Raw genomic sequence first — 230,611 nt, 5'->3', positions numbered from 1 at the left:
TACAGATATTTAATTATTCTTACTTTGGTTCCAGAATGAACAAACAATTAAGATGCACAAGTAATGAATTTTTTAAATATCATGGCTGTTAACAATTGTCACTTTATTTTTGCTACAAAATTCACCAGAAAAAGGTACTGCAACAATCTAGTATAAAGCAAATCTTTAACCAAAGAACATGGTATAGACCTGTTTAAAATACTCATACTTTATCACAATAACTGCAAGGAAAAATTCAAGTTCTATCAGAACCAATGCAGTTTGAGGTAGTAGAAACAGATGACAGAAAGGTTTTTTAAACAATAATTACTCAACTTAAAATGTAAAAATTAATTTAATACCTTTGAAAGGGCGCAGGAAGCTACGTATTTTAAGGAAAGAAGGTACTCTGCTTAAAAGAGAATTTAACTATACAGGAGGTGCAAGAATTTATAGAAGAGCACTTTGGTTAAGTCTCTGCCCTCTGTGGCTCTACCCATTTACAAGTGAATCTGTTCATAACTGAACACACCAATAGTTAAAATTACCAAATATAGTCCAAATCTGAAATAAAAATTATCCAAGTCATGGTCCCTTTATTCAAACAGTAAGTATATCCATGCAGGAAGTCTAATATCTTAAAAGGAACTAAAATTAAATTGCATATATCATATTCTTTCAATAGTTTGAGAAGGTCTATTGCTTTTAACAAGATTAGTATTCCATTTTAATACAAATATGTCAGGAGTACATAAACACAAGTACACCTGAAAATACACCAGTGTTTAAACTTTTATTTCACACCATGCAAGGTCAATTATAACACATTAGAAAGTGACAACAGCTATAAGCTGCAATTTTACATTTGTACATTGGAGTCCATTTTCAAAAGCTGAACATAATTAATTACCATGTTGTCAAAACAGCTAGGCCTCAATTCAACTTTTATACAGGTAAAATTTACTATGGAAAACAATGATTTTATATCTGTCCACATTCTGTGATAATAATTCTTCGACTAACAGACCCTTTAGGAGAACCAAATGACTCAATCTTTTTCACAGTATCCATACCATCTTTAACAAACCCAAATACTACATGCTTAAAGTCCAAACAGTCTGCTTTTTTCAGTGTTATGAAAAACTGAGAATTATTGGTGTCCTGGCCTCGATTGGCCATTGATAGTAAACCAGGAACTGTATGTTTCACATTAAAATTTTCATCTTCAAATTTATCTCCATAAATGGACCGTCCTCCTGTTCCATCATGTTTTGTGATATCTCCCCCCTGAAAAAAAGATTTCAATTAACAGGAATCACAAATAAAACATTAAAACACATACAGAACTAACCACTGAAGGGGTGGTCCTAAATACCCAGCTTCTCTGAGAATGCAGTTTGAAAAAACTAAGAAATTTGTGAAAGGAAACAAAAATGAAAAGATCTTTTCCCACCCTTAATTTCTATCAGGTTCAAGGCATTAGAAATATGAACGCTTTTAGGCTGCAAGTTCTTGTGGGGATAGAAGCTGGGGGTGTGGGAAAGCTATAGTCTACAATTACAGGTAAGGAGAAACACTCAGATTTCCCACACTGGTGTGATGCACACTTAAGACTTACTTGGCAAACAAAATCTGGAATCACTCTGTGGAATATGGAGCTCTTGAAACCAAAGCCCTTCTCTCCAGTGCACAGTGCTCTGAAGTTCTCAGCAGTTTTAGGAACAATGTTTGAAAATAATTCCATGGTTATGCGTCCCAGGGGCTCATCATCTGCACAAATGTCAAAAAACACCACAGGATTTGTCTCCTTTGAGAACTCTGATGTCAGTGATTTCTGGGGTTTCAATAAATTCTGTTGACATTCTTCAAATTTTTTCTTGAAACAATCAGCCATTTCTTTAGTTTTAAATCTCACTGCAAGCTGTTCCACTTTGGCTTCTCCATCTGTTAAACAACACAATGGCCTTAGTGTTAAAATAACTTAAAAAAAATTGTTTTATATATTTGTTGTCAATTTAGAAAAGTAAAAAACTGGAAAGTAGCATTGAGTGCAGAGCTCACCAGCATAATCTGAGGCAGTCCAAACTAAAGCATTGTTGGAAACATTCAAGGGTTTCAGTTCCATCGTCTTGGTGATGACATGGTTCGCACACACTTTGAACACCTGGTCTCTCCTCATCAGAATCCGAAAGTAATTCTTCACCGTGTGCCAGAGGATCTTCATGTCTCCAACGCCACGCTCTTTCCACTGACTGGCCTCTCGATCCCACCTGTAAAGTTTGGCTCTCTCTTTAAATAAAATTTCTTCATCTTCTTCTCCAGATTTTACTTCTACCTGTGACAGGAGATGAAATTACCTATAAGCTGCTGCTTATAAAATACTCATAACAAATTCCAAAGATCCAAATTCCTTAACACACTGACATGAACAGAATTTGAAAAGAGTTAACATCCTAGGGTTACTATACGGCAGATTCGGATGAGGCAGGAAAGATTTGTCATTAAATGTTTTCTTTGTACTTATTAACATCCTTCCTCTTTTTGGAAATCAAATACAATCTTTTACAGGAGAGAAGAGGTTAAAAAAAAAAAAATCTTGTTCTTCAAGAAAAATACTATCTGCTGACTAAGGTTCAAACTGATGAAAGTAATTTGCCTAAAATAACATTCCTGTCTAGAGAAAGTACAATATACTTTTTATTGAAAGGACTGTGGCAAATATCAGCTTAGATGGGTTTTTAATATTTTGCTCCTTCAATTATGTTATTGAAAACAAACAGGAAAAAATTAAGTTCTTCCCAACAATTTCACACAGAATTTTCCAAATAACATTTGTATGTAAATTTTTTTACAAGGATGATTTACATTTTAAGATTGAACTTGTAATAAAGAGCTTCCATTTGTAATGGTCAATGTTCTGAAAGAAATGCAAACAAGGTCAGCCCTACAAATCAAGCCCATGTCAAGTTTTAAACTTAAAATGTGAAGTTAGTATAAGGTTTTTACACTTTAATATTTACCTCTGGTAGTGACACTATTGGTTCAAAATGGATATCTTCATTATGAACTACCTCTTCATCACTACCATCTTCATCTTCGCCAACTTTACCAGTTGACTGTGCTCCAAACACTGCTGCTCCAGTATTTGCCCACTGGAAATTTTTATCTGATGAATAAATTAGGATATTTAAACAGTGATATCTATTTTAATAAGCTTTTAATCCCTGTTACAGTACTTTATGAATGAATCTAATTTCCAATGATGTGACATACTTCTAATAAAAATGCTTAAAACTGCATTCTCCTGGCAAGTTAAGCTCAAGTGGTGAGCACAAAGGAATGTAGTAACATTTACGCCTGGGTATACAGACAGGGTTGTATAAGCCTTAGGTCTTAGTGACACTGAACTTTTAGTAATAAAGCAGGTTCTTCATTCAAAGTGCATCCTTTGAAACCTGAAAACACAACACAGCTCCAAGGGTAGTTTATTTCATAAAACATTCTATTACATGAAAAAAGTAACTTTAGAGCCTAAGAATGTTCTCCAAGAGGCCAAATCTGCTACTTTGAAAGCAGACTGATTACAAGTTGGTAACTTCTCCACCTTAGCTCTCTTCTAAGGTAAATGGAATGAGAGCTTCAACTTCTTGCCCAGGTGGCACTGGTGGCCCCAGGAGCAGCTCACTGGCCCCACCCCACCCCACCCTCTCTCAAGCAACACCAGGCTTAATGGGTGAAAAGGCTCCCCACTCCTACGCAGGGGAACAAAAACTTTTCCCTCCCTCCCACCCTGGAGAAGGTGAACACTAAATGCTGTTTTTTCCACATCTCAACTCTGACAACCCAGCCTGCTAATATTAATACATTCCCCACTATCTTAGCGGAAAGAAACCTCTCAATTCTTCATCACTTTGCTGACTGACAAACCACTGCTCTCTAATCCTACATCTGATACAAAAACTCAGGAGAAGGCAAAAATTGTCACAGATCAGTTAAAAACTCAGCACCTTGAAGAAAGAACAAAATGAGTGTCTAATGAAACAGTAAATTCTTCTAAGACAGGTTTAACTGGGAGGAAAAAAAACAGGAAAAAAAAAAGTCATACGAATAAATAGCAAATGAATGCTCAAACAAAAGTACCATCTCAGATTGTGTGGGGGCTTCCTGAGAATAAAGCATAGACCTAGTTGATTCATAGGTGTAAAGCTCAAAAAGCACTTGTTAGGAGCTCCCAAGCAGAAAAAAATTTTCAATTACCCCAATACCCTGAGACATATGGCAGAAAATCTCAAAATTCCTCTAAAGCAATGGTTCGTAACATTGGGTGCATATTAAAATCACACCAACAGCTCCTATGAAATACCAGTGCCTGGGTCCCACACCCAGAGCCCAACATGACTTAACTATCAAGTGTTCCACCTATCCCTTTAAAAAGCTCCCAGGAATTCTAATATGAAGCAGAGAACTGAAAACCACTGCTCTAAAGGGGCAGGAAAAAGAATTTATTCAGTAAAAGTATAAAGATAAGTCTGGCAATAATCAATATCAACAACTGTATTCTAGGTAGCAATACCTAGGAAGCTTCCACTCTGGGTTTAATGGAAACATTACAAAATCTCAAGGAAATATGATAAAATGTCAGGCACAGGGAAGCAGCAGATAAACAGCTGTTTCTTATTGTCTTAGTTTCCATATGAAATATTACACAAAAGACACAGAGTGACTGGTCGACCTGTGTGATGACGACTTTCAGGAGAAACAGAGAAAAAAGAACAAAAGAAAAGAAAGTGAGACAAAAATAAAATGAACAGATGAAGAAAAAGCAATCACCACAGAAATAACACATAATAGAAGAGGAGAAAGAAAAGACTCCTCCGGACTTAAAACCAACCAAAACAAAAAGTTTAAGGTCAAAAAGGTCCACACAAGGCCAGAAATATGTTTGAGAAGCAAAAAATCATTCTGATGAAACTGACCTTCATTAAAAAAAAAAATTTTAAATCCTACAAGCTCTTAGTCAAAGGCTAAAGTATTAAAAATTTACAAATGTGAAAACTCCCCATGAAAATACATGAAATGGATTCCAGGGAATTTACAGTTACAAAATACTATTCTGTGCTTATAATATTAGCACAATATTAATTAAAGTAGACATTCAATACATAAGAAAACTAATCATAATTTAAAGGAAAGTAATGACAAATCTGGAGATAAAAAAACAAAAGAACTGATAAAACCAAAAGCTACTTATTTGAAAAGATAAAGTACAAATTCCTGTCAGATTTAAGGACACAAACTAAAAGGTGTAGCTTGGAAAAAAAAAAAGAGCTTGGTGGATAATCTCACTGAATCAGCAGGTAACTCAGGGCAAGCCTCCCACACAGATCTGGAGCTGTTCGATGTCAACTTTACTGCACAACACTGACGGAGTATCAAGCAACCTAACACATCAGCTTGTATCTGGCTTTTCATTGGTGGGTAATTGTACCCATTCTATTGCTGTATTTGCTGACCTATTATCCTGTGACTTCAAACTACTAAATAAATTAAAAATAAAGCAATGTGACATCAATGAGGCTATGAATTCCAAAGTAACACAACATCTGAAGGTAATTTCTTAAAGTTTTATATATGTTTCTATAAATGATGGAGCTGTGACACAAGTAAAATATGTGAGATGGAATAACACTATTTTGAATTAATCATGTAATTATATATCTTCAATAAAATTTATTCTGCAAATCATCAATTCAGTTTAGGTGGTGGTGCTGTAATCTGTTATATGATAGATATCTAAGAATAGGAAAATACAGTATACCATAAACAAGGAAAAGGATTATTTTCTACAAATGATACCAAAACAGACCAAAACTAGAAAAACCACTGGAAAAGATGGGAAAGCTCACCAGTTATAAATTAGCACAACCCTTATATGAAAAATACAATCAAGGATAATGCAAAAATAGAAAACTTCAAAGTCATCTCCTAAACAATTACAGATGCACATCTTGAAATATTAGCAAATCAAAAGTATAACTAGAAGAACAATCCCAAAGTTACTCCAAAACTGGAGGGAGGGTTCTGCATTTCAGGATGGGCAAGACTAGCACAAGTGACAATGAATTAAGAGAAAATTCTTGGTGAGCGACAACCCTGCAACGAAGGACTCACCCTCCAGGGGTGCCCACTTCTGTAACACAGTCACTGAAGCCTCTCCTCCTAATCTTACCTTTGGATCCAAAAGCAAAATCCCCAGAGTTACTGGAAGCCAAGTCTGCAAATGACAGCCCTGTGCCACTTCCAAATCCAAACGTAACTGTTTTGCTTTCCACTGGCAAAGGAAAAGAGCAATTTTAGTATTTCATTTAACATATGTTGAACATCAAAGATTTACCCAGGACCCAAAGGGAAGGCGTATGTGTGTGTGTATGTTGGGAAGGGTAGGACCTGCTATGCTACTGATGTGGTGGGGTGGGGGTAAGGAGTATTTATAATCTAGTTATTTCTCCGAAGAAAACTTACAAGTTTACAGGTACTATTTATTCTCAATGAACAATACACCAGAAGCAGCATGCTTAAGATCATTTAAAAAAATGAGATGTAGATCTATACTAAGTCAGACAGAGAGCTACATAGCTTCTGCTTCACATGGTCTAGTATCATCTAAACAAACATTCATTCCAAGAAGGATTTCAGGAAATAGCTATGTAAAGATTCTGTGTTCACTAAGAAAATTGAATTACCTCATGCCCCTTTGTACATCTCAGTTTAAGAAAGGGAATTCCTGGATGTACATTTGAAAGTATCGTCTCAGAACCACTGTACCTTATGCAGAAATTCATGCCTACAAGGTTGCTATAAACATACATCAAATTTTACCTTGGCTTGTAGAATCTGCATCATTTTCCTTTCTAGTAGATAAATCCACAGGTTTGTCAACAGTTCCAGAAGAAACTGATGGTGAACTAACAGATTTGGTAGTAAACTCTGGCTCTTCAGATTTACACAAAAATGGCACAGTCACTTTAGTGTCATCTGTACACATGCCATCAGGTGAGCTAGCTATGTTCTCGTCCTGGGATTTCTGCAAAGAGAAAAGTAACAAATAACTATGCCATTAAATACTGAGTGACAAAAAGGATCATATACTCAATTTTACAATAAACAGATGATACGGAATTCTGGACAAAATGGAGTAAGCATACTGTTCTCTCCACCATGTTACCTCCAGTCTCTCCAGCACCTGCAACTGAACTAGACTGAAAAGGACAAAGCAAGCAGAAGCCACTGGGAAGTGGATCAGAGCAGGAGGACCAGGAATCCTGAGACATGAAGCAATGTGAAGTCTACCAGCGAGGAGCACCAGGTCTGGTGATGAGACCATGAATACTTCAGCTTCCAGGGGCCAGCCTATCCGGGTCCACAAGCCACAGCAGGAACATGAAAAGGCGCTGGCCTGAGCCAACTGCCCCCCTTGGTTGCTCCTGCTGGTGCTGAGCCACGAGCCCTGGCATATACTGATGGGGTACTGCCACCAAGGATGCAGGCCCTGGGCCCTGGGGCCCGTTGTTCAAGCGGCCCACCCCCAGCCAACATGGCCAGTCCCTGCCTCAGGAGCCATCTCTGCAAGGACCGAGAGGACACAACCTCCTCTGAAACTCCGCCCCAGGGCAAAGATGGCTTCCGGAAATGGACAATGCTGAGCAGGAGGATGGCTAGGCAGAGAAGAAAAGGGAGGTTATGACTGGGCCCCCTCACTGACCTGCTTCCTACTGCTTACAGGGTCGTCCCAACAAAAGAGCACTGAACCTGAGTGAAAGGGTTTCTAGCCAGAGCTGCCAAGAGACGAGATTTTTTCTCTGACTGTCCCCTCGTTATGGCATGTAGTCCCCAGGTATAAAAACGACTGGAGACAGGCAAAGTGACATCAAAAATCCTGGCCTTACCAAATCCACTTTTAATCAAGACCGTAAAATATGTCCTCTGAAGACGACGTATTTACGGTAAACTTCTATGTTTAGCTAAGGATAATAAAGCCTCTCAAGCCCTGAGGGACAGTCTGGTAGTAAGAACCTGGTGGGTTTTCTCCTACCTCAATACATCTGGAGAAGGAAATGGCAATCCACTCCAGCACTCTTGCCTGGAAAATCCCATGGACGGAGGAGCCTGATAGGCTACAGTCCATGGGGTCGCAAAGAGTTGGACATGACTGAGCAACTTCACTTTCACATACATCAACCCACATCCCCGCAGGGGTACAGAGCTGTCCAAGAAACTGGGGCTGCCAAAAGCACAGATGGAAAAGCATTCAAGCAGAGTCGGCTTTCTTTGGCCAGGGATGGGGAATGTCATGGAATGATCTGTGTGTTGAAAGATCAGACAAACTCTGAAAAGATTCTAACAGTGTTCCAAGAGGTAAAGACAAATACTCTTAAGACAAATGAAAAGAGAGTTGTCAGACAAACAAATATAAACCATAAAAGAAAATCCAAAAAGGAATTTAGAATTGAAAAATACAACAGAAATTTAAAAATTAAAGAATGCTCCATTGAACTGCAGCAGCACACATTCCTCTCAAGTGCATATGGAACACTTAAGAAAGACCACGTTCTAGGCTAGAGAACAAACCTCAGCAAATTCAAGAGAACGGAAATCATACAAAGTATACGCTCAGTCCATAATGGAATTAAACTAACAATCACTACAGAAATATAGCTGGGAAAAAAATCTCCAAATATCTTGAGATTAAGCATTACACTTTTAATACACATGCTGAAGTCTGTGGACAAATTTAACAGAGTCCATCAACACCGATCCATGGACAGTAAACAGGCAATACATTTTAATGACCTCAACTTCAGGAACACTATTATGCCCACAAATGTGATAATGCAGATGAAATGGACCAACCAATTGCTCAAAAAAAGTAAACTGATAGAAGAAACAGATAAAATGAATTGGCCTATATTTATTAAAGAAAATGTATTATCAATTAATATATCCTTGCCAAAAAATAAAAAAGTACCAGGCCTGGTGGTTTCAGTGGTTAAGTTCTATCAAATATTTAAGAAAGAAATATCACTAATTCCTACAGTGTGTTCCAGAAAACAGAAGCAGATGGAACATTCCCTAACAAAAGTACATGCAACAAAAACGGACAGGAGAAGCAGACATGCTGGGCAACACTCCTGTCAAAAATCAATGTAACAAGCAGATGAGAAATTAGCAAAGATACACTGGGCTTGGACAATAGAGCATCAACTGATTTATCTATTTAAAAACCTCTTTCCATGCAAAACAACAAAAAAAATTACATTCTTCTCAAGTGTACAGTGAGCACCCACTGAGACAGTTGTCACAAATTCCATGACTTGAAATTACTCAAAATACGTTTATAGACAAGAATGGAATTAAACTATAAATCAGTAACAATGACATCTGGAAAATGGAATATTCGGAAATATACTTCTATCCAGTGCGTTTGTCAAAAAGAACGTCTCAAAGAAAATTAATTGTTTGAACTGAATGAAAGTGAAAATATCACATATTAAGACTTGTAAGATAGAGCTAAACAGCTCTTGAAGGAACTGAAAATTAAAATGTTTATTAGAAATGAACTGTCTTAAATCAGTTAATTTAAGCTACGACTTGAAACTAGAAAGAGCAAAATAAAACAACATTCTTCGAGGATTAATGACAGGGAATGTACAATGTCCGGAATACCAGCTGGTGACAGAAAGGAATGCACTATCACTACACACAGTGCCTGGGCCGCATCTCAGAGGCACTGTGCTGAGTGAAAAAAGTTTGCATCAGAGCTTACATACTGTATGATTCCATTCATCCCAGTCTGGAAAAGGCAGAAACATAAGCAGATCAGCGGCTACAGAGGTTCTGGGTGGGGACGGTTCTAAACTGAAAGAGACAGTAGGAATTCTTTGGGGTCTGGAACTATTCTGTACGCTGCCTTCAGTGGGGATTACAAGAATTCAGCCATGTGTAAGAACTCATAGAAAACATACACACAACAAGAAGTGAATTTTACTTATGATTAACTTGAAAAATGAATACAAATGAAAAAAGTCATTATTTCTTAATGACTGAAACACAAGGAAACGACAGTCCACTCTGTTTGTGTCAAATGATTTAGGCCATCACAGTAGTATTATTTATTATAGCCAAAAAGAAGAAACCACCCAAATGGGCATTAAACACATGAATGGATAAATAAAATGTGGTAAATTCATACACTGGAATGTTATTCGGCCATAAAAGGACCAAGTACAGATAAATGCTACAATGTGGATATATCACAAAAACTTCCTCAGTAAAAGAAGCCAGACACAAAGGACCACATATTATGATGTTTATATGAAACGTCAGAAAGGCAAATCAGAGACAGAAATGGTACATCAGTGGTTATCCAGGCCTAGGGGAGACAGGCAGAAATGGGAAGGGTGATGACTGTTACAGGTTAACAGGGCTTCTTTTGGGGATGATGAAAATGGGTGAATTAAACAACAATAAATGTCACCCCTCGAATGCACACTAGATTACTTGGGAAGGGAATGTCAGAACTCAGCTCCTAACACATCCTCCACTTAAGAGGCCATGAACAAGAAATTCCTGTAGACAAATCCAAAGTGTGCTCCCTCGTTCAGAACTGCACCCTGACCCTCGGCAGTCCCAGCACACAGTAAGCACCTAACCACAGCATGCTCAAGCACTTTAAGCCAGGAGTGCGTTTGCCAAGAGTTCATGCAGTTGGGGATGAATCAGTGTAAAGCAGGAAAGATGTGTCCTAACACTCATCTCACACGCTAGCAAAGTAATGCTCAAAATTCTCCAAGCCAGGCTTCAGCAATACGTGAACCGTGAACTTTCCGATGTTCAAGCTGGTTTTAGAAAAGGCAGAGGAACCAGAGATCAAATTGCCAACATCTGCTGGATCATGGAAAAAGCAAGAGAGTTCCAGAAAAACATCTATTCCTGCTTTATTGACTAAGCCAAAGCCTTTGATTGTGTGGATCACAAGAAACTGTGGAAAATTCTGAAAGAGATGGGAATACCAGACCTCCTGACCTGCCTCTTGAGAAATCTGTATGCAGGTCAGGAAGCAACAGTTAGAACTGGACATGGAACAACAGACTGATTCCAAACAGGAAAAGGAGTACGTCAAGACTGTATATTGCCACCCTGCTTATTTAACTTATATGCAGAGTACATCATGAGAAACGCTGACTGGAAGAAACACAAGCTGGAATCAAGATTGCCGGGAGAAATATCAGTAACCTCAGATATGCAGATGACACCACCCTTATGGCAGAAAGTGAAGAGGAACTAAAAAGCCTCTTGATGAAAGTGAAAGAGGAGAGTGAACAACATTCAGAAAATGAAGATGACGGCATCCGGTCCCATCACTTCATGGGAAATAGATGGGGAAACAGTGGAAACAGTGTCAGACTTTATTTTGGGGGGCTCCAAAATAGATGGTGATTGCAGCCATGAAATTAAAAGATGCTTACTCTTTGGAAGAAAAGTGATGACCAACCGAGATAGCATATTCAAAAGCAGAGACATTACTTTGCCGACTAAGGTCCGTTTAGTCAAGGCTATAGTTTTCCAGTAGTCATGTATGGATGTGAGAGTTGGACTGTGAAGAAGGCTGAGCACCGAAGAATTGATGCTTTTGAACTGTGGTGCTGGAGAAGACTCTTGAGAGTCCCTTGGACTGCAAGGAGATCCAACCAGTCCATTCTGAAGGAGATCAACCCTGGGATTTCTTTGGAAGGAATGATGCTAAAGCTGAAACTCCAGTACTTTGGCCACCTCATGCGAAGAGTTGACTCACTGGAAAAGACTTTGATGCTGGGAGGGACTGGGGGCAGAAGAAGGGGATGACAGAGGATGAGATGGCTGGATGGCATCACTGACTCGATGGATGCGAGTCTGAGTGAACTCCAGGAGTTGTTGATGGACAGGGAGGCCTGGTGTGCTGCGATTCATGGGGTTGCAAAGAGTCGGACACGACTGAGCGACTGAACTGAACTGAAGAGGACATCGTTTACATCCACCCACAGAACATTTTAGTTTAATGGCTGTTAGTTCTCTGTTTCACCTCTGTCTATCAAAGGGCACTCTCCTCCAAAATTGCAGTTCACTGAAACAATTTTTTTCCCACCCTGATAATGACTTACCACATTTAATTTCTGTGGCAAAAGGAGCCCCTAGGATTTTTATTTAAAGAACATTTTAAGTGTTACAGGATATTTTACAAAAAGATTTTAACTTATAACAATGATAACACAACAGTCACTCAAGTAAGATATTTTAATAGCTATAAACAGCACAGTACACTGACAAAAGACACCAAGTCCTGTGTACACTATGAGTAGGAAAAAAATAAACTCTGTACATCTCAGCATGTGCATCACCACTGAGATTACTTCTCAGTTCTATTTTTAAGGCTTGAAATATGTAAAAAAAAAAAAGTTTATTTTTCAGTTTTGCACACAGAAAAGTGAAACCATATTTAACTGCACTGTTCACTTAGTATGACTGGACTGTATCTGCCAAGTGAATGACTGCATGCTAATGCCGCCAGCAGCAGCGATTAGAGATGACTGACGGAGAGCACACACTGTGTACTGGCACTGAGACAGGGAAACGGCCAAGTGATGGAAATACACTTCGGATTCAGCACAGCTGAATGCAGAAACTTCAAATAGCACTTCCACAAATAAACCTATTTGGTTATAAATGAGGGAGGGCTGTGTCTACGTTAGCTCTTGTGCACTGACAAACAAGTTTACAACTATGGAAGAGCCGGCACGGCCTCGGCTGACAGCTGAGAAAGCAGGCCAGCTACTCCTCAGGGTCAAACGGACAGTGAAGGGCAGCAAGTCTTCCACAGAGCAGGCCGCATGCTGGGTCATCTCATTCTCTTCTCATGTATCCTTAAAGAAAACGCTGCATTCCCAACTCTAGGACCTACTTTATTTTTACCATATTTCCAACAATTTTTTAAAAAGTATTTCTTGAGAAGCAAGGAACCATTCTGATTATGTCAATATTGTAAACAATTATAAACAATGACTAGTTTTCTAGTTTCTGTGGAACACAAATACATACACCAAGGTGCTGACAACTATTAAAATGACTACACTTGAACTAAGAAAGCAGTCAAATTATGAGCTTACCAAAAGCAAAGTATACAGACCATGGGAACTAGGTTTCAAATGCTATTTCCTATCCACTCTGCCCACTCCAGAATCATGTAACGGCACAAAAACTGAAGCACTTAATTCCATTCTTGGTACGGCAGAAGACCATGTCAGGGACATCAGCATCGTCCATGCTACCACCCCAACTTCTCAAACCCAGCACACATGCAGCAGTGATGGGTGGGCCTTCTGGTGCTCTGCCCAGAAAGCAGTTTCTTATCCCCTAGCCAGAGCTGACAGAGGCGCCCACCCACTTGCCGGATGCACCCTACTGTTACCATGTACTAAGAACACTCTAGTTTACTGCCATCAACAAAGGCGACTGAGTCAGAAGGAATGCCAGAGACAGTCTTACTTGCGCCTCCTGCACTTTCTGAAGCTCTGACTGAAAGTCTTCTGCATTTCCATTGTCCTCATCAGTGTCACTGCAGACGCCACAAAAAAACGTAGGTGGAAGCTTGAGAGTGTCTGCTTTTGCCTTCTCTTCAACTGTTGGCTTCTTTTCCCAAACAATAACACATTCTTTCTCATTATCTGAAAATCCAGGCAACGCAAACAAAGGAAAGGTAAGATAAAAGTAGATGAAGCCCAACCAACTCCACAATACTGGCCCACAATGTCACCTACAGATTAGAGACCCAAACAGAAAGACCCTGGATGCTAATGGAGAACTAGCACCACCAGGAAAGATGTTTTCCCTTCACATTACTTTTAAATATTTTAAATCACCATGGCAAAATTGCTAATCACCAATATGACCAGACTGGGAGATTCCTTTAAACAGAATATTTTTAAAAAACACTTTAAATTACTTGTTTTAATGTTACATACCTGTTAGATTTTCTTCTGACAGTCTACATGTTTCTGAGTCATCCAGATACAGTTTCCCATTGAGTTTCTTGACAGCTGTGTCAAAATCTTCATCTTAAAGTACAATTTATTTTATTAAATAAAAGAATTTGCAGTAAATTTCAGATTTCCCAGCCAGGAATCTAAGAAAATCATCTGCAACTTCCCATCCACTCTCCCTTACTCTCTACATCCAAATAGCAACCAATTTCCTGATTCTATACCCAAACGCCTAGTCTGAGCTGCTCTGGCATTTCGGGGCTCTGCATACCTCTCTCCAGTTCCTACAATCCAGTCCTCTAAATCACTGCCCAAATGTCCTACCGAATTTATTTTGAGCCCGTAAGCCCCTGTCTGAGAACTCAGATAGGGCCCACTGAGCTCTCCTACTCAGACCCCATTCCTCCACATGGCTCAGCTACCCTCTGAGACTCCGGGGAAATCAGAACTGCTTTCAGTCCCCTCAGAACACCTGCCCTGTTCACAGCAGACATGGGGGGACTGCGAACACAGGAAGGCAGCTCTTCTAACCATGACATCCACTGACAGTTCACACATTTAGAATCAACATGGACCTGCACGAACAGCAGCGGTGGGGGCTCTAGGAGGCTTAAAGTAACTTCATGAGCCCCGTCCACTATGACGAGCATGAACAGAATGCTCTAAAGCAACAAAAGACTCACCGTCCTCCTCCTCTTCACTGATGTAGTCTGGCCTGTTCTTATAGCAGAAAAATGTAGGGGGAAGTTGAAGTCTGCTTGCAAGAGCTCTTTGCTCAGGGGTCGGGGTTAGCTCATACACAATGAGAACATCATCATCAGAGGGAAGATCTTCAGGTTTTTTCCTCTCTTCCACTACAAGACAAATCAGAAAGACTGATAAAGACAAGGTAGTGGGTAATTAATACCAATAACTAAAATAAAAATCCTGGAACTTCATTTTTAGGTTAAAACAGCATGCTGATGAAAACACACACTCTGATGTGGACACAGCTCACAACCGTGAGAGTTAGAAGCCTGAGGAAATGTTCTATCAGAACCCTCAGTGGACACAGAATTGCCTTAATAACCAGGAAAGAAATCCTAGTTTCAGTAACTAATCACTGAAGAAAATACTACTGATGGCTATAAATTTAAAAGGTATTTTAAGAGTGTTGCCATAACCAAACTTGGCATACTAAATGGTTTAGCAAAACATCCATGCATTTGCAACAACTGAAAAAAATTAAAGAAATCATGAGCAAATATTAGTATAAATACAAGACTAACTCAAAGCCAATCACAATGAGACCCTACAAAGAAAGCCAGCAACTGCCAGGGCTGGTGTGTGATTAGAATTACATCCACTTTCCTGTATTCCCAAGCATGATAATATTAAATTAAACCTGTTATCCTCTGGGTAAATCATACTGTAAGAATCTAAGACAATGCCTGTTCGCTGAAGAACCACGACCACCACCACCACCAAAAAGGCAAAAGATGGGGAGAAAAGGAACTCTTCACACAACAGGTCGTGGTCTATAAAAAAGGACTTCTAACAGAGCAAGCAAAGTCATGGAGTGTGGCTGTGAAACACTGCAAATGCAACCAGTCCAAAGTGAGATGGACTTCAAGTGGGAAAACATACGCAGGGTTTTGAACATGTGGAAAAAAGAAAGGGGGATAATCTCATTTTTCATACTGATCAGAAGTTGAAATGGTACTCTGGATGTAATGGGCTAAGCTGAATAGATTATTAAATTTAACTTCATCTGTTTCTCTTATTTAACCTGTTTCCTTTTATTTTCAAACAGTGATACTAGAAATTTTAAAATTACATATACAGGTCATACTTTATTTCTACTGGATGATGCTGATCCAGAAAACAGCTCTTCTCAATGCTGAACGAGCCCTTCACTCACCCTCCTTTGTTACAAAAACTCAGCATCAGTTCCTGGCCAGGCGCTACGAGAGGACACTGAGACAGACTCCTGTTAATGAGATGGCCTCTTTGGGCCTCAGTCTCCATTTCTTAAGGTCCTCTGAAACCAGGACGCTCTCGCACCTGAGAACCGGGCTCTTTGTCCCGCAGCAGTACGTGAGTGCGTTTGCTCCCAGACCAGGGCTCTTCGCCTAGAGTCCAGAGTCTGTGCACGAATATGTACCATTCACACACAAACACACACACAAAGGCCACACAACTTTTCAAAGGCTACATCCTTAATCATAAACATAAGAGCTGCTGCAGTTAGGAGCACAACCTGTGTACTTTACAACTGAGCTCCTAAAATCACAGGTGGTCATTTGATCACTGTAGCTGTCTGGCACCCAAGACACAGCTGTGCTTCTGGGGGTGAGCCTTGGCCTCCACAGCCTGCTCCTGAGGGTCTCTCACAGAGCCCACTGCTGAGTCCTCTACCCCACTCCACTCCAGCATAACTCCACAAGGGGCCTGCTCTAACTGGGAATAGCGAGATATGGGGGAGCTCTTCCAACAGGGCCAACTACCACACACAGCATCTTTGGCACCAGGGAGCCTAGGTTCCCTGTGGTCCACATGCTGCTGCCACTGTGTCTGGACACAGACAGACAGTGATGGTTAGGTGACACACAGGTCTTCACTAATCACGGAAGAAAATGATGATGTACAAAACAGACATGGTAAAGACCACACAGATCCACTTCGAAACAACGGAGTATAACGTGTGAGAAAACATGACATCCAAGTATGGAGAGCAGCATTATGGGGTCATGATAGCCTTGTCACATGCACGCTGCAGCATCAGGCACTTGATCTCACACAGCCAGTTACACTGCTGAGCACCAGCAGCTGCTGACAAGCGGACACCCTAGCATACTGCCAGTGCCAGCTCTGTACCTCCGTTCTCAGGCTGTGAGGAAGGGGTGCTGGTCCAAAAAGCCATTGGATTAGATTTAAAAAGGCTAAAATTAAATCCTAGAAAATAAAGAGTATTTCATTTTTGAACATTTTGAGAATTAAAATGAATGCAATTTTAAAATATAAAAGCCAGATTCCATCCATTTACACCAATGTGGCTGTCCCAGGCATCCACCTAGCCTATCCCAAGGCTTTCATCCTTTGCTCATTGCCAGATTGCTCAGTGGCCAGATTGCCTTAGCTGAAATGTGAGCATGCAGTACCATCCAAGAACATCAGAACAGTAACTGCAGGACAAACCTACTGAAACCACCAGCTTCGAGTGATCCCTCACGACTGAGTGCTAGCAGCCTTAAGCTGGACCCAGTGCTGAGCTGAGTTCCTGTGCCCTGCTGACAGACATGTCTCTCTGAAGCTGGCATCTCCTCAACAATGTGCACACAAGCTCTCTGCTGCTGCTGAACACTCACCACTAAATTGGTTTAGGGAAGAAAACAACCCACACAAACATATTTTGGGAAGGAAAGTGGGGAGAGAGAGTAGGGGAGAGGAAGACAAAGTCTGCCTCATCTGAAGACCGAGTGCTTACCCTTTTCTGGAGTTTTAAACGTCTGGCTGGTTGAGAACTGCTCCTTCAGAAAAGCAGAAGAGGTGTTTTTGACTTTGCCATCGGAAGCTGATTTGGGATCAGAGTTCTGTGACTCCTGGCGACCACTAGGTTCCACTTTTCTCTCAGATCCACTCTGGGCTGCTGAACTGGCTTCACTACTGTTATTTTTCAGAGGTGTGTTAAAACTAAATCCAAACAAAGATCCAGTAGCTGAACTGTTGCCAAATGCAAATGGTTTTGACTTTTCACTGCTAAAAATGCTTTTAACAGACTCAGAACCAAATACAAACTTTGGGGGTGAAACCACGGCTTTTGTTGTTGTTTCAGGGGTGCCAGACACCCCGCCAACTTCCGAGGTTGTGTCTGCTGCATCACCACCCTGAGGCAAATCAGTTCGTTCTCTGGTGGTTTCTTCCAGCACAGCGACAGCCATTTTTCCACAAGGTGACTCCCTGGGAGTGGTTGAACGAGCGACGTGAGGTGTTATCAAAAAATCTTTTTCTTGGGCCACTTTTGCTTCATCAAATATTTTCTTAAATGAGTCTGCAACATCCTGTAGTTTAAAACGAACAGCTAAATGTTCTATTTTTCTTTCTCCATCTGCAAAATCACATGCAGTCCACACCCACACTCTTTCGGTACCTTTCATATTTTGCAAAGTCATGTCTGGAGTTATTCTGTGGTTGGCACAAAGTTTTAATACCTGGTCCCTTCTCATCACTATACGAACTTGCTTGTTTTCATAATTCTGTAAAATCTTTATATCGCCGATGCCTCTTTCTTTCCACTGACCAGCATCTTTATCATACCTGTAGAGTTTGGCTCTGTGACTAAAAACGACTTGTTCATTTTCCTCCCCACTGGACACCTCGACTAGATCAGGCAAAGGGACAACAGGCTCGAAGTGCTGTCCGTCTCTCTCCTCTTCCTGAGTGACATCAGAGTCTTCGTCTGTGCCCACTGAGGCCCCACTCTGATTCAATTTGCCAGGGGACTTGGACGGGCTCAGAGCAGACTTGAAACTGAAGTTAAAGCCGGTGGTCGACTCGCCGAAGCGGAAGAGGTTTTTCCTTACGGGGCTGCTGGCCAGTGGGGAGGCGTGCACAGAGCTGCTGCTTACGCTGTCATCCAGGGCATCCTCCCTGAGGTCATAGTTGTCCCACTCCAGGGTGGGCCCAGTGGTCTCAGTGTTTGGTGCGCCACTCATATCTGCAGCAGTGGCAGCTCCTGCTCTGGAATCTTTACTCTCTTCATCACTGACTTTTGTCTGATCATTCGTCAAAAATGTCTTGAAATCTTTTAGCCCACTCTTCATTTCTTCCGCCCTCTGTATTAACTTGGCAGCCCTGCCAGTATCCACAAGCTTATGGGGAGTCTGCAGGGGAATGTCTAACAGAAGTCGCTGGCATTCCTCAAATTTCTGCTTGAATTCTTCAGCCAGTTCAGGTGTCTTGAATTTTGCCGCCAGCTGCTCGAGTTTGGCATCACCATCAGAAAAGTCACTGGCTAACCACATCCAAGCCCTGTCTGAGCCTGAGAGGGGCTTCAGGTGCATGGTGGTGGTGATCCAGTGGTTAGCACACACCTTTAGCACCTGTTCTCTCCGCATCAGCATCCTCAGTTTGCCGTTGACTTCATTTTTGAGGATTTTTAAGTTCCCCAAGCCCCTTTCTTTCCACTGACTTATCTCAGCATCAAACCTAAACAATTTCACCCGCTGTGAGTAAAGAACTTTCTCATCTTCCTCTCCTGTGACCAGCTCCACTTTCTCAGGCATCTGGACGACTGGTTCAAAATGGATGTCGTCACTGTCCTCAGTCTTATAGGCATCATCATCTTTCTCAAGGTCAGCACAAGCATCTGCTTTATCAACTAGTTTACTACTTTGTGATGAAAATAACTTCTCTCCAGCACCTGAAAATCCCTTGAAATTGGGGTCTTTTTTGCCAAACTGAAACCCTTCTCCTGAATTTGACTTGGCAAGATCTGCAAAGGTGAAAGTGCTGCCAGTCTGACCAAAGACCACAGCACTCCCGTCTTTCTGACCACCAGTGTCCTGACCACCAGTGTCCTGAGCCTGATCACCAGTGTCCTCTCCAAAGGACTTTTCAGCAGTTTTTTCCTGATTTTCTGTCTCCTGAATGCCAAACTTAAACCCACCAGCAGATGCAGGGAAAGAAAAACTAAATCCTTCCTTTGCTGATTTAGAGTCTGTATTAGAAGAACTCTGAAATTTAAACGAAGGTGCATTTTCCTGATCCACGTGCCCAAATTTAAATCCCTGTTCTGCATTGCCAAACTTAAAGGCTTTTTCTGAAAAGTTACTCTTAAATCCTGTTCCTGTCTGACTTGCACACGAGTTACCTGCCTCAGCTGCAGAGCCCACAGGGAAAGTGAGAGGAGCTTCAGCAGCAGGGTTCTGGGTTGGGTTAGAGGCACCACAAGCCACACATTTTGGAGAACTTCCTTCATTTCGTATCAAGCAGACATCACAATCCCACTGTCCCTCCTTCTTGGCGAACAGCCCCTCAAGTCCACTCTTTGGAGCCTTGCCTGTCTCCGAAGAAGCAGATGCCGATGCAGCAGAAGCTGGCGGATTTTGACCTGAGTTCTGACAGGCCACACACTCGGCCATGCTGGCCTCATTTTGCACTGAGCAATCCCACTGTCCTTCCTTCTTGGAGAAAACACCTTCAAATCCACTCTTTGGAGCCTTGCTTGTCTCTGAAGTACCAAATTTTAACGAGGCAGGTGCTGGGGCAGCAAAGGCAGGTGAACTCTGTTTCCGTGGAGTCTGACAAGCCTCACATTTCACAGAACTTCCTTCATTTCCTATCAAGCAAACACTGCAATCCCACTGTCCCTCCTTTACTGAAAAAACAGATTTGAAATCACTGCTGGCAGCCTTAGGAAGATCTCCCTGGCCAAATTTAAAGGAAGGTTGCTTAATAAGTGGAGATTCACTTTTGCTAGCAGGCTTTTTATTCTGACATGCAATGCATCGAGACACAGTGGGTTCATTTCTTACTAAACAAACACCACAGTTCCAGTGACCTTCCTTCTTTAGAGTCACCAGTGCAGATCTACTGGGAGTATGTTCCGAGCCAGGTTTAGGAGCAGAGATAGTATCAACTAATGGTGGGCCGAGGAGCTCCTTACTGCCTGGGTTTAGATTCTGGCAGGATACACACTTCTTGGCAGTTGCCATGTTCTTCAGTGAGCAGATGTTACAATGCCACCAAGACCCTTCTTTCTTTGCAACCTGAAATTCAAAATTCATAGTTACACCATCAGATTTGTCAATATCCTTACTGTCATGACCTGTGGGTTCTTTTACAGTTTTTGTGGCCTGATGGGTGGTTGTGGCTATATTTCCTCCTGAGGCTTTCAACAGGCTCTGGGCCTCTTCAAACTTGCACTTGAAAAGGGCTGCCTCCTCAGGCGTCTTGAACCTAATGGCCAGCTGCTCTGGTTTGGGCGACTCGTCGGCGTAGTCCACAGCATACCACACGAAGGATCTGTCTGAACCGGCGTTAGGGGCAAGGGCCATGTCTGGGCTGATGTAGTGATTTGCACAGATCTTTAGCACCTGCTCACGTCTCATGAGCAGGCGGATTTTACCGGAGGTTTTGTGCCTGAGGATCTTAACATTGCCGATTCCACGCTCCTTCCATTCTCGGGATGCTGCATCGAAGCGATACAACTTGGCACGATTGCAGAAGAACTCCTCCTCATCCTCCTCGCCAGTCCTCACTTCGATCTTGTCAGGAAGAGGCACCACGGGCTCAAAGTGAGGGCCGTCGTCCTCCTCGTCCCCCTGTGCACTTCCCCCATCAGCATCGTGACCCTTGCTGGCCGACTCTGTAGCAGGCACTCCGAACACTGATTTCCCTGGGCTGTAGAAAGTAAACATATCATCATTACGCCGAAAACCAGAATTCTTTGGCTGATTTGTACTCATGTTCTCAGTAAATGAAATTCCAGGCACATTTTTGCTTCCAAAATTAAACGTATTTCGAGGTCCCATGTTTTGAACAGCTTTTGGTCCACTGTACCCATCTCCCTGCAAAGGTTTATCTGAAGTCAGCAGACCTAAGAGGCTTTCATTATTGTTGTAAGTCGCAGCAGGGGGCTGCGCCACAACCTGTGGTGAGGAAAACGTGAAGTCACCATCATTTGACTTGAAATTTGAATTAAATTTGAAAGGAGTCGGCTGTGTTGTATGTGCAGGTGCTGCCAGAGATGGCCTCATTCCTTCACCAGGCACTGGCTGAACAAAACTGGTTTTTCCAAATTCTAAAACCTTAGGTTCTGCAGATCTTGAAGCATGTGCTGCAAGTGGAGGTTTTGTAAAATAACCTGGTTCTGGCAAAGGTGGATTTGTGCTTGTCTGTTGAACATTGTAATTAAAGTAATCATCGCCCCTGGGTGATAGAATTCCTGTCGCAGGAGACTCAAAACGCAATGGGGGACCATACATGTCTTGAGAGAACATGCACGCTGATGAGCTCTGCACGGGCGGTGTGTGCATCTGCTGGGGATAGCCGTAGACGTGCTGCTGAGGTGGAAGCCTGTTCATGCCATAAACTGGCCCCTGGAAAAAGACAAAGTGAACGCTTTTGTAGGCTGTCTATAAAACTATAGCTTACCTCGGTACAAACCAATTCTCATGACCCTCAAACATGCATATAAATATACCAGTAGAGCATACGGTGCGTTCTTAAGAGAAGACATTGCTACAAGGACACTTACAGCTCTAGTTCTTAGCATGTCCCCAGAATTGCCTTAACCAAAGACAGCATCTTATACATCTAATTATGCCTTCCTCATTCCTAAACACGGTGTCCAATGATGTTGATGATGATGATGACGATGAGCACTGACATTTGTTAATGTGCCACCTGGGCATAATTTCAAGTTCTGTACACATAGGATCTCATTTAAATATTCTCAAAACCCTACAAACTAAGGCACTAGTATCATTCTATACATAAGGCACAGAGAAGTTAAGAGCCAGGGCCTGGATGTACCCAAACCCCAGCTCTGCTGGGGCTGGTCTCCATGGACGCTTAGTCACAGTGCCTAGGCCTGCGAGTGCCACCCACAGTGCTCCAATGAGTGCATCACAGTCCTGCCTCTGTCACAACCGGATGATGAAGCTCCCACCACCACCACTCCTGTTCAAAAACATTCTAGATGTTCACATATATTGTATTAAAATTAGATAACTAAGAAACATACCTTCTCTATCCAGAGAGAAATTTAAAATATCTATACCTCATGGGACATTTAAGTTTTAATGCTGAATTACTTCTTGAATTAATTTGTAGGAAGCCTGGACAATTAAAATGGAGATATTTATAAATGTATAAATTAGTCCTTTGTTACCTTTGTGGGAGTAACATTAGCTGCTGGTCTGAGTAGATACTGAGTATTATATGCTGGTGACTGACTATAACATACTGAATGGCCAGTGGTTGCAACTAAAAAAAAAAAGAAAAAAAAAAGAAAAGAAAGAAAACACTGTTAAAAAAAGTCTATGCTGCAGGTAGTACTATCTAGGCAAGAGCTATAAATACAGAAACAGTAGAAATCAAAGATTTAACTACACAGACTTAAAAAATTTTTCTATAGATCAAAATACACCATAAAGATGATTATCAAATGACAAACTAGAACAACTGCCAAGTGTAACACAGGAGCAGTGAGGGCAGCAGCGGGTGGGCACCAAGAGAGGCCCCACAGCGAGCACCAGAAGGAGCTAAGAGGAGTGGAGGGCCCCCTTCCTGAGAAAGAGGGGCTCGATGTGAAGACACAATCCTGCCACATCAGGAATACAGGGGAGACACTGGCCACAGGAAGGACTTAAGGAACCAAAACATATGTGATGGCCTCAGAGCTTGAAAATCTGCAGAGGCTTGAAAATCTGCAGAATGACAAGGTTGCATTTTATACTCAAGCTAGCAACAACATTCAGGTCAAAAAATCACCTGGCAAATTCACATAAAGGATCTCAAAAGTAACACAAAATGTGCTTCTTGGCTTAATAAACAGGATACAACATGACTGACACTTGAACTGGCGCCCAAACTATTTGCCCCACCTGCTTTGTGTGCGTGTATGTTACCAGGAAACTAACAACTAGAAGATAGTCCTGTTGATGGCAAAAACAACCAACAGCCATTTGCTCGATCTGTTCTATGAAAGTTTTACCAGAAAACAACACAACTTAAAGATCATTTATATCTTTACACAAGAAGGAAGTGGAAACTGTGACCCAAGTGGTGCTGAGCAGCTGACTCTGGAAAGTCCTGCAAAGGCCCAGTGAGGGTAAACCAGGCCCAGTGAGGGTGAACTGCGTCTACACAGTCCACAGGGTACCACAGGGTACCACAGGGTACTGTGCTCCCTGCACAGTAACACAGAGGCAGCGCCACTGGAGAAGCCCACAGCTGAGCAAGGAAACTAGTATGCTGCCTGCAGGGGCTCCTCTGAAACATTCCTGGGAGAAAATAGGCAAAGAACACAGAACAAGTGGATGGATATATATGGGCCAAGAATTGTAACATCTGAAATTTAAATTTTCACTCTCAGTGATGAAGTCACTGAGAGTGAAAGAAACAGTTCAGATGTCTTATGCTGCTAAGTCACTTCAGTCATGTCCGACTCTGTGCGACCCCATAGACGGCAGCCCACTGGGGTTACCCCCGTCCCTGGGATTCTCTAGGCGAGAACACTGGAGTGGGTTGCCATTTCCTTCTCCAATGCATGAAAGTGAAAAGTGAAAGGGAAGTCGCTCAGTCGTGTCCGACTCTTAGCGACCCCATGGACTATAGCCTACCAGGCTCCTCCGTCCATGGCATTTTCTAGGGAAGAGTACTGGAGTGAGGTGCCATTGCCTTCTCCTCAGATGTCTTATAAACCTACCCAAAAAAATCCTATAGAAAAAAAGCACCAAATAAATAGGTAACTCATGAAATCAAAGTGTGCTGAACATTCCTAGTATAAAAAAAAAAAAAAAAAATTTAAAAGCTGATATTATTTTTGCTTTTAAAACCTGGCAAGGTTTTAATAAACTGACATGATTAGTTTCCAGTTTTCTTTACACTCGTCAGTACTTTTGAGCATTTCCTTATTCGAGCTTACTGATGGTTTTTAGTATCAGTGGACAAGGGCTACCCTGGCCCATCTGGACCTTCACTAAGGAAACCATCTGTGAGTTCAGGAAGGAGGTCAGGTAATAGTTAATAACTGGCAAGAGTGCAAACAGACAGGCACTACCAGATCCTGGAGGTAAAAGTGTAAAATTAGCACAGTTTTTCAGGAAAGCAATTCCCCAACGCAAGAAATCTTGTAAAACCCTGGAATCCTAGGATTGTGTTCATGGCAATAATTACAACACCATTACACAAATCCTAGGATTGCGTTCATTATAATAATTACAACGGGAAATAATAACCAGGGAGTAAAACTTGCAGAGCTTCCATGTGATAGGGTCCTCCTGTTCATTAATGGTACCATCAAAGAATACTGAGTAGAAAAATGCTCAGAACGTAACAGTTGTATTTAAAACACATGCTTACTCATCTCTGAACAAAATGCTAATGTGAAAATCTCATTAAAAATTCCTTATGAATACAAAGAGAAAGGACCAGAAAAAAATGCTCTAAATTGGTAGCAGAACTCTCTGTGACATGATTAGTTTCCAGTTTTCTTTACACTCGTCAGTACTTTTGAGCATTTCCTTATTCGAGCTTACTGATGGTTTTTAGTCATCTACTATCAGTAGACAAGGGTCACCCTGGCACATCTGGACCTTCACTAAGGAAACCATCTGTGAGTTCAGGAGGGTGGTCAGGAGCTGGGACTCTTGGCTAGAGCCAGAGCTGCCTGCAACTGCGACTGTCAAGCAGCCCACTGGGGTCTCCATTCCTCTCACCTGTCAAGTGAGGGTGTGCTGCGTCTACACAGTCCACAGGGTACTTGTAAGAATAAAATAAGACAATGTGAATGTTATGTTCAGATGTGTGTTTAACAACCAGAAGACCTGCTATGCACATACAAAGAAGAAACAGAACTTGTGACCCACAAGGTGCCCGATGATAACCACACAGCATCCAGAAAGCCCCAGAGGAAGCCAGCCATGAGCCTGTCAGCGCCAGTCAGGTTCCACATGGTGTATGGCACCTTAGGCAAGCAATGTTTAAATCTGGCAGGCCCCTCACATCCACACCTATAATTGACAGCATTAGTGAGTCTGACTTCACAAAGATCTTCTCTGTCACCTGTTGCACTTGAAGGACACTGTCATGAGAAGACAGCAAGCTGCTCTAAGGAGGACCCTAGGGACCTTCACTAAGGTACTAAACTAGGCCACACCATTTCCAATCTTTCTTTTGAACTAAAACCAATTAATCTAATTACCTCCATTTCAGGAATCTGTCTCACGTGAAAAACACCTGCCTTCATCATCACTCTGGCTGCATGGGGGCAGGTGGCCTGACGTCAAAGCACCAGAGTCTAAAGCCTCTACCAACAGTGACATGTACAATAATGGGTGTCACCTAATCTTCTAAGCCCATTTCATCTAAACATGGGAATTCATAATAATATCTCCCGCTCTGGGTTACTGTAATTGAATGAAATCACATACACAACGCGCCCTGGCACATGGACAACCCAGAGGGCAACTGCCTGTGCCCTGTGGTTCACTGAATGTTTACTGCATACTCTAAGTAAATGCCTAATACGCACACACACACCTCCCATACACATAAATACATAACCATGCGATGCAAGTGTTATTTCTGTTTCAAACAGACAAACTGGCTCAGAGAGCTAAGTAAAAGTACAACCTAAAAATCCACTCTACCCTAGCTTAAACTCTCTCCTTCCATATACAAAAGATTTCCCAAGACTGTCAGACCTCTCAGAATGTCATCAAAATAATTCCCCAAAGTTTAATTTCATAATTAGGCAGCTCTTAATGAATTATACCATTAGTTAACATTTTTCCAATATAAGGCATAGTTCCAGCTCAGTCTCAGCTCCTCTGAGATGTGCAGTAAAGGGTTCTTTAAGCCTTTACATAAACAGGATCAGATAAAGCTTGTTTTGTTTCTGGAGTATAGGTAGACACAAACATGTAATAAATTGAGGCATATAGACAAGGTGGTTTCACAAATTACCTAACTGAAGGAGGCAGCAGTACAGTGTCGTCACTAACACCTGGGATTATTCAGTTGCCAACTTACCTGTCAGTGGGGCCCCGTGAAAATTCTGTGACCCCTGATAACTATCAGGCACTGGGTCTGGTCCATAATTCTCTGGAGGCCAACGGTGAGGGGACCCTGAGCTACTGCTATTTAGTTTCAACTCCTGCATTTCTTTCTGTTGGAAGAAAAAAAACAATTTTAAACAATTATATCATGGTGTAAACAGTGCTAAAGCAAATTTAATATCTGATGATGCGTTTTAGAGAGTCCATACTCCAGTCAGATCTGAGCACCAGGTGCTAATGTAAAACATGATTCTTAATTTCTTAAAGCTTGTTTTCTGCTCCCATTCTTTTCCCTCCTTAGTATCATTACCAAATCCACTCAAATCTAGAGTCAGCTCTAACCTAAAAAACGGATTCATCTCCCTTTCCATTCTACATTTACTTCATCTTTCTAAAGTTCTGTTCAGGACTTCCCTAATGATGCAATGGATAGGAATTTGCCTGCCAATGCAGGGGACACGGTTTATATCCTTTTGCTCCAGGAAGATTCTACATGCTTCAAAGCAAGTAAGCCCTCGAGCACCAACTACTACAGCCAGTGGTTAGGGATCAGACAAGAAAAAGGCAACACCTTCTCAACCCCAGAACCTATAAGGCAGGTATTTTTCAGGAATAAGTTATAATAAGTGAGGTCAGAGACAGATCCAGCATGGCTACCCTTTTCTTCTACAAGTGTTTCAGATGAAATTCCTTGGCAGTCTAGTGGTTTAGGCTCAGTGCTTTCACTGCAGCAGCCCTGGGTCTAATTCCTGGGTGGGTGGGTGGGAGGGGATGGCAACCAAGATGCCTGCAAGCCAGGTGGTGTGGAGAACAAAAAAAGAAGCATTTTAGGAATAAAAATTTCCTGGAGGAAAAAAAAAAAAAACAAACCCCATAACTATTAAGGTCAAAAATATATCTTAAATTTTCAAACTAAATAAAATTTTCCCCATTCATCCATCTATACTATGTCTAGTCGAGATGGTATATATCTAAAAATAAGAAACGAATGGAATCAGCTGGAAAATTTAACTGGTCACCACCAGTATCTGGACCATAGACTTAAACATCCAATTAAAGCTGAAAACATAATGTTAAAACTTGAACAACTAGAACACGTGATATAAAACTAGTTTTGACAAGTCTCACTTTATAGATGAGAAGACAAAGAGACAGAGAAAGCTAAGGAAGTGCCTGACCCAAAGAAGTGCATCAGTGGCAGTTAGTATTAGACCCTAGCTTTCCAGGCACACAAGAACACCATGTAGGTGCCAGAAATCTACATGGTTAGCATGTAATATCATGCAGGTCACAGTTATACAAAATTAACACACAAAATCTTTATGGAAATTCAAAAGTACAAAAAATACAGGTTTCAACTTTCCTTGGCATGATTTTAGAAAGCATTAGTTCTTGTCAATGAGCATGAAACAACTTACTTGTACCTCCAATTCCAAAGAAGTTCCTTTGAGTGCTACAGTTGAGGTCACTTTCATAAAGTTAAAGCACAATCATGTACAGACACCTGCATCTTTACATAATTAAGTCAAATTCACATGAAGTAATAAAAAGATAAAGAGACCTTTTAAAGTTTAGACCACTTGTGAAGTCTTAGCTATAAATGTGACATATACACTAGTCAGTCTGAGCTATAATCTCATAAATCAAGGTATGAAGACTAGAGCTTGCTAGTTCACTCAATCACTGGGGACCTCCTCTATGCCGGGAACAGGGCTATGGTTTGGATATGAGTCGCCATTTTTGAAAGATTCACATCTTGTCGAGGATAAAGACACATAAGCAATTTCAAAAATAAGCTAATGTCAAGACGGAAGCATGTAAATCACAGTATGACTACAGTCATGCAGCAGAGGAACATCTGGAACAGTGTTAGAAATGAGTGAGAACGTGGTCAAGGAAGGAGTCTTGGAATAAGATAGGCACAGTTTAGAAAAATCAAGGCATTTACCTTAATGGCCTCCACTTGTTGGCAGATCATTTTCAATAAGCAATTTTGATCTTCTGCCCACTGAGGTGGTGTTTTGGGAGAATACTAAAAAAATAATGATGAAACAGTATTTAGAACATCTAGAACACACATTCTGCAGTAAAGTGACTCCTCTTTTTCACTTACCTTACAACTTCTATTTGGTGATGGGGAGTATTTGGTGGGAGATGAAGTTGAGTGCTTTATTTCTGAATCTGCGTTTCGTAAAGACCCATTTTTATGAAGAGGTGCTCCTTCACTGAACTCATCGAGCTCCTGCATGACTAAATTAAGCATCTCTTTCACAGATTCCAGGGGCACAGGCAACTAGAAATAAAAGGCAAGAATCAACATCTTTAGTTTGCAAAACCACCAACAGAAGAACTCTCAAATAAGGATTTTTTTATCTTACTAATTTATATTTTCATACTTCTGTGTGACAAGCACATTGTACTTTATGTAACAACACACAGAAAATGCTGGGCAATCTAAAGTCTTCTAACCCTCAAGTCCATGCTGTGTCTAGCCCTCCTGACGGCAGCAGCAAGGACAGAGAAATGTTAACTGGGGAGTTTTTCCATGTGAGCACAGTAAGTCACTGCCACTCACTCACTGATTTTGAATGAGAGGAGAGAAACACAGACGCTGGCATGCACCAAACATAACTCTAATCCAAGAGCAGCAACACAAACTCATCAATCAAACAGGTGGAAGGTTGAATGTCACTGAGGTTAATCCCATCACAATAGCCTCAAACTGCTGACAGCTGGGGAAAGGTGGTCACAGGAGACAGTGATGGGGGAGAAACGTCCCGAAGTCATGAGCAACCACCTGATTTCATTAACATGTTTAACTGCCAAGTCCACACAGAACTAGACTTAGTGGCAACATTTGCTGAATTCATCACCAGGTAACAAAAATAAATGCCAGCCTTTTCTAATTCTCCAATAAGCATTTCTATAATGGTATAAACCTAAATGTCCACATTTAAACACACACACAAAAACCTAAGGCAAAGTAATCCTAATTAAATATTTAAACACCCCACTTCTGTGCATTAATGTGGTATCGCTAAGTATTTTTTAAATTACCAAAATACAAAAATCAAGGCAAAATTCCTTATTACTTAGTTATCAATAATAAGAAAGTACAATCGGCAACTTACTTTCTTAACTACCGACAGATTTGAATCACAGTCATCTAAAATCTTTATCAGGTAGTCCCTGGTCTTTCTCAGGTAATTTTTGCATTCTTCTTGTTCTTCAGAAGAAAGCACATCATTATCAATGTCTTCTGCTTTTCTGTGAAAAAGCTATACACAAGAGTGCTTTATGAAACAATTACGTTTTAAAAGAAAAACCCTTTAATTCAAGTACCACACTACTTACCAGTGCAAGATTCCAGTAAGAAGTGACGTTATTAATAGATTCAAACGTAGCCATAGCATCATCTATATTTCCATTAACTACATCCAATATAGCAAATGTGATGTGTGCTTCATCTTCGTATTCACCAACTTCACATGCCTAAATACATTGGGTAACCTTCAGTCAAGCTGCCTCTACCCAGAATATCAAACCCAAATATGCCCAAGGATTTTACACGATCTAATGAGATCAGCATCTCAGTGTTCTTCTCTGCCATGTTGCATCTGTGACAGACAGTGGACTTAGAAAACAAGACTACCATTAAATAGTTGGGCAATTAATATAAGCAGTTTTTACTTCTATTTTCTTATATATAAACTAGAAGCCCAGACCTCCAGCTAGTTCACGATGGGACTCTGCGTTACCTGAATGTCTGCACTATGGAAATGCCTGAACAGAGGATCAGCAGGTTCAGGGATGCTGCTCTTCTTCTTGATCATCTTCAACAATGGCAAAACCTTTTTCCAGTAGTGAACACTTCTGCCTATGTATTCTCGTTGATCATAAAAAGAATTAAGACCACTGCCCTAAAATACAAAGTTAGAAGCACACAGAGAGACACAAACGAACAGATTAAAAAACTCACTTGCAGATGCTCTGACCAACTGGCTAAAATTTCAAATCCTAGGCAAAATAGAATCTCAAAAGTCATATGCTCACCTTTCCAAATTCTAGAATAACTAAGCACTTTACCACCAGCACTCATTTTACACCCAACTTTGACACACCTCCAACGATACTACCCAATCGGGCGCCTACTCTTTTTTCCTGAAGTTGCTATAGGTGCCCACAGAACAGACCTCAAATATTAAGCAAGGTCTATAATACCCTTACCTATAGAGCCTTGTGCCGCCAAACAGGTAAAAAAACCTTCAGGCTGTTAACTGTAATAGTAACAACTGCTGCTGCTAAGTCACTTCAGTCGCACCCGACTCTGTGCGACCCCATAGACGGCAGCCCACCAGGGTCCCCCGTCCCTGGGATTCTCCAGGCAAGAATACTGGAGTGGGTTGCCATTTCTTCTCCAATGCATGAAAGTGAAAAGTGAAAGTGAAGTGAAGTTGCTCAGTTGTGTCCAACTCTTAAGTGACCCCACGGACTGCAGCCTACCAGGCTCCTCCATCCATGGGATTTTCCATGCAAGAGTACTGGAGTGGGGTGCCATTGCCTTCTCCGAATAGTAACAGCTAATACCCTGGTAATATTTACTGTGCTAGGCATTGTTCTAAGCACTTACATACAAACTATACTATCTACTTTGTGGCAAGATTGTGAAAATACATTTCACCTGACACAATATGAACACGCTGCTACTGTTTTTAAACCAAAAAACTTTCAAGGTCAAGTATGTCATTAAAAAAAATTAAGGTAATGTTCTTACCAACTGCTACACTTCAGTGAACTCACCGTTTTCTGAAGGCACTTTGCCCAGTGCACGAGCAGAGCAGGCTGAAGGCCAGTTTTTTCCTGGCCTCGTAGAGTGTTTATGTCACGCTGAACTAGAAGTCGCAATTTTGCTGAAGTCCCAGGTCTAAAAAAAAAACGTTTTATTTAATGAAATTGATTTATAAACATGTAGTTCACCACTTACATGTTTATTAATCATCACTTGATAATTAAAACTTTACATGAGAATTAAATTAAGTCCCTGTGGTTAAGTTAAAGGAATTTTTCTTTGTTTTTGCTACTTACACTGCTTTTCTATGAATCAGATTACAAACTGCATCCCACCATGCTTTCTGCCTTTCTGTGCAAAGCTGTTTACACACAGGCAGTGGCAAACACAGAGGCTGATAGAAGCTGCAGTGAGAATTAGACTTTTCCTTTAACTGTAAGTGGCTGGTATATATTACTCCAAGAAGAAATACCTGATTAAAAAAAAAAAAATCAATTTAGGGAAAAAAACACACAAAAGAGTATTCATGGTATTTAAGTTATTAAAATCTATGCTTACTTCAAGATCTAAAATACATATTGATTCAGGTGCATTTGTTTCAAGTCTTGAGGTTTCCTGGGGCAAATGATGAAAAAGCTGTTTTAGCCATTTTCGAATTGCAGGTAAGGTAGGTAATGAATCCCACTGTAAGCCAAGCCAGGTAAGGTGTTGAAGACTGCCATTATGTGCCCGAATGGCACCTGAAATAAAGCGAAAAACAAAAAACACAGCTTGAGGTTTTGGAAATTTTTGAGTGCCATCAGTTTTGCCAACATAAACTCACTCATAGTAATACTAAATGTAACTTAATGTTATAACTGCTTTTCAGTATCAGAGTATAGGGAAAACATATAAGCAAAGTCTAGTGTTCTTCATAAAAAGAGTTTTGATGGAAAAAGTTCTTTTGAAGGAAAAAAAGAGCCTCACTAGAACTCAATAAAACAAAATCTACTGACAGAGGTGAAATAAAGAACAGCCATCCGGTAATAAAGCTTGAAACAACAGATCTTCCTTTTGGTAAATAAATGTGAAAACAGTGGGATACTACTACATTAATAGATTAAGAAACTCAATACTAAAAAGTTTATTGGCTTCTGAAAGCATAAAAGAGGAACAAGCTTTCTGGTAATACAGCAATCTGTGAGACAAACAGGTCCATCAACTTCATCCCAGTAATTATATTTTTAGGACTCTGTATAGAAAAAAAAAAAGAAATGGAGACACCTAAAAATTGTCATCAGTATTTTTAATGTAAGTGAAAAAACTGGAAACAGCTTCCAGATGGAAACTGGCAAGTACATTATAGCTATTTCATTAAAAAGATTGTATTAGCATCAAAATGATACTTAGGAGAGAATTCATGACACCAATCATGTGTATAGAACTATTCAGAAGAAAAGCACATGCTACCATAACCACTACCAATACCTCATATTACCTTCCCCCAATAAACCTTGAAAGTAATTCAGAAAAATATTAAGTCATTATTTCTGGATAATCCCCCTGTTGCTATTATATATCTCCTGGTGTAAAAGGATTAAAATGTCAAGTGTTTCCTTAGAAAGATACCACTTACCAACATCATATCTAGCCAATTCATCAGGATCTGGTTCTTGTACATCAATGCTTCCAATATCATCACTACCAAGGAAAGAGCTGTCCTTAGGTAACTGACGAGAAAACAAAGCATCGTACAAAGCTGACTGCCCACTCCTGTTGGCAAAGGATTCTACAACCTCTTTTAAAAAGTCTTGCTTGTCACGACTTAAGTTTACCAGCATATGCCCTGAAAAACAAATTATTTCCATCATTTAAAATACAAAGATTAAAGTTACATCTCTCAACAGTTTCATTCACTTACCCTAAGGGGAAATAACATGACATTCTAAGAATGAACCCTCCAGCCCAAAAACCACAGCTGGACCCAAAAGGGTGCTGATGTGAAAAATGAATAGACTACAGGTGTCAAAGCATCTGTGTCTATGTGCTAGGGTAAAAGGAAAGGAAAAAAATGTGTGTGAAAAATCCCAGAAGGATTTCCTTTTGGAAAAGCGTGGGATTCAAGTGGCCAAAGGAGAACAGGATCAAGCTCAATTTTCTGTCCTTGATACACCAAATTGCTAAATCTGGCTGGTCAAAATCATCCTTTAAAGAGTGTAAAATTTTTCTGTTTCAGTTCTAGACTTCCACTCCCAGAGACTATGATTCCACAGATTTGAACCTATTTTAAAAACACTCCTTGGATGAGGTTCTAGTTCACATTCTAGTTCTAGTACATATGGATGTGCCTTGAAAGCACTATGCTAAGTAAATGAAGACAGTGATCCAAAGACCACAGCATGCATGATTCAATATATGAAACGTCCAGAACAGAAAGAGATAAAGAGAACACTCGTGGCTGCCCAGGACTAGTGGTTTGCAGGGAAATGGGGAGTGACTGCCAATGGGTACCAGGTTTCTTCATGAGGTAATGAAAATATCCTAAAATCATGGTGATGATCATACAATTCTGTGAACATACTAAATAAATACCACTAAACTGCACACTTAAAATAAGTGAATAATATCATTAAGTGAATTTTATACAATCAGGCTGTTTGAAACAAAACAAAACAACTTTTTTCCTGTAATTCTGTTGTTCAGTCAGGTTTCGTTACTACCAGACAATTATCTCTTTAAAAATTTGCAGAGACAAGCTCAGCAGGTCCATCAAAGACAGTACAACACAGCTCATTTTACAAACTGTGACCCTCTGCAAAGGTAGAAGGGAGATCTGAGAAAAAAAAAAACTAAAAGATCGCTTTAAGGACTCAAAGTTTTATCTCCTACAAAGAAGTAAGCTGTGGGACAGAGGAGCCTTGACCAACAGTTTACCTACAGACCCCAGCTTACAGGTACTTGGATTTAAGATCATTTCCTAACTCTTAATGAAGGCCCTTCAACTTTACATTAAAACTGCCTCTTACAGAAACATTTCCCTACAGAGCCTTCAGTTCACTGTTTGACTCACTGGCTACGTGAACACTTTCAAGTCTGTGCCTTAGGAAAGCCAGACAGTGTAACAGACCTTTAGGATCCAACCCAAATAGTAAGAACTGGGAATAAATCTACAAATTCCAACAGCCTAACAGAATGTGAATATACACCTACACCTTCTGTCTTTGCTTCTAAGTTGTCAGCTCCTGAAGAGAGAGATCCCTAACTTTTTCACCTTTTATCCCCAATGGCTAGCAAACCAGTAACTTATTCTTAGTTCAAGAAATGCTCTAAAATGTTCTGGATGGAGATTCTAGCAGCTAGATTAAGGATGGGTTAAGGAGTTTCTCCACCCAAGAGCAAACAATGTTTGTTCCTTTTAAAGAATATACCATTTTTTATCATTTGTTCTCTCTTCTCTCTCCCTAATTCAATATAGCAAGGAGAAAAATATCTAACAAATTATCTCCTGGGCAGAGAGAAGACACTATCTAAGATGTGTTCAAAAAGGAAAAAGTTCTTTTTTCTTTTTAAAATAAAATCAGTTAAATGTTACCAGTACCTGATTGGCTCAGACGATCATAGGCCATCATTTCCAGTAGACTTTGTCCAGCTTCTCCTTTTATTAATTTAGTCTTTGGTCTTGGAACCTAATCATTTTAGAATCAAAAATCTTAATTTAGTGATACATTTCTAATAGTAAAATGTTCCTTTCTATTACACTGTACTTTTCTTCAATAACGAATAAACAGCCAATGGTTAAAGAGAGTTGGGAATCCAACTGCGAAACATTGGGAACTGGGGAATTTAGATAATCTAGAAAAGATGCCTGCAAAGAGCATGTCTGAGAAATCACTTTCTATTAAGTACATGTTGGAGTTACAGCTGGGGAAATAAGAGCATCTGGCTGGAGACCTTTTCTGCCCTGCACAGACAGACCAGGAGACAACAGCTCTACACCACCTGGTACTGGACACCCCCACATGGAAACACCACACCCTTCCAGAGCACAGACCACCTGAGACCAGCAGGGTAACGGGAACAACCTAGATAAGAAAAGGGCTCCAAGTCCTGTCCTATGAAGAAGAGGCAGAAGAACTGCAAGTAAACAGAATGGTGAGAAGATGACAGCTGCCTTCGAGTATTAAGAAAATTATCTTGTAAAAGAAAGGAACACCAAAAGAAACAAAACACCATCAATGGGTAGCGGCTTGAGAAATATTTTTACTCCATATAAGGAAGCACAAAGAACCAGATTATCTAAAAATAAAACAGGCTACCTTGAAAAGCTGCAAGTGTCCATCACTGAACATGCTGAGTCCCAGCCAATGAACACTTATCATCCTGAAAGTAACCACACAGACGGTGGGTGCAGTGCCGTTAAACCTCTAGTAATTTTCTTACACTGGGAATGGCAGTATAATTTGGTACAACCTCTGTAAGACTGGAAATTTGGCAATAGCTCAAAATATTATAAATGCACAGATACACATTGATCCTGCCATCCATCACTCAAACTCATTCCACCCCCAAATTTTCACATAGGAAATGGCACAAGCTAGTCATTGCAGAATTATTTTGCAGTAGCACAGCAATATCTCAGTTTTAGGGAATCGGTTTAATGAAACCCAAACCATGGTATATCTATAGAATGAAGTAACATCCAAGCATCAGAATAAATAACAGTGCTGTACTCAGTCTATGTTTTCTGTGCTGATACAGAAATATTGGAATTCAAAACTCAAAGTGGAGTTTTTACTGAATGGGTATCACTGTCACACCACTGTCAAGCCACTGTTGTAAGTCAGACAGTAATAAGTCAGAGACCAACTGAACTCGCTAGAACTACCGCAGTCCCTGATCAAGGGGCTGAAGACCCTACCATTCAAACAGCCTGCAGAATCAATCAGGAGGGAGATGTAGTTTTTACTATATAAAAAGGTCAAAGTTCAATACAACAAACTAATAAATACAACAAAAAAGAAACTGACTCACAGATATAGAGAACAGAGACTAGTGGTTACTGATGGGAGGAGGGGGAAGGTATCAGAGTGAAGAGGTGAAAACTACTGTGTATAAAATAAGCTACAAGGGTCTAATATACAACACAGGGAATGCAGCCAATATTTTATAACTATGAACAGTATAATCTTTAAAAATCACGAATCACTGTACTATATACCTGTAACCTATACAACACTGTACATCAACAACAATTCAGTTTTAAAAAGGCCAATGTTTAGAGCAGTTGACTGTGTCAACATAAAAATACCCATTTAAAAAATTTAATACATTTCAATGTCCATTAAAGAGAGCTGTTAGCTACTTGATAATTCTATAAAAATATTAATCATAACAGTTTAGTGCTTATACAGATTAGCAAACTTCATTAACTTCACTGCTGCTGCCGCTAAGTCACTTCAGTCGTGTCCGACTCTGTGTGACCCCAGAGATGGCAGCCCACCAGGCTCCCCCGTCCCTGGGATTCTCCAGGCAAGAACTGGAGTGGGTTGCCATTTCCTTCTCCAATGCATGAAAGTGAAAAGTGAAAGGGAAGTCGCTCAGTCGTGTCCAACTCCTAGTGACCCCATGGACTGCAGCCCACCAGGCTCCTCCGTCCATGGGATTTGCCAGGCGAGAATACTGGAGTGGGTTTTCACTAATAAATTCCTTATGAACAAAATGGCTCTGCTGAGCTAACAGCAGCACTGTGGACTGCACCTCAACAGGTTTTAAAAGGCCCAAGTATGTGAACTAGAAAAAGCAACATCCTCCAACAGTCATTTTACAGTGAAACCCTTTTTCTTTCTCTCAAGCAAACAATTATTCTCTAAAGGTAACAATTTCTACAAGCTAGGAATAATTCACTTTGTGGAAGACTGCTCATTTCTTTTCAGTTCAGAAATGATGTAGCTCACTGAAGAAAACATTAAAACTGCAAAAATGGATTAGGGGAGGGCAAGAGTCAACATCTCATCATCTAAAAACAAAGGCTCACATTCTGGCATATTCTCTTCATGTCACTTTCTATGCATAAAGTTGTTTCATGTTTCTGAGGATGAGTAAGTATACTGCTGTGTAGTAAATATACTGTTAAGGTTGTATATATATTAAAAATTAACATGTTAAAAGTTATGGTAAACAGTTTTCTATCATAGCTTATGCAACCATGCCCCCAAATTGACTTACTGATTAAATTTTCATCCAAGTTATATGTATCTTTTTGAATCATGTTTTATCCATACTTGAGACTATTTCCTTACAGATTCCCAGAAATGGTACAGTAAAAGATCAAATTCTTCAAAACTATCTTCCAAACAGTCAAAGCAATGCCAACTGCCACTGGCAATGCATCAGCGCACCTGCTTCACCTGCCTCACTAGTACTGAATATTAATAAATCTCGTTAGTCTTTCCTTCATCAAAGTGTTTCATTTTAACTTTGTACATGTTTTTTCCCATTTTCATCACATACCAGGACACACCCCATGTGAAGTACAATCAAGTCTCACTGAAAGGTTAATGGCACACCAGACAGGGAGCGCTTACCTGGAAGGCTATGAGATAGCAGAGCGCAGCCAGCTCCGAGAGCGCGCGCCACTGCACGTCACTATGCTGGCCCATCTTTAGCAGCAGCGAACCGGCGTGCATGTAGAAATGTCCTCTCACTTCCAGGAACGTGGCTGAGAGCTCCTCATTTCCACCTGCACAAGACTTCACAGACTGAAGAGTGCTATCAAAACTGGAATATTAAAGTATTACACAGGTGTAAAACTACTACACTATGAATAATCCATGTCATTATTTAATCCTAAATAAAACTGAAAAAGGAATTTACTTCAAGCATCACCTTCCACATCTAACTCCCAACAATCCATACTGTTTTATGAATTATGAATCATCAAGTGCTTTGTGTTATTTGACATACTTCCTATATTTCAAGCTTAACCTCCAGAATGTCTTATTCCAAAACATCTTCTTGATCATATGGTTTCATTATTCAATTCAAAGTTGAAATTTCTCAAAATAAACATGCCATTACACATTATAAGTAAACAACTAAGACACATGCATTATCAATATGAAAGCTGCTTTTACTATACATTTAACTAGAGTTAATTATAATTCTACTATTTGTAATCTATGTACTAATCAGTACTTTTTAATCATAATGGTCCTCAGAATCTTCATTTTCTAAGAAAATCAAAAGCAAACAATAGAAATGTGAAGAATGATTTTGAAGTAGATTATAATAAGAAAATCTGAGCAATAGATTATTTCTTCTAGCCTGTGAATTTTTGGAACTTGCAGAGGGTGTCAAGACTCCTCCAAGAGGTATGTGTAGTAGTAGTAGTATCATAGCACTAAGAAATCATCTTTCTCACCATTTTCTCATGGGACCAAAATTTTTAAGTATATAACCATGCCCACTTCCCCTCAATCATAAATATTTTCTAAAATCATCAGAAAGTTTGACTGAGTCTTTTTGGCTACTCCCTCATACTACCCATATGAAGACACCAAGTACTTCCTCAAGAAAACGACTTACTCTCCTACACCGCAGTGAAAAGAACTCCCTGCCATGTGAGATGGGGGACGAATTACTTTTCAGAATAAGAGTGTACACCAAGGAGCAGCAACCTTGTCCATTAAGGACCCCATGCTGATGTGGCTCTGCGGGCACAGCAGCTCTGCCACAAGGCTCGCTGCAGTGAGCGAGCACACAGCTGACACAGCAGGAGGACGGCTGTGTCAGGGGAGGCCCACTCACAAGCAGGCTGTGAGCCTGGTTTAGCCCACAAGCTCTATATTGACATACAAATCCAAGTGATGTGTCTGTTCAGTGGAATTTATTTTAATCAAATGGAGACATTGGTCCTTAGAATTATGGAAGAGCAATGAGGACATGCATTTTCAGGCTCAACTCTACTAAGCATGCCAAAACTAGACGTTTAATTAAAAGAATAATTACTTAACCAAGAACAGTAATAGAGTTCTCTAAGAATCAGAGTCTCACAAAACCAATTATAATAGAATACTGCCCCAAAAGAAGATTCCTTCTAAGCAGTTCACCATGTTATCAAGTATTACCTCTGGACATTACAGAAAAAATAATGACATTAAGTTGTTTAGATGAATGAACACAAACAGACATCTGTAATTTACACTGAAGTGCTCTCTCTAGGTCGGCCTACCTCTCCAGTAATTCTCTGCTCTCCTGAGCATCTCTTATGGACAGCGTGAGAAGCATCAGGTTAGCATAGGCTATAAGTAAGTCCTGACTGGTTGCTCTCCAGTTACTTTTATCAGACTCCAAACACTGTGAAGATTCCAGGTATTCCTGTTGTGCAAAAAGAACTCTAAGTTACAAAACTGTATCATGTGTTACAAAACTGAGTGTTTTACCACTACAAACCCCTTTGCCCATTCACAGGCTGAAAAACCATGCTGGTTTTAGATTAGCCTACAAAAACACCAAAAAATACACAAACATATTTCTCATATCTATCTTTTGAATCCACTCATTATAAATTGAAATCATCCTGGTAAAATCAGCTCATTTCACAGCTGCTACACATAAACGAAAGAGACTTAGGTCATGGAGGGCAGTGGTTAAATACAAAGGGAAATATGGTAATTTTGAGACCCAACAACTCTTACCTACCTTAAGGGTCTGTACTACACAGGAATTCCACTCTAAACTTGAGCGCAGAGCTGTGTTCCTCTCTGCCTGGTGGCAGTGGGCCACAGCATCCCTCAGCCTGCTGTTGGAGCGATATAGCTCCACCAGTCGGATGTTCACGTGTACATCATCAGGCCTTGCATAAAGTTCTGATTGAATCAAGTCGAAAAGTTTATTCCATCCATCTTCACCTTTACAATCTAAAAGCTGTTCCTATTTATAAAGAACCATTAATTAGAGAAACATCTGTGCAATTTTAGAAACATCATGGCTCCTATGAGCACCATCCCACAGTGTTTGGCTTTAGTCAATTCCCACCCTACATACCTCATTAGCACCCTTAGTCACTTCTAGAAGCTCAACCTCCAGAAAATACATGGAGAGAAACATCTGGGATTACACAGCTGCAGGAGGGCCTGGACTCAGCTCAGAACATCCCTGCATACCCGTCAACGACCAGAATGGGCCCTTGCCCCCACGTGTCCTCACCCTCCACGTGCTCTGGATCTCCCTAAGGCTGCTTAGTCCCCGCTCCCACTTCTCCCACTGTGGAGCTCCTACTGTGCCACCATCTTCTTGGTCTTCACCTTCCCCCTTACTGAACGAGAGTCCGCTTCCAAGATGGCTGCCATCACTTATCCGCTAGTCTATGTACAGGTGGAGGAGGTGGTGACCGACTCACTCCCAGTGTCATCACCTAATCATGCCCCTCCTCCCCCAAACATGTTTATAACATTTTACTAAAGGATGTGCTATCTGGCCACACCTCCCACTCCTCCTTATCAGCACCTGGAACAGAACTACCTTCGTTCATCCCTAAGATATATCACTACCAGCAGCACAAGACACAGGACAGCCTGGCCACCCTGCTGTTTAACAGCTTCACCTTCACCACTCCACACCAGCCTCAGCCATCCACGTGGCAAAATACATACTCTGAACAAATCACTCAGACCACAACACACTCTCATTTTCTCACCTCCCTGAGGCTAGCACAGCCTCACTGCCACATCTCCTGCCTCTACCACATGAAAAGGTCCTTTTAATTTTCCATAAAACACACACATACACTTTCCTTCCCTGTCAAGCTAAAACACCAGAGTCTCACATCCAATCACTCCCAACTTACAGATAGAGCCCTCAGCTAGCTCTCTCTGCCCCTCCTGGAAGCCCCAATCCCTGCAGTCTCCACCCCAGTGCACTAACAGATGAGCATGTGTAGGGCATCTGGGAGCATGGGGAATTACAACCAGGGCAATTGATTCACCTTCATAATCTCAAACCATCAGACTGGCAATGCCTAGAAAAAAGTCCTAGTTTACTTCTAAAAACTCATTGTTTCCACTCCCTGAAGAGTTCACTTCGTACTCTTCTCTGACCCTCTCTTTAGGATCTCCACTCATCCTCCACGGAGAAAATGGAAGCCATGGCCTGTAAGCTCCACTTCCCCTTCCTGCATTTACCTCCCACCCACCACCCAGTGGACCTCACTCATCATCAGTCTCCTCCTGGACCAGTTCCATAAACTTACACCTGGTCTATAACTGCAAAGAAGCCCTAGACATCAATTACATGTTTAAAATTAGGTAAAAGATCAGCACCATCACAGATGTTTTTCAAAAACTCTACTCTCAAACCCCAAAGAAAGCCTTCCTATCAATGATATTTTTGTTCATTAAAGAAGTGCCAAAAAACTATTTTAAGGAAGCCTCAACTTCTAGGAGAAACAGAATTACTCTGCTTAATAGTTACAAATTTCATGGATTTCTAGTCCAAAATTTTCAGGAAAAAAATCTGACATAAGATTTACTAGTTTTAGACAACAGTATTTTTAAAGTCATTAAAGAAAATCAGGATGCTTCACAATTAAACTTTTGTCACACTGCAAGAAAACAATACCCTCCCCATTATACACACAGTCCATAACATTACTGTCACCAGACGAAATGGACTCTTAAATAGCCAATAAAGAAAGTCATGACCAATGAAAAATTATGTTTGAGGCATAAAACAAAGATACTAAAAAGGGAAAGAAATCTGCACTATGAAACATTTTTGATTAATATTTAAAACCCAGGCGCTTACCACAAGGAGAGAAAAAAGATAATGATACTAGTATTTTTATCTCCATGGCTTTTTTTTTTTTAAATTTTTTTATTTTTTCAAATGTGGACCATTTTCAAAGTCTTTATTAAATTTGTTACAATATTGCTTCTGTTTTATACTTTACTTTTTGGCCATGAGGCATGTGGGATCTTACCTTCTCAACCAGGGTTAGAACCTGCACCTCTTGCTTTGGAAGGTGAAGTCTTAACTACTGGACCATGAGGGAAGTCCCTCTCCATGGCTTTTAAAGACACTTTTGATTTAAAAATGTGTACACAATTGTGTATACCTGATGTGTAATAGCTAAAAATTGGAAACACAGAATTTCCCCCCAAAGCAAATGGTTCAATGGTGGAACACACTGTATGAGTACATACTACTCAGCAAAAAGGAAGGAATCTATCCTGACACACACAACTTGAAAGGTCTCAAGGGTACCATGCAGAATGAAGAGCCAACTGCAAAAGGTCACATGATACCTGCTTCTATTCTTATGACATTTTTTAGTTACAAATTATAAAGACAGAGAACAAATTACCAGTCGGCAGAAGCTAAGGATGATGGGAAGGAGAGGTGGATGTGACCACAGAAACGGAGGCATGAAAGACACCCCCATGGTGATGCAGTGCTGGATATGCACGTCTGTCTACACGTGACGGGTGGAACAAGGACTACATGTATACTGCACCCATGCCAAACCCTGTGGTGACTGTTCAACAATGACACCAAGATGGAACCACCATTGAGCCATTCGTGTTTCTGACTGGATGGAACACACTCAGGACCTTTCTGTACAACCTCTGCAACTTCCTGAGAAAAATCTATAATTATTTCAATAAAAAACACTTAAAAATTCTATTGGAAATACGTATAAATGAGGGGTGGGGGTACTTTTAAAAACAATATATATGAGAATTCCCCGAAAGTCCAGTGGTTAGGACTCAGCGCTCTTCCTGCAGGGGCCCTGGTTTCAATCTCTGGTTGGGGAACCAAGATCGAACAAGCTGCACAGCAGGGGGAACCAACAGACAATTAAAATTACAGTTAAAATTCTGTTTGTCTAGCACATTTTGGAAAGTCTTTCTCCAAAAAGTCTCCTAGTAAACTATATTTCACTCAGTAAAGAATAACATGCAGAGCCAGTTAATACATTAGCAACAAATTTCTATCACTTTTAGTAGTCATCTATAACACACTAGAGAAACTTTTAACTTCTGCTTGAAAACCTCACTATCCTATAACACAGTCCTTCCCACATTTATATAATGGTTCTTTGAAACTGTCACCTTCTGGGTAATGTTCACCCAATGAAGTGAAACTTTTATACCAGACAGAGATCAATTTATAATAATTCTCAGCTCCACCATCTACTAATAGATAAGGAACAGTAAAATCCCTAAAACAGTAATCACCGCAAAGGTAAATGAGATGCCACTTGGAAAGCAAACTGGTTCCTAGTAAAACAACACACTGTGACACCTCATACACTGTGGAATGGCCATCACTTCCACAGCAACAATTACTCTGCCTCATGTACACTGCAGTACTATTGCCGATGGTCACAGCTCTTATGTCACACCCCCAGACTTATATACAACTAAAGGTCTATACCCCTAGGATCCCCCCGCCCCGCCCCACACACCAGTTTACATATTACTACTTAAGTCATTGAAATTCCAAGTACTAGCAATAGCTGTGTCTGTAAGTTTTCTCCGACTGCTTTTATTATATGCTTTGTTTTCTTTAGTTTTTTACCTTTAGTTTATAAATTGCAGGACTTCCTGGAAAAAGTTTAGCTGCTCGTTCAACCCAGTATTTAGCTCTTCCATCAGTAACATCATTTTTACAGAGCAATTCTGCAATCTTCAACACAAGATCTTTCTGTGTTGGGTTTAATTCCACTGAACGCTGTTACCAAAAACAATTAAGAAATTAGTAGGATTCCTAAAGTCTATACACTCATACACAAAATTTGAAAACTTAACAAGTACTTCATTACAAACTCTATTTCTAAATGACATGTTATTTCAAAGTTGTTAAAATTAAACTGTCTGCAAGTTTTTTGAAAATGAATAAAAATTTTTTTATCTGGTAAATGCAAAAAAGAAAAGGAAGGAGGGGAGGAAAGGAACCATGCATTTCTCACCATGGTAAACTTAAAATTTATAAGTGTTAATATTCTTTTCCAAGTGCTAACCTCTCCATGACAAAATACAGCACTATTTGGGCCAAATATTTTAAAATCTGTTTCAAGCTGTTTTGCTTAATAGTATGATGATATGAGTGCTTGTTTTTAAGACATCCACAAAACATACTTGAATTATTTACTACATAAATTAACCTGGACATTATGAGTGTGGTTATGTTCTAACCTTACACAGTTTACCTTGTAACATTCAACAGCTTTCTCAATGTTTTCCTCTACTTCGTAAAGAAGACCGAGAAATCTGTGAGCTTTGGGATCCCTTTCTTGCACATTAATATATGTAGATATATATCTGTTCAGAAATAATAATATAAAAACAATCTTTAAAATACCACATTTAGAACTGTGTTTAAATGCATAGAGAATATCTTACACTAAGCAACCACTGAACTAATTTCTACTGTTTTCTGCTGAACATCACGATTTATTTAGAGTATGCAGACAATTCAGAAGCATCCACAGGGAGAAACAGACAGCACCCACACACCCCCACCCACCCACCCACCCACACACACACTCGACAGCACCTAGACACAAAGTCAATAGCACCTACACACACACACACACAAAGTTGACAGCATCTAGACACACACACAAAGTCAATAGCACCAGCCCTACACACAGTTGACAGTACCTAGACACACACATACAGAGTTGAAAGCACCTAGACACACACACACACAGTAAAGAGCACCTATACACACTCATAAACAGCAGCTAGACAGACACACATACAAAATCAAGGACACACTCACTTCGTCATTAAATGCTACATCCACCAAAAGTTTTCCTTAGCTCTACCCACTCATAAGAAACGAACACTAAGTTACCTTTTTTTCTGTTACACTTTGGTAAAGCACTAAAAAGTTTTGCAGAGAAACTACAAAGTGACTACAATAAACCTTTAAGTTATCATAATGCAAAATACTAAAGAACACTAATTCCCAAACAACCACTAAGATAATCTGTTTATCTTTTCAACAGTAACATCTAAGGGGACTGCACAGGAGTCACTCAGTACACCACCAAATGCAGATGATTGATACGCGTCTTCTAGGCCCAGTGAATGTTATCACAGGAAGAATCAGACCAAAGATCAACACTGAAGGAAAAAGTTTCATTTTATAAAGTAAGGAACTACAGCTGCTAGGTCAATAAAGGTGCTAACATTTTAACAAAATTTTCATCTTCCCAGCAATGCCTTCAATAGCCTACCTCCCTCTTAATTTCCAGCTTTAAGCTACTGAAAGTCAGTAGATCAGATCACCAACCTTCTTGGCCTTGGAGGATCACTCACTAGTAGTCAACTAAAGTTATTTCTGACACAAGCTATTCTCCCACCCAGGAATTGATGAAAAGTAGCAGATAGCTAACAAGAAAGAAATCAAGATATAAGCATGGTTCTCTTTTATTCTAACCCAGAACAATCTCTAGAGAAAGTTTAATGCCAGACGATTTCTCGCCCGAGGTAGGGACAAGTAGCAAGCATGTAGAAAGCATCATTCTAGACTCAATCTTCACATAATCCAATCTTGTCCTCACCATCAATTTGAGGGACGAATCCCTCATTTCCAGGACATACTTAGGAAGAACTGCTAAAACACCCATTTTTATCCATTTCAAAGAAGAACATAAGAAAATGCCTTGGTTTTAGACTTAAGCCAAGTTGACAGTTTGGTACTTACTTTTTAGCAAGATCATATTCTTTAGCTTCATAATACAGCTTTGCAAAATAGAATCCTTTCATTGACTTCTAAAAAAAAAATTAAGAATTATTTCATTCTTCATATTTCAAATTTTGCATGTTTTTCACAAGAACTAAAATCTGTTCTAACAATGTTAACACCCACTCAGTATTCTTGACTGAAAAAGAAGAGCCTGGTGGGCTACAGTTCAGGGGGTCACAAAGAGTTGGACAAGATTGAGCACACAAGCAACCTAGCACTTAAAAGGTAAAAACTGCCTGTAGAAATGCATACATGTTCTAAAATCACGAAACTATGTCTAATTCTCATGAAACAACAAACAAATTTAAGAAAAACAAGACAAGATGACATCAGAAATTAAGAATTTATATATCAGCAAGAAACCTCAGGAACTGTGTGGTGTTCCTCTCACTTTACAGACAAGTAAACAGACAGAGCCCACTTTCCTGGCAGAGAAGTACACCAGAGAGACCTCACTGCTCCTGCCATGCGCACACCTTTATGGAGGAAGAGTTATGGAGGAAGAGTAACAAAGTACTGCAGAGCCACTGAGGCACTGGGGCTTCTGGGTCTTGTTACTGACCTCTCCACAGACCATTATCTTATACTCAAGGAGCTGGAGAGGCAGAAATAAAACCTGCCTTTCCTGGTATTAATTTTCCTGATAATAATCCAAGTCCACACCCTGGTTCTTTTATGTCTACAGGCTCCAAAGTCTATAATGCTGGAGCACACCAGATGATGTCATATATACATGATAAAAGTATAGAGCATCAAACACCTTATTTTGAAAATGATAGAAGGACACAGAAAAATAAAAATCAATGTATTATGTAAAAAAAGCAAAGTTTTCATTTACTGATTTTATTTCTAAAAAATATGGATGTTAGATGTTGCTGTGCCTACTAGTCTCTAGGCACCATTCTGAATGCTGGGGAATTGGCAGTAAACAAAGTCTGTCTTCAAGCAGGAAGCTTGCACTTCAAGAAGGATGACAAGCAGACAGTAATCTCCATGGAGGCAGGACAGAATGCTCTTACAGCACCTCATCAGTTCTCTACAGAACACCTCATTTTGACAAATCTACAATCAGTACTTATCCCACAAAGCACAGGCACCCTAATAGTGCCTATCTAGCTGGGAGTTTCTCCTCCCTTAGCTGGTGAGGGTGGAGGTGCTCAGACAAGGCATCACATAATTTATACAATGGGAAAGAGACAAACTTGTCCGGGAAGGTCTCAGGAAGGGGGATATTTGACTAGAAACCTGATTAATGTGCAGAGGTGGTTACCTGGGGCAGGTGAACTGCAAAAATTTACCACCGCTCCACTGTTTACTATGAAGTATTTCCATTTTCTCCTTTTTATGAACTCGACACAAGACACTCCTGAATGGCACCCATCTTCCTGAAACACTCTTCTCATGTCTTCAAGGAACACAGGTTCTCCTCACTTCACTTCTACCATGGTGGTCATTCCCTCTCCAACTCCTCTTCTCTCTCAAGAGTGTCTCATCTGGGACATATGATCCATCTCACCGAGGACTACCCTGACTCTCAGATATGTCTGTGATTCTCCGGAGCTCTGAATCTATGTGCAAATGATCAGGATGTGCCAGCTCTACCTTCCGGGTTATCTCAATCCACGTTTTTCTCATCTCTACTGCTACTGTCAAAGTCCAAGCCTGCTGTCACCTCTCTGGGATGACTGACGTGGCTATTCCTGTCTCCCTCTCAAAGTTAATTTGTCAAAACATAACACAAACGACACTGTGTATTTAAAACTGTAACTCCTTTTTCATCTTCCATTACACTTTGAAAATATCCCTATTTCTCACCAAAGACTAGCATGACACAGCATCTGCCTAGCTCTCCAACTTTACCTTGTCTGCCCCATGCACGCTATGGTCTAAAACCAGTGACTAAAACCAGAATGCAACTCTCCAACTGAGGCAGCCCTGAGGAGTCTATTTAATTTAAACAAAGACAACAGTAGGTACTGATATGATATGGTTTTTGCCCAGTACATTCAATGTCAGAGTGAAGAAATTCAATGAAGTTAAATAAATGGCACAGTAACTATGAATCTCTTAAGGTAGCCAACGCTTCGTCATCTAATCAGAGACATGTATGAATTCATGACCAAGATTCTCACTAACCTAGTCAAAGGAGAACCAGGGGAAGTGAGTCTGAGATCAACTGAGGAAGAGCACCCAGTAGGGCGTGTGTGACTCATGTCTGGTACAGGAACAGATATGAAGAGCAGAGCGAGTGGAGGGCCCCTGGGGCCTCTCACCATGGGCAGTTAGGTCCAGTACACCTATCAGAGCTTCACACAAGTATATATTAAACCAAGCTGAGCAGAGAGTGAAATTCCAGTGAAGCAAACAGGAAAAACTCATTTTATCTAGATTTTTACTAGGATTAAAGACTCTGAAAGAGGGTTCTCCCAACCCTTTTGATCTTTTTACTTTTAAGGTTATCAGAAAAGTTACCATACTGCCTTTTCGCAGTCAAACATTGAAAGAATTCACCTTTGGTCATGTCTTGCTGATGTCATGTCTTGATATCCTTGTAGAGAACTCACCTACCATTGAATCATTCACTCAGTAACACAACTGCGTTTACATATGCACTCAATGTAAACTGGGTTCATGAGACAGGTTGGTTTTACTCTAATGATAATGGTTGTTTCCTTAACAAGCCTCCTCAGAACAAGAGGAACCATGGTTCACACAACGGGGGCATGAGTTTGCCTGAAGAGCAACCTAGTCAAACAGAACATCAGTTAGGTTCTGACTGAACGCTTCTAAGAATCTCACCTAGGCAGGACAACAGAGCCACAACAGGTGGTGTTTCAGATGGCAATGAAGCTATAAAGAGACACGAAGGAAACTTAAACCACCAAGGAAACTTAAACCAATCTGAAAAGGCTACATTCTTAGGATTCCAACTATATTACGTTTTGGAAAAGGCAAGACTACATAGACAGTAAAAACATTAGCGGTAGCCTGGGCCTGCAGGGAAGAAGGTATGAACAGCAAAACACAGAGGATCTTTAGGGCAGCGAAGCTACTATGTATGACACAATAACAATTAATACATGTCCTTATACATTTGTCAAAACCCAGGACTGTACACCACCAAGAGTGAACCCTAAGGTAAACCGTGGACTTCGGATAAAAATATTTTAAGTTCATCAACTGTAACAAGTGTTCTATTTCGTGGGAAATGCTGACACTGGGGCAAGCAGGACGAATGTGGGAAAACTACCTTCGTTACAATTTTGCTCTGAACCTAAAACTGTTCTAAGTCTACTAAAAAAAAATTTAACTCTAATTTTCCACAAATTTTCCTCAGCAAAATGAACCAAGAACACATCAAAACTATTATACACCATAATCAACAGGGATTTTTGTCCCAGGAATGCAAGGTTGATTTCATACAAGACAATGAGTTAACTAATACATCACATTAAAAAAAAAAGGAAATAAACTGCAAGACCATGTCAAGTGCCATCAAAGGAAAAACAGTATGTGACAAAATTCAACATTCATTCATGATAAAAATTCTCAGAAAACTGATTCTCTCAGAAAGCAAAGAATATCCTCAACATGATAAAGGTCATTAATGAAAAGCTCACAGCTAACATCATGCTCAGGGCTTTCCAGGTGGTGCCAGTGGTAAAGAATCTGCCTGCCAAGCAGGAGATGCAGGTTCAATATCTGGGTTGGGAAGATCCACTGAAGAAAGAAATGGCAACCCACTACAATATCCTTGCCTGGGAAATACCATGCACAGAGGGATTTCTGTAGGGGATTTCTGGCAGGCTACAGTCCATAGGGTCACAAAAGAGTCAGACAAGGCTTAGCGACTAAACACCACCAATAGCAACACCACACTCAAGGATGAAAGATTAAAGGCTTTCCCTTTAAGATCAGGAATGGCTTTCAGTGCTTCTATTCAACACTGAGTTGGAAGTTTTAATCAGAACAATTTCAGACAGGAAAGAAATTACAAAAACAAAATAAAACTGAATTGAAAGGAAGTAGCAAAACTATCAATATCCATAGATGATGCAATCCTACATAAAGTCCCCCAAAATTCACAAGAAAACTATTAGCTAAAAAGCTAATCCAGCAACACTGCAGGACACAAGATTAGCACACAACAGTCAGCTGTGCTGAACACGCAGAAGAGTGAACTGATTAAGCAATTCCAGTCACAAAAGCTTATGAAAGAATCAAATACCTGGGAGTAAAGTTACCCAAAGAGGCAAAAAACCTGTATGCTGATAAATTTAAAACACTGCTGAAAGGAATTAAAAGACCTAAATAAATGGAAAGGTGTGTTCATGAACAGGATGACCTAATATTACCAATGGGTGAATACCACCCAAAGGAATCTACAGATTCAACGCAATCTCATGAGAATTCCAACAGCCTTTTCTGAAGAAATAGAAAGGTCAATTCTCAAATTCATATGGTATTATAAGAGGCCCCAAACACACTCTTGAAATAGAACAAAGTTGAAAGACATACCACTTCCCCAACGCAAAACTTACTACAAGACTACAGCAATCAAAACAACATGCCACTGATTTAAGGAGAGACATACAGACCAACTAAACAAAACTGACAGTTCAGAAACAAGCCCATAAAGCTATGGACAACTAATGTCTGACATGCATGCCACGTCTATTCAACGGAAAGAAAACAGTCTCTTCAACAGACGGTGATGATACAATTGATTTTCCACGTGCAAAAGAATGAAATCGCACCCTCTTCCTCACACCATGTATACAAACTAACTCAAAATGGGCCAACATTAAGAACTAAAATCCATAAACTCTCAGAAGAAAACATAGGGTTAAATCTCCGTTAGCTCAAATTTGGCAATGTACTCTTAGATATAACACCAAAAAACATAAGATACAACAGATAAAATGAGATTCACTGAAATTAAAAACGTTTTGCATCAACTGACAATCCAAAAAAAAGTGAAAGGACAACTTACAGAATGAGAAAAAACATTTGGAAATTATATCCAAAAGATATAAAGTATTTCTACAACTCAATAACGGACAAATATTCAATTAAGAAGCCCAAAGCAAAGGGCTTAGGTAGCTACTGCACTAAAGAAGATATGCAAATAACCAATAAGCCATGAAAAGATGCTCAACATTATTGGTAATCAGGAAAATGCACATCAAAGCCACAATAAAAAACCCCTACCAGGATGGCTATAATTTTAAAAAGAAGAAGAAGAAGAAAAAAGAATGTAGAGAAACTGAAATCCTCTTGCACTGCTGATGGAGATATAAAATGGTGCAGCCACTATGGAAAACAGTTTGCAATTTATCTAAAGCTAAATGCAGATTACAACCCAGCAATTCTACTCATGGATACAAATTCAAGAGTTAGAAACAAAATCTCAAATAGATATCTGCACACCCATGTTCACAGCAGCATTACCCACAAGAGCCAAAAGGCAGAAACAAGTGTCCTTCAACAGATAAAGGGATAAACAAAATGTGGTCTAGACACATTAATCTAAGACAGTAGATTAATGTAAGTGGCTCAGATCATGCGCTTGTACTTGTAAAATTCAGACTTAAATTGAAGAGTGTAGGAAAAAACCACTAGGCCTTTCAGGTAGGACCAAAATCAAATCCCTTACGATTATACAGTAGAAGCGACAGAGTTTAAAAAAAAAAAAAGTGACAGATTCAAGGGATTAGTTCTGATAGTATGTCTGAAGAACTATGGATGGAGGTTTGTACCACTGAACAAGACAGTGATCAAAACCATCCCCAAGAAAAAGAATGCAACAAGGCAAAATCGCTGTTTTGAGGAGGCCTTACAAATAGCTGAGAAGAGAAGTGAAAAGCAAAGGAGAAAAGGAAAGATATACCCATCTGAATGCAGAGTTCCAAAGAAAAGCAAGGAGAGATAAGAAAGCCTCCCTCAGGGATCAATGCAAAGAAACAGAGGAAAACAACAGAATGGGAAAGACTAGAGATCTTTTCAAGAAAATTAGAGATACCAAGGGAACATTTCATGCAAAGTAGAGCACAATAAAGGACAGACACGGTATGGATCTAACAGAAGCAGAAGATATTAAGAAGAGCTGGCAAGAATACACAGAACTATACAAAAAAACCTTTCTCTGATGCTGGGAAAGATTGAGGGCAGGAGGAGAAGGGGACAACAGAGTATGAGATGGCTGGATGGCATCACCAACTCAACGGACATGGGTTTGGGCAGACTCCAGCAGTTGGTGATGGACAGGGAGACTTGGCACGCTGCGGTTTATGGGATCGCAAAGAAAGGACATGACTGAGCAACTGAACTGAAATGATAGAAAAAAAAGATCTTAATGACCTAGATAACCACAATGGTGTGATCACTAACCTAGAGTCAGACATCCTGGAATGTGAAGTCAAGTGGGCCTTAAGAAGTATTACAATGAACAAAGCTACTGCAGGTGACGGAAATACAGCTGAGCTATTTCAAATCCTAAAAGATGATGCTGTTAAAGTGCTACATTCAATATGCCAGCAAATTTGCAAAACTCAGAGCAGTGGCCACAGGACTGGAAAAGATCAGTTTGCATTCCAATCCCAAAGAAAGGCAATGCCAAAGAATGCTCAAACTACCGCACAATTGCGCTCTTCTCACATGCTAGCAAGGTGGTGCTCAAAATCCTTCAAGCTAGGCTCCACCAGTATGTGAACTGAGAACTTCCAGATGTACAAGCTGGATTTAGAAAAGGCAGAGGAACCAGAGGTCAAATTGCCAAAGTCCAATGGATCACAGAAAAAGTAAGAGAATTCCAGAAAAACATCTGCTTCATTGACTATGCTTAAATTTTTGACTGTGTTGATCACAACAAACTGTGAAAAATTCTTAAAGAGTGGGAATACCAGACCACCTTACCTGCCTCCTGAGAAACCTGTATGCAGATCAAGAAACAACACTTAGAATCGGACATCAAACAGCGGTTCAAAATTGAGAAAGTACATCAAGGTTGTACACTGTCACCCTGCTTATTTAACTTTTACGCAGAGGACATCAAGTGAAATGCTTGGTTGGATGAATCACAAGCTGGGATCAAGACTGCTGGGAGAAATATCAACAACCTCAGATATGCAGATGACACCACCCTTAAGGCAGAAATAGAAAAGGAACTAAAGAGTCTCTTGATGACAGTGAAAGAGGAGAGTGAAAAAGTTGGCTTAAAGCTCAACATTCAGAAAACTAAGATCATGGCATCTGGTTCCATCACTTCATGGCAAATAGATGGGGGAAAAAATGGAAACAGTGACAGACTTTATCTTCTCGGGCTCCAAAATTACTACAGATGGTTACTGTAGCCATGAAATTAAGACACTTACTCCTTGGAAGAAAAATTATGACAAATCTAGACATCATATTAGAAAGCAGGGCCATCACTTTGCTGACAAAGGTCAGTATAGTCAAAGCTATGGCTTTTTTACAGTAGTCATGTACATATGTGAGAAAAGTGAAAGTGAAAATCACTCAGTCATGTCCGACTCTTTGCAACCCCATGAACTATACAGTCCGTGGAATTATCCAGGCCAGAATACTGGAATAGGCAGCCTTTCCCTTCTCCAGGGGATCTTCCCAACCCAGGGATCGAACCCAGGTCTCCCTCATTGCAGGCAGATTCTTTACCAGCTAAGCCACAAGGGAAGCCCAAGAATACTGGGAGTGGGTAGCTCATCCCTTCTCCAGCGGATCTTCCCCACACAGGAATTGAACCAGGGTCTCCTGAATTGCGGCTGGATTCTTTACCAACTGAACTATCAGGGAAACTGGACCATAAAGAAGGCTGAGGGCCAAAGAACTGATGCTTTTGAGCTGTCACTTTAGAGAAGACTCTTGAGAGTCCCTTGGACAGCAAGGAGCTCAAACAAGTCAATCCTGAAGGAAATCAACCCTGAATATTCATTGGAAGTACTGATGCTGAAGCTGAAGCTCCAATACTTTGACTACTGGGTGTGAAGAGCCAACTCACTGGAAAAGACCCTGATACTGGGAAAGATTGAGGGCAGGAGAAGGGGTGACATAAGATGACTTGGTGGAGGCTCATACGGTAAAGAATCTGCCTACAGTGCGGGAGACCTGAGTTCAATCCCTGGGGTGGGAAAATCCCCTGGAGGAGGCATGGCAACCTCCTCCAGTATTCTTCCCTGGAGAAACCCCATGGACAGAGGAGCCTGAAGAGGTGCAGTCCATGGGGTTGCAAAGAATCGGACATGACTGAGTGACTAAGCACAGCACATCTCACTAAAAGAGGATTATCTTTAGATAATTAAGCAACAATTATTAAAGACTAACACACAGAATCATGAAATTTGGAGGAAACCTGATCATTTCTGCCTCCAGTCTCATTTTACAGGAAATTGAAGTCCAGTAGGTTAAGTGTCTTGTTGAAGTATACACAGCCAGGAAGGAGCACAGCCAAGGCTACACAGCAGGACAATCTGGTTCCCTCAGTGCTGCTTTCCATGACACTTCACACCACTAGAAGCAAATGCCTGAATTCACTTAAGCTGCTAAGCATCAACTGATGTGGGGCTGAAAACAGGAACATTCAGACTTGAGAGACACCATACTGCCCTTCACCTTACACAGCCAACAGACTGCCCCTCTCGTATACACTCTCTGCAAAAGGTGAAACGAATGGGTTATAAACTGATGGGCTCCAAATCTGTGGATTCCTGACAAGGGTGAGGGGTAAGGGTTATAGAGAGGACAAGTAAAGTTGAGGTACCCAACAGTGAGTTCCTAATCCTGTTCTCTTGGAAGGTTAGGTTAAAGGAAATCTATCAAAAAATACAACAGAAGAAACAAAGAAGACAGAAAAATGTGGATGGCCAAACCCGAACCAACTTTTCAGTCAATAAGAACACCAGAAAGATAATAGGAAAAAAAGAGGGAGAGAGGAAAGAAAAAAATGCTCAATGAAATACAAGATGTTCCAGAAGCGAAGGAAGTAAGTTTGTCAACTGAAAGAAAACTTCCAGAAAACCTATAGGCTATCAAGAATAAGAACCACATATAACCTCCAACAGCACACTGCAAATATGCAGCAATGCTCTCAAAATGAAGAAAAAAATTATTTCAAACCTAGATTTGACAACCCAATGAAACATTAGGTAAAGACATTTTTTGTCAGTAGAAAGGGTTTAAAATGGAGAAAAGTAGATCAACAAAGCAAGGATTAGGGGCATTGACCCTCTGCACAGTTGAAAATCTATGGATACTTAACAGTCGTCCCCCTGTACACACACACACTCTCCCTCCAGAACCCTGGGTCCTCCATATATATCCAAGCTTCCACATCTTCATATTCAGCCAACTGTGGATCCCATAGCACTGCTCTATGTATTCATTGAAAAAAAAACACAAAAAAACCCTTCATGTAAGTGGATCTGTGCTGTTCGACGAGCAACTGTAATATGTACATTACTCAGAAGTATGACATACAGATGTTTAAGGTAGAACAAATAACTAAGAGCTGTGAAGCTGCCTCTGAGAAGCAGGAAATCAGGGGCGTGGAGTAAAAACCTAGATATAAAACTAAGAAACTAAGATATAAAACTAGATATAAAACTAAGAAAAACTAAACAGAAGCCATCAGGGGAAAAAAAAAAGGAAATCATATTTTCAGTAAAAGCAAAAGCAGGTATTGGTTGTGTGTGCTCAGTCTCGTTCAACTCTTTGAGACCCCATGGACCGTAGCCCGCCAGGTTCCTCTGTCCATGGAACTTTCCAGGCAGTAATACTGGAGTGGGCTGCCATCTACTCTTCCAGAGGATCTTCCAGACTCAGGGATGGAACCTGCACCTCCTGCATTGGCAGGCAGATTCTTTACCAACTGCACCACTTGCAAAGTCCTAACAAAATCAAAAGCAGGTGTAAAGGACTAGAAAATGGCAAAACAAAAGAAGTCAAGAGATGAGTGGAAGCCTGGGAAGATATATGACTATGGACCCATCACAGCACTTAGTCCAACATTGCCAGTGTCTGCCCAACTGGGTACCAAGTACAGACACCCTAATCTTTTTATACTCTTCACAGCCACTGTCTCTGCTCCCTCTACCATCTCCCTCCCAACCTGGCCAAAGCACCATGTTCACTTACACCCACGATTATAGTATTGTCATGTGTTCCGAAGTTTTTGTTTATTTTGTTTCAGTTGCTAAGTTATGTCCGACTCTTTGGACCCCATGGGCTCTAGCCCACCAGGCTTCTCTGTCCATGGGGTTTCCCAGGAAATACTGGAATGGGTAGTCATTTCCTTCTTCATGGGATCTTCCCAACACAGGGATCAAGCCCAAGTCTCCTGTATTGGCAGGTGGATTCTTTACCACTGACCTACCTGGGAAGCCAGGAAGACCTAATATACTCTTACCAAAGTCTAATTTAAAAGTTTCACAGTTCATTTCTTGAGGTTAATCAGGATCCTGAGGGCAAGGGACCTTCCTACTCTGAACACCCATCCCCGATTCCTGGAGATCCACCCCAGGACCTCCTGAGAAGCAAGCCTTTATCAACTCTGCACCTGAGGCCTCCCTCAGTGTCCTATTTTAGTCTGTGTGCTTAATCTTTCAGTCGTGTCCAACACTTGTGAGCCCAGAGACTGTAGCCTGCCAGGCTCCTCTGTCCATGGGATTCTCCAGGCAAGAATACCCGAGTGGGTTGCCATTTCCTTCTCCAGGGGATCCTCTCGACAAAGGAATCAAACCCCAGTCTCCCGCACTGCAGGCAGATTCTACCAAGTTACAAGGGAAGCCCCATGAATCAACTGAAACCAAATAAAAACTTTGCTATTTTAGCACCAGATTTTAAACAGCTGAATCTGGGGATTCTCTTTACTCTCTGCTTCTCTAGAGGTCCACCTAGGACCTTGTCCTGCAGTGTCTCTCCAGGACACTGACTATCAAAGTTTTCTCCTGATGTTCATTAGCAATCCTTTAGCTTATGCAACAACTGTGACTCCAATCATAGCAGAAGCGCTTCTCCTGCAGGAAGTGGAATCGGTCCCCCATTGGCTGTCCCCTAACCCTCTCCTCCTGCCACCTGAAGCCTTTCTTCCTGGTCTATGTCCTTGAGATCCAGGTATCAGGCTGCTAAATATCAGGTAAAGTCCAACTATAGCTAGTTAAAGGATGTTAACTCCTTGAATTATTATTTTAAACATTTCTATTATGATTAAAGCACCTCTTTTAGGTCTTTATCTGGGACCCAAAGTTATCTACTGCACTTGCTAATCAATATCCCACTGAAGTCCCCAGGTTCAAAAGTCAATGATTTCTCCTTGTCTGAAGAAAAACATCTGATTATAATAACTCTTTATAAATGTAAAAGAGGTGACAATAATAACCAATCCTTAAAGTTTTGTGCCCACTCTTCTTTATTGATGGAAAAGTTCCCTAGTTCAAAGAACATTCTAATTCCTGTCTAGACAGTGGTTTTTAAGGCTTTGGAGAGCCAGGGTGCCCACTAAAAATTTCTTAAAAGCGCTTAACTTGCTTTAGAAGAAAAAAACAAAAAACAAAAAACGGCCACATCAGTTTCAGGGACAGAGAGAATGATTAATGAGCTCCTGTTTTTGACTCTGGTAGGTACATTCGTATTCACAGCTATGCCAGCAGCTGGAAGTTACAACCTGAAGGTTGGCACCTATTCCCCTCCTCCAGAGCCATAGGCTGTAACCCACTCCATACTCCTGAAAAAAAGAAATCACACCCACTGCCAAAATCCTGCTGGGTTACCATGTGCCCCCGGAAAAGTATCTTGAATTCCCCAGGGATACGGATGTCGGGAGCACAAAGTAAAATAATATATGCCTAGTATGTGGTAACCAAGACACTATTACGGTGCCGTTACAATCCTGACTGTTCGCTGGTTTTAATTTCCTCATACATCTTTATTCGCATAGGCTCCGGCCCAGAACACCTGGAATGACTGTCCCTGTAACAGCCACATCTACTGAGAGCTTACCACGTGCCAAGCACTGCCCTAAATGTTTATCATAGCCCATCCTAAAAACTCCTATCGATACCCTAACTCCCAACCTATTAATGAAATAAGCGGCAGTTGTCTCGAATCCCACAGCGCGTGCTTGGCGGAGCTGCGACTCGGCCCTGGGCAGCGAATCCGGGTCCGGGCCCCCTCCGCCCACCCTCTGGCATCAAGGTCCGCGGGATCCCCTGGGCACCCAGCTCCCAAACTACGCCGGAGATGGCAGAGTACCCCGAGAGACGTCGCCGGAAAGCCACAGAGTCTACTCCAAAAACAAGGCCCGGACGGAAACTCAGAACCCCCGGAACTCCGTTGAAAAACAAAATGCCCGGAAAGCAGCTTCCAAAGCGGTGAGTGAGAGGCGGCGGGGCGGCTGCGCCTCGGCGTGGAGCCCAGGACGCCCGAGCGCCGGGAACGAAGAGCAGGAAACGAAAGAGGAAGAAGAGAAACAGAGAGAGCCAACGCCCGCCCGCCGCCTCCCCGTCTCCCGCCCGCCGCCCGCCGCCGGCCGCCCGGCCGCGCCTCAGCGGGGGACATGGCGCCGCCGCCGTGGGCCCGCCCGGAGGCCATGGCCCCGGCCCGCTCACCTCCCGGGGTGACGGGGCAGAGCCCTGCACCGAAGCGATGTATCGCTCCACGTCGGCCTTGCTGCGCCTCATCTTGCCGCCGACTGGGCTCTGGATAACGAACGCCAGCGCCGAGGCCGCAGCGGCCGCCGTCGTCTCGGGAGCGCGCCGCCCGAAGGTCCGTGACGCAGCGCCGTCGCCGGAGAGAGGGCGACGCGCCTGCGTGGGTGCGTGCATGCGTGAGAGCTGCGTCAATCCTGTGCGCCGCGCAGACCCGCGGACGCCGGCGCGCAGAGGTGAACGCGCTTGCGCAGCGCGGGAACGCGAAGCTCGTGGGGTGTGTGACGCGGTTGAAAGTGCTTAAAGATGACACCTGCCGGTAGCAGCTTCGTCCGGAAATATCTCTCCCTCAGGCTCTCGAGCCGGACGCGCTGTTCCCGGTGCTGACGTCACGCCGCGGCGCCAGTCGGCTATATCTAAGCGCTCTTTTGGAATTTGAATTTTTCGGACGTAGTTTTAAGACAAGTTGTAGAAAATGTTTTCAGTAGTGAAAAGATCACATCCTGTGTATACAGGGAGTTCAGGATTTATGGTTATGGATACTTTTTATCCTTTTAAAATAGTTTTATTCAACACTTAGAGCTAATCTGGCCTCTTACAGGCTATCCTTTTTGATTTTTCCATTTTTCCAAATTTTCTACAGTGAGCAATTATTTTCTTTATAAAGAGGGAAACCATCATGGTGTGTTTTGTTTCAGGTTTGTTGGATGTGAATAAGGGTGGCTGGTCTGGGAGGGTACTTGGTCCAGACCCCAGCTAATGTTAACTAATCTAAGGGATGGTGAGGAGCGAGTCCCTCTGCTGGTTTCCTTGGTAAATAATGAGTCAACAGGAGGTCTGCTGCAGCTGCTAAGTCGCTTCACTCCTTTCCGACTCTGTGCGACCCCATAGACAGCAGCTCACCAGGCTCCCCCGTCCCTGGGATTCTCCAGGCAAGAACACTGGAGTGGGTTGCCATTTCCTTATCAAATGCGTGAAAGTGAAGTCGCTCTGTCATGTCCGACTCTTAGCGACCCCATGGACTGTGGCCCACCAGGCTCCTCCATCCATGGGATTTTCCAGGCAAGAGTACTGGAGTGGGGTGCCATTGCCTTCTCTAACAGGAGGTCAAGTCCTCTCTAATTGGTAGTATCCCTTTCCCCAAGGGAGTGAGCCTGCCCCTATGTCCTGCTACACACCTGGGGATGTTGCTCCAAGACCTCGCTTCAGGTGGGTAAGTTCCCCTCGCTTCAGTTCAGTTCAGTCACTCAGTCATGTCCGACTCTTTGTGACCCCATGAATCGCCACACACCAGGCCTCCCTGTCCATCACCATCTACCGCAGTTCACTAAAACTCAAGTCCATCCAGTCGGTGATGCCATCCCGCCATCTCATCCTCTGTCATCCCCTTTTCCTCCTGCCCCCAACCCCTCCCAGCATCAGAGTTTTTTTCCAATGAGTCAACTCTTCGCATGAGGTGGCCAAAGTACTGGAGTTTCAGCTTTAGCATCATTCCTTCCAAAGAACACCCAGGGCTGATCTTGCAGTCCAAGGGACTCTCAAGAGTCTTCTCCAACACCACAGTTCAAAAGCATCAATTCTTCGGTGCTCAACTTTCTTCACAGTCCAACTCTCACATCCATACGTGACCACTGGAAAAACCATAGCCTTGACTAGATGGACCTTTGTTGGCAAAGTAATGTCTCTGCTTTTGAATATGCTATCCAGGTTGGTCTTAACTTTCCTTCCAAGAAGTGTCTTAATTTCATGGCTGCAATCACCATCTGCAGTGATTTTGGAGCCCAAAAAAATCAAGTCTGACATTGTTTCCACTGTTTCCCCATCTATTTGCCGTGAAGTGATGGGACTGGATGCCATGATCTTCGATTTCTGAATGTTGAGCTTTAAGCCAACTTTTTCACTCTCCTCTTTCACTTTCATCAAGAGGCTTTTTAGTTCCTCTTCACTCTCTGCCATAAGGGTGGTGTCATCTGCATATCTGAGGTTGACATTTCTCCCAGTAATGTTGATTCCAGCTTGTGCTTCTTCCTGTTGCTTACTCTGGGCTTTTAGTCTTGAACCTGGGCAAGGCCTGTGGCCTGCAGCTCAACATCACATGTACTGACTTATTCTCCCAACAACTTAATGAAAGTACTGTTATTTGTTCTTATGCCCAGGTGGACAGATAGGAAACGGAGGGTGTGAACAGTAAAGCAACCTTGCCAAGCATACCTTGGCAAGCACATAAAATTACTGCCTTAATCTGTTTTAGTTGAATATACTGAAAAGGAGTAAGTGAAAGAGGAAGAGCACAGAGGAACTTGAGATGAAGAAACCCTTGATTTTGATCAGCAATGGATACCTTTGCTCTATGCTAGGTGCCTGTCAGTTCAATTAATTCAGAAGTTGAGGACTCAAGATTAATCAGGTAAAACTGGCTGATAAAAAAGTCATAAGCCAGGATGAGAAACTTTAAACATAGAGTTCTATGTGTCACTCTTGGCTTTCTCTCTCCCTCCCTAATGAGCAGTTTGCATTACACATTAACTGGACCCCCTCAAAGATGGGAGTGCCTGCTCCAAAGTAGAGGGCTTTTCTTTTAACTTTCTTGTGCGCTAGCAACATAACTTCTTAAAAGAATAGTGCTCCTTCCCACCTCTGCAGGGGGTTGTGGTGACCTGCTCACCTGGGTTGAGTTTCCTCTATTAACTTTATGCAAAATGTCAGTAAGTTATTTTGATTGATGATCCTTTGTCTTGAAAATGTGGAACGCAAAAGTAGAAAGTCGAGATAATTGGAGTAACAGGCAAATTTGACCTTGGAGTACAAAATGAAGCAGGGCAAAGGCTAATAGTTTTGCCAAGAGAATGCACTAGTCATAGCAAACACACTTTTTCAACAACACAAGAGAAGATTACAGATGGACATCAACAGATGGTCAACACTGAAATCAGACTGATTATAAACTTTGCAGCCAAAGATGGAGAAGCTTTAAACAGTCAGCAGAAACAAGATTGGGAGCAGCTCTATACAGTCAGCAAAAACAAGACTGGGAGCTGACTGTGGCTCAGATCATGAACTCCTTATTGCCAAATTCAGACTTAAATTGAAGAAAGTGGGGAAAACCACTAGACCATTCAGGTATGACCTAAATCAAATCCCTTATGATTATACAGTGGAAGTGAGAAATAGATTTAAGGGACTAGATCTGATAGACCGAGTGCCTGGTGAACTATGGACGGAGGTTTGTGACATTGTACAGGAGACAGGGATCAAGACCATCCCCAAGAAAAAGAAATGCAAAAAAGCAAAATGGCTGTCTGAGGAGGCCTTACAAATACCTGTGAAAAGAAGAGAAGCCAAAAAGCAAAGGAGAAAAGGAAAGATATACCCATTTGAATGCAGAGTTCCAAAGCCTTCCTCAGTGATCAGTGCAAAGAAATAGAGGAAAACAATAGAATGGGAAAGACTAGAGATCTCTTGAAGAAAATTAGAGATACCAAGGGAATATTTCATGCAGAGATGGGTTCAATAAAGGACAGAAATGGTATGGACCTAACAGAAGCAGAAGATATTAAGAAGAGGTGGCAAGAATATACAGAACTGTACAAAAAAGATCTTCACGACCCAGATAATCACAATGGGGTGACCACCCACCTAGAGCCAGACATCCTGAAATGTGAAGTCAAGTGGGCCTTAGAAAGCATCACTACGAACAAAGCTAGTGGAGGTGATGGAATTCCAATTGAGCTATTTCAAATCCTGAAAGATGATGCTGTGAAAGTGCTGCACTCAATATGCCGGCAAATTTGGAAAACTCAGCAGTGGCCACAGGACTGGAAAAGGTGTTTTCATTCCAATCCCAAAGAACAGCAACGCCAAAGAATGCTCAAACTACCGTACAATTGCACTCATCTCACACGCTAGTAAAGTAATGCTCAAAATTCTCCGAGCCAGGCTTCAACAGTACATGAACCGTGAACTACCAGATGTTCAAGCTGGTTTTAGAAAAGGCAGAGGAACCAGAGGTCAAATTGCCAACATCTGCTGGATCATCGAAAAAGCAAGAGAGTTCCAGAAAAACATTTATTTCTGCTTTATTGACTATGCAGATCACAAAAAACTGGATAATTCTTCAAGAGATGGGAATACCAGACTACTTGACCTGCCTCTTGAGAAATCTGTATGCAGGTCAGGAAGCAACAGTTAGAACTGGACATGGAACAACAGACTGGTTCCAAATAGGAAAAGGAGTACATCAAGGCTGTATATTGTCACCCTGCTTATTTAACTTATATGCAGAGTACATCATGAGAAACCCTGGGCTGGATAAAGCACAAGCTGGAATCAAGATTGCTGGGAGAAATATCAATAACCTCAGATATGCAGATGACACCACCCTTATGGCAGAAAGTGAAGAACTAAGGAGCCCTTGGTGGAAGTCAAAGAGGAGAGTGAAAATTTGGCTTAAAGCTCAACATTCAGGAAACTAAGATCATGGCATCTGGTTCCATCACTTCATGGCAAATAGATAGGGAAACAGTGACAGACTTTATTTTCTTGGGCTACAAAATCACTGCAGATGACTGCAGCCATGAAATCAAGACCATTACTACTTGGAAGAAAAGTTATGACTAACGTAGACAGCATATTCAAAAGCAGAGATGTTACTTTGCCAACAAAGGTCTGTCTAGTCTAGGCTATGGTTTTTCCAGTAGTCATGTATGGGTGTGAGTTGGACTATAAGGAAAGCTGAGTGCCGAAGAATCAATGCTTTTGAACTGTGGTGTTGAAGACTCTTGAGAGTCCGTTGGCTTGCAAAGAGTTCCAGCCAGTCTATCCTAAAGGAAATCAGTCCTGAATATTCATTGGAAGGACTGATGTTGAAACTCCAATACTTTGGCCACCTGATGCCAAGAGCTGACTCATTTGAAAAGATCCTGATGCTGGGAAAAGATTGAAGGAGGGAGGAGAAGGGGACAACAGAGAATGAGATGGTTGGATGGCATCACCGACTGAATGGATATGAGTTTGAGTAAACTCTGGGAGTTGGTGGTGGACAGGGAGGCCTGGTGTCCGTGGGGTCGCAGAGTCGGACACGACTGAGTGACTGAACTGAACTGAATCGACATCTAACGGGTGGGACAGTTCTCAGGGCTTCTGAGAATCAGCTTCCCAGATTACAATCCTCAGTTTGGCTCGAATAAAATTTCTTTTGTTCTTCTTACATTGATTATTGAATTTTCATTGACTGTTGTCTCACTGTTTCATCGACTGCTGAGTTTTGAGAGGACTTTAGGTATTCTGACTGCAAGTTCTTTCAAACATGTGATTGGGGAACATTTCCTCCCAGTCTGTAGTTTGTTATTTCATTATAACTCACCAGCATCTTCCACTAAGGAGACAGTTTTTGATTTTGATAAATTGCAACTTGTCATTTCTTTTGTTTTCTGAATCATGCTTTTGCTGTGGTGTTTAAGAACTCATGACCCCTAGTCACAAAGGTTTTCTTTTGTCTCACACTTTATATTTAGATATATGACTTTGAGTTCATCTTTTCAGTAAGTGGAAGGCTTATGTCAGGAGCCATTTTTGTGCATCTGGATGTCTGATTGCTCCAGCGCTACCCCTTCTCCGTTAAATTGCCATGGAACCTTAAAGGGCCTCCTTGACATCACAGCCCCCTGGGCAGGTGTCAGGATTAAGTAACATGGTGTCACCTCACGGAGAAGGCAGTGGCACCCCACTCCAGTACTCTTGCCTGGAAAATCCCATGGACGGAGGAGCCTGGTAGGCTGCAGTCCATGGGGTTGCTGAGAGTCAGACATGACTGAGCGGCTTCACTTTCACTCTTCACTGTCATGCACTGGAGAAGGAAATGGCGACGGGGGAGCCTGGTGGGCTGCCGTCTGGGGTTGCACAGAATCGGACACGACTGAAGCGACTTAGCAGTAGCAGCAGTGAAGATACCCTGTGAACACAGAGGCGGTTCGATTTTTTTTTTTAACATGGACTTAGACACAGCACTACTTAAACTTTGTTACAGAAAAAACTACATACATAATAGTTTAAAATGGCTTTTTTTAGAAAGAAATGTGGCACTCTTTTAAATTGAGGCATAACTGACATGTAATTTGTTAGTCTCAGGTGTACAACATAATGATTCCATGTTTGTACACATTGCAAAATGATCACAATGTCTAGTTAACATTGGTCATCATGCAGTTACAAAATTTTTTCTTATAATCATAACTTTTAAGATCTATTCTCTTAGCAATTTTCAAAGATGTAATACATATTAATAACTATAGTCACCAAGCTGTATATGATGTCTCTATGAATTATTTATTTTATAACTGGAAGTTTGTGTCTCTTGACCCTCTCCACCCATTTTGCCCACCCTCACCCCCCACCCCACACCCCCTGCCCCCTGCCACTGACAGCCACCAATCTGTTCCCTGTATCAATGAGCTTGGTTTTTTTAATCATTCCACATGTAAGTGAGATCATACAATATTTGTCTTTCTCTGACTTTTTAGTAGTGTCCTATCCATGCTGTTGTAAATAGCAAGATTACTTATCTGTGGCTGAATAATATTTCATTGTTACACAGACCACATTTTCTCATTAAATCTTTCATTAGTGGACACTTGGGTTGTTTCCAAAATGGCTTTCTTAAGCACTAGTCCTATATCCTTATGGTTCCATGTCTCAAAGCCGTTCAAGTTAAGCAAAACATAACAGTTATTCTTAACAATTATGAACATTTATTAAGCACCAAGAGTATACTGCACTGGTTGCTATGTAAAAACATAATTATTGACATAGTGTCCCTGCCACTGAGTTTACAATCGAAAATGAAATACAACAATGCTGTAAGCCAACTTCAAAATTTCCTTAATTTAGAAATTGCTATTTTGGCAAACAAATAAGGCAAAAATGACCTACCATCAGTTACAATGTTAGTAAGATGTAAAGAATGTTTGACTCGTACCCAGACATTTTCCCAATTATATTAGGCTTGATAAGGAAAAGAGCGCTTAGAAATGTAGTAAACAATGAATTATTTCAAATCCTTATAGGATTTTAAGCAAAGATTTGTTCACTAGCCTGAGCTTCTCCCTTCTGGGAGGAAGCCATGTGAAACTAAGTAAGTCCATCCTCTCATGCACTGACAACCATTTACTCCTTACTCCTGGTGAGAGCTCATTGATCCCTTGCAGGGGGCAGGGAGTATGTGTCTGGATAAAACACCCCATGGCCTTGGAGGCTTCAAGGGGCAAACTTGCAGGAATTACAAACTCATATTTTATGAGAGAGGTGAGCAGCAGGACCTCTGGGCACAGAAGAGACATGAAGCCTGTAGTGATTCAGCCCATGCCTCTTCCCAGTGATTAGAAACAGGTAAGTGGGCGCTTTCTGCTCTGGATTTCCTGTGTGGGAGCATTTAGGAATTTAGCATCAAGACCCCAGACTGCAGATCCTGCACTGTATCCACAGTACAGTATTTAATAAATATTTTAAAGATTTTTGTTGCTGGTCATGTATTAGCTGACAAAGGCACGATGAAGGGAATTTGATTCTTGCTGTCAGATGCAAAGACTGTTCAGACTTCTGAACACAGTCTAAAGTATATATTATTTTCTATCACTGATTGTATTTGGAACTCTAAAAGAGCACTAAAAAAAATTAAGTTATTGGTTATAAATTAACTGAAAACTGAAATACAATTTACTCTAAAGTGCATGCACAAGTATTTAAAAATACATGCATACAAATATCTTAATGGCAGACTGGTAGCATCCTGAGATTTTTTTTTTTATGGCAAAATAACATTTCAGCAATTTTTTGAAAATACCAATAATTTTCCCCTTAGAAGCCCATCTTTGCAACTTTCTTTTATATGATAACATAGTTAAGTAGCAGCAACATTTAAAAAATGTTCACAAACTTCACTTTGCATATAGGTTTATGGAGAAAGACATCCAGAAACTTTAAGATAAAACTTTGCAAAATAAAATAATTCACTACTTTTGGCCTAAAGTTGACACTTAAACACCACTTTTCCAATTTAAAAGTGTTACTTATACATACAGTAAATAAAATATAATTATAAGATTTGTAATAAAAACTTGAAACACATATCAACATAATTCTCTTCTAATTAAGATCACAAATTAATTTCAATGTGTTTCCCTAAAAAGAAGAAAAAAATTTTAATATAATCATAGCTGTGGTAAATGCATTTGAGTTTACAAATCTCATTCAATGCACTTGTTTTTAGTTTGTAAGGTATGAAACAGCTAGAATTCCTGATTAATGTATGTATTTTTCTAAGGCAAGGCAAGTATATTTATATATAAAGCATAGATATTAGCATGGTTATAAAGGCAATATGATCAATACATAAACATTCACGTTTTTTAAGTGATACATTCCAAACTACTTAACATTTAATTTCATGTCCTACTCTAAGACTGCATCTGTGACCTTAAGCTTCAAAGTATAATTGCTGTAATACATGAAAAAATACTTCATTTTTCCAATATTGTAAAGTATACTGTATTTTCAAATACCTAGTATAAATTTTTTTTGCACAAAATTTTAAAAAGAATACTATTAGCTAGCTATAACTACTATGTTAAGTAACTGTATAAAGAAGTTCACAAAGGAGAACAAAAACTAAAACTAAGCTTAATACTTATTGCATTTAACCATAACAAAAAAAGTCCCCAAATCAAGTAGTTCTGAATACACTTGTTTCATATATGAGTAATGTGTATATTCATTTTACAGTCACTAGTTTGATAAACACACTAAGATTCTGTGAGATATGGTTTTCTTTTTTATATCCTCCCCAACTGCAGTTGTAATTAATTTTCTTTCAAATACAAAGTAAATAATGTTTATATTTTTTTATCTGAGTCATGTAAAAACTGACTCCTTTCATTTTTAAAAGTTATATTTAATATTTTGGACCCTAATTAAAATTTAACATTTAACCATGTTTCTTTTTCTATTATGTATCATCTACATTTCAACAAACTGATAAGGGTTATTAACAAAGGCAAATCTTGATCTCATCCATGTTTTAAATATGATGACAAACTTTTTTTCTCTTTAATGAGAAAAAGGAGATGAAGAACACCAGCAGGTGTTCAATAGGTCCTCTTTGCTCTCAACGATTTTGAGACACAACTTTAAGACAGGGTGCATCAGGTCAGGCAATGTTGTGGTCTCTTATCTTTGCATAGAAGAGAAAAAATAAAGGAAGTTATTTCCTTCCTAAGGTCTCAGCTAGCTTCTTAAGTCTTTTCTTCAGCTCCAACGGAAATTTCTCATAGCACTTCTTACAGACTGGCTTCATGTCAAACTCCACAAATTTATTCCTAAAGTTAATAATAATAAAGTATTAGTGGAAATGTATTCACATTTGTATACAGACATACAGATAATGTGCAGTAATTTTATTGAAGTAAATGAAGACACTATGCATATTACAACTATATTCATATTAGCAAAAAACTGTAATTCTACTCTCAATTCTAATCATTATGGTAAACATAAACTGCAATACTATTTGAAGAAAGTTGCCCTTATAAACTGCTCTTGTACAATGATCTATGTGATACAGAATGCTGATTACATTTTAGTCTGTGCTAAGTATGCAGGGAATCTAACGTGAATAAAACTCAGATAAAGTCAATCATTTTAAAATACTGTGAGAACACTTTTTAAAAATAGTTATTCAGAGCAAAGAACTCTCTCTCTCTGATAAGACTGATACTCTTTACTGAAGGTGTAATTACCTCATGTAGTATTTTACATGGGGGAGCTCTGAGGCTTCATCTTGCCGGGCCTCCTGTCCCAACAACAACGGTCATCTTCAAAAAGAAAAACCTAAACTAACATCTAGGTTGCTTTGGTTGGCTGTCTCGCAGAAAATTCAAGAGCACCAGTGGACCATTTGGCCTGTGGCCACATCTGTGATCAGTGTGTATATGGAGAACTCAATTCTTTAAAAGCCAGGACAGCACACACCCTCAATTCACTTGTGCAATTCCGGACACATGTTGAGAAGGCCTCCTAGCTACAGGTGATGCACTTCCAGTTGACAGCTATCAGCGCTCATAGCCGTTGAGGTCATGAGTTCCTAATTGTGAATGGAACAAATGCAGAACTTTCTAACTAGTTCAATTTCTGTGAAATTACATCTAGGAAATGTGTGGGACACGTTCAGTGACACACTGTTATCTGTTACAAATTATTACATCTGTTGATACAATTTTAAAGAACAAAAATAACAAAATCCTGACCACATATTTAAACTGAAAACCCTTTTTTTTTTAAACACCATGTGAGAATTATTTTCTGATTTTTTTTCCAGAGATCCTAATGATGACAGTAATTCAAATGTTATGTTTCAATTGGCAATTTGATTTAAATAGTGCTATTGAGTTAAAAAGTTCTCCCAAAGTGTTCTACAGACCCCATGAACTATAGCTTGCCAGGCTCCTCTGTTCATGGGATTTTCCAGGCAAAAATACTGGAGTGGGTTACCATATCCTTCTCTAGGGGATCCTCCCAACTCGGGTTGAACCCACATCTGCTTTAGCAGGTGGATTCTTTACCACTGAGCCACCAGGGAAGCCTGCTAAGCAAACCTTACGTTGTGTTCATTTTCTATCTGAATTTTAATTTTTCTTTGTAGAAGAAAACTTGAAAACTGAAACAATAAAAAACTTTTGGAACTTAGAACACAATGGTCCCTATGAAGAACTGAGACAGTCTTTCTAACAATGCAAGAGAATTTCAAAGACTGAAATATGTCCTGTGAAAACCAGGAATTGTACAAAAACACATACACATATCCAGAGATGCCGTATCTTATTCTCTACTCTAGATGGTCTCTGCTTAGATAGGAAACATGCTGAGAGGGTTTAGTTTAACGTAGAACTTAGAACATGTAGCACTGGAACTGACCAATTATATTATTTTAGGCATAGAAGCGAAAAACTAGGATTTTAAAAGCTGTAATGATCAGATAGAAATACTTTGAAACTTTTACAATATCTATTAAGAGATTAGAATTCTTCCCTTTGAATCCACTGGAAAAAAAAGAAAACTATACCATATTGTGATTAAAAAACGAGCTGAGAGAGTCTACAGATTCAAGTAAGCAAGTACAGTACAGGTTATGTGAAGGGTGGACCCTATTAAAGTGTGTAATTTAATAATTAGGCAAAAAGATCAGCTCTACACAGGACAAGCCCACCTATGTCAGCCTCTGGCAGCTACAAATACATGCCAAAAAGAAACAAGAAAAGCAAGAGACGAAACCAGGATCAACATGTATTCTAGAGGACTAACCACAGGAGAAAGCAGTAGAAATGGTGGCAGAGGGACAGAAAAGCTCACAGACAGACTGGCTTTTTCTTTTTCTGCTTGTCCTTATCCTTGGCTTCTCTCTCCCGCTTGGCAAGTCTCCTCTTAAATTCTTCTGGCATTTTCTCATAACAATGTTTGCAGACTGGCTTTAGATCAATCTCAACAAACTTATCCCTTTGTGTAGGACAGAGAAGGAACAAAAGAAAAGAGGGAACGATTAAAGGAGGAACCTTTGCTTTGAGAAGGCCTGGACAGAAAGAAGCAAGAAGCACCAGGTCTTTCCTTTCCAACACTGAATGCTCTCCACAATGTCCCCCGCGGGTCCCACTGGGCTCGCAGGCCCAGTGCACACTTACTTGAGTGTCAGCTTGGCGCTGCAGGTGGAACAGGCAAAGCAGTGCACACACCAGGCCTTGTTGAGGGCGGAGACCACTGGGGGGGAGAGGGGATGGTCACTCACGTGCAGCTCGGCTCACCACCAACCCCTTCCCCAGGCCACTTCTCTAGGGCTTTCCTCACAAAAGAATCACACACGGCATTAAGCATCTCAGTGCCGTTAACTGATGCTCACGGAATCAGTTGAAGTTACTCACTAATTTATCTATCACACTGTTAGAACACACAGTCCCAGCTCTGCATCTGTCTCCCACAACTGCAGGCCTCATCTCAGGGAAGGCCATCACTGCCTTTCAACCTGTATTGATGGTTAATGTTTCAAGGCATCTAAACAGTAGATGCCAAGTCCTCCCATCAGAGCCCCCACTCCCCAGCGTCGAAGGTGCAGCCCAACTCTCCTGGCACCGCTACCTGCCTCCTGCCACCGGCCCCACAAGGAAGTCTGAACTAGGCAGGTAATTAAAACAGGAGCCAGGTGCTAACCGACTAGCCGGGGTGAGTCTGCCTCCCAAGCTGACACTAAGCTCCTCTGCCCGCTTCTCTCTCCTGGTAACTGCCTCCCGCAGGTGGAGGTGAGATTTATTTCCACCGGCACTAAAGATCACTTTCCTGAAGCCACCCCTTCACAAAGGGCACTTGGGCAGTGTTTCAGAAAGTATTTCCCAAATTCGGCTCTCTGCCCAGAGGCATGAAGCAGGCTGGAAACAGCAGTGTTTACAACTTCACCAGGAAGCTTCTGGCAGAATCTGCTAATGACTGCTGGCAAACAGCTGCTTCCTTTCCATGCTAGTCAATCAGGCATCCTCATACGGGACCAGGGGCAGGTTCTGGAAAGGTCTAGAGACAACCACCAGGTGTTCACGTCTGCAGGGTTCAGGGGGCCCTCCCCAAGTGCTCCTAATGAACACACCTCGCAGCTTCCACGGAAAGTAATTCCAGGAATGGGAGGAAGAAGCAAGACTCGGGATCAGTCGTTTCTATGCTAATGACCTTGCAGCACTGGCCTAAAGTGTCATCACAAGTGAGCAACAAGTTTAATTCTCAGGAGTTAGCATTTCACGGCTAGAAATCACTTGGGAAATACACCAAAGAAAGAGGAAAAGTAACCGATGACCATCGCAACATTTTCCAATTTTCACATGACCCAGGGGTTTTGTGTCCAAAGGTGCCCTACAGGTGCTCACCATCGCCTTCTATAACACGGTTGCAGTGGAAACAAACATCACCAAATAGCTGGAAACAGGAAAGGACAAAAAAAAAGTGGTAAAATTAAAGATATGTTACAACTAAGTATCAGAACACCAAACATTTAATATAATTTCAGTTCTTTGTACAACTTGAAAACAAATACCCTATAGCATGTTTCTAGCTTCCATATACATGCATTAACATACAATATTTTTCTTTCTGACTTACTTCACTCCGTATAATAGGCTCTAGCTTTATCCACCTCAGTAGGACTGACGCAAATGAGTTCTTTTTTCATAGCTGAGTAATATTCCATTGAATTGACAGAATAGTGCGGAAACATTTACATTACCATATGTAAAAAAGATAGCAAGAGGGAATTTTCTGTGTGACACAGGGAGTGCTCTGTGACCACCTAGAGGAGTGGGAAGCATGGGAGATGGGAAGGAGTTTCAGGAAGGAGGGGATATATGTATACCTGTGGCTGATTTACAGTGATGTGTGGCAGATGCCAACAACAATTATCCTTCAATTAAAAAAAAATAGCCTGGCTACCTAAACTCAATTTGCTGCTACTAGAGATGATCAGTAAATGCTCACTGACTAGTTTTTACTTCCTACAATGAAAACATTTTACTATTCATGTTGATGAAAAACATGAGAACCCCAGACTAGGCCCAGCACTGGAGTGGAAAATAGGCCGGAAGGACATTACTCGGTAAAGTGACAGAACTGGAATGGACAGAGTAATCAATACTGATAACAGCGGTTAGACCAGTGAGCCCCATATTCTTGGGAAGCACACACCGAAGCGTTCGGGGTAAAGGACCACAGGGAATTTATCATCAAATGCTTTAGAAAAGAATCAGCACACTTTTGTACGTGTACATTGACTCGCATATAATGAGACGAGCATTTATGTGCGCGTCAGAGAAGGCAGGAAGGACACACACGTGATGAAGCGGGTACTGAATCTGAGTACAACGTGTAGGCATTTTCTTTGTATTTATTATTTTACCACTTTTCTCTGAGTATGCAGTGATTTTACAAATAAAAAGTTAAAAAGCCATGTGTATAGCCCAGTGCACGTTTCCCCAGAGCTCTCTTTGCACGTAACTGTGGAGAAGCTCAAGTTCACATAAGTGTGTGTCACATTCAAAGAGCCCATCTCTACCTGGTTGTAGTGGGTTTCACAGTATGCCAGGCCCTTCCTCTCGTAATGGCGATGTCCAAGGAATGGCTTCTCACACTTAGCACAGACAAAATGCTGGAAGAAACGGCATTAGGTCATACTTGCAACACCATGTTTTATTTATGTAGTGAAGCAAAGCCCTAGAGCTAAAGAGAAGATCCATGAAAGCCTAGGCGCTGGTGTCACCTGGGTCACAAGCGACCCTGCAGTGCTCCCACCCTTCACCCAGCATCCGGAGGCCCTGACTCAACAGCAGAATGAGAACAGAGAGGATACGTGGACGCTTCTCTGGGTTGGACCAGGAACTAAGAGGTCTCCCTGCACCGTCACGGCTGATCACAGCACCGTGCCATCTACGTTCTTAGTTTTCCACAAAGTTGACTGTCACCAAGTGGCCTCACTCGCCCCTCAGCATCCCCCAGCCTTGCTGGCACCCCTGAGCCTTGGGTGTGTGAGGGCCCCATTACCCCGCCACAGGCACTCACCTCCACGTGCCACTGCTTGCCCATGGCGTTCACCACACGCCCCTCGATGGGCCGGCGGCAGGCACCGCAGATGGGCACCCCCATCTTGTCGTGGCATGGCAGGCAGTACAGCTCCCCCTTGAGCTCCCGGGCGTCGGCAGTCAGCTCCTTCCTGCCCGAGAGGGGAACCACTGAGTACCACCAGCAAGGCGAGAGCCGTCGGCTGGTGCGGCTGATGCCCTCAGATAAGGCATCTGAATAGACCACCGCAACAACCCCATAACTGCTTGCTCCCCCCAGAGGTGGTCACAGCGATCGACCAGCTTCAGCAGGCTTCATATTCGTGTCAACATAAACACCACTCAGCGATGACCAGTCAGACGTACCCCCACGCAGGCCCTTGTCGCTGCTCTCCTTGTTTTCCTTAAGAAGCTGGGGGAGAGGGATGCAGGCCCGGGGACAGACCTGCTAATGCTACCTTCTTAAAATAACAAGAGTGTGGAGACCAGTTCCACTTCCTGACACTCACTAACAAGCTGCTAAGAACAGCAGTGGGTTCACAGAAAACATACAGACCAAATGCCCAGACCGCTCCCCCGACGGATGCTTGAGTTCACTGCCGTCTTCAGTCTCCTGAGTCAATAAACCAAGGTGGCCCCCAAGCCAAGATGAGTTTCATCTGTTTTTAAAAGGTTCTTTAGGAGAAGTGCTCATGGAGAATGAACAGAGGGAGGACAGGCAAGAAAATCTGACCAAGCCGGAACTGAATCCCCAAAACAAGCTGTCTGTCAGCTTTCACTGCAGCTCTCTACTCCCCGTGGTAACAGCCAGGACAGTCATACCGACTATGGTCAAGTACCTTTTCCATTAAATTCTTATACTACCCAGCAGATTGTGAAACGCATAGCCTAACACCTTATCCTGAGCTTCTGAAGAAAAAACAAAATTGCCTTTAGATGTAAATAGAGAGTGAAAGTAAACAGATGTAGTTTAAACGCTAATGGTTACAACTGTGAAAGTTATATCCATTTTGATACAAAGATAAGACCATTTAAAGTTTTTTTCTTTGCATGGGAGGGGGACCCTGTATTAAAAACAATGTGATGAAAAACAGCTGTGGGGATCACTGGGGCTATTTTAATGTGAGCTGATTATTTAAAGGTATTAGGGCTTTCCAGGTGACACAGTGGTAAAGAATCCACCTGCCAATGCAGGAGACACAGGTTTGATCCCTGGGTCGGGAAGATCCCCTGGAGGAGGGCACGGCAACCCACTCCAGGATTCTTGCCTGGGAAATCTCATGGACAGAGGATCCTGGTGGGCTACAGTCTGTGGTGTTGCAAGAGTCAGACACGACTGAGTGACTGAGCACACACATTTAAAGGTACATGTTTATGCACACTTGTACACACACACACACACACGGCAACATGTTCCCCAGTGAGACCTCATGAAGGGTCTGGGGTTCTCTGTGTTGAGTCTCTTGACTCTCCTATAGGTTTAACATTTTCCAGATTGAAAGCTGAAGAAAACCAGTTTGGATGCTGGAGTAACAGTAATACCCAAGTCAGTGCGTTCACTTATTTCCACTGTCTGTACAGTGTAAGCAAGAGAACATGGGCCTACCCGCAGTTGGCGCAGTTGAAGTGGTCTGGATGGTAGGGGTCGTTCTTGAATATCAGGGGCTGCTCGTCAATGATGGCGTGGCACTTCTGGCAGATGTATTTGCCGAGGCCCCGGGCTTTCTCCCGGTTATGACAGGGGCGACACAGGTGCCTAAACAGAGCCACAGAAGCTGACATTTAAAATCCAACGTTCTGATAATTGAAAAAAAAAAAAGCTTCCCATATCTATGCAAAGAAATTCAAGAGACCATTTCTTAAAAATCATTGCTGTGTTTCAAGAGCAGAACCAAGCCCCACTTTCCACAGGAAGCTAATTACTCCCACCTGGATGATCAGGTAGCGCTTAAAAGACCCCCCGGCAGCTGTGCCAGATGTAGGACAATGCCAGGCCGTCCCCCACAGGCCTGGCCATGCCACACTGCACGTGCATGACCTGGGAGCACAGGCCACCCTGCGGCGCCACCCTGCCCCCCCACCCACCTGCCTTGAGGGGACCGGTGCCCTGCTCGTACCTCCCGGCGTTCTTGACGAAACCGATGTCGGCCAGGACCTCCTGGCACAGGTCGCAGCGGAAGCACTCGGGGTGCCAGCTGTTGTTCATGGCTTTGATCACCCGGCCGATGATGAATTCGCCTGCAGGAGGGACGCTCAGGCCGCAGCTCAGCCTCCCTGCCCACAGCCCTGGGAAACCACTCTTCCTGTGCTAGGACCCCGCAGGAGGTGCTGCGTTAGGAAAACGCCTCCATGTCCCCTGAGCCCCTGTGTTTGGCCCCACAGCCACATTCTTGGGCCATCTCCTCTCATCTCTGGGTCTGCTCTCCTTTTCTAAACAAGGTGTGGGCTCTCCCTCTCCAAGGCCTGTGGTTATATCAGGTCATGGGCACAGAAAGCAGAAGTCCACAGCCCGCTTTCTTGTGATGCAGACTTAACTTCTTCCTGCATCCAGGCTTCTCAGCATCTACTCACTAATCCCACGTTCTTTGGCTGTGTGACTGGCAGACCACCCCTGTGCCTCTCAAGGTCCCCACTGCCCCCCACCGACTGCATTGACAAAAGGGAACTGCACGGAAGCCCGGCAGGTCCTGGGGTCAGTCACCCCTCGGGCCATGAGAACCAGTGCTCTCGGTTTGGGACTCTCCCAGGTGGTTAACCTCGATGACAGGGCGTGAGGCTGACAAGCACCTGACAACTCTCCTTCCTACGCAGCTCGTGGGAGGAAGTCCTGCAGAAGGAAACTTACTTTTCACGGCAGATTGGGCACCAACACTTACCACACTGATGACAGCAAGGAGCAAAGAGCATCTGGAAGTCATGTTCACAGTACTTCCTTCCTTCAAACTGAAACAGAAAGTACCGCCCCCCTGAGTAGGAGACAGCCCCAGGATCCATCATCCTCCTGAGGCCTGTGAAGCAGAGGGGCACCCTCTGGCACCTTCCACATGCCTGCGTGTGGATATAGGACAGGCTCCCCGACCAGCTGAGATTAGAAGTGACCCTCCGCCTCCAGAGAGCAATGAGCCCCCCTGCTCACCAGGCTTCACCAGGTCTTTGCTCAAACCCCACCTACAGGGTGGAGGAGAACCACAGACCCCTCTCCCCATGTTGAAAAAAAAAAATTTACAGACAGTAAATATTCTAGCATATTTTAACTGTCTTCCCTTTTGTGTGATGTGCAGTGCTTAGTCAGTTGTGTCCGACTCTTTGTGACCCCATGGACTGTAGCCCGTCAGGCTCCTCTGTCCATGGAATTCTCCAGGCAAGAATATTGGAGTGGGTTGCCATGCCATCCTCCAGGGGATCTTCCTGACCCAGGGATCAAACCCAGGTCTCCTGCATTGCACGTGGATTCTTTACCATCTGAGCCTCCAAGGAAGCCCATTACAAAGATTATTACTATACAAATGATCAAAATGTAAATATGGGGACTTCCCTGGCCATCCAGTGGTTATGCAGGGGACTTGGGTTTGATCCCTGGTCCCAGAAGATTCCACAAGTGGAGGAGCAGTTAAGCCCACGTGCCGTAACTACCAAGCCCATGTGCCTCAACTACGAAGCCTGCATGCCTCGACTAGAGAGCCTTTGCACCAGAATCAAAGGTCTCACATAATGCAGTGAAGATTCTGATGCAGCCAAGTCAATCTATCAATTTGATCAATAGTTTTTAGGAAAGCATGTTACAAGTGTTAAATTGCATTTGCTGTTTGATTATTTGCACAAGCAGCATATCCTACTGAGGTAAGCACGACCCCTCTTTCCCTCACAGTGATTTCAGTACTCCACTGATAAGGATGCCTGACACCTAGCAGACTTGGAGTTCAATGTTATCTAGCTTATTAATGTTTTCTGTCTGGGGGACTGCTTGCATCCTTCTCACAGTATGGGGAAAAGAAAGTGATGGAGAGGCAACAGCAAGCCACGCAGGTAGGAGCCTGCCTCTTCTCTTTTCCTCCTTAGAATTTCTCCTAAGGCCGTTGCCATAATTACCCATTGCAGTAAAAATCTTAGCTCTGAAAATAGTAGGTCAGGGAAAGAAAACCACATCAGATATCAGAGACCAAACTGAGTTCTAACCCTATTATGTCACTGGTCTGCTCTTGTCAAGGGCATGCAGCCTCTCTGGGCCTCGAGAAGGATCAGGCAGGTAGAGGGCTTTACAAGTGTGGAGACCAACGTCTCCTTGGGGCAGGCTCCCTGGACCCCTGAGACTGTGCTGAACGCCTGGCCACCAGGGGCCACAGCCTCCCCTGCACCAGCTTAGGGACTGGAGAGCCCTGCTTGGTCCCCAGAACCACCCTGAAGGCCATCACCCTTGACAGGAAGAGAGATTCCTGTTCTGACGGAGAGGGTTTCTGTCATAGGGAACGCATGCTGTGGTAACACAGTAGGAGCTGAAAAGATGTGTCTGAGCAACACGGTGTTCTGGAGTTTGTCCCGACACACATACTGTTCTGCTCTGCGGCCCCATGATTTCTGCAGGCTGGCTGCGAGCCCCCCTCCCAGGCCCCATTCCTATGGGAAAACACTGTCGGACTGACCAACAGCTGACTTACTAATGACCTCTAAAAGCCACCTTTCCTTCCTCAGGAGTGGCTTGTAAAACAGGAAAAGTTTAAAATCTGCAGGAGGGGAACCAAACAGCAGCCGCCTCTAGGTGTCACATAACTGTGTACACATATCACCATATAGAGACATGCGTGATAGGTGTGATCACACAGGCATGCACTCACACACAGACACAAGCATAGCCACACACATACCACACAGCCACACACCACACACAGATATACACAGAAACATACAGACACAGATATATACACAGACACACATACACATACACACATACACACTGTTGTCCTCACTCCCAGGTTGAGGCTGTCCCTAGACCAGCCCCGAAGCAGACGTGAAGGGGCATTTCAGGACAGTCAGCATGAACACACTTGCGCCCAGGGCCCACGGTAACAACCATAGGACCAGGAAGAATAGGTGTTTGGGAAAGAAGAGGAGACACTGAGAACAGGATAAGATGGGGTGCCCCCACCCCACAAATAAGAGCCCCTTTAGGACACAGGTGCTGGGGGCATCCACAGGGCTGACCACCACCCAGCATCACTGCCCAGCCCCCCCGCCACCCCCCCATCACTGGCCAGGCCTCCCTCCCTGTCCCTTCTACCCACCATCACTGCCCAGCCCCCACCAACACAGCATCACTGCCCAGCTCCCCAGCCCCAGCATCACTGCCCAGGCCCTCTCTCCCCGTCCCCTCTACCCAGTATCACTGCCCAACCCCTACAACCCCCACCCAGCATCACAGCCCCGCCCCCACAGCTCACCCACACCCACCTCATAGAAGAGGCCCTCTGGGAACTGCTGGAAGCACTGGGCGCACACGAAGCACTGCTCGTGGTAGAGCTCGCCATTGCTGTTGACAATCTTCTCAGCGGGCGCAAAGCCGCCCCGGCAGCGCTCGCAGCTGGCGTTGGCCAGGGCGTTGGCCATGTTGCTGCAACAGACAGACAGGGGACATGGGTCACAGACGGCAGCCCTCCCTGAGAACTTGGTCTGGGGTCACAAAAACTGTGTCTTGTCCATAAAGCCAGCTTCCCGCCTGCGACCCAAGGTCTCAAGCCCACTTTCTCAAGTGGCATCTGGGTGCAGACCCTCTGGTTCGCTAACATCCTGCATCCTCCTGCCAACAGCCCAGAGAGCACCCTACCCCCTGCTCAGCCCGTGAGGAGCCAGGGCTGCAGGGGAGCCTCATGAGCCACCTCAAAGGGCTGAACTGAGGGCCTGACACTGGCTTCACTGAACTCCCCCCCAACACGGTCTGGACAGGCTGAAGGCACAGCCAAGATACAGGACCCGGCTGGTGAGGCCTGCCAAAGCAGCTTCAGTCCTACAGTCCCATGGAGGGGCAAATGCCAAACATGGACACTGGGAGACGGATCTGAATACAGTCACTGGGAGATGGATCTGAATGCCACAGAGTTTCCCATCCTGAGAACATTCTACAGCCGGTGATGTCAGGTCCAGAGACTGACAAGCCCAGCCTCACATAGCTGTCTGGTTCAGGGGAGACACAGGCCCAGAATCCAGGCTCCCCCGCCCAGGAGCCACAACGGGATGATGGTATCATGCTCGACAGGACCTGAGAGACCTGTCAGGAAAGAGGAACCGCGACAAGACCCTGGCTGAGGAGCTACCAGCCAGGTTCCCCTGGACCCCGAACACTCGGGCGCATTCAGTAAAGGGAAAGCACCTGACCAAGCCCCCGATCAGGTCTTTCCAGACTGTGGGCTCCGGTGAAGGACTTTGGGTCCCTGGATGGGCCCCAGGCGGAAGGCCCTGGCAGAGCTGGTACTGGCCCAGCGGCTTCATGATTTGCAAGTTTATTTTCAGATACCCAGACACCCACTCAGAGCACGTGCTCCACTGTGTGTCGGGTCCCAGGGGCAGCGTCTGCGCCCCCAGACACGCATTCAGCCCTCCTTGGGCAGTCACTGCCAACCTCCGGAGCCTGCCCAGCCCCCAAGGGGGAGGTAGAGATCCCCCCACCCCTTGGAGGACCACTGCCTTGTCCCCATCACAGCCCACATCTCACTGCTTCCTTAGCAAGGTCTGCACAGAGCACACCTCACCCCCACTCCCATGGAAGATGACCCCACCCTCTCCTGGCAACGGTCTCACAGAGAAACATCCTGCTTTGTCGACTTCACAGTCCATGCAGAAGTCCACGTCCACGACCCCACACCAAAAAACTCTATTAAAGCATTGCCAGGAAAGGAAGGGAGGGATGTGGCCTTGATACTTGGCAAACTTGACCTAAGTCTCCTACTGAATCGAACTTTCTACTTGTTGTTGAAAAAGCGCTGGGGATCAAGGAGAGAAGCCGTCAGCTCCCTCGTCAGCCGACTTTGCTGCGAGCCAGATGAACGAGGGCAGTCAGGTTCTGGTTCTCTTCTCCTAACAGGGACCAAAATCTACAGGTGCTCCTCAGCAACGCGCGGTGGCCCACAGCCACCCCCACAGGCCCAGTACTGCTCCGAGAGTTGAATAAGAAAAAGCCTATAAAACCACTTTGGAAACCAAAAAGAGCTACTCAAACATCAAACATTGTTACTAATTTAAAATTCTCTCAAAAGAGTCACTGAATTCTCAGTGATTTTAGCAGAATCCCAAGAGAGCTACAGAAGAAACCCCGGAGTGCCCCGAATACCGATTTCCCAGATCAGTGACATTCTCCAGGAGAAAAGGCCCCCCCTTCCCCACGTCTCTACAGGGGCCACGATTTCTTTATAAACTTCATTCAAAACAACATCTTCCAGAAGGATGAAGGCAGGTGGCATGGCTTTATTGAGACACACAACTTGCAAAAATGTTAACACAGTGCCACTCTTTCTACCAGGATTTTGTCATTTTGGAAACATATTTCATATAAAATTAATATTATTAATGTGTAATGAGCACATTGTTATTTTAAATGAACTAATTACAAGCACTTAAACTTTTTCTCAGTTTTATTTTCTAATACAGTAAATACCAATAAAACAAGAAGTATTTGGAGACCTCAGTATTTTTTAAGACTATGAATGGGTCCCCATATCAAATTGTTTATCACTGACCCATTTATGCTCATTACACTACAGACCATTTATACTCGAGTTAAAATACTCACAGATTAGAATGTAGTTAGAAAACAGGCAGGGACATTATAAAAGCAAGTTTTCCCCCACACACAGTAAAAGTAAATTAGTCTTAGGGATAAAGTTCTGTGTTTTTGAAGAAGTGTTCATTTTAACAACTAGCAAGAAAACAAAGGAAAGAACATAAGCGGAAACTTTGAGGAAAGAAGCCCAAACAAACCAATAATCTCACCAACCTACTCAACTGCTTACATTGCCCATCCTCTCTGACCCTCTGGCACTGTGTGTGTGTGTATATATATATATATATATTTTTTTTTAATGGGCTGTTTTTGAGCAGTTTTAGGTTTACAGCAAAATTCCGTGGAAGATGCCGAGTTCCTCTACAGCCCTGACCCTCAGGGCACGGTCCCCCACGGCCAATACCCCCAGACAGTAAAGTGAGGCCCACACTGAACACTGACCTATTCAGTCTTCTCACAGTGACTGACACGGTTACTGCAGATGATAGAAGCTACTTTAAAAGTCAGGGTGAGCTGTCGGTGGATTAGTTATAATTAACAGGCTAATGTTTCAGAGAGGATTTCCATGGTGGGAAATGTACGCCTGGGGAGCCTGAAAGCCTTGGTGGTGCTCTGGTCACAACTGTCTCAGCCAATCGATCCCCCTCCACAAAGTTGCCGCACACAGAAAACCTGACATCACCGAGCCTTCTGTTACTCAAGTGCCTTGTTGATCAAAGCGTGTGAAACATATACTCTAGCATTAAAGGGCAGGAATGCGAGCCCCCAAAGCACCTTGAGTTCACCCGGCATTCTGGTTACAGTGTAACTGTATCGGTCAGATTGGTCTTAGAGCTCATCAGGAGCCTGCTGTCTCAGGTAAAGAGAAGCGGGACATCTATTGCAAAGCATGGGGAGTGGACGGAGAAAGTAGAGACTCAGGCCAGGTAAACTCCCCTCCCTGCTAAGCACACCCGGAGATGGAGATGCGGTGATTCCATTACAGCCCCCAGGAGTCAGCAGGGCTGCCTCCTGCGTGTAGGCAGCAGCTTCCTTCTCTCCTCCCTTCTTTTCTGCACTTGTCCTGGGCATCCTCGCCCCCCACCTCCAGTCCTGGCAGGAGACCCGCTGAAGGTGCAGGTCAAAGCCCAAGGCAGTGAACTCCAGCCCCAGGAGGGGGCCTGGGAGGGGGCCACTCACAATCTGGCGTAAAAGTCACAGAACTCCTTGTAGACCCTGACATCGCTGTGCCGGCGCTGCAGCCTGGACTCGGCCCTCTCATCCTGGCTGCCGAGACCCCGGCGCTCCCCGTTACGGGCCGCCGGGGGGACCTCCTGGTCCTCTGGGATGACGGCTGGGCGCGGGCCCCGGAGTGCCATGGTGGGAGCGGCAGGACTGAGGGACGGGATGGAGGGACGCACGACACCCAGGCGGCTTCCCTGGTCACTCCCCCGCACTCCCCTCCCGGTTCCCACACGTCAGCTGCTCCAGGGTCATGCAGCCCTTCCGGTCCAGAGCTCGCGGTGGGTCTGGAAGCTGCAGGGCCCTCCCCTGACAAAGGATCGGCTGTGTGGCCGCCCTCCAGGGGAAGTAACAGCCGGCGGGGGCATTGGCAGGAACCCGCTCCCTCCGCGGCTCTGGGCAGTGACAGCTCAGTCCCAGGTTCCCAAAGGGGTGCCAGGGAGAGAGCCCGTGTCCAGTTACAACTCATCCTGTTTGGCCCCAATCGAGCCTGTAAAAGCATGTAACCCGGTGGCCAGTACTCCTGGGTCTGCATCTCGGGTAAAGGACAAGGGATGCTCTGCACCTGGCTGTGCTCCTTCCACAGGGTTGCCCGCAGCACTCACCGTTAGCCCTGCAGTGGTGGGGATCTGGGGCCTGGGGAGTAGATGGGGGAGGGGACAGCCTCTCCAGTCCCACCTCTCAGCCCCTGGAGCCTCCAACACAGCCTGAGGGCACCTTCTGGGCAGCAGGGGGCAGGAGTTCTTTTGGGGTCTCAGCTTCTTACAAAGTAACTGCCTATGTTACTTCCTAACGCTATGTGCTGTCATATCCAGAACATTCAGAATTCCTACTGTGTGTTCGCAGTGTGTTCTGCAGACCCAGCGGGTATGTAAGAGGTGCCCGACCCACTCAGCACAGGGAACCTGTGTGTGGCCAGGAGCCACGCGTGTTCCCTACAAGATACATGCAGGTAATAGTGTGTTGCTCCCTAGGGTCCGGGAGTTGAGGGTGGATGGGCAACCACGTGGCACCAACCAGTAGGGGCTGCACGGGCCGGCCGGCTGGTCCCTCACATCCCCACCCAGCCACAGAGAGTGGACATGAGTTATTCCTCCAACAGGACGAGGGGTAATCTGAGGCCAAATCAACACCATTGCTCAATTTTTACATCCAGGCCTTTTGTTACTTTTAAACAATTTCTGGCACTTAATAATGTCACTCTAAGAAATGCAAACAATTCTTTTAGACTGTGATTGTAACCATAAGAAAACATTTATCTGAACTCCCTTGACCGAGATCACTACAGCCTGCACAGCGCAGCAAGACAGCCTTGAAGCAAGTGGGAAGCTGTTTTAATATAAAACACCTCAAGGCCAGCTTTGAGCAGTGGGCCTGTGAGGTAGTTTCTTGGGTTCTGGGATTCCCAGAGGTTCTCCCAAGGGCTTCTACTGTCCGATCAACCTCTCTTCTCATCGTGGCTGACATGGGGTCTCTCTGGCAGATGCCACAGGACAGGTCTGTACCCCAGACATCCCTGACATCCATCCAGACTGGAGAGCCTTGTATTTCACGAGCTCTGACCATTTTCTCATCTACCGGGCCAAGTCTCAGTCCCTTAGAGTCACTGTAACAAAACACCACTGGCTTATAAACAACGGAAATTCACGTGTCACGGTCCTGGAGGCAGCAAGCCCAGGACCAAGGCGCCAGGGTGGCCAGTGTGGCCAGGCAGGGTGAGGACTCTGCCCCTGCCCCCTGGGTTCTGGCTGGCGCCTCCTCACTGAGCCCTCCCATGGTGGAGGGGCAGAGGCTCCACGGGTCCCATTCAAGAGACCTTCACACCTGACCTCATGGCCTCACAAGCCTCAGGGGTCAGGATCTCAACATACTAATTTTTGGGTGCACAAACATTCAGACCAGAGCAGCGAGGGTTCAGGACCTAGGCTGAGTGTACCCAACAGCCTGTTGGATGCGGAACCACACGCAGCTTGTCTGCTGCTGAGCTGACCATGCCCGCATCCTGCAATCCGGCGTTCAGCCCTCCCACATGCTGCATGAAAGGCTGCCAGTCCACCAGCCCAGTTGAGGCCATGATTTCAGCCAGAAAAAATTCTGCCCCTGACCTAACACCCTACCCAAGATGAATAACCTGCCCAAAGGTAACAGACCAAGAATGGCAGCTGTTTCTAAGAGCTCAAACACCAAGGGTCTGGACAGAAGCCTGAGCACATTTGGCAAAGTTAAAAAAACAACTTTTAACAAGTGGTACTTTTAAAATTCAAATCCTCTCAAATAATTTTGTAATTATTTGAATTGAATTACATTGAATTCAACTGAATTACATGCATCATTACCAAACATTTCATCTATGTGGGTTTTTAACTTTTTGAGTATAGTTGATTTACAATGTTGTTATTTTCTGCCAGATAGCGAAGTGAGTCAGTTATACATATAGAGACTTTCCCTATTTTCCAGATTCTTCTCCCACAAGGTAATTACAGAGCACTGAGCAGAGCTCCTGGTGCTACATGGCAGGTCCTCATCTACGTGGTTGGTAAACACCAAGTGGGACGTGCTGACTGACTGCCTGGGAAACGGACTCCGACACAAAACGTGCCCGCCAATGTTCCTCCTTCTGTGGGTGCAGTCCCGTGCTGATGTCACCCCAGCGCCTGGCAGGAGCTTCCAAGACCTCTGCCTCCAAGAGCTCCGTGTATCCAGCGTGTGGGGACATCCTGATTAAATTATCACATGGCAGGCTGACTGTGTTCACTATTTCTCTGGGTGTGTGTGCATGTGTGCTCAGTTGTGTTAAACTCTTTGCGACCCCATGGACTGTAGCCTGCCGGCTTCTCTGTCCATGGGGCTTCCCAGGCAAGAATACTGGAGTGGGCTGCCGTGCTCTCCTTAGGGGATCTTCCTGACCCAGGGACTGAACCCGGTCTCTGGCATCTCCTGCATTGGCAGGCGGGTTTTTTTTTTTTTTTTTTTTTTAACACTAGTGTCACTTGGGAAGCCCTCACTGTCTCTCTATTTCACTCAAATGGGAAATTCACTCTGATTTTCATTTTCTACTAAAACAAAACAACTGTGACATGAAGTAAAGACACTGGTGTGGCAGGTTCCTTCTCATGCCCCCGTTTCTGGCATAAACGCCCATTTCCTCCACGGGAGGACAGAGGTGAGAGTGGCCAGAGCACAGGTGCTGCTGCTCCCTGATATTCTGCCCCTTGGTCGGAGGGCTCGCGGCTGCAGAGCAGAAGCACGCCACGCAGCAGGACGGGCCAGAGCGAAGAGCTCAGGTGCTCTCGTCCTCCACCAGGTGGGAGGGGGGCTGCACCCTGTCACCTGCTGTGCAGGCCCAGCCCGGGGGCGGGGAGGCGGGGAGGCAGGCACGACGGGGGTCCTCACACGCGGGCCTGGGGATGCCACTCTGGCGCAAACAAGACCTACTTCCAAGTTTATACGTGTTTGTGGCCTATCACGGAGAAGGCAATGGCACCCCACTCCAGTACTCTTGTCTGGAAAATCCCACGGACGGAGGAGCCTGGTAGGCTGCAGTCCATGGGGTCGCGAAGAGTCGGACACGACTGAGCAACTTCCCTTTCACTTTTCACTTTTATGCACTGGAGAAGGAAATGGCAACCCACTCCAGTGTTCTTGCCTGGAGAATCCCAGGGACAGGGGAGTCTTCTATGGGGTCGCACAGAGTGGGACACGACTGAAACGACTTAGCAGCAGCAGCAGCAGCAGGGGCCTATCAAGCATATATCATACACCTGCTTTAATTATTAGAGAAAAGGACACACTGACCAGAAGCGAAGAACGTCCTTGTTAAAGTAAAGGTTAAATGCTGCCCTTCCAGGACGCCAGTGCTAGTCCTCAGACGATGACTCCCTCCCAGGGGCCAAGGTCACGTTGGCTCTGCAGGCGCTGGCCTGTTGTTTTTCAACCTTGAAGGAATACGTCCCTGACGTGTTTAATGTTCTCTGTTCTGACAAACAGAAAACTGTACTGAGACCTGGCTTCCCTGGAGCAGGTTCTGTCACCCGAGCGGCTGTCTTCTGGGTTACAGTCCGCAGTTTGGCTCAGAAAGTCACAAGCTTCTCTCTATTCCTATTGTGGATTGTTTATTGATTATTTCCATCAAAAGGAGCAAGAGGCACAATCTTTAACAGCAGAAAACTGGGGAACGATGGGCAGGTGGGCAGCCCCCTGGTGGGGACCCTGTGGGCTTTGGGATGAGGGGGCAGACTGCATGGCTCTGTGTGGGGCTGGACTCCCCAACTCCAAACACATGCAGCTTATTACAGATGGTGGACAAGAGGCAGGGAAGACTCACTAAGTCCTGCCACACAGAGACAGTCCACTGACACCTAATCTCTGCTCTTATTCAAAACCACACACACTCGTGTTTCCATGAGTGGGGAGGGCTGCTGACAGTCGCCTTGACAGGTGACAATAAAACACTCCCAGGTCTGCAGACACTGTCTAACAGGACACAGACACGCAGGCCCTTCCTCCCCAGCTTCCGGCCTTCCAGGCCTCCCCACGCCCAGTTCCTCCTAGAAGCTCCTCTGGGTTCTGGCCTGTGCTGGCTGACCTGTGTCTGGGAGCTGTGGAATTCACGATGCCCTAAGCCTGCTCCTCTAGCAAAGGGGCCAGCCAGCACAGACACGCCTCCCAACCAGCCCCTTAGGCTCCCCCAGCTTCCAACCGGTGGGACCAGCTCTACCTGTGTGAAGTCCCAGGGGACAGGCCAGGCCAGCCAGTGGGCAGATATGTCCTTGCCCCAGGCCCCCCGGGATTGGGTGACTCCATATAAGGGTCCCACCCACGACTTCAGCCTGGCTTCATGCCCTCAGTAACGAAACCCCCTGGACTGCTATTGCGACTGGAATCTGCAAGCAGCTTCCAGGCCCCTCCCACTGCATCCCCATAGTCACTCAGAAGGGCAGGGTTTGGTTAACCTGAAGAACATGTTCAGAATTCCTCTTATAGGCTGGGCAGGTTTTCTTTGCGTGTTTAATGTCTTTCATGGGAAAATGCACCTGGAGCAGCCCCTCCACTCTCAGAGTCACTTCTCTTGTCACTCATGCTGTGACCACAAACACACAGTCTCATCCCTAAATGTCCTTTTTAAGGGATCTGCTGTGACCTGAGCAACACACACGGGCTCGAGAAGGTGTTGTATTTCAAACACAGAAGGGCAGTACTTCGAGTGAGAGTGTTGACTTCAGGGAAAGCCGGGTTACGAGGATGAACTCCCTGCAGTGTCCAGAGCACCTTCACGACCAAGGTGTCCACAGCCTGTTTGCCTTCTGGCTCTCAGTTAGGTTCTTATTTTAGTTCTGACTCAGCTGGGATGGCTCCCCTATCGCTGACCTTTGGCGGAGCTGGAGGAGGAAGCCAGCTGAGTTACTCTGACCATCTGTGACCCAGCTGACTGTGAGGCCAGCCTCCTCAACGAAAAACACAGCGAGACTTTCAGGACAAAGGACAGAAAGGAACATTTTGCTCAAGTCAAAACCACCCTTTCAAATTTTAATCTACATGTCTCTCTGCCAGTTGTTTTCTTTTAAACACAGAACATGCTTTCCTGTACATTCTAGCACATTAAGCAACATTTGAAAATACTGGACAAGAGGAAGTGGAGGAACTGAAATATTGTGTTTTCTGATAACTTTAAAAACTTTCATTAACTCCACACTTGGTGAGGGACCTGCTTCATCTCTCATGCCCGAGATGCCCCTGAGGTACCGCTGGGGCACGTGAGGGCCGAGCAGGGTATCCAGTGCCAGCTAGCGTCTCTCTGTGTACTCTTCCGGTCCATGCAGCCCCCCTCCTCCCACGAGGGCCCCTGCCCACTGGGTGAACTAGCTTTTTGCAGGCAGGTTGCAGGCTTAGGGAGGACGCTCTCGGCCAGCCCCCAACTTTTCTCACACATCTGTGCCTCTAGAGGAGTGGTGGTCACACCAAACCTCACCTGACCCGACTGCAGGCAGGCTCGCCCACTCCTCGAGAGCACCCCTTGGGGCTCTGCTCCAAATCTGGGCACTGGGCCATGGAGATGCCACTCAGCCTGCTGCCCCTTCTTCCTGGCCCTGCCCGCCGTGGGCATCCTGGGTGGGCGGGGCTGCTCCTCCCGCCCTCCTGCAGCCCCTCTCATCTTAGTCCTTAAGAGTCAGTGACCCATCTTTACAGTGAGCCTTCCTTATTCTGGTCTCCCTGTGGATCCTCTCCCCACTGGACCCAACTCACTGCTTGAGGCTGCACTCAGACCTGGATCCAGGCAAATACCTACAACTGTGTGTGAAGCTGGGCGGGGAAGGGGTATGTGGTAAAATCACCAGGATCCAGGGAGCTCCCCACCTGTGTCCCTCTGAGCCCGGGGAGGGGTCCCTCTGCCCATCCCACCCACAAACTCCCAGGAAGCTGTGGAAGGGAGGCCTGTGCACGGGAAGCACAGGACACAGGAGGCTGAGTGGTGCCCTGTGGTGTCTTCACATTTATGACTTAAATGATATAAAAGTCTTCCTGACATGAGTCTTCCTGACTCTGGGGCCCTAATCCTCTTGTCAACAGAGCTGACGCCAGGGTGGCCGTACACCTGCCTGTCTCCAGTCCACACCAAGCACAGCAAAGCACAAACCAGAACCATCTCTTCTTACTGCATAAATGAGAGCAAAGATGCCACCAGAACTGACCTGGCCCAGGACACATGACTGAGCTGGGAAAAGAGAAAGAACAAAATGACCAAGCTTTCAAAGAGCTCAGTCTACCAGGAAAGCCAATTGGAAGATGCACGCTGAGAACAGTGCCAACAAATCCCATCTCCAGTGCCACAAACACTCCTGCCAAGCTCTCCGACCAGGAGACCTTGACTTCTAAGTGTCCAGTTTCATAGGAATCCTGCTCAGCAGCTGAGCCAGAACCCCTACCTCCATCAGATCCTCGAATCCCTGCCCCCACCTCCATCAGATTCTCTGCATTTGACTGGTTCCTCTCCCCATCCCCCAACTCCCCATCCCAGGTGATGTCCAAAGCCCTGGCCTGTCTTCAGCAGGAATCGCGTGAGGTTGGTTTGGCTCAATCCCTCCCCCATTACACCGCCCAGCCCCAGTGTCCCTCTCAGTAACTCTCCATTGCTGACCAACCCCAATGTGTGCCTTGGTTGTAAACCCCAACTTTCCTTGTGAGACTCAGAGCTGACCCCACGTCTCTGCCCCGCTGCAGGTTCCCACATTTATCGCAATGGTCTTTCCAGTGCCCTGACAGTATCCACATCTATGTGTCACCACCCTCACCACAGGGGCGGGACCCACTGATGGGCTCCAATGAAGACAGGTCAGCAGAGTGGTAACTGGTCATTTCTGGGATTGGACTATGAAGCGCTGTAACTCTCGTCCCCTCTCTGGGGCCACTCACACCCCCACCCCCTTACAGCCTTAGGAAGAGGCAGATTTCTAGACCCTCAGCATAGGCACTGGCCCACAGGACGTGGGAGATGATCACAATGGTGACTGCAGGCCTGCCAGCAGCAAATCCTGCCCACAGGTTGGATCTGGCTGCTTGGCTGCTTTTGTAAATACAGTTCACCAACACCTTGATTCGCATATTCCAGGCCTGCACACACACTATGACGGGGGATGAGTAGTTGTGACACAGACAGCTCACAAAGCCTGAGATATTTATCACTGGCCCTTAACAAAAAGTCTGCCAGCTCCCATTGCTGCTAAGTGCTGGGTAATTTGTTTCTCACCGAAGATAATTAATGCATTTGCTCCTGCAGCATCTTGGGCCTTTTTCTAACAACATGCAGTCTCTTAAGTATCTCTCTCTCTCTCTCTGCTTTCCACACACACTAACTTCTCTGCCAGCAGAAAATAAGTATTTCAACCAGCTTCCCCACTCACATCGCTGGCACGTGGCAGGACCTTAACGACGCAGACAGAACCACAAACGTCTAGTGCAGAAAACCCACAACGTGACAGTATATCCTTTAAATGCAGCACAATATTAATTCAAGAAGAGCCGAGACTACAATTTGTGCTGAACAGAAATTATTTCCAGCTAAATCACTTACAAGGCATTTCTTGACTGCCACACACAGAATGATTCCAGATCTAAGAAAATTTTTTATCTTTTTTGGCTATACTTTTATAAAACCTAACTGTCTAAAATACCTGTGGCTCAGTGGTAAAGAATCCGCCTGCCAATGCAGGAGACTTGGGTTCGATCCCTGGGTTAGGGAGATCCCCTGGAGTAGGAAATGGCAACCCACTCCAGTATTCTTGCCTGGAAGATCCCTTGGACAGAGGAGCCTGAGGAGCTACAGTCTATGGAGTCGCAAAGAGTCAGACATGACTTAGCAACTAAATAACAAAACATCAGTTGATCTCCAACCCCGCCTAGATTCAGTTCAGTTCAGTCGCTCAGTCGTGTCCAACTCTCTGCGACCCCATGGATGCAGCACACCAGGCCTCCCTGTCCATCACCAACTCCCGGAGTTCACTCAGATTCATGTCCATTGAGTCAGTGATGCCATCCAACCATCTTATCCTCTGTCGTCCCCTTCTCCTCCTGTCCTCAATCTTTCCGAGCATCAGGGTCTTTTCAAATGAGTCAGCTCTTCGCATCAGGTGGCCAAAGTATTGCAGTCTCAGCTTCAACATCAGTCCTTCCAATGAACACCCAGGACTGATCTCCTTCAGAATGGACTGGTTGGATCTCCTTGCAGTCCAAGGGACTCTCAAGAATCTTCTTCAACACCACAGTTCAAAAGCATCAATTCTTCGGTGCTCAGCTTTCTTTATAGTCCAACTCTCACATCCATACATGACCACTGGAAAAACCATAGCCTTGACTAGACGGACCTTTGTTGACAAAGTAATGTCTCTGCTTTTTAATATGCTCTCTAGCTTGGTCATAACATTCTTTCCAAGCCTAGATTACTGATATTAGTTTTCACCATGAAACAAAGAATATGTTTTTTTGCACCTGGAAATGTTACTGAAATTTTCCAGAGAGGCATTTTTTTTGTTTTGTTTTGTCACACTGGGGGCCTACAGGATCTTTGTTCCTCAACCAGGGATGGAACCAAAGCCCTTGGCAGTGGAAGCGCAGAGTCTGAATCATTCTTGGGGATCCAGTGGTTAGGACTCAGCGCTTTCACTGCTGAGGGCTTGAGTTCAATCCCTGGGCGCAAGCTGCGAGGTGAAGCAAATAAAATAAAATTTGTAAACCACTGCAGAATCTCAGTTTTGCCCCAACAACTTCTCTGTGCTAGAACTGCAAACTAAAGCTGGCAGCAGAGACTCTCAGAGGTCAGCACACACTCTGTGCTCTGATTCCTGTTTGGGTCTCAGCTCTGGCTCCCCCCACACAGACGCTGGGGCAGGAGGACAATATCCAGGCAAGATAAAAAGGAGGATATTCTCATAGTGTTTAGTTTTAATTTTAAGTGATATAGTCATTATGACACAAAAATGTCATGTGCGCCTGCGTGCTAAGTCGTTTCAAGTTGTGTTCGACTCTGTGATCCTACGGATGGCAGCCTGCCAGGCTCCTGTGTCCACGGGATTTTCCAGACAAGAATCCTGGAGTGGGTTGCCATGCCCTCCTCCAGGGGATCTTTCCCCCAAAATGTCTTATTTTTTAGCTTTTTAAATCTATTTTCTCTGGCAAATCTCTATAAATTATCAGTGAGTCAGAAAAATTCCATTTTGTTTCAACAGGCATCGCAGGAGGTTACCCTTGGTAAAATTTTAACTTTTAAGATATGATCAGGTGTATTCTGACTGTCAGGTAAGAAATCGTAGCTTAAACCTGAGAGAGGCCTCAGTGAGTAGTCTGAACACTTGGTTCCCAAAGCGCCAACCATGGGTTTTCTCGGCCCTTCTCTGTGAACAGCGCAGCACCCTGTGAGAACCCCTCACAGCCAGAAAAGCTGGGAACCGCGAGAGGGGCCAAGCTGGTATAAAGATTCATTATTTTATATTTATATGGAAATTATTAATAATCTTACCCACTGTGGGTTTGGGAAAGATTTCATAAATAGAACAGAAAAAACAAAAACTTTATGTAAAGAAAAAGATGAATAAACTATCAAAATTAAAAACAAAAACAAAAACAAAAAAACACCACCTCTGGGCTTCCCTGGTTGTTCAATGGTAAAGAATCCATCTGCCAATGTAGGAGACACAGGTTCGTTCCCTAATCTAGGAAGATCCCACATACAGCCCCACATGCAGCTAAGCCCCACGTGCAGCTAAGCTCCACATGCAGCTAAGCCCATGCATCACAACTACTGAGCCAGGAGCAGCTCCTAGGGCCTGTGCTCTGCAACCAGAGAAACCAGGGCAGAGAGAAGCCCCAAACCGCAGGTAGAGAGCAGCCACCAATCTCCACAACTAGAGGAAAACCTGCGCAGCGACAAGGACCCAGCACAGCCAAAAATAAATGAATAAGTAAAATTACTTTTAAAAAATACTTCTGCTTTTCAAAGAACATTTATAAAAATAAGAAGACAAGTCACAGACTGGGAGGAGATGTTTGCAAAATAGGTATCTGACAATATCTGACCTGTATCTGGAATACATAAAGCACTGTTTCAACTGAATACTGTAAGAAATAACAGTGAAAAATGGGCAAAAACTGAACAGTAATTTTGCAGAAAATATACAGGATATCTTGTATAAATAACACAAGAAATAACACTCCACTTCACAAATGGTGAGAGAAATGCAAGGAGACATCAGTACATGCTCCAGAAAGGCTAAAAGTTGAGGCCCCCGGACCAAGTTTGGGGGAGGATGCGGAGAGAATGGATTCCTGGAACACCGCTGGAGGGAATACAAAATGGTACAGCCTCTTTGGAAAACAGTTGAGATACTTCTCAAAAAATTAAGTGTGTACCCACCAAACAATCCCGCCTTTCCCTGCAATTGAAAGGGTAGCACAGGACTTGTATGTGAACATTCATGCAAATATCATTTGAAACGGCCAAGACCTGGACACCACTCAACCCTCAACCAATAAATGCAGTAAATCTGTAAGTGGACAACGGCTTAGCAGTCCCTAATGATCCCGAGTCAGGCATTGTGGACTTGTCTCAAAACAATGACGCTGAGTTAAAAGAGCCGAAAGAAGACAGAGCGTACATGATTGAATGGTTCTGTTTATACACAACCCTAGAAGATGAAAACACAGCCAGAGCGACCACAGTGGCCAAGGCTCCTAAGGGACATGGGAGGGTTACCGACGCAGGCTGGGACTTGGGGACTTGCATGACCTTGACGGTGGTACCTGTCAAAACTGATCCAGCCACACAGTAAACAGTGTATGTACTGAGCTCACTCGTTTCACCTCAACAAAGCTGTTTCTAAAAACTGCACACTGGGATGATCTTTACTATTTGGGAAAAAACACTGCTGTGGGTGGGATTCTGTCCCCTAAAAGACGTGCAGAAGTCCTGACCCTGGAACCTGGGAATGTGACCTTACTGGAAATGGAGTGTCTGCCAACTTAACTAAGGCACAAGCTGAGGGCACACTGGAACAGGCGGCTGTGACACCCACGTGTCTGGTGCCCTTACGAGGGGAGAAAAGATGGAAAAGACAGAGAGGAAGATGCCACATGAGGCACAGCCACATGGTGACACAGCCACAGGGGGAACACAGCCATGGAAAGGGACACACAGCCATGGAAAGGGGTACACAGCCCCAGGGGGAACACAGCCACAGGAAGGGACACACAGCCACAGGAAGGGACACACAGCCACGGGGGAACACAGCCACAGGGGGAACACAGACACAGGGGGGACACAGACACAGGGGGGACACACAGCCATGGAAAGGGGTACACAGCCCCAGGGAGAACACAGCCCCAGGGCGAACACAGCCCCAGGGAGAACACAGCCCCAGGGGGAACACAGCCACAGGAAGACACACAGACACAGGGGGAACACAGCCACAGGAAGGGACACACAGCCACAGGAAGGGACACACAGCCACGGGGGAACACACAGCCACAAGAGGAACACAGCCACAGGGGGAACACAGCCATGGAAAGGGACCACAGCCACAGGAAGGGACATACAGCCACAGGAAGGGACACACAGCCACAGGAAGGGACATACAGCCACAGGGGGAACACAGCCACGGGGGAACACAGCCACAGGGGGAACACACAGCCACAAGGGGAACACAGCCACAGGGGGAACACACAGCCACAGGAAGGGACACACAGCCACAGGAAGGGACACACAGTCACAGGAAGGGACACACAGCCACAGGAAGGGACACACAGCCACAGGAAGGGACACACAGCCACAGGAAGGGACACACAGCCACAGGGGGAACACAGCCACGGGGGGAACACACAGCCACAAGGGGAAACACAGCCACAGGGGGAACACAGCCATGGAAAGGGACACACAGCCACAGGAAGGGACACACAGCCACAGGAAGGGACACACAGCCACAGGGGGAACACAGCCACGGAAAGGGACACACAGCCACAGGAAGGGACACACAGCCACAGGGGGAACACAGCCACAGAGGGAACACAGACACAGGGGGAACACAGCCGCAGAAAGGGACACACAGCCATGGAAAGGGGTACACAGCCCCAGGGAGAACACAGCCCCAGGGGGAACACAGCCACAGGCAGGGACACACAGCCACAGGAAGGGACACACAGCCACAGGGGGAACACAGCCATGGAAAGGGACACACAGCCACAGGAAGGGACACACAGCCACAGGGGGGAACACAGCCACGGGAAGGGACACACACAGCCACAGGGGGAACACAGCCACAGGGCAGACACAGCCATGGGGGACACAGCCAGGGGAGGACACACAGCTATGGGATGACATAGCCACGGGGGAACACAGCCATAGGGGGTGGTGGACACAGCCAAGGAAAGGGACACACAGCCATGGGAAGACACACAGCCATGGGGGGACACACAGCCAGGGGGGAACACAGCCATGGGGGGGGTTGAACACAGCCATGGGGGGGGGAGTTGGACACAGCCACGGGAAGACACACAGCCACGGTGGGGGCGGGGGGTGGACATAGCCACGGAAAGGGACACACAGCCACGGGAAGACACACAGCCATGGGGGGGACACATAGCCACAGGGGGAACACAGCCACAGTGGGGGTGGACACAGCCACAGAAAGGGACACACAGCCACGGGAAGACACACAGCCACGGGAAGACACACAGCCATGGGGGGGACACACAGCCACAGGGGGAACACAGCCACAGTGGGGGTGGACACAGCCACAGAAAGGGACACACAGCCATGGGAAGACAAAGCCACGTCGGGACACACAGCCACAGGGGGATGCACAGCCACGAGGGGGACACACAGCCATGCGGGGGGACACACAGCCATGCGGGGGGACACACAGCCATGGGAGGACACACAGCTATGAGATGACATAGCCACAGGGGGGACAGCCACAGGAGGACACAGCCATGCAATGAGAGGCCAAGGTGGGGTGATGCCCAACAAGTCAGACACACTGAAAGACCCACTGCAGCTGTTGGGGGAGCTGCCAGGCTGATTTCTGACCCCGGGTCTCCAAAGAACCACACATTTCTGCCTCTGAAGGCTCCCTGGCTGTGTGGTACTTGTTATGGCAGTTCTAAGAAGCTGACGGGACCACTGTTCTGTATGAATGTGAAACATACTTCATGATTATTTCTAAAAGTAGATTTTACGTAAGAACACTTGTGTCTAAAGTGGATACAGGCGGCATTTCTCGGGAAAGCCTTTCACAAGCTTCTGTTCTAAACAGTTTCAGTTTGAGGTGGGAAGAACTTTCATGACTCTTGTGTGCTCTTTAGACACATGTGTCTGGTTGCAGAGCACAGTCTTCAGTTTCAACTCAAAAGGAAAACGTCTTCTGGCAGTGAGCAGAGCTGGGCTAGTCTCTGGTTGTTTTTCTGCCCGAATCCACGATCATGCCAAGAAAACAACAGGTGCGTGGGGGTCAGAGTTAGCATGGTTTTGTGCAACTCTGAGGCGCCTGGTGTCACCGGTGCTCAGTGCAGCAGCAGCTCGTGGGAGGAACACTTGCAGGTGACCCTCTGGGCCCCAGACCCTGGTATCCCAGGGTGGCACAGCCTTGACTCTGCATAGAGTAGGTGCTCATCCCCAGTGTCCCTGGGCAGCCCAACCTCGACTCTGCGCACAGTAGGCACTCATCCCTGGTGTCTCAGGGTGGCCCAGCTTTGACCCAGCACACAGTAGGCATTCATCCCCGGTGTCTTGATTTGGCGCACAAGGAGGCACCGGATGAGTGTCAGCTGAGTGAGTAACCCACTCAGGGCAACATTCACACGACACCACCTCCTGCTAAGCCAGTGGTGAGAGTTTTTTGAGATAATAAATGACACTGAATAACGGTAGTGATGTTCATCCTCGTTTTAAAGAGAGCCTCTTGAGGTTCATCTAGGTTTCCTGACCCAGCAGCCTGAACTGGGCGTGACTAACCTCAAAGTCAGCCCTCCCACCCCTATTATCTGAGGAGCCTGACTTGATACTACACACAGGCTTCCTATAAAACGAGGTGAAAACCCTGCCTCTCTAGATCGACAGAGGACTTTTTCCTGGCTAAGCTCACAGTCCTAAAATACACAGTCACTTCCCTGCACCTAGGAACACGGGAATGGTGGAAGCCCAAATCCCATCTTATCACACAGCAGAATCACCAGAAACACGGCCCCTCAACCCAAGGCAACAAGCAATACACCTTCAGAATGATTCTCCTTCCGGTAATGTAAACTCCAGACAAAAGAACATAATTGCATTGTTTCAAAGGCCTCTATGACTACACAGGTAACCAGCCCCTCTGACATGTAGATAGGCTCATTCATGGAGACTCTGGCAACTGTGAAAACAATTAAAAGATGGCTGGTCTCAAATGCTGTTTTATATAACTTTTTTAGAAAAGTAAATTCTTTAGGATCTCAAATCTGAAATTAAACTATTTTTGGTAAGTTTTCGCTCTCAGAGCAAGAATAGATTGGAGTTCATTTCAGCGGTCATGATTACCTGCCTTTCTGGTCAAGCACGATGCGTTCGACATTCCCACTAAATCTCATCCTTATCCCTGGTGGTTCAGCAGTTAAGACTCTGAGCTTCCACTGCAGAGGCCACAGTTCAACCCCTGGTCGAGGAACTGAGATCCCGCAAGTTGCTTGGCACAGTCAATAACAACAAAAAAATCTGTTTAATCCAGTCAGTTCAAAGTTAAGGCGACTGAATGCAGCTAAGAGACACATGATGTCACAGCGAAAAAAATCCAAATAATGTTGGTGTCAACACAGGGCTTCCCTGGTGGCTCAGTGATAATCTGCCTGCAATGCGGAAGACATGGGTTCTATACCTGAGTGGGGAAGATCTCCTAGAGAAGGAAACGGCAACCCCCTCCAGTATTCTTGCCTGGAGACTTCCATGGACAGAGGAGCCTGGCAGGCTACAGTTCATGGGGTCACAGAGTCGGACACGACTGAGCGACTAATGCTTAATGCTGCAGCTCTCTTCAAATGCAGACAAGAGTGGACAATTTTCAAATAAACGTTTCCCTCCCAAAGTACAGTTATTGTGGTAAATTTGTAGACAAATTTAATATGTTTAAAGAGCTTCCTGTTAAATAACTTAAACTCTAAAAATAAATCCATAGGAGAAAGAGCAATAGTATATAATGTATTTATTCCTCCCACATCTAAGTGGAAAAATCAAATGCATGAACGGAGGGTCCACAAACACACTGATGTGCTGCCCAGCATAGGTGTCAGAAGCAGGGTTCCCTCAAAGCCCCTTCCCCTCACAGGGAACACAGCAGTTTAACCCATAGCTTAATGTGGCAGGGGCTTTTCAGAACCTAAAACCTAAGAAAGAAATTCAGTAGGGGCAACAAAAACTAAAAATGGGTTGTCTGACTGAGGCAAGTTAACTTTGGAAATAGAAAACTCCTAAGCTCCTTAGTTACAAAGCTCTGAGGGTTTGTGATGTCCTTCCTTCCCTTCCAGATTACATTCAGAAGTTGCTCTGCCTTCCTCTGTGAAATCCATTTCAGTAACAAAGAACCTTGGAAGCCACCCCGACCCCCACCAAGACACCATCCACAAACCTTACCCCTAAAGAGCAGAGAAAGACTCCTCTCAAACGCGTCCTAAGAAGCCAAAGGGATGCATGTGTCCACCGTCCGCAGCTCTACCATTACCGGTAGCGGACTCAGGACTGAGAGAGGCCCGCGGGGCTCAGGCTGCCCATCCCCGTCCCCGCGGCTCCACTCACCTGAGTGCCTCCTCCCGCGGCCCCGGGAGCCGCAGGCTGTCCGGCCGGTCCCTCCGCCGGCGGTAGAGCCCCGACTGTGAGAGCTCTTTCAGCTGTAAGGCCGTCATGCTCCCGACCCTCCAGGGCCCGCCCCCGACCCCCGATCGCGACCCTCGGAGCCCGGCACCGACGGAGACCGTCCTGTCCCACGCGCACACCTGGCCCAGGGAGAGGCCTGGGGCGGCGGCGCCCTGCCCGGCGCTTCCTGCTTCCCCGACGCACCCCCTCCCTGGGCCGGGCTTATCTCCGCCTGCACCTGGGGGCGGGGGCGGGGGGGACCTGGTGCTCACGTGTTGACCAACAGGCAAAGCCTGGCGGCGGTGAGCCATCACACCGGCGCCGGCATGAATCCTACCAGCATCGTTCTGATCAAAACTGGCTGAAAAGTCCCTGAAAGGTAGCGACCAGAGGAGGGGCCTGCCCTGTTCTATTTGCCAGGAAACCCACCAACACTTCACAGGCAGCTGCTGGTGTCAAGAAGTGCCTGGTCATCAGGAGCTCCTAGGGACATTTTCCTTAAAAAAAAAAAAAAAAAAAAAAGGAAAGCCCAGTTCTCAAGGCAGCAGCTAGTTCCTCCCTCTCCACTGAGCTCTAAATCCTCTTTAGAAAGGAAGTGCCTTCTTTCCTCCCCCATTAAATGTTACTCAAAAATTCATAACTGAAAGGAAAGTGGTTTCTTCTACCAACCCCCATCCGGGGATTGTCTCAACCCAGGATCGCCTGGGGTCCCTTCACCTGAGATGCCCACAGTCTACCCAGAACTGTCCTGGGTACCCAGGAGCCCTGCATGTTTGACCCCAAATCAGGAGGGCTGGTCTGGTTCCTGGGGTGAAGAGTATAGGTGGGTGTCTGCAGAATGGGGGACAGACATCAGGGACATGTCCTTGTCACCCGGCCCCGCAGGATGCCAGCAAGACAGCAGGCAGCTCTGACTCAGCCTCTTCTCAGGACAGGCCACTCTTGCTCTCAGCCAGCAGCCTGGCTTTGTGGTTCCGGCAATTTGTCTGTGTCAGCATATTCCTGCCAGGATCTCCTCCAGGCTGAGAGCAGAATGGCTCTGAAAGTTCTTTTCACTCCAAGAGTTAAAGAGTTAACATACTCCCCTCTCTAATAGATCATGTATTGTGAATCCAAGTATTGGGACATCCCATGGAAGCAGGGTCTCTTCTTGGTCTCACTCCTTCACTCAGCATCACAGCCCTGGCTCCCCTGGGGCTGTGACCCTGATCCTGCAGCCCACTAGAAACATGACTTTCTACAGCTGCCATCAAAATGCAATATCCAGTTTTAAAGAAGATGCATTGGGGAAATTAGTAACGTTGTGTGTGTGTTAGTCACTTAGTCCTCGGACTCTCTGCTACTTCATGGACTGTAGCCCACTAGGCTTTCCTGTCCATGGGATTCTCAAGGCAAGAATAGTGGAGCGGGTTGCTATTCCCTTCTCCAGGGGATCTTCCAGAGCCAGGGATCAAACCCGGGTCTCCCACACTGCAGGCTGATTCTTTATGTCTGAGCCACCAGGGAAGCCCAAGTAATACTGTTACCACTCTAGATTTAATTAGTGATGAAAGGTTAAAAACAATGAAGTGACAGGTGTTGCTCTTCCTCTCTCTGGAGGGAGACACAGAAAACTGATACCAGGAGCCCTGGCACTGGGCAGAGCAGCAGAAGACAGCTGTATACCTTCTGGACTTTCACTGTGCTGCTTATTCAAAATAAATGCGAAAAATATAGAAGATTTACATATGCCTTTCGTACAAAGCTCTGGAATCCTACTGAGACCAAAAAAAAAAAAAAAAAAAAGCAAAGTTGAAAGTTTACAGTAAGAGAAACCTCAAATCAGGATTCCTAAAGTGTCTAATTCTTTTTGTCATGATCGGCGAAAAATGCAGAGAAACAATCTGTTTTTTTTTTTATTGTAAGCATCAAAACAGGTAAGACGCCTAATGAATAAAACACAATTACTTGTGGCCACTGCAGACACAGAAGCCTCAACATAGGACTGTAACACAGTTATATGGATATGTCCTATAACATAGGACATATGTATCTATAAGAAAATGTAAATAAGAGCGCTTGATTTTGTTTTTTGTTCATGGCATTTTCTTTTTTAACTTTTTATTTTGTATTGGGGTATAGCCAGTTAATAAGGCTGTAATAGTTTCATGTGAACAGCAAAGGGACTTAGCCATGCATATACATGTATCCATTCTCCCCCAAACCCCCCTCCATCCAGGCTGCCACATAACATTGAGCAGAGTTCCCTGTGCTGTCCTTGTTGGTTATCCATTTCAAATATAGCAGTGTGCACATGTCCATCCCAAATTCCCTAACTGTCCCTTCCCTCCTCCTTCACCATAAATCGGTTCTTTAAGTCTGAGTGTCTCTGTTAAGAGTGCTTGATTTCTAAAAGACCTTTTAAAGGTTCTAGGTGGCCCGCTGACAAGGAAAAAGGGCTTGGAAACTAGTAAAGCTGACAAGACAGGAAACACCTACTGTGTAGGACGAATCCTGTAGGTGATGAGTCTAAGGTTAAAAGGATGTGAACAGGAAAAAAAAAAAAAAAGAACAAACCGAAACAATTCATGGCCTTTAACTTTTAAAATAGCTGTGCTGACAAATAGAAATTTCAGTAAACTGATGCTAATATATGCTATCAACTGGGTAAAATTAAATCCCGAGGTTTTGGGCAAAGGTCTTTTAACCCCTGTCATTTTACTGACAACAGACTGTGAGAGATAGAGCTGTCCCTCTGCCCCAAGTTCACTGGGAGTTGCTGTGCGGGGTGTGCAGCTGGGGTGACCTACCCCCAACAAAGTTGCCAGCATGGAAAGAGGGAGAGGAGGTGCACAAGGAGGTGGCGACAAGGACATCTCACGTCCCCAGGTCCCTTCCTTTGAAGCTTTTCCACAGAAAGTTGTCAACTGAGCCTGGGTGGAGATCAGGGCTTTTAAAAAGAGTTTTAAATTTCAAAGGACAGTCTAAGCATCTGGTACTGAGGGAGGCCACGTGGGTGTCTACACGGGAAGTTCATTTCTCAGAATAGGGCAGTGCTCCCACCTGATGAAGCTCCCGGGCTCCCCGCCCCCACCTTTACTGCCCATCAGCTGCCAAGGAGCTGAAGGTTCACAAACACGCTGCGAGAGGCACCTCCCAACTCCCACCACAGGGGCGGCTGCTCTGTGAACCTGCCCGCCCACCCACCCGTTCTCCTGGGGCCTGACGGCTCTGTCAGTTTATTCTCTTGGATGAAATGACTAAACAGGAAGGTCCAGGGAGCATCGTACCAGGTCTTGCTCTGCAGGTTGACCTCTGACCCTGGGCCCCACCTTTCGGGGGTCATGGACCATCTGTGAGTCTGATAAAGGTCAGTGATCCTCAGCAATGACTGTGAGCACAACACTGCCTCAACCTCAGGGCATGGGCAGGGGACTTAACAGGGACTCCCCTGCCAAAGGCAGGGGGAGCCCTGAGCTCAGCCGCGGCCAGACTCCAGTTCAGAGGAGTCCCTGCTGTCCTCCTCAACTTCTCCCCACCTTCCAGCTCATCTCTGCCTCTGGCCTCACCCTCCTCTCTGTCCTCCACATTTGCAAGAGGTCTTCCCAAACATAAACTCAAAGGTCCTAGAAAACCCTGCAGTGCCCCCTACCCCAGCCAATCCCCGCTCAGTGTCACTGCAGGGGTCCCTCTCACAGGGGGCTTTGGGACGAGGGTCTCCACCTCCCCTACCACCAGATACCACCCTTCCCAGAGAAGCTATACAGCTACTTCATCTCTGGTCAACAAGGCCAGGTACATGGTACAGCAGGCATTTCCTAAGTTTTCTTAGTTGGTTTAGTTGTCCGACCAACTGATTCCGAGAGACTCATCAGTTTACGATGATGCTAAGCTTGAGTCATCCTGCTTATTTAACTTCCATGCAGAGTACATCATGAGAAACGCTGGGCTGGAAGAAGCACAAGCTGGAATCAAGACTGCCAGGAGAAATAACAATAACCTCAGATATGCAGATGACACCACTCTTATGGCAGAAAGTGAAGAGGAACTGAAAAGCCTCTTGATGAAAGTGAAAGAGGAGAGTGAAAAAGTTGGCTTAAAGCTCTACATTCAGAAAACGAAGATCATGGCATCTGGTCCCATCACTTTATGGCAAATAGTTGGGGAAACAGTGGAAACAGTGTCAGACTTTATTTTTTTGAGTTCCAAAATCACTGCAGATGGTGACTGTAGCCATGAAATTAAAAGACACTTACTCCTTGGAAGAAAAGTTATGACCAACCTAGATAGCATATTCAAAAGCAGAGACATTACTTTGCCAACAAAGGTCTGTCTAGTCAAGGCTATGATTTTTCCAGTGGTCATGTATGGATGCGAGAGTTGGACTGTGAAGAAGGCTGAGCACCGAAGAATTGATGCTTTTGAACTGTGGTGTTGGAGAAGACTCTTGAGAGTCCCTTGGACTGCAAGGAGATCCAACCAGTCCATTCTAAAGGAGATCAGTCTTGGGTGTTCTTTGGAAGGAATGATGCTAAAGCTGAAACTCCAGTACTTTGGCCACCTCACGCAAAGAGTTGACTCACTGGAAAAGACTCTGATGCTGGGAGGGATTGGGGGCAGAAGGAAAAGGGGACGACAGAGGATGAGATGGCTGGATGGCATCACCGACTCGATGGACGCGAGTCTGAGTGCACTCCGGGAGTTGGTGATGGACAGGGAGGCCTGGCATGCTGCGATTCATGGGGTCGCAGAGTCGGACATGACTGAGCGACTGAACTGAACTGAACTGAACTGAAGCTTGAGATGAATGCCCCGGAGCTTTGAAACTCCTAACCCTAACCCTGTTTTGCTTCTGCATTTAACAAGCGGACGTTACCTAAGTGAGAATCATAAAGGCACACCCCTTCCATGATTTTGGGAAATGCTACTTTCCTCGCAGAATCCCTGACACTGTGTATTTGTAGGGCTGAGCACCTCCCATGAGCATGAACACTTTCTTTCGTGATAAAAACTAGAACACCGGCCCTGGTCTGCCCCTTCAGCTGAGTCAGCGAGGTTCTCAGTGTGCCTGCTCCACGCACTCCCTTCAGGCCACGGGGAGTGAAGAGAGCTGGTTAAACCCTCTGTCCTGAAGACAGGCTGCCAGTGTCCTGCATGGCAGGCTCCTTGGAGGAGGGGGCTGAGGCTGCACAGGCTTCCTGGCTAGCAGTGGGTGGGACCCACGTCAGGCTCCCTCCCTAGACCAGGAGCCTCAGGCTGCAGATGCCTGAGCAGCTGGACGCTGCCAGGCCATTAATCTCCTCATATGATGAGAAGAATTTTGTTTTGCAAACACTCTGAACTCAGTGGAATTGAGTCCTTTTCAGTTTACATTTTATCACATGAGTAGTCACCTTTGGGGTAAGCAAAGTTTCCCTGATAGAGCAGAGCAGTCCCCTCTCTCGTCCATACTCCCTCCCCCCAGACACTGGCCTCCTTGTCATCCATGAAGGCTCAGACCCCACATTTCTCATGCGCAGGTTCAAACAGTAGAGCAGAGTGTGAGAGGGCTGAATCCACTGTCCAGAAAAGAAGTCACCAAAAACACGGTCCCTAACCTGCTTGCCAGTTCCTCTGAAAGCGCCCCTCCTCCTCTTGGGGAACCTCGATGAAAGTCATCCATCAAAACCAGGGGGGGCGGGGATGAGATTAGAGAGCCAGGCAGGATGAGGGGTTGTCTCTCAAAGGTCTCTTTATCCTAAGAGCCTGGGAACCACAGGGGCCTGAGATCAAACTTGTTTTGCAAAGACCCCTCTCACAGACCTGGGAGCCAGGAGGCCTAGCCTTCAGAGGAGAGACTGGGGGGTGGGCATTTAGGGAGAGGAGGGGGTGAGGGGGGTGACGAACCAGACAGGAAGCCCGAGCTGCACCCCTTCTGCCTCAATCCTGCCTGTGGAAAGCCAGCATTTAAATCCACTTTGAATCTAAGATTTTCAAAAAGTATTACAAAAGAAAAGGCTGGGACACAGACAGACGTGTCCGCGTGGTGCTGTGTGCGGAGCTGATGGAAGTACTGCTCACAGCTCACGGCCCATCCAGCGTTCATCCCAGTCCCGCCAGCCACGGATCATCACTACCCTCGCTGTGCAGAAGAGGCGACCAAGTGTCAAAGCAGGTCGGTGTCTAGACAAGCACAGCCACCAAGGGGGCGTGTGGAGCAACACTCGGCCTCGCTACTGCCCCCGGGCCCAAGCTCCCATCCACTGGTCAGCAGGAGGTCTGTCCTGAGCCTCTCAGGTGGACAAGCCCACCCAGGAGCTCCAGGGACACACAGTGAGGGGCCTAGGGGAAACTGCCCCCAAATGTTCCTCGAAGGCACATGGATTACTCTAAACTACAGGTACTTAAGAATGGTGGTTGCGACATGGACACTGTGACCCCTCCTCCACCCCCCGAGGCAGGAGCTGAGCCTCCATAAAGGATCTGCTTATCTGTGGAGACAGAGAACCTGAACAAACAAACCCTCAGCCTCGTTAGGGGACCAACCCCAGGCCAGACTGCTCAGATTCTTCACTAATTGAGCGTCCAAAGCCTGCATGTCTTTGTTCTGTCACGTGTGCATGCGTGCCAAGTCGCTTCAGTCCTGTCTGACTGTGCAACCCTGTGGACTGTAGCCTGTCAGGCTCTTCTGTCCATGGATTCTCCAGGAAAGAATATTGGAGTGGGATTTTCCTGACCCAGGGACTGAACCCAGGTCTCCTGCATTGCAGGCAGATTCTTTACCATCTGGGGCTTGCCTGGTGGCTCAGCTGGTAAAGAATCCGCCCGCAATGTGGGAGACCTGGGTTCGATCCCTGGGTTGGGAAGATCCCCTGGAGAAGGAAAAGGCTACCCACTCCAGTATTCTGGCCTGGAGAATTCCATGGACTGTATAGCCCATTGGGTTGCAAAGAGTCGGACAAGATTGAGTGACTTTCACTTTCTTTACCATCTGAGCCACTAGGTAAGCCCCTCTTTGTCCTGGCTGCTGCTGCTGCTGCTGCTAAGTTGCTTCAGTCGTGTCCGACTCTGTGTGACCCCATAGACGGCAGCACACCAGGCTCCCCTGTCCCTGGGATTCTCCAGGCAAGAACACTGGAGTGGGTTGCCATTGTCCTGGCAACTCATCTCAAATTTGTTTCTTTGTCTAACGAATATAAAAGCCACCTTCTTTGGCCACATTTTGGGTCCCACTTCTGTGAGACCTCCGTGTACAGGAATTAAGACTTGCCTCCCTCCGTGTGCAAGAATTAAGACTTGCCTCTTTGTCTCCTGTTCATCTATCTTGTGTCAATTTTACTATCAGTCCAGAGACAAGAACTCCAGGGGGGTGGGAGGGTGTTTCCTAGCCACTATGGGCACAGGAACCCTGAGAACAACCCCAGACTAAACACAGGCTGGAGAGACTGAACCACATCCCCACCCCATTCCCCGTCCCACCAGCCCACGTTCCCTCCTGGAGCCAGGACCCCGGTCGACCTGGATGAAAGTGGTGGACGGGTACCGAAGGTTCAAAAGGAGACTGAGGCCACTGACACGGACCTTCCTTCTAGTTTCGGGAGCAAAAGCCAGTGGACAGAGTCAGACGTGAATCTTTGATGTCACTGGATTCCTGGACTGCTTGGAGACCGTCTCCCTTCAGGGTCTGGTGAAGGCTCAGGTTTCCAAGAGTTCAGGGAAAAAGGCAAAGATTCTAGTTTTCTCAAGACCAAGTGTGTTGTACAGAACAGCAGACTGAGGGGGGCCTATGCCTCCAGCTCCTGGTCTGCAAGCCCTCTATTGACAGCCTCAATGTCTGTCAACAGAAAAGTAGATATAACATGCTGTGAGTTCTTCATTCAACACCGCACAGCTATAGAAGAGAGTGAAAGTAAAGCGAGAGTCACTCAGTCATGTCCGACTCTTTGCGACCCCATGGACTATACAGTCCATGGAATTCTCCAGGCCAGAATGCTGGAGCGGGTAGCCTTTCCCTTCTCCAGGGGATCTTCCCAACCTAGGGATCGAACCCAGGTCTCCCACATTGTGGGCGGATTCTTTACCAGCTGAGCCACTAGGGAAGCCCAGGAATACTGGAGTAGGTAGCCATTCCCTTCTCCAAGGGATCTTCTTGACTCATGAATTGAACTGGGGTCTCCTGCATTGCAGGCGGATTCTTTACCAGCTGAGCTATCAGGGAATCCCAGAGAAGAGAGATAGCTCACTAAAGCTTCACAGACAACCCATGAATGAACCAAGAACAAGGCTGAGAGAAAAGCCCAATTTGCATAGTAACACAGATGATACACATTATATAAAATCTGAAACAAAATAAACAAGCACTTTCCTGGAGGTCCAGTGGTTTAGGCCCCCTGCTTCCATTGCAGGAGGCATGCGTGGCTTTGATCCCTAGATTCTTCGTGAAAAAGAATAAATAATCCTTTGCAATGCTGGCCACCTGATGTGACCAGCCGATTCACTGGAAAAGATCCTGATGCTAGGAAAGACTGAAGGCAGGAGAAGGGGACAACAGAGGATGAGATGGTTGAATGGCATCACCAACTCAATGGACATGAGTTTGAGCAAGCTCCGGAAAATGGTGAAGGGCAGGGAAGCCTGGAATGCTGCAGTCCATGGGTTGCAAAGAGTCAGACATGACTGAGCGACTGAACAATTATATGCACTGTTAAGATTACACAAATGTTTAATAAAAGGATAAACAAGAGTTTAGTTTCCTCCTGGGGGAAAAGTAGGAGGGAAAATCATCAATAAAGTGCACCCAGTGATACAACTGTATTTGTAACGCTTTATTTAAGGCGGGTGATAGGTACTTGGAGGCTCCTATTTAATTCTCTGTATGCGTGTGCATGCACGTACACTCTCCGTCGTGTCTGATTCTGTGACCGCGCCACCACCTGGGAAGCATTACATTCTACATTTTCATTAAAAAGAATGAAGACGCAGAGCATGCTTCTCTTGGAACAGGGTTGTAAACCAACAGGTTTTGAAGCTGCACTTCTGCCACCATGTGGCTCCTTGAGGTATTACATGCACACAATTTGCAGAAAATGCAAGTCCGAAAAGGGGCATTGTTAGTTCATTCTCAGGGGCAGCGTCACAGGAAAGTGACCCACAGTGAGAACCCGAGTGTCCACCACTCTGTATGTGACCAATGCTAGAAGCCTACTTGACCAGTTGTGACTGGTGCTTGATGACAGCACAGAAAGCATGGCACGATGCAAACACAGGAAACGGGTCGCCCGCCTCACGCCACGCACAAAGACGAACTCAGCGGGGATTACGGACTTACACGTAAGACCTGAAACTACAAACTCCCAGGAGGCATCAGAAAGGAAAAGCAACTTGACATCCGTCCTGGCAACGACTTTCTTCATGTGCCCACCAAGAACGCAAGCCACCAAAGCAGTCGGCACGTGGGACTGCATCAAACTGAAAAGCCTCTGTTCAGCAAAAGAAACAATAAAAAAATGAAAACATAATGTACAGATGAAAGAAGAAATTTTCAAATCACATGCCACATAAGCGGTTAATACCTAAGATGTATATTTTAAAAATGCATACAGCTCAAAAGTAAAAAACAAAAACAAAAAGCCAAACATTTCCCCAAAGACTTACAGATGACCAACAGGTACACAGAAAATGCTCCACATCGCTACTCATCAGGAAAATGCAAATCAAACTCCAATGAAATGTCACCTCACACCTGTCAGTAACGCTTTTATAAAAAAGGCAAGAAACAGCGAATGCTGGCAAGGATGTGGGGGGAAAAGGGAACCCCCATGCTCTGTGTGTGGGAATGTCAGTGTGGGCAGCCACTGTTGAACAGAGCAGGGAGGTTCCTCAAAAAAACTAAAAATAGAGCTACTATGTCACCCAGCAATCCCACGTCCGGGTGTATACTGGAAGGAAATGAAATCATGATCGCAGAGACAGCTTTGTGCTCTCACGGTTACGGCAGCACCGCTCACAAGGACCAAGACACACAGACAACCCGAGGGTCCATCGCGGGGTGAACAGATAAAGAAATTTTCTCTCTCTCTTACACACAGGCACGCACGCACACACACACACAGAGGAAAGCATCTCAGCCATAAAAAGGACATCCTGCCATTTGCAAAAGCAAGGATGGACTGCTAGAGCATTACACGAAGCGAAATAAATCAGACAGAGAGAGACAAATACTATGTGATCGAATCTACACGTGGAATCAAACAACGCTGAACCCACAGAAACAGCAGAAGGGTGATGCCAGGGACTGGGCCGGGGAGGGGAGGGGACATGCTGGTCAGAGGATATAGAGTTGAGTTCCAGTTACGAGACCAATTAGCTTTGGGGATATGCTGTCCAGCATGGGGACAATACTTAACAATACTGTATACGTGAAAGTCCTTTCACGAGAAGAAATTTTATGTTCTCACCACAACAAAATGGTAATTATGTGTGGTCGTGGGTGGGTTAATTAACCTTATCGTGGTAAACATGTTGGGAAACTATATACGTGTCTCAAATCATTACATTATACACCTTAAAATTACATGAAATTACATGTCAATTACATCTTAAGAAAGCTGGAAAAAAGGGAAAATTTTAAAAACATGCTATGAAGCCCAGTCAAAGGTAATGAGAAAGTTGGTGGACATGAACTGTAGGGGAAAAAAGGATGAATGTAAGATATATCCAAGATAGGAAGGTTTAAATTAGTCCTAACACCAGCACAGCCAGGTGAGACGGGCCGGCGTCCAGACGCAACCACCCTGGGAGGCGAGTGGGGGGCCTGTGTGTAGACTCCAAACCCAGGAGCGAAGAAGCAGGAAGAAGTAACCGAGACAACACCGGTCCACAGTGGGAGGCTGATGCGCAGACCAGGTGCTCATCCCAGCAGACCTTACCAGAGGCCAGCACCTCTCTTCTGAATACCCAGGCCGGAGAGACGCAAGCCTAGAGTGTACACACAGCGGCCCTGACTAGACGTACAGAAACAGGTCCTCGTGTGAGAGCGTGTGCACTCAAGCACTAACTTGGTGAAGGGAGCAGACCATTGGCTTAACTACATTCTGTTCACTCTGTGGGGTGGGGTGTGTGATGACTGTACAGGGGTGCTTGCCCTGCCCGTTACCCCGGCTGCACCCCCCAGCCGACCCCAGGCCTGTGCGGGCTCAGCCCCTCCAGTGGGAGCAGGACTCAGCATCCAGTTGAGACTCATAAGACGGGGAAATCGAGAAACCATGGGATCCCACTAAAAAGGAACGACATAAATAAACGCCATCCGCTCAAACACACACAGACACAGACCTTCCCATAGGTGAGCACAGGTCTGACTGCCACGTGCTGGGCTCGATTCAGATCACCCCACATCCCACAGATGTCCCCTTCCTCCTCCCACTCCCACCAAGGTCAGCTCCCAGGTGCTCCGACCCGTCTCCAGTTTTCCTTCCAGAACAGGGAGGAAGGAAGTTTGCAAGTTCCCAGTCATCACAAGAGTCCACTCATGAGGATGGTGACCAAGGGAGGACTAGTTTGATGTAACTAAAGTACACTACTATCTGGCCATTGCCACAGAACTGGATTTAACTTGAAAGGATCTGAATGCAGTGATGTCTAAAATTTAATATCAAACAGAGTTTTAATGACTGCTAACCTCCTCCATGGGAGAAGGCAACGGCAACCCACTCCAGGCTTCTTGCCTAGAAAATCCCATGGACGGAGGACCCTGGTGGGCTGCAGTCCATGGGGTCGCTAAGAGTCGGACATGACTGAGCATCTTCACTTTCACTTTTCACTTTCATGCACTGGAGAAGGAAATGGCAACCCACTCCAGTGTTCTTGCCTGGAGAATCTCGAGGAACGGGGGAGCCTGGTGGGCTGTCGTCTATGCGGTCGCACAGAGTCGGACACAACTGAAGCGACTTAGCAGCAGCAGCAGCTGCTACCTCCTCCATGGCAGGGTCAGCAGATTCTTTCTTTCTGGTGGCACCATGAGGCTTCTGGGATCTCAGCCCGCCAATAGGGGATCAAACCCCAGACCCTGGCAGCGAGAGTACCGGGTCCTAACCACTGGACCAAACGGTCAGAGTATGACAATTTCAGGCTCTGAGGGCCCCAGGCCTCTGTTGTGACTTTTCACTCCCCTCTGTGGCTCAGAGGCAGCCCTGGATGACAGCTAACAGACGCTGGGTTGCGTCCCAAGACTGATGTCTGAATATCATGTGATTTTCACACCTTCATGTTTTTCAGATATTAAAAGCTGTCAAAACCATTCTTGGCTCACAGGCTGCGGCTAGGCTTGGCCTGCAGACTGAACCACATCTGATAAACACACATAAAACACCATTTACTGTATAACCGTGAGAAAACAGACTTTTCTTTATAAAATGCTAACTCCTTAAGCAACATATCGGACAGTAGGTTCCCAAAGTGAACGCCCCAAAGACCCCCAATCACAGCCTTCACAAGGACGAGCACCGGGTTTACAACAACAGAAAGACACACCCCAAGCTTCCATGGTGCCTGCAACAGTAGAGCCAAGACAGAGTCTGACCCAAACACACCTGCCCAGCCCAGCCAAGGCAGCACTCCCGCCGGGACACCCCACACAGAGAGGAAGACCACAGCTGCTGGAGCCAAGAGGAACAGGACTGTGAGGCTCAGGAAACAGACACACCCTTCTCTTCCCAAACCAGCCGTGTCCGACATTCAGGACTTCATCCTCTGAAAAATTCCGAACAGGTGTTTCAGCATCACTGACCTCCACTTGATGCCCACCGCCCAGCTGTCCATCTTCACTCTTTCCGTGGACCATTTCTGAAGTCTTTATTGAAACTGTTACAATGTTGTTTCAGTTTTATGTTTTGGTTTTTGGCCAAGAGGCGTGTGGGATCTTAGCTTTCTGACCCGGGACTGAACCACACGCCCTCTGCTGGAAGGTGCAGTCTTAACCAGTGGGCCACCAGGGAAGTACGTCCTCTTCACTCTCTGCTTCTATTGATTTTTCCTTCCTCCCAGCTTATAAGAAGTCATACATGTCCTTCAATTCTCTAAAGTTGTGATAAGAAAAAAAAAGTCTGACAAACCTCTTTACAAGGTTAAAGGTTAAAGCTAGAATACCCCCAGAACATCTTCATCTGACAGTTACCTTCATCATTTTGAACAGCAACATGGAAATATCACCCACAGAGAGAGATGCTTTCCAGCAGAAAGCTTTCTTTGCCCCTCAGATCACATCTAAGATCTGCCTGGTGAAAAAGTCTATTTGCAAACAAGTACCTTCGTTGAGAGTAGACATTTAATTTAGTTCACTGATATACTGGAAAGGTAACTGGTTGGGCGGTCTATAGCAGCTTCCTACACACCAGTCCTAATTGAACGACGTGAGCCCTGCAGGGGTTAGGGCAGGGTTAGAGGTGACAGGCACAGCCTGACACAGGGCAGGAACCCACAGCTGGTAGTTATCACCATAAACAGGACACTGAGAAACGAGCTGAGAAATTAATGTGAGGACATGTGGGAGAAGTCTTTTAAGAGAAAAGCATTCCTGGTGGCTTTTTTTTTCGCCATGTGTGATCTTGGTTCTCCCCCCAGGGATCAAGCCCATTCCCCCTGCACTGGGAGCGCGGGGTCTGAACCACTGGCCCACCAGTGAGATCCCCAAAGAACCACACTTCTCCTTGCAAATGGAAAAGGGGAAAGAAAGAAAATGTACACAAGGAAATTCTCCTGGTTTGTGGAGGTGGACGGGGGGGTTGTGTACTTCCCTATTTCACACACATACACAGAGGGCTGTATGTTTCCCTATTTTTCACACACACACACACACACACACACACAGGGCTGTGTGTTTCCTCGTTTCTTATATACACACACACACACACACACACACACGGCTGTGTGTTTCCCTGTTTCAGACACACACACACACACACACACACACACAGGACTGTGTGTTTCCCTGTTTCAGACAGACACACACACACAGGGCTGTGTGTTGCCCTGTTTCACACACACACACACCACACACTCACATACACCACACACACATGTACACACACACACCACTTGCTGGAAAGGATCACACACACACACACCACACACATATACACTGACACACACATATACACACTGACACACACATATACACACACAGACACACAGATACACACATATACATACACACAGACGACACACACACACGCCATTGCTGGAAAGGATCAAACTTGGCCTGTGCTGGTAAACTGCCAGCTTATTCAATTGTCAAGAATTCACAATATTTTAACTGTCTTATTCAACACAAGGCTTCTAGAAAAACTTCAGAAACTGAGTCACCATTACAATCACGAGTTGTGGAGGGGAGAGGACTCCTCTGTGTTATCAGAACATGTTTGCGTACATGCTTCTGTGCACTTTCCTACAAAGGTCTGCACACTGCAGAGCCTCAAGGTGGGCTGTGCCCAGTAAGTCAAATTCAGACCCTGATGACCCATCCACCTGCTCCAAGCACCTCTGGGCTTTTTCCTCACATCCTTGTCATGTCCTCGTTAGATGCGCCTTCACCAGGGATGCAGGACAGGACACTGAACCCACGCACTTGTTACATTTTGTCTCACACCAAGCTGAGCCCCCTCAAGGGCCCCACTCCCACCTCATTTCCACAGCACATCGTCACCTCCACATGACTTGACCACTGATGCAACCACCTAACCTAACCACGCAGAACACTCGCCTGCGCAGCTAATAGCACTGCCCATGTCTTTCGGGGTTTGGCAGCATACCACCATGAGATCTTAAGGCTGAAAGAAGGGGCTGACAGAGCCAGACCAATGATGGGGGTAGGAGGGGGTGTCCTGCCTCAACACACAGACCCCTAGCCTCTCCAGAAAGACTCAACGGTAGACCCCACAGCTTGGGCTATGATGCTGTGCCATGCGTGCTCAGCCGTGTCCGACTCTCTCTGACCCCATGGACTGTAGCCCACCAGGCTCCTCTGTCCATGGGATTCCCCAGGCAAGCATATTGGAGTGGGCTGCCATTTCCTCCTCCATGGGATCTTCCCGACCCAGGGATGGAACCCGCATCTCCTGTGTCTCCTGCATTGCAGGCGGGTTCCTTACCAGCTGAGGCATCAGGAAAACCCCATGTGGGATGGATTAAAGAGGCTGAATTTAAGAACCATTTCCTGGGCCTAGAAACTGACGTTCAGGAAGATTCATAAATTTCCCCCCAAACAAGCCAAAATACCTAAAGTAAGGGGACTGTGCTCTGGCCACAGTGTCAGTTAACTTTAATTAAAACAAACTGTTTTCTATGTCCTGGCTACAGAGGGCGGTTACTGACCTGCAGCATGTGCACAGTTAAAAAGTATTTTATAAAAAGGGGAAAGTAAGTAGCATTGAAAACCCTCATCTTTGCAGAGAATTGTTGAAATAAACAATTATTTTGAAAGCTATATTTGAAGTATACTTTGAAAACTAGCATTAAACAATAATATTTTTTGCTCTTTTTTCCTATCATATAGAGTATTTTCATCAGTTTATTTATGAATGGGGAAAAAATGAGGCCCTTTTTTCAAAGAGCCTAACAAAATGATGTCTTTTGCAGAAATAGAAAAATCCATTCCAAAAGTCACAGGAACCTCAAGGAACATGCCCCCTGCCCCAAGCCAAAATATCTTGAAAAAGATGAAGTCTGAGGTTTCATAACTTCCTGATTTCAAATCTACAAATTTCCAATAATGTAAACAGTGCAGTGCTGGCAAGAGTTCAGACACACAGACCAGGGGAGAGAACTCGGGGCTGGTAATAAACCCTCCACATACCGTCAAATGGTTTCAAAAAGGGTGCCAAGACTGCTCAGTGGGAGAAAGTGCAGTCCTTTCAACAAATGGTGGGAAAAACGTACTCAAGCATTCATTCAAGCAAAAGAATAAAGCTAGGCTCTTAACCTCACGGCATAAACAGAAGCTGACTCCAAACAGCTCAGACAAAACTCTTAGAAGAGAACACAGGAGAGAAACCATTATATTGGATTTTGTTACAATTTACTGGATATGACCCCCCCAAAAAGAGCAACAAAAATAACACCAGGCAGTGGGAACTGTATCAACATTAAACATTTCTGTGTGGCATAGGACACAATCTAGAGTGAAGGAGAACCTAGAGACGGGAGAAAGTCACACCACACATATGACAAGGAGCTCATACCTAAAATCCGTAAAGAACTCACACAGCTCAACACAACGACAACTAGATACAGTGAGCTCGGCGGGGAAAGACTGAGAGATGGAAGAGAAGCAGGTCAAAGGCAACTATGCAGGCAGAACCACAGGAAGAAAAGGATGAAGGGGAAATTCCGAGAACCTTTAAAAATACTTTCTGCTTTGCTGGAAGAGAAGTCTGCCCTGTCACTTATCCGGCTCCAAGTGGAGTTGAAGCCTGGGAATCCCCATATAAGGGCGCTCACTCAGGGCTGTTTCCGCAGGCATGTCACAGCCCCCGCAGCATACACACACATATTACAGGCTGAGGTTTCCATCCTCAATAGCCAGGAAACATGCCAAGACACGTCATCCTTGCCCAATCACGGTTCAGCATCTGGCAGTTTTCCTGCGCAGTTTTCCTGCGGTGGCAGCTGGTGGTGGACACGGAGCCCGTGTGGCTATCATCCCCAAAAGCAGCCCTTCAGTCAGAAAGATGCTCACACTACGATGACGCCCTGCCGCCCATGGATGGGACTGTCCCGTCTCTGGAGAAGCTGCCTTCCAGCCCACACTCCCTCTCGGGCTTTGGAGCGAAGCCTCTGTGCTGGGTGAGCCTCGCGCCTTGTCTCAGCTCTGCGTGGTCCAGTCGGGCAGCTGCCAGCCAGGCAGCAACTTATCTGAATCGAGACAAGCTTTATGTGTGAAATACACACGGGATTCCTCAGAAATGTAAAATGTCCCAGCAACTGTTAACATGATCATAGTGTGGATATAGTCTGGACATGGTAATAGTTTGGCGTTTTGAGTCACATCAAATCTATTATTAAAATTAACTTCATCTGTTCTTTTCTACACGTGGTTGCTAGAAAACTGTGCAAATGTGGCATGGCTCATTTGATGTATTATGGACAGTCGTCCTAGACAAGATCACAGACCTGTTACAGAATGAAGAGACGTGGCCCAGAAACCATTCAGAGGACAAGGTACTGAAAACTCGGGTGCCCCCGTCCAAGCTCAGGGAACAGAAGGCTTTGAATCCTCTGAGGGTAGCACGCAGCCCAGGGTGGGGTTCGGGGCAGCCTGGCCTGGAACCTGCCCAGGTCTCCTCACCTGCAGGCTGGACTCCTGTCTGTAAAGTGTGTATCAAACTCCCTCCAGGGCTACAAGTACTATAAACAAAGGAATGTGTTTCCACCATCAGCAACACTAACTGAGCTCTCAACAAACAGGCTTCCCTTTCTTTCAGAGCCTTAGAAGTCCTGTAGACACACTGAGGAGCTGATTCAGCCACCCTGGGGTGAGTCACAGAGCCAGGGAGGGACTTGGGTCCCACCAGGCGGGCAGGCAGAGAGCCTTCAGAGTTCAGCCCCTCCTAGGGCCCCACCCACTCCTTCCTCTTAGATCCTCACAAATCATTACAATTAACTTTGAAATTCTGGCAGCGGCTCAGGACTCCTTAGGACTGTTATTAATAACTCACTGCTACCGTCTAAATTTGAATGTTGCTCTATCCTAACTGTAGCATGGATACATCCTTTACTGATGGCAGGGCCTGGTCAGACACATAATGAATGAGACCTTCATAATGGCCTGAGAAATGAGCAAAGTCACACTGAATACAGACTTTCAATGACTGACCAGGTGAATCAGGACCACAGGGATGAAGAGCAACTTGACGAAGCCGTCACCTCTGACTGAGCAGCCCGGGCTTCATTTCTGGACGGGTTTTGGAAAAGCCACTTTTACGATCTCCTCACGGTTGATGTTATTTTCTTATTCTCCACCCAACTTTCCCCAAACACTTGCCATCACTGATTATAGGTGCCAACCCTTCTGGGATCTGGCTGAAGGAAGCTTGACAAGCATGCCAGGATCTCGTCTCCAGGACCCCTCCCACCATGACAGCAATGCAGGGTCTGGGCAGGGGGAGAGGGGAGTGGAGGACGACCCCTGCAGGATCCCCTGCCATGCCCCTTTGAGAAGGTGGGAGGATGGGCAGAGCAGGGGGAAGAAGGGAAAGGGAAGAGAGGGGAGGAGGCTGAACAAGGAAAAAGCAAAAGAAGGAAGATAAAGTCTCTGCAGCAGTGGCTGGGCACGATAGTGGGGGGTTGCTCTGAAGAGGGGAGAAAACACGTGAAAATCTCAGACACTAAACAGAACATGGTTCCTTTCAACCCTGACCTCCTCCAGGAGTTTCAGGTCTTTAAGGAGGCAAGCTCCAAATATCCAAAGTAAAGTAAAAACCAAAGCTCAAGAAACAGTTTGGTGGACCCTCAGAAAGTTCAACAGAGAATTACTATACGCTTTGTCAATCCCACCTCTGGGTCCCCACCCCACGGAACTGAAAGCAGGGACTCAGACGCCCGCACCCCCAAGTGCACCGCAGCACTCCCACAACAGAGAGCAGGCAGGAACTGCCGTGGGTCCCTCGACAGATGAGTGGTGACAAAATGTGGCCCATCCACACAATGGAGTAACAGCCGCCACGGAAAGGAAAGCCACCCAGATGCATGTATAGCAGGGTGAGCCTCAAAGTCATGCCGCTACGTGGAAGGGCAGACACTGAGGTCACGTGTCATACGACGCACGTGTGTCATGTGTCGTGTGGCCCACACGTCACGCTGCTTTGATACACGCGTGTCATGTGTTGTATGACCCATGTGTATCATGCATCACGTGACCCAGTTGTGTCATGTCTTATCCAACCCCCTTGCGTCACGTCTTACAATCCACGCATGCCACGTGTTGCATGTTCCACTCGTGTAGTGTTATGTGACCCACTCATGTCACATGACCTGTGTGTATCATGCATCGTGTGACCCACACGTCACGTGTCATATGACCCACTCATGTAAGACGCACGAGCAAGTTCAGAGGCAGGAAGCGCATTGGAGCCGTTGAGGTGGGGAGCAGGGGTGGGGAGTTAGGGCTTCAGGTACACAGCACTCGGCATGACGGAAAGTCCTGTCAATGGAGAGAGGTGACGGTTGTAGAGCATGTGGATGTAGTTAATGCACTAAAATTTATACCTTAAAATGGTTCAAATGGAGAGTTTTATGTTAGAGGTATTTTACTACAATAAAAATAGTTTTTAAAAAGAGGTGGGCTGGGACTTCCCTGGTGGTCCAGTGGCTAAAACTCTGCACTCCCAACACAGGGGATGGAGCCAGATCCTTGGTCAGGGAACTAGACAGATCCCTCACGCAGCAACTGAAGATCCCGAGGGCTGCAACTAAGACCTGTTACAGACCAAAAAAAAAAAAAAGGTAGGGGCGGGAGAGAATGTTTGTCAACCACCTGGATCTCACCAAGTACCAAGCTAGAACCCTTCTACATACGTGATCTCAATTAATCCTCCCTATTCATAGATTACAGGTTATGATCATTCACAGATGAAGAATCTGCAACTCACATAGTAAATAACTTTTTCAGAATCATGGAAGTGGCAAAAGTAAGATCTGAACCCAAGTCTGGTCACCGTAAAAGCCATGCTCTTCAGCTGTACCTCAGTGTTTCAAGGATAACCAGGCCCAGTGAGTAAGTCAGTGCGGAAGGCGGCCCTGAGCCAGCCCATCAGCAACAAGAAAGACCACAAACAGCTGAGCCCAAGGACTGGGTGCCACACCCCCCCCCATCATGTGCAAGGAGCTTCCTTCTAGCAGCAAAGGAACCTCCTTTCAGCACAGGATTAAAGCCCATCAGTACACTGCCTAGGGCGTATCTACCTCTTCTCGCCCCCAGCAAGATGATTTGGTAAATCTATTTTTCCATTTTTCATGTTCTATGTACCTGACCCCCCAACTCTCACCTGGAGGGCTAAAGCACCCAATTCCCCTGTCGATACCATGGGATACTTATAGCGACTTGCGAAACATAAAGGGACTTTCCAGGTGGCTCCGTGGTAAAGAGCTCGCCTGTCAGTGCACGAAACACCAGAGACCTGGGGATTCAATCCATGCATCAGGAAGATTTCCTAGAGGAGAAATGCAACAATTCCAGTATTCTTGCCTGGAACAGCCCATGGACAGAGGAGCTTGGGCTACAGGCCATGGGGTCGCAAAGAGTCAGACACAACTGAGCGACTTAGCATGCACACCTGTGGAACATAAATACTTTCCTACACGTGCCCTCACGTCATCCACCCTTTAACTCTAGTCCACAGTGCAGACGAATTACTACAGGCTAACGACAGGCTAAGTCGTAGCTAAGATCTGTCCTCCACACGGAGGCAGTGAGAGAAGCCAGCTCCCATTTTGCCCTCCTTCTGAGGACAAGTGGATCCTCAATGTGTTGTAAAAACTTGGGGGCAAGTCCTAACTGAAGATCACTGCAAGGCCTCTGCTTTAAAATAATAAAGACACTTTTTAAAAAGTTCCTGTAAAGGTGCTATCTTTTCTTGGGGGACCCTCAGGGCTACTGACATCAAGAAGTTGTCAGTGAGATTTCAGACTCCTCCAGCCATCCTGAGGAGGCTCGGGTCCCCCTGCCCCATCACGGAGCCTTCACTGCAGGATGTCCACGCCATGGTCCTGCTACACCGTTTCTCTGTCATCTGAGAAACTCTCTTTTCAACATTTTTTTTTTTCCTTTCTTGCCCCTGAAAAAGATAATGCCCTTCTCTTGATCACTATAACTATCCCATATTTCATGGTTACGTGTGGTTGTATTGTGTATATATATGTGTGTGTGTAACATAAATATAAATACATTTATAATAAACTCCCTGATCCATCACCCATCCCATACCACATGACTATTCCTGAAGATTAGCTGTAAATTGAACAGTTTCATAAATACATTTACATCTCTAAGGAAATTCACAGTGAATCCTGTATAAGGCAAGAGATCCTTTTGGGGTGAATAATGACCTCTTAAATGTTTTACAATGCAGACTTGCTGCATTATTTTCCTCCAAATGTCCTGCCGATTTTCAGTTACCATTAATGAGTAAGAATAGCTCCCCCAATCCTCACACTGTTTTTTCTCACCACTGCACGACCAAAGTTCACTAACCACAGTGTTAAACAGTACCCGTTTGGCGGTCTGTTTTAAAACCCCAGAAAGGATCTGAGTTAAAAATATTTAATATAATAAAACCCCAAAAAGCATTCCTAAGATCTTTTATAGCAAAACTCTGCAGGACCATAAACTGGAGGGCTAAATGTTATCAAAGTTGTTAACAATTTCTCTGCAAACATAGGGAGTAACCTCCCTCACCCACTCTGGTGCGAAACCCATAAAACAACAGCTGTTTACACACACATTGCACAGTCACACACACACCCAGGAAGCAAGACTACCTCGCTGCCCTTTGAAGCAGGGAACAGACAATAGCAGGCCAAAGGCTACTAGGACCCCTTTCTGCTTCTGGGTTTGCAAGTTTAGACAAACATCTTTTGAGATCTGCTTCCAAATGACTGAGAAAGACAAGAGGAAAACAAACCCACAAGTACAACAGTGCCTTTGTCCAGCCACTCTGGGCCATCCCCTCCATTTCTCTGGAGGCTGTGGGGGTCCTCTTACCTGCACACGCACAGTCCCACCTGGGTGTCCTTACCTGATACTTCCACACTCAGGGACAGGCCCCGCTCTGTGTGTCCACCCTTATTCCACAGGCTTATCAGGCTCGGGAAGCCGGGTTCCCATCACAGCGTGTTATCTTTAAGCTCCGGTTTCCTACACTGAATAGAACTTCCTCATCTCCGCTCCAGGTCTGGTGCCCTGAACTATATTTAAGCCTATGAAGCCACATCGAGGATTCTTCCTGCACGCAGTTGAGCCATGTGATGGTTACATGATAACCCCGTGGTTTCAAGTGAGACGACACCCCGATGTCACAACTCACATCCTGCTGGGCTGTTCTACAGACTTTACTGAGTTGCCAAGTTCATCCACACTCACTGAAGGCACTTGTAATGTGCAGGGCAAGGCTGAGAAAAATGATTGACAGCGGGTCAGCACAGAAAGAGCCGAGTGCCTTAGGTCTGGACGACACCTTTACCTCTGAGCAGAGCGGCTCTGGGGCTTTACAGAGCAGGTCGAGCAGCTGGTCTTTACTTTGCCTTCCCTGTAAAATAAACCCAGGGCTGGGCGACCGTGCTCCATCGGGCTGGGCGGTGGGAGCAGACCCTTGTGCCCTGGCTGAGTCACCACTGGGGCTGCCTCGTGCCAAGCTTCCATTGAGGAAGAGTAAGGGGTGTCTGCTAGAGTCAAGGGGCAGCCTTCCTCCTCCTGACACAACAAGGCTGCCCTGCCCGGATTCACGAGGACGCAAGGCTAGTCCAGAACCGACTCCTTTGTTACAGAGCAGAGTCCTGATGTCTGATACCTGGTAGTGGTGGTGGTTTAGTCCCTAAGTTGTATCTGATTCTTTTGCGACCCCATGAACTGTAGCCTGCCAGGCTCCTCTGTCCATGTGACTTCTCAGGCAAGAATACTGAAACGGATTGCCATTTCCCTCTCCAAGGGATCTTCCCAAACCAAGGATCGAACCCACATCTCCTGTACCGGCAGACAGATTCTTTATCACTGAGGCACCAGGAAAATGAGGCAGATCCAGAACAAGAAAACAACCCATCACCTCCGTTGGCCGCCCCAGCATAGAGCCTGAGGAGGGGGGTCTGGGAGGCAAGCAGAAGGTCTCTGTGGGCAGAGGAAGCTCGGAGATTCAGGCTTGGCCCCGAGCCTCACCTGCAGCCCCGACCATCAGGGCTGGTGGATGTCTCACGTCATACGCACGCAGTGAACTTCGAGCCAGAATCATCTGGTCTTTGTTAATTCACTTCTTTCTGGGAACTTGGGGGCAGGCTGTTTGCGGGGAGAATCAGGCCCCTGCCCCACTCCCGCTGCAGACACAAACCCCGGGAAGGGGCCACATCTCTTGGGAGGAGAAAGAAAGGGAGGAAGCCTTGGGCATGTGCGCACATGCACACACACGTGCGCGTGTGCACACACATGCCCGCGTGAGGTGAGGACTGTGCGGCAGACGGAGGTCCCAGGAGTCACAAGGCCCCCAGGGCATGCATAAACACACCCCCCCACACACATGCACACACATGCACGCACATGCACACGTGAGGTGAGGACTGCGCGGCAGACGGAGGTCCCAGGGAGAAGCGCCGCTGAGGCCAGCCCCCTCCAAGTCACTGCTTCAAGTCAACCCCTGCCCATCGGAGGCTGGGTGCCCTATAAAGGGACCCGCCTTCTCCACTCACCCACGGTCAGGCTTCTGTTTTCCTTCATAGGCCCCCAGACAGACACAATGCCATCAGGTTAGTTCCTCCCCACGGAATATCCCTTAAACGAGATATTCAGAATACACGGATCTAACCTGTAACATGTTCCATGTCCACGCATAGCTTTTCAGCTCTGCCTTTGAAAGGCTCTGGGATAATTTCAACCCACTTGTTTTACCTAGTCTATCAAGTGCTACTGAACCTCTCCATCTTGAGCTTTTTCATTGTTCATTTTTAAAAATGTAGTTGACTGTGCTGGGTCTTGGTTGCGGCACCCAAGGTCTTTGCTGCAGCGTGCAGGATCTAGTTCCCTGACCAGGGGTTGGACTCATGCTCCCTGCATTGGGAATGCAGTCTTAACCACTGGACCACCAGGGAAGTCCCACTTCTCCATCTTTAAACATTCTTCGTACATCCTGACTATGAAACACATTATAACCCAAAAGTTCATCATTATCCGTCCCTACATATAAGCTTTCCCTACGGCCTCTTGTCTCACTGGAGAAAACTTTAGTTTACCAATCATCTCTCATTTAAACAAAATAAACCAGAACAAAAACCTTTTCAATGGACCATCATCACCAACTCAAAGGATATGAGCTTGAGCAAGCTCTGGGAGTTGGTAATGGACTGAGAACGCTGGCATGCTGCAGTCCACGGGGTCGCAAAGAGTGGGACACAACTGAGCAACTGAACTGAACTGAACTGACTGTCTTAAAGGCTCTGAGCTTCTGTGAAAGTGTTAGTTGCTCAGCTGTGTCTGACAGTTTGTGGCCCATAGACTGTAGTCTGCCAGGCTCCTCTGTCCATAGAATTCTCCAGGCAAGAATAGGAGAAGGAGTGGCAGCCACTCCCTTCTCCAGGGGATCTTCCCAACCCAGGGATTGGACCCAGGTCTCCTGCATTACAGGCAGATTCTTCACCATCTGACCCACCAGGGAAGCCCATATTTGAACTTCTAAATATGATAAAAAAGAAATTAATACAACTTATGAGAGTAAAGTAAAAAAGCCAAGCAAACTTTGTTTACAAATCCCAGGCATTCCTAGAAAACTTAGTGTTTATTAAACTGTGTAAAAGTACTCTTTTACCATATCTAAAATAGAAGTAGGTGCTCTGCTCAGAGAATTATAAAAAAATGCTTTCTCCTTTTTTAAGAAACTATGGATGCAAACTCTGACATCCATCTCCCTGGCCCCACTCTCACCCTTTATCCCTGGCCCCAGCAACTCCGTATCTATGTGCCCCAAACCATCAAGGTAACAAAAGTGCCCACAAGCTCCCAGGGGCTCCTTAGGGAATTGGCTTCCCTGGTGGTAAAGAATCCATCTGCAATGCAGGAGACCTGGGTTTGATCCCTGGGTTGGGAAGATCTCCTGGAGGAGGGAATACCCACTCCAGCATTCTTGCTTGGAGAATCCCATGGACAGAGGAGCCTGGTGGGCTACAGTCCATGGGACTGCTAAGAATCGGACATAACTGAGCAAATTTCATTTTTCTTTCCTTAGGGAATGATTCTAGCTCCACTGATAACTACTAATCCAGAGGATTTCTGAGGTCATCAAGCTACCTAATGGCCAAAGCGCAGACCTCCTGAAGGGTCTTCCGCCACAAGCCTCCCCTCCGCCCCGAGCCCCCTGCCCTGTCTGTGGCCCCACTACGACTATCGCAAGTGCAGACAAACATCAAACTGGCCTTAGTCCAGTCCCTCCTGAGGCAGGTGAGGAGCACGTGTCCTGTCAGTGCCACCCGTGACTCCTTCTGTCCTGTTGGCACCTCTGCGGGTCACGTTTGGCTACAGACTCATGAATCCTACATCACCCATTATCCAATGCCCCCTCCTATTCTCAGGAAAGACTAAACACCCTGGATGACTCAGACTGACTTCTGGAAGAGTCATTGCAAACCAAGACACAGTTTTTCAGAGAAAAGAGTGAAGAGGGCCTATGAGGGAAGATGGGCACAGGAGGGCGCAACTGCACTGCCCCCGTCCCCACCGCAGGTCAGGGGGACAGTGCAGACCCTCAGTCCAGGACAACAGGACCCTGAGGCTATAGTGGAGAAAAGGGCCCAACAGACTCCAAGGAGAGGAGAGAGGGGAGGACAGCTGGGAGGGAGAGGCGGCTGTGCTAAAGGGCGAGGCCGGGAGCCAGGCTTGTGCCTCAAGCTCACTTTGGGTGTGGGGGGCAGGGGACAGGGGCGGGTCAGGCCAGGCTGCACAGGCATGGGGCCAAGCTTGCTGACTTCTGTTTCCCACTGAGAGAAGAAGGGTTAGCTCCCATTTTAGAAGCACACACTACGCTTCTGTGTGTGTGTGCATGTGCGCTCAACTGTGTCCTGCTCTTTGCGACCCCATGGACTGCAGCCCACCAGGCTCCTCCATCCATGGGATCCTCCAGGTAAGAATACTGGGGTGGGTTGCCATTTCCTTCTCCAGGGGATCTTTCTGACCCAGGGATCAAACCCGCAGCTCCTGCATTGGCAGGCAGATTCTTTACCACTGAACCATGTGGGAAGTCCTATGCTTGCAAATGTATCAAAAAAAAAAAATACACCACTCCAGGTTTAAAAATCCAATCCCCCTTGACCATGGAGGGAAAGTTACAAATGATAAAACAAACTATTGAGGAGAAAAGTAGTGTGAGAAGTCAGGACTGATGCCCACAAAGGTCCTGGGGCCTGTTACCAAGTGGATGTTGCCTACAGTGGCTAAATACTAAAAAGTAATAAAAGTATTCCCCACTGAATGTGGAGGTATACTACTCAAACTATAAAATTTCAACATGGGAGTGGGCGAGGGAGAGATGAGGACTTGGGGGCCATAAAAACGATCTGGAGCTTCCCTGGTGGCTCAGTGGATAGGAAATCCACCTGCAAATGCAGCAGTCACGGGTTCAACCCCTGATCCAGGAAGAACCCACATGGTGCGGAGCAACGAAGCCCATGTACCACAACTACTGAGCCTGCCCACCCAGATCCTGTGCACGGCAACAAGAGAAGCCACTGCAATGAGAAGCCAGCGCATCTCAACTAGAGAGTAGCCCCGGCTCACCACAGCTAGAGAAAAGCTCGTGTAGCAAAGAAGACCCAGCACAGCCAGAAATAAATAAATGAAATTAAAAAAAAAAAAAACCCACTCTGTATGATACCAGAATGATGGACACATGTCCTTATGCACTTCTCCAAACCCACAGAATTACAATACCAAGCATAAACCCTAATGTAAACTAGGGGCTTTGGGGACCACAATCTGTCAATGTAGGTTCATCAGTTGCAACAAATGCGTCATCTGGTGAGGGATGCTGATAACAGGGGAGGTTGTGCACATGTGGGGTAGAAGGTGTATAGGAAATCCTATACCTTCCCCTCAACTTTGCTCTGAACTTAAAAATACACTAAAATATAAAGTCTTTTTAAAAAATTAGCAAGGTTGTAAAAACTGAACAATATTTAATTAGTCCCCAACTCAAGCATGAAAAATTTGAAGCCAATTCTATATTAAGTTCTATAAGCCAATTTTATATTAAGTTTGCAATTTTGGAATTTCCATAGGAGCCATATAATACATTTCATTGATAAAATCATGAGCAACCCACAAAAGCTCAATCCAAATTGCAGCTGAAAAACACAATAGTGTAGCAGCAATCCAGGGATGATCATCTTGAGTAAGTTATGTCACATTTCTCATCTGGGCATGTATGGGCATACTAGCCATGGGAATTTTATGTGGCGTTCAAGTTCAAGCTGAAGTGAGAAAGTTGTACCCCAGAGTCATGAGTGACGACACTCTCCACAATGCATTCTGGGGCTGAGTGACAGGCAATGGGGAGTTTGGGGTTCAGCAGCCTGGACCACAGGTACAGGGTCTGTGCAGAGGGGGTCCTTGGCAGCGCGAGAGCGGCCAGAGGGAGGAGAGCCCCCGGGGGGGTCACCCATCAACTCAGAGTAGACCTGTCTGCCCCACAGAGGGTTGTGAGAGCAGGGACAACATGCACAACCCTTGACTGTGAAGTGTTCAAACAAAAGCAACACCAGATGCTCTCCAGAGCTTTAATCAGCTGTTCTCCTTAGAAAAGCCTTTTCCTGATGCTGTCTAGAGTTCTGCAGCGCCTGGAGAAATTTCACCCACTTCAAAATAGAAATTCAACCACAAAACTCTTGTATTGTGTGCCCTTAGGAAAAAGATATTCAAAGCCTTAGTAAATATCCAGACCCAATCAAAAGCAAAACCCACACAAAGAGCAGACTTTCAACCTCACCCCTCGACACACACAAACTCCCAAGTGGGCTTTCACTTTATTTGGATTCAGGCGTCTCCTAAACCAGAACCTGGAGACTGAATAAAGATGTTAAAGCATAATAAAAAAGCCAAAATTGAGTGCAAACCCACATCAGCCATCTACTACCTGGGAGGAAGGTCTTCAACTTCAGTGAGCTCTTCAAAAACCTCCAGGCCCCTCACCACCACAGCTGGCTCTGGGTGTCAGGGGTCTCCTCAGCCCCTTGAAATCTTTGCTCGGGATGTCCTGACAGTGAAGTCTGCTTCCACCTCCCACCCCTAGACATTTCTCCAACCTCCTTCTCTACCCATCACTCATCACCACCTAATACATCTGACGTGTTTGGTTCTGACCTCTCCCCACAGCACAGACATAAGCCCCTCAAGAATGGGAGCTCTGTCTGTTCAGCTTCCTCCTGCGTCCCCAGAGACTGGGACGTAACTGCCCACAGTGAGGTCTCAGGCCCACCTAACTGAGCCTGCAAACTCAAGTGAATTCGTTCACCCCTCCACTGGGGCTAATATCACCTACTGTATTGCAGGGTTGTTTTGAGGATTACTTAGAAATAAAAATTAAAAGCACTTTGCAGAAGGCAGAAGGCAGAATCATGAAGAAACAGAAAATCTGAGTTGGTAAGTTGACTGACTCAGTAAACAAAACCTCCCAGAAAACAAAAGTCTAGGACCAGACTTCTACTGAATTCTACCAAGTATTTAAGGAAGAGTTAATACCAGTGACTCTCAAACTCTTCCAAAAGATAAAAGAGGAAGGAACACGCCCGAACTCATTTTAGAAGGCCAGCATCCATCATCCTGACATAAAAAACCAGACAAGAATATTGTAAGAAAAAAAAATAGGCTAATATCCCTAATGGACATAGATGTAAAAATCCTTAACAAAACATTAGCAAATTCAACAATACATTAGAAGGAACTTCCTTGGTGGAATGGTGGATAAAAATCCACTTGCCAATGCAGAGTACACGGGTTCCATCGCTGGCCCAGGAAGATCCGACCTGCCACAGAGCTACTAAGCCTGTGAACCACAACTACTGAGCCTGTACTCTAGAGCGTGTGTGCCACAACCACTGAAGCCCGTGCACCCTACAGCCCACGCTCAACAAGAGAAGCCGTCACAATGAGAAGCCTGCACGCCACAACTAGAGGGCAGCCTCTGCTCACAGCAACCAGGGAAAAGCCTGCGCAGCAATGAAGGCCCAGCAGAGCCAGAAATGAATAAGTTATTAACAAACACACACACACACACTTCACGCACTGGCTGGCACACAGCAACTCAACTACCATTAGTTTCCTTTCAGTTTCCTAGTCGAGATAACTGGCTAACAGCTGCTGCACATTCCAGGCAGGAAACTAAAAACATGGCTGAAAGATCGCTGCAGGCAGTTAAAACACAGCGGGAAGCAGGGCCTCCTGCTGCAGAGCTCCTCGGTGTACCTGTGACTGCGAGAGACGGTGAGAGTCTCCACCCACAACAAGGTCAGTGCAAAAGTCGAAAACAGGTATAAAGTTATGAATCTGACGCCTTCCGAATCTAAAAGGAAGAAATGAGACTTGTATTCATATGGCTTCTTTTCATTTCACTTTTCTAGTAACCCATTTTTATTGTCCTTCACAGAAGCACCGGTCAAGAATGAACTGGAAAAAAGTCCATGGGGTTGAAGAGAGTCAGACACAACTGAGTGACTAACACTAACTAACTTACTACTTTGTTTTGTCTTATTTTTGGCTGTGCGGGGTCTTTGCTGCTGCCTGGGCTTTGCTCTAGTTGTGGTGAGTGGGGGCTACTCTCGAGTTGCAGTGTGTGGGCTTCTCTTATTGCAGAGGGCAGGCTCTAGAGCACACAGACTTCAGTAGCTATGGTTGCCGGGCTCGAGAGCCAGGCTCAGTAGGTTGTAGGACACAGGCTTAGCTGCTCTGAGGCATGTGGGATCTTCTTGGATCAGGGATCAAATCCATTGTCTCCTGCACTGGCACGTGGATTCTTTACCACTGGGAAATTTTTTTTAAAGAAGAGCCTCACTCTTCACTACAACTTGGGGAGCATTGGCCAAGCATGCCTGGTGCAGTCCAGGAAGCCAAAGAGAACTAGCAAAGCTCGCTAACACTGTACGTTCAAGAACTGTGGGTGGGCCAGGTTCCAGGCCGAGAGGATGGATTGGGGGAGGGTGTTGTGGGTACAGACCCAATGAAGGGAAATTCCTGGAGGTGAAGCAGAAACACCAAGACGCACAGGATGGGCACAAAGTCAGGTGAAGATGAAAAAGGCTGCGGTTGCGGTTCCCAGGTCCTCTGTCCCCAGAGGCTCTGCGATGGTCAGGCCTCCCACAGCACCCCCAGTGCCCACACATGAGCCCCCCGCACTTCACAGCCTCTATGTCTGCGTCTCATGGCAGTTTTGCAACCACTGCACTAAAGCCTCATTTTCTGGGAGAACGTCACCCTTTACCCTCCTTTCTAACATGTCAGGGCCAGTGGTTCTTGGCCTGCAGGCAGGCAGACCTGGCCGGGATCTCAGAGGACACGCGGCTCCAAGGGAGACCTTCCCCGTCAGCCACGCTTGGGGCCACCAGCCCCTCCACCCATGGAACAGCCCCCTCAAGCAAGGACTCAAAGCCCACTCATCTCTGTGTCTTTTTACCATATAGGATTATGTGTTAAATGCACAAAAACTAAACAGCAAGTCTTCTGGGAAGAGATGAAATGTGTAATGCTCACCGTCTGAAACGTTCACTGTGCTCACCTTTCCCTTCAGCTAAAGTGTTTACAGGACGTTCCGTGAGGCCGCCTGGCTCCCTTCCCTCTTGGACGAGAGGCCAGGGGAGCAGTCAGCACTTCCAGGAGACCGTCCACTGCCCACCTCAGTCAGCCACGTGGGTGATGAGTGATCACACCCACCCACGTTTTCTTTCGGGGTGTCCACACTGTTTGCCAACAGCTCCACAAGAACATCCAGGACAGCAGAGCAGAACTGCAAACACTTCTCAGTTCCCATCTGCCCCATGGGACCCACAGAACCACCACTGCTTCCACACAGGATGAGATGTGGGCGAAGACCCAGACCCCTAAACTATGTGGTATTTCACTCCAGCCCTTGAAAGGCCTCTCTCCTCCAGCAGAGGACCTCCAAAGACAGTCTGAAAAGCAAGCTTTTGTGTTACCAGTTATTACCGCTACTTTATAAACACTGAGTCTCTTGTACCGCACTGTAACCCGAGGAAGGATGCACAATAGCCAAGTCCCTCACAATAAATAATACACAGACACTCAGCACTTACTGCAGAAAGGAAAGCAATAAAAATACGAACATGGTGTCCATAAGCTTGTTCATAGCCCAGAGATTTTAACAAGAGAATCAGACAGTTGCAATGTTTAGCAGCTTGGAAAAATGCTACCACATTAGATTCACTGGGAAAGGCCCTAATGCTGGGCAGGATTGAGGGCAGGAGGAGAAGGGGGCAGGGGGGCTAGACGATGAGATGGTTGAATGGCATCACCAACTTAATGGACATGAGTCTGAGCAAACTCTGGGAGATGGTGGAGGACAGAGGAGCCTGATGTGCTGCAGTTCATGGGGTGACAGGAGTCAGACTCCACTTAGCAACTGAACAATAACTACATTAGTAATATATATATATATGTAAAACTAATGTAGTGTGTGTGTATATATATATATAAAACAAATGAGATCTGCATACCTGTCCCTCAGCTACTCAGACTTACTCCAGTTCTCTTAGAGCCCAGATCTCTCTGGTCTCTGGGTATTCAGAGGCCAACTCTTCAGCAGCAAGAGGAATAGCTCTGTGCCCTTCCCTCACCCCTGCAGGTGAGGACCGCAGGGCAGTCTGTCGTCCCCTTCCTCAGGGTCTGTGCCTGCCCAGTCCTTCACCTCCAGGATGGTCACATACCCGAGACACTGCTGTGAGAAGTGTCAGGCCTGGGAGAAGAGGGATGGAGCCTATTCGAGCCTTTCTGTCTTTCTCTAGGGAACTCAGGGCCGCGCTACTTTGCCACTAAAAAGGTTTCCTCCCCCACACCAGCCTGCCAGCACTTCTGGCTTCCGGAAACCCTGGGTTCTGGAAAGTGGATCTCTTCGGGGCCAGAGAGGGATTGTATTCCTGTCACATCTTGAGACTTACTTTTCTCCACACAAACAATATAAACAACCATTGAACTCTGTCTACCTTCAGGAAACAAGCTCTCCATAATTGTTGCAAGCACGTCTCACTAGCCAAGACGAATGCATACCTCTCTCCATGTGTGCCAAACATGCGCCAAGGCTAAAAAACACATGCGCTCCTTCTTTTTCCCCAAATAACTATCTCCTCCCTTGTCACTCTCCCCTACCCTTAAAACCGGCATGATGGGAAAGGAATTTCTTCCACAAATAATGTTGGGAAAGTGGATTTCCATATGCAAAAGGAGGAAGTTGGCCCCTTATCTTGAACTACTTAAAAATATTAACCCCAAATGAATTAAAGACCTAAAATTAAAACACAAAACTCTAAAGACTCCTAGAAGAAAACACAGGGGAAAGAGGGATGACATTGGACTGGACAATGACTCCTTGAATATGACACCAGAAGTGCAGGCAACGAAACAAAAATGGACAAATTTGACTACATCAAACTTAAAAATTCTGTGCATCAAAAAAGTCAACTAACAATCAACAGGGTAAAAAGTCAACCTATGGAATGGGAAAATATATTTGCATATCATATATGTGATCAGGAGTTCATATTCAGAAACAAAAAAAATTCACATAATCCAACTAAAACTAGGCAAAGGACTTAAAACAGACATTTCTCAAAAGATATATATATATATACACATATATACACAGATGGTCAACAGAGACATGAAAAGATGTTTCCCATCACTAATCATCAGGGAATGTAAATCAGAACCACGAGATACCCCCCCTCACAGCCATGAGGATGCCTATTACAAAACAAAACAAAACAGAAAATAGCAAGTGCTGACGGGGATATAGAGAATCTGGCAGCTTTGTGCATTGTTGGTGGGGTTATAAAATGTGTAATAGCTAGGAAAAATGGATGGGAGTTTCTCAAAAAGTTATAGGCAGAACTACCAAATGAGCAGCAACTGCACTTCTAGGTGTGTATCCAGGAGAACTGAAAGCAGGGTCTCAAAGGAATATTTGAACAGACACGTTCACAGCAGCATCATGCATAACAGCCAAGAGGTAAAAGCAGCACAGACATCTCCCGACAGATGATCGGTCGATTGTCACTGAACCCCTCAGGGAACACCAACCACACAGCCGTAAAAAGCAAAGTCTGACACAGGCGTCAACATGTATGCACTCTGATTTTGTGCTCAGTGAGACAGGTCCATCACCAAGGGACAAATATGGCGTGATTTCCCTTATGTTCGATATCTAACATATCCCTCTTGTGTAGGGAAGCCTACAGACAGAAAGCAGAACCCTGGCTGCCAGGGCCTGGTGGGGAGGAACTGGGAGACACTAATCGCTGGACACAGAGATTCCCTTCGGGAGGATGAAGATGTTCTGGAGGTCTGATTCACAACAATGTAAATACAGCTAACACTGCTGAACCACACACTAAAAATGGCCATGATGGTAAATTCTAAGTGCTTCTAGTCACAACGTTTAAGAGAAACACCATGACACACTTGGCAGAGCAGGAGTTAGAGCCCCGTCAGCTCAGCCCCTCGCCGGGTGCCCAGGTCAAGCTGCAGTCTGGGTGCAGACTCCCCATCTCTATGAATGAGGGAGTAAATAACACGTGTCCTGAGACGCTGCCCTGAAGCTTACAGGAGACCTGCCAACACAGAAGACTTGCACAGCGGGATGGTGGTCCCACCCGCAGGGGCTGCATCTGTGTATCCCATCATCAGAGCTGTCCCCGTCCTCACGAAGGAGAGGCTCCCTGAGCCGGGTCCATTCCCCTCCGGGCGACCTGCCAGGAATCCTCATGGGGAGTGCTGTGATCCCCACTCTGCTCGCAAGGAACCTGGCTGGAGCAGGGTTGTCGTTGTTCAGTTGCTAAGTCTTGTCTGACTCTGAAACCATGAACTGCAGCAGGCCAGGCTTCCCTGTCCTTCAACATCTCCCAGAGAAATGGTGGTTGTATTCCCCTTGCCAGTGAAAACTCTACATGATGTCCATTCCAGTGTGAGAGCCCCTAAAACCCTGTGACCTCCTGTTCTTTACAGACAGGAGCCAGGGCTGGTGGTGAGAAAACAAAACTGAGGATATGGAAACAGAAGGAGCATAATATAGAAACAGGACACAGGACAGTCTCCCAAAGGTCGGTTACATAATCAGACAGACTAAGAAAGGTAACTTTTACGTTTACAATCTACATTTCCCAAAACTGGTTTAAAAGGCTATCTAATCTCAGGTCTATCTTTTAAAATAAATATTTATTTACTTGGCTGGTCCAGATCTTAATTGTGGCATGTGGGATCTAGTTTCCTGACCAGGAATTGAACCCAGGCCCCCTGCATTAGTAGCTCAGAATCTCAGCCACTGTACCACCATGGAATTCCCCTCAGGCTTTTCTTCAAACGAGGTCACTATTGTTTACTTGCTAAGTCGAGTCTTAACTCTTGGCAACCTATGGACTTTGCCCGCCAGGCTCCTCAGTCCATGGGATTTCCCAGGAAGAAAACTGGAATGGGTTGCCATTTCCTTTTCTAGGGGATCTTCAAGGACTGAACCTTCATCTCCTGCATTGGCAGGCAGGTTCTTTACCACTGAGCTACCGGGGACGCCCCGCAAACAAGGTCAGGCCCTCCTAAACACTCATTTTCATACTTAGCTGTCTTTCAAAGCAGTTGTAACTCTAACACAACGTATTTCTTGGGCTTTCCTCATAGCTCAGTTGGTAAAGAATCCACCTGCAATGCAGGAGACCCCAGTCTGATTCCTGGGTCAGGAAGATCCGCTGGAGAAGGGACTCTAACGTTCTACCCACTCTAATATTCTTGGGCTTCCCTTGTGGCTCAGCTGGTAAAGAATCTGCCCACAATGCAGGAGTCATGGGTTTGATCCCTGGGTTGGGAAGATCCTGTGGAGAAGGGAAAGGCTAACTACCCACTCCAGCATTCTGGCCTGGAGAATTCCATGGACTATATACAATCCATGGGGTTGCAAAGAGTCTGATACGACTGAATGACTTTCACTTTCTTTCAACATATTTCTCCAACTAAGATAGAAAAGAGCCAATCAATGCCCTCTGTGACGCTAAAAGATGAAATCATACGCCAAATGCACTGAATTTGAGACCTCTGCCCCCATCATGCATTAGAGCATCCATTGCCCATCACCTGCCAGAGACTCATCACCTAATGTGACAACATCACTAAGCATCTTCCATGCCCGCAGTGTATACGGGGTCCCCCAGGAGCCCAGGACACAGGCTGAGCTGAAAATGAAACCATGCCCCTCAGACTGGGGCTCAAACATACTTAGCTGGGAGTCCAGCCCAACCTAAACCGTGACTGGGGCTTGAATCTTCGGTCTTTTAACTGGGATCACACACCTCATTTTGACACTTAATGAAGCTCAGGTTCTAGATGTCTCATCGCAGAGAGAATTCAGTGAGAGACAAAGTCTAGGTAAGAGAAAGATTCATTTAGAAACACACTCCACAGGTAGAGTGCAGGTGACAGTGGCCCCAAAATATGGCATGGTTAGTTTCCATGTGCTAGGTAGTTTCATAGGCTAATGAGTGGGAGGATTATTTCAACTATTTTGGGGAAGGGTTGGGGATTTCCAGGGATTGGGCCACTGCCCCCTTTTGGTCTTTGAAGGTCGTCCTGAGAACTGTCATGGTGCCTGGGCGTGTCAGTTAGCTTGCTCAGGTGTTACAGTGAGTGTACATTGAGGCTCAAGGTCTAGTGGAAGTCAACTCATCTGCCATCTTGGACCGTTTGGGTTCTAATCAGTTTATGTCGCCTCCTCGGGCTATGTCATTCTTTCACAGGTTGCACCCTGCCCCCTCCCCATTTTAGGAGGAGGTCAGAGGTCAATCCAGTCACAAGCAGCCCTGGGTAGAGACAGATGGGGCTGGAGAGCTCAGGGCTCCAGCCCAGCACAGGTATTCAGAAGCTCTGGCTTCCCCTCAGGGGCCACGTGGACCTCTGCACACCCCTTCTCGTGACCCCGGGGGTCAGGCCCGTCAGGACAAGAGCTGGGCCATTGGCAGTGCTGCCACCCATGCCTCCTTCCAGGAAGGAGGTCAGGGGTCAGGGAGGGTAGGTCACAGCCATTGACGGGAGGGATGGGAAAGGCTTCGCCAAGGAGGTCACATCTGAGAAAGACTCTAGGGGTGGTGGAGTGGGCGCTGTGGTCACCTTGGACCGAGTGACAGCTGGTGAGAGGTTCTGGGCTGGGGGCCTGGCTGGTGAGCTGGAGGAACTGCAGGGATGCAAACGTGGCCAGGGTGGCGTGGACAGGGATGGACACAGGGCGGGCAGTGCCCCATCGCTGTGAGGACCAGGGCTGTTCTGCGTCAGGGGATGCCCACAGAGGCCTGCGGGCTTGAGGACAGGGTGGGACTCTGGCCTTATGGAGACCAACCTAGCTGAGGTTTGAACAGCTGAGTGGGGTGGGGGCAGGGAGCTAAGAGGAAGGTTGGGGGGTGGGGGTGGTCAGGAGACAGATTCCACAGTCCAGACGCTAGTGACTGGACCTCATCATGACTTGACATTTATTCACTGGGGGCAGAGGTGAGCCATGCTCAGGAAGGGCACTGCGGGATTGCCCACCCCACCTCTTCAAGGACCATCTGGAATGAGCCCGAGGTGCGGGGGCAGGACAGGTGGGGACCAGGCTCCATCTCTCTATTGGATCCCCAGTACCTGGAAGGGGCCCTGGTAGGAAGGTCTGGAGAACAAATGACCACTGAATAATGGCTCTCAAGGCTGATATAGTATCAAACCATTTATAAACGTTTGCCTGTTTTCGTCATTGCTGCTCAACTCATAGTTACAACCTAAAAGCTGAGAGTTACATTTCATTCTGTGGGAAGTTTTAGAACTTCAAGCCAAAGGGACAGCATCTCAGGTGACCCTGAGAGAACTGCTCTGAGGAGGTGAGGGGAGGAGCCAGCTTATATAGAAGTTTTTGCAACAAAGGGAAGGTAGTCTGAACATCAGAAGATGATTTGATATCCCAAGTTAAAGAATTCAGCAATTTTCTGCGTATGGGAAGATGCAAGAGTCTGGGTTCAATGAAATCATTCCTTCAACAGTACGCTCTCTGGGGCCAGTATCCTGTGTTTTCCTCTCTCTTTTTTTCAAAGTCTTTATTGAATTTGTTACAATATTGTGTCTGTTTTATGTTTATGTTTTGGTTTTTTGGCTGCTAGGCATGTGGGATCTTGGCTCCCTGACCAGAGATGGAACCCATCCCATCCTTCCCCTCCCCTCTTGGAAGGTGAAGTCCTAACCACTGGGCTGCCAGGGAAGTCCCTATCCTGTGTGTTCATGTCCTGAGTGTCCTCAGGGCTCACCATGGAGAGTGGCTGCAGTCTGATGGCTGATGGACGGCAGGTGTTCCTTCCTTCCTGGGTGCCCTCAGGGCTCACCGGCTCACCATCCGTGATGGCTGCAATCCCTGATGACTGACATCCTTGTTTACTGATATGGCAGGAGACATTCCATTTCTCACCAAGGTGCACACATGCGCACTCATGCACACACAGGCACACACACAGGCACACACACATGCAGATGTACATATGCACACACATGTACACATGTGCATCCACACACGTCCACACACATGCACACACAGCTCACAAGCACGTGCAGAAGGGGATTCCAGATGCTGCAGCAAGCGCTTCACAGAATGAGTGAGCTCCATTCCACAGACGGACTTGAGGATGGAGGGTGACAGGCTAGGTTAAAAGCAAGTGATTTTAAATGTCAAGAGTGGAATTCCTCCTCAGAGGTCAGTACCACCACACCCTCTCACAATCTGGAGGTCAAGTCTAACTGAATACAAACCAACACTCTGCTGCAAAATAAGAGTAATGGTTGGGAAGTTATTAATAATCAATCATAAGACAGAAAAGTTTTATTTTCTTACTTCCTGTGGAACAGAAGCTAATACTGATCATAGCCAATTACAATCAACTCATATTTACAGACTGAGAAACCAGAGGAGCTTCTTTGACTGTGTGCATGAGCCCCCAGGGACCACACATTGGGTATCTCAGACACTTGGAAGCTGCCAGGGGCACTTAGGAACTCTCAGGACCAATGTCCACATTGTCCAGGAGGGTGTCTATCATGACCACGAAGGAGGGGTTTCCACCTGCACAGACTCTTAGCTGAGACCAGTCTGGGTGTGGAGGTCAAACCACACAGGATAGCTCCCACAGGAGACGGAGCTCAGCCTCCCCAAGGGCAGGACCCAAGCACTGCGTCAGGCACCCTGGCAGCTCATTTTCCTACCGTTAAACATGTTCCCAACAGTCTCCTCGCAGCTGATGTCAAAGGGTGTTTGCCTCAATTACCTGCTGGAGACTAAGCCCGTTTGTCACATAAAAAAAAAAAGAGAGAGAGAGAAATGCCAGAACAACAGAGGCGGTGAGGACTGTGCAAACCCAGTGGGCTCTGCTGGGCTGTCAGCAGGGAGCCCACAGCCCCAGGACAGGAAGGGCGATCACTGCGTCTGGATTACCTGCCCTGCTGGCAGGGGTCAAGAATGCTGCAGTGAGATGTCCTCCTGCTCCTGCACATTTCTGAGGTGTCTAACAGCCCGAGGTTACTCCTCTTTGCTGGGAAGTGTTAACAGAACAGTAAGATCTTATATTTTACATCTCTATTTCATTAAACATTCAGCCCTTTGTTCTGCATGGGTCATTAAGAAATCATGTTTACTGACAGAAATAAACCAGGTCTTTTTCAAACACACACAAAGTTGGGGCCCTGGACACTGGCAATCTCTTGAAGCATTTTACACTTCAAACTTGGAAACTTTAACTTACAGAAACTACCTACTCCCTGATTTTGATGAAAGAGGATAATATATATGAAACTGACAGGGTTAACTTGTATACTCCAAGTGGATAGTGTCAGAATTGAATTAAACAGCAGGGCAAACTGTAGCACAAATAAGGCTGCGTTTCACATCGCATTCTCTTCTCATTTAGAATTACTTTCTTGGGTTTGATTTACAGAAGTGGAAGCTCTGAATTACAAGTTATAAATCATTTCAGACTTGATACATACTGCCAAATTGTTTTCCTAACAAATTTTACCCATATATTTTCACACCTGTGATATAAGGTAACTATGTTACTAACTTTACCTGTGATACAAGGTACCCATGTTTTTAACAAGATCTGCTAATACTGTAAAACTGATAGTATCTATTTTAATACGCATCTCTTTGATGAACCACTAATCATGCTGCAACACGTTTTGTATTTTTGTACATTAATTTTATTTCCCTGTTTGTTTCTATTTTGTTACATTTTCTCCGTCCATGTTCTTTCCCCTACACACATATGAGGTGCTCATATTCTGATCAATTCATAATACTAATGCTTTCTATCTTGTTTTGTTGCAAATGTTTTTCCCAATCTGTTTTTTGTTTTTAATTTTCAGAAATTTATTCTCCTTCCAATAAACCTTTCCTTTTGGTTCTTAAAACTTCTGAGTTTAAAAAGTACTTCTCATTCTAGGAATCTGGGAAACATTCCTATTACATTTTCATGTTTATCTGGCGGATTTTATAAGTAAGTATTAAATATTATCCATCTGGAATTTCTGCTGATGGAAAATGAGACTCTAAGGCAATAAACTGGCTTTTCCCCCTAACTGCTAACAAAGGATCTCACCGTTTTATGGCACTTTAAGGAGTAAGTTTCCTCTTTTCCCCTGAAAACCTGGTTACCCCAGACTCTGTGTGATGAGCCGTGATGGGTATAGACAGACAACACGGCCCCCCCCCCCCATCACTTTCCTCCCTTCAGGAAGCAGCTCTCTGCTGTTCTTACCCCTTTATTCCTCCAAAGAAAGAAACATCAGGACAATTCTACCAATTTCACCAAAAGGCTCCACCTGGAATTCTGATTAACAGTACTGAAATTAAATAGTAATATGGAAACTGAAGAAGTTCACAGGAAAAACTTAACGTTTCACCCGGAAAATTTCACCTCTACCCCTGGAAGCCTCACTGGCGCGGAGTGGCACCTCCTCAGGTCAGAGAACTGTTCCTGTGCTAACCCCAGGAAGAGAGGGAATACTGAAACAACGCACAGAGTTACTGAAATCACATGGAGTTAAAATAAGCCTTCAAATTGATCTTAACGCTGACTGAAGCCATCTTTATTAGCATTTACTCAGGAATGACATTATGGCAACATTTAAAGAGCTCTATTTCACTAAGCCAAAAAGAATACACACCAAATAAAACATGACACCATCATTTATTCATTGACAAGTACTTCCTGAGTGCTTCCTAGAGCTCCGCACTGTCCGTGGGCGTGGCATACCAGGGCTCCCTACAGCCCCAGCAGCCTTTGTGGACAATGCTGATTGTTAGAATGTAAGCTCTTTATCAAAATGCATCTAACAGACCCAACCTCAGACTTTGACTTTCATCCCCCCATTTGTTCAGCTAATCTCCAAGAATGCTTCCTCCTGGGAAGCTCAATTAGCCTGACTGTGCAGAAGAAAGCTTGACTGCTAAAAAGTTCCCAAGCCTTGTGTCCCTGGAGCTCCATCACCCACTTAATCTGCATCTGCTGAAGCCCCACATTCCAAAAACTGTCACCACAACTTCCTTCATAGAAAGTGTCTCAATGACTGAACACATCATCAGAAAGAGATGCGGGTGTATGTTTATTTTAAAAGTCAAAAGGGCTCAAGATGGGAAAATGCTTCTTTTTAAGTCTGGTCTCACGGTCTCCAGATGACCTCTGTGGGAAAACTGAGACCTCTGAAATTTTGAGGAATTGTTGGAACTTTTTTGTCTTTTGTCACATTCAACGGACAGCTATGTAACACAGTTAAAGCATCACGTTTCACTGCTGTCCTTTGTCATCACCAGTAAACCAGGAGGGGAAAGCATCTGAGCAGTGCTGGGAGGCCCAGGTCTGAAGCAGAGAAGCAGAAGTCTCGTAGCCTGTGTACAAGTACCCATGCTATACACTCTGTTAACAGCATCCAGAAACTGGCTCCAGCAGACATCTGCAGATGCCTTGAGCTTTGGGCAGATCTGGCAAATACCCAAAGACAAAAAGTGCTTTCATTTCCTGGTGTGAGTAGGCTAGCACTGGAAAAAAAAAAAAGGACATTAAGTCCAGAACCAGCATTAAATTATTTCAGACACTAGCCTGGCACCCAGCTCAAAGTTACATCACTGCAATTCTGGTCTGGCCTATGAGACAGATAACCTAGTGTCCTATACGCATATATTTTCTAAGGTTTTTATATTTTTTTCATCATTATCCTCAAACATGTAAGTATAGTCAGTTGCCTGAAATGGGCTAAGTGCTAACAGAACCTTCCAGATTCTAGTCAGAGCTGAAGCTTTCTCAGACTCATTTTTGAAAACAGAGAACCAGTCTCAGCTATGTTTACAAAGAATCCACGGCTGTTACAAAAACATCACTGCCCACACTCGGAAAACAGAGTCTGCTGGTGTGCTGGGTGAGTTACTCCAGCTCAAGATTCTAATGAAGACTGCACTCTGTTCCCTCACACACGTCCCACTGTGACAAGCCCACGCCGCGTGCCAAAGAGACAGCAATTCTGGCCGCAGAGCGTTAAGCACCCGAGGGAAGTGTATTCCGGTGTGGGCCCCAAATAAACGGCGATGTTCCAACACCACTTTCCCACACACTCTCTGAATGAGAAAATTAGAAAGTAGTGAGTGAATATTTACTTTGTTCTAAAATTTCCTATTAGAACATCGGACAGAGGCATTCAACTCAAGCCTGAGGAATAAGGCTCAGTTTTTAACCTAAATTCAAACATTCGAAGAATAAACGCAATCTGGAAGGAAACCATAAGTCAGAGGCCTGAGGTCCCTTCTGTAATCCCATGCTTATTAGCAGGCTCATCTTCATCTATTTCTGCATCTGCCTCCAGGAGCCCAAGGCTGAGAACTGCTTTTCGTGAGGGTGTGAGGCATGCGTGGGGGTGGGGGGCCCACGGCACTGATCTCTCACCATCGTGTTGCAAAGATGTGAGGAAGATCCGCGGGGTCATCACGTCCTGCCCCGCTGTCCTCCGAGGGGGACAGGAGGATGCTGGCACCTCCCCCTGAGGGTCATCACCTGGACCTGGCCTGACGGTGGGCCTGGTCCCCACCGAGTCACTGTGGAACAGGGGAGTGGGGCTCACATGTGACACGGACAACGTGCTTCTCCGAGCTCAGGTCTCCCATCCAGCAGGAGGCAAAGGGGCCAGGTGCTCAAGATGAAACACACACCCCAAGTTCAAGTGAAGAAGGTAACCTGACACATCTTCCAGCTGGGCCTCGAGTGTGCGATCTACAACCTCCACATTCAGAAGGACGGACCATCTGGCAGTGAGACAATGCAGTCCCTCGCGACGGCCACACTTGGGGCGCGACTACCTACCACGTGAAGAGGACACCCTGATAGCCAGGAGAAGTAGGAGCCTCGGCCTCATCTGAACAGGAGGAGACACGGCGGGGAGGGGACACCGGGGTAGGGGATGCAGGAAGGGGACGAGGCTGGGCATCAACCTCGGCTCATCTCACCCCAATCCTGTGAGGCAGTGGCTTGCCTGTCTCCTGCCCTGTTTCCATCTGTAAAGTGGGCATAAAAGCCCTGCCTCAAAGTGCAGCCGTGTAAGATTTGAGAAATACATGTTTAACACCTTAAAGTACTTGTGTAACCACAGGTTATTAATAAAAGGTAGTTATTAGTATGAAAGTTTCCAAAAAGGCAGCCCAGTCATGAGAAGAAATAATCTAACAGGGATGGCTGAGCATCTCTGAATTTCTCTCCAGAGGTCCCTGGACGCCAGGTCTCTGCCACTGGGACGTCACACTGCAGAGTTCAGCTAAACCACGTGTGCAGGCCAGCTCCTCTCACCCCAAGTCTTATGACTTTATTGAAAGCTTGTCACAGGCATCCAGCAGAGCCGGCTGTGGACTCGTCAGTTCACTGATGACTGAAGAAAAGGAGAAATGAAGCCCATCTAAATCCAATTCATTCTTCCTTGGACATCTAACAAACCCGATGAAGATGTTCCTTTACTTCTAGAGACTATGATTTGGCAGAAAAGATTAGACACAGACACAATTACGAGGCTTCCCAGGTGGCACCAGTGGTAAAGAGCCCACCTGCTGATGCAGAAGACATAAGAGACGCGGGTTCAATCCCTGAGGCAGGAAGATCCCCTGGAGGAGGGCAGGGCAACCCACTCCAGTATTCTTGCCTGAAGAATCCCATGGACGGAGGAGCCTGGTGGGTGACTGTCCATAGGGTCACTAAGAGTTGGACATGACTGAAGTGCCTGAGCATGCACACACAAGTAACCACAACATAAAACACGAGATGGTAGTCACCCGAAGGAGGTCAAAGTGTTCTAGGAGGAAGGACATGAGCTCTGAGCCCTGAGGCTCCAGCACAACCTCAATCCATGTTTCAGGAACTCAGCATCCAAGGGCCAAGCAGCCACTCTGCTGCAATGGCCAAGAAGACACAGGAGAGGAAGGTTTTCCAGCCACGTGAGCAGAGGCCCTGAGGTTGGGGCTGTGCAGAGTGCCTTCAGAGACAAGGGGCTGAGGGGGCCAACAACCAGCCAGAAGGCGACAAACAGCCTGAGTGCCAGGCGCGGGAGTCCGGACCTTATCTGACAGGCAGTCAGGAGTCTTCTTAACATTCTGAAAAGGGAGGTGATGTGCTCAATGTGGTGCTCCAGGAAAACGTGGAACTGACATGAAGAAGAACATACTGAAAGATTCTCGAGAGCTGGGGCCACGTCCCATCCCCCTTGAATCTCTGTGGCCGCACCCACCCAGCACCTAAGAACCCGCTGCTGAGTCCTCCGTGTCGAGGACAACAAGGACCTGCTAGCGGCCCAGACAGCACCGTGTCCTTGTGCCCACATGCCCGCCACCCACACTCCCCAGGCGGGCCTATGCAGACAGCGACGCGCCCGGCCTCAGGAGCAAAAACAAACACATGAAACCCAACATAAGCACTACCACTCTTCCCCACAGAAGTAACCTACAATCTGTCTAAGCAGCTGCTCAGACTCGTCCCCAGACGGATGCGCCAGAAGAGGAGCCCCCCAACAGGAAGGACTGTCGGGCTGGTCCTGTGAGCAAAGCGTGTGGGGTGGGAGGAGACCCTGGCCTCCGGGAAGAAGTACCATGATCACTGGCTCAGGGGCCTCAGAACAGCAGTCCCCAAGGACGCACTTCACAAGTGGAATCGACTTGAAACAGACTGACATCCGGGACTCTGTGACACAACAGCTCTGTGGTGACATAGAATAATCCATCCAGAAATATCCAGAGTTATCCTGTTAATGTGGCTCGGATACATCAAAGTCTCACCTGGGTGGGGTGTCCCAGAGCCATGACCGCAGGTACACCTGGGAAATTTGAGTGAGACCCAGGGACTGCATGGCCATTGACACTGTGACTGGGATCACGTACCATAGCTTTGCAAAATGCTGCTGCTGCTGCTAAGTCTCTTCAGTCGTGTCCGACTCTGTGTGACCCCATAGACGGCAGCCCACCAGGTTCCCCCGTCCCTGGGATTCTCCAGGCAAGAACACTGGAGTGGGTTGCCATTTCCTTCTCCAATGCATGAAAGTGCAAAGTGAAAGGGAAGTCACTCAGTCGTGTCCGACTGTTAGCGACTACTGATGGGGAAACTGGGTAACGAATACACTGGTTCTTTGTATATTATTTCTTGCACCTGTGTAGGACCTTACCTGACCTCAGGGAAGTTACTTCAGTCCGGTGTGTCCCACCCCAAGCTCCCTTAAGGGCATTCATGCTTGCCCCTCCACCCTCTGCTTCCTCCCACAGGACACACTGTGCACAGCCCACTGTGTTTGCAGCCTCCCAACCTGCACATCAAAAGTCACTGTGGACTCGCCAAGGCAAATAAGCTCCGACATGAAAAAGATACAGGAAAATGAACCCCCTCCCATGAGCTCCTGTGTGGAAACATCTGACGAAACAAGAGAGGAGGGGACATCTCACGAGGCGTAAGGCTGGTGGAGGGTCCACGGAATGTGGCAATGGGCACCCCAGCTCGTGTTTCTCAAATAACTTGAAGCTTTAGGAAAACAACCTGGCCACAGGCCAGCGTGTAATGCAGAGGACATTCCTGTGGGTGGGAAACCACAGCTTAAAGCACAATTAGGAGAAATGTAAAATCGACGAATGGTTTGAGATGCTTCTCCTTCTATTTAAGTGCAGCCCTAGCTGAGAACATGACCTACACTGAGGTTTACTTAAACGACTGTCTGAAGAACAGACACAGGACTATTGAATACAGAGGCTTCCAGGGGAAAGCTTGGAGCTTCCATCATCAGCCTGGATCCGCCTCCCCCAACCTGTAGCCCCTGGGGCCTCAGGAGGGCCGGAAGATACTCCCCGCTTTGGGGAGGAAAGGGAAAGCCACCCACGTTCAGCAGGAGAAAGACCGTCCAGGAACTAGTTCAAGGCCATCCCAAATGAAAGAGGGGTGATGACCGTGGTCCTCACATCCTAAGCCTGCAGGGCACACGACATCCTAACGGAGCCATCTTCCCTACTGCCAACTTCTCACCAGTTAAACTAAGAGCATGGTTTCCTCACACGCAAACAGGCACAGGGCAGTGAAGATCTAGAAGAAACCCCACCAGGGCATCACCCCTTCATGACACGCTGGCATTGTGCCCTAGAAAAATCCTTCAAAGCAAAAGTTGCTTTTCCCATAGCGGTTCTTCAAGTCCCACTAAAACTCCTCCCAAACAGAAAGCACTCACTACAACAAGCACTCGACACTCATTTCTAAGAGAACTCTTTGTAGATACTTCTTTTTAAATATTCCAAGAATCTCTACCTTCCTCCTGATTTCAGATGATGTTAACAGTGGTTCTCAAAGGGTGGTGTGGAAACCCTGGAAGGTTCCCAAGACCTTTTTAAGAAGCCTGGGGATCAAAACCATTTTCATAATAATGCCAAGAAGCTCCCGCTTCCACTGCAGGGGTTTGATCCTTGGTTGGGGAACTAAGATCCTGTGCGCCACATGAAGCAGCCATAAATAAATGAATACATAAAAAATTAATAAAACAAAAAAATTGTTGTTGTTCTTTAGTCGCTAAGCCATGTCCAACTCTTTTGGGATCCCCTGGACTGTAGTCCACCAAGCTCCTCTGTCCATGGGATTTCCCAGGTGAGAATACTGGAGTGGGTTATCATTTCCTTCTCCAAGGGATCTTCATGGCTAAGAGATCAAACTTGTATCTCCTGCATCGCAGGGAGGATTCTTTACTGCTGAGCCACCAGGGAAACCCTGCCCCCTCAATACAATTATCTCAATAAAAGTTTCAAATAAAAAAAGTACACCCATTTTCAAAGCAGCATTATTCACAATAACCAAAAGGTGGAAACAACCCAAGTGTCCACTGGAGGATGAGTAAATAAACAAATAAATGGTATAAACATACAATGGAGTATTACTCAATCTTAAAAGAAAGGAAATTCTGACACACAATACAGAATGGATGAACACTGAGGATGATATGCTGTGTGAAATAAGCCAGTCACAAAAAGCAAAGACAGGATGATCCATTTACATGAGGTCCCTGGAATTGTCAAAATCAGAGACAGAAAATACAAGGAGGGTGATGAGGGGCTGGAGGGAGAGGGAAATGGGAAGTTGTCTAATGGGAAGTAGTTTCACTTTTGCAAGAAAAACGAGTTCTAGAGATAGATACTGGTGATGGTCACACAACACTACGAATGTACTTAGCACTAAAAAAGAAAAAAGAAAAAGTAAGGGACTGCTAAAGGAAAATTCAGGATAGCAATGTGATGGGATCAGAAGATAAGCAAGGCTCTTAAAAGGGACCTGCTTAGGGACTTCCCTGGTGGTCCAGTGGTTAAAACTCTGCGCTCTCAATGCAGGAACGCAGGGGTGCAGTTTCGATCCCTGGTTGTGGAACTAAGATCCTACATGCTATGTGGTGCAGCCAAAGAAAATAAAGGGAGATGGTTATACTCAAGTCATATTGTATCCATTGTACTGTCATTCTTCATACCTTACATACATGTTAAATTTTGTATCCATTTAATTTTCAATAAATTTTTCTAGAAACAAAAAATTGTCCTTAATGAAGCAGTAACAATTATTGACGTTATTAAATCTCGACCTCTGACCTGCTGTTCTGTTTCTTGTGATGAATGAAGCGCTTGGGCTGCTCACCACAGTAGGACAATTGTCTGCAGGGCAAGCAAGAGGGTGACCCAGGGACCACTCAATCAGACGGTTTTTTTCATGGTCTACCATTTTTACCAGAAAGAATAACAAACTATGGTTTTTAGACTAGTATTTGGCAGACATTTCTTGAAACTAAACGAAGCGAGTCTGTTACTTTGAAGAAAACAATTGACAAGAGTTTCCTACCAATAATAAAAATCAAGCTTCCAACTGAGAATGAGAATGTTGGAAAACTTCTTTCCACTGCCTGGAGCTTGAGAGACAGTTTCAAACCTAAAGATCTTCTAAGGAGAGGATGACAAGTGATATTAACAAATGTTACTTAGTGACACTGTATAAAGAGATGTGCCAACATTTGGAAGATCTGCCTAACTCAGTGAATCAACACTTCCAACCAAGGAACATGCCTGCTACAATCAGGAGCAAGTAGCCCCTTTGAACTTCAGGGCCCGCTGAGAATTTCAGCGTCACCGCGAGTGAAAAGCTCCCGGTGAGACTGAGGACTCCACAGCGAACTCACGTTTAAGAAACATTAAGTTACTCAGTTTTGGAGTAATAACAGAAAATACCGCAACTACGTGAAAAGCTCCCTCTTTCAACCGCATCTCTGCGTAGGAGAGGGTTTTCTTCGGATTTCAAGCAAAATGGGCAGCAGCGGACTGAAGGCAGAAGAGGCAGGGAAATGCACACATTTAGGAGATTTGCAAAATGTACAAGCACGGCTCTCGTCGCACTGAATTTTTTGTTAGGAAAACGCTATTTTCATGAAGCATGCGTTATACACGTTGAGATCACAGACTCATTTTACATTTAATGAATGAGTAAATATCCTTTAAGGTCTGTTCCGTTTCTAACCCGGTAAATCTCTAGCCTTGAGCCGTACTCGCCCTCACGGACGCCTCCTGCAACCCGAGCAGGGCTAGGAGCGCCGGGCCGGGTCGCGGTCCACTTGGGCCCCGGGCTCTGCAGGCCTGTCCGCCCGCGCCGCAGGGAGGGGCCGCCCCGGGCGGCAGCACCGCCGACGTGGCTGTGGCTCCGGCTCCAGCCTCGAGCTCACCACCCGCGCGATATTACCTGTTGGTCATTCCTGACGCCACGCCCAGCATCTCCGCGGCCCCGCGAACCAGCACCGCGTCCCCGCGCCGCTCCGGTCGCTGCCGCCGAGCCGCCGCCGCTCCTCTTCGCTGCGCACCCGGGCAGGAAGGGGCGGGCCGGGGCCGCGAAGGCTACGCCCACCAAGAAGCCGTCCCGCCCAGCCTGGCCCGCCCCCGGAACCGCCCTCCCGGATGTCGGCCCCCGCCTCCATCTAGGCCCCGGCCCTGTCCGCCCCGCTCCCGGAACTGGCGCCCCTCCAGCCCGGCCCTCCGGAACCGCCCGCTCGAATCTCGACTCTGCCTCCAGATAGGCCCCGCCCCGCGCACCGAGGCCCCGCCCTCCCCGGTGCTGGACACTGGCCAGGGGACCAGGGGTCCCATGCAGCAAGCCGGTTCTGGTTTCGGGGCCGGTTCACCCTCCCTCTTGCTCCGCCGTCCCCACACCCCAATCTGTGGGCCGCGGAAGTGGCCGGTGTTGGTGCTGAGAAGTCAACTCTGACCAGGTCCTGGCTATGGGGTCACTCCTGGAGTCTCAGCAGCGCTGCAGACCCCTATTCTAGGATGGTTCTCAGGAAAGGCTAAAGCCCAGCGGGTAAACCTGCTCCTTAAGGAGGAATGGGGTGGGGCAAAGCGGGCGTGCCGCAGTGGTACAGAAATGGCCACAACAGTAGTACCAGGACGGCCAATGCAGTTTTGCTTTTAAGAGCAATTCAGAACGTTTGTTTAACCAGGACGTTAAATAATCAGTTTCTACCTGCAACACCTCTGTCAAAAAAAAAAAAAAAAAGAATAGTCAATAAGCACATGAAAATATGCTCAACATCACTAGTCATTCAGTTCAGTGCAGTTCATTTGCTCAGTCGAGTTCAACTCTTTGCGACCCCATGAATTGCACCACGCCAGGCTTCCCTGTCCATCACCATCTCCTGGAATTCACTCAAACTCACGTTCATTGAGTCGGTGATGCCATCCAGCCATCTCATCCTCTGTCGTCCCTTTCCTCCAGCCCCCAATCCCTCCCAGCATCAGAGTCTTTTCCAATGAGTCAACTCTTCGCATGAGATGGCCAAAGTACTGGAGTTACAGCTTTAGCATCATTCCTTCTGAAGAACACCCAGGACTGATCTCCTTTAGAATGTACTGGTTGGATCTCCTTGTAGTCCAAGGGACTCTCAAGTCTTCTCCAACACCACAGTTCAAAAGCATCAATTCTTTGGTGCTCAGCCTTCTTCACAGTCCAACTCTCACATCCATACACGACCACTGGAAAAACCACAGCCTTGACTAGACGGACCTTTGTTGGCAAAGTAATGTCTCTGCTTTTGAATATGCTATCTAGGTTGGTCATAACTTTCCTTCCAAGGAGTAACTGTCTTTTAATTTCATAGCTGCAGTCACCATCTGCAGTGATTTTGGAGCCCAGAAAAATAAAGTCTGACACTGTTTCCACTGTTTCCCATCTATTTCCCATGAAGTGATGGGACCAGATGCCATGATCTTCGTTTTCTGAATGTTGACCTTTAAGCCAACTTTTTCACTCTCCTCTTTCACTTTCATCAACAGGCTTTTTAGTTCCTCTTCACTTTCTGCCATAAGGGTGGTGTCATCTGCATATCTGAGGTTATTGATATTTCTCCTGTCAATCTTGATTCCAGCTTGTGCTTCTTCCAGCCCATTGTTTCTCATGATGTATTCTGCATGTAAGTTAAATAAGCAGGGTGACAATATACAGCCTTGATGTACTCCTTTTCCTATTTGGAACCAGTCTGTTGTTCCATGTCCAGTTCTAACTGTTGCTTCCTGACCTGCATACAGATTTCTCAAGAGGCAGGTCAGATGGTCTGGTATTCCCATCTCTTGAAGAATTTTCCACAGTTTGTTGTGATCCACACAGTCAAAGGCTTTGGCATAGTCAATAAAGCAGAAACAGATGTTTTTCTGGAACTCTCTTGCTTTTTCCATGATCCAGTGGATGTTGGCAATTTGATCTCTGGTTCCTCTGCCTTTTCTAAAACCAGCTTGAACTAGTCATTAGGGAAATGCAAATCAGAACCACCTTATTGTCCAGGAGGAAAGTGAAGTGAAAGCATTACTCAGTGGTGTCCAACTCTGCAAACCCATGGACTGTAATCCACCAGGCTCCTCTGTCCACGGGATTCTCCAGCTAAGAATACTGGAGAGGGTTGCCATTCCCTTCTCCAGGGAATCTTTCCCACCCAGGGATCAAACTCAGGTCTCCTGCATTGCAGGTGGATTCCTTACTGTCTGAGCCACCAGGGAAACCTGTCCAGGGCGATGCTGCTGTCAACATGTGCTGACCAAGATGTTGTTTTGGTGGAGAAATTGAGGCCCTCGTGTACTTTTGGTGGGAGTGTAAGTTGCTGCAGCCACTGTGGCAAAGGGTATGAAAGCTCAAGAAAACTAAAGATGGAACTACTATATGATCCGGCAGTCCCATTCCTGAGTATATATCCAAAAAACTGAAAGCAGACATCTGAAGAGCTGGAGAGATATCTGTACACCCATGTTCATTCCCAACATTGTTCACAATAGCCAAAAGTGGAGACAGGTCCATGGATGGAGAAATGGATACACAAAATGGAGTCCATCCACAGAATGGAATATCATGCAGCCTTAAAAAGCAAGGAAATTCTGATGTATGCTACAACACAGATGAACCTTGAGGACACTATGCTGAGCGAAATAAGTCAGATGAAAAAGGACAAATACTGGGTCCCCAGAGGCGTCAAACTCAGAGACAGAAAGTAGATGGTGGCGGTCAGGGGCTGGTGGTAGGGGAAGTCAGGAGTTCTAATTGACAGATACACTTGTAGTTTTGCAAGATGAAAAAGCCCTGGAGGTTGTACAACAATGTGAATATACTTGATGCTACTGAACTGCACACTTAAAAATGTTTAAGGTCAATTTTATGTATATTTCACAACAGTTAAATAAGACAGATGATTTGTAATAATAAAGAATGACTTCTATGACTTTAGCAACTGAACAACCACCTCCAAGATAAATTTTAAGTTAGGAAATAAAACAAGGGGGGAAGTTTGTTTAGTATGCTGCCATTTGAGGGAAGAGAAAAGCTTATCAGGGCTTATGCTGGTCTCCTAGAATAATTTGGAGAACATTTCCTTTCTTATTGCCTGAGTAAACCAATAGGGACAGTTATTACTTCAAAGTTTGACGGAACATGACTGCAAACCCATTTGGACTTTGTGTTTTCTTCTTGAGAAGATTTTAAGCACCATTTCAATTTCTATTCCAGTTATAGGATTTTTCAAGCTTTTAAATTCTACACAATTATCATAGGTTAACAGTATATCGAGTAAATTTCAAGTTTTAAAGAAATTAGTTTATCTCCAAAGTTTCAAAATCATTTCACATAATTGTTTAGTCTATCTTTTAAAGTTTTACTTTATCTGTTATATGTGTGCCTGCGCAGTACCTCAGTTGCATCTGACTGTTTGCAACACCGTGGACTGTAGCCCGCTAGGCTCCCCTGTCCGTGGGATTTCCCAGGGAAGGATACTGGAGTGGGTTGCCATTTCCTCCTCCAGGGTGTTTTCTGCATTGGCAGGCAGGTTCTCTACCAACTGCGCCACCTGGGAAGCCTCCATCTGTTATATGTCTCCTGTTTATTAATGAGATTATTTATATATGTGTCATCTTTCTCCTTCTCTTGGTCACTCCTGCCAGAACTTTTCTGTTTTTTTAGCTGTCTCAAAGAAACAAGTTATTTTCATATGCCTTTAAAATCTGGTGTGTATTTTATACTTACAATATATCCCAGTTTGGAATAACTACAGTTCAGTCTTTCAATATCCACATGTGAATAGTGACTACTGTATTAGAGCAATTCTAGAATAGAGGAGCTCCTTTTAAAATATTTCAAAGTTGTCGTCTGTAAGGTAGTTTGAAAGCTGATCTGAATGATTTCTTTTCCAGGAAAGGAAGCAGAAATAGTACAGTCATGAAATTAAGTTAGTTGCATATTTTATGGGTCCCAGGAGAAACGTGCAAGGCCAGAGAGTGATCTCAGTCAGAAACTCAGAATGAATCACAGGAATTAAACATTGGACACCATCCAGTGCTGAACATGAGTTTTCAGCTTACAATAGGATCACTTTATATCACAAAATGTAGAGCTTTACTAATTATGCTTGATGTAGAAAGTATATTGATACATTGTTCCACAGACTGCTACAGATTCAAACTTTGTGAAAACCTGTATTTCACTCTTTGGAAAGAGTGTCTTCTTATAATCTTAAACTGCACTGAAATAAACTGTTAGACTGCTCAGAATGGGTCTTAATTCTAACCTCTACTTTGGTCATAAGAGAAATAATAAAAAGCATGCTTCTGTGTACAAATAAGATATCGAAGGCAATCAACTGTGATTAACAATGCTCTTAGCAGATGTGACTCTTTGTAGAACCTGACGTGGTACAGGTACTATTTTTCATATTTATAAATTTTAATTAAAAAAAAAATCCCTTTCTCTGAAAGCCTGTGGTGTCTTGTTTTCTTCTGTCTGCTCCACTAGACTTTCGTCCTCATCCTCCCCTCCTTGGTGCGGTGAGTCACACAATTACACCTAAGCTCAAACAAAGCAACCGGAAAATACATTCCAAGATAATGGAGATTTTTCTGAAGCCTGGTAGGTCAGGCTTCATGCACAGACCCATTCCCTCAGGGAAGTTAGTGAGAATAAAGACTGAAGTTGAAACAGAAGGGTTGTCCAGGGAGTGTGGCCTTCTGGTAGCCAGGTGGGGTGAAGAAAAAGGAACAGGAAGCCATGGCCAGTTCTCAAGAGCCCCTCAAGGAAAGCACACCCTGTATCTATAGCAAACAGGTTAAGAAACAGCATCAACTTTTTAAAGTTGATAAAAAACCAAATGCCTGTTTTCTTCTAAGTTGCCAAGAAAGATACAAGAAATATGGCTAGCTGAAACTGTAATCTGGATAAACATGAAAGCATTAGTCACTCAGTTGTGTCTGCCTCTGTGACCCCGTGAACTGTAGCCCGCCAGGCTCCTCTGTCCATTGGATTTCCAGGGAGAGATACTGAAGTGTGTTGCTGTTACCTTCTCCAGGGAATTTTCCCAACTCAGGGATCGAACCTGGGTCTCCTGCATTGCAGGCAGATTCTTAATCATCTGAGCCACCAGGGAAGCCTGAATTACACATGTGAAGTGGAAAATAAAACCATCTAACACTTATTGTATATGTCTTACATTTTTAATTGCTTTAAAAAATAAAAGATGGCTTTTGCTAATTAGGAAAGGAGTAGCCAGAATGACCCAAATGTCATTGACGTTAGCATCTTTAATTTTGCATTTAGAATTCAGTACATCCCTCAGAAAAAGATTTATAGCCATGACGACTTCACTGGTTAAGGGTGATGTTAATCTCCTTGGTAGTGACAGCAACCAGAATGCACTGAAACTGGTTGGTGATTACACATGTGATGTGTGTGTATGTGCTCAGCTGTATCTGATTCTCTGCGACTCTATGGGCTGTAGCCCACCAGGCTCCTCTGCCCATGGGATTTCCCAGCAAAAATACTGGAGTGGGTTGCCATTTCCTACTGCAGGGGATGCTGCTGACCCAGGGATTGAACCTGCATCTTTTGTGTCTCTTGCACTGCCAGGCAGATTCTTTTACCACTGCACTACCTGGGAAGCTTTATTTATACATGTGAAGTAGGAATTAAAACCATCTAACATTTATCATATGTGTCCTACATACCAGACACTGCTGAGTCAGCCTCTTACTGTATCATTTCATTTAATCTTACCTGGTTATTATTTGGAGATTAGGAACAAATTAGTTGCAATGTAATAGGCATTACACAAACAGGCAAATCTACAGACAGATAGCAGATCAGTGGCTGTCAAAGGTGGGAGGGTTAGTGGCGGAGAGGCTGCCCACAGGTAAGGAGTTTATTTCTGGAATGATAAAATTTTCTAACATGGAGATGGTTTCACAACACTATGACTACACTAAAGCCATTCAGTTGTACACTTTAAACAATGAATTGTGTGGCATGTAAACTATAGTCAAAGCTCTGGTCAAACGTCTGGTTCTTCCAGTTGTCATATACGGGTATGAGTTGGACCATGAAAAAGGCAGAGCGCCAAAGAATTGATGCTTTTGAGCTGAGGTGCTGGAGAAGACTCCTGAGAGTCCCTTGGACTACAAGATTAAACCAATCAATCCTAAAGGAAAGCAACCTTGAATATTCATTAGAAAGACTGATGCTGAAGCTCCAATACTTTGGCCACCTGATGGGAAGAGCCAATTTGTTAGAAAAGATCCTGATGCTGGGAAAGACTGAAGGCACGAGGAGAAGGGGACAACAGAGGATGAGATGGTTTGATGGGATCACTGACTTGATGGACGTGAGTTTGAGCAAGCTTCGGGAGATAGTGAAGGGCAGGGGAGCATGGTATGCAGCAGTCCGTGGGGTTGCAGAGTCAGACACTGATTGGTTTACCTAGGGTGAAACCCTGCATCTGGGTCCAAATAACTATGGCTGGGCTTCCTTGCCTTTTCACAGGGGGGTGGCCTCTGTCCCCAGATAGGAGGGTGAGGGCAGACTCACGTGGTAGGGGCACCACGTGGGTGGGAGTGGGCCCGTCCTCCATGGGAGACCAGGCAGTCACCTGCACTGTTGAACTGAAATCACATTTCCACACCATATTCAGTGTTCAACTCACAGTTCAGCTCAGTTTAGTCGCTCAGTCGTGTCCGACTCTTTGCAACCCCATGAATCACAGCACGCCAGGCCTCCCTGTCCATCACCATCTCCCAGAGTTCACCCAGACTCATGTCCATCGAGTCCGTGATGCCATCCAGCCATCTCATCCTCGGTCGTCCCTTTCTCCTACCGCCCCCAATCCCTCCCAGCATCAGAGTCTTTTCCAATGAGTTAACTCTTCGCATGAGGTGGCCAAAGTATTGGAGTTTCAGCTTTAGCATCATTCCCTCCAAAGAAATCCCAGGGTTGATCTTCAGAATGGACTGGTTGGATCTCCTTGCAGTCCAAGGGACTCTCAAGAGTCTTCTCCAACACCACAGTTCAAACGCATCAATTCTTCGGCGCTTAGCCTTCTTCACAGTCAACTCACAAGAGCCTATTATTTAAAACAGTAACAACTCAATGTCAGGACTTGGTTCTTTTTCCCATGTAATCACATTTTGCAGGCAGGTGAACCTATACATAAACACCCAAATGCTCTTCATCACCTACTGGTGAGTCAGCTGGAAGGCACTACCAGTTCTATCAGGCTGTGCTCCTGAACAGTCGGCTGTTCTCTTCTGAAGCCACAGCTGACCCAGTGGCATGGGGTGTGTGCACTCAGTCATGTTTCACTCTCTCTTCTGCCACCCCACCAACTGTAGGGCTTCCCTGGTAGCTCAGCTGGTAAAGAATCCGCCTGCAACCCATGAGACCCCAGTTCAACTCCTGGGTCAGGAAGATCCCCTGGAGGCGGCACAGCCAGTGTTCTTGGGCTTCCCCGATGGCTCATCTGGCAGAGAATCTGCACACAATGCAGGAGACCTGGGTTCGATACCTGGGTTGGGAAGATACCCTGGAGAAGGCAACGGCTATCAACTCCAGTATTCTAGGCTTGAGAATTCCATGGTCTATACAGTCCATGGGGTTGCAAAGAGTCAGACGTGACTGAGTGAGTTTCACTTGACTGCAGCCCGCCAGGCTCCTCTGTCCATACGATTTTCCAGGCAAAAATACTGGAGTGTGTTGCCATTTCCTTCTCCAGAGGATCTTCCTGACCCAGGGATCGAACCTGCATCTCTTGCACTGGTAGGCAGGTTCTTTACCACTGAGCCACCAGGGAAGCCCTGCCACAGCTGATTTCAAGACATGAAAGCTTCTGGACATGAAACAAAAGTCTTGCACCAAGTGCCACTGCCAAGCTCCTACTAACCACATGCGAGTATTTTCATGTGCTCTGTTCACTGAACACCAAAGCCATGTCTCCATGGGACCTCTCGCTCTCATCATTAGCTACCAGGGGGTACAGGACCCCTGCTCTGCTGGTGAGTGGTTCACTTCTGTTTAAAGGAATGTAAGCCTCCATGTACACTGTCTGGAATGTAAGCAGAGCTTGTAGTATGGGAGACCCTCACACCACAGAGGGCAGAACTTGAGAAGCACCCATGGAAGGGCCAGGTGGTCTCCAGCTTCAGCCAGAAAGCGGGTGTCGGACGCACAGATGCGCAGGACCCTGAGGCAACCTGAGGCCCCCTGAGCTGAGCACCGGGGTAGGGGCGGGGTCCAAGGTCCTAACTGGTCAAGACGGCAGAGAAGGAACCCAAAATCCATTTCATAAACCAACTCAAGACCCTTAGGAAGCCGAGGCTAACATAACAGAAGAGTAGGTGTTAACAATATGATATACAGTCCAACACATTTAATAGAAATATTAAAATAATCATTACACTTCCTCTCATTGTGGAAACCAGGGAGGGGGATCCCTTCTGTAATTGAAGTAATAATTTCTGATCATACAAGGCATTTTTGTTATTATGTCCATAGGTAGAGCCCCTATTTCAAAACAGGTTGATAGCCTGGACTTAGAGAGAAAGTGAGATTTATTTAAATATTATAACAGTTACCTCGTATGCTTCTGGCATACTCATATTCACAGTTTATCAAGTAAAAAAACTAAATTCTTAGAAGTCAGCTCTGAAATAGAAGCATTTTCATTAATACATTCACTAGTTAGGTCTGTTCTTCTGAAACAAGAGGAAAGTCAGATATTGAGATTATTTGTTAAAGAACAAACTCAACATGTCAGCAGCAAATTTCAGTTAAAGTAAACTGGAAACCAATGTTCCCATAACCGTAATACAAAGTCAGTTCACCAGCTGAGACCGAAGATCACAGGGTGGACTAGAAGCCGAAACAACTTCATAGAGCAAGCATATTGAGGTGATTTTTAACAAATAGACATTAAAAATAGAGTTTTCACATTGATGATTTAAGAACACGTTTTTGACGCAGTCCACAGAATATTCAGAGTCATCAAGTCAAGTACCACCACCACCACCAGGAGCTATACCCCGGGGCCCCCCGCAGCACAGGAGTGACCGGTGCGCCGGGACTTGTGAGCACCGGCTTGCCTCTGGACAGGAAGCCGAGTGATACAGCCAGGGCACTGGAAAGTTTCTCTGGACAAACTGAGCAAATTCCCTGGACAGACTCCGGTGGAGAGGCTGCCGAAGCTCAAAAGGAATATGGGCAGACCCCCCCAGGAGCGCCCCATCAGGGAGCATGGCGACCAGGGCTTGTGACCACAGAACCAGTCTGAGATAACGTACTTTGGAGAAAACAGAACAGCTCATCGTTTGGTCCGAAACTGTGTGTGTCCACACACTGCATGCGTCAGATGGACTGTAAGAGGCTCAGTCCACAGTGAACGTCCAGCAGTGGAGTGGGGCCCTCTCCATCGCCCCCAGCCCCAGGAGTTTTAAAGGAAATAAGGACACAGTCACATGTTAACTTAGACTTGGGGGTGGACTGCAGCACATTTACTTGATGTTCCTTCATAAACACGTCTGCTTTACCAGGAAAGCGTCTTCCTTCACATTCTAACTCACAAGTTTTCTGTAACAATTTGTCCAGGATAACAATCGCCCTGCCAGTCTGATCTTGTGATAAATGGTCTTACAACATTCTTTTAAAACTCAAAATTCTAACTGGTATGGTACCAAAATTTATTTAACTTCAGAATTCACAGGACAGCCCTGACCCAGGCAGCCTGAGAGTCCAGAGGAGGGCAGGGCGTTGCTCCTGGGTATGGAGGCAATGGAGAGGCACAGAGTCTCAGGGCCACGGCCGTGTCCACACTCCAGCTGCTGGGCATTCACCATGGGCTGAGCCCCTCTTCAATTCACCTGACACATGCGTGGATACACGCACGGAGATGTGAATTACATACCCATGGTTTTAGACCACAATGACAGTGACATACATGAGCCTTTTTTTGCCAGACTATTTGGTTCATAAACAGCGCTCTCCCGTCAGTCTACCGGAGTCCAGACCAGCTGTGCAGGTAGGATGCCCAGCCCGAGGAGCGGGTCCCGCTCTCCTCACCTGTGGGGCGAAACAGAAGGTTACTCTCTACGCTGCACGCCTGCCTGTCCTTAGGCCTACAGTGCCCACTGTCTTCCTCTCTGAGGGTCAGAGCGAGGACATCTGACACACGACACACAGCACGGCACAGAAGGAAACCAAGCTCACGGGGAGAACCCAAACTAGGGTCCCAAGTCCAGTTTCAAGGAACTGGAGATCACACTGGACACTGCACGCTCCCTTCTACGTGGAAGGGATGCACACATGCTGCCGTCCCCAGGAAGCAGAGCCAGCGTTTCCTACCAAGCACGGGACATACTGGTCCACAGCACAACCCCGTCTGGCGCCCTGCTCACCTTGGGCGGCGGCCGCCAGCCGGGTCTTCTCCTCAGGGCTGAGCTGCAGCATGGTGTCCACCACAGGCAACAGCCGCGCCCGCTCGCTGCCCGGCTTCAGCAAGATGAACTGCAGCAGCACATTCTTCAGGTACTCCAGGTTGGCTGCTGACTTCTCCCGCTCCTGGTTCCGCTCCAGCCGCCTGACTTCACTCTTCAGAAGCTGGTGTCAGAGAAGCGAGGCGAAAGGGGTTAACATGAAAGATGAACGCTGTGTCTCCTTCTTTTCCCCCGAAACGCCCTTAAAAATGACAACAAAGGTGCGGCGAGGACGCACAAGCTAGTGCGGAGGGCTTCCTGGAGGCAGTGTCCCCCACCTTAATCTGCTCCATGAGGATGGCATTGGTGGCTTCCGTTTCCCGAAGCAGGCCATTTAAGTGGTCGGCACTCTTGGTGGTGGAATTGAGCTTCTGAACCAACTCTTCTTTGGTGAATTCGTTGTGCCACGCAGGCGGCTCTGCAAGTAATTGTCCAACGTTAATTCCCAAAATGAGGGGTCACGAGTGGAAATTTTAACAGATAAGCAAGAAAACACCCTTGAATGGCCACTTGGCTCTGCAGGTCCACCCCCACGCCCTAGTTACAAGGCTGCATGTGACAAAGGAAAACAGACTCTGCTGTGGAACAGGCTGCTGGCCTGGAAGCTGTGAGGCCACCAGGTCAGCACCAGCTCACCCTCCTGCACCTGTTCACGTCCTAGGAGCTGGTGTAACTGTGCTCATAAGGGAGGAAATACCAGCAGTTACTGGGAGACAGTAATTTCAGTGGTCTTCCATGAGGATTTCATACAAGGTGAGGGGGGCATTATTACTTAAATAATACATGAAGGAACAGGCTCAAAGTCAACAAGCCAAAAACAGAAAGCCAAATCTGACCATAGTCAAAATTTCCATTTGTAAAATAGGAGAATACTGAAAATTTTTTTTCCGAGAGTAGCTCAAAAGAGCACTTATAAATCAGTGTGACGTTAATTAGACAGGATGACAGAATCAGACAGAGGAGCGCACCGAGCCTGGCTTCAGGAGAACTGAGCAGCTGCTCCAGGGACTGTGCAGCGGTGCTGGTGGGAGAGCCGCGCTCCAGGTCCGTGGTCTCCATCCCCTCCCCCTCCTCCCGGGCCGTGACCTGCACATCCAGGAACGGGAGGTCTGCACTTCTCCTCTCTCGAAGGCTCCTCAAAGGTTGCTGGGAAGAAGCTGGGCCTGTTACAAGATTTTTAAACAGTAAGTGGGACATGCTCAGACTCATGGACTCGGCACCAGCAGAGACACTCAAGCCAAGATAATATGACTCAGGATGACCAATGGCATGGCAGGGAACCTGAATAACTGAAAGACAAGGAAAGATGCAGAAAAAGGGAACTTTAAGACCACCCTAACCAGCCAGTTACTGAACTCTAACCATGAAGTCCACTCACCACCAGAGGCAGCACTTGCTCCCTGAGTTAGGGTAAACTATTGGACAGTAAAATGTAGAGGCCTGGCTGCTCTAGAAACCCTCCAATAGACTCGCCTGTCAGGGGATGGGTGTCTCCAGCACTGCAAACCCTGGAACACCATACCCTTGCTGAGGGCAGCTCTGAGTTCGCTGACCATGGGCCTCATACCCCACCCTGAGGGTTCTGGCCATCACCCACTCCATCATCAGCGTGCAGGCAAGAAGAGTCCTGAATCCAGGGTGGGTTGACCCATCCCACTGCCTGGGCTGGGCGCTGTGCTCGCTGGCCACCAGCCCAGGGTACAACAAGGAGAGTCATAAAATGCTTCGAGGGAGTTCCTTTATGAACCCCAAGAAAGCTCAAGATCGGAGCAATTACACGGCCTGGTCCAAGGAGTCAGAGCCTGTTCCGGCCAGGCCTGTCAACCTCACCTCTCACTTAGGCCGCTTCAGTTCCCTCTGTGGAAGCGCCTGCCCGGGTCTCTGACCATTTGCTCACTGCTTGTTCCACTGCTGACTCCTGACTCCAGTGTTCCCTGGTTAGTCACTTCTGATAGTTCTCAGTTTACATTACATTGTCTGGAAGCTGGCTTGGTCCTGAGGAGTGACCCGTCACTGCCATCACCCTGATGATGAGGGATCAGTACTGAATATGAAGCTGATACTCTGCACTGAGATGTGGCCTCGTTCTGGCTGATGGGCTCTCATCGCTTCCAGGAAGCAGAATGAAGTCGTGTGTGTGGCTGAACAAAAGCTCCACTAATTAGAAAGTTGGAAGGGAAAATGCTGTGTTTGACCAAACAATCCTACAATTTCAGCATTCTCTAGAATTTCTGAGTAAAAAAAAATGTGTTTGAAACAACGCTGCTGCTGCTAAGTTGCCTCAGTTGTGTCCGATTCTGTGCAACCCCAGAGACGGCAGCCCACCAGGCTCCCCTGTCCCCGGGATTCTCCAGGCAAGAACACTAAAGCGGGTTGCCATTTCTTTCTCCAATGCATGAAAGTGAAAAGTGAAAGTGAAGTCACTCAGTCATCCGACTCTTAGCGACCCCATGGACTGCAGCCTACCAGGCTCCTCCGTCCATGGGATTTTCCAGGCAAGAGTATTGAAGTGGGTTGCCATTGCCTTCTCCATTGAAAAAACGTTAAAGAACACTAAATGGATGCAGTGGACGCTGTATTTGTACACAGGGGCTTAAGACCGCGTGTTTGAGTCAAAGAGGAAAACCCAACTGCATGAAGTCGGTACCCTGTGGGGGGGTCATGGGCTGCTGCAAGAGCAGCAGGGGGTTCAGCGTCCAAGGCTCCACTCAGCAAGCAGACACCATGTCGCCGACCACAACACCCACTGTCTTGTCACTGTGTGTGTGTGGGGGGAGGTGGCTAGACATCACGCCCCCATCACACATACACACTCCATGTGTGTCCCCATTGCACGTACACACTCCATGTGTGCACTCCCACTGCACGTATGCACTCTGTGCACGTGTCCCATCGCAAATACGTACTCCGCGTGGCCGGCTCGCTGCGGGGCTCCAGAAGCTGGGCCTCTAGCCGGCACAGCTGCTGCTGCAGCGTCTCCACCGTCCTCCGGTGCTCCTCTTGCAGCTGCCGCACTTGCTCCCGGAAGCCGCCGCGTAGGGCCTCGTGCTGGGCCGTGAGCTGATCGACAGTCTGCGTGTGCTCAGCCATCAAGGCGGAGTTCTCCGACTGCACAGAGCACAGCCTGGGGAGAGACCATGCCACATAAGCGTCCACTCCACATTGGCTCGACCAAGACAGGGACCAGACATAGCCCTGGGAGACTTAGGCAGGAGGCAGAGGGGGACCTGGATGAGCCAACTGGAGGCCGTCTACCCCGACATTTCAAGCGAAGAGTTAACGGCAGGAGCAGAGGGAAATGAAGCTCTGCTGGGCTGAAGGACAAGGTGACATGCCTGCTATTCTCCAGGTGAGGTGACACCCCTCCCCTGCACATGTGCAGACACTTCTCGGGATTTGGAAGTGGAGGGCGGGGGTGAGGGGTGGCAGGGTGCGATCCTGTAATAAGTGCTGTCCACTTTCGAGACCCCGCACTGGACTCCACCTTGGCTAAAGGATGCGCGAGCATATCAGGAGGGCCCTGGGTCAGGTCAGGGTGGGAAATGAAGCAAGACGAGCACCAGAGGAAGAGAGAGACTGGAAGATGGCGTCTACATAAGCAATTCCACCCCTGGGCACTCCCTGTCGGCAAGGACGCCCATGCCCTGGGCAGGGAGCACAGCTCTGCCTCTGTGCTCCCCAGCACGCTGTGCTTCTAGTAAACTCTGTCCTACAGCAAGGGCTTGCTGTAAATTCTTGTTTCCAAAGAAAGTAAGGGCTCCATCAGCAGCTGCCAGAATGTCCTCCAAAGAGAAGGAGAAGTGCTGGCCTCCAACGCAAGGCCACGAGGGCACAATGGACAGAATGGTGGGTGAGCAGGTAAAGCCAAGTACAGACACAGCAGGAGGGGGCACTCTGAGGCAGAAGCAGCCACCAACGTGTGGACACCCTACTCCTAACTTCAGCCCACACCCTCCCAAGGGTGCCCAGCTGGAGCGCCAACAAGTCCACTTGTTGCCCGTGTGCCAGCGCCGCTGGCTTACTTCTCGCGGAGCTCAGCCTCCTTGCCCACGGCCTCCTGCAGCACCCTGTTGTGCCTCTCCAGCAGGGCGCAGTGTTCACACTGCAGGGCCTGCAGCTCCGAGGCGCTGATCTGTAAGCTGTTCTGGGTGTCTTGTAACTTTAGCTTCAGTTGGTCAATCAGCATTTCTAGATGTTCTCTGAAACACAAATAGTTCAAAAAATGTTTTTGAAAGATGTAAACCTGATTTTGTGATGTCAAACAAATTTTACTTTAATCATTTAATCTTTCAGTTCCATACTCTTGCCATTATTATGGATGATTCCAAAGGAAATAAAACAATCTGAGGAATTTGGAGAACAGGGTTAAGTGTGAAACAAAACACTACAGTCAGACTTTAGATGTCAGACACCACACATTTACAAAAGTCTGAATTTACAGATTTCACATTCAAATGGAGCAGACCATGCAATGTGTCAAAACAGTCTATTTTATGTTATAGGACTATGACATTAGTTGGGGGAAAAAACAGAAATCATACCGTTCTAAGCTAACCATTCTGAGATCAGCTTGTTACACCAAGTTAGAGCGAAGGAAAGTCTTTGGAGAAAAAGTTAAAAACTATATTTCTACCACAACTGGTATAATACATTATTTCTTTTTTTAAAAAGTATTTAATATATAAGAAAGTAGAAGAAACTTAAAACATTTACATTAAAATAATTTTAACTCAAAACTGTCATAATCAAAGCTGACTCTTAGATATGTGGTATTTTTATATTAAATGTGTCAGTATTCAACTTCAGCTTTTAAGACAAGCAATTCATAGAAAAAACATCTCATCAGTTTTTAGCCTAGAGTTATCTATTTACTAAATGCTTAAAAAGCAATACAACCGTAAGATTACAAAATTAATATACAGAAATCTGCTGTATTTCAATACAGTAACAATGAAAGATCAGAAAGAGAAATTCAAGCAATAATTCCATTTACCATTGCATCAAAAAGAATAAAATACCTAGAAATAAACCTACCTCAGAGACAAAAAACTTGTACTCTAGCGACTATTAAGATGCTGATGAAAAAAATTAAGAAATAAATGATGAATAGATACACCATGTTCATGGATTGGAAGAATCAATATTGTGAAAATGACTACACTGCCCAAGACAATCTACAGATTCAATGAAATCCCTATCAAATTACCAATGGCTTTTTTCACAAAACTAGAATAAAAAATCTCAAATGACAGAAATGATCCTGAATAGTCAAAGCAATCCTGAGGAAAAAAAAAAAAAATGGAACTGAAGGAATCAGGCCCCCTGACTTCAGCCTATACTATAAACCTATAGTCATCAAAACAGTATGGTTCTGGCACATAGACAGAAATATAGACCAACGAGAACAGGATAGAAAACCCAGAAATAAGTCCATGCACCTATGGTCAATTAATCTATGACAAAGGAGGCAAGACTACACAATGTTGGAAAGACAGTCTCTTCAGCAAATGCTGATGGGAAAACTGGACAGGCACATGTTAAAAAATAAAGTTAGATCACTCTTTAACTTCATACATAAAAATAAGCCCAAAATGGATTAAAGACCTAAAACTGGATTAAAGACCTGAAACTGAGACTGGACACTAAAAAACTCCTAGAGGAAACACAGGCAAAACACTCTTTGAGATAAATCACAGCAACATCTTTTTCAATCCACATCCCAGAATAATGGAAATAAAAACAAAAATAAACAAACAGGACCTACTCAAAAGCTTCTGCAAAGCAAAGGAAACAATAAACAAAGTGAAAAGACAATTCAAATTGGGAGAAAATATTTGCAAATGATCTAATTGATAAGGGATTAGTCTCCAAAATTTACAAAAAGCTCATGATGCTAAACAGCATAAAAACAACCCACCCATTCAAAAAATGGGCAGAAAACCTAGAGAGACATTTCTCCAAAGACAACCACACAGATGGCCAAGAGGCACATGAAAAGATGTTCATCATTGCTAATTATTAGAGAAATGCAAAATCAAAACTACAATGAGACAGCATCTCACGCCAGCTAAAAAGGCTATCATCAAAAAATCCACAAACAACAAATGCTGGAGAGGGGGTGGAGAGAAGGGAAGCCTCCTGGAATGCAAATTGGTACAGCCACTATGGAGAACAGTATGGTAGTGTTAGTCACTCAGTCGTGTCCCACTCTTTTCGACCCCATGGACTGTGGCCCGCCAGGCTCCTTTGTCCATGGGATTCTCCAGGCAGGAATACTGGAATGGACTGCCATGCCCTTCTCCAGAGGATCTTCCTGACCCAGGGATCAAACCTGGGTCTCCTGCACTGCAGGCAGATGCTTTACCTTTAAAACTAAAAAACTGAAAATAGAGCTATCATATGACCCTGCAATCCCACTCCTGGACATATATCCATAGAAAAACATTATTCAAAAGGATACACTCACCCCAATCTTCATTGCAGTACTGTTCACAATAGCCACATGGAAGCAATCTAAATGTCCATCAACCAAGGAATGGATAAAGATGTGGTACATACATACAATGGAACATCACTCAGACATGAAAAAGAATGAAGTAACACCATTTGTAGCAAATGGATGGACCCAGTGAGGGTCATACTAGTGAAATAAATCAGATAAAGAAGGAGAAATATTGTATGACATCCCTTATATGTGGAATCTAAAAGGAAATAATACAAATGAACTTACTTATGAAACAAAGAGACTCACAGAGTTAGGAAACAAACTTATGGCTGCAAGGGAGTTTGGGATGGATGTACACACTATTACATTTAAAACGGATAACCAACAAGGTCCTACTGTACAGCACAGGGAACTCTACTTAATGTTATGTGGCAGCCTGACTGGGAGGCAGGGTTTGGGGAAGAATGGATACATGTCTATATATGGCTGAGTCCCTTTGCTGTTCACCTGAAACTATCACAACACTGTTGGTCAGCTATACCCCAATACAAAATAAAAAGTTCAAGAAAAAGTAACGCATAAATACACGAACTCTGCAGGATATTTACTCCTACTGAGAATAGTAAGAGCCAGATGTAAAATTGTTCTGAACACCAGGCCTCTCCCAATAAAAGGAAAGCACAGATGCTGTAGAATGCCACAGCAAGCTCTCATTCCTAGTATATTTTTGAATTCACAAGAGCGATATGTATGCTAATTTTTAAGAAGTATTAAACAACACATTATTCAAACACTGGTGGTAACTAGTGGTTATGTGTAAACCTCACTGTCCAAAGGCAATGGGAGCAGGAGTTCCCAACCCCGTGGGTGCTCCCCATCCTGAAGACCTCACCTTTCTTGTTTGGCCCCCTCAGCCTCAGTCTGAGACACAGACTTATTTTTCTGCTGTTTTAAAACGTTGTGGACCCGGACCTTGTAGCTCTCAAATTCAGAGGCGACTGCAGCTTGTTCTGCCTGTAATGGTTCAGAAAGAGAGAAGTCTGAGTACTGCATTTTCTAGCTCATGTGGTCCTCCTGTTTTCTCTCCGATTGTGAATGAAGATGAAAACCTTTCTCTGAAGATGAGTAATGCCTCTGACACTCCTTAGTCCCTCAATGAACTTTCCTTAAATAGCATACTTCTATTGGCCTTACACTTTTTTAAGGTCTTTGAATGACATATTTTGTCTGACAGGAGGTATATTTCTACCTGTTTTCATCCTGGTAGATTACTGCCTATATTTTTATAATAGCACTATTTAGAATGATTTTCACTTACGATATTTCCTGTTTTTATAAATACATGAAAAATTAATTCGAAGAGGTGAGGCTAGTTGCACTTTGGTTTTCAAGAGAGTGGGAAAAGTGTAATTCTAGGTCCTGGGTTTCCTGAAGCACCCTGTGACCTCTCAGCCCTACTGCCCAGGATGCTTAGAAAGAGCCATGACTGTAACAAGTCAATTGCAGGGGTCTGTTCTGTACATTGAAGACAGTAGTGCTTCTATTAGAATACGATTTCATAGTCATTTAGCCCTTGGAGAGGACTCTAACCTTTCTAACGAAAAAACTTTTAAAAGATTTATTTACACACAGAACCTGCAAAACAAGGTTAAAATGGAAACAATGTATACATGTCTTTCCTTTTAGCAGAAACAAGTTGTGCTAGTAAGGGTCTGGGTTGGCTGCGCTGGGGTCAGGTGGAGGGGTCGAACTGCTGGGAGCCTATCCCCACCCCACAACAGGAGGACGCACCCTGGCCTCGCGGCATTCCTCCTGCAGGGCTGATACCCGCTGCTGGTAGGCACCCAGTGTGCGCTGGTGCTGGTCCGCCGATGCCTTCAGGTGCTCATGGGCTTTGTGCTTCTCTGCCGTCACTTCCGCCAGCTGAATCTGGGGGCAGAGGCTCTCGGTGAGGAGCGAGGGAACCAAATCTTTGCTGGTTAAAAAGACCTCCCTTAAATGTCAACTTGGGGTTTGAAAGGGGACTATGTAAGAGACATAAGAGTAGGAATTTTAACTTATGATTATTCAAAGAATGGAGCCAACATGAGAATATTTTCTCAATAAATTAATTTGGTTTTCCTTAAATCATCAAATAATTAATCATGAAAAAATTTCAGAACACATGTTACAGTTCAATGTTTAATTAAATACCTCAAGCTGTTATACATAAACATAATGGATACAGAAATAAACTATTGCTTCTACTTTCTTAAAATGCTGGCTGATGGATATTTAGGGGGAAGAAATGTGTGTGCGCAAACGTGTATTTTGTGTGTGTGTGTGTGTGTGCGTGTGTGTGTGTGTGTGTGTGTATAAAACCCCCCATGTGGCAGCTTACTTCTACACAGAAATTTCTAAAAGCTTTTAACAGTAAAAAGAATCTTACTTTATAGACTTCTACTTGCTGCTGGCTGGTCTCCAGTTCACCCTTTAAAGATGCCTGAAGCTTTAAGTGATCAGTCTCCTGCAGAACAAGAAACCTGGTTAAATTAAATAACGATGTTATTCATAAATACTTGGATTCAAAGACAGAACTCAGGAATGCGCATACCGCTTGCCTCACATCTGCCAGTTCTTTCTTGGTTTTCACAAGTAGCTGTTTGATCTTGGTATTCTTTTCCTCATACTGCTGTACCACAGCCTGCAGCGAAGCTAGTGGGAAAGATCATTTCAGGAGAAAGGTTTATCAGTGGATGTAAGTAACGGAACAAGACTCTTTTCTTTGTATTAGCCTATCTCTGAAAGGAACCCATCTTAGCTTTTTATCACAAACTACTTTAAGCATATATAACACTAGGGATAATAATATAGTAAATCCCACTGTATCTGTGACCACCTTTAATGACCACCAACAGAGGCCGATCTCATCCCACCAAGCGAGATGTCAGGCCTGCATGCACCGTGGCTGCTGCCTGCTTCTGGGAACAGGCTGTTTACACACTGCTTACGGCTGCTTTAGTGCAGGAGGAACAGGACAGAGACCTCAGGGTCCGCAACGCAGAGGACACATGCGTCCTTGCCCTTTACTGCAACTCAGATTCACCTGCTGACCCAACTCCTGTGCCGCACAGGTAACCCCCACCCCTGAAATACACTTGTCTGTAAGTATTTTAGCATGCATCTTTGAAATAAAGGCAGATTCTTACTGCGTATCTAAAAGCTAAAGACTTTACAATAAGAAATACCCCAAAAGACGTGCTGTGTTTCCAATCACCTGGTCTGATTTTGTGACACTAATTGTCTTGTAGGACAAAGTTCAATAAAGGAAGACTGAAATGTGATCAAAACAAAACACTTTTATGTAACAGAGGTAAAGAGGAAGCCAGTATCAAACAGGAGTAAGTGGATGCACTTTCCAGATCACAGGACCACCCAAAGAAGCAGGCCAACCCGGCCACAGCCATCGTGAAGCAAATACAGAGCATCTGACAGAGATCGTAACCTGGTTCTTGACAGAACAAGTAATACGCGGGGCCGTGTGACTGCAGCTAGAAGGCCCCAAGAGCAACAACTACCGCCATGAAGCTAAATCCACACACACTGCCTACATCACTCAGTAAACAAGAGCAGGTGTTCTCTAAGAATACACCTTGACTTGCCTTTATGCTGCGTCACCACCAGTAACTTCCTGGCAACTATTTGCCCAGTCCTGCAAAGACTATACAAAGCACACATTACATATAAAGCCTTTAAATGCTCCAGGAATCATGACAGAGTAAGTTCCTGACCTTTCAGAACACAGAATGAAATTAAGGATACATCTCTAGATATTGTGATGATGTAAAGCAAAATAGAAACATTCAGCAGAAATAAAAAGGCTGTGGGGACCCACATGGACTAACGGTCACAGCCAGGTTACATTTGCATGGGACAAGGAAGGCTTGTGGGGACAGCAGACACTGGAGACAGAGAAGGACTCCAAAAGGTGCTCACGGGGTGGGAAGGTGAGGGCACAGCGAATGAATGACAAGGCTGTGGAAAAGCAGGCGCCATGTTTCAGAAGAGGAAGGGCCGCTGCGCCCCAGAGGTGAGGAGGGTGAGTGAGGAGCCAGATGGGCCCTGCAGAGGGGCAGGGCTGGGATTGCAACACATGGCAGAGTGAGCTGGCTGACAGTTTTGTGTGGATACTTTCCAACATGTCCTCACTCTCCTCCCCATCCAGTCACAGCCCCGAGCTCAGGCCTCAGGGCCCCTGCCACCCGGGGTGCCTGCATTTCCCAGACCCCACAATGGGCTGAATCATCAAAAAGGCCCAAGTCCACTCTGTGTTCAGGTCCCACCTGAACGGATCAAGGAGATCTTCCAAGCATTCTTGACTTCTCCCTCACAGGTCAAGCCCTTTCCTCCAACTTGTAAAGACTTCCACACTATGCTACTCCTTTCCATTTCTGCTCCTAACTATGGCTGCAGAAAGGACTGCTGCTGCTGCTGCTAAGTTGCTTCAGTCATGTCCGACTCTGTGCGACCCCACAGATGGCAGCCCACCAGGCTCCACCATCCCTGGGATTCTCCAGGCAAGAACACTGGAGTGGGTTGCCATTTCTTTCTCCAATGCATGAAAGTGAAAAATTAAAGTGAAGTCACTGAGTTGTGTCCAACTCTCAGCGACCCCATGGACTGCAGCCTCCCAGGCTCCTCCATCCATGGGATTTTCCAGGCAAGAGCACTGGAGTGGGGTGCCATTACCTTCTCTGGCAGAAAGGACTGCCCTGTCCCAATTCGCTCTTTCTCTCCAACTCCTAAGACTCAACACAAGCCCCAAGCCCCAACCATTCATCCACAGAAGCTTCTCCCTCTGCACTCTTGACACCCACTGCCTGGACCTCTCGTGTCTACACTGACTCACCAGCGAGAGGTGCTGGCCTGAATAAGCAGCTCTTTTGAAGTTTTCCCAAGACCTGAGCCTCTTTTTCAGCTAGCTGGCTAACTCACAAAGTCAAATGTCTGCAAGTGTTTGTGACCTGGAGCCCCTGCTACCCAGTATGCACAAGAACACAGCTGGAAGACGGGCGCGTGCACAGGGAAGGGCCCAGAGAAACCAAGCACAGAGAGTATCTGAAAACCCCGTTAATTATTTAGGAATGAAAAAAAAAAACAACCCATGGGTCAAAGAAGAGATTTAAAGAAAATTAAAAACATCTCAAGCTGAATTAAAACAAAAACACAACATACCTGCTTGTTAGCTGAAGGACTGCCTAAGAGACAGTCACAGCTCTAGTGCTTACATTGGAAATTATTTCACAGATAAAATGGAACAGAAACACCTCAGAAAGATTCCATGGCCATTACAACCATCCTGCTCTGCCGACAACAGGACCCCTGAGAAATGTTTATAGGACTGAATGTACACAAGGGCACAGTGGGTAGTCTTACAGCCCTCCTCTTTAGTCCCCAGTCATGGTCCCTACTGTGAGAATGACTCGGCTGCCAAGGGCTGGTCAAGGGAACCATCAGCACTGGCCCCCACCCCCCACCCCCCACTTCTGCTGAAGACAGTGACCATGAGTTGCAGTGGGTTCTGTTTCACTCACTCATTTCTTCTTGCAGGGTCTCTTGTTTCTGTTTTTGGATTTTTATTTCCTGTTCCAAATCTTCTATCTTGCTGTTTTTATTAGCTAACTTCTGATTCAGCTCTCTCATCAAGCGCTCATAATCAGCAATTTCCATGTTCATTAGCGTGGTCTGCTGGGCATCCTGCACAGGTTACAATGAGAGGTCCATGTGACAGCGGATGAGCTAACTGTGTCTAGGGATTTCTGAAAGGATCAAGGATCGCAGCACGCCTGCTCTAGGATGCTTTTCTGCAGCACAGAGACTTCACATGTTAATGAAGATGCTGGGGTACTTCCTAGATTGTAATTTCATAAAATAGATCACTTTCGTAAATAGTTTAACTTTCTCAATTTCACTGTATGTTATAATTTTCATTAGCTACAACTGGTCAACTCTTATCTATAAAATATTCCTATTTTAAGCAGCTCTTATAGTACCTTTATTTTTGCTCCCATCTTTGGAAGAGCAGAGAAAAATTCACCGAAGTTCTCAGCGTAATACAAACGTCAGTTTCTGACGTTAACTAAATTTTCATGTGTCACAGAATAATCATGTACAAAAAATAAAACAGCAAACCAAGCCTAAATTCTTCCAGAGAGATGGGCACTGGACAACTAAGTTAAATTTTCCATATTCTGAGGCAAATAATTTATAAAGGAGTACTTCAGTATCACAAATAACCTTGTTTTTGAAATACTACTTTTCAGGGTCTATAGGATAGTTTAAAAAATGAGAACATTGCTATTCTAAGTCTAGTGTTTCATTTTAGCTTTCTGAAAGTTAAAGTCACTCAGTGGTTTCCAACTCCTTGCGACCCCATGGACTATACAGTTCGTAGAATTCGCTAGGCCAGAATACTGGAGTTGGTAGCCGTTCCCTTCTCCAGGGGATCTTCCCAACCCAGAGATGGAACCCAGGTCACCTGCATTTCAGGCAGATTCTTTACCTTTCTAACCAGCTCTAATTCTTGCATGGTTTTCTGAAGCTGTTTCTTTTCCTTTTGAAGCTGTAACTGAAGTTCTTCTAGTTCATTTACGGAACTGGCATACTCCTAAAATTAAAAATAGAAACACTGGGACCCCTAAGACAACCAATGTTTAAAAAAAAAATAGCATTCATAAAGGATTATAAAATAAATCTGACATATAAAGTACAGAATTTGGAAATCTTTCCATATTTAAAAAATATACACCCGAAAATCGTACTGCAGATTCTCAACTTCACAGTTGGAATTAATTAACTTTAATTCCACATTAAGGAATTTATTTAACAAATGCTCCTCATTAGCAAGTCTTTTCTTCACTGAAGTACTGCAATAAAAACATCACTGTGTGAAATGAATTCACCCCACAGAACTGTTTTGACCTTTATTTTCTGTTCTTTCTGAAGTTTTTCAGCTTCCAGCTCTTTGTCTGCCATAGCCTTGGCTTTCTGGACTTCTAAAATCTGCACTTCCAATAAGCAGGCGTTAGACTGCAGTGTCTCGATACGGGCCAGGAAATCTTCATTATCTGAGGTTAATTTTTCACACTACAATGACAAATGATTCACTACTGTAAACACACAGAAAATACACACAGGAGAGGAAGAATAAAATGGAACATAATGAGAATACTGGCACAGTATAAAAAAATGAAGATTTCAGAATCGAGTCCACGAAAGGAAAATGCAAAAATCAAGAGTAAGTTTAAACCACAGTCACTGTTGATGTTCATTTGGAAAACATTTCAAGAGACCAGAAGCACTAACAGAGGAAAAGGCAAAAAATGAAAAAAAAAACCAAAAACAAAAAACCTCAGGGGAGCTGAGTTTACAGCTGTAAGTAAGATAGGATGGTTGCCAGTTTTCTGGTCATATTCTTCTCTCAACATTGGGAAAAAGAAAATAAAATTAAGTTTCTATGTATTAATTTTAATTTTTGTGCAAAAAATATTTGAATTGAAATACACTTATTACAATTTTCACATATGAAAGTGTCAGTCACTCAGTCATGTCTGACTCTTTGTGACCGTATGGACTGTAGCCTGTCAGGCTCCTCTGTCCATGGGATTCTCCAGGCAAGAATATTGGAGCGTGCCATTCCCTTCTTAGGGGGACCTTCCCAACCCAGGGATTGAACCTGGGTCTCCTGCATTGCAGGTAGATTCTTTACCATCTGAGTCACCATGAATTTACTCAATTTAAAGTTACCTGAAAAGTCAAACTCCTTAATTGTCTTGTAAGGTCTTCTACTTGATGCTCAAAGTTATTGGCACGTTCTTTCTCTGCATCCAACTGCTCTGACTGCTTATCATATTCTGATAAAAGATTCTTCAACAAAAGACAAAAGGACTTAACTTCAGGATATTATCATATACTCAACTCCTCAGAGTGTATGACTGGGCCATCTTAACACAAGCTGTAAGTGTTCATTCTGGAAGCCTGAAATACTTACCTAGACTCAACATTTGACAGACTACCCCGTGGCATCATACAATAAGATTAGCATAATCTAGATGCCTTTTAGTATGAGATGGTCTCTTAGAGGCTCAAAGAGGATTTAAAACATATACAATGCAATATCTCCAAGTTATCTATCTAGTCATCAAAAATAAACTTCTGAAACATGAACAACATTTAAGCAGGCAAGAGAAAAAGTTTACCCTTGTCACCCGTTACCTCCACCTAGAGTCTTGCTGAGGACAGTCTTGGGCCTGGCCCAGATGAAGCAGAGGTGCTCAAGGAATATGAAAGGACCCCACACAGCCTCACACTCTGCAGCAGAACGTTCACGATTTTCCAAAGACCCTAAAACCACGTGCCTTTTTCCTTTGATGTTCCTAGTCAGGCCTGCTCAGGAGAGAACCCCAGCACCGACCTCTGCGATCCACACCAGCCAGCGAGGACATCCTCCAATGTGCAGCGAGACTCAACTCTTCCCTGTAGCCTGTGTTTCCTCTCCCCTTTCTGATAAATCCTGTTTGCCCCTTGTTCCTGGTCAACTACTGACTGTTCTTCACAAAAATGCAGCCCTGTACAAAATAACTAACACATATCTCTGGCTTTCCCTGAAAGTGGCCTCAAGGAAGCACAGCTGGGCTGTCCTGCACGGACTGTGCCTTTGGAACTGTGTCCAACAACATGACTGTTTCTGACAACAGAGAGGAGCTGACTCTACCTGGGGTCTGATTCTAGGCTCTTTGTTCCACTGCTGTCTGTTCATTCTTTCACCACCACCACTCACAAATCCTGACTGTTGCAGCTCCACACTAAGTCTCGCAGTAGGGCAGGGCTAATCCTCCCATTCTGTTCTTCCCCAATACTGTGTTGATCCTTTGAGGTCTGACCTGTATTATCTTTCTTCTTTCTAAAGAACTCATATTAAATTTTTTTTTTTTTTGGCAGGGGGTGGGGTGCTGCACTGGGTCTTCTCTGCTTTGCAGGGGCTTTTCTCTAGTTGTGGCTTGGGGGCTACTCTTCCTTGTGATGCACAGGCTTTTCTTGTTGCAAAGCATTGAATTCTACGGGCAACGGACTCCGGAGTTGTGGAGCACGACCTTAGTTGCTTCTCAGCAAATGGAATCTTCTTGGACCAGGGATTGAACTTGTGTTCCCTCCACTGGCAGGCAGATTCTTATCTACCACACCACCAAGGAAGTCCTAAAGAACGTCTTTTAACATTTATTGACCAGGCATGTCTACTGGCAACAAATGCCCTCAATTTCTAAGAAACTCTATTGCTCCTTCACTTCTAGTGCAAAGCATTCTAGGTTGGTGGGGTTTTTTCTCTCAACACCTTAAGCAATGCATTTTACACTCTTTTCTTCTGTATGGCTCCCCGTAAGTCTGATGTAATCCTCTATAAGTGAAGTGAAGTGAAGTCGCTCAGTCGTGTCCAACTCTTTGTGACCTCATGGACTATAGCCTACTGGACTCCTCCGTCCATGGGATTTTCCAGGCAAGAATACTGGAGTGGGTTGCCATTTCCTTCTCCAGGGGAACTTCCCGACCTAGGAATCGAACCCGGGTCTCCCGCACTGTAGGCAGATGCTTTACCGTCTGAGCCACATAAGGTGTTTTTTTCTGTGGCTTCTTTCAGGACTTTCATCTTTGATTTTCTGTAATCTGAAAATGACATGCCATGGTGCACCTCTTCTGGTTGTGCTATATGTGGTGTTCTCGGAACTTCCTTCCCAGGTTTGTTAACTGGGCAATCAGTCTTCCCTGTGCCAAGTATTTCCGTGTTCCTTTCTCTCTCTTCTCCAATGGCATTCATATTGCACACATGCTATACATTTGTAGCTGCCCCACAGTTCTTGGATGTTCTACATTTCCCCCCCCGCTTGGTCCTTTAAAATATATATTTTAAAGAAGTAAATTGGTATGCTTGGTCTACCTTTACAGGAAAATAAATTAGATTATATGGTTCTCAAAATGTAAAGAAGCAAGCTCCTAATGACTCATAAAAGACAGATAAACCCATATATAAATTTCAAATAAGCATTTTTTTAAAATGAATGAGATATCTTTATGTTAAGGATACTAATCCCTTGTCATATTTTCACTTGTTAGTTTTATCTAGTTCAGTCTCTTTCCCCTTGTAACTTCTTAAGTTTAGAAAAGTATTTTGCATCTAGAGATCACATGATCAAGTATTTTAAGGATTTTATTCTAATTTTTAAAAATCACTCATTTTTGACGAAACCTCAGAATTCATTTTGGAGAGGGGAACTAGATTTTCCTGAAGTAGTTTTCTGATTCCTCCTCTCCTGGTTTCTCTGTTTTCAGGTCTCATTGGCACAGCACAGCTCATTTACTTGCTGGAAGAAGTGATCTGGAACCAAATGCTTGAACCTAACCCCTGCTCCACTGGCTTCTTGCTCTGTGACCTGACTCCTTGCTGGTAAACCAGCAACGTTAATAACATGCTTATCACACACACACCACGTGTGACAGGACATGTCAAGCACTGAGAAGACTGCCTGGCTTACAGTGCTTGTTGTTACACAGAAGTCACCCCACCCACCTTAACTTTCCTACACACTATTTGTCTATCTGCTCTTACTGCCTTTGGGACTAAGGCCAGGTTGGCAGAAACTCCACCTACCTGGTTGACCACCGTCTTCCTAGTACTCAGGCTCAGCCTGGCTGTAGAAATACTTGAATGCATAAAGAAACAAAACGGCAAATTCTTGTTTTATTTTTTCATCTTCCTATAATAGTGTCTCATGTTATTTAGGCTGATGAGCAGTAATACCTCCAAATAGTGTTTTCACATTTGTGTTAGACATGTCTGCTGCTGCTGCTGCTAAGTCACTTCAGTCATGTCCAACTCTGTGCAACCCCACAGACGGCAGGCCACCAGGCTCCCCTGTCCCAGGGATTCTCCAGGCAAGAACACACATGTCTAACTTTCACATTTCCTTGGCCGGAGGACTGTAATAATAGCCATCTTTGCTTATTACTGATTTTATTAGGAAATTCCAAACAGAAATGGTAGTCTTAAAAAACAATACCTTAAAGGCATATTTAAACCCTAGCTGGGGAAACAGTGGAAGCAGTGTCAGACTTTATTTTTTGGGGCTCCAAAATCACTGCAGATGGTGACTGCAGCCATAAAATTAAAAGACGCTTACTCCTTGGAAGAAAAGTTATGACCAACCTAGATAGCATATTCAAAAGCAGAGACATTACTTTGCCAACAAAGGTCCGTCTAGTCAAGGCTATGGTTTTTCCTGTGGTCAGGTATGGATGTGAGAGTTGGACTGTGAAGAAGGCTGAGCGCCGAAGAACTGATGCTTTTGAACTGTGGTGTTGGAGAAGACTCTTGAGAGTCCCTTGGACTGCAAGGAGATCCAACCAATCCATTCTGAAGGAGATCAGCCCTGGGATTTCTTTGGAAGGAATGATGCTAAAGCTGAAACTCCAGTACTTTGGCCACCTCATGCGAAGAGCTGACTCATTGGAAAGGACTATGATGCTGGGAGGAATTGGGGGCAGGAGGAGAAGGGGACGACAGAGGATGAGATGGCTGGATGGCATCACTGACTCGATGGACGTGAGTCTGAGTGAACTCCGGGAGTTGGTGATGGACAGGGAGGCCTGGAGTGCTGTGATTCATGCGGTCGCAAAGAGTCAGACACGACTGAGCAACTGAACTGGAACTGGAAACCCTAGCCACTTAAAACCTTGACACTAGGATGACACATTACACACACACATAAATAGTGCAAACCTTTGCTAAAACATACAAGGTGACTACGTTATGGACAAGAGTTTTCATTATCAGAGAAATGCAAATCAAAACCACAATGAGGTACCATCTCACGCCAGTCAGGACGGCTGCTATCAAAAAGTCTACAAACAACAAATGCTGGAGAGGGTATGGAGAAAAGGGAACCCTCTTACACTGTTGGTGGGAATGCAAACTAGTACAGCCACTGTGGAGAACAGTGTGGAGATTCCTTAAAAACTGGAAATAGAACTGCCTTATGACCCAGCTATCCCACTGCTGGGCATACACACTGAGGAAACCAGAATTGAAAGAGACACGTGTACCCCAGTGTTCATCGCAGCACTGTTTACAATAGCCAGGACATGGAAGCAACCTAGATGTCCATCAGCAGACAAATGGATAAGAAAGCTGTGGTATATATACACAATGGAATGTTACTCAGACATTAAAAATAATGTATTTGAGTCAGTTCTAATAAGGTGGATGAAACTGGAGCCTATTATACAGAGTGAAGTTAAGTCAGAAAGAAAAATACCAATACAGTATACTAACGCATATATATGGAACTTAGAAACATGGTAATGATGACCCTGTATGTGAGACAGTGAAAGAGACACACAGATATAAAGAACAGGCTTTTTGACTCTGTGGGAGAAGGCAAGGGTGGGATGATTTGAGAGAATAGCATTGAAACATGTATATTATCATATGTGAAACAGATCACCAGTCCAGGTTCAATGCATGAGACAGGGTGCTCAGGGCTTGTGCACTGGGACGACCCTGAGGGATGGGATGACCGGGGATGCGGGAGGGGGTTCAGGATGGGAGTTCAGGTGTACACCCATGGCTGATTCATGTTAATGTATGGCTAAAACCAGTAATTAGCCTCCAATTAAAATAAATAAACAAAAAAAAAGTTTTATATTTCAAGTACATTTCTTAACTTACAAGTCACAAATGTAACTTGTTATTAATGTAACTATTTTTACCTTATAGTTTTCAGCTCCTTGAATGAGATCTCTCATGGAAGTAGACAACTGATCCCTTTCTGAGCGAACAAATTCAAGTTCTTCCTGGAGCGTCTGGGCCTATTTTAAATATATGATAGTTTTTTAATGCACAGAAAAACATGATTTTCTAAAAGGTAAGGTTCACAAATCTTGGATTTTTAAGTCAACTTACTTCTTTCCTGCTAGAATCTAGTTCTTTCTTTGCTTTCACAGCAACTAGTTTTAACTTACTTATTTTCTCCTCTTTCTCTTTGGCTTCTTTTTCCAAGTATCCTAAAAACATAAAATGAAACAATTATACATAAACTCAAATGAAAACTAGGGGAAAATATAAGAATTACTCACATAGTCCTAGAAATGAAACTTTAATCTAGTACAAAATACACAATTTGAAATTAAAATAACTAGCAAAGTATCTATTTTTAAGTAAAAGCTTAATTATGGATTTTCTAGGCAAGGCAAACAATGAACAGAATTCTCATTTTCTTCAGTCTTCCAGAACAGCCCATCTCCTCAGTGTCCATACATGGAGAGGCCATTCGGACCCCTGAACAGCAGAGGACCTCCTGGAAATGCAGGTATGCTGGGCTCCTTGGTGGTGACAGCCAATCAGGATGAAGCAGAGATGTCAGACGCTCTTCACTGTTCATGATCCACAGGTGCCTCTGGTGGGTGGGTCTGATTTTTTCCAGCTGGACTTCAGTATGTCCAGTGTGACTCTCCCTTAATCTCTCTGGCTGTTTCCCCGACGTAAACTCCATGTTCCAGATCTTACTTCTCATGTCTCTGATGAACTTCAGTAATGATCTGAACTTCTACACTTGCTGATTCATTGAGTTGTGCCTTTGTTCACACTGCCTTCCTCGGCTGTTACAGGGGCACTGTCTGTGTGTGTAACACAGGCTAACTCTTCCACTTCTGTGTCTCACCCCATACCCCCTCACCTACTCAGGCCATCAGTGCATAATTCTCCCCTCTCTTGTGCAGCAAAACCCACTCTCTAATGGATTCACCCCAACAGTTGACAGACATGCGACAAGAGAAATGCCACCAAGAGCTTAAGGTCAGGAACAAAGGGTGGAAGCAGCCAAAGAGGGGAGGGGAGGGTCATGAGAAGACAGGTGAGACTTCATTCATTCTCTCACACACACACACACAAATCCACACCACCCCTCTGGACTCTGTCCCATCTCTTCCTTCTGAGCATGGTCTGTGTCTGTTCTCACATTTCTCTCCCCTATTTTCTTCCTGAATCCGTTCCAGTCATTCTCTTGCATACCATGGCAACTGTTATCAAGTTACCAATGACCTTGATGCTGCTTAGCTCAGGCTGGGCCTGAGTACTAAAGTGGCCTTTCTTCCCTCCTCAACACTTCCTCCAAATTCACTTCACTGGTCTTAGCTTCCAAGACATCTTAGGCTCTGGGTATTTCTAACCCTCCAGTTATTTCTTTTCACTCTTTTGCCATTTCTATCTTTCTGACTTTTACTCGACAGAGAACTGTTTCTGGTCCTTGTCTTTCTTCTACACTCACTTCCTTGGTGATCTCCACCTCGGGGCTTCTAACGCTAATGATGCAGAGAAGTGGCTTACCTGGTCAGCCCTCTACCAGTCACCCCAACCATTCCAACCATCCATCACAGAAGACTGTGGGTCACTCTAGATTGTTCTCACTACTCCCACAACAACTGGGCAGTAAAATGAGGAATTACAGGTACTTCACACAACCCCATCTTGGTTACTCTGACGGATAAGCAGGAGTGATGAAGCCAGACTCCTCCACACATTACACCAGCCCTGTTGGGAGTGGCCTCTCCCACTCTAGAACCTCCCAGGAGGACCCCCGGATGTCAGCAGTGTGAACATACCAGCACCTGCCGTCTCCTCTTGCTACAGTATCCTCCTTCTTGGGTCACGTTACTCACTCTTTAAGACAAGGACAGCCTGTCCTGTGATGTTTCTCCCAACTCAACAAGCAGTTAATCACATCTTCCTGCACAGCCACCAGCAGAACCCGTCCACACCCCAAACTCTGGGAGGAACAGCCCTCTCTTGCAGTGTGTTCTTGAAGACAAAGACTGCATCTTAGCCACCTTCCTATCACCAGTGCCTAAGTAGCTGGCCTTTCAAGCCAAGTTTGCTAAATGAATGAAAAACCCCAAAACAATCATGGCACTTTTTATAAAAGGAATCACAACAGTCCTCTGGATGAAACAACAGAAAGTGAGAGTTCTGAAAGTGAAGGCGAGCAGAAGGCAGAGGCCATCAGAAGAAGAGTGATACTATGCTTTTAACACCTCATTAACTGGAGAGAGAACTTCCCATTCTGTTCTAAGAATCTGTTCAATTAACCATAAAAACATGCAAAACCATAGTTACCTATTTTTTCTTCAAACTCTTTTACTGAAGGTTGATCACTTTCTACAGAAGGTGATTTCTTAAAGGAATCCTAGATTTTATAGGAAAAACAAAGACAATCACTGCATTCCCCATGATGAACTGGCCGTTATGCTAAGCATGAAAAAAAAAATATTATTAAAGAGAATTCATACAGAGAGCAATCACCTGAACAGACTCTCTTCCCTTTAGAGACCCAGTAATTCTGATCTCATCATGCACATCGCATTTACTACTAAAAACAATAGCAGCCAAACCCAAGATGACCCACCCAATGGGTATCAAATACATGATGTAATAAGGAAGAGATTAAATGATGACCATAGTTTATCCTGCCACAATCTTGGGAGAAAAATCTGAAGTTTTGGCTAAAATGAAATATTGCTTTAGCCTATTTTCTTTTTGCTTAACAGTGTGCTTTAAGGTAATATGTGTATCACACAAGGATAAAATTAAAAAATTTTCACATTTAGTTGTAGTTTTGCTGTGACTACTTTTGACCAACATTTAACCCCCTGGCCACTTAATCTTATGTAAAATCAAGATTCCAAAATAATCTAAAACCAACAGTAATCAGTGTGATTAAGTGTGATATGAATATGTTTAATGTACTTTTCAAAAATTTGCATTTGAGCTTAAATGCTAAAAATTTGACTTCGAAGTGTAAAAATGGTAATATTTATATTGTCTAGAGCTTGTGACTAGAACTAAGAATTTACTTAAATAAAACTCACATTAATATTACCTTTAATGATATTAACTCTGCTTTCACATTTTGCAATTCAGATTCTTTCTGTTCCAATAATGACCTTAGGTTTTCAAGTTCTTTTATAAAATCTTTTTCTTTTTCGTGATGGTTTTCATTTTCTCTACACAATTTTTGAGACATTTCTTCAACCTGAATTAGGAGATTCTGATTTTCAAACCTTGTTTGTTCACCGGCATTCTTCATCTCCAGAAGGTCAGACTGCAGGGCCTCCTTTTCCAAGAGGGCTTCTTCTAACTCTTTCCTTAGGACAACTTTCTCTTGCTCATAATCTGTTAGTAGAGACCTAAGTTCCTCACACTGAACCATATGCTCTTCTTGAAGGAGCTTAATCTTTTTTTCTAACTCTACTTTTCTTTCATCATACTGAAAAGCCAAGTTGTATTTTTCTTCATTTATTTTATCTAAGGATTCACCCATGGCTTGTAGGATATTTACAACATCCTGTTCTTCCCTTTCTTGTGAAACCTTTGACTCCATCTGTTCAAGAAAACCACACAACTGAGCTTTGACAAACAACTTCTGAACTTGCTGGTTTTCCAAAAGTTTATTCAAATCATCCCTTTCTCTGACAGCTAACCGAAGTTCCTCTTCTACTTCAGAGATCTGCTTCTGAAGTGCAACATCTCCTTCTTTTTGAGACAGGAGGGCTTCCAGATCCCTGCTCAGCAGGTTCTTCTCCAAACTCAGTCTGCTATTTTCTTCACGAAGAGACCTCACTTCCAATGACATGGCTTCCTGGTCTTCGGAGAGAGTTTTCAACTGAGCTGTAAGTTTTTCCAGTTTTTGGTTCTTTTCATCCTTTTCTTTTAAAGTTTCTTCCAGTCCTGCTGTTAATTCATTCACCTTCTGTTCTAGTTCACTGTTGTACTGGGCAGTCTGATCCACTTTTTCCCTAAGTTCTACAGTCAACCTTTCTTCCCTTTCACATTTTTTGTGAAGATTATCCATCTCTTCATGAGAACTTTTCATCTTACTTATGAAATCATATTTTTCTTCAGTAAGAGAACTTATCTTTGCTTCAAATTCTTGTAACATGGTATCTCTCTGACTGAGACTAACTAGATACAGTTCATTCTTCTCTTGAAGATTCTTTATGGTATTTTCAAGTTCTGGTACACATTCCCGCTGTGACAGTAAGTTATCATTTTCTCTCTGGAGACAATTCACAGTTTCAAGGAGAGCATCTTTTTCATTAAATGCAGTTTGGAGCTTCTGCTGAAGTTCATTAATATTAAATGCTTGTTGTTGCTTCATTGATTCAAACTCTTGACTTATTTTTTCAGCAGATTCCCCCAGCTCTGTCTGTAAAATTTCCATAATCTCTCGTAAACCCTCGTAGTTTAACATTGCTTCTTGCTTTTCTTGTTGTAGTTTTTCACACTGTTCCTTAAGACCCTGTATTTCAAACATTAATGTTAACTTTTCTTTTTCTGAATCTGACAAAAATGTCTCATTTAGTTCTGTTTCTTTTTGATGCTGTTTCTTCAGACTCTGTACTTCCTTGTTATGTTGTTCGATGGTGCAGCAAAACTGTTTATTTGCATCTTCTAGCTCAGATTTTAATTTCTCGATTATATACCCCTGTTCTTCTTTAGCTAGTAATAATTCATTAATTTTAAACTCTAAATCTTCCCGTTCATGAAAAAACTCATCCTTTATATGTTGGGCGTCAATTTCAAGTTTTAATTTTAGATTATTCATGTAAGTTAACTCGTCTTTTAAGATGCTATGTTGAGACTCCAGTTCTTTTAGGGCATCTTCTAAGTGTCTAACTTTTTCATTCACTGCTTGTTCTACAAGAGAATCTTCCTGTAAGAGCAAAGAGCACACCTGATTTTCTTGGTCTGCACCTGAGGCTTTCCCTTCATTTTCTAATTCACATTTATACTTCTCCTGAATGTTCATCTCACCTGCCTCACACTTTCTGACTAAGTTATCCTTTAGCTGGATCAAATAATTTACTTCTGCTTCGTGTTCTTTGGCAGATGTTTCAATTTGGCACATCAATTCTTTCACCTCTTCTTGGTGTGTAGATTTCAACTGTACAAGTTCTTCCTGCAAACTATTAATATCTTTTTGGTACTGCTGACAATTAGCCTCAATCACTCCTTGGAGGTGAGTAATTTCTTGATCCTTTTTATTTGTGGCAATTTCTAACTGCTTTTGCAGACATAAAATTTGATCCTCAGAGACTAGCTTAATTTTCTGAATCTCTTCTTGCAGCTTTTTAACATTATCTTCAGAATCACTCTGAAATCTGAGCTGTTCTAAAAGCTCTAATTGTTTTTTTGCTGCTTCTTCCACTTCCTTTTGCCAATCAGCTTTATCATTACTGTATTTGGAATGTACTGTTGTTAATTCATTTCTCAAATTTTCTATTTCTTTTCCATAGCTTCTTTGTGATTGTTCCAACTCTTTCTGCACATCTTCCAACTTAGTTACAGAATCCTATAAACGTAAAAAGCACATAAAAATTATTTAAGACGAAACCTCTGCCTTAAGAAAAATAAGAGACACAGTTTCATAAGGAGGAAACAAGTAGCAGTGTACACAGAGAAATATGATCCTTAGATTCCAAAAATTCTGCTTAGAAGCTCTGACCACCTTAATAATTATGATGATATCCAGCAACAGTACTAATGTCTTACTCAAAGCAAGGAAATCTCTGAGTTTAATTTTGTTTTAAATGGTAATAAATTACATAAGTTCTATTAAGTTACAGGCTTTAATGAACATCTCCTGAATAGAGTGATAAAAGTTTTGGGGAGAAAAGTAGCACAGACCCAATGGTAGGCAAGTATCTGAGAAGTGAGCAAGCAACAGTATGTACAGTATGTGAGACAATCAACATTTAAATTGGTAGTGTCTCATAAAACAGATATTTCATAAAATAGGTATCTTTCCCATTTTATTAAAAAATGATACTACAGCTAAAAAGATTAAACATTAAAATAAACAGGTAAATGTTAGCTGTATCTCTCCGTGTAGCTCAGTGATTTCAGTTATCCTTCTTTTAAAATATCAGTCTGTTCCCTTATCTGCAAATATTATATTTAAAATAAGATGAGACGCTTATTTTTCCCTTAGTATTTTTTTAGTCTTATTTATATTTATTTATCTTTGGCTGTGCTGGGTCTTCATTGCTACTCAGGCTCTCCTCTAATTGTGGTGAGCAGGGGCTTCTCACTGCAGCGCCTTCTCCTATTGCACAGCTTAGTCTCTAGGGCATGTGGTCTCAGTAGTTGTGGTGCACTGGCTTAGCTGCTCTGTGGCATGTGGGATCTTCCCGGGTCAGGGATTGAACTTGTGTCTCCTGCACTGGCAGGCAGATTCTTTACCACTGAGCCATCAGGGAAGTCCAACGAGATGCTTTTTAAGATCCTGGTTCTAAAATTTACAACTATATTATATAAGTTAATAAAAATAAATAAATTTAAAAAATCCTGCCTTACCTCAACCTCTTGCTTCATTTTAATATTTTCCTTCTTCAGAGAAACACAGTGTTGCTCAGTCTCTGCTTTTTCCAAAAGAACAGCATCCAGACGTTCTGTCAAGGCCTGTTTTGGAACAGGACAATTTGTTTGAGGTTAAAAACAATGGATTGACTTTACCCATAATTATCTCCTCACCTCTCCAAACCATGCTAAAGTAAGCATATTTAAAAGGCTATACACAAGAACCAAGAGAATAGGAGAAAAGACATGCAGATATGAGAAATTTCAATACAACTCTGAAAAACTGACAGTGGAGGAGGTAGAGGAAGTGAATTAGAAAGAAGCAACAAGCTAGAACCTGAGGGCTCACACGGAGAAACATACAAGAAGCTGGCAAACACTCACTAGAAAACCAAACGCTCAGGAATGGAGGCAGCAGATACCACTGAAGCGGGTACAGGAAGTAGGTTCTAGTTGGGACTGACAGTCGTGATCAGGAGTGCTTGGAACAATGGGCAAGCAAACCCCCAGTGTCCCTCCCACCCCCAGAAAAGGTTCATACACTGAAGAGATGAAATAAGAGAGGAACTCAATGAAGTGGAAACCAAACAAGCCAAGAGTCAGTTTCTTGAAAACAAAGCTAACAAAGCAGACCTCTTATGAGACTGATCAAGAGAAGATGGAAGTCACAAACATAGTGAACAGAAAGGGAACCTATCCATATATAAACTACAGATTAAATAGTTAAGAAGAATATTATGATCAATTATTAACCTGCCAATAATACTGAAAAGTAAAATGGTACAGATTAAAATTCCTAGAAAAATGTAACTCTCACACACACACACACACAAATCAATACTGTAACTACTTAAAAATTAAACTAGAGGTTGAAAATGGTCTACGAAAGACACAGGAGGAAAAGAGAGCTTTGCAGGTGAGTTCTATCAAGTTTTTAAACAACAGATTATCCCAATTACATATGAGTTTCTTCAGAGAAAATAAAAAGCAAGAAGAATTCTCAGGTTGTTCTCACAACTGGCATAACTTGATAACAATATCCAATGATTTTACAATACAAGATAATCATGGACCCATTTCACTGTGAATTTAGTCAATCATAAACCTTAAAACCTAGATAAAATCCTAAACAACAGTAATCAACTATCACCCTAGAACTGCCTCTAAATTTCTGAATGTGAAACAAAGAAAAACAAAAATATAAAAACAAAGCAGATGTAGAAAAAATTAAGAGTTCTATATCAAGTTATAAACACTATTTATAAACATGAGAGTAGAATACAGCCACTTTTCAATACAAGATGATAACAATCTTCCTCCTATGCCTCTGTTCTTAGGAACCTGGAGAAGAACATGGTCTACAGAACGAGAAGATTAACCAGAAAAGTAAATGACATTCCACCCAGCAAGTGGGGTGGAGGTGCAGGGCTGAAGCAGAAAGCAGGACAGATATTCACTGGGTCATGGCACAAGGCTGGCTCCAGGAAAACCACAGCAGACCTAGAGACAACCAGACCAAATGAGCACAGGACACAAGGCTTGAGGAGGCAGGTGTCCAGGAAAAAGTATTTAAATGATTATTTGATCTGTTTAACCATTTGGAAAGTAGGCATCATTGTGAAAGATAGCTAAGTTTTCATCAGTTATAACAGGAAGTTAATAGCTAAATGTCTCATCAAGGAATAAATCAAAGAATAGCAGGATAAATATATTATTTAGAAACATAATTTCCATCAACTATTTAGTATTATAGTTATTAGTTGTTAGCACTATTTCTAAATGTGCATACATTATTTTTGTTAAAACAATTTTAGTTTTAAAACTAGTTTTTTTTCACACTACATGGTATTGCAATGTAAACTTTTTGATAAATTATCAGGGCAAGCCTGAAAACAATAATTTTAGGAGATATACAGAGGGCATTATCTGAAAACAGCTATAAATATCCTTAGAGATCAGAGGCACAAAGTGGACAGTAATTCCCAGGAAATGCAAATTCCAGCAACAAGAAAACAAGAGGGATATGTACAAGAAACCTCACATCCTAACTTGTAATCTTTCCCTTCCTGTGCATTTGGAAGCAGCATATAAGCTCACTGTAATACCACACACCTCTCAGTTTGACATGGAAAATATGGATTTTTTTAAAAAAAGTCAAATATGTCAGGTTCACAATACAACTTCAGATGTATTTCAATGTACTAGAAGATGACTATCACAAATTTAATAATTGAAACTTGTAAAAATGTTAAAGTCTTAATTACTCAGTTGTGTCTATCTCTTTGTGACCCCATGGACTGTAGCCTGTCAGGCTCCTCTGTTCATGGAATTCTCCAGGCAACAGTAGTGGAGTGAGTTGCCATTTGCTTCTCCAGGGGATCTTCCTAACCCAGGGACTGAACCCAGGCATCCTGTATCTCTGGCACTGGCAGGTGGGTTCTTTATCACTAGTACCACCTGGGAAGCCCCCAGAAAGCCATACATTTTTATGAAGAACAGAAAACTTTGCATTCAGTCATGTTTTTCCAGTGTACTTTCTCCCAATGAAGGAATAAAACTGCAATCTGTGATTTTTCTAAAACAGAAAACTCAAAGCAGCTGATTAACTGATGCTCAAGCTCCTCCAATCACTCTCCAGTGTAATCTTCTCATTAGGAATGGAAATCAAAAGATTTCATTCTCATTTAATTTTCAGTTCAGTCGCTCAGTCGTGTCTGACTCTTTACAACCTCATGGACTGCTGCACGCCAGGCTTCCCTGTCCATCACCAGCTCCCAGAGCTTACTCAAACTCATGTCCATCGAGTCAGTGATGCCATCCAATTATCTCATCTGCTGCTGTCCCCTCCTCCTCCTGCCTTCAGTCGTTCCTAGCATCAGGGTCTAAGGAGTCAGTTCTTTGAATCAGATGGCCAGAGTACTGGAACTTCAGCATCAGTCCTTCCAATGAATATTCAGGACTAATTTCCTTTAGGATTGACTGGTTGGATCTCCTTGCAGTCCAAGGGACTCTCAAGAGTTTTCTCCAACACCGCAGTTCAAAAACATCAATTCTTCAGCGCTGTTTTCTTTATGGCCCAACTCTCACACCCTTACATGACTACTGGAAAAACCGAGCTTTGACTAAATAGACCTTTGTTAGAAAAGTGATGTCTTTGCTTTTTAATATGCCGTCTAGGTTGATCATAGCTTTTCTTCCAAGGATCAAATGTGTTTTAATTTCATGGCTGCAGTCACCATCTGTAGTGATTTTGGAGCCCAAGAAAATAAAGTCTATCACTGTTTCCCCATCTATTTGTCATGAAGTGATGGGATGGGATACCATGATCTTAGTTTTCTGAATGTTGAGCTTTAAGCCAACTTTTTCACTGTCCTCTTTCACTTTCATCAAGAGGCTTTTCAGTTCCTCTTCGCTTTCTGCCATAAGGGTGGTGTCATCTGCATATAGATATGATTGATATTTCACCAGGCAATCTTGATTTAATTTTACCGAACTATTACTTTCTGAGACTTGAGTGGTCAGGGTATTAAATTAATAACCTGAAAGGTACACTTAGCTAACTTAAGATAAATTTTTACCCTCATTTTTAAGAGTAGTTTTGACAGAACAGGAGAATACATCAACAAGGAGGAAACAAGGGACACATATTTAATATTTAAATATTCTGCAATGTAAGTGTATGGAAAATATTTTAAGGGCTAAGAGTTCACTGACACAATGGCATCTGCAATGTTCTTTTCCGATACAAAAACGTGCTTTTTAGTGTGTGGGTGAGCATGTATGTATATATGCATACATATATGTATACAGTATCTCGTACAAATAATATACGGTAATAACAAAATCACTGAGTACTTATGGGACAGATCCAGCTCTCTGTACTGTGTGTACTGACTCTAGGAAAGCAGGTCTTATTATTCGTTATTCTGTCTAGTCTCCAGTGGAAGAATCACAGAGAAGTTAGGAAACATAGCTGTGGTCACACAGCCTGCTTGTGGCAGAGCAGGGTCTCAAGATAGGAATCAGGCAGTCTGGCTCTAGAGTCATGTTCTTTAATTAATTACTGTGCTTAGTCACTCAGTCTTGTCCGACTCTTTGCAACCCCATGGACTGTAGCCTGCCAGGTACTTCTGTCCATGGGGATTCTCCAGGCAAGAATATTGGAGTGGGTTGCCATACCCTCCTCCAGGGGATCTTCCCAACCTAGGGATCAAATCCAGGTCTCGGGTATTGCAAGAGGATTCTTTACCATCTGAGCCACCAGGAAAGCCCTAATTAATTACTAGGTTGGCCACAAAGTTTGTTCGGGCTTTTAAGCGGTTATGAAAAAATGGAATGAATTTTGTGGCCAACCTTGGCTATTACTAATCAAGAAAATATGTAATGATCAAATAAAATCATTATGATTCAGAAATGCTTAAACCAATCTGTACATTACAAATCCAAATGTTATTTGTGCACACCATTCAGAATTCATATACTGTTTTGACTAAATAAAGAACAAAACGGCAGTACGAGGTGTACACAGGGATTTAAAGACTCCTTGAAATAACTTCCTGGGAGCCCCTCGATTGTCCACCGCTCCCAAGCTGGGAGAATAAGACAATATATAATCAAAGACTAGACAGACAGCAAGACTCAAATTACAAACATGGAAAAGCAAGAAAAAAAATTACTGCAGAGCTTTCAGAAGCAAAGAAACTTTAAAGACGGCCAGGCCAAGTCGGGGAAGGAAAAGCATTTAATTAGCGTTAAGGGCACGTGAGGGCATCCCTAGTGACTCAGTGGTAAAGAAACCTGCTGCCAATGCAGAGGCCTCAAGTTTGATCCCTGATCCAGAAAGGTCCCACATGCTTTGGAGCAACTACGCCCCTAGGCCACAACCAATGATCCATGAGTCCATGTGCCGCAACTACTGAAGTCCACACACTACAGAACCCGTGCTCTGCAACAAGAGAAGCCCCTGCAACGAGAACTGTGTACATCACAACAAAGAGTAGATCCAGTTCACAGCTAGAGAAAGCCTGAACAGCAACAAAGACCCAGCACAGTCAAAAATGAACAGATACATTTTAAAAGTTATTTTTAAAATAAGGGCCTGTGAGTAAGAATAAGCAACTCAGGTTTTTAAACAGGAAGTAACAAGATAAAAAGAGTATTCTGTGGTCTGTCAAGAGTATGTAGAACTAAGAAGAGAGAGCGAGTCTAGTTACAGGGTCATCAAGGCAGGTGTGCTTCCCAAGGATGACATGAAGTGCTTCACAAAGAGCCCTGGAAATGGAGAGACTCCTCAAAGTCCTGCTCGGGGCTGGGTTCCTCATGGGCAAGGGAAGAGCAGGACTGAGACTGAGGCAGCAAGCATTAAGGACAGAGTGAGTGGGATGCAGAGGACAGAAAGGGCAGAAGCGCTCATCCACCTCTCTCCACACACTCAACCAGAGAGATGGAGCATGTAACCTTGGGTGGGAGCAGCTGACAGCCCTCAGGAAATCTGAATTATCATCAGGCACCTCATCTAAGAAAAACAAAAATCAAAGTGACACTCACAATGTGTCCTTACCTTAATGATGTCAGCTCCTCCAGCAACCAGCTTTGACCTCAATTCTTCAACTTCTTTCTCCAACTCTAAACAATTACGAAAAAATTTAAAAAAAAAATACTAGTTCAGGAATGAAAAAGGAATTACTGGCTAAAGTGAGAAGTACATTCTTTAAAAAAAACCTCACTATAAATTGTTAATACTTTTTTAAGAAACAGCATATATTTTTGAGAAAGCATTAAATTCACCTAGCATTTCATTTCCGTTTTTATCATGGAAAACTACAAATTAAAAAAACTAGAGAGAATAGTATGATTAACCTCTATGCTCCATCATCTTGGTTTAATACTAAATGAGCAATATTATTTTATCCCAACCTGTCTTTACTTCCTCTTTTCCCTCTTCTCTTATGCATCTTGACATTTCTGAAGCAAATCTCAGACATTATTTCAGCTGTAAATAACTTCTTCCTGTATAACCTTAGAGCAACAACTAATCTCATATTAAACGTACACATTAATCTATTTCATCAACTCATGTCCAGATCTGGTGCCTACACATTTCCAAATAAATTACTCTCTTTATCATAAGTGGATCCAACCTTTGAAAACTTTGGCTTTCAGACTGGGCAGTAACTGAAAAGAGCTCACCCACACATATTACAAAAGGAAACTAACACCTAATCTTTGTGGAATATAAAGAAATAGAAACTGAATAGGGAATCAAGCAACTTCAGTAAATATGCTTCAGAAATCCAGGAAAAGAAGTCTTTTATTGCTTTATTTAAGGCCTTTTTAAAAACTTGTTTGGGCTCAGAACTTCACATCTCTAACATATCAACTGCCAATGTTAGGAAAAAATGCCTTACTCAGAAGAATATACAATCCACGGGAGGTTAAAAAAAATGTGCTTAAGTTTAACACACTATTTCTTAAAATCCTCCTCCCTGACCTTTTTTATTAACCCAAAGATAACTGCTGTTTAGGCTTATGGGATAATAAAAAATATCAAAGCAAGTGGTTAGAATATTAAGTAAGATTCCACTACTCTAATATTATTGGATTCATTGAAAAAACAAGCCAGTGTACTGTTAAAAAACTAGTATTCGCAACCATGATTAAACAAGATTGTGGTCAAGATGAGTATTTTCAACCTGATACCTGTACATCTCAATTTTGTTTTCTGTATTAGCATCATCTGCTTCTTGGCAAACTTGATAAGATCTTCCTTGGTCAAGGCTTCTAGCTGGAAGATGCAGAGACATTACCAACTTAGTATAATTCATGTTTCTACTATACCACAAAAAAGAAACATAAAGTCTGCCTAAATATTAAAAAAAAAATCCTACTGAACATTTACATCAACCAAATACCATATTTTTTAATATTCACTTCAGTTCAGTCCATCAGTCATGTCTGACTCTTTTTGACCCCATGGACTGTTGTCCATCACCAACTCCCAGAATTTACTCAGACTCATGTCCATTTAGTTAGTGATGCCATCCAACCATCTCATCCTCTGTTGTCCCCTTCTCCTGCTTTCAATCTTTCCTAGCATTAGGGTCTTTCCTAATGAGTCAGTTCTTTGCATTAGGGGGCCAAGTATTAGAGTTTCAGCTTCAGCATCATTCCTATCAATGAATATTCAGGACTGATTTCCTTTAAGATGGACTGGCTGGATCTCCTGTCCAAGGGACTCTCAAAAGTCTTCTCCAAAATAACAGTTCAAAAGCATCAATTCTTCGGCACTCAACTTTCTTTACAGTCCAACTCTCACATCCATACATGACTACTGGAAAAACCATAGCTTTGACTAGATAGACCTTTGTTTTTCAATATCATCAAATGCAAGTTTAACTCAGTAATTATTAGTTAAACAACTACAATGAAATGTAAAAAAAACCGCACACACCCTCTTGCTACAGAATATCCTTGTTACAGGTTAAGACATTTTCTTTGATTTAATTTCTTTAACTGCAAAATCAAGGAACTGGGACTAACTCTACTTAAAGTTCCTTAGTTGTGTGAAACTTTAGTCCTATTCAAGGCTGAAAGACGCCTCTGGCCACAGGAAAACACGTTAAGCCCTAATTACAGCAACAAGATGAATCAGGGCGCATTTAGGATTTAAATGAAAAATGAGGGAAAGTTACTTAGCGCCTATGGGCTCAGTATTCTAATGGGTAAAGCTGGGATCACAGGAGTATTTAACTCCGGGTCACCGTGAAGCTTCCGGGAACACACAGTTTGGACGACTGTCTGAAACTCAGCCGTAGCAGGAAACCTCGGCAGCAAGTCCCCATCTCTGGACCGACCCCCGCCCATGCCACGGGGGTGATCTGTGTCCATCTGAGGAGGCGCCGGCAGGACCGAGCCCCCGACGCCGCCCACCCGCCCGTTAGGCTTGGTCCGGTCGCTGTTCGGACCTCAGAAACCAGACTGTTTCGCTGAACGTTTGGAAACTGCGGAATCTCGAGGCACGCTGATCCGGGGCAGCAAGGAAAGCCAGGCTTCCCCCCAGCAAACTCAGAGGAAACCCCTGACCGCTCAGACCCGGACCCCGAGGAAAGCTGTCCCCCAGGCGGTCCCCTCCCGGTGGGACCCGCCTCTCAGACGTCTCTTCACCTTGGACTTCCCGGTCCCGGGAGCGGCCGGCGAGGCCACCCCGTCGTGAACAGGCTCCTGCAAAACACAACGAAAGCCGGCCGGTCACGGGCGGCCATGCAGACGGGGAGGTGGTCCCTCGGTCCCCAACCCCTCGCGTTACCTCCATGGCCGCCGGCAGCCTGCACTTCCACCCAGCACCTCCCACGGACCGCCGCTTCGGGTTAAAGGTCGCGCTTCTCCGCCGGCCCCGCCCCCGCGTCTCCACGGCCACGGCCCCGCGGCGCTCGCGCTTCCGCTTCCGCCTCGGGAGGTGGCTTCCCGCGAGCCCCGCCCCGTCCCGCCCCACCGAGCCCGCCCTCGAGGAGGCGGGGCGGGGTGGGCGGTCCTCAGGGCGGGGCGGGGCGCACCCGGGGGCGGGGCCCTGTGCTCTGCGAGGGTGTTGGGGCTTGAGGCTCTCCTGGGAGGGTCAGGCACTGTGCAGCTCGGCCAGGGGCGGCTGCCCTAGTCACATTTCCTTCACTTGTTCCCATTCCTGTCCTCCTCTCCCATGTCCTGTCCCTTCTCCTGCCCGAACTTCTGTCCACTTTCCTGTCCGTTGTCTGTCCCATCACCTGTTCTCATGCCGTGTTCCCTCACCTGTCGCATCTCCTGTCCCCTCACCTGTCCCCATTTTTGTTCTGATTCCTGTCCCTCTTCTCTCTCATCTGTCTTCTCAGCTGTCCCATATCCTGTCTCCTCTCTCGTCTGCTGTCCCCTCACCTGTCCCCGTTCCTATCCGTCTCCTGTCCCATCTCCTGTCCCCTCAGCTGTCCCTATTCCTGTCCCTCTCTTGTCCCTCTCTTGTCCCCTTTCCTGTCCAATCTCTGGTCCCCTCACTTCTCCCATGTTCTCTCTCCTCCCCTGATTCAGATGCTATTACTTTTTCGAAGCAAGCAACATTTGCTTGGTTGCAGAACTTTACTCATGGCCCTCTGTGAAGACTGAAAAATCATATTACAATCTCAGGAGTATATGCCTATCCCTTAGATAATTATCTTTAACCCATCGAATTCTACACATATCTCAGAGTGCGTTGTTCACAGGCCCTAAAGACTTCTTGTTTCCATTCACATGGAATAAACCAGACACAGAGACATTTGTCCAGCTGAAAGAACTTATAAGAAACCACGGCTATAGTCTCATTTCTTTACCCATTGCAGGTTGAGTTTTAGGTCTCCTCATTTCAGATGATTTATTATTATAGGATTGAATTTGGGTGGGGTTCAGAATAAGGGGACTGGTATGTTTAGGTGGATTCATCTCTAATGTGTCAGAAAAGCAGTGGCCTCAGGACCTTCTCCTGCTACTTGAGAATATGGTGTTTTGGTTTTTTTTTAAGCATCATCTGAAGCCTGAGACTTCCCAGGTGGCACCAGTGGTAAAGAATCTGCCTGCCAATGCAGGAGACAAAGGAGATGTGGGTTCAATCCCTGGGTCAGGAAGATCCCCTGGAGGAGGGCATGGCAACCCACTCCAATATTCTCACTTAGAGAATCCCATGGACAGAGGAGCCTAGCAGGCTATGGTCTATGGGGTCGCAAGGAGTCAGACATGACTGAAGCAACTTAGCACATACACAGGAACCCTTGGACACAGAGGAGTCAGGTGATCCAGGCCAGGGTCTGTTAGGTACAGTTGGCCCCTCTCTGCCTATTTCCCGATAACTGGCAAAGAAACTGGGCACAGGTAATTCAAGCACAAGGGAAGATTCCAGACACCATGGTCCCTAGGCAGAGTGGTTCCTCTGGGCGAGGATAGCAGGTGAAAACAGCCATGTGCTAGACTGCCCAGTAGAGGGGGCAAGGAGGTCAGCATGGCGCTTCCCACTGGCTGAGCGACCAAGGAGGTCATCCTGTAGTCCTAGTTAGTTGTTCCAGACTTTGGGCTGGGCTAGAACAGGAACAGTGAAATGTGTGTGTGCGTGTTGGGGGTGCAGGCCGATGCTGTGTCCTGGCTCATTCAGTCCGCACAGTAACAGAGCATCTTCTGTGCACCCAGTTCTCTGCTGGGGGAAGTACAACTGTGACTAAGACAACAAAGGTCTCCTTGCTGGACTAGTGGTAGAGACAGACGATAAGCATGGAAACCGTTAATTTAACAGAGGTATGAGTTATGGAGAAAGTAATGCCATGTTACATAACAGGATCTGTTTCATTTTCATTTAAAAGTTTTACTTTCTAACAATAATTGTATATATTTAATTGTGTATCTTTATGGTGTACAGGGCTTCCCTGGTGGCCCAGATGGTAGAGAATCTGCCTGCAATGCAGGACACCTGAGTTCAACACCTCAGTCGGGAAGATCCCCTGGAGTAGGAAATGGCAACCCACTCCAGTATTCTTGCCTGGAGAATTCCATAGACAGAGAAGCATGTTGGGCTATAGCCCATGGGGTCACAAATAGTCAGAGATGAGTGGACAACTTTCACTGACTTTACTTATAAAGTATACATGATGATTTGATATATGTATACACAGCAGAGTGATTACTACCGCAGCTAATTAACGTCTTCTCCACGTATTTTGCACGTATGATGAGAGTATCTGAAATGTACTCTCTTAGCATTTCCAGTTTTCAGTACTTTTTTTTGGCTGTGCAGTGAGGGTTGCTGGATGTTAATTCCCCAACCAGGGATCGAACCCAGACTGACAGCAGCAAAACAGAGTCCTAACCCCTGGACCACCAGGGAGTTCCCAGCACAGTCTTATTAACTATAGTTATCATGCTGGATGCCAGATCTCTAGATTACTTGTCCTGCATAACTGCAGCTTTATGCCCTTCGACCCATATTCCTATACCCCCCCCCACCCCACCTCCAGTCCCCAGTAGCCACAGTTCTGCTTTCTGCCTCTACATATTCAACTTTTAAATTTATTTTCAATTTTTAAAAAATGTGTTTATTATTTTCATTTAAATATTTCAGTGTAATAGTCTAAGCATTTAAAAATGTAATTCTTTTGAAAACAATGCAATTTATTTATGTAAACCCAAGGTTATAAACTGAAAATGACCAGATTTTTTTTAATTTTTTTATTGAAGTGTAGTTGACCTACAATATTGTATTAGTTTCAGGTGTTCTGTGCAATGATTTGACATTTATATACATTGAGGATTGATCACCACAATAAGTCTAGTAACCATGTTACCTTATAAAATTATTGCAATATTATTGACTATATTCCCTATGCTGTATATTACAGTCTGTACCTATGAGTCTGTTTGTTTTTTAGATTCTACATGTAAGTGAAACAATGTGGTTTTTGTCTTTATTTCACTTAATCTTCTAGGTCCATCCATGTTGTCACAAATGACAAGATCACATTTTTATGCCTGAGTAATATTCCATCACACACAGACACACACACACACACACACACACACACATGCCAAATCTTATTTATCCATTCATCTGTCAATGGACATTTAGGTTTCTGTGTCTTGGCTATTGTGAATGGTGCTGCTATGAACACTGGGGTACAGGTGTCTTTTCAAATTTTAAATAATTTAAGTAACTACGTGCAGCTAGTGGCTAACACAGTAAACTCTAGAAGATAACTGGTATAGGAGTACTTAGAATATAAGAAGTTGGCTATAGATTTCCTTGACTGATAAGAGTATTTCAGTTACTTAGTTCTCAGTTTTTGCCGTTTGGTGTGCATTGAAGTATTTAGCAACGTCCTTCTCTTGGAGAAAAAATGAGCAAATGAAAATTTAAATAAGCACAAAAGAGACAATACAGACCTCTAAGAGATTTAATGATACACTTTAATCTTAATCACATAAGAATTATGTGTGAAAGACTTCCAAAGAGCAGATGGTCCTTCAGGTTGCAGTATTGGCAGGAAGATGGGAGGCCTGTGCTGGTTAGTGAACTTGCTATGTATGATTTAAACTGGTGGGGAGAAAGGAAAGGAAACGTCTGGAGAAGGTGGGATGACAGTAAAGCTAGTTGGGGAGGGGAGGAGCCTGTGAGACGCGCTTGGGCCCAGCAAGGTGGCTCTCTGCTGGAGTTAGGAGGGGGTTTGGCAGCACGAAACCCAGCTGGCAGGCGGTTTGGAAGGTAAGTCACCCATGTCATAAGGTAAGTCACCCATGTAGCTGCCTTTGAATCGATGGCTAAAAATGCTTGGGATGTACCTTGTAGGCAGCAAACATTCAGAATCATCGAAAGATTCTGAGCTAAAGAGAAATGTAATGAGTCTTGTTGTGGGAAAAGAAGTTTGGCAGATGTATGATGAACAGAGAAACAAGTTATGTAGCTTATAGGCAAGGGAGAGGCTTCTGAACCAGAAGGGTGGCTGCAGAGGTAAGACATCCTGGAAATACACTGACAGGTGTTGCTGATGGATTAGAACACAGTTGAGGAGGGGCTAGAGAGAGGTGGGTCAAGGTGCAAGTCTGGGAGGGGTTGGCTGCGAGTGGGAGGGGAGTCCAGGGAAGTACAGAGGCAGAGGTGAGGGACAGGGGTAGAGGCACTGAAGGAAGAAGCCTGAAGTGAATGAGAACGTTTCAGGGGAAAATAGTCACCTGCAAGAAATAGTAACTATTGACACATTTTAGTGCTGTTTTTACAAATTTGCTTAAATCAACACTGAATCTGAAAACTTGAGTATATTCTTATGTGATGACCAGAGCATATTTAACGTGTTCACACGCGTGTGGTCTGTAGAAAACTGATGCATCACGATCATTAGTAAGGATGCCAGGGTTGCAAGTCTCCGCCTTCCACCTGGCCCCAACTACTGTTAGCTCCATCTTTTTTTAGTGTGAACAAAAGCAGACACAAGAAGCACTTAGTTCCTCCACCTGAATTCAATATCACGAGGTCAGGGCAATCAACATTTATACCAATTAAATCTGATGCTTTTCCTTCCTTAAGAGAATCGAAAGTGGAGAGTTAGAGTGGTGTCAGCCATGTTCTTCCTGTAATCATCATCAAATCTCTCGTTCTGGGCCACGGTGAAGTGGTTCTTCCAATCCCCGACGACCCCTGAAATAGTCATGGCAGGGAGTCAGTACTGTGGTGGGAGTGGGGTTGGGGGGTGTAGGGGAGGGGGTGCTGGGAGGGGCGGTTCTCTGTTCTCCTGCTCTTGTATGTTCTACCCCCTGCCCCGGAGACATTCCCCTGGCTGGCCCAGCAGGGTCTCCTCCAGGAGGGAGGAAGGATCACCTGTCTGGTTTGTGGGTCAGGAGATGGCGAGGTTGTATGAGCAGCAGGGCTGGGGGCCACTCTTGTGTGTCCTTCCTGCACATCAAAGCAAGTTCTGTGCCGACATGATGTTGCCCGCAGAACAAGCAGGGCCTGCTAGTGGAGGGACTGCACGTGCCATTTTGAGAAAGGAAGATTCTCCCCAGTTCTCCAGTTGCAATCCCTGTTACCTTTCCCAGGCTGGTTTTTCTCCATACTGTCATCTATTATCCTGCATGTTTTTTCATTTGCTTCCTTCTTTACGGCTAGATATAATATAACTTCCATGAGGGCTGGAGCTTTCCTGTGCTTTGTTCACTGCTCTGAACATTACCCAGAACAGAGCCTGGCACATAGTAGCCACTTGGAAAGTAGTTTTGAAAGAATGGCCCTTTCTGACAGCCTGGAACTCTCTATAAAGTGGATCTTTTGCTCCATCTGACTTGATTCTGTATCTTTTCACCTTATCAGCCAGAACTCCAGAGGGAACAGGAGGATACGCAGTTAGACCTAGACACCAAATCCCACTTTCCATTTGTGGCTGAATGTTAATTTCATCTGTGGTTTCTTAAATTGTTCTTTTCCCAGAATCCTTCATTATCAATCTTATTTTTCTTTTCTATAGAAAGGAAACTCCCCAGAGACTATGAAATATTGGACAGTTCCTTTAGGATTATGGCCAAAAGGAAACACTGAAAACCTTTTCTAATGAATGGAGAAATCGACTGGTTCATGAATTCAGCCGGAATCGATGTGTAGTTTGCCATCGGGTTCTGCTTCATGACGCTAAATGAAGTGTGGTGAACAATTTTATCCAGAACTTTATCATCTAAGCTCTTTCCAATAAATTCTGCCAGCTTCTGAATTGCATGCTTTGGGTTCTACGAGCAGAGTCAAAAGAAAAGACTTGGTATAAGATAATGTTTATCAATGAATAATAGTCTTAAGAGAATATTGAAATGAATTAATAAGAGTAATCAGCAACATGCCACAAGTTAAAATTTTTAAAAATCATATCTCACAAATGTTCAGCTTTTCAGAAATGACTTAGTTAGATGTGGTGACTCATACTGTTCTCTGTATTGCTGCTGCTGCTGCTGCTAAGTCGCTTCAGTCCGACTTAGTGACTCTTTTCGACCCCATGGACTGCAGCCCACCAGGCCCCCCGATTCCTGGGATTCTTCAGGCAAGAACACTGGAGTAGGTTGCCATTTCCTTCTCTGGTTCTCTGTATTAACTAGAGTCTTTACACTGTTCTTGTTCTAACATGTCAACTGGGTCATGTTGGTAAGATGCTCGAAACACAGTGACCTGGAGTGCATGGGACATGCTCCATGGAGCAGTATGTGCAGGGTCAGGTCCAAAAGTCCTGCTCCAGCCCGTCCGATAAATGCCCCCAGGGGAGGCACTGAACTGGTGCTGAGAGCAGATGTCACAGTGGCTTCGGGGACCCGGCCACAGTGGCCTGTTTCCTGCTTCTGTCTGTGATGTACCTTTCAAAAATCAGGCTGTCAGTTACAAATCCAAGGACAGAGATTGTCATTCTGTACAGACCCAGTGGAGTCACAAAAGTGCTGGGTAGATGACCATTTACCATCAACTCTCATGACACCACCTCCTTCAGTCCTGATAGCATCTCTTGGAGTGTATAACCCAGAACTTGGGTTCGAGAATCCATAGTGTTTCCCACTGCACCAAATTTCTTAAACTGTTTCTTGAAACTCCGTCATTCCTCTAACACTAATAAAAAAACCCCAAAATGTACTAGAAAGTTTTTTTCCTTCTAATGGGAATTTTAGAATACACACCGCAAGGGGGGAGAAAAAGCATCACTCATGTTTGCCATCCTCTGCCTGTAAGGAAAAGGTATCCCGCAGCTCAGAGTTCTAGGAAGCTCAGGTGAGACTGTGATATGGAAACTCATGACGTGCCAGGTGTGCTGTGATGGGTGGATGGGGCAGCCAGCGAAACACAGCATCTCCTGTGCCCGACTGCAATCTGAGGGTCCCCGATGGGGTGCACGCATTGCAACTGAAGCATTTATGGTCAAGTGGGGACTTGGTAGGTGGCCTGGTCCTCACCTCCTTCATGTCCTCATAGAAGAGGTAGAGGATGCGGTGCTGGTCCTTGGCGTGCCACCAGCCCTTCACATGGTCGAACCAGGAGCCCCAGCACACTGCAGGATGGGACCAGAAGCAGGGCAGTGAGTCACAGAAACCCAGTGACAAGTACACCCCCCATCCCCACCCCAGCCCTGGGAGGAGGATCCTGAAGGGAGGAGGCAGGAGGTCACCCTGGTGATTCCTTTATGGTAAAGCCAGCCAAGGGAAATCAGTCCTGAATATTCATTGGAAGGACTGATGTTGAAGCTGAAACTCCAATACTTTGGCTGATACTGATGTGAAGAGCTGACTCATTTGAAAAGACCCCAGTGCTGGGAAAGATTGAAGGCAGGAAGTGAAGGGGCTGACAGAGGATGAGATGTTTGGATGGCATCACTGACTCAATGGGCATGAGTCTGAGTAAACTCTGGGAGTAGGTGATAGGTAGGGAGGCCTGGTGTGCGGCAGTCCATGGGGTTGCTAAGAGTCAGATACAACTGAGTGACTGAACTGAACTGAAAGCCAGCAGAGCCCCTGCTGTTCTCAGAAACTGACACCTTTTTTGTAGACTGCTTGTGGATTTTGAGACAGGATGGAAACCAAGCGCTCACCTTTCCCAGTCAGAAAACTCTCAAAGTATTCTTCCCAGGTGCCTGGAGCAGGAAGGTTTCTATTCATCCTGTGGAAGTGGTAATAAGACACCATGTTGTCCTTGGGATTCCTGGCTACATAGATTATCTAGGAGTGGAGAGAGGAAGGGGAGAAGCAAAACCAGGATTAGAACAGCAGACAATGACGTGAGGGTGGGCGTATTCCACACAGGTGGGTGTTCCTGATGCTGTGTTTCTGTGCTGTGGCTTTTGTTGGAGATGGAAAGGATTCATGTCAATCTGCGTATTGATGACATGTGACCAGTGGACTTTTTGCTTCTGTTTTTAATTTAACAAGTGACGTGTTTTAAGAGGAAATTGAAGACCAGTCTGAGTTCCTTCTAAGGGGCCAAATCTGCATTCCTTTGGCTCCCTACCTTACAGTTTTTCTCCAGGAAAGATGGTGGCAGCAAGTGGAAGGGGAGATGTGTCTTCAACATCCGGGGTGAGGTCATTGCATTCGCTTGTTCCAAGCCTGTGAAATTAGTTTTCAACAACTTTCCATTATTTTTCTCCATTTGCTTCAGAAACTTGCTGCCCCATTTTTACTACATTAGGAACACTCCAGACCACCTGTAACTCTCTGTGGCTTTCATATGAGAGAATGGGGTTTTTGGCTAGAGCAGTTTTTATTTTTGCCACATAGTTTGTGGGATTCTAGTTCCCCAGCCAGGATTGAACTCATGCTCCCTGCAGTGAGAGCATCATCTTAACCACTGGCCACCAGCAAAGTCTCTAGAACAGCTTTTAACCATACAATAAACCAAATAAATAAGAACCTAAAAAATTCAAAGCCTTCCACCATAAAATTATCTTACCTAGGCTCATCTTTGTGGAATGAGTTTAATTTCTAATTGGAGAATCAAAACTTACTTTATTTTTTTAAAATTTAGTATTTATTTTTATTTTATTATTTATTTATATTTATTTGGCTGCACCAGGTCTTAATTGTGGCATGTGCATTCTATTTTCCCTGACCAGGGATTGAACCCAGGTCCCTTGCATTGAGAGCTCAGAATCTTAGCCACTGGACCACCGTTAAGTCCCTTAACTTACTTTTGTATGAACAGAAACTCAGTTAGAAAATGTCTGAAGTATAGCCATAGCCAGACAGTGAAAAAGAGTCCTGAAGTCCACTGATGGTGGTTTGAACACCTGGGATTCTGAAAGGGCTGCTGTGCTTAGTCACTCAGTCATGTCCACCAGGCTCTTCTGTCTATGGAATTCTCTAGACAAGAATACTGCAGTGGGTTGCCATTTCCTTCTCTAGGAGATCTTCCCAACCCAAGGATGGAACCCACGTCTCCTGCATTTGCAGGTGGATTCTTTACCACAGAACCACCTGGGAAGCCTGAGAGGGCTGCTGGCTAGTACGTCTAGACCTGGGGTCAGGTGCAGCCGTGATGTACTCACCAGATCCTAGGGAAGGGATTATCCACTCGATGAAGGGAAATCGCTCATGTGTGGGTGCCCTCTGGCTTTGGTTGACATCACCCCCGTTTTGTATCAAGTCCACAATCTCCTGCGTCCACGTTGTTCCTTGTTCCATGGGTAAGAATAGGAGGCACAGACATTATCTCCTGCATTTCTTAGGATGTGAGCAAATACTCGTTACAGCAGCTGTGTGAACACTGAAGCCTGCTTTATAGTGGAATTCAGAAAACATCCTTGTTTGTTTACATCTTGTGTTATCATAATATGGATTTTTAGGCAAACACTCCAGTTTGGAGTGGACATAAGATTCATAAATAGACAGTTCTTCTTTTCTCTGTCACAACCATTCATTAGGATTGTGATGCTACTGAGTTGGTGGCATTGTTCCTTAGAAAGGTGGAGTGGAAGTCTTTCTCTCCCAGCTGTGATGTGGGGTCATCCCTGTGTGATCTTCAGACTGTTTCCCAACTGCACAGCCTGAGGTTTCCCAAGTGCAAAGCCAGGAGGCTTTGTTGTGTGTTGGCTAAATGAACAAGTGATTAGGGCTTAGTCTCCGCGTTCACGCTGTCCTGTTTTCCCTGAAGGCTAGAAAGTACATTTCCTAGGCTCCTTTGCCACTAAGATTCTGAATACCCTGAGACTGATTTACCTTCTGAGAGTTAAAGGAAGGAGACAGAGGTCTGAGGGTGGCCCCACCGGGTACAAGATGTGTGGAAGCCACTCCACACATCTGGATCAAGCTCAGAGCTCGATCCAGAAGCTGCACCCCCACTACCCCTGGAGGAGGGCTTCCGTCTCCAGTTTCGGTCACTTATATGGGCCCCATCCTGACTAGTGTGGGGGCTACTACCTATTTTGCAGCCTTGAAGACCTGTTGAATCAGATGTCTGACCACGTCTATGTCAAGAGGAGATTGAATAGCAGTGGTGTTTTATTTCCTAGATGAGTTGGTCTCTAATATTATCTGGCACCAACTCTTCATTACGGGTTAAAGGACCAATATTTCTTTAGCTATCAACTCAAAGGAAGTTAGACTCATTTGTACTAGTTTTGTGTGTTTACTATGAATTTTGGCGGCTTCCTAGGTGGCTCAGTGACAAAGAATCAGCCTTCCAAGCAGGAGATGTGGATTTAATCCCTGGGTTGGGAAGATCCCCTGGAGTAGGAAATGGCAACCCATTCCAGTATTCTTGCCTGGAGAATTCCATGGACAAAGGAGCCTAGTGGGCTATAGTCCCTGGGGTTTCAGAGTCAGACATGACTTAGTGACTAAACAACAACTCTGAATTTATAGCCAAGGACTAACATTGGGGCAGGTTCCAGTGCAGCTGGAGGTTCAAAGTCAGCTGGTCCTTGGGGTCAGAGGTCAGTGATTCTACAATGCGTGTATCTCTGTTCAGTCACAAAGTGTTTAATATTCTGCTAAAAATCTAGGTGAAAACTTTTACATCATCTGAGGTTGTTTCTTGTTCCCTTTTATCAATACAGCCTTTATTAGCATATACAGTTTTCATGACTGATTAAATACTGCATTAGCTGGTAAGTGCTTTTCTATTGTTATTAGATTGTAACCCCTAACCCATGAAAACTCTAAATGAACCAAACTTTAATGCTCACTTTTGGTAGGTGGAAAAAGGTGAACGATTAAGCATTGCACTGAAATTATGGTGATAGAGTAGAATTGTGAGTGAAATAAGGCAGTGAGATGTGATTCCCCACCAGTGGTTACTTTCAGAAACTCACATTGAGAAAATTTTAATTCTGAACAAACTCATGAGAAGTAATCAGAAAGTCAGGGCTGATTTGAAATCAGTTGACACATGAGTCTAAGGCCCCATCTGCCTGCAAAGCCTTTTATCAAATCAATACAGATAAAGTCAAAGGGTGGGTGGAGTGTATGTGTGTGTGCCCATGAGTGAATGTAGCAGAAATTATTGACAGTTATTGATTTTGCAAAGAGCAAATGTGTGTGCAGTTGGGGTATGAGCTGAGTACTGTGTTTTGGTCTAACTGTAGATGCACACAAATAGCTGCAGAGAACTCCTCGTCCCAGCTCACCCCCAAATTTACATGACGCAGTGGCTGAGCTCAAGTTTGTCCTGTTTCTACAGTAACTTTGTTAAACTGATTATATTGAAATTAGAAAGCAGGTTCACAACATACCACCGGGAGGGTGGAGATGCAGAGAGTCGGCCTGGGACCCTGAGCAGGGGGACTTATGAGTTCAGCCTTGCAGAACATAAGCCCCCTTCTCCGCTCACCTACTCCCCCCCACCAGCTGGGGGTGCCCAGTCTGGCTCTGCTGTAAGGGCACTGGTAACAAGTAAATCAACAAGTCTGGCCCCTTCATTTCAGACTGTTTGATTTACTCTCTTGCAGGAAAGTAAACAACATGGTCTTCATGGGGAGTATTAAATTCTTAAGACGTGTAGGTCATTTTAACGGTTTTTGTGTGGTTCCCCCCGCTCCGCCCCTGTGATTTGTGTTGGCCTATCCCGCTGCCCACTCAATGGTTTTCTGCTCAAACCCCGGTGGGTTTCTCAACATCCTCAGTGCTGCGTCTTGCTTGCTTCTGTCCCTGCCCCTCCTCCCATCTCCCCTGTCCCTTGTCCCTCCCGCCTACCTGCTTTCGGGTAGGTAGAGATGAGCAGGTCGTCAGGCCTGGCTTGGAAGCTCCAGATCTGATCCCAGGAGTCACAAGTGGGCGTGGGCTGCAGGATGCCTTCCACATAGTCCACAGCAATGCGACTCACACCCTCAGATTCCAAAGCCTCCATCTTGTTCAAGGCCAATGTCAGGGGTCAGAAATTTTAGCTCGGGAAAGCGTTACCCTCAGACAGCTCAAAGCTACGTGCTTGGAGGCTTACAGACAGGGCAGGGCTGAGACCTCAGGCCCTGCCTGGAGTTGCCCGTCGAGGGGCAGCTGGCCTGGCCAGGGAGCAGCAACTCTGGCTTAGGACTTTGCACACAGCACTTCCAACGAGCTGTAGCCGCCTCTGGGAGGGGCAGTGACGCAGCTGCCTAGCCCTCTGCTCTGGGCTGCACCGCGATCGATCGCGGCTCCGGCTCCCCGCCCCCGGCCGTGTCCCTTGTGCCTTCAGCCGCTCTTCTGTGCCCTTAGCGATGGTCAGGGCCACCTCATTTGCAGCCCTCCTCTGCATTCACGAAATAATTCACAGATCTCTTTAATTCTTTCTTCTGGGAATTTTAAGCTCATTACAACGTGGCAGGAAATCTGCAGGTGGTCTTACAAGTTGCAGCGGAGGCTCACTTCCTTGAAAGGCTGGAAGGAAGTTTCTGTGCTGGCAACAGTGAGAGTTTAGACCCAACCTCCCAGCGCAGATGTGGGGGTGGGGGATCAGCAGTGTTATTTTTAAGACTGAAATAGAGGAGGCTCCAATAGGAATGATTCTCTTTCTGTTGTAGGCTGTTTAGTGTCAGTATCAGCCCTGGTCTGTTCACAGACAATAAAACATGTTTGTCCCTTAGAAGCCAAGTGGATACGAAAGCCACAGAGTTACAGAAGGCACATCCTCTGACTTTTTCTTCCTGGAGTTCACCATCGAGGCTCATGCCGGATCCCACCCCACCCCAACAACGCCTCCCCCGCAACCCCCGTGAGCCCCTTGTTATCCTAAAAGCCCTAGTGTTTATTTATGCTGCTTGTTCCCTTCCTTGGAATCATTCCTGGCTCCTGAGGTTTTGTTTTCTTTTCCCCCTCCTGTTTCCACCACAACCCTTCTTAGCTGACAGTTGCAAAAACAAAAGCAATCATAACCACAGTGAGGTACCATCTCATGTCAGTCAGGATGGCTGCCGTCAAAAAGTCAACAAACAGCAAATGCTGGAGAGGGTGTGGAGAAAAGGGAACCCTCTTACACTGTTGGTGGGAATGCAAACTAGTGCAGCCACTGTTCACTACAGAGAACAGTGTGGAGATTCTTTAAAAAGCTGGAAATAGAACTGCCATACAATCCAGCAATCCCACTGCTGGGCATACACACTGAGAAAAGCAGAATTGAAAGAGATCCATGCACCCCAATGTTCGTTGAAGCACTGTTTGCAATAGCTAGGACATGGAAACAACCTAAATGTCCATCGGCAGATGAATGGGTAAGAAAGCTGTGGAACATATACACACGATGGAATATTACTCAGCTATTAAAAAGAATGCATTTGAGTCAGTTCTAATGATGTGAATGAAACATGAAACTGGAGCCTATTATACAGAGTGAAGTAAGTCAGAAAGAAAAACACCAATACAGTATATTAATGTATATATATGGAATTTAAACACATGGTAACGATAACCCTATATGCAAGACAGTAAGAGACACAGATGTAAAGAACAGTCTTTTGGACTCTGTGGGAGAAGGCAAGGGTGGGATGATTTGAGAGAATAGCATTGAAACATGTATATTACCATATGTGAAGTAGATGACCAGTCCAAGTTCGATGCATGAAACAGGGCACTCAAAGCCGGTGCACTGGGACAACCCAGAGGGATGGGATGGGGATGTTGGGACACGTGTACACTGTGGCTGATTCATGTCAATGTATGGCAAAAACCACCACAGTATTGTAAAGCGAAAGCAAAAGCGAAAGCGAAGTCCTCAGTCGTGTCCAACTCTTAGCGACCCCATGGACTGCAGCCTACTAGGCTCCTCCATCCATAGGATTTTCCAAGCAAGAGTATTGGAATGGGTTGCCTAAATTAACCTCCAATTAAAATTAATTAATTGATTAAAAAAAAAAAACTCGTGAAAAAAAAAGCAAAGCAAGAGCAGACCCACCCAGCTCTGCTGCTTCTCCTTGCAGTATTATCAAGTACAGCTGGTCTTTGTTTCTAGTTCCTGATGCTGTGCCTCAAAAACCCTTGGGAGCTCCTCAGCAGTTGGAGCCTTTGGCTGTTTGTGTTGAGTCCCTGTGGACCCCACCTGGGTTGTCAGGGAGATCACACCTGCTGAACATGTGGATTCTTTTTGGGAGGGGCTGCCTGGAGGCTTCCTGAGGATGAGGGACAGGGCACAACAGCTCTGCCCCTTCTTACCCGAGAGCCTGACCCCTGCACATGTAGCATTCACCTGTCCCGATCTGTGTTGTCCATGTACGACACAACTGTAATTGTAGGTGTAGCACTTTCAGTGAGTTCTATTTATCATCATGGAACCTATAGGGGCATGGGGATGCTCCCCCAACCCCAACTTAGAGCAGGCTGATAGCAGCACAGATGGTCCACAAGGCTTGTGCTTGCATGTGAAGGGTGATGGGGGGATCTTGTGAAAGATTTTACCCTTGACCTGCAGGTCTGTGCTAACCCTGGGTCATCAGTGTCAAGACAGAATTGAGTTGAATGGACAGAGAACTTCCCTGGGATGCCTCCCCTGCCCCCAGCAGCTCCAGATGCTGTTCCTGTAGCAGGAGTCTCACTTCTTGCTTCAATCCCTTCCCACCCAGAGCTTCACAGCATCCCATGGGGGCTTCTAGGTGGGGACTTCTGTGGTACCCAGGACCTCAGGCCATGCATATTCCCTGCTCTGCAAGGCCAATGCCCTGTGCCCCCTTCAGTTCTTCTCTAATGTCCTCCCCAAAGTGCCCCCTTTGGAGAGCCTGTCCTTGATCTTGGGTGTCTCCCGCGTGCCTGATGGTGGCCCCTTCCTGTCCTTTGGGGCTGTGGTTTGAACTCAGTCCTGTGTCCTCCACTGCCCATGTCCATGCTGCGGGCAGCTCTGTGTCTGGTACGTGTGTCCTGGGCAGAAGGAAAGAGTGAAACTAACTGGAGAACCGAGGTTGAGGTCTATGGGGGCAACCGTGGCAAGAGGGGGAGGTTCAGGTGAGCCTGTGGCTTCAGCCAGTCTCTGTGATGACAGCCAGACGTGGACACTTGCCCCGAGCCCTGCACCAGCCCCCTCAGCCGAGGGTCAGACACAGGGTGCTGACTGCTCTGCCCCCACACCCCAACTTTCCTTTGTGGAAACAGGGATCATAACAGCCCCTGACCCTGTGAGTGACAGAGTGTGTTTACTGCTGGGCAACGGGGAGGGAGTGTGGTCAACAACCTTAACTGTGAGTAGCATCCCATGACTGTGACCTCGGGGGTTCCTGGGCCCTCCTTGCCCCTCAGCCTCCCTGTCGGCTGTTGGGGGATGGAGGGACACTTGGGATCAAGATTACCAGGTGGAATTCCTGGCCCTAGCATGCATTTGAAAAGACTTAGAAAAATCATCTATAATTTTTGGTTAAATTTCTCCTCTGGTCTTCATAGTCTGTGTGCCAGCAGCATAGAGAACTGGAGGCTTAGCCACATCCTGGCAGTTTTGTTTAGTCCCTTGTGTGCTGGGGACATGGGCTGAGACAAAACCGAGGGAAGCTGAAGGGGTCACGTGACTTGAAAAATTACCATGGCTGAGCAGATGTTTCCTGTTCTCCTTTGATGTTGTTCTGTCGCTAAGTCATGTCTGACCCCTTGTGACCCCATGGAGTACAGCAATAATACTTTCTCACAAATGCAGAAGAATTAAATAAATGTTGCACTTAGTTATAAAGTTGTCCGGTGCCAAGTCTGTGTATGGCAGACATTGTTTTGGAATTCCAAGCATCTGGGGTTGGACTGGTGCTGTCCCTCAAGAGTTGTGTAAACTTACAATTATTTAATCTCTTCTGGTGTTGGAGAAGACTCTTGAGAGTCCCTTGGACTGCAAGGAGATCCAACCAGTCCATCCTAAAGGAGATCAGCCCTGGGTGTTCTTTTGGAAGGAATGATGCTGAAGCTGAAACTCCAGTACTTTGGCCACCTCATGCAAAGAGTTGACTCATTGGAAAAGACTCTGATGCTGGGAGGGATTGGGGGCAGGAGGAGAAGGGGATGACAGAGGGTGAGATGTCTGGATGGCATTACCAACTCGATGGATGTGAGTTTGAGTGAACTCCAGGAGCTGGTGATGGACAGGGAGGCCTGGCGTGCTGCGATTCACGGGGTCGCAAAGAGTCAGACATGACTGAGCGACTGAACTGACTGACTGACTGACTGAGCCCTTTTAGTCTCACAGGATTAATAGAAGAGTTGGGGCGTGTCAGTCCTCCTGCAGTCTTGGCACGCCGCCCTGTCCTTCTCTGGTCCTCCCTGGTCCCTGTTTCCCGACTGCCCACTGGGCCTTCGATCCTGCATGGGCTTTCCCTGGTTGTGGGGAGCGGGGGCTACTCTCTAGTCGTGCTCTGAGAGCTTCTCACTGCGGTGGCTTCTCCTTGCAGAGCACTGGCTCCTGAGCTCAAGGACTTCAGTAGCTGCGGCTTGCAGGCTTGGTTGCTTCGCGGCATAAGGGATCTTCCCCGACTGGGGTCAAACCCACGTACTCTGCATTGGCAGGCACACTCTTAACCACTGGACCACTAGGGAAGCCCTGAACATAACTTTTTACATGTGCTGAGAAGCCAAAACGTTCAGGTGACTCTATTTGATGTTTTCTTCACTGCCTTGGTCTGGAAGTGAACCCAAAGTACCCCTGGAGTTTGCCTGTCTGTGTCAAAGCACATGACAAGTACTTAACTTATGACACAGTTTTATCAAGAAGCATCCCACACAGTTAATGTGAAACATCTCAGTTTGATCTCGGTCTTCCCAGCTCTTTTTCTCTCATTCCCTCTCTCCTTTCCATGCCTCTGTCTCTAAATGGTGAATCGCATGGCTACTGACCTCTGTTGGGATGTTTACCTGTCTATATGTCTGCTGCTGCTGGTCTCACAGCAATGAGATGAGGTGGAGATTAATCGGGTGTTTGGGGCTGTTCAGTCCCCAGGCATCTCTCATTATCTCTTCAGTCACGTCTGCTGACTGGAGAGGATGTGCAGGGACTCGAGAGAGCAGTAACTGATGTCTAAGCCTGGGAGTGATGCAGCTGAGACCTCTCCTCTGGGTAGCGCTCTGCCCACCCCACCGCACCACCTGTGGGCCCCACAGGAGCCCGTGCCAGCCGGGTCCCGGGGAACAGAGTGGGCGTCCTAGGGGGACATCTCAGTGGGATGGACGCTACTCTCAGAAGCAGTATCCAGGGCCGATGTCCTGGATGTGGGGGTCGGGGGAGGGGTGTCCAGGCAAGGGAAGCTTCTTGTTCATTGCTCCTCCTCACCATCCGCTGGTCAGGAAGGAGACTGATGGATGTTCAGATGTTCAGACAGCCTGGTGACTGTCTCTGTACCCACATCTGCCGATGTTGCGATTGTCGTTACATGATCATGTGTCTTCTCTCCGAAGTCTCCTGCCAGTGGTCCTAGGAGTGCGGAAATGTGGTAGAGGCAGCCTGATCTACATGGGCAGTGGAGAGGATGGAGGCCTGGCTCACAGCATGCCGCCATCACTGGTCCCCACAGGGCTGCTCTCCTTCCCAGTCCCCTCCTCCACAGAGCCTGCGGTATTTAGCATGCATCTGTTGCTTTGTATGTGTTCTTGCAAAATGAATCTTTTTGGCTTGACTGTGTTTAATTCCTATAAACTATACTGGGTTATTCACTGCCTTTGCTTCCTCACATTTTTCCTCTAAGCGCAGCGTTTCAAAGACATCTTCTTGTTGCCACGTATAAATCTGTTGCTTTCAGTTGATTGCTTTGTGATCAAGATGTGCGTCCACCATATTTTACTTGTTCACACCCTCAGCACAGGGAGGCTGGAGGGATGGGGACGTGAGCATCCTGTCCCATCAGGCCCTTGTTGTGGCATGTGGGATCTTTAGCTGTTGCAGCTTGTGGGGTCTAGTTCCCTGAGCAGGGGTCGAACCTGTACCCCTTGTGTTGGGAGCATGGAGTCTCAGCCACTGGACCACCAAGAAAGTCACTATCATCTTTTTTTTTAAGTTATGTATTTATTTATGGCTGGGCTGGGCCTTCACTGTTTCCTGCAGTCTTTCTCTAGTTGCAGTGAGCGGGGGCTTCCTTCTAATTGTGGTATGTGGGCTTCTCACTATAGTGGCTTCTCTTGTTGCAGAGAATGGGCTTTAGGGCGCTTGTGGTCAATAATTGTGGCACATGGGCTTAGCTGCCCCGTGGCATGTGGAATCTTCCCAGACCTGAGATCGAACCTGTGTTGCCTGCATTGGCAGGTGGATTCTTAACCATTGGACCACCAGGGAAGTCCTATTTTTATCATCTTTTGATGCCCTTTCCTCCCCAGCATGAATAAGGCACTCAGTCCACGTTTTATCAAATGAATGGAGCTGGCATTTTTGAAGTGAAAGATTGAAAGAAATGTTTGAATTCAAAGAAAATTATAAAAGAAGATAGAAAGAGGATATATAGAAGGAACAGAAGTGATACATGTGTATGAGGCAATATGTTACATGTTGTATCCTGGCATTCACCTAAAGACTGAACTCTACAGAGGGAGAAGGAAATGATGCATATAGATGCTGGATAACTGACATCACACTGGGTTCCAAAAGATGGGTCAGGAGTTCAAGGCTGAAGAATGTCCAGGTCACCGTTTAAAGACCCTTGTGTCGGGTCACATGAGCCAGTGGCGGTTTTGGAAACAGATTCTCTCCTGCTTCACGTAGGCTGCCTCTTACAGCGCATGTGGAATGACAGAGAGGTGTCAGCCATGTGTTTCCTATAGTCTTCATTAAACTTGGTCTGAGCATCAGTGAACTGATTTTTCCAACCTCTGATGACTCCTGGCAAGAGTGGTAGACAGCACATTCAGAGACATTCTCACAAACTTGAACCACTTTGCATGTAGGTAAGCCTATTTCTCTCAGTACTTAAGATTCTGATGCAGACGCTGGCCGGTGGTCCTCCTGACGCTGAGAGAGACTCGAGGTTACAGGTGTGACTAGTACAAGTGAGGCGCCTGTGAATAGCCCTGTCCCGAGACACTCAGGCGAGGAGTAAACCAGGCCTGGTTGCCCAATGCTCCGTGTTGTGCCCTGCAGCCCTCTGACCCACCTGGCCCACCTGAACCCCGAGTTCACCTAACTTTCCACTTACGGTCACTGCACCTGAGTTCTCATCTTCTCCTCAGAGATCAATGGAGGGCTACAACCTCAAACATCTTCTGTCCTCTGACTGTATCTCAGAGGCCATGTTCAGGCCCTGTGCCTAGTTGAACACAACCAAGGATCCCCCTTCCCAACTTGAATTGTCACTGTATTAACATGTAGTTGAAACAAAGCAACAGAATCTGCAGGAATGGTAGAGTTGGTCAGCTCTATTTCATGCTTATGCAGTGGAGTATTCAAAAATTTAAAGCTTTAAGAATGAAAACTGGCCGGAGATTCCATATAGAGCTATTCTTTTCTGATTTCTCTGTGTCATCTGCTTCATGAAGACTTTGAGCTCTGTGTAGTATTATTTTCATGTGAAATGTAGATCTGCTTAATTTTCTAAGGGTAATAAATTATACGGTTCTGTAATTTATCAGTTGGCTTACAAGAAAATTAGATGACTGAGTGACATCAGCAAAAAATGGTGGAGTAGGAGATGGGTGGAGAAGGTGATGGCACCCCGCTCCAGCACTCTTGCCTGGAAAATCCCGTGGGCGGAGGAGCCTGGAAGGCTACAGTCCATGGGGTTGCAAAGAGTCAGATATGACTGAGTGACTTCACTTTCACTTTTCACTTTCATGCATTGGAGAAGGCAATGGCAACCCACTCCAGTGTTTTTGCCTGGAGAATCCCAGGGACGGGGGAGCCTCATGGGCTGCCTCCTATGGGGCCGCACAGAGTCGGACACGATTGAAGTGACTTAGCGGCAGCAGCAGCAACAGGAGGAGATGAGTGTGTGAGTGTGTGTATGTGTGTATGTTAGTTGCTCAGTCGTGTCTGACCTTTTGTGACTCCATGGACTGTAGCCTGCTAGGCTCCTCTGTCTATGGGATTTCCCAGGCAAGAATACTGGAGTAGTTGTCATTTCCTTTTCCGGGGGATCTTCCCAACCCAGGGATCAAACCTGGCTCTCCTGCATTGCAGGTGGATTCTTTACCATCTGAAGCAACAGGGAAATCTGGAGTAGGAGATATAAGCCTTCATCTCGCACAAAGAACAATCAGCCATCTGTGAGGAGAAATAGCCCTGGGAAGGCTTCAGAGTCTAATTAAGAACCTAAAGCTGCACTGCTGCTGCTGCTAAGTCACTTCAGTCGTGTCCGACTCTGTGCGACCCCATAGACGGCAGGCCACCGGGCTCCCCTGTCCCTGGGATTCTCCAGGCAAGAACACTGGAGTGGGTTGCCATTTCCTTCTCCAATGCATGAAAGTGAAAAGTGAAAGGGAAGTCGCTCAGTCGTGTCCGACCCTCAGCGACCCCATGGACTGTAGCCTTCCAGGCTCCTCCGTCCATGGGATTTTCCAGGCAGGAGTGCTGGAGTGGGGTGCCATCGCCTGTGGAGCCCAAATGAGGATAAGCACAGAGAGGATCACATGCTTGTGCAAGGGAATATTTTTCAGGCTTAGTGAAATGGAAATCCTGACGTGTGTGACAACACAGGTGAGGTTGGAGGACATTATGCTCAGTGCAACAGCCCGGATATAGAAATATAAATGCTGCACAATCTCACTTATATGTGGAATCTAAGAAAATTGAACTCATAGTAACAGTAGAGTGCTGTTATTGGGGGTGCGGGAACAAGGGAGATGTGACCAAAGGTGCAAACTTTATGCGATGAATAAATTCTGGAGACTTACTGGACAACATGGCGATTGTAAGCAGTAATTTACTGTATACTTGAAATCTGCTAAGAAAGTGGAGCTCAGTTGTTTTCACTCCCCCACCAAATACGGTAACTATGATGGGTGTGTTGTATTATCAGCTTGGTTGTGGTGATTGTTTCTCAGTGTGTACACACGTCAAAACATCATGCTGCGTACCTTATACTCACTTTCTACTTGTCAATCATCCCTAAATGAAGCTGGGGAAAAAATCTCCACACCTGAAAAAACAGACCTTCCAACATGTACAGTATTTTGCTCTGCCTATAAATACATGTGTCTCTGGACAAAGAGACAACACCTTTTTCCCAATAGAAAAAAGAACCAGGTTCATTAATGATCAAATTAGAAAATGTCTTCTCTGAGCCTTAAGATTTTGCTTATTTTATTAAACAACATGTACTAGGAATTTTTTTTTCCATTTTCCTGAAATAATTATAACTTCATGAAGTCTGTTAAGGATGCAGCAATGTGGTCGCCTAGGATGGGCTCTGGGCTGGGGGCCGGAGGCCCTGGCTCTGGCCAGACTCCGAGACCCACTGTGCCTCCGCAGTCATTCCTGGGTAAGTGATCTAACTAGAAGACCACCCTTCTAAGTCTGAAGGCCGATGACCTTTGCACCGTCCTCCAAAATGTACCGGGAGGAGCTAGAGCTCCCTGGAGACTAGAGGCTTCACTTGAGAAAGAGTTTGGGTCAAATACGTGTTTGAAGCTCTGAGTTAAACAGAACTAAACAAGTTCCTTCTCAGAAACTTATCTATACTCAGGTGCTTCAAAGTGATGGGCTTCCCAGGCGGCACAGTGGTAAAGAGTCCACCTGCCAATGCAGGAGATGCTGAAGACACGGGTTCAATCCCTGGATCTGGAAGATCCCCTAGAGGAGGAAATGACAACCCACTCCAGTACTCTTGCCTGGAAAATCCCAAGACAGAGGAGCCTTGCGGGCTACAGTCCATGGGGCTGCAAGAATTGGATATGACACAGTAGGCACCATGCATGGATTCCCACTCCTCTCTGAGGGCGAGGCATGGGCTGTCTCAGAAAAAGACTGAGGAACTCACTTCAGAAGACACTGTTCCATGACTCCTGAGCCTGAAGGGTAGAAAACCACTGTGGATCAGAAAAGTTGTCTGCTGTCAGGGGGCAGACGGGGCAGGTAAACATCACCTTTTCTCATGAATGGAGACAGTTGGTGATTCATTTTGGCATCATTTCTGTGGTTGGTCATGGGGCTATTTTTCATGATGACAAACGAAGTGTTATAGACAATTTTGTCTAAAACTTCTTCTTTCAAGTTTGTCCCCAGGAATTCCATCACTTTCCTAATTTCACATTTTGGGTCCTGTGGGGGAGAGCGGAAGAGAGGTGGTTGATATATTTTTTTTCATTCAAGGAAAAAATGCAAGCATGGTCAAACCTTAGAGAACTCAGCCCGGGATCTTAAATGTTTAAAAACCATTAAATGGAGTGTTTTAAAACCTGTTAGTTTATGTTTAAAAGTAATTCTAATAATTTATGCTTATTAATATATGGAGATTTGTGCATGTCAAATCACTAAACATGGCCATTGAAAGTGCAGTTATAGAGACTTCCCTGGCAGTCCAGTGGCTAACAGTCCACGTTCCCAACGCAGGGGGCCGAGGTTTGATCCCTAGTCAAGGAACTAGATCCCACGTGCTGCAAGTAAGAGCTGGCATGGCCCTGGGAAATGTCTCATCTGAGAAACTACTCACCCAGGAGCAGATAAGATGCTCTTTGGGAGGAGAGGGGTGTCTCTCAAAATAGACATGCTGCTTTTCCTCTGAGCACGTGTGGAGCCATGTGCCTGATGACTGGACTCTGGGCCTGATGAGGACACTTGTTTGTAGAGGGGCCTTGCGAGAGACCCAGACCCTCTGGGGAAGAGGCTGCAGATGGGGGTAGAAGTCACCCTGTAAGGGGGTCTCTGGGTCCCTACAGGGCTCCCCTCCTCCCTGGCCACCCTGGCTGGGGTCACATGTCTGTCCCAACCCTGCTGGCCAGTATCTTTGGCCCTCAGTCAGGCACAGGGCAGGGGGCTGGGTGGCAGAGGCTATGCTGACACCTGAGAAAGCTGAGAGTGAGGGTGAGTGGAAAGAGCGGTTGGACACCCAACCAAGTAGGAAGATGGAAAGGAGCAGGGGGAGGAGGGGAGACTGGGCATAACCACCCGCAGCCAGGGCAACACTGCTCATAGGTTTATTTTACCTATAAACGTACGAAGCAGGCTTTGAACTAGGATCACACGTGCGAGAGATGCTACTAATGGGAACCTTGTATTTAAAATGATAAAGCTTTAATATCATAAAAAAGCAAACCAAAATGGCTCTATTCTTCCTCACTGCTGCTGCTGCTAAGTCGCTTCAGTCGTGTCCGACTCTGTGCGACCCCATAGATGGCAGCCCACAGGCTCCCCCATCCCTGGGATTCTCCAGGCAAGAACGCTGGGGTGGGTTGCCATTTCCTTCTCCAGTGCATGAAAGTGAAAAGTGAAAGTGAAGTCGCTCAGTCGTGTCTGACTCTTAGCGACCCCATGGACTGCAGCCCACCAGGCTCCTCCGTCCATGGGATTTTCCAGGCAAGAGTACTGGAGTGGGGTGCCATCACCTTCTCCGATTCTTCCTCACTAGTTCTTTCCAATTGAGATCCTAATTCTTTCCCTAGGAAATCAGAGCAGGTAACAGGGAGGTAGTGATCCTGGAAGGAGGATCCTGGAGAGACAGAGAGGGATCTTCTGGCTGAAACAGGAGCTTGCGTTGGGAACATGGCAGCCGCAGGCGAGGTCATGGAGAAGGGGGGCTGGCCTGCAAAATGCTTTGTACGGACAAAAATACATCTCACTTTTCTTAATGTCTCTCCTGGGTCTGTAACTTGGAGAAAAATGCCATGAAGCCAAGATGCAAGGACATTTCTTACTTGCAAAATTTTTTCATAGAAAAGGTAGACAGTGGGGTGGCTATCCTTTTTCCTCCACCAGCCCTTCACATGGTTGTACCAGGACCCTCAGACCACTGAAAGGAAAACACGAGTTTGGGCTGTGAGGAGGTGGGAGGGGAAGGCGAACTGAGTCCTCAGAACACAGACAGAGCCGCGGGCGGTGCTGCTCTGGAACAACTCCTCTGTTGTGCATTTTCTGCAGTACTTTCTTTCAGAAGCTGGTGCAATTAGACCCTCAGGCTCTGGAACCTGCTGGGTTTGGATCCCAGCTCTGACCCAGCTGTGTGACCTGGGCTAGTTACTTAACCTCTCTGAGTCTTGCTTTTAAGAAAAAAAAAAAAAGCTTTATCCCTGAAAGAGGGTTCTTAACAGTGGCTACATCATAAGGCAATGTTGGGGTAGGTCAATTTAATCTGGGTTTCCCGGGTGATGCTAGTGGTAAAGAGCCTACCTGTCAATGCAGGTTGATGTAGGAGACAAGGGTTCAATCCCTGGATTGGGAAGATCTCCTGGAGGAGGGCAGGGCAACCCACTCCAGTATTTTCGCTTGGGAAATCCCACGGACAGAGGGTCCTGGCAGGTTACAGTCCAAGGGGTCACACAGAGTTGGACACGACTGAAGCGACTTAGTACACACAGCTTATTCCACAAGCCTGCTTCGTCCTTAGCTCTGCTCCAGGTACTAGGAGAGAGCAGTGGACACAGCAGGCAGAGGACCTGCTCTAGGCGTGCGTCTCAGAGTGGACATAGGAGAGGGGGGTGCGGGCATGCAGCATGGTGACTCACAGAGAAAATAAACAGGGAGGAGAGGCAGGAGGTCGATGCTGGGTGAGACCCAGAAGAAGGAGGAGAGTGCTCCTGGCCTCAGGGACCAGCAGCGAGCAGGCAGGGGTAGGGAGCAGGGCAGTCCAGGTGCAGCGAGATGGCTGCTGGGGCGTGGACAGAGTGAGGGGCCCGAGGACAGGGAGGGAACATGGTCAGGACCCTGAGCCTGGGCTGTGAGGTTCCAGGGGGGCTCTTGTTTTCACTCTGAGTGGGCTGGGTGGGACTGGGGGCTTCGAGCAGAGGAGTGAGGTGGTCTGACTTCCCTGTTAACAGAATCCCCCCCTTTCTGTGTTGAGAAGAGCTTTGTGTTGCTGAGGGCAGCCACTGAGACACTGGGCTATTCACTGATCAGGGAAGACGTGACAGAAGCGGGAATGGAGAGGGAAAGTGAGGGTCCTGGGGGTCTTCTGAAGGTGAGGTTGGCAGGTCCGTGACTGGGCTGATCGGGAGTGTGAGGAAGGACAGGCTCAGGACAGGCTCAGGGGGTGAGGCCAGAGCCTGCTGCAAGACATGGGGGCAGCAGTGGGGCAGGTTTGGGAGGAGAGAGGGGAGCTCAGGTTTGGACACGTGGACTCCGAGGTGTGAGCCCAGTGGCTGCATCTGTGCCCCAGAACAGGGGTGAGTTGTGGGGGTGGGATATCCTGGGGCCCGTGAGGAGAGTGCTCCAGGAAAAGAGTGGCAGCTGTGGGCGGGGACAACAGGGACCATGGATTGGGCAACACATGGAGGGCATGTGGCCATCTGCCAGGGGGAATGGAAGTGAGGAGACACCCAGGGGTCAGCCTGATGAGGCATCTGCAGCCAATAGATGGAAGGGACGGGCACATGGTGTGGGGGTCCACAAAGTGGTTTCTAGTTCTGTGTTTAAGGAGAAACAAAGGCATGAATCGATGAGCTAACGCATCTGAAAGTTGTTCTGGTTCTGTCAAGGGACCAATGAGACTGTAAGTACTCAATCAGTAAGTTCAGTTCAGTTGCTCAGTCGTGTCCGACTCTTTGCGACCCTATGAATCGCAGCACGCCAGGCCTCCCTGTCCATCACCAACTCCCGGAGTTCACTCAGACTCACATCCATCGAGTCAGTGATGCCATCCAGCCATCTCATCCTCTGTCGTCCCCTTCTCCTCCTGCCCCCAATCCCTCCCAGCATCAGAGTCTTTTCCAATGAGTCAACTCTTTGCATGAGGTGGCCAAAGGACTGGACTTTCAGCTTTAGCATCATTCCTTCCAAAGAACACCCAGGACTGATCTCCTTCAGAATGGACTGGTTGGATCTCCTTGCAGTCCAAGGGACTCTCAAGAGTCTTCTCCAACACCACAGTTCAAAAGCATCAATTCTTCGGCACTCAGCTTTCTTCACAGTCCAACTCTCACATCCATACATGACCACTGGAAAACCATAGCCTTGACTAGACGGACCTTTGTTGGCAAAGTAATGTCTCTGCTTTCGGAGGTTTATCCAAAAATGAAAGCAGACATTCATCTTCCCCTTACTTCCATAATCTCATCCCTTCTGTCAAAATCTGCCTCTCCCAGGCTCTGTTTAGAGCTTGAGTTTTAGGAAGAAAGCCTGAACCAGTCTCTTTGATGGGAGTGTGACTGACTAAGAACATGGTGCCCCTCCCACCCCTGGGGGATTCTCTAAAGACTGAACAGGTTAATGCATGTGGAACATTTCCCGTAGGCCTAGAGGTGGAACCTGCTCTGAATAGAGCTGGCCTTCTGTGATGCTGTGTTGGCCTCATCCTGTGGAGATGTCCCTGGAAGCAGAGCCACTCACCATGGGTGGCCAGCACCATGCTGCACTTCTTAGAGGCATCGCTTGTATTCCTCCCCCACAGACAATCAGAGCTCCTTCTGTGGGTGAATTTTATTTCCCACAGACAGACAATTTTATAGGGACCCTTATCCTCTGCAGACACGAGTGGAGTCTGACTTACCTTTGCCAAACAGGAAGCTTTCAAAGTACTCTTCCCAGGTCCCCGGGTTGGGGAGTCTTTTGTTCATCCTTTGAAAATGTGAGTAGGACACCATGGTGTCCTTGGCATTCCTTGACACATAGATTATCTGGAGTGATGAGAAGAAATGAAGAAACAGTGTAAATAACAGAAGAGTAGGGGGTACTCAGCATGCATCTGTGTTCACAGCTACCAGATCCTCAAAGCCATGGACACACCTGCTCTCTTCCGCCCATCATCCAGCCGCCCACATAATCTTGTTGTTGGTCAGTCGCTCAGTCATGTCTGACTCTGTGACCCCATGGACTGTAGCCCGACAGGCTCCTCTGTCCATGGAACTCTCCAGGCAAGAGTACTGGAGTGGGTGGCCATGCCCTTCTACAGGGGAATCTTCCCAACCCAGGGATCGAACCCTTACCTCCTGCATCTCCTGCATTGCAGGTGGATTCTTTACCCACTGAGCCACCTGGGAAGCCCTCCCATCAGTTGGCCAAAGTATAATCTCGTAAATGTGCAAATCTGATTGGACTGCTGTCTGTACAAATTGTTTCCATGTCTGTGTGTTGTTGTTGCGACTAAGTTTAACCGTCTCACCAGGTGTGCAGGGCCCTGTTTGCAGGCCTCCCTTCTCCCCATGGCCACGCCTGCCCTTTTCCTGTGGGAACACCTGTTTCCAGGTGCCTCTCACCCCTCTGGCCTTCCTTGCTCAGCATGTCCTGCCCCATTCAGCTCTCCCTCCTTTGAATGAGGTGGTCTTAACTGATGAACCTCAAGAGGACAGGCCTCTTGAAATAGTTTGAGGATTTGGTATGGATGTGCCCTTTGTCGGGAGCAGAAACACAACTTCCTTCATGTTGTCACCAGGGCTTGGGAGTCACTACATGTTTAAAACCCTTGATTAACTGTTGGTTTACTTAGAGTTTGCCTGGGGCCTACATTTATTCTCACTTTGTGGACTTCTTTGTTTTTGTTTTTTTCCCATCTTCCTCTACTGCCATAAACTTTACTGGTCTGTGATTCAAAGAGTTGTCCCTGATCCAGGCCCCTCTTCTGAGTCAGAGAGTTGTATGTCTCCACCAGAATGTCCTGCAGGCATTTCAGGTTCAAGGCTCAAAATACAATGTCTTCACCCAGACTCAGTCTTCCTCTTTCTGTTTATGCAGGGGTCCCCAACCTCCAATCTAATGCCTAATGAGCTGAAGTGGAGCTGATTCAAAAATAATAGAAATAGGACTTCCCTGGTGGTCCAGTGGTTAAGAATCTGCCTGCCAGTGCAGGGGACATGGGTTCGATCCTTGGTCCAAGAAGATCCCACATGCCAAAGTGCATCTAAGCCCGTGTGCTATAACAACTGAAGCCCATGCTCTCTAGAGCCCATGCTGGGCAGTGAGAGATCACTGAAGTGAGAAGCCCACACATCACAGTGAAGAGTAGCCCCTGCTCCTTGCAATTAGAGAAAGTTGGTGAACAACAGTGAAAACCCAGGACAGCCAAAAATAAACTTTTAAAAATTTCAAAAATTCTTATTAAAAAATATAGAAATAAAATACACAATAAATGGAATGTGCTTGAATTGTCCTGAAACCACAACCCCCACCACTTCCATGGAAAAATTGTCTTTCACAAAATTGGTCCCTGGTGCTGAAAAGGCTGGGGATTGCTGGTTTACTGCATGGCCACCAACCCCATTAAAACCACAGCCATGCTGGATGATTCTTCCTGCACCTCTTTCAGAGCTCGCCCTGAGCAGCTCTCAAGGTTCTGTCCCTTCTGTCCGCCTGGAAGTTGCCTCCTCTCTGCCCAAAACTGGTCCTATCACCTCCTCCTCCCTGATGCCCAGCTTTCATTCTTGCCCAGCTGGGTCACCCCACGCTGCCGTGACCCCAGGAGAGCTTTCCAAAGTGAAATGGCATCATTTCGTTTGTTTAAATTCTTCAGTGGACCAAGGAGCCCGTAGAATAAAGTCCATGTGTGAACCTGGGAGCGAGCCTGGTTCCTGCCTGCCTCTCAGGCCACATTTCTGATCTTGCAGGAATTTAGTGCCAGAGCCCCGGTTTCTGCTTCTCTGGTGAAAACGACACTCTTTCTCTCCATCACACAGTGAATTCCTGTTTGCTCCCCATGACCAGCCCCTCTGTCACCCTTGTCACCCTCCTTGTGAAGGAGCTCTGAGCACCTACCCTTTTGCTCCAGGAACACTTAATCCGCTTCCTCCAGGCTGGTGGTGTAATTATTGTTTATTTTTTTACCATCACCCCTGGCCCAGGCCTGGCTCTGTCTGCACTAACAGTGTATCGACAGTGTCTTCAGTCTTTTTCCCTTTCCCTGGACTCCAAATCCTTGTGGGAAAGTCTTGGGTGGAGGGGTGGAGGCACTGAGGACCTGGAGAGCCAGGGGGTGTGAGATGGGGATCCTGACCAGACCATCAGAGGGCCCAGAACCCTCCCTGCCATCCCCCCAGGAAAGGGAAGACCGGGGCTCAGCTTGGTGGTGCTGGCCCATCTGAGACTCTCCCTGCAGGCTGGCATGCCTGGAGACCACGTGGGCATCAGTGGTCTCTTGGACTCTGAGATTTGAAACAAGTCCTTTGTGACCAACTCAGGATGTTTGTGAAAATCATCTGCATCCCATAGGCCTCCACATGGAAAATAGTCTTGATGTTTGCAAAGTTATGACACAACCATCTGCTTTTTAATCAGGCCTCAGAAGGACTAGAACTTGCAGGCACCCTTTGGTGCTTTAAAGAGGTAGTTTAGCTACAAGAGAAATGGGATCAGAGGGTGGTATCTACCCTTCCTTCCTCATGGCCTTCTGCTCTGTCAGTGGCCACCACCTACGGCCATGGGCAGGCCAGCCGTGCAGACGCTCAGGCAGAATTTTGTGGCTGTGGGAGGCTTGCGGTGGGTGACGTGGGTGGTGGGACCATCAGGGTCGTGGGGTCAGGAGGACCTGGGTTCACACCCATCTCAGTCCCCTTCCCCTATGGGTGTCATCAGGCAGCTCATGTAACATCTCCACCCACAGCATCACTGAGGGGCTGGGGGTGCCATGCTGTCCCGCCTCCTGGCAGGGGTGGGTGTGCACCCTCTAGCCCAGGGAAGATGGTCTCTGCCCCCACCTGCTTTGGTGTTCCCGCAGACCTGCACGGGGGTGATGCAGTAGGATACGCCCCATGTTCTCACGTGCTCTCTGCCCTGACTTCACCTCCCACAAGGACAGTGGCAGCAGCTGCACTGGAAGGTGCGTCTTCAGAATTCTCAGGGAAGACATTGCCTTTGCCTAGTGGACTCCTGAAAGAGTTTTATTTTTAGGAATTGATTCTATCAATTTTCTTCACTCATGGCTTCTGGGTTTTAGGTCATGGTCAGCCCTTTTTCATGCCTGGGTGTTGGAAACCACTCCTATTCTCTGTTGGCACTCAGCCCCCATGGTTCACTGTGGGTAAGAGTCTGACATGGGGCCTTCTCTGGGCTCTCACTTACTGTTGAGGACCACCCCCCGTCCTTGCCCCGGCTCCTTTTCTCATCCCATCAGCCTTCAGTAATTACAGTAGAACCACCTGACACCAAACCATTGCGTGCAGAGGAGGCCTCCTTATCGCGAGGTAGGACGGGATGACCTACGACAGGCCTACATTATGTTTTCAAATCACCCCACTAATACAATGACAGTGAAGTTATTGAAGAGGCCACAGACGTGTCGCAGGAGGCCCTAAGATCAGACCTGAATTACTTAGTGTAACCTAAAGCACTCTCAAAATCTATCCCCGCTTATTATTTTTTATTTAATCATACATTTTTAATTACTTAAAAAAATATCTATTTGGCTGTGTTGGGTCTTAGTTGTGGCACTCAGGATCTTTAGTTGTGGCATGTGGGATCTAGTTTCCTTACCAGGGATTGAACCCGAGCCCTCTGCACTGGGAGGGCCACTGGACCACCAGGGAAGTCTCTGTCCCCAGTAATTTTTAACCCTCATTTCTGCCCCTGTCTCCCTCAAGCGCCCTGGTGTGACTCTGAGTATTTTAGAAAAAAAGCCCAAGTTAGGCTGGGTCAAAAAAGAAAAAAGAAAGACAAGATAGGATGATTAATTTGTTAATCCATTTTTCGGAGGTGAGTCCCTGGTGCTCATAACTTGGCAACACTTCATTTAACAGGGAAGTTGTGGCCCTCTGTTGGGCGTCCCAGCTGGCTCAGTGATAAGGAATCCGCCTGCAATTCAGGAGACACAAGCAGACCAGGGTTTGATCCCTGGGTCAGGAAGATCCCCTGGAGGAAGGCATGGCAACCCACTCCAGTATTCTTGCCTGGAGAACCCCATGGACAGAGGAGCCTGGTGGGCTGCAGTCCACGGGGTCGCAAGGAGTCAGACGTGACTGAAACAACTGAGTATACGCTTCATATACCATACTCACTACGTTGAATTGAGCCCCGAAGGGCCCCCCAGCTTCAGAGCATCTGAACCACAGTTGTCTGAGGATTTGCTGGGACTGAATGGATGCTCGAGCCCTCCCTCCTTTCCTGCCTCCTAGCACTGGCTGTTAAACCTCCCATATCTTCATATCTGACTAAGTCTGCCTCCTGAGGGAGCAGGTCTGTGATGTGGACAGAAAGGAGATGGTTTCAGAGTGAGGCTGAGGACTTACGGTGACGAGTGGCCTTAGTTGGGGTTTGGGTCTTTACAGCAGTGAACTTAAAATGAGGTCATTATGGTGGTCCCTGATCCAGTGTGCCTGGTGTCCTCAAAAAAAGGGGACATTTGGAGACAGGCATGCATGCGGGAAGAACAACCCAGGTGACCATGAAGATGGCCCTCCATCCACAAGCTGAGGAGGGGGCGTGGGCAGAGCCTTCCCACAGTCCCTGGGGGAACCAGCTCTGGTGACACTTGATCTCTGAGCTTTGATCCCTCAGACCATGGGGTACACTTTTCTAAGTCCCTTGGGTTATGGTCTTGGTCACAGTGGCTGAAGCAGATGAAACAGTCACAGTAGCTCCAGGCTCTTCCAGGAGATGTCCCTCCTTCTAACTTAGGCCCCACCACTGGCTTCCCGTCAAGCCCCCAGCTTCCTTCAGGGCCCTAATCACGTGTTGTAATCAAGGACCTGAGTGAAGGTCTGTCCAGGGGCCCACATCCTACTTCAGACTGGACCCCAAGTGCCAGCAGGATAGAGACCACAGGGCACTGTGGCAGCATGCCTGGGGGTTGTCCCTGGTGTTTAGAAGAGCCTTGATAAAGCAAAAAAGATTAGCATGAATGCTCTGAGCTGAAGACTCTGCTTTTACTAGTTGTGTATTTTTTTTCTTAAAATTTTTTTTTAAAATTATGAAATATGATAATACACATTTATAGGAGACTTAGAAAATACAGAACAAAGTTACATAGAATTACACTATATATTACGATTGTTTAAGTAGATAGGGCTTCCCTGGTAGCTCAGCTGGTAAAGAATCTACCTGCAATGCAGGCGACCTGGGTTTGATCTCTGGGTTGGGAAGATCCCCTGGAGAAGGGAAAGACGACCTACTCCAGTATTCTGGCCTGAAGAATTCCATGGACTATGTAGTCCATGGGGTTGCAAAGAGTCAGACATGACTAAGCAACTTTCACTCAAGTAGATAAGTTTTTAGCTGGGGTTTCAATATCAGAAATATCACTCTCAGAAATTAATACAATGAATGTACAGAGAGTAGAAGAATGTAGTAGAAAAGCATTATGAACCAATGAGACCTAATTAAGATTTATACAGTTTTCACACAAGAGTAGGATACAAATTCCAGTTCCCATAGACTGTAAACTAGAAGACACTGAAACACATTCAGAGACCTAAGACTAGGTGCAGAAATTTCATGGTCTAAAAGTATTGAAATCATATAGAGTCTGTTCCCTTATTACTGTGGAATTATGTTAGAGATCAATATCAAAAGGTATTTGAAATTAATCCACATATTTTCAAGTGAAGTGTGACATTTATAAGAGAGATATTTGACTAATTACATATTTTTGATAAATCAATGGCTCTAGCTCTTTAAAATCTTTAGCATTTCATAGACAAATGTCAGATCCTCTGCCTCCTGTCTGGTTTGCAGACAAGGGCCTCCCCCGACCCCACCACCACCACTGGCCTCTGCATTGTCCACTCAGAGTAGCACCTGCCCATGCCTGCTCCCCCTTGTCCACGGCGTATCTACTTTGGGGTAGGATTCAATGACCAGGTCATTGGGCCTGGCTGGGAGGCCCATGCTTCATCCCAGATCCTGCATGTGTCCTTCTGTAGGATAATCCCCTCGATCTGGATAGCCTCCCCTGGGGGAAGCTGGGACCATGTCGCATCCCCCATCTTTCCCACCATGTCCGTCTCCATTCCCTCTGTCTGGATTTGTGCATCAGCAGCAGGCTGTGAATAGTGAGTAAAGGCAGCACCTACATGGGTATTATATCCTTGGTGCCCTGGCACAGGCCCCACTCACCCAAGGGCTTGTGTATCAGGCAAATAGGAGAGAACATTTGCTTGGCTCAGTACCACCCTGTGAAATAGGATCAGAATCCTGAACCCTGTGCCAGACCAGGCTTTCCTTGCAGTGAGCCTCCGTGGGCCCACCTGGACACTGTCAGGAGGGAGGAAGGACCCTGGGGGCAGCGTGTCAGGGGGCCGCCTGTGTCCATCCCCCCGAGTTGTTTCCTGGACCCGTGGATGCCCATGGAGGTGGAGAGGCCAGGGATGCCACGGAAGGAACGTCTGGAGCAGTTGTCCAGGCACCTGGAGGCATGACCCTGTGTCCTGGGGATGCGGAGAAACTGCCTCCCAGGCTGAGTGGAGACAGACGGCAGGTCACCAGCTGGACAGAGGGATTCTGTCCTGGCTTCTGAGGCCAGATGAATTCTCCAGGCTCTGGTCTTGTCTGTGAATATGACAGACTGTCATATCTGAGGACTAGCACCAGATAGACTTCTAAAATTAATTTTTATTGTAGTATATGTGTGTATGTGTGTGTCCTCAGTTGTGTCCGACTCTTTGCAACCTCATGGACTGTCACGCACTAGGCGCCTCTGTCAGCGGAGTATAGTTGCTTTAAAATGTTGTGCTAGTTTCTGTCATACAGCAAAGAGAATCAGCTCTGCACGTATGCATATATCCCCTCTTGTTTGGGTTTCTTTCCCATTTAGGTCACTACAGAACATTGACTTCCTTGTGCTCTACAGTAGGTTCTCATTAGTTGTCTATTTTAGACACAGTATCAATAGCGTATATATGTCAATCCCAATCTCCCAATTCATCCCGTTCCCACCTTTCCCCCTTGGTGTCCATGTGTTTATTCTCTCTATCTGTGTCTCTATTTCCCTTTTGCATGTAAGTTCATCTATACCATTTTTCTAGATTCCACATGTATTCATTAATATATGATATTTGTTTTTCTCTGACTTTACTCTGAATGACAGTCACTAGGTCCAATCATGTCTCTACAAATGGCACTATTTCATCCCTTTTTGTGACTGAGTAATATTCCTCTGTATATTCCTCTCCGCCTCTTCTTTGTCTATCCCTCTGTTGATGGACATTTAGGCTGCTTCCACGTCCTGGCTATTGTAAATAGTGCTGCAATGAACATGGCTTTTGAATTACGATTTTCATGCATCCTTTTGAATTATGGTTTTCTCTGGGTATATGCCCAGGAGTGGGATTGCTGGGTCATATGATATTTCTATTTTTAGTTTTTTTTTTTTTTTACGATATATCCATACTGTTTTCCATAGTGGCTGTATCAATTTACATTCCCACCAACAGTGTAGGAGGATTCCATTTTCTCTATACCCTCTCCAACATTTATTGTTTGTAAGTTTTTTCTGATGATGGCCATTCTGACTGGTGTGAGGTGATACCTCATTGTAGTTTTTATTTGCATTTCTCTAATAATTCCGTCTAGTCAAGGCTATGGTTTTCCTGTGGTCATGTATGGATGTGAGAGTTGGATTGTGAAGAAGGCTGAGTGCCGAAGAATTGATGCTTTTGAAGTATGGTGTTAGAGAAGACTCTTGAGAGTCCCTTGGACTGCAAGGAGATCCAACCAGTCCATTCTGAAGGAGATCAGCCCTGGGTGTTCTTTGGAAGGAATGATGCTAAAGCTGAAAGTCCAGTCCTTTGGCCACCTCATGCAAAGAGTTGACTCATTGGAAAAGACTCTGATGCTGGGAGGGATTGGGGGCAGGAGGAGAAGGGGACGACAGAGGATGAGATGACTGGATGGCATCACTGACTCGATGGACGTGAGTCTGAGTGAACTCCAGGAGTTGGTGATGGACAGGGAGGCCTGGCGTGCTGCGATTCATGGGGTTGCAAAGAGTTGGACACAATTGAGCAACTGAACTGAACTGAACTGAATAATTAGTGATACTGAGCGTCTTTTCATGTGCCTCTTGGCCATCTGCATGTCTTTGTAGAAATGTCTGTTTGGGTCTTCTGACCATTTTTTGAGTTTTTTTTTTTATATTGAGCTGCATGAGCTGTTGGTGTATTTCGTCAGTTGCTCTGTTTGCAAATAGTTTCTCCCATTCTGAGGGCTGTCTTTTCATTTTGTTTATGGTTTCTTTTGCTGTGCAAAAGCATTTAAGTTTAATTAGGTCCCATTTGCTTATTTCTGTTTTTATTTTCATTATCCTAAGCAGGGGGTTGGGGAAAGATCTTGTTGTGATTTATATCAAAGTGTGTCCTGCCTATATTTTCCTTTAAGAGTTGTGCGGTGTCCTTACAGATAGACTTGTAAAAATCAAGGCATAATTAACAGACAGTAAGAAGCACAGAGCTTCAGCGTACAAATTGATGGATTCTCCCTCCTGCACACGTCCTGTGACCTCCCCCAGGTCAACATGCAGAGCACCTCCACCACCTGCCCTCCTTTCCGTCCAAACCCTTACCACCTGTTCCGACTTCTGTTCCCACGAGTGAGTGTCTCCCTGCAGGAACCTCCCCTTGGTTGCATCACACATTATCCTCAGTCCCTGGTTGCCCCCTGGGCTCACCTTCCCCTCTGCCACCTCTTTCTCTTTCCTACAGACTCTTCCTCATCCTCCATTCCACACTGGATGCCCCTACATTGGGAAGATATCCTCTCCCCCTACCTAAGTGTTCTCCTACCTTATGGGTATGTTCTTGCATCTTTATTTTAGCTTCCAAGAAGAGTGTGTGCTACAAACAGTATAAACCACAGAGGCAGATGACCTCTGCTTCTGAATTTTTGAAATTGGAGAAAACAAAGCAGTGAAGTAATCTCAGGGCAGGAATTTTTATAATCCAAGGAGGATAATGCAAGTATTAGGCAGTGTTTGTTTGCACCAAAGACACACAGAACTTTGCAGGGTGTTGAACAAATACCCAGTGGGGTTTGAGCCAAGTAGAGCAACAACAGGTGGAGAAGAAACTGTTTTGTGTGGTGATAAGTACTTGGAGGTAGTAATATTACATTGGTCTCACAAAGCAAGAAGCACTTCTATTTACCGAACCCAAAGAGGATGTAGAGCCAGTTGCATAATTCTTGCCTCTGGGACGGGAAGAACACTGTTTTTCTTGCACTTTTCCGGCCATTGTGGTTCAGCTGGCTTGTCTAAACCCAAGGGTCCAGGAGCCCCAGTGTAGCTGCCATGGCCTGCAGAACGTGGGAACGTGTTTTGTGGACACATGTGCAGGGTCACGTCCTCGCAGCAGAGGGAGAGGATTCAAGTGGGCTTGCCTGTCTCTTTCTTCACCCTTTTATGTGTTCGTGTTAGAACCCGTACACAGGGGTGGGCCTGGACTGACTTGCCTAAGAGCTGGTACACAAAGGCTCCCTAGGCGGGGCTGGGGCCTTGTGTCTGGATGGGTCTGGCCGACTTTCCTCCCCTGAACAGGAGACTCTGTTGAGGTGTGGGACCCTCCCTGTTCACAGAAGCTTCTAAGGGCCGACTCCATGTTCCAGGCCGGGGGAACCAGTGTCATCCTGTGGAGTAGTCTGCAGGGGAGGGGAGGGGAGGGTGAGCCAGGGGGGCAAGAAAGAAAACCCTGCTGTACCCTCCAGAGTCCGCAGGTGAGAGTAGGTCCCTGGAGTGCCCTCTGGCAGATCCGAGGAGACCTGGGGCCAGGGAGCCCTATTCCTGGTTTGCACAAGCTCAGGACTTTTCTTCTTTGTTCGGTAAATAGAAGTGTTGATTCCTCCAGGTGCATCCTGGGTCCTCTAACTGTAGGGATTTGCTCAGGTCTCCTTTTTCTCCTAGCCTTTAGATCCAAGAACTCTATCTGCTTCATTCCTTCCTTAAACTCGACTTTGCCCAAATTAACTCCTTGACCTCCTGGGTTCCCCAATCCAGAAGGTCTCCAAACCTCTCCCTTTGGGCTCACGCAGGTTTCCCTGGTGGCTCACACGGTGAGCTCACAATGCAGGAGATGCACGTTTGACCCCTGGATCAGGAAGACCCCTTGGAGAAGGAAATGGCAACCCATTCCAGTATTCTTGCCTGGGAAATTCCATGGACAGAGGAGCCTGGAGGGCTACAGTCCACGGGGTCTCAAAGAGTTGGTCATGACTGAGCGACTGACTCTAACTAACTGGCTACACAGAGGCTCCATCACTGCTGGTCGATTATATCACTGACCACCGGTGCCTGAACTCAGTTTGCAGCCATCCCTCCCCTCCCCAGAGGTCCAGGGCCGCGCTCAAAGTTCTCACTCCTGATCACCCTCGTGTGGACTTTCCAAAAGTCAACACATTAATATAACAAAAGGCTCCTTTGCTGCTAGGAAACCCCCAGGGTTTTAGGAGATCTATGCTAGGAACGAGATAAAGATCAAATATATGTATTTCTTCTTATAAACCGCAATATCACAGTAACTATGATCGTGGACCCCATTTTCCAGATGAGGAAGCTGAGGCAAGAGAGTGAGGCAGTGAGCACAGGCAAGTGACTGGCAGGGTCAGCTCAGCCCTGATCTGTGGCTCCCGGGCTTGTCCCGTGCATCAGGTAACTACTCCACCACACCTCCCAACCCGGTCATGAAGACAAGCACAGGATGCCTTTCAGTTAAGGGTTGTATTACCGACAGAACCAGGGTCTGTTCATCTGTCTGCCAATCTGCTGACACCAGGTTGTGGTGAAGGAAAGTGTAGGGTTTACTGTAGCAGAACATCAAGCAAGGAGAATAGGCAGCTCATCCTCAATGCCCTGGGCCCGGTCTGCTCCCACCCCTCCACCCACAGAGCACATGCTGAAATGTCGGTCCACCTGTCCCCTTCTTTCTCAGAGGCTCGGCGGTTCTCAAGGCTCTTGGATTATGAAGAGCATCTTGGGCACTGTGGTCAAGACCCATCTTCCTCTCACCTCATCTGTGGGCCCTGAGCTCAGGTTCTTCCCTCTGTCCTGGAACAGGCGTGGCACCCCCTCCACCACGAGTCTCTCCCCATGTCCCCTCCCTTGGCTTGTCCTCTTTTCCTGGTCAAGGCCATCGCTGCAGCTTCTGGGGAGGCTAAACCCTCAGACCCAACCACAGTTGGTGAGCTCTGTGCTCTGAGAACCATGGCCACCCGCCTCTCACATGTGAGGGTCCTCACTGTCCTGACCTTGGTTTCACTTCCCACCCAGCGGCCTCTGGGAGGGGTCTTCCTCACCGCTGTGTCATTGGCATTCACGAAGCTGCTGTCCAGTCGTGAACCAATGAAGCGTGGATGGAACTCTTTCTCAGATGAAATGTCTTCTTAAAATCACCCTTTCTGGCTGTTGACAAGACCAGGCGTCCAGCCAGAGGGCATGCTACGGCCTCCTCATCTTGGCTTGTTGCTTAAATACTCAACCCTGGGAAGGGTGTTATTTCTACCTCTCTGTTCCTGTGAGCTCCCCCTAGTGAGCCATTGAGAGCTGGTCCAATTACAGACATTGTGTTTTTACCTGAAAGTCTGCATTCTGTTAGGACCTTGGTTAGAATGTGCTCCAGTCAGCATGGGGTT

At 45.5% G+C, this 230,611-nt stretch overlaps 4 protein-coding genes and 1 pseudogene across 11 annotated transcripts; all 5 read right to left on the bottom strand.

Moving 5' to 3' along the window:
- Positions 1-753: 753 nt before the first annotated feature.
- Positions 754-59,134, bottom strand: LOC101116816 (E3 SUMO-protein ligase RanBP2). 4 transcript variants are annotated; one of them, XM_015094368.4, is made up of 30 exons: positions 58,964-59,134; positions 46,302-46,369; positions 44,797-44,908; positions 44,166-44,318; positions 40,287-40,517; positions 39,817-39,962; positions 38,171-38,363; positions 35,185-35,272; positions 33,223-33,432; positions 32,166-32,347; positions 31,904-32,079; positions 31,619-31,742; positions 30,577-30,738; positions 30,173-30,310; positions 29,950-30,096; positions 28,932-29,111; positions 28,767-28,850; positions 26,793-26,928; positions 22,927-23,021; positions 17,518-22,132; positions 16,908-16,985; positions 14,735-14,905; positions 14,034-14,126; positions 13,558-13,736; positions 6,859-7,063; positions 6,209-6,310; positions 3,000-3,145; positions 2,041-2,314; positions 1,598-1,923; positions 754-1,266 (listed from the first exon to the last, which is right to left on the bottom strand). In XM_015094368.4, the coding sequence occupies exons 1-30, from the start codon at positions 59,033-59,035 to the stop codon at positions 961-963; spliced, it is 9,192 nt and encodes a 3,063-aa protein (XP_014949854.1). In that variant the 5' UTR covers positions 59,036-59,134; the 3' UTR covers positions 754-960. The 4 variants fall into 4 exon arrangements, with proteins under 4 accessions (XP_014949854.1, XP_014949855.1, XP_060268108.1 ...); XM_015094369.4 differs by lacking the exon at positions 16,908-16,985; XM_060412125.1 differs by lacking the exons at positions 16,908-16,985; positions 58,964-59,134 and adding an exon at positions 58,608-58,926.
- Positions 59,135-65,728: 6,594 nt separating this feature from the next.
- On the bottom strand, positions 65,729-147,324 carry LIMS1 (LIM zinc finger domain containing 1). 5 transcript variants are annotated; one of them, XM_060412127.1, is made up of 11 exons: positions 120,722-120,847; positions 98,922-108,415; positions 79,075-79,234; positions 76,506-76,572; positions 75,747-75,867; positions 75,236-75,385; positions 73,631-73,781; positions 73,128-73,220; positions 71,950-71,998; positions 70,726-70,801; positions 65,729-68,370 (listed from the first exon to the last, which is right to left on the bottom strand). In XM_060412127.1, the coding sequence occupies exons 2-11, from the start codon at positions 99,287-99,289 to the stop codon at positions 68,256-68,258; spliced, it is 1,350 nt and encodes a 449-aa protein (XP_060268110.1). In that variant the 5' UTR covers positions 99,290-108,415; positions 120,722-120,847; the 3' UTR covers positions 65,729-68,255. The 5 variants fall into 5 exon arrangements, with proteins under 5 accessions (XP_060268110.1, XP_042102026.1, XP_042102027.1 ...); XM_060412128.1 differs by lacking the exon at positions 65,729-68,370 and adding an exon at positions 70,369-70,543 and having other exon boundaries at positions 82,577-108,415; XM_042246092.1 differs by lacking the exons at positions 98,922-108,415; positions 120,722-120,847 and adding an exon at positions 147,201-147,324.
- An 8,331-nt stretch (positions 147,325-155,655) lies between these two features.
- Positions 155,656-192,022, bottom strand: GCC2 (GRIP and coiled-coil domain containing 2). The gene is made up of 23 exons (XM_027966782.2): positions 191,960-192,022; positions 191,818-191,874; positions 190,354-190,438; positions 189,215-189,279; positions 183,652-183,756; positions 180,176-182,647; positions 179,413-179,482; positions 177,205-177,305; positions 177,012-177,110; positions 171,999-172,118; positions 171,174-171,338; positions 170,755-170,859; positions 169,787-169,949; positions 166,807-166,907; positions 166,642-166,719; positions 166,005-166,142; positions 165,106-165,227; positions 161,791-161,967; positions 160,675-160,892; positions 158,737-158,931; positions 158,047-158,186; positions 157,691-157,892; positions 155,656-157,355 (listed from the first exon to the last, which is right to left on the bottom strand). The coding sequence occupies exons 1-23, from the start codon at positions 191,963-191,965 to the stop codon at positions 157,288-157,290; spliced, it is 5,052 nt and encodes a 1,683-aa protein (XP_027822583.2). The 5' UTR covers positions 191,966-192,022; the 3' UTR covers positions 155,656-157,287.
- A 3,554-nt stretch (positions 192,023-195,576) lies between these two features.
- Positions 195,577-204,210, bottom strand: LOC101116298 (sulfotransferase 1C4-like). The gene is made up of 7 exons (XM_004005922.5): positions 203,836-204,210; positions 201,192-201,317; positions 200,156-200,253; positions 199,740-199,866; positions 199,108-199,202; positions 197,727-197,907; positions 195,577-196,828 (listed from the first exon to the last, which is right to left on the bottom strand). The coding sequence occupies exons 1-7, from the start codon at positions 203,987-203,989 to the stop codon at positions 196,713-196,715; spliced, it is 897 nt and encodes a 298-aa protein (XP_004005971.1). The 5' UTR covers positions 203,990-204,210; the 3' UTR covers positions 195,577-196,712.
- A 6,539-nt stretch (positions 204,211-210,749) lies between these two features.
- On the bottom strand, positions 210,750-218,878 carry LOC101108563 (sulfotransferase 1C4-like; annotated as a pseudogene).
- Between the last annotated feature and the right edge of the window lie 11,733 nt (positions 218,879-230,611).

This window comes from Ovis aries, chromosome 3 (genome assembly GCF_016772045.2).
Source record: "Ovis aries strain OAR_USU_Benz2616 breed Rambouillet chromosome 3, ARS-UI_Ramb_v3.0, whole genome shotgun sequence".
Classification (NCBI taxonomy): Eukaryota; Metazoa; Chordata; class Mammalia; order Artiodactyla; family Bovidae; genus Ovis; species Ovis aries.
The sequence above is the reverse complement of the archived record's forward strand: the minus strand, read 5'-3'. Positions and strand labels throughout refer to the sequence as shown.

Coding starts and splice junctions, on each gene's coding strand:
- LOC101116298 (XM_004005922.5), bottom strand. CDS start 203,989: ATGGAGGCTTTGGAATCTGAGGGTGTGAGTCGCATTGCTGTGGACTAT. Junction 199,203..199,739: donor GAGTTTTCTGACTGGGAAAG/GTGAGCGCTTGG, acceptor CCCATCCTGCAG/TGTGCTGGGGCTCCTGGTTC. Junction 197,908..199,107: donor TCTATGAGGACATGAAGGAG/GTGAGGACCAGG, acceptor CTCTGCTCGTAG/AACCCAAAGCATGCAATTCA.
- LIMS1 (XM_060412126.1), bottom strand. CDS start 96,305: ATGTTTCACATTCATACAGAACAGTGGTCCCGTCAGCTTCTTAGAACT.
- LOC101116816 (XM_060412125.1), bottom strand. CDS start 58,913: ATGTCCCCCGCTGAGGCGCGGCCGGGCGGCCGGCGGCGGGCGGCGGGC. Junction 33,433..35,184: donor TGATCGTCTGAGCCAATCAG/GTACTGGTAACA, acceptor TTTGTTTTTCAG/GGCATATGCTGGTAAACTTA. Junction 30,739..31,618: donor CAAAGTGCCTTCAGAAAACG/GTGAGTTCACTG, acceptor TTTGTATTTTAG/GGCAGTGGTCTTAATTCTTT.
- GCC2 (XM_027966782.2), bottom strand. Junction 166,143..166,641: donor AGCAAGTAGAAGTCTATAAA/GTAAGATTCTTT, acceptor CTCTGCCCCCAG/ATTCAGCTGGCGGAAGTGAC. Junction 160,893..161,790: donor GAGGCTGAGCTCCGCGAGAA/GTAAGCCAGCGG, acceptor GTCTCTCCCCAG/GCTGTGCTCTGTGCAGTCGG.